The sequence below is a fragment of the Panthera tigris genome, chromosome B3 (genome assembly GCF_018350195.1).
Source record: "Panthera tigris isolate Pti1 chromosome B3, P.tigris_Pti1_mat1.1, whole genome shotgun sequence".
In the NCBI taxonomy this organism is placed as follows: domain Eukaryota; kingdom Metazoa; phylum Chordata; class Mammalia; order Carnivora; family Felidae; genus Panthera; species Panthera tigris.
In genome coordinates, this window is record NC_056665.1 from 107974366 (window position 1) to 108262723 (window position 288358).

Here is a 288358-nt window from a genome sequence, read left to right on the forward strand (position 1 = left end):
GGGGGACTCTTCATGCCATTTTCCATAGTGGTGATACCAAATTACATTTTCACCAGCAGGACACAAGGGTTCCCTTTCTCCACATCCTCACCAACATTCTTATTTCTTGTCTTTTTGATGATAGCCATTCTTACAGGTGTGAGGTGATATCTCATTGTTGTTTTGATTTGCATTCCCCTAATGATTAGTAATGAGTATCTTTTTCATGTTCCTGTTGACCTTCTGTTTGTCTACTATGGAAAAGAAGATTCTCTACCAATTTTTGAAATAGAATTTTTTGTTTTTTTGCTATTGAGTTGTAGAAGGTCTTTATATATTTTAGATATTAACCCCTTATTGTATATGATTTCAAATATTTTCCCATTCAGTAGGTTGCCTTATTATCTTGCTGATGGTTTCCTTTGCTGTGCAGAAGCTTTTTAGTTTGACATAGATTCTACTTGTTGATTTTTTCTTTTGGTGTCCGATTTAAAAATATTATCACCAAGATCAGTATCAAGGATCTTAGGCCATGTTTTCTTCTGGGAATTTTGTGGTTTCAGCTTTTACAGTCAAGTTTTTCATCCATTTTGAGTTAGTTTTTGTGTATGGTATAAGATAGTAGTTGAGTTTCATTTTTTGCATGTGGCTGTCAAGTTTTCTTAACACCACTGTTTTTTCTCCATTGTATATCCATGGCTTCTTTGTCATAAATTGACTATATATGTGTGGGTTTATTTCTGGGCTATTTTGTTTCATTCATCTATGTATCATTTTAACAGCAATATCATACTGTTTTCCTTAGGGTAGCCTTGTAATATAGTTTATTTTTATTTGTTATTATTATTTTTATAATGTAGTTTAAAATTAAGGATTATGATGAGAAGCCAGTGTTTTTAAAAAAGCACTTCAGGGGGCACCTGGGTGGCTCAGTTGGTTAAGCATTGGACTTTGGCTCAGGTCATGGTCTAATGGTTCTAATGGTGAGTTCAACCTGCATGGGGCTCTCTGGGGTCAGCCCTGAGCCTGTTTCAGATCTTCTGTCTCCCTCTTTCTCTGCCTCCCCCTGGATTGCACATGTGCTCTCTCTCAAAAATATATAAACATTAAAAAAAATTTTAGATAATTTTTATCTCCCAAAGGTTAAAAAACACTGAGATAGATCACAATGGGGACAGTCAAGTGGGCATTTAACTTGGGTTTCAAATAGAAGTGTTTGGGAAATTTGAAATAAAATAGAGAAAGAGAACAATTTAATAAACAGGCAATTTAGCTTCCTTATTTCTCTTGATGAGGATTTGCTCCAGTGTGAGAGCAGGGAGGGGTATGTGTCTGGTATTTTCACTTAAGCTTCTTTCCTGCAAGCCTTTTTACTTCAAACATTTTTGCCATATAACTAATTGGCTGTAACTTTACTGTAAAAGATAAAATCATGAAATATAAAACAGGGATATTCATAAAAAGGACACAGTGAACATGAAAAATGAATAGCAAAATTAAAAAGACTTCATTGCAAAATATAAAATATTTGAATACATTAAAAATGTATAGTGTAGATTCATGGCAATACTGTATAAGTAAGTGATTTTATTTTGGGGATTATACCTAAGCATTTGTTTTCAAAGTCCTTTGTTCATAGTAGTATACATTTTTTGTGTGTGTGCTTCATTTGTTCCTATTGGCCTTACACTTTTTTTTTTTAATTTCTTCCTTCATGAAGAGAAGTTACCAGTTTGCAAATACTAGGATGCATATATATTTTTTTAATGTTTATTTATTTTTGAGACAGAGAGAGACAGAGCATGAATGGGGGAGGGTCAGAGAGAGAGGGAGACACAGAATCTGAAGCAGGCTCCAGGCTCTGAACTGTCAGCACAGAGCCCGATGCGGGGCTCGAACTCACGGACCGTGAGATCATGACCTGAGCCGAAGTCGGACGCTTAACTGACTGAGCCGCCCAGGTGCCCCAAGGTTGCGTATTTTTTTTTTAATTTTTTTTTCAACGTTTATTTGTTTTTGAGCCAGAGAGAGACAGAGCATGAACAGGGGAGGGGCAGAGAGAGAGGGAGACACAGAATCTGAAACAGGCTGCAGGCTCTGAGCAGTCAGCACAGAGCCCGACTCGGGGCTCGAACTCACAGGCCGTGAGATCACGACCTGAGCCGAAGTCGGACGCTTAACCGACCGAGCCACCCAGACGCCCCAAGGTTGCATATTTTTAAAGGTGCTTTGTATTGTGTTGAAAAAGCCTTCTACACTGTTTTTTGCAAATTGTCACGTGTCCATTGATAGTTGTTCCAAAGTTCTGTGGGAAAATGTGGAAGAAACGCTAACACTGTAATGCATTTATAGCTGAGTTTTGTTATCATCGTAACTGATGTGTTATCATTTTCTACTTTAGTATAATATAGTATGAAATCTAACTTTACACTCTTATTTCACACTTTCAGTGAGGTTTATCACTGTATTTTGTATAAAGTCAACATATGTCATTATTATCATCTACTATTTAATTTTGTTTTTTATTTATTTTTTAAATTTACATCCAAGTTAGCATACGGTGCAACAATGATTTTAGGAGTAGATTCCTTAATTCCCCTTACCCATTTAGCCCATTCCCACTTCCACAACCCCTCCAGTAACCCTCTGTTTGTTCTCCATATTTAAGAGTCTCTTATGTTTTGTCCCCCTCCCTGTTTTTATATTATTTTTGCTTCCCTTCCTTTATGTTAATCTTTTTTGTATCTTAAAGTCGTCATATGAGTGAAGTCATATATTTGTCTTTCTCTGACTGGCTAATTTCACTTACCATAATACCTTCTAGCTCTATCCACGTAGTTGCAAATGGCAAGATGTCATTCTTTTTGATTGCTGAGTAATACTCCATTGTGTGTGTGTGTGTGTGTGTGTGTGTGTGTGTGTGTGTGTGTGTGTGTATACACCACATCTTCTTTATCCATTCATCCATTGATGGGCATTTGGGCTCTTTCCATACTTTGGCTATTGTTGATAGTGCTGCTATAAACATGGGGTGCATGTGCCCCTTAGAAACAGCATACCTATATCCCTTGTATCATCCACTATTTTAAGACCACTATGTTTACTTGTCACCATGTGGACTATTATGAGGGCTAGCTTAGATGTATATAGACAGTTATGAGGGCTAAGATTCATCTGATATAAAAATGAGAACTTTATCAATGGAGAGATGAAACCAAACTGACAAGTAGCTTCGATTCATGAACTCTGCTGAAGATGGTTGATTAATCAATGGAGAAATGAAACCAAACTATCAACCAGTTATTTTAACTCTTATGGCCGATTAGTTATGTGGCAAAGTGTTTGCAGTAAAGATGTCTATGGCAAAGAAGTTTATGGCAAAACTACTTAGAACTGGTTGGGTGATGCTGTCTTGGTAGTCTGGGCTCTGTAGTGCCTTCTGGCTGTGAGCATCTCTCCCTGATTGAAAATATAGGAAAATATAGTGCTTAGAGATATAGAATTTTTAATATATATATATTTCTTTTATACTGATGGACAATATATATATATATATCTGAAACTCAAGCCAGCTTCTGCATCTGGTGCTAGACCAAGAGGCAGCAATCCATTTCAAACACTGAAATCAAAATGAGCTATATTGGGTACTTACGAGCATACTTTCAGAGTAATACAAAGAATTTTCTTTTTTTTTTTTTTTTAATTTTTTTTTTTTGACGTTTATTTATTTTTGAGACAGAGAGAGACAGAGCATGAAGGGGGGAGGGGCAGAGAGAGAAGGAGACACAGAATCGGAAGCAGGCTCCAGGCTCTGAGCCATCAGCCCAGAGCCTGACGCGGGGCTCGAACTCACGGACCACGAGATCGTGACCTGAGCTGAATCGGACACTTAACCGACTGCGCCACCCAGGCGCCCCAAGAATTTTCAAGATAATTTAGACAATGCAATTTTTGCTTGGTATGATAACTTTAAAACCCCATGAGAGATTACTGCATTGTATACATGGTATATACCATGTATATCTTGTTTAGTTTCCTGTAGCCACCATAATATCACCTTAGAACAACAGAAATTTATTCTCTTATGTTATGGGGGCCAGAAGTCCAAAATCAAGGTGTTGACAAGGCTGTGCTCCCACTGAAGGCTCTACAGGAAAATTTTTCCTTGCTTCTTCCAGCTTTGGATGGGTCTAGATGTTTCCTAGCTTATGACTACATAACTCCAATTTCTGTCTTTATGTGCCTTCCCTTCTTCTTGTGTGTCCCTCCTCTGTGTCTCTTAGAAGGACACTTGTCATTAGATTTAGGGCTCACCTGGAGAATCAGAATGATTTTATTTTGAGATCCTTAATTATATCTGCAAAGACTTTTTTTTTTAAATAAGTAAGATCATATTCACAGATTCTGGGGGTTAAGATATGGACATATCTTTTTGGGAGCCACCGTTCAACCTACTGTACTTCTTTACTGTAGAACTGAGAGTAAACTATATATAATATAACTTATACTATCTGGAGTTAACTATCAATTTTTCTTTATCAGAATATCTGTGCAGGCTTTAAACATGAATGGCTAAGGTAGCATTTAGCCATGTCCTTTGTCTTGTCCATAGCTATGTTCTTTTTTCTTCTAAGATGCCTCTGCATAACTCTCTGGTGTGCCTTGTCCATTTCTACACTCCATGCTGAACTATGTATCACACTGGCTTTGTTGCTTTTTGACACTGACTAACATACAATTAAGTCTTCAGTTTCTGTTTGCTTTCACTTAAAGTTCAGCCTTAAAGAATAGGAAATTTATGCCTGAAACTTGACAACTGTTTTCGCATTACCATAGCTATTTCTGTTCTACTTGCTATCGAATCTGCATTAAATATAGGCATTCCAGTTCTATACTATTTTTTCAAATATGGCATATTTTCTTAATAATTTCTGTGAAATGTCCACTGTTATTACATGTGTTCTAGAACTTGAAACTTGCTTTGGTGAGATGAGGTTAACAAACCTCCATGTAGACTACTGAATGGCTTTCTACTATTTTTCAAGAAGCTGCTTTCCTGTGTTTGTTTTCTGTATGTCATTTTCATATGTTACCCTGAGCTGCTGCTTATCTTTTGGCAACAGCATACTGTTTCACTGGGATTTTCCTACGGAATGGTTTATTGTCTATTTACTAACTATGTAGGAAGTGCCTTGAATTTACCCACCTGAACTTTTTTTGGGTAAAATTTGTACAGTATTCCCTCATACAGATTTCTTTTATCCTGATGGACAAATATTTCATAGGCATTCCAACTGGGTAACTGGATATCCTTGAAATCGTTGTGGAGGTTGAATTTTGAAGGTCTGGACATAGACTAGAACCTAATTAGGTTTGAAGATCTGTTTGACATTTGTCAGAATGGTTCAAGGGTGTTAGTTCAAACAGAAAATCAACCATATGGGTACCTGTAAGTATTTTAGGTGTAGAAGTCCAAGTTTGGCCAATTTAGAAGGGCATTCACTTTGTTAGGGTTCTGGATTGTATCACATCCGAGTTGGAAAAGCAGGTGCTCTCCCAAGCCCATCCTCGTTCAGTCAAATGATTGTTGTTTTCAGTTGAAAAATCTACAAAAGAAGATGCCAGCTGATTTGCATCATTGAAATGAAAGAGCCAGGGCAGATGAATAAGAGGCTTGGAGGAGCTGTGTCCTACGTGTTTAAGAAAAAGCTGAAAGCAGAGCAGCTTAAAAAATTGAAAGCATTAAAATCAATATTTAAGAGGTTCATTTAACCATAACAAAAACACCTTAGCAACAGACTTTGTTATAGTGCTTTGCAAAGGAAGTGGGGCTCTCTGAGCTAGGATTGGCTGCTCAGTGCAGTGAACCCATGAAAAAGAACTTGATGTTCCATTGAACTGGAAGCAAATTATGTTGCCAGGGAAACCAGCCCCTCTGTGCTTCTCAGGTGAAAGGATTTTTGATCTTTAAAACAACAGAAACAGGGGTTTACATGACAAATATTATCTGCATTGCCCAAAAAGTGCAGTTATGGGGAAACAAATGTGTTATTGCTGCAATTTACCAAATAATTATAGAGGCAGCAAATTGTTGCATAGTCGTTTGGTATGTACCTTACAAGGGATGCTGGCAAAAATTCAACTGCAGATTCACTAATGTCATGAATATTTTCAGTATGATGATGGGGGTAGTGTGTCTTCAGGCTTCATGCTATTTTATAACTAATCCTGCTTAACTAGATGATATTTGGTGTCATTTTTCTGGGTACATGATCCATCCTGGGAGACTGACTGATCAAACCTTGCCTCCAATTTGAAAAGGTTTCTCTAAGCACTAAGAAACAGAGAGTTACATATGAAAAGAAGGGAATATGTGGATTCTTTTAAAATTGGGGGCTTGGATAGGATTACTAAACACATTTTTCATTTTGCTTTTGACATCTTACTACTTTTGTTGCACTGACAGCTTCACACAAGTGTGACATTGAGTATACTTATGACCAGTGAGTGAGTCACTTGTTGGGTTCAATTTCAAGAGTCAGTTTGCGTTACCCTGTGCTTGGGGAGCTGTTTGAATTATTGAGTTAAGATAAGGTTTATGGCCTTTATATTTGCTGTCTAGCAAAGAGTGTTGAATAATGAACTACATTTTTAATCAAAGATTTCCTTTTACTCGAATCCCTTATTTCCCCGCAGGCCTAACCTGATTTATTATGCTGAGTTCTCTAGGAGGAGTGTGTGTAATTTTGACTTTCTTCTGAGGGAAGATGAGCATTGACTGAGGAAACAACAAGGGAAATAACAGTTTTGACTCTTGGAAGTGCTTGAGTTTTGGGCTAGTCATTCATTTATCCATCTAGAAGCTTTATACTCCAAAATACAAAGCACTCAAGGAGCTACAAAGACCTAGTTCTCATCATTGTAATGTCTTGGTAGGTACAGATAGAAACAGGATCAACTAAAGCTGCAATAGAGCTCCAGGAGTAGTACCTGGGATGTGGCAGGCACTCAAGAAATAGTTATCAGATGAGTGGAGATACAAAGTGCAATAGAAACAAGAAATAGGAAGTGATGAATTCTACTGGGGAATCTGGAGTGTTGGTGCTTCCTCATTTCATCCAGGTCTTGCTCAAATGGGATACCTTTTTAATATCCTCTTGCTGTCCCCATCCCTACCCTGCAGATAGCTCAAATCTGTCTCTTCTTATCTCATTATACTTTTCTTCTTAGTACTTGACACTACTTGATGATATGACATACACCAATTGGATTCTTTGTCTATTACTATCCCTAGGCTGTGAGCTGTTGAGTAAAGGGATGTTGTCTGGCTTGCTGCTGTATCTCCAGAGCCTTAGTGCCCAGCACATAGTATATGTTCACCATGTATTTGTTGAAAGGGTTTAGTGAATGACTGAGTGACAGATTCTGGGAATACAATTTGCCACTATGGAAAGGACTTACTTCAATATTTTATACTTTAGTCCAAAGACGTAGTCAGTGGCCTTGAGGAGATTGATGGGCTGGCAAAAATCTTCTTATTACACTTTATAAGATTGTCATTAAGAAAAAAAGTAATGTCATATAGTTAAGAGTAGAGGGGAATGGCATGCTGATATATACTATTAGGTGCTTTGCAACTACTGCCATTTTCATGTCTTGAAATCAAATAGTTTCCTGGTGTTGCAAGTTAAAGAAAATATACATTCCTGTTATGATTATGGACACTGGACTTGATTTACACTTGGTTTAGCCTCAACTGAAGATGACAAAGAGAAAAAAATCAGATTATCCTTTTTGGGTGGCACATTTTTTGGGGGGTGAAGAAATCTTGCAGACAATAGAGCTGAAGGGATGATCTTATATCTGCACATGTCGAAAATATACAGGGAGAAACCCCAGAAACAAATCTATAAATACAGAGAACAAACTGATGGTTGACACAGGGGAGGGGAGTAGAAGGATAGGCAAAATGGGTGAATGATAGTGAGAGATTCAGACTTCCAATTATGGAATGAATAAGTCACAAGGATAAAAGGCACAGCATAGTGGTATTGTAATAGCGTTGTATGGTGACAGATGGTAGCTGCACTTGTAGTGAGCATAGCACAACATATAGAGTTGTTGATTCACTAAGTTGTACACCTGAAACTGATGTAACATCATCAACTATACTTCAATTAACAGAAAGCATACAAAGGCAAAATGGATCTTCTTCATGAAAAGAGGGTAAAACTTGAATTTGTCTAACATAATAGCTTTGTTTACAAACTTGCCTATTGCAAGAAAACAAAAAGAAGGAAGGCAAGGAAAGGAAGCTACACACAATTGAAGAAGTTCCAGATTTACTGGCAAGTCTAATATTTTGAAGCAGCCCTTGGAAAAATCAGTTAGGTCACCTCTCTTTAGCATGCAAATGGATGAAATTACTCAGATCTCTTGGGATAACCTCTCCTGTTTTTCCTATTTTGGGCATCTTTTTTGGAAAATTTAAAAGCTATTCCTATCTGAGATGGTAAAGGAAGTTTGGTTCAGTTTGAGAGAGCATTAAGCTTAGGGCCAAGCAAAGTTCCTTTGCCAGGCAAAACTCCAACTATAAGGAAAAGCTTGGCCTCTGAACCCAGATGAAGACAGATGAAACATACCTGTTTTTTGTTTTGGTGAAAGAAAAACTCTACGTGTTGTATTGTTGCTGAATCACCCTGTCTTTATGAAGACATCTCATTCAGTTCCATACATACTATTTTAGTACTCTCTTAAGACTCCCCATTTTTATCTCTAGTCTTGCCTTGACATCCAGACTCATTTATCCAAGTGACATCCCACTTGGGTGTCTAGTAAGCATCTCTGAACATGTCTGAGACAGACTCTTGATTCCTTCTCACCACTTGTTCCTCTGAAAGCTTTCCCAGGTTGTATAGATGACACCGTCTGGTTGCTGAGGCCAAGAACTTGGAGACATATTTGACTCTTCCATTTTCTTCACATCCTGTATCCAACCTATCAGCCATATATTTTTGCTTTGGTCTGTTTTTAAAAATATATCTATCTCCACTGTTGTCACCCAGGTACAAGTCACCATTATTCCTCTGTTGAACTACTGAGAGAGCCTCCTAACTAATCTCCCTTCATCTACCTTTGCCCCTTCTAGCCTGTTCTCCATGCAGCAGTAAAATAAACCTGTTAAACTGTAAATCTGGCTTTGTTTACACTCTGGCTCAAACCCTCTGATGGCTTTCATCATATCTAGAAATCAGATCCAAATTCTTACCATTGCATAGAGGGTCATACATGATCTGACCTAACCTCATTTCTTCCTTCTGTTCTTACTGTGTTCCTGATCACTTAGTCAGGAAGTGATGAGGAAGAAAACCTCATCATTCTCTGTGCCTAAACCTTATTTTTTCTTCATAGATTTATGGTTTGTGGGACATATTAAATAACACCCCTTCTTGTCATGTTCTGAATTTTATAAATAGGGCACAACAGACAGTAAAATGGCTGGACAAAATATCAGCCCTCTTCATGAGAAAACTGATGTCGGAACATGGCTTTAGATATTTGGCTAAGAGGTATGTAGCAGTAAAGAAAACAGACTCTGTTTTCATGGAACTTATATTCTAAGATGATAGTTTTTTAAGTTTACAAGCATTATCTAACATATATAATATATATGTTTACATGTGTATATGTGTTTTATATATATCTATGTTTTATATATGTATGAAATAGGACCACAGTATGAAATTCCTTACTGCCAGAAATTCTTTGAATTTCTTAACATCAAATTTCTGAAGCACCTGACTGAATTATAGGTACAGATTTAAACTAATGTATTTTAAGAGAAATAAAAAAAGCCCACTTGTAACCATTTATCAAGGAGGAGTTAAGTCTTTATTGGCTTCTTTTGTCAATGTGTGTGTGTGTGTGTGTGTGTGTGTGTGTGTGTGTGTACGTACACACAAACATACATATAATGATTAGATTTATATTTTTATTTCCCAGCTCACCATGATGGATGTTTGTTTTTGATCCAATTGCCACTGTAAAGGAAGTAGATACCTATATGAATTCCATTGCTGGAAGTCCCGTGTGATGAAGTCCAGTGTGACTATGCCCTGTCAGTTGATCTTCCTATGAGCAGAAATGTACAGACCTCTGGGAATACTGCAGAATTAGCTTAAAGGTTGCTTCTACTTGGAAGACCTTTATATTGAAGCATGGATTATTAATCCTTTCCATGCTGACATCAGTGCATCAATGATACAGTCTTTGCCAAAGATGATCTCATGGATTTGAGGACAAAGGAAATGGCACAACATGAATTCATCCAAATCTTGAAGCATTCTTCCTTGATACAAGCCTGTCTGTCTGTTAAGGTGAAAGATTGGTGCTTTGATTCTTGGCTGCTTTGTGTCATTATTTTTTTAGGACTAGTTGCTATCAAAATGAAAAGTTGCTTAAGTAAAGATGGCTCAAATTCTATTTCAAAACCATTTCATAATTTCACCTTCTTATTTAAGTCAATTTCCATCTTCATGTTTAAATTTACCTTTGAACAGATCTTTAAAAAGTTTATTTATTTATTTTTGAGAGAGAGAGAAAGAGAGAGAGAGGGAGGGAGGGAGGAAGGGACAGAGAGAGAGGGAGAGAGAGGATCCCAAGCAGGCTCTGCGCTCTCAGTGCAGAGCCCCACATGGAGCTCTGTCTATGAACCATGAGATCATGACCTGAGCCCAAATCAAGAGTTGGCCACTTAACTGAGCCACTCAGGTGCCCCTTTAAGCAGATTTTTTTTTGGGGGGGGGACAAATTTGGATTTATTTCAATATTTCTCAGAAAATACCCATTAATTTTTGCATGGAAATGAGAAACATAACTCTTTGTAAGCCTGCTTGTATATTCTAACCTAAGTGAAGGAAATAAATATCCAGTCCACAAGTGCATCATATGCCAACGTGTGTTTGTGTGTGCTTTTGTTCATTTTCTACCACAGAGAGCTTAGGTTCTCAGAGGGGTTTGTGACCCCCAAAAGTTATGGTCACTGTTCTAGAGAGTTTCATTCTTGCATGAAAGTCTATGGTATTGCTCACACAGCATCCATTTTTCTCCTTCTGGTAACTGTACCTGATGTCTTTGACCATATGGGAGGCCTATGACCCAACTCTAATTAAGTCAATGAACCTAACCATCCTCTGGGCCACAGGGATAAGTAAATAACCCTAGTGGTCCAGTGGCTGAATCAGAGCCAGTTCCAAGATTTATATGGAGATATTGAGGAAGGAGCAATCTTCTACTGGACTTGGAGCTATAATGATCGGAACCCAGAAGTACTGCTGTCATTATAGGGGGAAACCCTCTCAACCTGAAAGTAAGGCCAGCACAATTGAAAATAGAGACAGGAGGTCAAGAGGGACCTTGGTACTTTCTGAGCATCGAGATCTGATCTTATCTAATGTTAAGTTATTAAACAACTTGTTTTTTTGCCTAAAGTTACTTGAGATACCTTTGCCACTTGAAAAAAAGAGTCAGGACCACTATGTGGTAATGCTTTCCTAATTATAAACAAACATGGAACTATAAACTATAAGCAGTAGCAAAGTAGGGAAGTTTTTAGTCTTAGTAACCAAAACTTTGGCACTGAAGAGTTTTCAGACTAATATATATCATTGGTCATTATTAGCATTGTTGACAAAGGTTGAGTTTGTTGTTCTGCTTTAAATACACTTTTGCCTCCATATTACTCAGGGCCATCATGCTAAGATAGGTCCAGGAGATCTGAATAGTCAGATGGGGAAGATATGGCAGCTACCTAGAGCAGTTGTTGGAGTAGGAGCCCTATACAGCAAGACTAACCTAAGGCAACCAATGGTGATGTCTGAGAACACCTGGATGAAAAAAAGGGGGAGGGGTACACAAGAAGATGGGGTATAAAGGAAAAAACAAAACCAAATGTCCAGTGATAAAGGGACTGAGAAAATAATGGCATATTCTTATGTTGAACTACCTAGTATCCTTTAACAATTATATTTCAAATATTTATTTATATTTGTTGAAAGATTCATGATATATTGCAAGAAATTTTATTTTTTTAATTTATTAAACATTTTTAGTTCTAATATAGTTAACATACAGTGTTATATTAATTTCAGGTGTACAATATAGTGATTCAACAATTCTATACATTACTCAGTGCTCATCATGATAAGTGTACTCTTAATTCTCTTCACCTATTCCACCCATCCCTCCCATCCACCCCTCTGCTGGTAACCATCAGTTTGTTCTCTATAGTTAAGAGTCTGTTTTTTGGTTTGTCTCCTTTTTCTTTGTTTGTTTCTTAAATTTTGCCTAAGATGACACACCATATGGTATTTGTCATGCTCTAATTTTTTCACTTAGCATTATACCATCTATAATTATAGCTCTATCCATGTTGTTGCAAATGGCAAAATTTCTTTCTTTTTTTATGGCTGAGTAATATTTCTCTCTCTCTCTCTCTCTCTCTACATATATGTATATATATGTATACATACATATATATGTATATATATATACATATACATACATATACATATGTATACACACATACATGTGTATGTATATATACATATATATATACACATACACACACACCACATCTTCTTTGTCCATAATCTATCAGTGGACAATTGGGCTGCTTCCATAATTTGGCTGTGGTAAAAAAAAAATGCTGCAGTAAACATAGGGATGCATATATCTTTTTGAATTACTGTTTTTGCATTCTTTGGGTAAATACTCAGCAGTAGAATTATTGGATAATATGGTAATTAATTTTTAATTTTTTGAGAAATCTCCATACTGTTTTCCACAATGGCTGCACCAGTTTGCATTCCCACTAACAGTGCTTGAAGTTTTCTTTTTCTCCACATCCATGCCAACACATGTACCTTGTATTTTTATTTTAACCATTCTGAGATATGTGAGGTGATATCTCATTTTGGTTTTGATTTGTATTTTCCTGATGATGAGTGATGTTGAGCATCTCTTTATGTATTTGTTGGCTATCTGTATGTTTTGTGTTTTTTTTGGAGAAATGTTTTTCCTTCTGCCCACTTATTAATTCAATTATTTGGGGTTTTTTGGTTTTGAGTTGTATAAGATCTTTATGTGTTTTGGATACTAATCCTTTATACATATCATTTGCAAATACCTTCTTCCGTTTATTAGGTTGTCTTTTAGTTTTGTTGATTGTTTCTTTTGCTCTGCAGAGGCTTTTTATTTTGATGTAGTCCCAATAGTTTATTTTTGCTTTTGTTTCCCTTGCCTCAGAAGATATATCTAGAAAAATGTTGCTACAACTGATGTCAGAAGTTATTGTCTGTGTTCTCTTCAAGGATTTTATGGTTTCAGGTCTCAAATTTAGGTCTTTAATCCTTTTGAGTTTATTTTTGTGTATGGTGTAAGAAAGTGGTTCAGCTTCATTCTTTTGCATGTAGCTGACTAGTTTTCCCAGCACCATTTGGTGAAGAGACTGTCTTTTTCCTATTGCATATTCTTGTCTCCTTTGTTGAAGATTAATTGACCATACAATTGTGGAACTGTGACATTTTAAAAGAGTACTTTTTCTTTAAAAAAGATTCTTTTACAAAATACACAAATATGTACAAATACTAAAACATTCTCAAAGATACCTCTGGAAATGCAAAAAAAAAAATGGTTATCTCAAGGGGGTGGGATTAGAATGATTTACCTTTTTTCTTTTGCTTGTGTTCTAATTTTTCTAAAATGAATATGAATTACTTGCATAAAAAAGAGAAGCAGAAGGTAGCTCCTGGGAGAGAAAATTACTAGTATTGCAAGCATGTAGGCAAGGAATTTTTAAGTGTCAGAGGAATGTAAAGGAGAGAATAAAAAGTTATAAAAAACATTTTTCTAACTTTTGGAAGTGTTATAAAACCACAACATATGGGAGGATTCATAGAAGAAAAGACAGATCCTGGAGTGTGGTCTTAAAGGTTCAGCATGACTATGGGTGATCCCTATTTTAAACTTCCTTTGTTTCCAATTCAGTTTGTTAGGTAAGTTTTTCTTCAGTAGGGATATATCTTAATTTTAACGTGGTACACATGTTCCATGAAGAGACCTACCTATTCATCTGACAGAGATGTGTTGATAATCACAAGAGGTAAACAATAGATGTTCAGAGAAGCACCATTCTCTTTCCTACCCTGTTCCCTTTTTCCTAAGACAGACTTTCATCTTCTCTCCTCAGCACATATGCAACAGCCTCCCAGTTGGTTTTTCAGATTTCAGTGTTTTTACCTCTTAAGGACATTTGCATTAATTTCTTATTGCTGTTTTAACAAATTACCATAAACTTAGTGGCTTAAAAGTACACAAATTTGTCATTCAGTTCCATGGTTTAGAAGTCTGAAATGCATGTCACTGGGATAAAATCAAGGTTTCAGTAGGACTAAGTTTTTTTTTCTGGGGGCCTAGAGGGAGATTTGTGTGTGTGTGTGTGTGTGTGTGTGTGTGTGTGTGTGTGTGTGCCTTTTCCAGGTTCCAGAGGCTGCCCACATTCCATAGTTTGTGGCTCCTTTCCTCATCTTCAAAGCTAACAACAGTGGATTGAGTTTTTCTCATGCTACCATTTATATGTTTTTCTCATCTGATTCTCTCTTTCACTTTTAAGGACCCTTGTGATTATATTGGACTCATCTGCAAATGGGGGGTAATTTCCCTATTTTAAGGTCATCTGATTAGCAACCTTAATTCCACCTGCAACCTTGATGCCCCTTTGCCATGTAAACAAACATTCACAGATTTTAGGGATTAGGACAGACATCTTTGGGGGGGGGGTCTATTATTCTGCCTCCCATAGATGTTATCCACACAGCTACCAGAATAAGCCATCTAGTATGCACACCTGGCCAGACATCTCTCCTGGCTAAAACCTTTTGAAGTCTCTTAATCATCCAAAGTCCTTGACTTCACATACAAGGTTTGTCACCTTCTGGCTTTACTTTTATCTCAATCTTCCATCTTCCGATTGTCTCTTGGTTTATGCTTAGGTAATACTGAACTCATAGTAATCTGCATCCCTCTCCCAACCTTGCATATACACACATTGCCATTTCACGTTCCTGTGCCTTAGCTGATGCTGGTCCCTTTGCCTTTCATTCATCTGGTTACCACACACATACTTTTCCTTTTCCCTATTTCCCTTTGCTGGCTCCTCTTCCTTTACTGATTTCTAAATGTTTGATCTATTCAGAGCTTGGTTATAATCTTCCTCTTGGTCCTCTCTCTCTTCTTAAATGATCTCATCCTTTCTCATTACTTCAAACACCTGATGATTCTCAAATTTTTATCTCCAGCACCAGACCTATCTCTAGACTTGCATATACTACTAGAAATCTTTACTTGTGTGTCCCATAGGCATTGTAGACATTTGACATTCAGGAAAGGCTTCCTCTTGATTCCCTTCACCCCTGAATAGTTGAATCCATTCATTTATTTGTTAAATGAATGTTCATTATTTTATTCAGCAATTCAGCTAGGTAACTTTTGTTGTTTACTGCATGTGCCAGACTCTTTTCTAAATTTTGATCTTTAGGACATCCTCATGAAGTAGATACTATTCTTATTTCCATTTTACAAATGAAGAAATTGAGGCCCAGAAGGGTTAAGTAATCTGCTTTATTTACAGAACAGTGAGTGGTAGAACCTTTACTACCATTACCTGCTGTCAATTACCTGGTTAAACATCTAAACAGCCTTGTTTCCAAAAACTCTCCTCAAAGCTCCATTCTGACTTAGGAGCATCTCCTCTGTGTCCCCTCAGCCCTTTGTACTCACGTCCAGCTTCGTAATTAACATGTGTTGGTTAAATCTGTGTTTGCTCTTACCTCTCTCTGGAGAATGTACACTGACTAATTCGTCTTTGTTCCCTCAGAGCCTGGCACAGTAAGCACTGATAAAACTTTTTTGTTTGTTGAAGAAAATAAGTGCTTCTGTATTGCTTCATCATTACCACACATCTCATGTTCCTGTAGCAATGGGTTGCCTTAGAACCCTCTCCTTTTGCTGATTTTGTCCTTTGACTCAGGTCCAGCATCATCGCCCTTTATTGCAAAGGTCACAAGCCACTTCCTTATTCTGACTGCACCTGAAATTCTCCTCTGAGAGGCTATGTGTAATCACAAGTGAGGGGGCAGTTTTCCTAGTCCCATTCTTTGTAACAGGAAACTTCTATGTTCTTATCAAGTATTCATAACCTTTGCTCTGTAGGCAGTGTCAATATTTGCTTTTGTGTCAGCCCTGTTTATATATTCATTCGTGATTCCTCCCTTGGCTGTCTGCATTCCATATTGAGTACTGTCACCTGAGGTTGTCAGCTGTTTCCCTGAGCCCTGGTAGTTTTGTTGATTAGAGTTAGGGGCTTGGGCCATAGAAGAACCATTGTGTTTGGCCTCTTCCTGTTTCAACATTGTCTAACCCCAACTAGCTACTCTGCAGGTTGTTATTAGTCACATGGGGGACCCAGCAAGAGAGATTCCAGTCTGTCACCTGTGGGGCAACAGCCTCAAAGCACATGTCCCATTGGAAGTGAGATGAAACAGTCAGTACAGTGGTTAAGAGAAAAGACTTCAGAGCAGACAGACCTGGTTTCAATGAACCAGGTTTCAATGAACGTCTTAGCTTCAATGAAACACTATTTTACCCAAAGCAAGTACTTCTTTGAGGTTTTTTCCTTGGTTTAAAGTGGGCCCAGGGTTCTTATGCCTAAAATAAGATGATCTGGCATGTACTTAACAGTTTATGTTCTCAAAAGAAAAGAGCACACTTAGGGCTCAACCTAGTGCTGGGGAAAGAAGTAAAGAAATGCTTCATAAATTCTTCTTGGTGGTGATGAAACTAATGTTGGAAAGAGGTGAGTGATTATTTGTTTACCATTCTTTCTGCTATTCTGGCATGCTGGGAGAAAATGACTCCTGCAAATTTTTAATTATATAGAAAATTATTAGGGTAACAAAAAATATTCTGAGTTGGGCCAGAAATTATGGGAACTATGGTAACAAACTCATTCATAGGAAGTATATCAATAAAATCAACTGGCTCTTTCATCTTTTTCTTTTTAAAAAATGCCATGTGGTTGGAACTGCATTGATCTTGGTGATAAATTATATTGATTTCTACTGCTCTGCTTTATTGCACCAAGTCAAACAATCATTCCAGAGACCCCCAAACCTCTCTTCTCCAAATTTCTTACTTTCTGACCTTGCCACTAGATGACAATCCATTCCTGCGTTTTAGCCAACGAGTGAGGGCAAACACTTTGACTTAATTGTTGTGCAATTGTTTACTACTAGGTGTCCAAGTAAGATCTGAAGGAAAACTTCATTTACATCCTCTGAACATCCTAATGCAATTATTGGAATGCAGTACAGTTAAACAGCTATGCCAGACAAATGGAAATGAATTCTCAGCTTAAGTGTTTGACTGTCACAACTTAATTATCTAGATCTAGTATTTGGTACATTTTCTGAAGTTCTTGAAAATCATGCTGTCACTTCTTCATATAGATTCAAAATCAACACATTATTAATAGGAATTTGACCTTACTTCAAAACCATGTTGACAAAAGTGATTATAAGACTACATTCTTTTAAAAAATTTTTAATGTTTATTTATTTTTGAGAGAGAGAGAGAATGCATGCACACAAGCTGGGGAGGGGAGGGAGGGAGAGAGAGAGAGAGAGAGAGAGAATGAATGAATGAATATGAATGAATCCGAAGCAGGCTCCATGCTGACAGCAGAGAGCCTGATGCGGGGCTTGAACCCACAAACTGCAAAATTATGACCTGACCTGAAGTCGGCTGCTCAACTGCCTGAGTCACCCAGGTGCCCCAGACCACATTCCTCATTAAGACCATAATTAATATATTTTGGTTTGGAGAAATGAACGTTTCTCTCAAAAGTTAAATTTCAGTCAAGCAAAGCTAATACCTCTATAATGTTGTGTATGAAAGACCACTGTCCATACTGAATCAGGATGGAAGGAAAGGGGTATAAAGACATTGAAAGTGTTTTGAAATAAAATTTGAGGTGGTGGTTTTTGCATATTATACAGTTCCTTCACATGGCTTTTTTTTTTTTTTTTTTTTTGATGCCTTTGGTTATACCTACTACTGTGCTAAGGGTCCTGGGGAGATAAAAAAGAATATAGTGAATAAAGAAGACAGAGGGTGGTATCATTTGGGTGAAGGTTATTTATTGAGATGATTAAACCAAAACACTAAGGACCCCTAATAATTTGTAGGTCTTTGAAAGTATTTGAGGGTATTTGAGACTTTTAGGCCAAGGTAATATTTGGATGCCATCATATATATTTTATGTAAAAAAACTTCTTTGACAATCTAGTTAGTGCTGTTATCTATCTTTTGCACCAAGATGTGCTGCTTGCTTCTTATGCTACTATGTTTTCTTTTCATCTATGGGATTCTTTTGTTTATGAGGGACCTAGCAAAAATATTGTTTTTTATTGTGCAAAATGGTAATGATAATATCTACCTAATAGAAATATTACATGTATTAAATAAGTTTGCTATATCCTAAATTCAGCTACAAGTGACAGAAAACCCCAAATTACAGTGCCTTAAGTAGGTTAGAAGTTTATTTCTATCTCACCTAAACAAGGTCCACAGGTAGTTTAGTTTGGGGCCATTTTGTTGGCTTCTTGTTCATCAGGGACCCATGCTCCTTCTGTCTTCTTGTTTCACGATTCTCAGCACACCTCAAAGTTGATCTTAAGACTGATGTTAGTATCTCCTTGGCCAACCGTTAGTCATATGGCCTCATCTGCCCTTTGCGAGTGCTGAGAAATACCATCTTTATTCTGGGACTGCCATTCACCCAGTTGCTAATTGGTGGTTCTATTCCTAAGGAGGAAGGAGGAAATAGGTATTAGGAAAAAGTAGTGGTCTCTGGCATGACAGCCTAGGATAGTGTCTGATGTAAGATGTTCTTCAATTGTCCCCTTTTCTTCCTTCCTCCTTTTCTCTTCCCTCAGCTTTTTATACCTGGGATGAGTCCTCCTGTGTAGGTTGGAAAGTGTTAAGCCTGAAAAGAGCTTTTTGGCAGTAAAGAGGGAATTCCTGTGGCCATTTTCAGTTAATTTGTGATTGTGGAAGAAAATCTTGGCATAGATTAGTATCAAATCATGTGTTGTGCAAAGAGTGTTCACTGTGGACACAAACTGATGTATTAGCATTTGCATTTAAGTAGCTAATTATATTCTCAGCATTTAAAATTGTGGAAAACAAACACTTTCCAGAATTACTTCAGAAACTATTTAGCACTACATAGACCCATTGTCATTAATAGATGAAAAATAAAGGATTCTTCTCCAGGATTTTTGGGAGAATATAATTATAGTTTTCCTATGCACAGTTTTCCTATGTGTTCTCTTCTCAGGAAAATTTCAAGGTTAGGCTTTATTATGGCTGTCTTTCATATTTTTGCTTTATTTTCCTCTAATGGTCTATGATGCAATGATTATATTCCTCTCACTTTTCACTTGAAGTGAATGAGTCAGAATTTCTCACTTTGAAGGTGAAGTCCTGAAAGAGTTATCTGAAAGCTCTGTGAGGGCTTGTGTATGATTAGTGTTTTATCTTCAAGGAAAGGAGTTGTTTTTTCTTCATCATTGTGGATATTTCACAAGAGTGGAAAACTTGAAAATTCAAAGACTAGAGTCATGGTTCAAATTGTGTAACACCATTGTGTATACTTTATGAGGGCAGAGACTTTCTCTCCCTCAATACTGGCTAGACTATCAATAAAAGAATATTGCCTAAATGAGCAAATTGAATAAATGAATTGTCAACAATGGTGGGTGATGTGACTTAACAGCACATGTGTAGAAGATATAGGGGTTTTAGTTAACTTAGGACTCAGTAGGAGTTTAAGTTGTGTCTTCCAAAAAATTGAGATAACAGATGCTAGAAAGTAAAATAAGGTTGATCCTGCCCGAATTAATGTGCACAATGATAGTAGAATACATGCTTTTCCTGGTTGAACTTCATGGGAAACATAGTATTTAGTCTTTAGTGCCACCCAGTGAAAGACATAGAAGGCATCAAAGTATGAATTAATCATGAAATCTCAGATTGGAGTGAACTTCAGAGGATATGTATTCCAATTCCCCTTCTGATTCTTGGATACCCTCTACCATACCCCTAACAAGTGAGAATCCAGTCTCTGTACCTTCCCAGTGATGGGAAACTTAATTCAGTTTGAGGCATACCATTTCATTTTTCAGAACATTCTTTGTCTATGCTTTGGGAAAAGATGAGTGTGACCAGGAAAATAAGAGTGTAAAAATAATGTCTGATGAAGGCCACTTGCAAGGAGAGCACCTACCACTTTTTAGAAGAGCTGTAATTGTGAAGGAGGAATTGTTTTTGTGTTTGCTTAATAGAAGAAGTGGACCTAAGCATGGGCCAGATATTACCTCTGAAGCAGAGGACCTCAGAAGGTTTTATGGGGATGGATTTTAGGGGAATGCCAATACATTCTATGAATGGATTTACAAAATTTTGTTTGTGTATTTTTCTCTTCTGGGAGAGAATTGAAAGCCTTTATCAGTTTTGAAGGGGATTCTTAGTTCCAGAGATTGGAACCACTGTGGTGAGGCTTATAACTCTGAGTTTGTACGCTTTTTTCAAAAGTATGTATGAAAATAAAATGCCAGTTCTTTCATACATAGGGAAAATAGACTAACTAGACATCCTATAACAATTTCTCAGCTGTACTTAAATGACTTCTCTTGTATGAAGTGGGAGTATTTAAAATCTATTACAACTCAACAATAATGGCCCTTCATGCCACATAATTTCACCTGATTTGTTTCACAGAGTAACAGCTCAGTTACTTTTCCTGGATTCAGTTTTACTTATGACCTGTTATCCTCCAGGACTTAAATTCCTGGAAGTGTGGCTTTATCTCAGCCTGAAGCTCTCTAGAGCTATTCAGTGAAGAAATGAGTGATTAATATTTGGGAAATAATGTATTTTGCTTCCATGTTATGATATTCATGGGAGACTAGGTATTTTGTCTCCATCAAAATCCTGGCTGTGATCTTGAACTTGTGTTTCGTTGTAGGGGCTGTAGGCACCAATGAGAGAAACAAAGCACTCTTATGATTAGCAAAATATTTATGGACAGAGTCTGAGTTTAGCCAGGACAGCAAATTACATCTGTTCCCTAAAGGGAATAGTTACTTACGGTTCAATAGGAAATGAATAAAAATTTGGAGCAAATTTATCAGGAAGATAATTTTGCTTGTAAAGAGAGAACTAATAATGCCACTGAACAGGTGGTTATGAAGTTGAGAAAGAATTATTAAATGAGTCAGGCAGAAGGTTGCAGTAGCAATCATGGTGAGTCAGACCAGTTTCTCTACCTCCTCTTTAGCAAACATTCCTTTGGTGATTCTCACACTCAAATAAGCATCTAAATTTCCTTCACCCCTTTTAGACGGGAGATGTTTTGTGCAGTTGGAGTGTGCATTATTCACTCCAATGAGGGTAAAAAGATATTAGGACCTAGAATTAGGAAAAAATTAATAACCTTGAGTTAGAAGAAGGGGAAGTATGGGTGCATTCTCACGGAATATTTAGGTAGCCTTGAAGCAATTACTGAATCAACTCTTTCTCAAGGAAATACCATACCTGGTTTAACCTACTTTGTGGTTGTGAATGTTCCACAGAACCAGGTGAGTTGTCAACAGCTCTTGGGCTAACATTGGTGTCCTAAGGGAAAGGGGACGGTTTTCTTTGAAAGTAGTATATGAACCATAGTAGGTGTAAAATTGGTATTTAATCTATTAAAATTATGTTTTATTCTGAATTAATTTGGGAATTTTTGATGGCTGAGGGTTTAACCCCTGGTGGATCTGTGTCATGTTAATTCATCTGACTGTGATGGGAAACAGAGGGAGGTTAGGAGTTGGAGCTAGATGGAGGCTGGAGGTGGAGGGATGCCAGAAAGGAGAGAGGAAGTTGACCAGAGCTGTAATAGGACTGCATTGCTTTGCCCTCTTGTCACTGGAGATAGGAATGGACATTCAGGGACCCTAAGGGAAGTAGGTGTTAGAAAACTGTTCACTATGCAGCAATTTGCAGGAAGATAGTATATAACCAAAGTTTCACTTCTCTGCTTGTGTCAAGTTTTAAACTTGCCCTTCAAACTTTGCCCTTGGTACAGCCTCTGTTTAGCCTACTTTCTATGTGTCTGATTACCCAGCCAGGTGTATGCAAGGATTAGTGATCTATAGTCCCCAGAAATCCGACGACAACATGGTTTGGCATTTGAGGACACCTGAATCTTTTACTTCTAGGTGAGAAGGCCACTCTTCCCGGGATTGGCAGGAGAAGGTGGTGGCAATTACATTTTGTTCTAGTTTGCAAAGCTGGTTTTTTTTTCTGTAAGATTGGCTCATGTTTGTAGATATTGGCCATTCCTCCATTCAAAGGTACACTGGAGGGGTCTGTTTATTTTTTTTTTAATAACCTGGGTTAAGAACTGAGCATTGCTAAGAGGTTAGAGTGGGAGAGAGCCAAAGCATAAAAGACTGTTAAAAACTGAGAACAAACTGAGGGTTGATGGGGGGTGGGAGGGAGGGCAGGGTGGGTGATGGGTATTGAGGAGGGCACCTTTTGGGATGAGCACTGGGTGTTGTATGGAAACCAATTTGACAGTAAATTTCATATATTAAAAAATAAAAAAAAAAAAATTAAAAAAAAAAAAAAGAACTGAGCATTGCTTTCTTTGGAGGCTAGTGTATAGAAAGAATACAGCTTGTTATCAGGAACATGATAATGAGGATAAGTACATAAATAAGGATAAAAGCACATGTCAAAGCACTCTCCTGCAGGAAGAATGGCAATTTAATAGACAGAAGCCTGACACTTCCTGTGTGCATAGTCATTACTGACAACCTGTGAGTGTGGGGAAGTACTTTGTACCATGGAGGAAGAACATCGCTAAAAGTCTATGAAAAATCCTCATGCTAATCAAATTTTTGCTGCTTTGCCTGCTCAACAGTGGCTTAGTTTTGTTTTTCTATCCATTCTGAGGCCCAACAGAATAGTGGTTCAGAGACTACTAGTGAAGAAACTTCTGATTATTAGTTATGTAGCCATCTCTCCTAGCTGTGCTCAGTATCTCTCTGTAAGAACTGTTGGAGCAGGGGCACCTGGGTGGCTCTGACTGACTCTTGATCTGGGCTTAGGTCATGATCTCACAGTTCATGGGATTGAGCCCCTTATAGGGCTCTTCACTGACAGCATGGAGCCTGCTTGGGATTCTCTCTCTCCCTCTCCCTCTGCCCCTCCCCTGCTTGCTCTCTCTCTCTCTCTCTCTCTCTCAAAATAAATAAATAAACATAAAAAAAAAAACTGGCCGAGCAGATTCTGTGACTAGTTTTCTAGTCAAGCCTGCTCACTAACCTCTCAGGTTTGGCAGACCAGACAAACATTGTTGGAGTCACTGGAGGTTTGAGTGGTGGATATGAAATGAGGAAAGAAAATTCTAGGTATCTATGATTTCATACAGTGAGATGGACAGGAATAGATGAAATATGTGTGTTGTATGAAGAAGAGAATGTGTACTGGGCAGGTGAAAAAGATTCAGAGGCCATGTGAGGAAGACTAGCCTGGGAGTTGGGCCATTGGTAAAGTGGTAAAGTGGCCTTGGGCAAGTCATTAATTCTTTTCCTCAGTGGCCTCATATTTAAGAGGCTGTTGAATTCACTCTTAGGACCCCTCTGGATCTAAATATTACCCACATCCCTCCTTCTGGGCTCTAAATGTTTCAGGGGAGAATATTTGCTTCAGTAGTAGTTAGACAAAACCAAAACTGATACAACCAATACTTTTTTATTTTTAAACACTTTTTTTTTCTTTTTTCTGTGCTCCCTGATTTAGAGCGAAGGCACGTCTGAAATATATTAGATTTATGTTACCACTGCACTGATAGAGCATTTGTGTACCAGGTCAATATGTGTTATGAGAAGCCTGAAATGTGGCTTTGGGTGATCAAATGGGTTTTCTTAGTTTTCTCCATGAGTACTTCTAAAAAGCATTCCCCAAATTAGCTGTAAGAGTGATTTAAAACTTCTGGTATCTTAAATGTTTTCAAATGTTGTTTAATTGCCTTTTTTCCCGTTTCTTTTTTTTTTCTGAAAAAAATAGTTAAGACTTCTGAAAATATACCACAGTCTTTGTAGAACTCAGTTCACCAGATTGAATTATATATAAAGCAGTTATGTGGTGCCATTAACTTAGAGGAGTACTTTAGAATTTCTGGAAACATAAGGCAGTTTTTCCTATGGATTTACTTGAGTGAGAAGGGGGCCAGCTTGGTTAATCCACCTTGGGAATAATCCTTCTTGCCCTGTGTAGTGTTCACATCTCACATTCTTTACCTGTGGACGCTGGGTACAAAGTGAAGATATCCCTAAAGAAAGACTTCTTTCCATGTGATTCATGCTAGAGCAGACAGTTTGCCCAGCTTATCTCTTTTGCTTCATCCAGGAGCTTTCTGTGCTGCTGTATCTCACTTCTTTTTATCCAGTCCAGACCTCCTTCCAGACCATCTGCTCACAGAGCCAAATGCTACTGGGAATGTCTACTCACGTCTCATGAGTCCCTCAAGTACCACATGCATCCACATTGCTATCTTTCTCTGTCAGCTGGTCCCTTGCATGTGTTTCCTGTCTTTGCGAGTGGTAACAGCTTCCATCTGCCACTTAGGCTCCAACTCACTCCCCGTTTCTGATTGGCTACCAAACCTTGGAGGTTTCAACCTCCTATCTGATGGAACTGCCTTTTCCACCCTATTTGAATTGCTATTGCCATCCTTCAGGCTCTCCTTTGGATCAATGTAATGATTTTTAAATTGGCTGTATAGGCAGAATAATGCTCGCCCCTCCCCAAGAGGTTCATATCCTAATCCGCAGAAACTGTGAATGTGTTAGGTTCCATGACAAAGGGTAATTAAGGTTGCTAATCAACTGACCTTATAAAATACGGAGAGTAGCCTGGGTAATGCAGGTGGGACCAATATAATCACAAAAGTCCACACAAATAGAAGAGGGAAGCAGAAGTGGAGCTCAGAGTGGTGTGCCTGGAGGTCTTGATCTGCCTTTGCTGGCTCTGATGGGGAAAGAAAGGGCCATCCACGAAGGAATCCAAGCTGCTTCTAGAAGCAGAAGAAGACAAGGTAGCGAATTCTCCCCTAGAGCCTCCAGAAAGGAAGGCAGCTCTGTTGACACCTTGATCTTGACCCAGAGAGACCCTTTTTGGACTTTTGACCTACAGAACTGGAAGATAACAAATCTGTGTTTTAAGTCACTAAGTTTGCAATAACTTGTTAAAGCAGCAATAGGAAGGAAACTAATACCCTGACCTTCCCACTTCTCTTTTGCCCCCATTCTCAGTCTACTTGCAGAGCTGATGTTACTCCCTGGTCTTTAGAACTGTTTGATGGTCCCGCCACCTCTGCATTGTCTTTGTTTACTCAGTGTCTCAACACTTGGTACATAGGAGGCAATGAGTCAGTGTTTAATGAATAAATGCAAACAGCCCATTTTCAGCATTGTGGTACAATTCATGATTTTCAATTTGAGGAGATAAAACTAAGGTAATCAACTGATTTTTGGTTTTATACATCCCTTTCTGGGAACAGGATGAAGCAAACATATATGCTGTCTTTTCTTTTTTAAGCTTCTATTGGTTTTAAGTTACATTATAGCATTTTGTTATGACCAATTTGATGAATTAAAAAGATATATCCCGCGAGGACCACTGTTATTATTTTGATGTGTGACTGACTAGTTATTTCTACATCTGCATCTATATTTTTTAAAAAGGATATTTCACATATTTTGAAACTTTTGACTTAGTGTAGTCTGAACATTTTTCTTGCAGACCTTTTAATGGATGCACAGAATTCCTTTGTGTGGCTGCTTTAAACTTCATTTAACACCTTTCACATGTTATTAAACTTTTGTTTCCAATTCTTCTCTATTATGAACAGCACTGCAACTAATATTTTTTCAGTATCATCATGCATACCAATGATTATTTCCTTGGTAAATTCTTAGAATGTAATACCTGGGTCAGAGACACTGCAATTTTTATGGTGTTTGATACGTATCACAAAACTGCCCTCCAGGAAAATCACACCAGTTTGCGCTGCCACCAGCGGTGTTCTTTCATCCAGTTGACCTTCATGCTCTTGACATCTTCTGGATATATGGCAGGGCTAGAGAGCATGACATCAAAGGTGACAAGAGGATCGTTTTACAGTGAAGGTGGGCACTGCTTTAACCAGTTGAACACAGACTGGGTGCTGTGGTCACTAGCCAGCACACCCAGCTCCTTTGTAACTGAGACATCCTCCTGTCCTCTCTCCAGAGGATTGGTACCATTGCTACTCAGAAAAGTGTGTGGGTTGGCCTCCCCTTTCCCAGCACCTCAGCTGCCAGAAACCAAGGATGGAATCATGGCCCCCACCTGTTTTTATAGACTTCTGGTCTCTGGCAGGAGTCTGTAAAGGAAACTTGGTATGGAGGAAACACAGACCCTCTTATCTCCCTGAGCTCCCCTGTCTCATTTTTACTCCAGACCTTATTTACTCATGAACTTGAGCTACTGTGACTCATGTACACAGTTGCCGCATGTTATGCAGTATGGAAGTCTCCTTATGTGGTGAAGTGTGAGTCCCATAAATGTCTGCTGAGTGGACCAGCGTGACATCTCTGCTCACTCAATATGAACGACCAGGCCTACCAAGCCCAGACTTCCAAGCCCAGGCAGTTTCGACATGGTTGGTAGTTGGCATTGGCTGTGGTTGTCTCTGGAAACACTGACCTGGCATGTACAGAAGCATTAATAAAATATCAAGTTTATTAGTTGCATTCTCTTTTTTGGTGGAATAGTTTTTACCCTGTGAGTGTAGGGAAGCAAGTCTAGTTGCTATGGTAACACAAAGCTTTCAGCCACTTGTTTGTTATATTCCTTTTTTGGTTTATGGAGTGGTCTGTGGAGCCTCTTGAAAGATGTGCTGCTTAGTGTTTGACAGTTAAATCAACATGCTGCCTGACAGAGATGAGAGCTGGGTGAAGGCAAAGGGACAGGCCACAAAGCTCCTTTCTCATTGTTTGCTTTCACAAAGATTCTGGCTTTGGAAAGAGGGCACCTGGATCTGGAGCAAGGACTATCACTCTGTGTCTCTAAAATTACAAAGGAAAATCATTGACAGTTGGAACCACCAAACTTGTCTTTTTCATCCTGTTTTCCCACCTTTCCACCCCCGTCCCTAGATGTGGGAACATATAATGAAGTTATTTTCTCTTGAAAATCTAAGGTGTAAAAACTACTCTAACCAGCCCGTGGACCCTGAAACAAAGGAGGTGTTGGGAAAAACAAAACAAAGTTGGCCTTTTCAAGGTAGGAAGTCCCACCGTTGCCTTCTTGCCTGTGCTCTGAGGAAAGTGTGTGCTTACTGTGTGGTCCTTTCCCAGCAAAAACTCTGGTTGTGTGTGGGAATCTGCAGTTCCTTAGACTCTAGGGACCTGGACCTGTTTTTTGTGGGTTGGTTCAGTGTGGACAGTGAGATTTAGGTTATCAGACATTTCTAGGATTGCCTACATGGCCAATCATTTGAACATTAGAAAAAACTATTTTCTTTCTTTTTTTTTCAATATATGAAGTTTATTGTCAAATTGGTTTCCATATGACACCCAGTGCTCATCCCAAAAGGTGCCCTCCTCAGTACCCATCACCCACCCTCCCCTCCCTCCCACCCCCCCCATCAACCCTCAGTTTGTTCTCAGTTTTTAAGAGTCTCTTATGATTTGGCTCTCATTTTCAATTTGAGGTAAAAGTAAAATTCTATAGCAGAAAAATTATAAAGATACAAAATAAGGAGAAAATTTTAGAAATCACCTGTATTTCATTCTCACAACCCTCAAATTAACATTTTGGTGCACATTTTATATGTGTGTATGTATGTGTGCGAGTGCATATATATGTACATGTGTGTCCATATATGTGCATGCATTCATATATGTGCATCGCTGTTATTTTTTGTAGAAACATGGTATTTTGCTGCATATACTTTGCCTGTATAAACTTTTCATTCAACTACATATCATGAGGTATTTCCATGCCTATAATAACTCTAATGATTGCATAATCTTTTAAAAAATTCACATAGATATATTTTGGTCTGATTCAACCCTTCTTTCAATGTTTGATATTTAGGTAGTTTCTGATTTTCTATTTCTTCAAACAATTCTGAGCTTCCCTTCTCTATGTCTATATTTACCTCTATGTAAATATCTTTAAAAAGTACCCAAAAAATCAGCAAGTGCTCATTAAATATTAGTTATCTAAAATCTTTTTTCAAACTGGAGAATCAGTGTGAGAAAAACCCTCTAATGACTGAAAACATGGAACACTTTATGAACATTTCAATCCTAAAGCTGCCATGTTGCTACAGAATTGAGGCATGGTTATGCAAAGGAAACTACAGGAAGAGGTCTGGTTTGGGACTACACTGGTGGGTAAAATGTACTGTAGAATGCATCAAGCTGCATTGCACCAGGTACCAAGGAGATGACCCTGCAGCAGGGGATGCAGCATAGTGTACAGAGATTGGCTTGGGACTGAGGCAAGCTCAGTGTTCCTGATTCTCCCACTAATTTGCTTGAACAACCTTGCACAAGTTCTGTTTCCTCATCTGTAAAGTGATAGAATTGTTCTGATTGACCTCTGAGGTTTCTTTCCGATCTAAAACTCAGTGGCTTGAAGCCAACTCTGCTCTGTTTAATTCATCTGTGATAAGCAGAATGGACCTTTAATATACCTACTAGAGTTTAAAACTGTGTAGCCTAGGCAAATTACAACAGTTTACCTGTAGTGAACCCTAACACTGTTTAGTGAAAGAAGACTTTCGCTTGCCCACCGTCCATTCCTTCTTTCCTCTTAATTTTGCCTGAGGGAGTCACCACTACCCATTGCAGATAGTTTGGGTGGTACTTTGTATTAAGTAGCTCCCCCAGCTAAGAGGTCTGTGTGTCCCACCAGCAGATACTCAGAGCCCCACAATAATCAAAGCTTATTTGCATTGATAGCAGTTCCCTATCCTGTCCTGTCCACATGCCCAAACTGCTCTCACTGTTTTTCCATGTTATTGTTCCCTTTTCTTTCTAATCTGTGGACTTTGGATATCTTTTCATCAAAGTCTGGTTTACTTTTTAGCCACAATAGGATTCTGTTGTTGATAGGGAAAACCCTACCCCTTCATTGCTGGTGCTGGCCTTGTCCTAGTTCTCCAGTTGACCAGGGCTTTGTGACCAGCAGGCAGATCACTCCCATCTCACTAAGCTTGTGTGTCATGATCTGTGTCATTGATGATAATGAAACCAATCTAGTGAGGTTGTTGGTGGAGGTGGGGGGGTCAAGGTGGACCTGACCACGTGATACTGTAAGGGTAGGGTTGGCACACATTAGAAGCGTGATGAATGTTAGTTTCCCTTCAACAAGGAGTTTCATTAGGAAGGTTCTTGGACTGTGAATTTGAAACCTTCACTCGAATATGTCACATATGGGGTGCCTGGGTGGCTCAGTCGGTTGAGCGTCCGACTTCGGCTCAGGTCATGATCTCACTGTCCGTGAGTTCGAGCCCCGCGTCGGGCTCTGTGCTGACAGCTTGGAGCCTGGAGCCCGTTTCGGATTCCGTGTCTCCCTCTCTCTCTGCCCCTCCCCTGTTCATGCTCTGTCTCTCTGTCTCAAAAATAAATAAACGTTAAAAAATAATTTGAATATGTCACATATGGACCCTAAATCAATAGACTTAGAAAGATGTTTCTGATAATAATTGTGCTTAGTTTGTTCTTAATCTTTCTTCATATCATGGTGAGCACATAGTAGGTGCTTTCTAAATACAAAATCTTTTGAATGGCTTTTAAAAACCCTCAACAATGACGTAGGAGAACATTTGTTATACACGTTCTTAGTATTACACTTTTCATAATTGCTACTGTTTTAATAAATTGAGCAAAGGGCACAAATATTCTGGCCCTTTGACCAGAGCTTAGAAATATTGTCACTGGAAGAGCCTTTATTTAACTATATTGCTTTAATGGAATTTGAGATGTGCAGGAACGTTTTAATTATCAGAATCTTCTTTAGAGAAAGCCTCCGAGATTTGAGACAAGTTTACATATTATTATATGAATCACAGTTTGCTTTAAGAGCTTATCTAAATCCCATGTGTTTGAGGGGAAAAGGGAACTCGGAATGAATCCATCTAATTTTCAGCTTTTTTCCTAGGAGAGATTCGTGATTGAAAGTCAGAATGGGGTTATGTGCTGCCTTTTTTCATGGTTTCTTGTGGAAGTTATAGGGTTTCCATAGTAATGCGCAAGGACTCCTCATTTCCTGCCATGATTTCCTAGCAAACAGAAGAGCACTGGTAACTATGGTTTAGTGTAAGTGACAAAGTTGACAGCAGATCATGCTAAATTTGTTCTGGCTGTTCAGGGATGGGTAGGGTAGAGCACCGTACTGTTAACCAAAGGTGACGACTCCCAGCTTCACAAGGCAAATAACATGTTTCCTGATCGTCCAGTGGCAATGGCAGAGAACACTTGGCGTTTTGACTAGGGGTGAGGCAGGTGCGGTCCTGCCATATTGCCCCTGAGATCCACTAAAGAGTTTGCATTTGAAGAAATACTGATGTTGCTACAGCTCTATCTTCTCCTCCTCACCTCCCTCCCTCCCTCTCACTTGTTTTCTCCCCCTACCCCACTTGTCCTGTGGCCATCCCCTCTGCTCCCTGCTCCATCTCTTCCCTTTCTGTACTCTTACAGCCACAGTTTCAGCTGTTCAGAAGGCAGAGGATAGTGGCACAGGATGGTGGCTCAGTATCCTGGGGAGTGGGGTCATACGTCTGGCCACCGTCCCTGGCATCTTTCTGTTACCCTCAGGCTGCTGGGCCTGGCATGTTCCCTTCCTGTGACAATTCAGCCTGTTTTCAGGTTTCCTAAAAATAGCAGCATTCTACCTCATGTCACAAGGTGTACCTGCACATCCTTGTTTTGTTAAATCTGAACAAAGTGTTCCCATTGGTGAATTTAGAGGCACTAAAAAAGCCTCCTCAGCAGCTGTCCGGCCGAAGTATGCATTTGTCTTATAGACAACAAAGCCAGCAGAAACAACAGAAAGAAACAGACAAGAAAGCCAACAGAGTGAGCTAGGAACAATGCTATCACCCACCTTGCTGCTGATTTGGTGGGACTTCCCAGTGGGCCATGATGTCTCTGTGATTCCATTTGCAAGAGCTTCAAAGTTTGCATTTGCTTTAGACTCATGTTGTTTTGAAATAGTATTCCATCATGATTTTCAAAGTTGGTTATCATTCAAAATCACCGGAGCAAGCACAGTGTTAATGACAACCATATCTGGCAGTTTGTAGCTTTTTTCTCTGCTTACTTAACAGAGTGAAGTGATTTAATAAGTTCTAGAAAAGTCAACGTGATCCTTTGTCTCAGAAGACTAATTTCCTTACCTTGCCATTCATGAAGGGAAGTCCCCTGAAAGTAAGAGACTTGAGAGCTGTAAGACTTACTTAGCTTTTAGATTTTATTTAAATGTTGTCAACTCCTACCTGTGTTCTACCTCTCTTGCTCTTTTGGTTAAAATCACTGAAGCATATTCTGAGAAAGCTGTTGATGACCTCAGGGCCAGTCAAGGTAATTATCTTGGCACACACCTACTTTAGATGGTCAGGAAGCCCTCTTCTGCCTTTCCACGCAGACCTGGTGAATATTAGGAGTTCCCAGTAGGAGTATGGTTTCAAAGGCATAAGTGGAAATTCATATTTGGTACCAGACTCCCCAGATGTGAGGTGGCTTTTGGCTTTTTAGTCCAAAGAACTGGAGGAAAAAAGGGAGAATGGAAACTCCTCCTTGCTGCAACAGTGGGAAACTCCAGAGTCATGTTTATGGGCAAGCTTAGAATCCATTCACTCACATAACTCCATCCATCACCTGCTTGCACAGGTGGTGGGGGGGGGGGGTGGAGGTTAAGCCTGACATATGAGTGTCCTGCCTTGGAGGATGTTGTGCTGCAGTGAGGAACACCCACTCATATTTTCATCTGATGCCTCTTTGGAGCTGCTTCCTCTCTTCTCTCTCTCTCACTCTCTCTCTTTCTCTGTCTCTCTCCCTTCCTCATCCCTCCCTCCCTCCCTCTCTGTCTCTTACACACACACACACACACACACACACACACACACACACACACACACGGTATTACAGGGAGGAAACTTGAAGGGTGGAGATCACACACATTTAGCCTGTAAGCTTAGTATCCAAAGTTAAAGAAACTTTTAAGAAGTAAGATACTTAAACAGGGTAGAACTGCTACAGACTCTCTCTTCACACATTTTCCTCTCACCCCCTTCCCTGGTGTTTAGTGAATGGTACTCTACCCAAGCACCATGACAGATGCTTTATGAGACTGGGGATGAGGCAGGGTAGAGAGTGCAGGTCTTACTTTCAAGTTCTTTACGATGTGGAAATGCTTTAGCTATAAAAGGCTGCTTAGCTTGCCCGGTATTAAATGGTCATCACGTAGGTGGTGTGGAAATGCTATACAGTTCATCTTCATAGTTGGTTGGAAGGAGACATGTAAGAGGGGACTTGGAGTAGGAAGGCATTCTTAGGAAGAAGTTGGGTTATAGGGTCAGAGGCCTGGTAGTGGACAAGACCATTCTGCCCAGAGGAAGTGAGTTAAGGATGCTAATTTTGTTGAACTATGAGTTTCCCTTGGGGATACAGTGGGATAAACTTGGGAAGTTTGCTTGCAGTTGGACCACATATAGTTTAAAGAGGAATTTAGGCTTTATCTTGTAGCACAGGAGCTACCGTTAACACAAGTTGAGTGAGAGCAACATGGTACAAATAGTCCTTGGTGAGGATGAATCTGGTATAGTGTTAAGGATGAATTAGGGGACCGTGAGAGCATGGAAACAGAATCTAAAGACACTTTGTAGTAGTTCGTAAGAGATACATAAAATACACAAACTGAGGGGCCTTGGTGCTTCGCAACTTGGCTGCAGAAGCCTGCAAGGACTTCAGTCATTTTCTCCTCTGATTGTCAGTCTGTTTTAGGGTCGGGAACAGATGCATGTTTATTCAGTAAGACAGCTAATAATTCTCTCATGTACATGTGTGGTTCAAGGGAAGACACCTGTACTAGTCCCTTAGGGCTGCCATAACAAGTACCACACCTGAGGTGGCTTCAACAATGGAAATGTATTTTTATAGAGTTCTGGAGAATAGAAGTCCCTGAGCAAGATGTCCACAGGGTTGTTTTCATTCTGAAGCTTCTGTCCTTGGCTTTTAGATGACCATCTTCTCCCCTTGTCTTCACATGGTCTTTTCTTTGTGCACACACATGCCTGTGTTTGGATCTCCTCCTCTCACAAAGACATTGACTAGGTGGTTAGGGCCCAGCCACAAGACATCATTTGAACTTAATTACCTCTTTAAAGACCTTATCTCCAAACATGGTCACAGTCTGAGGTACTGGGGGTTAGGAATTCAACATGAATTTTGGGGGAAAACAATTCAATCTATAATAGCACCTATGGACGAAAAAGATGAGGAGCAGCAGGAAGACCAAGGCCAAGCATCTTCCCTGACCCCTTATCCAGGCTCTTGCTCTCTGTTCCTTGTGCTAAAATGGACATCTCCAAACAGAAGTTTCCCGAGCCAGCTTTCTGTCATCCTTTTCTAGGACAATGTAGGCTGATGTCATCTGGGGGATTTTCAACTCCCAATTTTAGGATTAGCAGCCTTTCTCCTTTTTTTGTTTTCATTTTAACTTCTCTGGCAGTGCTAGTTTCTTACCACATTTATTCCAGTCGTCTGTTTATGTGCATGATAATTTTTTATAACGATGGGAGGGAATCTCTGAAGAGAATTGGAATATATAAAATAAACAGATGCATTAAGTTACAGCTACAGAGTTTTCATAAATGTCCGCCTTTCAGGACTAATACTTGTTTCTGACTTCTCTCACCTCTATCTCTGAGATGACCTTCTCTTTATTTCTAGTGTTCTCTGTTCCCATCAGCTGGCTGAGGCTGAGGCCTCAGGTCCCTATGTCCTCGCTTCTAAATTCTCATTCTACTTGGGACCTTGGGCCCAAACTGCTTTTTTTCATAGTCACCTGAGCCCCTGCTGACAGTGTTTATTTCATTCTAGCCTGAAAAAACCCATAATGAGTGGAATGATTAGAACTGGGGGCTCCAGACAGACTACCAGGGTCAAATCCTGGCTCTGACACTTTGTCCTCTGCAACTTTGGATACATTACTCTCCAAACCTCAGTTTTTTTCTCATGTGTTAAGTGAGGATAATAATAGTTCCAACCTCAGAGGACTGTGAGATTTAAATGAGTGTAAAGTGCCTGGCACATAGTAAATGCCATGTGAGTGTAAACTGTAATAATTATTATTTTGCTTGCCTTTGTTCTGAGTAGCTTCCTTGGAGATTCAGATCTTGTTTGGCTCTTTCTACATTTCCCCCCTACCAGGCTTCCCTTTTGTAACCCAGGCAGGGGTGGGCAGGCTTCCCTGGAATCCTCCTCAGACCAGCTGTCCGTTTATTAGAATGATAAGCAGAAGTAGTTGACAAGGTCTATAAATTGTGCTTGTCTTGGGGGCAGTTCTGCTGGCACAGTCCCAAACAGGCTCTGCTTGAGCCTTTGCCTTCTGCTCAGGCCAGGAGAGCAGTTCCCTATGTAGCCAATCATGAGCCCTTGGAGTTTCCACAAAAAGGTGGTGCTGCTCAGGCCATAGCAGAGACATTTGCCCTTTTCCTTTGCAGTAGTATCACCTTTTTAAACCCAGCAGACTTTTATGATCGAAGGAAAAGTTTGGAATGGTCTGTCACAATGGGGAGGGGTAGCTCTTCTTCTCATCTTAGTTGGCGTCTGCAGGACACACATCTCTGTTGGTGTTGAAGGTAAGGTTCAATGCCTTTTTCAGTTTGAACAGGCTTCTGCATGATCACAGTCCTGGTATGCAAACACCAGCTCCTCTTCTTCTTGGGCAGGCTTCTGCTGGGGACCTTGTAAGTCAGTAAGTGGCCCCTAGTGGACCCCTAGTGAGACACTCCATAATCACAGGGTCCTTAAGAGCTCCGAGATTCATAGCTTTACCATCAAGGCACAAACTCATGTACAAATGAGTACTAATTCAGGTATACACCAGTGTCTTCACTCTTGAGATTACTCTTTGCCTTGGGCAAAGGGTGACCGTTTTAATCTTTGAATTCTGCATTCTTAACCTTGTTCTTCCCTGAAATCCGAGATTGACTTTGTAATCCCTAGTGACTTTGTGACAAGTTCTTTATCTTTCTTCCTTCCGCCAACATGCTCCTGCTTCCACAGGGTAGAGCCTCCTGCTCGGCACCTCTTGCTGTATCCTCTCTTGCTCAGCCTGTGGCTTCCATCTTAACTAGTTAAACAGAATCTCCCTTTATTTCTTCTTAGCTCTGTGGCTCATTTAGTGCCTCCTTCCCAGTCTCCAGCTCTCCCCCAAGAGGAGGGCCCCATTACCAAGGCTACAAATGTGCCCCTTTCCCCACAGCAAGTGCTAATGCATCTATCTCAGTGAGGTGTAGGGCAGGCCCTTAATTTCTAGTCAGGACAACTGAAATGATTTATCTTAAAGATGATATCTAAATACAAGTCAACAAGCCTTTCAGAAAATATCTGGAGCCAAATGAAATTCATCCAAGGGCAGAAGAGTTTCCTTGCCTTTGCCAAGCAAGGTTTCTTTGGCCATATGTACAAAAATATTACTCATCAATCAAACTAATTTATTTACCAATGTTAAAGATGTTCAAAAAATTGGCCGGAGCACACTACCTTCCTGTAGTTTGACAAGGCATATTATATAAATTACACATTTCAGATATTGGTCTTATTTTTATTTTAGAACTGTTAATAAGATAAAGTATTGCTTATGGAAAATGGGCTGTTTTAAAAGCAAGTTATTGGAATGTTTCTTGCTAAGTCACTCAACCTCCTTTAAAATTTTTTCTCATTTTACAACAATTGATCTTTATATCCCCTTCTTCAAGTCTCATTTTGTGTAAAATACATTTTCCATGAGTGAAGCCTTCCTTGAAAATCTTTATTAAACTTCCTGGGGTTCAGAATCCAATGCAGTCATGAGTGGGTGCTCAGTAAACAGGTTGGTTTTACGTGTGGGAGAACAGGCTGTATTCAATCTTTACTCTCTTCAGTGGTGATCTCAGTGGTGTTATCAAAATGGGACTCCACTAGGTTTAAATAATGAAAGTTCAGCTGGGAGAGATGTTAGATAAGCTGAGAGATAAATTTCCTCTTCTGTTTTTGTACTCACAGCAGGATTCTGAAACAGAATCTCTGTGGGAGTTTAGGTAGTTGCAATCTTATCAAAGATATGTACAGAATATTTTTTTTGGTTTTGAATTGATATTTCAGTGAATGCTTTCTTAAACCTGGGATGGGAGTTGAAAGGAGAAAAATAGGAGAGAATGTCTTGAGATGTTTTAATGCATTCTGAGAAGTTTTGGTTTGATTTGCTTATATTCCAGGATATTGTGGGACTAAAGTTTTTTTCTATATATTTGCATAATGCTTATAGTTTATCCTCCTTACAAGTCTACCAAATATAAATTGGTTCAAAATCAGAACATTCTCAGGTAATGTTTTCTGTTGATGGGTCCTGCATATTACTGTTCAGACATTGTGTAGAGCTGAAGGAAATGACAATTTGTATTGAAAAATAAATCAGAGGCATCAAAGGACAATTTTTTAAAAGCTTCATTTCTGTTGTTTTTCAAAACCAAAAGTTGTATAGGGCCATGTCACATTCTGTGGGGAGGAGGGCAACAAGTAAAATTGCAGGGTTACAATTATATGTTTTGAGGAATGGTTGGAGAAACTTAGAATTCATTAGGTTAGAGTAAAAGTTTGGGAGGCCTAAGTGCTGTCTTCAGCATTGGCAGGGTTGATACTGGCTTTCTCTGTGAAGAAGAATGTCTACCTAGAAGATATGAACAAAGAAGGAATGGGTTTCTTGGCCAAGTAGTGAGCTTCCTGGCCATCAGCAGTGTTCAAGCAGATGCTGATGGCTGTCAATCAGAGTTGGTATATACTGGATTCCTTCCCTGAGTGAGATGTAGGAGGTTCTTGGTGGGAAGAAGGGCACTACTGCAAAGATGCTGTGATTCTGTAAGAGGATTTCAAGGAGAAGCATCAGAGAGAGGTGAAATCAGAACTGTCAGAACGCACAGGAAATCCCGAGCTCTGGTCTCAGCTCTGCCACCATATTGTGGGTGTTTGGAGTGGATCTCTTGGCCTGTTTGGAATTTAGCCTTTATTTTTGTAACATGAAGGGTTGAATCAGTGCCCTCCAGGGTTATTTCTAAATCAACAGTTTTAAGATAATAATTTTTGCAGCCTGCACATTTGCTAGGATTCTGCAGGCCCTGAAACACTGATGGGCCTAAAGCATAAAACGAGAGCAGCTTGTTGGAGCTAATAGGATATACCATGCACAGGATTCGTTTTTGTAAGCAGTCTTCCAGAGACTAACCTCATTCCATACTCTAATTCAGTTATCGTTTATATGCAATGAACCCACCAGTAATTTAAGATAAAACATAATCTTGGAGGTTACACTTTTTAATTTAATTAAGTTAGCATGCATTATGGATCTATTATGAGTAGGCATCAGGAATATAAAGATGAATAAGCAGACACCATCTCTAGTTTCAGTAAATTTACAGTCTAGGGGGAAATCACAGCTAGACTAAACAAATAATGATGTTAGACATGAGTTAGATATCAAGATCAAGCACTGCGCCAAGTGCACAGTTATATAGCCTGCCTGGTGAGAAAGGGATAGGCTTTGCAGAAGAGTTGTCTTTCCAGTGGGTCCTTAAGACGAGCAGGACTTTGCCCTTTGGAAAAGGTCATTCCAGGGAGAGGGATTACCTGGAGGAAACATGCAGAGGTTTGAAAATACATGCAAGTTTAGAGAATAGTGAATATCTATCTGGTAAAGCCAAGCATGGTGTATCTGGGAGGTGTGCTTGATAAGCCAGACTAAAATGGTGGTTTGGGGCTGAGTTGGAAAGGGTCTCAAATGTTATGGTAATAGTTTGAACTTTAATCCTGAGGTGGTAGAGAGTCCTAGAATCTTTTATGCATGACTGTAGGTCTGTGGTTTATATGGCTAACCCTGTTATGGGGTAGTAGAATGGGTTGGTGTTGGCGGGGAGGAGGGATCTGGCAGTGTCCAGCCTAGGTGTGTGCGTGTGTGTGTAATAATCAGTGTTCAGCTATGTTCATCAAATGACCTCAGTCTGAACCACACTATCCTGTAAGTTTATTAAAGTAACTTAGTCCAGCTAAGTCCTCTTCACCAGAGACCCAAATTATATTTTTAAGAAATTAAACAGTTGAAATTTTGAACTAGGCTTAAAAAAAAAACAAGGAAGGAAGGAGGGAGGGAAGGAGAAGGAAAATAGATTCAATTTGGAATCTTTGTAGAGGTTCTGCCTAGTAAGAGTCTGACTCAAGCACTACATTAAGAATAGAATGGTGAGGACTTTAGAGGTTTCAGAAGACTTTTGAAAAGGATACTGAGTTAAATACTAGGCTTGATAATTTTGGGAATTCCTACAGGACATCCTGGAAGAGAGATATGTGTCAGATTAGAGTTTCAGCTTATAGGCACATACTTGGTAACCCTCAGTGACGGCTGCAGCCATGAGAATACACAAGATATCTGAAGGAATGCTTTTAAAGTAGGAATGGGACCCAAACACAGAATCTTAAAGAATAAAAGACTCTGAGAGGTGAGCAGAGAAGTGGAACTCCGAGAGAGTAGGTAAAGTGATAAGAAGAGAATCCTAAATCAAAATTCTAGTGATGATTTAGGCATGTAGAAAGAAAAGTTGAAGAATAAAGATGTGTGATGTGGGTTCTAACTCTGCCCAGAGGTCTGGGTATTCTGATTTTTAATGACCATTCTGAGATCTGAGCAAGAGTGTCCTTGGGAGAAGGTACTTAAGTAATTTACCTCATGGTGGGGGTGGAAATAGACTTCAGGAAAACCCCATTTTGCATGTTCTTTTTTCATTGCTCAGCAGGCAACCCTTTGACCTATAATTTCATTTTAAGTGGAGCCACACCAAATAGAAGATTGACTATATTCCTTTTTTTATAGTTTATTTCACTTGAGGTGGGGGGAGGGGCAGAGAGAGAAGGAGAGAGAATCCCAAGCAGGCTCTGTGCTGTTAACACAGAGCCCAACGTGGGGTTCGATCTCACAAACTGTGAGATCACGACCGGAGCTGAAATCAAGAGTCGGTCGCTCCACCAACTGAGCTACCCAAGATTGATAGTAGTTCTATAGATACAAAGTTGGTTCTAGTTCCTGGGCTGGGAATAACCATTATAATAAAAAAAAATTGGTGTCCTGATATATCACATATCTTATTGACAGAAAATCACATAGATGTCACACAGTCCTGCCCTCAGGACCTCACATCATCCTGGGTTATAGAGTTAGGTAGTATAGCGCTGGATCTGAACCTCCTAACTCAGGGCCAAAAGTTTTTTTTGTTTTTGCTTCTACTCTGCCTTCCTGCATTTTGCCTCTGGCTGATTTAATTACAGTGAACTGGTCTTCAAGATTCTGAGCATCTTGTGGTAAATGCGAAATATCATATTCTTAAACCCTGGAGTAGCATTTGGACTGTGGTGGTCTCACTTGGATGTACCAATAATTGAAGCTCAGCTTGAACCCATCACCTTACCTCTTTTCATGTTTCACAGCATCAGATGATCGTCAGTAATGCATGAAAGAAATTTTATCTCCCTGCGACTCCGATCTGGTTAGGGTAGCTCTTACGGTGAGCAAGTGACTGGTAGAGAGACCGGTATCTCAAGAGGCACAATTTTCTGATAATAGTGATCAGCACATAGCATGCTATGAAATCAGAGCTTTGTTCCCCAAGACTTTGCAACATGGTGCCTGCAAAGCAGTGGAATAAAAGCACTATCTTCTGTGCCTCAAAGCCCCACTTTTACAGTCCTTGTTTGCTTTGCTAATTAAGAGACTTTCACAAATCCCTCTTGACCCAAATGTGTAAAATGTTGCATGTTGTTTTGACTCTCCTAATAGCTTTTGTTTGGCACATTCTGAATTTATAAGGTCAAGTGTAATTAGCTCCAGATATCCAAGCCTCCATTGGGAATAATGTCAAGGAGCAGCGCGTCTCAAAACCTACTTAAAAATCTCTGACATTTTTGCATCTTTCAAAAAATGTTTAAACCTCTAAATTGGCCTTGATTTTGAAAGGGTAAATAGGGAGAGGTTTGAGGGAGTAATTGGGATGAGTCAGATACTTAGACTCAAGGTTGGGAGTAAAGGAACCCTTTTAGAGGAACCTGACATAGTTGTGTTTTAAGATCAATATACATGCCTACCACGTGGAGCCAGACCTCTGGCTTTCATGCCTACCACAGTTTGACCCCATGTAATCTTCCCTTGATGTGCCATAATTACCAAGTGGAATGCCTAGTGCAGATGGCCTCCCATGCTTCAATGCACAGCCCTTCTGGGTAGGGACGCTATGCAGTGGAGTGATGTGGGCACGTAAGTGGGTGGAAACTTTCTAATGTGTCACAATAATAACGATGCAGAATCCTTTTGCTGTTCAACTTCCCCTGGAACTTCAGCCCACGCAGCAGCCTACTTGGTTCACAGTCCTATGTGAATGCTAGACAATTAGCAGCTGATAATGAAGAATGCCATGGGAACCAGTGGGAAAATAATAGCTTACTCCAAGGATATAATGAAATGAAATTAGCACAGACAGTAAAACAGACAATTTATGCTGGTGCTTTTTTTTTCTTTTTTCCTTTTTTTTTTTTTTTTGTAATTAAAAAGAACCAGTAAATGCTTCTAGTAGAGAAATATGAGAATCGATTAGAATCCCATCTGTTTTGGAAAGGGGTTCTATTCAGAAATTAATTCCAGAGAAACTTCTATTTTTCTACTGAGGAACTAGAATAGGTAAAAGGCACCTATTTTATTTGAATACAATGATAATTTTGTTCAGTGTTGTTACCTAAGTGGTTGCATGTGGTCTGAACTTTAGACAGGGATACTAATGCCAGATAATTGATTTTACTGTTATATTATCTGAAATGTCAGTAGATTTTCAGTGTCTCAGCTAATTTTTAGTAACAGAGTGAACTTGTATCTCTGTGGATGGATAACTTTCTGAATAGACAAAAATACATTGTTTGAGAAATTGGGCATTTAAAGGACCCTTAAATCTTCTTCCTATTTCTGGATTTCTCATATGCTGCTTAGTCCTTGAGCATAAAGCTCTGCCTACTACTTTTTGGGGTCAAAAGCTATACTCAGTTTACCTCTGACCTTGTTTGCTGTCTTTCCTGGGAGGCTTTCAAGTCCTCAGGTGGCTGGATGCCTGGAGAAGGATGTAGACATGCTCAGGCAATCCTGAATTCTTTTTTAAATTTACTTTTATAGAGATATTATGAAGTTTAATGAAGTCTTTACAATAATCTTTAAAAATATTTAACTGTACTAGACTTCAGGGAAAAATTTTTTTGAGGGTATTGGATTGGTAAAAAACAATTTTGTTAAAATTCCAGTCTCACTGTGTGGGCAGTCTTCTGTGAGTTGAAAATAAAGAAGTTATAAACAAATCAAAATTATATTTCACTCCAAATGCTTTCCAAATGCATTTGTTTTGGAGATTTGAAGAAAGTTGGCTATCTTTCTTCTGATATTTTGTCTGCCTGAAGTAGACTTGTCTCTCAATTTCTCTCATTTATAGAAATATTCTCTTTTTACTTGGATGCTAAATTGCCTCACTGATTCAACAACTATTCCACCAAAATGATATACATGTATTTTCTCTGATGTTTCAACATGACATGCTTTTATTGGACATATGTTCCTAATTTTATCATATAATTATATTAAATTCCATTGTGTTAAAGTTATAATGAACGATATCCGTGCTGATTGATTTTATTTGGCGAATGACATATAAATTGTACAATGCCCATATATTGCTCAGTTAAGTTCAGCAATATGAGCATGCCATTAAAAACCCAACAATCCAAAATGTTGGCTGTAACCTTCTAAACCATCAACATTATCTAATTCCCTTTGCTTCTTTTTCAGTCCTCTTCCTCATCTGGGAGGATGTGGGAAAATGGAGAGGTTGGAGACAGTGGAGAATAGTTGAAGTGTTTAGGGAAAATCAGACAAGTGGAAAGAATCTCAAAGGTTCCCTTCATGGACTGATTGGTGCACTTCATCTACTTTCTTCATTAAATGCTGCTTCTGAGCTAACCATCTGAGCATTAAGGGAAAGGAAAGCAAGCTTGCTGATAATTCTTGGCTTCTAGAAGTGTGTGTGCGTGCGTGCGTGCGTGCGTGTGTGTGTGTGTGTGTGTTAATGCTATGGGAGAATTAACATTTTAAGCACGTAAAGCAGACAGGTTAGGTTACGTAATTCTCAGAAGGAGATGGACACATTTCAACACACATTTATTATTATATTAAAGATAGCACCCCATGTATACCCCAAATGCTGTGTTCTCGACTGTTTTGAAAAATGATTGGTTGCTAGTGACTCCATATGTTGCTATGTTTTATTTTGGAACATGTTAAAATCTCACTTAGGTTTCATTAAACCATTTTTTGAAAGGTCTATTTTTTTCCTTCCAAAGAATTTGTTTGAGTATGTAGTTAACATATCCTTGTTAGCTATTACCAGGAAGAAAATTTAAGTGGAACTACCTATTTTTCTTTAAATATATATATTTTAAATATTTTTATAAATATTTTATATTTAATAGTCCTAGAAATTTTTAGAAAAATGATTGACTATCCATTAAGGTTGTTGAGGTTATAATAACTAGACCTAAATTTAGACACTGGAAAAATAATATGCTAAGCATCAAAGACTTCGTTCTGTTGTTGTTGTTAGTAGTGGAAGCATTACCAAAGGAAAAAAAGAAAATTAAAGGCCCCAGTTTAAGTTGTTCTATGCTAATTTTTAAAAGCAATTTATTTAATTTTGTAGTTGGTTGTAAAAACGCAGGTAATGATACAAATGAGTCTAATTGTACAGATATTTTAAATTTGTGCACTGAGGGGCACCTGGATGGCTCAATCAGTTGAGCGTCTGACTTCAGCTCAGGTCATGATCTCATGGTCTGTGGGTTCAAGCCCTATGTAGGGCTGTGTGCTGACAGCTTAGAGCCTGGAGCCTGCTTCGGATTCTGTGTCTCCCTCTCTCTGCACATGCCCCGCTCACGCTTTGTGTGTGTGTGTGTCTCTCTCTCTCTCAAAAATAAATAAACCTTAAAAAATTTTAAAAAATAAATAAATTTTTGCACTGAAGTAGCTGTATATGGAGTTGGCACACTGGTGTCCAACTCTTAAAAGTTTTTCATTTCTTACCTTCTTTGTGGTAGTTGCAAGGAAAGTCTGAGCATAAACTATAGGTCAAAGCCCTCAACTCTTATTGTGCCAAAATTGCCTTTGAAAACATCTCCTTGTTTTGCAAAGCTGCTGATATCTAACACAATAGCTCTTATTGTCACCTCCTTGCCCTAGAATCCTGGCTTGGGTCAATGTTACTGGTACACACCTGTGCTGTACTCAGTTTACCTCTACTCTGACCTTGTTCTCTGTCTTTCCTGGGAGGCTTCTCAAGTCTTCAGGTGGATGGATGCCTGGAGAAGGATGTAGATATGCTCAGGCATCCTGAATTCTCTTTTGAATTTACTTTTATAGAGATATAATTGACATATACTAATGTGTAAGTTTAAGGTATACAACATGTTGATTTGATACATTTATGTGTTGCGATATGATTACCACTGTGCTGTTGGCTGACCCACCTATTATGTCACATAGTTATCATTTTTTTTGTGATAGGAACAATTAATATCTAGACTCTTAGCAGCTTTGAAGTTTATTAATAGTACTGATTGTCTATAATCACTATGCTGTACGTTAGGTTAATCCCAGAATTCTAAGATGAACAAGCTTAGGCTCAAGCCAGGAATGATGACCATGCTTGAGAACATCATAAAAACAATTTCAGAGTCATGCTGCCTTTTACAGGGATGAATGAAATTGAAATTATATATCTGAAAAGAGTATTTTTAGGTTGATAGATACTCAAAGATGGTCGGGTTGTATAAGTGAGTAGAGTTTAAGATTTACCTCAGTCTTTCCTCATGTTTTTAATGAGATTCCTCATGTTTCTCAGACTGATGCCAAGGGAGTTTATTCCTGAGAAATTATAACTTTATTTTTAAATGATTTCTATTGTCATTGCTCAGTTAACTCTGAACCCCTCCTTACCATTTTGTTAAATAAGCTTTCAGCTTCCTCTCATGTTATTTCTAGCTCTTGTGAGTCAAATGGCTGCAACTGGTTAGCCTTTTTTTAACCTCTTCAACAACCATGGAATGAAATTTAAAAACATCTAGTGACTGTGTGACATGCAGAGACTTCCCTATTTATGTCACTGTATGATCTATCTTCTTCTTGAACCATTGCTTGAAAATCAGCAGATGGGGCTATCCAGTGGGATGTGAGAGATATGTCTAACTTTAAGGAAGTTTTCAATATAAACTCTGTGACCGAACTTCATAGCCATCTGATTTCCAATTTAGTAATTACTGGAATAATTAGATGAGTTACTTTGCAGATGGCACTTAAGTTTCCTGACATATGTGCCCTTGTCATCTATAGCAGATGATACATGTAATGCTTGTTCTTCACTATAGCATTTGTATATATGGGATGCAAAATGACTTCAAGCTTCCCTGCCAAAGTCTCTAATTTTGTTTAGATCCAAATGTAGCATCAAGCCCTCCTTGGCTTATATTGATATAGCTGTTGGCTTGCTGTGTTCAGTGTTACACATTGAGGGTAGAACTGTGCTGACTCCAGTTCTCATAACCTATAATATTGAAACTTTATTTTTAATTCTACATATCGAAGAATAAAATTACAGAATGTTTAAACATGAAGAAAGTCACTTTCAAACCAAATCAAATAAAATTATTATAATTTTTTTCATATTTCCTTCCAGTCTTTATTAAAATGATATATTTGCAATTTAAACTTTTTGAGATAAAATCCATATTCCATAAAATTCACACCCTTTTAAGGTGGAGGATTCAGTAGTTTTTAGTATATTCACAAAGTTGCACAATCATTATCACCATCCAATTACAGAATAATTTCATTACCTCAAAAAGAAAACCCCTACCCATTTGTAGTCACCCCTCAATTCTCCCTCACCTCACCTCCTGGTCACAACTAATATACTTCCTTCTGTCTCTGTGGATTTACCTATTCTGGACATTTCATTTAATGGACTCATGCAATATGTGGCCTTTTGTATCTGACTTCTTTCAATTAGCATAATGTTTTCAGTGTTCATCTATGTTGCAGCATGTATCAATAGTTCATTTTTTATTGTAGAATATTTAATTGTATGGCTCTATCACATTTTGTGTATTTATCAGTTGATGGACATTTGGGCCATTTCTACTTTTTGGCTATTATGAATAATGTTATGAACATTCATGAATGTGTTTTTGTGTGAGCATATATTTTCAATTCTCTTGGTTATATACCTAGAAGTGGAATTGCTAGATTATGATTAGAATTTTAAACCACTTTTTAAAAGGACAGTTTGTGTGCAACTCTGGTGAAACAACTCTTACAAGACTGGGGTCGCTGCCAACTTCTGAGCTATTGCTATGATTCCCTACTTATGTAGAAAGCACATAAGCTAACCTACAGTTTAACATAGCATTTGGCTAGCAGCCCCTCATGCACCTGTTCAGCCTTCCCACTGATCACCCATAAACACACAGAAAAAGTGAAATTAGAATTGCTAGATTCTTGGAGGAGCATGAACTCTGTTGAAATAACCAAATTTGCCAAACTAAGCTTTCTCTCTGCTTTAGCTACATTTGTGCTTATTCCTAGTGTTCTCCACCATTCAACTTGAAAGGAGGGAAAAAGACAGTTTCTTCCCCTCATCTGCCACTGACTCAAATATTCAGAGTTTAGAGTAGTGAGTATAGTATAGTGGTTAAGAGCAAACTTTCACCTATTTACTTGAGTAAAAATGTGTAGCCTATATTTAGGAAGATCTATCAGAATGCAGGAGAAAAAAAACAAAGAGGAAGAAAACATTAAAGTTGGTAGCCAAAGAAATACCCAGTTTAATATAGAAACAAGAACAGTTGGAACAGAAGAAATTACCAAAGACATAATTGAAGAAAACTCTCCTAAGCTTTACAAAAGCCATAGATATTTTGGTGGAAAAGCTGGTTCCAGGAAAAAAAAATCAACAAAAGATATACACAAAAAAGCATATTCTGGTAAAAATTTTTGCGTTAAAAGTTTCTAGAAACTTTTCGACCAAAACATTCTGTTGCTCATACGAAAAGTAACAAAAAGTAAGCTGCAGCATCATACTTATTTGTAAACATTAAAGATTAAAAGGTAATGGAGCAGGGGCACCTGGGTGCCTCAGTTGGTTAAGTGTCTGACTTCGGCTCAGGTCATGATCTCACAGTCTGCAAGTTTGAGCCCCACGTCGGGCTCTGTGCTGACAGCTCAGAGCCTGGAGCCTGCTTCAGATTCTGTCTCCCTCTCTCTCTGCCCCTCCCCTGCTCACGCTCTGTCTCTCTCTCTCTCTCTGTCTCTCTCTCAAAAATAAATAAACATTAAAAAAATTTAAAAAGATAATGGAGCAATGTCTAAACAGTTTTTAGGAAAAAAAATACTGACACCTACCTTAGAATTTTCATAGTTAGCTCATTGTCACAAGTATTATTACTAACAAAAATATTTTCATCTCCAAAAAACCATTATTTTGAAGAACACAAGAGTGTTATTCCCCCTTCTTTTGCATCTTTGGAGATTATATTGAATAATCTCTTCATGTTTTTTCCGTTTTGGAATATGTGAGTGTTTTTATATTAAATGCATTAATATCAGCATGTGAAATAGTATTTCAGTGGTGGTAAAAATAGTTAAGAAAAAATTTGTAAGAAAAATCCAAAATGCTGGCAGTGATGAGCGGTAAGATTCAAAATGACCATTTTTTACATCTCCCATTATTATCAACATTTTCTACTACATGAATGAATTGTTTTTTCTTTAACATCTCTAAAAATAATAGAAATTTTATCCAATAAAAATATTTTATGAACCAAGAAGGTAAAATCAATACAGACAATTTAGTATTTTCCCAGTAGTCAAAATGACTGGAAGGAAGTACAGAAAATCTTAATAATGGTTTTCTTAATTTTTTCTGTATTTTTCAGATTTTATGTAACAAACCTCATGTTGCTTTCTAATGGAAAAATATACCTTTTTCAAAAATAAAGATTTAGTTTTATTAATGAATGACTTTGGGTACAAATGTTTCTGCTTATGAATGATAGATGAACTCTCTTTTTTCCTAAGGCTGAACGTTATGTAAATCATGTTCTGTGTTTAGTGGTACTGACCCACTTGAGGTATATCTTTACTTTCCAGAAGTTTTTATTGATAGGCATATTCATCAATGTACTGAACACAGATGAGTTCAACATTTATTCATGTATTAAATATTTATTGAGTACCTAACCTATGTTAGCTGCTGAGAGTGCAATGAGTAATTAAAGCATAGCCCTTATTCTTATGAAGTTATGTCTTACTTGAAAACTGTTGAAAAGCTTTTAGGGGTGCAGTGGGTGGGAACACACAGTAGAAGCATCTAGCCTGGTTAAGAGGAACAAGAAAGGATTTAAGAAGAAGTGCAGTATCAGAATTAGCCAGAAGAGAGGTAAGCATTTGTCCCACACAGTTGAAATAGCCTATCCAAAGGTCTGAAGGTGAGCTAGGTTTGGGAGACCAGATATAGATGAATACACTGGCAATAAAAAGTTTGATGTTGGGGAGTGATGAGTGATAAAGGCTGAAATCAGTAGCTATGTCATAAATGGACTCATAAACAAAGGCAATAAATTCAAATTTTGTGCTTTGGGTAATGGGAAGCCATTGGAGGGTATATTAGTTTCCTGGCAGTCCCATGACAGATTACTAGAAAATTTATGGCTTAAAACAACAGCAATTTATGATCTCTAAGTTTTTGATGCCAGAAGTCCAAAATCAAGATGTCAGCAGGGTTGGTTTCTCTGGAATCTCAGGGGAAGAATCTGTTCCCTGACTCTTCCCTAGCCTTTGATGGCTGCTGGAAACCTTGGTATTGCTAATCTAGAGGTTTCATGACTCCAGTCTCTGCCCCTGTGTTCACATGGCTTTCTTCCCTTTGTCTTTTCCTAGTCAGTCTTTTGTAGGGACACTTACATTGAATTTACAGCCTACCCTTATCCAGCATGATCTCATCTCAAGATCCTATCCTAATTACATCTGCAAAGACCTTTATTTCAAATTAGGTCACCTTCTGAAATTTGGGGTGGATGTATCTTTGGGGGGCCACAATTTAACCAACTATAGAAGGTTTTAGGAGGGCAGGTGAAGAAATTAGACTTACATTTCAGGAGGATTTCCCTGGCTACTGTGTGAAGGGATTTGAGAGGGTAATTCTTGGTCCATGGAGATCACTGGGGGACTGTGTAAAGGATGCAAGTGGTTTCAGAGGTAAGAAAGTGGAGAATAGTACAAGAAATACTCAGAAGATGGTTGTAGAGGGGAAAAGCGAGAGGGCTGTGGTTGAGGAGCACATGGTGAAGAGAGGTTTTTAAAGGTTGGGAGATACTTGATGCACTAAAAAAATGTTTATCTTATTTTTGAAAGAGAGAAAGCATAGGTGCATGTGAGCAGGGGAGGGGCAGAGACCTAGAATCCCAAGCAGGCTCCACACTCTCAGCACAGAGCCTGATGTAGGGCTCAAACTCACAAACAGTGAGATCATGACCTGAGCCGAAATCAAGAATAGGATGCTTAACTGACTAAGCCACTCAGGCGCATTGATGCATTTTTAATGCAGGTGAGAAAGATGTTGTATATACAAGGGGAAGTAGCTGAAAATACAGAAGCAAGGGGCAAAAATATAGGGATAATTGTTTTGACGAAAGGGAGAGAGATGGGGTCCAGAGAACAGACTGCACACAAAGCAATACATGCATTCCATATTTGACTGCTCCTAGATATATTTTTTAAATTAAAGTTTAGTTAATGCAAATGTTACATTAGTTTCAGGTGTACAGCATAGAGATTCGACAAGTTTATACATTATGTCATACTCACCACAAGTGTAGCTACCATCTGTCACCATACAATGCTATTATAATACCACTGAATATATTACTTAGCCTGTACCTTTCATCCCCATGATTTATGCACTCCATAGCTGGAAACCTGTATCCCTCTCTGCCTTTCACCCATTTTGCCCAGCCCCTCCCATCTGGTACCCATCAATCCTTTGTATTTATGAGTTTGTTTCTGCTTTTTTTTTTTTTTTTTTTTGTAGATTCCATACCTAAGTGAAATCATATGGTATTTGTCTTTCTCAGTCTGACTTACTTTACTTAGCATACTACCCTCTAGGTCCATCCATGTTGTTCTAAATGACAGGGCCTCATTCTTTTTTATGGCTGAGTAATGTTCCATTGTGTCTGTACACCATATTCTCTTTATCCATTTATGTATTGATGGACAGTTAGGTTGCTTCCATATCTTGGCTATTGTAAATAATGCTGCAATAAGCATAGAGGTGCATATCTCTTTTCAAATCACTGCTCCTAGATATATTAACAGCTCTGTAAAGATGAAGGTGATGATGTTGGGGAAGATGGTTGCTCCTGTTTGAGAACTCACTACATGTCGGGTGCCACGCTGATTATTTTCCATGGGTTACCACATTTAATTCTTGATATAGCTGTCTTTATTATCTCCTTTTATTGCTTAGGAAACTGAAGCACAGAGAGGTTAAATAATTTGCCCAAGGCCACTTGTGGTAGAGTGTGATTTCCTCACAGGCAGCATAACTACAGAACCCACACCACTAAGCACTACTACCTATGCTGCCTCTGAAGAGAGGGGAGACAATGAATATGTGCATACGTTCCTCATGTTATGTGCTGGCTTTGATTGCAGACACTATCATTTTGCAGACTACCAAGCTATTATCTTGCCTGCCGTTTTTTTGTTTTGTTCTTTCATCGGCTTGCCACTAGGTCAGTTCAGTGAGGCAGTACCACTTATTTTCTTGATCTTTTCATGGTATCGGACCTAGTTTGAATCATCCTTTCTCTGTTTTTCTGGATGGTAGGGTGAGGTAAATATTATCCCTTCATATTATTAGTCTACAGATTAAACCTGCCCAGGGATTAAAGCTGCTTTTAGGAGACTCATTTTCATAAGCTTTCACAGATACCCAACTCCCTTGAATAACTCTTATTGACACCTGCTCTGTAATTAATTCCTTAATACCAGTTGCTTTCTGGATTTCTTTACCAAGAGAAGTCTTGTCTCAAATGTCATTTCTTTAGAGGAGTCTTTCCTCAATCCTGGATTAGTTCTGGTCTCCCTGCTATATGCACCTCAGAGCTGAACTCAAAGGTTGGGATTCTTTAAGGTATACTGGGTAGCACTTAACCAAAGTTAAGTAACACTCAGGATATTTTGATGAGGAGGAGGAGAAGGCAGAAGATGGAATTTAAGTTTTTAGAATTCCAAAATATTAGCAGTCAAAATATACTTCTAATTTCTTACATGGATGGCATGGATGAGGAATTTTCTTGTCACCATTGATGATGATAATCATCATATTACATAGTTGGATTTGTAAAAATATATCCAGGAAATGACTTTTTCTCCAGTTGCGAATATTGATAAATGCAGATGTCTGAAAGTTTGTCTCAAGTGATTATTTTTTAAGCTTTAGGCAGCTGTGTTTTTAAGGGACTTGCTTTTCTAACACTGATCAACCATTTCCAACTCAACCCATTTGACAGATGTCTCTCTTACAGTTTGTGTGTTTGAAACTGAATATTAGTCTGAGGATAGGAACAAGAGGAGTTCTATTCCAGATGGAAGAGAGCACATGTGCAAAAGTATACAGGTCTGGCATCTGAAGAGCCAGCCTAGCAGGATGTACCAGACAACAGTCTTTTCCCTTTCTCTGTACACAGTCCTGGGGATGCCAGCAAGTGTGAAGACTTGTACAGTATTTGCCACTCTAATTAATAAACATAAACCTTAATCAGTTGATAGAACTAAAAGTTAGTTTACTTTAATAGTGATGATCTTTTTTCTTTTGTGTTCTTTTGCCAGTTCCTCCTGAAGCCATTGGCTTCTTATCTGCAGTTGGTGTCTTTATTGTTCTTCTGGTTGTCCTCTTCCTCTTCATCAATAAGAAGATATATTTAGAAAAAATAGGACTTCCATGCCTGGAACAACGAGGGAAAAGGAAGCACTCTAAAGACAAGATTGGGATCCGTGAGGGGCTGGGTAAGGATGATGTTTCACATTCTCTCGAGCTTGACGACTTGCTGTGGTTTGGGTTGGTGGGGGGAATGTCACTGTTTCCAGGATAGGCCCCATTAAGAAATCACATGTGAGCTGTTTGACCACTGCTGTGGTAGACATGATGAATGGATATTACTAAAAAAATACATTAGTCTTATGAAAGTAATGCCCTCCTTCGTGTTTGAAGAGTAGATGGGAAAAGGCTGACCACCACTTCCTGTCATCTTAGCTTTTTAGATGTTTGTGTTGAGTTTCCCTCTGACTAATGCTTGACCAAAAAATAGTTTTTCACTGACAAGAGCCTTGATATGTTTTAGTCTCATTATATTGGAACAGTGTTGACCTTTCAGTTCAGTTGGATGTTTTTGACTTTTGTTGCTCAGTACCATTTCCCACCCCATATGGCAACACTTTTCCAAAGGTGGTTTTTACTCCTTAAGCTCACCAAATCTAGTACATCATTTACTAACAGCCTTCAATTTGTTGGAGGAAAATAACATACTTAAAGAAATAATTGGCTTCCTGTTCTTAAAGGACATATTTTATTTTCAATTGCTGAAGTGTAGAACTTTGTGGTACAGGAGGTTACCACAGAGTGACGGTTATCATCACACAGAAGCCAGACATTTAAAGATAATGCTCTTATCTTACAGGTAACAACTTTGCTCTCTCTCTCCCTCTTTCTTTTTTTTCTTTTTTCTTTTTTTGTAAATCAGTCTACTTTTCACTTCCTCCCATGACCCATATGGGGCATGATGTCACTGAGGGAGGAACAATCTTATTTTTTTGAGCAGGGACAAGGCCTTGAGAAACACACACTCCTACCTCCTGGGCATGTGTGAAGGGAGCGTGGACCAAGGAATATACTCAACTTATTGATATGGCAGCTTTTGCAGCCGTGGTTCAGCCTTATTTGTCTAAGAAAAGGCATATTCAGAGATAAATGTGTATTAACTATCTACTGCTTCATAATAAATATCCCAAAGTATGAGCACCTAAAACAATAAATATTTATTATTATGCAGTTTCTGAAGTTCACAAATTTGAGATTGGTTTAGTGGATAGTTATAGATCAGGGTCTCTCATGAGGCTGCTGTTAGAATGTCAGCTGCGGTCATGTAAAGGTGTGACTAAGGCTGATGGACTCGCTTCCAGGATGGCAGGAGGGCTCAGTTTCTATCCACATGAAACCCTCCACAGGGCAATTGGACTATATTTATGACATGGCAGCTGGCTTCCCTGAGTAGGAGATCCAAGAGAAGGGAGCAAGAAAGAAGCACAGTTCCTTTTAGGACTGAGTCTGGGAAGTCCTACATTGTCACTTCCACCATATGCTAGTGATTTACTACTTTGTGCTTAGAGTCTGCACTCAAGAGAAGGGAAATTATGCTCCACTTTTGAAGGGAAGAGTATCAAAGAGTGTGTGCACGTATTTTTATAATCATAGGAGATAACGTCGGGGGTGTAAATTGCAGATCTGGAAATCTGTTTGGCATTGCTGCTGTTGTAGCCTTATTTTTTGAATACCACTTGGGACATCTGACTCATCTTCTGAAAATAGAATGAAATATTTTAAATAGAGTTTGTCAGGTGAAATATGGGACTTACAAATGGTTTAACCACTACTATCCCAGCTAGGGCATAGATGTATAAGATAAATAGACTTCTACTTGGTCATGGGGTGGTATGGAGGTAAGATTCATAGTGATTCCACCTTTCCCCTTGAACAGCTGGTGGCCACTAGTTGTGTGACCTGGCAAATTATGGAGCCATTCTTTTTTTTTTCTTTTCAAATTTATTTTATTTTTAAATACTTATTTACTTTGAGAGAGAAAGAGAGAGAAAAAAAGAATGAGCTGGGGAGGGGTGGGGGGGGGTAGAGGGTCTGAAGCAGGCTCTATGCTGACAGCAGAGAGCCCAATGTGGGGCTCGAATTCACAAACCATGAGATCATGACCTGAGCCAATGTCGGAAGTTCAACTGATTCACCCACCCAGGTGCCCCAAATTTATTTCTTTTGAGAGAAAGAGAGAAAGCGTGCATGCAAGCAGGGGAGGGGAAGAAAGAAAGAGAGAGAGAGAATCCAAGAAATCTCCCGTCAGTGCAGATCCCGATAGGGGGCTCAGTCCCACCAACCAAGAGATCATGACCTGAGCTGAAATCCAGAGTTGGACACTTAACCAACTGAGCCACCCGCGTCACCCCTGGAACCATCCTAAACTTCAATTTCCTCATACAGTGTGGAGGTTCCTCAAAAAATTAAAAATAGACCTACCCTATGACCCAGCAATAGCACTGCTAGGAATTTACCCAAGGGATACAGGAGTACTGATGCATAGGGGCACTTGTACCCCAATGTTTATAGCAGCACTCTCAACAATAGCCAAATTATGGAAAGAGCCTAAATGTTCATCAACTGATGAATGGATAAAAAATTGTGGTTTATATACACAATGGAGTACTACGTGGCAATGAGAAAGAATGAAATATGGCCCTTTGTAGCAACATGGATGGAACTGGAGAGTGTGATGCTAAGTGAAATAAGCCATACAGAGAAAGACAGATACCATACGGTTTCACTCTTATGTGGATCCTGAGAAACTTAACAGAAACCCATGGAAGAGGGGAAGGAAAAAAAAAAAAGAGGTTAGAGTGGAAGAGAGCCAAGGCATAAGAGACTCTTAAAAACTGAGAACAAACTGAGGGTTGATGGGGGGTGGGAGGGAGGGGAGGGTGTGTGATGGGTATTGAGGAGGGCACCTTTTGGGATGCGCACTGGGTGTTGTATGGAAACCAATTTGACAATAAACTTCATATATTGAAAAAAAAATTAAAAAAAATTGTTAGAGATTAGCACAATGTGAAAGCAAAAAAAAAAATAAACTTCAATTTCCTCATCTCTATATTGGCATAATCAATAAATGTTTTATAGGGTTGATCCAGATAAATGAATTACTTTTGTAAAGGTACCAGCATGGTGCCTATGGTGAAAGTCCTAGTAGAACCATAGCTGTGCAGTGTTAGCAAAATATGAATCACAGTAATGGCATCTAGGAATGACATCACCCACAAACACATCACATTCATCGCTTAAACTGGGAGATTAAAATTGGTGAGGTTTTCTCCTTTGCAAACTATAATGGGTACAAAGAACTAAGGTTAGAGCTATTTAAGATTTTTGTCCTGTTTGACATGTTATCTGAGTATTTTAGAGACAATTATGAATTATACTTGCAAATAAGTTGAAGTTTGAAGATAATGTTGAAACAATAACAATAAAGCATGAACTAGGAGCTGTCAGCTGAAGAAACGCTGAGAAATCCATGTCTCAAACTCAGAGTGGGTTCATAAAAAGGGAGCTTTAAAAATAGTTTAATTAGGAGACTCTCCAAATTATGTCTAAGAACCATACACCTTCATTATGACATTTCTCCCTTTAAAAGTTTAATTATCAATAAAAAGTCTAATTATCACTGATCAAAAGTCTTTTTGAAAAATGTAGTTCTAGCCCAGATTTTATTTAGCATTGATATTTGCCTTAATTATCATCCTCAGAGCACTGCTTTCTCAGTGAAATTGGGATATTCTTAACATAATTTGACAAATGTAAAGAAGTAAGGAAGGCAGCCTGATGTGGTAGAAAGATGCACAGTAAAGGCAGCCAGAGCTTAGTTTCATCCTAATTAGCTGTGATATTTTGGGAATCTCGCTTCACCTCTCTGGGCCTTAAATCTTCATTTTCAAATTGATGAGTCTGGACTAGGTTTCTCGCAATTTCTATTGTGCATCCTGACAGATTCTTAGGGTTACTATAGCAATTTCTTCTCTTGGTCTCAGTCTATGAATGGATGAGACCTAATAAAAATGATTAAAAATCAACTAGAGCATCCCACTCTTAGATTGAACCATATGAAATTGCCATTTTTATGGATCAAAAAATGGCTGAATATCTGCAACCTACTCATTGTATTCTAATATACATAAAGTTCTGAAAAATAAAATAATTATTTTCATTTGTGTGGTAATATCATGGAGGCAGGACTGACAATCTATTTTCTGAAACCATCATGCACAATAACTTACCTGACAAAAATGCTTTCTTTTAGGCTATAAAGTTTTCAAAATTCAAATAAATTTATACCTATGGTTCTATTGGTTCTATCTGGATTTAGGTATCAGGAGAAAGAAACTGTTAACTGTTTCTTCCTAATAACACAGATAGTAGTAATAATTAGACAATGATAATTAATAGCTATCATTTACTTAGCATTAATATTGCCATGCACCTGCTAAGTATGTTACATGCATTACTTTTCTGTATACAAAGAATGTGTGTTGTTTGGGGAAAGGGTGGATGCTAGTTGGAACAAAAGAGGCATTGTCCAGCTTTGAGATAAAAACTTGATTAAAAATAAAATTCCCATACTAAGATAATAGTTTTTAAAGAAGCCTGGCCTTGCAAGAGAGAAAGGGAGAGAGGAATTTTGTTTTTTTGTTTCTTTATAGATCAAAGGCACCATTTAGAAGTTGGAGCAAAGAACAAACAGAGGGTTACTGGAGGGGTTTTGGGAGGGGGAATGGGCTAAATGGGTAAGGGGCATTAAGGAATCTACTCCTGAAATCATTGTTGCACTATATGCTAACTAACTTGGATGTAAATTTAAAAAATAAAATAAAAAATAAACAAACATTTAAACAAAGAAAGTTGGAGCAAAGAGCTTTAGTTTAAGAGGCACAATGTAAGAAGGGTTAGAGGATATGCTATGTGGAGAGTTAATCCCAGCTCATGGCTTGGAAAGATGGCAGGGAAAGAGAGACAGAGGGCTTGAGACATTGTATGGACTCTGAGAAGGGTGGTGGATGTGGGTGTTGGAGTACTTGAGGTGAGATTAGAATCCAACATGGCCTGAGGAGGAGGCAGAAAGCAGCGTGCCTTGTGTTTCCCATTTAGAACTGTGGTAGGAGACTGCCTCACATGTGTCCCATGTGGGCCAAGGGCGGCTGCAACAGGTAAAGCATAGTGGTGGGACTGGAAGGAGAAAGAACTTAAGAAGACTCCCAGGTAGTTCCTCAAGTGAGCATTTCACAGCATGGGATTTAGAAATTTGTGCATGGCCCTCTGGGTAGGACAAGATAGCAGAGGGATGAGAATCCATTAGCCTAGCAGGGAACTGTTGCAACTTGGGGTGAGGCAGGACTGTATTAGAGGCTGGGGGTGAGCTACCTGGAGCCTCCTGCAGTCAGGGCCTGCTTCATGGGCATGCACCCATGCCTAGAAGGAATTCTGTGCTTGGTTTAATGCTCTGATATTGCCATTTAAAAATTCTTAATGATTTGTAAGCCAAGGTTTTTGTGTTCTCACTTTGCATTGGGTCTTACAAATTTTTTAGTTCATGTTGCCTGAAATTATCACCAGGAAGTACTGCAGATATGAAAACGTCACAGGGAAAGCTATAGGGATAGAAGCCAATTTCTCTGGAAGTCAGGTGAGCCAGGGCGGGGAATGGCACATCATGGTAAATAAGTTTACACCTATGCTCCCTGATATTTTGGAAAAAGAAGGTAGGAGTGGAAATCCCAAACACTGGGTACTTATCCAAAATGAAGTTGACTGAATTACTTTCAGTGGCCAACCTGAAGTTTTGTTTCTTGACACTGAATATGGGGTGGGGGGGAGGTGCACAGAGAAAGACAGGAGTGCCGTGAGACAACATGAAGACAAGCTTCTGTACATTTAGGCAAAGCTGGTGCTCACCTAGTGCTCAGCAGTAAAGCTGAGTATCAGCGGGAGCTCAGAAACAAGGTGGTTCAAATGTGGCAATTTCTCCCTGCCAGCTGAGAAGAAGGCCCAGTTGACTGGTCCCTCCCCAAGACCACCCTCACCTCTTTATCTGAAGCTAAATGGTTAGCTTCTGGCCGGCAGGGGCCTCCCAGCTATGCCATTTCCTTCTGCTTGAGATGTGATGGCTGCTGTTGTCAAATATTTCTTATTTCATTTCTGCATTTAGGTTATTTAGGTCAGAATATGTTCAAGTACAACTTTCTCAGTCTACAATTCAATAAACAGATCCTATTATCTCTATTTTGTTGATGAAGAAACTGAAGTTCAGAGAGACATTTTTCCTCCCCAAGCTCTTAAGTGGCAGAGCTGGGACGCTTGTTCAAGAGCACCTTATGCTGGAGGCCCAGACCTTACTTTTTTCCACCCACCTAATCTTCCCAATTCAGTCCACTAGTTCATGCTTTTGAACTTCTGGGATGTGAAAAAAATAAGGGAAAGGAGGTTTTGGTTTCTTGTGGCTGCCATACAAAATGTCACAAACTTGGTGTCTTATAACAACATGAATTTATTTTTGGTACCATTCTGGAGACCAAAATTTTAAAATCAGGGTGTCAGCAGGTCCACACTCTCCTAGCTCCAACCTCCTTCTCCATCTTCACATTGCCTTCTCCTGTTTGTGTCTCTGCTGTTTCATTTGTCATTGGATTTAGGTTTTATCCTGATAATATAGGAATATCTCATCTAAAGATCATTAACTACATCTGCAAAGACCCTGCCAACATTTGTGGGTTCCAAGGATTAGGACATGGGCATATCTTTTTTGTGGGGGACACCGTTCAGCTGCTACAAGGGGGGAAGATGTGGAAGCATCACCTGGAAACGGTTTTTAACCATTCCAGATTATGAGAGTTGATGAAGAATTGAATGCAGGATTCTCTTTTCTCCATTTTCCTCAGTGATATTCCACATGTCCCATCTGGGGTTAGAATGATTCTTACAAAGAGATACGACAAAAGCTTATCAAGTGTTTATGATATGGATTGTGATATCCATCAGGGTGCTTTCCAACTGAAAGCCCATTTGAACTACACTGGGTCTCAATCCTGGAAAACTTAAAAAAACAAAACAAATCAAAACCCAAATCCTACTGCAAACTAATTAAATCATAATAGAGAGCAACAGTGGCAGTGGCAGAACAAACTATATAGCTTTAAAAAGAATACTAGGTGACCTAAAAGTGCAGGCAGGGTGGAGTACCATTGATGGATGCAGGGTAGGCTTATGGCTAACTTCCTCTTTCAGGTCAGGAAGGATAGTATGTGAGCAGAGTGGTCTTTTATATTAATATAATTTATTGTCAAATTGGCTTACATACAACACCCAGTGCTCATCCAACAAGTGCCCTCCTCATCCCCATCACCCGTTTCCCCCTCTCCCCTACTCCTATCCTCCCTCATTTTGTTCTCTGTATTTACTTATTTATTTATTTATTTATTTATTTATTTATTTATTTATTTATATTTATTTTAATTATGAAATTTATTGTCAAATTGGTTTCCATACAACACCCAGTGCTCATCCCAACAGGTGCCCTCAATACTCATGTTCTCTGTATTTAACAGTCTTTATGGTTTGCCTCCCTCCCTCTCTGTTTGTTCGCTATTTTTTTTCCCTTCCCTTCTCAAGTTAAGTTTCTCAAGATCCACATATGAGTGAAAATATATGATATCTGTCATTCTCTGACTTATTTCACTCAGCATAATACCTTCCATTTCCATCCACATTGCTGCAAATGGCATGATTTCATTCTTTCTCATTGCCAAGTAGTATTCCATTGTATATATAAACTACATCTTCTTTATCCATTCATCAGTTGATAGACATTTAGGCTCTTTCCATACTTTGGCTATTGTTGAAAGTGCTGCTGTAAACATTGGGGTACATGTGCCCTTATAAATCAGCACTCCTGTATCCCTAGCAGTGCTATTGCTGGGTCATAAGGTAGTTCTATTTTTAATTTTTTGAGGAACCTCCACACTGTTTTCCAGAGCGGCTGCACCAGTTTGCATTCCCACCAGCAGTGCAAGAGGGTTCTCATTTCTCCACATCCTCGCTAGCATCTGTAGTTTCCTGATTTGTTCATTTTAGTCCCTCTGACAGGTGTGAGGTGGTATCTCAGTGTAGCTTTGATTTGTATTTCCCTGATGATGAGTGATGTTAAACATCTTTTCATGTGGCAGTTGGCCATCTGGATGTCTTCTTTGGAAAAGTGGCTATTCATATCTTCTGCCCGTTTCTTCACTGGATTATTTGTTTTTTTGGGTGTTGAGTTTGGTAAGTTCTTTATAGATTTTTGGATACTAGCCCTTTATCCGATATATCATTTGCAAATATCTTTTCCCATTCCATCGGTTGCCTTTTAGTTTTGTTGATTGTTTCCTTTGCAGTGCAGAAGCTTTTTATTTGATGAGGTCCCAATAGTTCATTTTGCTTTTAATTCCCTTGCCTTTGGAGATGTGTCGAGTAAGAAATTGCTGCAGCTGAGGTCACCCACAAATGCATGGCCAACTAATCTTTGACAAAGCAGGAAAGAGCATCCAATGGAAAAAAGACAATTTCTTTAGCAAATGGTGCTGGGAGAACTGGACAGCAACATGCAGAAGAATGAAACTAGACCACTGTCTTACACCATACACAAAAATAAACCCAAAATGGATGAAAGAGCTAAATGTGAGACAGGAAACCATCAACACCCTGGAGGAGAAAGCAGGCAACAATCTCTTCAACCTGAGCAGAGTATTAACACTGGTCAAATACACCCGTCCTTCTGCCCCCAAGGTATCGAAACAGTTCTAACTTGGTCATTAAGAAATCTTTTTCCTTTATGATAGCTTCCCTTTCCAAAGCTCCATGAATACCATGACACAACCAGCAGTTTACTTCTGTATGTAGATTAAAAAAATAAGACAGATGCCTGGGTAGCTCGGTTGTTTAAGTGTCCAACTTTGGCTCAGGTCATGATCTTGTGGTTTGTGAGTTCAGGCCCTGCCTCAGGGGCTCTGTGCTGACAGCTCAGAACCTGGAGCCTGTTTCAGATTCTGTTTCTCCTTCTCTCTCTGCCCCTCCCCCCCCTTTGGCTGTTTCTCTCTCTCTCTCTCTCTTTATCCATTCTTCAGTTGATAGACATTTAGGCTCTTTCCATACTTTGGCTAAAATGAATAAACATTAAAAAAATAAGATATTTAGAAGAAGTACCTACTTTATAAGATTATTCAGAGTTTCCAAATTATAATCAATTTCAATTCATATTCAAGATTCTGAAAGTTTTATAATTTTTTAGTGAATTTGACCCAAACAGAAGAGTTTGGCTGTTTCGTTGATAAAACTTCCAGCATTTTCTGAATGATTTTGATAATATTTCATTTTCCTTTTATGCCCAAATAAGAAAGAGAAATGACAAATAGATAAAAAGAAATAAAAATATAAAGAGTACTCACCAGCAGATATGAATGGTTTCACTTTTTATTTTTGACTCCTTGAGGTGAGAGAGACATTTAGCCATGTGCACATCTTACAGTTGTAAGTAACTAGCATCAACTTCTTTGTACATTATGTTTAGTATGATTGATAAATTAATTATAGGCAGAAAGGGGTGGGGTTTTTTAAAGGATACTGTAAACACAGCCTGGTCCATACTCTACTGAAAGGTTTTAGATGCCGTCTTTAGCACTGTGCATTATTTTACCTGTACCCAGAATTTAGGTTTCTTCATCTATAGGTCTGTGCATTGGTTTTAGGCTCAGACTACTTAGATGAATTGTAAATGGATCAAATAGTTTGGAATTTTAAAGAAGTTCAATATTTTCTTTTTCATTTCTTTCTAATAGGATAATTGAAAACTATAAATGCCATTGAAATGCTTTTTATACAATTTACCAACTTTGGGATTACACAATAATATGTTTTAGAATTATGGATTAAATAATATGTAGAGCTACCCTCCATCTCTCCCCATTTTTGCTCTCAAATGTGGGATTTCAGAGTGGAATAAATGGAATAGCCCCTCTATACTTCTGATGTCACTCTTCCCCAGTGAAGAATATGCAAAACGAGACCCAGCTTGAAGTGTAGCACCTAGAGTAAAAGATTCATATCTTTTACTATATCTAAATTGAATAGTAATCTCTCTTCTGATTTTAAGGCCTTAATTTGTGTAGAATATGCATTTCTCTAACTATGTGTTATATTAGGTTGAACTCTATGAAATTACTATTTTTGTAGGTTGGCAGTTTCATATCACTCAACATAATACGTGAGATGAAAAATTGAGAATTAAGGCACTGTAAAGGTTTCAACACTAAGACAAGTCATGGCATGTGTCATTGTGTTGTCTAGGTACTTGTTTTATTGACTTATTTTAATTGAGAATATTTCTTCATGGACCTATCAAAGTATGACTAATTGCACCTTGTTTGGTGGATGCAAATTCCAAGGAATTCAGTTGAGAATTTACTGGTTTGAGAATTTCATTCATCCATTCAGTACTATTTGTAAGGAATCTGTGTTATGCTACAGTGTGCTAAGTGCTAGAAATTAAATGGTGAAAGAGAAAGATATAGTCCCTACTTTCTTGGAAATTAATTAATTAAATTTTTGTATGAAGAAGGACAAAAAACTGAAAGTAAAGAGACAAAATGTAGATTGTTACAAATACTATTGGGGACTAAAATAATAATTGTTAAGGTGGGGAGATTTACTCTAGATGGGGTTGAACACATCTTGCCCGTTGCTGGGTAGAGAGAAACACACACCATACCACACCACACCACATTATTATTGAGTCTGTTTCTCTGGAGAACCCTTATTAATACAGCTCCTATAGCTGCTACAGACTTTTTAGTTATCATGCCCTTTATCTAAATTTATCTCTATATCTATCTTCACCTATAACTATGCCTATATCTAAATTGTTAATATAAATATAAATAAATATTTATATAATGGAGAGAAATGTAGATCTCCATCTGTATGTCTGTGGAGGTGGAGAGATGGAGAGAGGGAGAGAGACTGAGAAAGAGAGAGAGAGAGAGAGAGAGAGAGAGAGAGATTATTTTAAGGAATTAGTTTATGCAATTATAGAGGCTGGCAAGTCCAAAATCTACAGGGTGGGCTGATAGGCTAGAAACCCAAGGAGGAGCTGATGTTGTAGTTGAAGTCCAAAGGTTGTCTGCTGTCCGAATTCCTTCTTGCTCTTGGGAGGTGAATCTTTGTTCTGTTAAGGTCCTCAATTGATTGGATGAGGCTCACCCACATTATAGAGGGCATTCTGCTTTACACAAAGCCTACCAATTTAAACGTTAATCTCATCCACAGAAAACACCCTCACAGAAATACCCAGAGTAATGTTTGATCAAATACCTAGGCACCATGGCTCAGTCAAGTTGACACATAATATTAACCATCATAGGCACTTACTTAACATCTGCGTGTTCTTGTTTCCTTCAATGTATTATGGTAAAGAGGTTGAGAAGAGAGCTTCACTTTTTAAAAACTTTTTATTATTGAAATACTTACAAGAAAGTAGAGAGAGAATTGTATAATGAACCCCCATATACCAATCATTCAGCTTCAACAATTATTAACACAGACCACTCATTTCTAAATTATACACTATTGTCTCCATTTCCTTATTTTCCTTGGGAAATAGTGGGAATAAATTTATTCCTTTAAAATCTCTCAGCCTTTACTATTTGTTTTCTTGCAAGTTAGATTGTGGGTTATTATCCTCTGCTCAAGAATCTGACCCAGCAAATGAACATGTTACATGCTAGCTGATTGCTGGAGATGGGAGATATTAGATTAAAGGTTCAGAAGACCTTTGACAAATCTGGGTACATTTACAGTTGGAATATGAGGAGCTCTGCTTTTTGAGCTATTTATATAAGGGTGTATAATGAGTTACCTTAGAAACAGATTCTTGTGGCATTTGAGCTTCCTCTGTGATGCTAGGATATTAATAAAAACAAAGCTGAAGCTCTCTGTAAGTGTGCTGTGAAAATGTTTAACACCTAAGTTTGAGAGCTCCCTAAACACACATCACTATCTCAGAAGCTGTAGAAAATTTCTTTCATGATTTTTCACTTTACCAATGACTCTGTAACATATGGAGGTGTGTGTGAGTGTGTGTGTGTGTGTGTGTACGCTTAGGAACAATTAATGTCAGTGATATAACATATGGGCAGAAACTTTGGGGCCTTTTTGCATGTGAAATAGTCATAGAATGGAATTTTATGACAGAGTTCTAGGTAGACCTCTGTAAACCTTGACAATCTACACAGTATACCATTTATACAGAAGTAAGTGTTTATTGCTTGGTGGACTGAAGGTCTTCCTCCTCTCCTTCAGCACAGACCCTCAAGATTATATGAGGAAGCCTTAAACACACATCCTTTAATGGAGATACTGAAACCAATTCACCAACTTTATGGATAGCTTTGAGAGACTTTGATGCGGTGGAAATGAACCTGTTAGTTTCACTTATAGATCAGGAGATTGCTTGCAAGTTTGAAGCTTGTGCATTTACACATGCTAGCAAATGGCATAATTAACAACAGTTCTCTTTGTGGTATCTTCCAGGTCTACAGAGTGTCTGGAGGATACCAAAGGTGGTAAAAGTGACATTTACCAGATTTTTGTAGGTTTTTGTGCTTTTCTTGTCAGCAAGACAGCCATGCTCATTATACTTTAAGAAGATATATGCCTTAGTTAAAAGAAAAATTTAGTTGATGGGTGGGTGGCAAGAAGAAAGGATTGTTTGCATAGAATAGTTAGTAGTATAGATCATTTTCTGCAGTAAAGTGGGTGTCTATCCTTTTTTATGCTTAACTAGCTATTTGAGTAATCAGTTTTAAACTAGTTATTGGAGTAACAGCTTTAAAATATCACCGTTTGTCTTAGCCTGACAGATTAAAGTAAAAGAAAGGGCATGTCTGTACTTACACGTTTCCGTAAAAATATCTGCATTCCTCTAAAACCTCTTAAATGGAGCAAACGCTTTATTCATAAAAGCTCTCATAATAATTGCAAGTCTATGTTATTCTGGGCTGGCTGAATGAGGTTTAACAACAAGGTGACAGCTATTATTTGAAGTGTGTGAAATTAGCAATTCCAGAAATGTTTTGAATCGTATTTTCTTAGTTTCTATACTCCAGGTCTTCAAAACAGTTCTCAATACTTAGGAACAATTAATGCCAGTGATATAGAATGAAATTACTATCTGCTTGAAAACTTTTATTTTTTGTTTTTCCCCGGTGAGCAATGGCTATAGAATGGTAATTTACAGTTGTCATTCCACAAAAGTGTGAGCCACTTATTGCAAGACAGGGTGTTGGAGAAAACCTTACCTTTAAGGCATCTGAATGTGTATTATTTTAAAATTATTTTTAAACAAAAAACAAATCATGGCATTATAAGGCACATTACAGAAAGTATAGTGAAATTCTCAATGTCTTACCTGGACTCCTTGGCAGAAAGCTCTTTTAAAAAATAAAGCTTTTTTTTTTTTTTAATCTTCCCAATTCCTTCCATCACTTTTCTGCCCCTAAAGAAGTAATGCTTACAAAGCTGTACTCAGTAGCTCATCATTCTATGTTGGAAAGATGTCAGACCTTTAAAAATTTTTTATTTTTCTTATGGGTTGGCTTTGTGTCAAAGACCTAAGTTGGTATTAGTTTGAAGAACATCTTAGGGCAAGAATTCCATTTAGAATTTCCTCCAAAGAACCTAAAACTAACCAAAATGTGTATTTTGTGTGGCACTGTGTTTAGAAATGGGATCCCAATGTGAAATGTCATTTTCCATATCAGTTGGAGTTTTTGTTTTTTTTTTCATTAGCTGCTCTATTGTAGGACTCATATTTATACTAGTATGTTTTTTGGAATGAAACGTTAGTATTTCATTACTAGAAAGTAGACTCTCATTCATAATGGGTGATGGTAGTAAATCCTCATTGGACTAAACTGTGCTAACAGAAGACTGCGGGAGTATTTGCTAATCCTCAGCAAGCAAGCTTTCATATCTTTTAGTGAGAAATTGGAAGGATTGAAAGAGAAAGAGAAGAAAAAAGTAAAAGGCATTGTTGGTGTAAAATAGAAATATAACTAGCATTTTGGTTTAACTGAAGAAATACAATCTGTGCAACTATATATAATGCTATAAAATAGATCACACGTGTATGTAGAACTAGTTAAGAACATTTGGATCCACTATTATGCTGGGAAAACAGTGCTTCCCACTTCTTATGTGAAATTCCCTGCCAGTGGGAAGGGAAATGTGAAAGGAATGTTTTCAAATGTTCTTTGATTGGGGCCACTTTGGCCAGGCAGACCTGAGAGACATTGTGTACCACCCCCCTAACCTACTTGTGTTTGCAACCACAAACATCCCATTAAATGTGCTGCTTTTGATGGGCTCCCAGGGGGAACTGATTATTAATGTTTGTCAGACACAGAAGTATTGACATTGTTGTGTTATTAGCATTACTATTCTAACAGCCCAGTCATCAAGGACCCCAGGAGACCTTATTTTGATAACCACTAATGAAGGAGATACAATGTGTGGCAGTAGTCATTTTTGTAATGAACAATTTTACTACCTACTTAGTTTGAAGGTTATGTAAACAAATGAAAAGGGAAAACATAAGGAAAAGTACTGAACACTTGTTAGCATTGATTTAGGTTATGAATTACAACTCAAGACTATTGATATGTTCATTCATAGACAGAAGGGGGCCAACATAAATAATAATATGAGGCCATGTCCTAAGACCTAGCAGAAACATGTATAATATAATCGATTAATAATTTGTTCTGGAGTGGTTTTCTGGCTATATATGAAAGTTTTCTTAGATATGATTCATCTTTCCTTCATCACAAATATAGTGGGATCAAAATTAAAAGGTATAATTGTTGGTTTCAGGGTGTCTTTCAGAGATGGAATAACATCACCAATCTGTGCTGTTCATAGCAGTGACAGTTGGGAGTTGTGGTTAGGGACCCTTCTGAGACTCTGCAAAAAGCGTATTCGGATATTTACATCTATTGATTGCCCGTTATATGGTAGTCACTCAACTAGATGCTGAAAACAGGCAAAGGCAAAACTTAACCTGCTACCTGATCTCATGGAGCTTCTAATTTCATGGGGAAGACAGATGTTAAAAGAAATAATTACATAAGTTACCAATAAGCTACAATTATAAACCTTCAAGTCTCCACCAAAAGACTGGAACTGAAAAATGAATTTAGTAAAGTTGCAGGATACAAAATCATTGTACAGAAATCGGTTGCATTCATATACACTAATAATGAAGCAGCAGAAAGTGAAATGAAGAAAACAATCCCATTTACAATAACACCAAAACAATAAAATATCTATGAATGAACTTAACCAAAGAGATGAAAGACCTGTACCCTGAAAACTATAAAATATGGATGAAAGAAATTCAAGATGATGCAAAAAAAAAAAAAATGGAAAGACATTCTGTACTCATGGGTTGGAAGAAGAAATATTGCTAAAATATATATACTACTCAAAGCAATATATGGATTTAATGTAATCCCTATCAAAATACTAACAGCATCTTTTTCATGGAACTAGAAGAAACAATCCTAAAATTTGTATGGAACTACAAAAGAATAGCCAAAGCAATCTTGAAAAAGAAAAACAAAACTGGAGTATCACAATTCCAGATTTCAAGTTCTATTACAAAATGGTAGTAATTAATACAGTATGGTACTGGCATAAAAATAGACACATCGATCAAGAGAATAGAACAGAAAACCCAGAAATAAACCATCGATCATATGGTCAATTAATCTTCAACAAAGGAGGAATGGATCTACAATAGGAAAAAGACAGTCTTTTTAGCAAATGGTGTGGGGAAACTGGACAGCTACATGCAAAAGAATGAAACTGGACCACATTCTTTCACCATACACAAAAATAAACTCAAAACAGATTAATGACCTTAATGTGAGACCTGAAACCATAAAAATCCTTGAAGAGAACACAGGCAGTAATCTCTCTGACGTTGGCCATAGCAACATTTTCCTAGGTATGTCTCCTGCAGCAAGGGAAATAAAAGTAAAAATAAACTGTTGGGACCACATTAAAATAAAAAGCTTCTGCACAGCAAAGGAACCAGCCAATAAAACTAAAAGGCAACCTATAGAATGTGAGTAGTTATTTGCAAATTCTATATCTAGGAGAGGGTTAGTATCCGAAATATATAAAGACTTGATACAACTCCGTACCCAATAAACAAATAATCCAATCAAGAAATGGGTAGAATGGGGTACCTGGGTGGCTCAGTCAGTTAAACGTCTGGCTCTTGATTTAGGCTCAGGTCATGATCTCACAGTTTGTGAGATCAAGCCATGTGTCAGCCTCTATGTGCTGACAGTGTGGAGACTGTTTGGGATTCTTTTTCTCCCTCTCTTTCTTGCTTCTCCCCTGCTCATGCATGCATGTGTGCACTTTCTCTCTCTCAAATATAAATAAACATTAAACAAAAAGGGCAGAAGATATGCACAGACATTTCTCTAAAGATATGCAGACAGCCAATAGACACATGGAAAGATGATCAACATCACTCATCATCAGGGAAATGCAAATCAAAACTACAATAAGATGTCAATGGGGCGCCTGGGTGGCTCAGTCGGTTGAGCGGCCGACCTCGGCTCAGGTCATGATCTCGCGGTCCGTGAGTTCGAGCCCCGCGTCGGGCTCTGGTCTGACAGCTCGGAGCCTGGAGCCTGTTTCGGATTCTGTGTCTCCCTCTCTCTCTCTGACCCTCCCCCATTCATGCTCTGTCTCTCTCTGTCTCAAAAATAAATAAACGTTAAAAAAAAAAAAAAAGATGTCACTTCATACCTGCCAGAATGGCTAAAATAAAAAAACACAAGAAACAATAAGTGTTGGTGAGAATGTGGAGAAAAAGGAACCCTTTTGCACCATCGTGGGAATGCAAATTCTGTAGCCACTGCAGAAAACAGTATGGAGGTTCCTCAAAAAGTTAAAAATAGAACTATCCTATAATCCAAGAATTGCATTACTGAGTATTTACTCTGCTAATTCGAGGGGATACATGACCCCTATGTTTATTGCACCATTATTTACAATAGCCAAACTGGAAGCAGCCCAAGTGTTCATCGACGGATGAATAAAGAAGATGTGGCATATATATAATATATAATATATAACATATAACATATAATATGTAATACATATAAATGAATGAATGAAAGGAAGATTATTCAGCCATAAAAAGGAATGAAATCTTGCAACAGTATGGTAGAGGTAGAGAGTAAGAGAAGTAAGTTATTCAAAGAAAGACAAATACCATATGATCTAATTTGTATGTGGAATTTAAGAAACAAAACAAGCAAAAGGGGAAAAAAGGAGAGAGAGAGGGACAAACCAAGCAACAGACTTTTAACTATAGAGAACAAACTGATGGTCACCAGAGGCGAGGTGGGTGGGGGAATTAAAAAAATAAGTTATAATTTTAATACAACAAGTGTTAATAAGAAGGAATCAGAGGTGTTAAGAGAGACTATTTTAGGGGTGCCTGGGTAGCTCAGTTGGTTGAATGTCTGACTCATGATTTCAGCTCAGGTCATGATCCAAGGTTATGGGATCCAGCCTTGTGTCAGGCTCTGTGATGAGCATGGAACCTGCTTAAGATTTTCTCTCTCTCTCCTGCTGCACCTCTCCCCTGCACAATCAATCAATCAATGAATAAAACAGACTGTTTCAGGGGGACATAACTGAGGCTGGATTATGGGATGCTGGTTACCAGGCTGAGCCCTGAAAGTGGATGGATGGACTTTGAGGGACAAGGGAAGGAAGCCTGGAGGGAGGAACACAGTCTTAGCTAGTGGGAGGAGCCTGTTGAAGTAAGATGGTGAAGGGAGGAGGTTAGATACTGAAGAACAGAGAGCAAAAAGAGAGTGGTTAAAGACAAGAAGAGATCAAATCATGTATGGCCTTCTAAGTCTTGTGGAAAATTTTGGACTTTGAAGCAATAAGAAGTAATTGTAAGTCATTTCAAATGTGGAATGACATAATCAGATATGTTTCTTAAAAAATCATGGAGGCCATTTCATGGATATAATAGATGGTCCAAAATATTCAATGGGCTTATGAAATTTAGAGAATATCTTAAAGGTGCTATTTGTTACAATAGCAAAAACATTGAGCAATTTAAAACTCTTGTTGAGCCAAGATCATCTTTTTAAGATCTTTTTGATATCATTATTTATGCTCAAACACAAAGCTGTCTGTTGGATAGTTTGAAAAATATATTTAAAAATAAGTTTTCCTCAGGGGTGCCTGGGTTGCTCAGTCGTTTAGGTGTCCAACGTCTGCTCAGGTCACGATCTCGTGGTTCATGAATTCAAGCCCCGCGTCAGACTCTGTGCTAACAGCTCAGAGGCTGGAGCCTGCTTCAGATTCTGTGTCTCCCTCTGTCTCTATCCCTCCCATGCCATATTCTCTCTCTCTCTCTCTCTCTCTCTCTCTCTCTCTCTCTCTCTCTCAAAAATAAATAAAAACATTTAAAAAATAAAAAAATAAGTTTTCCTCAACTTAAGCAGTAGTTTAGAAATTTTTAAAACCTTTATTATACTTACTTTGGAAAAGTAATCCCAATAATTTTAATTTTTAAAGGTTTCATTAGTGAAATAGGTAGGAAAGGTGGAGTGGAAACAAAATGAGAATAGACTTTGGAGTCAAACAAACCTGAATTTGAACTCACATTGGCCACTTATGAGGAAAGTACCTTTACATGTTTTATTTCGAAGGTTTCTTATTGACATTTTATGAAGATTTGGAGTAGTGGTTAAAGCAAGAATTTGGAATTCAAAGGAGAATTGGAATGCTAATTCCATTCTTTATTATAAGCATGAACCTTGAGGCAAATCACTTGCCCTTTCTAAGCCTCAGTTTTTTCAACTATAAAATGGGAAAGCTAGTATCTTTCACAAAAAGTTTTTATTCATAGAAGTTGTCAGAAAACATTGCATGTTGTAAGGTTCTTGGCAAATATTAGCTATAATGATAGTATTGTGTTTCTGGGGTCTTGGCGTATTAGGGAAAGGATTACAAGAGTTTAACATGTTTTTACCTTTTAAAATATAATAGATTTAGTGCTCGCTTCAGCAGCACATATACTAAAATGTCACAGATTTGGGTTTAGTCATGTATAACTGATATGAAGTGCCTGTTGTGTACTAGACTCTGTTCTAGGTGCTTTAGAACTGTTGTGTAATTTCATTTCCACAGTGAATTTCAAAACAGGGGGTTGTGCTCCCCATAGTGCAGATGAGGACACAGGTGCACCCCGTTAACATGTTTTGCCCCATGCCATGGTGTAACTGAGAGATTATCCAACACTGAGCCTTGTTTTGTGTGATTTCAAAGCCATTACTATTGCTTTTATTCATGCAGTCTCATTTTTCTCAATATCTACTGATGAAAGTATATTTTGATTATAGGGCAATTTCACATTTAGCTTTAAGCTAATTGTCCCCTACCAAAGCCCAATGGCAAAGGGTCTGTTGTATTGCACATGCCCCAGTAATAAAAATATGGCTGTATTATATCCATATTGTTTACATAAATAATCCTCAGTAGTCCATTTTTATATTTAAGATTCCAGCATTTAGAAAACATTTTGGACAAATGCTGTAAAAGTTATTTCATCTCTACCCACATAACAAATTTTCTCTTAACAGAAAACATATTCCTACCCACATAACAAATTTTCTCTTAACAGAAAACACCTGTAGTCTCTTTTGAATCATTTAAAGATGGATTACAGCCCATTTTATAGTTCTTATTTTGACTCCATATATTATTCATGTTTATAAGTTTTCTTGCTCATATTGTCATAAAAATTATAGACTTAATTAGCCTCATGACCAGTCTAAGAAGTCAATAATAAATAACCCACATTTAATAGATGACACAAGGAAGTTAACTGACGGCTGTGAGGAACCACTTTGAATAAACCCAGTATTTTTTAAAAATGTTTTTTTATTATTGAAGTATATTTGGCATACAGTGTTATATTAATTTCAGTGTATCTTAATACAACATAGTGATTTGACAATTCTTACATTATCTAGTGCTTACCTTGGTAGGTGTAGATGCCATCTGTCACCATACAGCATTATCACAGTATTATTGATTTATTATTGATTATATTCCCTAACTTGTACTTTTCATCCTTGTGACTTACTCATTTTATAGTTCGAAGTTTGTACCTCTTAATCCCCTTCATCTATTTCACCATTCCAGTACTCTTGACTTTTATTTATGACTGCCCTACTGATCTTGGTAGAAAATAAGAAGAGTAGACTTTCCAAGGTGATTTCTCCATTAAAAATGGCTAAACATTAACACACTTCAGTAGATGAACTTGTATAAGATTTTGATTTGGGGCTAGGTTACCTGGAGACCATATTATTGGAAACATTTTCTTTTCTCCCAGAACGTGTTTGACTCTCTCCAGGAGCTCATAATCCTTTAAAAATCACACACGCATACAGACTTCCACTTTATCTTTCACCAAAATAACATCCATTTTTAAGGCATATCTCCCAGAAACCAGTATTTCTTCTTAGGTGATAGCTTTCCTCCCTCCCTCCAAACATCTGTCATTAGATAGAAAATCGGGTCAGAAAGATTTAACTAACAGCCTTTAAAGGACCGTGAGCATTATTATTCTGGGTATGGAGCCACTCCTTTTCTGCTCACAATTACCCTTGGTGAGGATGGTCAAAATACATGACAAAGCATATGACTCAGGAATTTGATAGTTTTCCCCACTACAGAAACAACTCTTTAATGTTTACTGTTTAGTTACTTCCTATGTTTAAAATGACCTTAATTAAACACTTTTATAATTAAAATTAATAGAGAAAAATTCTAATTAAAATGCTATTTAAAGAAATGTAATGTAGCCCCTGGAATATATCAATGGTTTTCCTTTCACTTTTATTTATTGGTTGTTACCAATTCTATAAAAAATTTTTTTTGAGTAGAGTTGACACATAATGTTACATTAGTTTCAGGTGTATAACATAATGATTCAATTTCTCTATACATTATGCTATGCTCACGACAAGTGTAGCTACCATCTGTCACCATAAAATGCTATTGCAATATCATTGACTATATTCCCTATGCTGGACCTTCTATTCCTGTGAGTTGGTTGTTAACTAATTCTTTATTAGATTGCCAGTTTATTCTGAGTATTTTGAGAAGCTGTAAACTTTCCTTACCATAAACTTATGTTTATGGTAGGAGCTTTTATGTTACACACACACACACACACACACACACACACCTTTTTTTTTTTAATACTTGGAATAATGAAGTATCATGAACTGTAAATTTGAATGGTGAGCCTTCTCAGATACCACAGACTTTATCTGTATTTTTCCTTCTAATCCAAGGACCTGGACTGTCTTTTCTTTACTACTTGTCTTTTCCTATGTGTTTAAAAATAATTATTGTGACACCACACGCCAGTTTGTCTTTTCAGCTGTAAGAAAGTTCCTGAAGAACTAGGATACAAGGTATACATCTGCTATTACCTTTGGTGTGCTCTACCAAGCTAGTTGAGATTTACTCAAGAAACAAAGATATTTCCCTGGTTACTCTGCTAGCACTTAGTTCTTTTGGCTTTATATTGCTTTAGTATAAAATGAAATGTCTCCAGTGTTGCTAAGTAGGTAATTTTTCATGTTCCAGCTTTAGGTGCCCTTTCTTTTTTAGTATTGTAGAATATAACAATTGGACACTGTTTAATATATAGATGGATATTGGATATTTGGCCCCTTTCTAATTGCTCCAAAATCATCTGACAGTGGTTATTGACAAAGGTACAGAACCAATCTTTGAAAAGGCAACTTAATGCTGAATATATCCAGGCTCAATATTATAATGCTTTTTGGCCCACACTGGTAAATTCTTGGGTTTCAAAGCAGAAAGGAACTATTAAGGGTTATCTAGTGAGTTAACTCCACTTTATAGATGAAGAAAATGTTCATTAATAACATTCATTCATTCATTCATTCATTCACATAGCAAACATTAGATAAAGAGCCCTTACCCTGTGTGGGTCCTAGAATTATTAATTCTAAATAGTGTCCATTGGAAGAGGAAGATTGACAAATAATTACCATATCCAGTGAAAACTTACATCATAAAGACACATTTAAAGTACTCTGAGGCCACACCTTTGACTGTAGAAGTGTTGACATATGCAATAGGAGTTTCATTGTAAAAAATGAGTAAGTATCTACCAGGCAGGCCAGGGAGAGAAGGCATCTGGGCAGAGCAAACAGAAGTCAGGGAAGAGCACAGTTACTATGACAAATGCTTAGTGTGTTAGTGTGACTGGAACATAGGACTTTACAATGAGGGGTGGTGAAGAATAGCCAAGTTATCACTGTGGGGCAGTGTTATTGGGAACAGCTCATACAGAGCTAGACATTCTGTCAGGACAAGAGGGATGGCTTTGTGAGTTGTGAAGCAATTGAAATACTTCCAAACTGGTTGATAAATAGCCACTGATCTGAGACTCCACATCCCAGAAGTCCTCACATCCAGTGATTCATCAGTTAAAGAGTTGGCAACTTACAGGAGGTCTCTAGGACCCCTCCAGTACTAAGGTTAGTTAGGTAGTGCTGATTGTTCTTTTTTTTTTTTTTTTTTTAAATTTTGGATAAGAGAGAGCATGCATGTGAGCCAGGAAGAGAGAGAGGGAGAGAGAGAAAGAGAAAGGGAGGGAGGGAGGATCTTAAGCAGGCTTACACCCAGCTCGGAGCCCTACCCAGTGCTCCAACTCACGAACCCATGAGATCATGACCTGAACTGAAATCAAGAGTCAGATGCTTAACTGACTGAGTCTTCCAGGCACCCCTGATTGTTCATTTTTTGAGCATCTCTTCTCTTGTATGCCATCGTAAAGAATGTGAACTTTATCCTATAGGGTAGGACTTAAAAATTCAGGTGCTTCCAGGGGGTCAGGCAGGCTACATAAAAATGAATAAAGCAAGTAGGTACATATAACAGGGAGAGATGAGGACTGTAGTGAATTGGAGGCATCAAAATTAATTTTTAAAGAACTCTGCATCAATAAACACAGAGTTTTGTGATTTTGACAGATGGGCTGCCAATGCTCAAATTCTGCACTATAAGTAATAGGAAAACCTCAGTAGGGTTTCTTTTTGATTTTCCTTTTAAACTAGGGGAGTGATATAAGCTTTATTTTTTTTTAGAAAAATTGCCTAGAGGCTTTGATAGACAGAGATTACAAAAGAAAGAGATATGAGACCCAGAACATGGGCTGTTACTTTTGCAACAACGTGGATGGTTCTCACTCATGTGGAATTTGAGAAACTTAACAGAAGATCATGGGGGAAGGGAAGGAAAAAAGTAGTTAGAAATTGAGAGGGAGCCAAACCATAAGAGACTCTTAAATACAAAGAAAAAACTGAGGGTTGATGGGGAGGCAGGGGTGAGGGGAGAATGGGTGATGGGCATTGAGGGGGGCACTTGTTTTGATGAGCACTGGGTGTTGTATGTAAGTAATGAATCATGGGAGTCTATGCTGAAATTAAGAGCACATTGTATACTCTGTATATAAGCTAACTTGACAATGAATTATATGTATAAAAAATTATCCTATGGACATAGAATAAAAGGCTGGTTATCTTTGGGTAATGGAGACTATGCCTTATTACCTCTTTTATTTTTGCTTATCTTTTTTCCCTAAAATTTCTAAAATAAACCTATTTTGTGGGGAAAAAAAAGAACAGAGGCTGTTACTAGTTCAAAGATTGGATGAGAAAACCCTGACTTAAATTAAAATATTTTGGATTGAATATTAAAATAAAGTTTTCTCTGTGTAATAAAACAATAGAAAGGATTATTAAGGAAGATATGCAATCTCCATCTTAAAATGTTTCAAGTACTGAAAGACAGTGTTAGAAGCTAAACCCAGTGATTTCTCAGGGAACTTTCTAGGTCTGTGATCATCTGAAGCACAACTGAGGCACAATATTTGTGGAGGAAAAACAAACAAAAACTGTGTGGGTGGTGAAATGGAGTGGAAGAAATGCTGAAAGAACCCTTTTATAATACCCTGCAGGGGATTTGTCTGGTGATGTTAAGATGTTTTCAACAATTCTGAGGTCTATTCATGAATTTAGTGAATTTGAGTACACACTTTATGCTACACACTATTCTAGGCACAATATTAAATAGCACTCATTAGTTCATTTCTTGAGAATTGACTACATACTTAGCACACTTCTAGACATTGTGGATAAGCTAGGGAATAAAACCTACAGTCCCTGCCCTCTAGGAATATCTATTCTAGGGGAGGAGACAGACAATAGACCTGATTGAAGGTCAGGTTATGGTGAGCAAACCTCAAGGGATGGATTGAGGCTGGAGAAGATTTGAGATGGAAACCAACTAGGTATGTAATATCTGGGAAGATTAGAGTGTAGGAAAAGTGATCACTCTACAAACATAATGGAAGGGTCTTCATAGACCTAAAGCTAGCAGAACTTGGAATGTAAGGAATGTAAGGGAGCAGAGGTGAAAAGAGAAAGTCACAGATGTGAGTCTAGGGTGTTGAACCCTTATAGTAGCAAAAGTTATGTGCTAGTTTTGATGGCTGAATTTGAGATTTTGGTGAGACCCCCAAGTGTAGCTCTTTCCTCAGATCAGCATCTCTCAAACTTTGGTGTGTGTCAGAGTCACCTGAGAAACTTGACAAAAATAAAAAGATCCAGGGTGTATTCCTTCAACCAGTCTGAGACTCTTTTCTTTTTTAAATTAGATTACCAGGTTATTCTCCCACAAAGTTTGTGAACCACTAGCTTAGGTAACCAGGGATACAAACCTATATAGAGGGATTGAGCTAAGGGCTGGAGATGTATATTTTGTATACAAAAATGTTGAGCCTTATTGGATGGATCAGCTCTCCCAGGTGATGAGTATTGTTTATTGATGAATCAATGCATGTATGAATGGCTATTACAAAAACTAAAAAAAAAAAAAAAAGCTAGAAGGAAAATTTTAGGAGAAGGTAGGCAATCCTATCAATTGCAGTAGCCTGAGGTCAAGAAGCCTGAAATATACAGGAGTGCTGGTAGACTGAGTCAGAAGGAAGCTATTGCTATAGAAGAGATGGGGTAGTTAAGCACAATCAGTGAATTTAGGCTCTGCCATCATTTATAGCATTCATCCTGAGTTGTTGATGAGCATTGTTAGGGCAATAAGATATATATAAATATTCACACACATACACACACACACACACACACACACACACACACATATATATATATATATATACACACACACACATATGTATACATATATTGTACATATATATGTATATATATGTGTGTGTGTATATATATACACACAATACACATACATATGTATATGAATTTATGTATATGTTTGTATGCATGCATGTGTATAAAAGTATAGATGTTTAGCTCTAGAATCTTCGTTGTGCCCTGTTGCTATGTTGATGTCCTTATAGCCCCCTCCTTCAGGTTGTGAATCTTGTGGGAAGGAAGGTCTCTCAGGAATCTTGCAGGCTGTAGAGGAAGGTCTTGGGGAGGCTGGAACACAGACAAAGGCAACCAGATGCGAGGATCCTGTCTCCAGTAAGCTGCATACTCCACTTGCCACTCTGTTTTGCAGTGGTTCTTTGCTCCCCACGAATATAAATGATTTCTAGAAATTGCACAAAAATATAAAATCTTACTTTAAGATCTGTTAAAAGCTTTTTAATTCCAGGCACACATCTCCTTTGAATGGATAAATCTTTGTGTCATGAAGCAGAGATGCTTATTAGCCTGCTCACTGGGATCTGCAGGTTCGTAGATGAAGCATCCAACCTTTCTTGTATTTTGAAATGTCATGTCCAACTGCCTCTTAATGAAGATTCATTTATCCTTTTCACATTGTTAAGTATGGTCTATGGGGATAGACTTCTCTCAGTCCACATGAATAGAGCCCATTACTGCTGATGGAAGTTTTGCACATGCCTGAGTAGGTGAATAGGCATTGAAATAATCTACATTTAGATTTCCACAGTCATTTTTATCTAGCTACTTTCAGACTTCAATGATGATCTCTTTTTGTCTCCAAATGTTGTTTGACATTGATTATAGGTTATCTGGTAATGGGTCTGAGTTTGTTACTTTAATAGGTGTAAGTATTTCTTTCCTCTGTTTCAGCTGAGAAGTTTTGAGAGTGAACTATTCACAGCCATTAAGAGATCTCCAATTTAATTTGTCATCATGCTTATTCTGTAGTTCACATTAAGTCCAGAGTACTGAAGGAACTGAACAAGTGGACTTGTAGACATCAGATAGCTGGCCATGGTGTTGGCCATGGCGTCCCAGGATGGTCAGAACTTCTTCCAGCCTCTCTCTTCCTGGATATCTCGGGTTTATGAAGCTCTCCAGCAAGCAGGAGATATGTTATCTGCTTCGCTGGTTAACTTAAACAAGCAAGACTCTAAATTAAGTGAAAAGCTAGACCAGGACTTAGATGATATTCAGATTCAGGAAGCTTACTTTGAAGATGAAGAACAAGGCAATGATTGGCGTCAAGAGGATGAAAATCCCTTGTTTCTTGAAGTGGATCATTTCTCCTGTTGTAATAGTGATTTGCAGGACTCTGCTCAAAGTTCAAGCCCCAGACTTAGCCAACCTGAAAAGGACTCCTGTTCCATAATGTCCCAGTGGCCCAGTCAGACCCTTGATGACCAAAAGCCACCACATATGCTCTCTTCTATTGCTGAGGAACAACGTCACCTTGAAAAGCAAAGAAGTGGTCTTCAGCACAGCTTTGACAGCCAGCTCTCTGGTATTTTAGAAAATGTTAATGGAAAAATGCAAGGTAAGGTAGCCAGTGATTAATTTCTCTGGGTTCTGCCAAAGGACATTTCTACTAATTTTATTTTGACTTGTTTTAGTTATCATATGAATTTTATTTTTCTCTCTCTTTAAACGTTTCCACACACTGGCTTCTTATTGAGAGATATACTCCTTAGGAATATTTTCAATATATAAAACGTTGGGAGATCTGTATTTGTGGGCTCCATACTCCAGAACAATAGTTCAGAGCAAGCAAAATGGTGAAAACAAGTTTGTGGGCTCTGTTTGAGAAGCCCTTGTGCATATGTCATGCTTTTTAAACGATCATTTAAAATGTTCTCTTTTTTTCACTTGGTTAGGAATCTCTAGATGTTACTATATTATTCGGTGTGAAATCCTGTGCAAAAAGCCATACTTGTTGCAAAATTTTTAGTTGATAACACTCCAAGAACACTTTTCACAGCGTTTCACTGAGACGTGATGTGAGATGACAGTAGATAGGAAACCTCTGAAATAAGAATAGCTTGATTTTCTTTAAGCCCTGAGTGGAAAGGACACATTTACAACAAACTGTCTTTAGAGCTTTATCCTGTCAGATATGTTGAATATAGTGAAAATGTAATTAACTCTGTAAAAGTAGCTATAGTATGTCCTGGCATGAATTTCTCATGTTTCTAATGCTCTAAGCCTGAAGTAAGAACATTCGACTTGGTTGAGGGACAGAGGTACATGACAGGCCAAGAAAGGTGTTGGGTGTGTATATGTGATGTGTGCTTGTAATGCATACATATATCACCAAGATTCTTGGATCTTTTATGTGACTTAAAGGTGATGTCACTAATTCCTTTCTTTTTGGGGGAAGCAGACTTTTCTGGAATACCACAGCCTCTTCATCCATTTTCAGTGATTCCTCTTAGTTTTATCTTTTTAAGGAAACATTTTATCCAGATACATGAAATCTTAGAAAATGAGGAAACATAATTTCATATTCTTTTTATAGTACTTTCTTGATACTCTTACTTAAATTAATGTTGAAATGCTAGAATAAATTGGAAAAACAAGGGAGGCTGATATTCTTTCTGAATATGACAAACTTATAAATAAATTCAATTTCCAGCTTTTAAAAATTATCTGTAGAGATAATTTTAGAAACATCTGGGCAACCAATAGGATTTCTTAGATTTGACTTGAAATTTCTATTCCTAATTTAGAAAATTCTTGCTAAAGTTGAACTGTATTTAAAATGATTAACATGAATTTGGCTTAATAGTTGCTTGAAATTGGATTTTTAAAATTTGTGTAATTGTTGTAATAATCTAATGGCAGTAAAACAATGTGTTTATTGGTTTATTCAGGGGATGTTTATTCTGTGGATCATAGCCTCCCAGAAGGCAGGAGCCACATCATAGATTAATTTTTGTATCCCTAACATCAAGCATAATGCTAGGTATATAATAGGACACCAAATAATAATTAATGATGGAACATCATTACAACAAGGTAAGCTAACAACTCTAAGACATAGATACTATTATTTTTCTCACATCACAGTTGAGAAGATTATGCTTAGAGAACTTGTGAATATACCCAAGATCCGTATTTAGAAAGAGGCACAGCTCAGGAAGTCCAATTCTAGAGTTTATACATATTATTTCTCTTTTTTTCCTCTCCCTTTTCCAAGTTATAATTTGCATATAGTAAAATTCATCCCTGTTAGTATATGGCTCTGTTTTAATACACAGTCTTGTAACCACTGCCACAACTGAGGTATAAACCATTCCATCACCTCAAAAAAAATTCCCCCAAGTCCCTTTGTACTCATTTCTCTACCACCAGCTCCGGGAAATTGCTGGTACATTTTCTTTCTATCATTTTGTCTTCTCCAGAATGCTATATAAATGGAAATATGCAGATGGTAGCCTTTTGAATCTGGCTTCTTTTATTGTGTGCTTACAGTAATGCATTTGAGATTCATCCATGTTGCTGTGTGTTTCAGTAGTTTGCTGCTTCTTTTTTTTTTTTTAATTGCTGAGTAGTATTCCACTGCATAAATGCACCACAGTTTGTTGATCCATTCATCAGTTGAGGGATATTTGGGTTGTTTCCAGTTTTTAGCAATGTAAATAAAGCTGCTATAAACATTTGCGAAACAGGTTTGGGTGCAAATGTAAGTTTTCATTTCAACTAGGTAAATACCTAGGAGTAGGTCATATGGGAAGTATATGTTTAACTTTAAGAAATTCTGCTGTTATCTGAATACCACTTCACATTCCCAAAATTAATGTAGTCACTCATTTTCACTTTACCATGGTGTTATCATAAAATGTTTTTCAGCCATTCTCACAGGTGTGTACTGATAGCTCTTATTGGGAGATCACTCTCCTCTGGTCTCCAGTCTGTCCTATGAGCAAAGTCACAAACAGCCTCTTATTTTAGACTATCTTTTCAAGGATGTTTGTATGACAAAGAGCCTTGGAAGATAGAGATAGCATCTCTCTTCAGAGCAGAGAGAAGATTTGTTTGCCTTTCAGTCTAATAAAGATAATGTCTCACTTCAGGGCAAAGCTTAGGCAGATTTGCTTGCAAATGGTAGAGATTTCACAAGCTGGGTCTTCCTTGGCTGTGACATCGCTTCCATGCTGGGCATCTATCTGAGCCTGCCTCTGCATCGCCCCCGTAGTACTTGGAGAGTGGGGGACTGACGTGAATGTGATGTTCATGTAGTATGTGGTACTGTAATAAAACATCCTTTGTCTCTGACTCAAGTCTTATGTCTTCTGCCAACATCCATAAAAATTGTAGCAGGCAAAGTTGTTAGTGTGCAAGTAGGATAAAATCTCAAGGCCTTTCATAGGTTTTAACTCTTGTTTTGATTTTAATTTGCATTTCCCCAATAACTAATGACTTCGAGCATCTTTTCATGCAGTTATTTATCATCTGTGTGGCTTCTTTAGTAAAGTCTTCAAATCTTTTGCCCACTGTTATTGAACTGCTTTTTAATCTTCAAGACTTGAGTGTTATGTTTATATTCTGAGTATGAGATACATTTCTGGATCTTTTCTATTGGTCTACAATTTACAAATATTCTCTCCCAGTTTTGTGCCTTGTCTTTTCCTTCTCTTAATGGTGTCCCTTGAAGAGCAGAGATTCTTAATTACATGAAATCCATCTCATCAAGTTTTTTATTTTTATGAATTGTGCTTTTGTTATCATATCTAAGAAATCTTTGTATAGCCTAAGGTCACAAAGACATTTTTTCTGTGTTTTATTCTGGAAATTTTAGAGATATGGGTTTTACATTTAGGGATATACATTTTGAGGTAATTTTTAAATATTATGTGAAGTATGGATGAAAGTGTTTCCCTCCCACCCTCAATATAGATGTCCATTATTCCTATCTCATTTGTTGAAATGATTATCCTTTTTCCATTATGTGCTTTGGGATCTTTGTCAGAAATATATTATCTATACATGAGTGGGTCTATTGCTGGACTCTATATTTTCCCAATAATCTATATTTGTATTCTTTCTCTAATATCACACTGTCCTGATTCCTATAACTTTTTTTTTTAATTTTAGAGAAAGCGTGTGAGCAGGGTGGAGCGGCAGAGAGGAGGAGGAGGAGGAGGGGAGAGAGAGAGAGAGAGAGAGAGAGAGAGAGAGAGAGAGAGGGAGAGAGAAAGAGAGAGAGAGAGAATGAATCTTAAGCAGGCTCCATGCCCAGTGTGGAGCCCCATGTGGGGCTCAATCCCATGACCCTTGGATCATGATCTGAGCTGAAATCAAGAGTCAGATGCTTAACTGACTGAACCACTCAGGCACCCTTGATTCCTATAGCTTTATAATAGGTCTGGAAATCAGGTAGTGTGGGCCCTCCAACTTTATTATTTTAAAACATTGTTTTGATTATATTTGCTTCTCCATTTAATTTTTATTTTTTTATCATTTTAATTTAAATTTTAGTTAGTTAACATATAGTGTAATATTGGTTTCAGGAGTAGATTTTAGTGATTCATCACTTATATATAACTTCCAGTGCTCATCCTAACAATTGCCCTCCTTAATACCCATAACTTATTTAGCTCATCCCCTTACCCACCTCCCCTTTGAGCAACCCTCAGTTTGTTCTCTATCATTAAGAGTCTCTTGTGGTTTGATTCCTATATACATTTTAGAATAAACTTTTGATTAAAAAATTATGCTGGGAATTTGATTGGAATTGTGTTGAATCCACAGATCAGTTTGGAGGGAATGATATGTTGATAATATTTGTTTTTCAATTCATGAACATGGTATATTGCTTTATTTAGTGCTTGGATTTTTTTCCATCTGTTTTGTAGTTTCCAGCATAAAGGATCTCATAGATATTTTGTTAGATTTATACCTAAGTATTTCCTCTTTGGGGATGCTTTTGTAAAGAATACTTTTATAACTTTAAATTTAAAACTGCTGCTTGCTAGTATGTAAAAATGCCATTGACTTTTGTATAATGACCTTATATTTTGCAATCTCTCTAAACCCACTGTTAGTTCTAATAGTTTTTTGCAGGTATTTTGGGATTTTCTACATAGAAAATAATACAATTAGTGGGGAAAAGGACAGTTTTATTTCTTCCTTCCCAATATCCCTTTCTGTTATTGATTTATCTTAACTGATTATGCTCTATTGAGCACTCTATTGAATAAGAGTGATGAAAATAGATATCTTTGCCTTGATCTTGAGCTTACTAGAAAAACTTTGTCTTTCACTATTAGTATTTAGGTGTAGGTATTTGTAGATGCTCTTTATTTTATTGAAGAAGTTCCCTTCCATAGGTTTGCTATGAGTTTTTATCAAAAAGGAATTCTGTAAAATGCTGTTTTGAAATATTGAGATTATTATGTGATCTTTCTTGGTTAGTCTGTTGAAATGAATTACACTGATTAATTTTTGAGTGTTGAAGTTGTCTTGCATACCCAGGATAAAATCCACTTGATCATGGTACTGTTCTTTTCATGTATTGCTGGATTTGTTTTGCCAGTGTTTTGTTGAGGATTTTGTTTTCCTTCTGTTTTCATTAGGGATAGTAGGCTGTAGTTTTCTTTTCTTGTACTCTTTGTGTAGTCTTGGTATCTGGATAATGTTGGCCTCACAATGAATTCACAATGAATTCTGAAACATTTTTCCTTTCCTGTAGTCTAGAAAAATTTGAATTAAACAAGCTTTATTTGTTTCTCAGAAGTTTTCTATAGTTTTCCAGCAAACCCATCTGAACCAGGAATTTTGTGTTGAGAAGTAGGGATGGGGAGGGGGAATATTTTCAAGTACAAATTCAGTTTCTTTAGTATGTATAGGATTATTCAAGTTATATGTCTTTTTCTTGAGTGATTTTATGCAGTTTGTGTTTTTTCAAGAATTTTTAAAATGTCATCTATGTTGTTAAATTTATAGACATAGTATTTCCATGCTATCTTTTAAATGTTTTAAATTTCCTGGTATTGATGATTTTTGTCTTCATATTTTGCAGAGGGTGTGGTCTGTCTGAGTAAATTATTATCTAATTTATATATCTTTTTTCCAAAGAACTAGTTTTTGGTTTTATTAATTTTTCTTGATTGTTTCTCTGTTCCTGATTTTATTGCTTTCTACTATTATCTTTATTATTTTCTTCTGCTTGCTTTGGTTATAATTTGTTCTTACTTTTTTCTAATATAATTATTAAATGTATAAATTTCCCTATAAGAACTGCTTTATGTGCATCCAATAATTATTAATAAGTTGTCATTAGAAAATATTTTCTAGTTTCCCTTTGACTTTTTTTGATACGTGGTTTACTTAAAAGTATGTTGGTTATGTTCTAAATATTGGAAATATTTTAGATAACTTTCTGTTACTAATTTCTAGTTTAATTCAGTATGGTCTAAGTACGTATTTTATGTAATTTTGTGGGTTTTTTTAATTAGTTAAAGTTTGTTTTATCATTCTGAATATGTTCTGACTTGTTGAATGTTTCCTATGTACTTGAAAAAGACTATGTATTTTGCTGTTGTTGGGCACAGTGTTCTATAAATTACTTCACGTTTTTTGAGGATGTTTTTCTCAGAATTTTTTATATACTTATTTTATCCACTGATTTTGCCAACTGATTTTGTTTTGTTGATTACTGAGAGAAAAGTATTGCAGTTTCTAACTCTTCTTGTGGATTTGGCTATTTTTCTTTCCAGTTCTAGCAGTTTTTGCTTCATGTAGTTTGAAGCCCTGTTATTAATTCCATATACATTGTAGAAATATGTGCTTCCTTGATGAATTGACTTTTTGCTCATTATGTAATATACCTTTTTTATCCCTGAAGTCTATTTTGATATTAATATGACTATTCCAGCTCTTTCTTTTTTTAAATGTTTATTTATTTATTTGTTTGTTTTGAGAGAGAGAGAGAGAGAGAAGCATAGAGAGGAAGAGGAAGCAGGCTTGGTGCTGTCAGCAGGGAGCCTGATGTGAGGCTTGATCTTACCAACCGTGAGATCATGACCTGAGCCAGAATCAAGAGTACAATGCTTGGGGCGCCTGGGTGGCTCCATCTATTAAGCCTCCGACTTTAGCTCAGGTCGTGATCTCTTGGTTCATGGGTTCAAGCAAACATTAAAAAAAAAAAAAGAATATGATACTTAACCAACTGAGCCACCCAGGTGCCCCTCCAGTGTTCTTTTTTTGTTTTAATTTTTTTAAAATGTTTGTTAATATTTGAGAGAGAGAGACAGAGTATGAGCAGGGGAGGGGCAGAGAGAGAGACAGAATCTGAAGCAGGCTCCGGGCTCTGAGCTGTCAGCACGGGGCCTGATGTAGGGCCCAAATTCAGGAGCTGTGAGATCATGACCTGAGCTCAACCAGCTGGGCCACCCAGGAGCCTCCCAATATTTTTTTGATTAGTGTTGACATGGTATATTCATTAACTTTAAATTTATTTTTATATTTATAGTGGTATTCTTGTGCATGGCATAAAATTGGGTCTTTTTTTTTTCATCCAACCTAACAAATTTTCAGTTAATTGGTCTTTTTTTTCCACTGTTTAGTTGGTCTTAATTGTTTATATTTAATGTAATTTTTGATATTGTTGAAATAAAATCTGTCATTAGATTATTCCTATTTGTTTCACCTATTCTTCGTTTCTTTTATCCTATTTTTTTTCTGCCTTCTTTTGAATTGACTATTTTTAAGATTCCATTTCCTCTCCACTCTGGGCTCATTATTCATATCTCTTTTTTTTAATTAAAAAATTACATATCTTTTTAAAAAATGCTTAATGGTCATGCTAGGATTTACAACATATATCTTTAATTAATTGCAGTCTACCTTGAAAAAATATTTTACTGCTTTAGGTATAGTTTAGTAATACTACAACAGTATATTCCCAATTTTTCCTTCAAGTCCTTTGTTTTATTGTGATACATTTTGCTTTTATACATGAAAGAAATACTCAATACATTGATGCTGTTTTGCTTTAGATGGTTGTCTCTAGATTGGTTGTCTCTCTGATTAAAATAAGAATGTTTGCCTCATTTATGCTATTTGAAGTCTTTAGCTTAGGCGCATATGCTGCTAATGAATTATCTTAGTTGTTTGTCTGAAAAATATTTATTTTTGAAATAGATTTCAGCTAAGTATGGAATTCTGAGTTGACAGTTATTTTTTTCCCCAGCATTTTAAGGTTGTCATTTCACTGTCTCATGGCTTGCATAGTTTTCATATGAGAAGTATGCTGTAATTCTTACTTTTGTTCTTCTGCATGTAAAATGTCTTTTTTTTCTATTGGATACCTTCAAGATATTGTGTTTATCTGTGGTTTTCAGCAGCTATATCTACGGGTGTGTGTGCATGTGTCCGTATGTGTGTGTGTTCTGGTGTTTATTTGTCTTGGTGTTCTCTGATCTTTCTGTGTCTGTAGTTTAGTGAGTTTCATTAGTTCTGGAAAATTCTTGGCCACCATCTCTACAAATACTGCTTCTAATACATTCTCTTTTGCTCCTCTCTCTAGTATTCCAATTGCACAAATATTAGACCTTTTGATACCGTCTCACAGCTCTTGAATGTTCTTTTTCCTTCACTCTTTTTTCCCTTTTTGTACTCCAGTTTAGGTGGTACAATCTAATGACATCTATTCTTCAAGTTTACTTTCTTTGTGTCAAGTCTGATGACGAGTCCACTGAAAGTCTGACTATGAGTTCATCTCTGTTACCATATATTTTTATTTCTAGCATTCTGATTTGATTTTAAAAAATAATTTCAGGGGTGCCTGGTGGCTCAGTCAGTTGAGCATCCGACTTCAGCTCAGATCATGATCTCAGGGTCAGTGGGTTCGAGCCCCGTGTCAGGCTCTGTGCTGACAGCTCAGAGCCTGGAGCCTGCTTCAGATTCTGTGTCTCCTTCTCTCTCTGCCCCTACCCCGCTCACACTTTGTCTCACTCTGTTTCTCAAAACATAAATAAATGTAAAAAAAATTTTTTTAAATAATAATTTCAGTCTTCTTTGCTGAAATTTCATATGAGTTTATGCATGTTCCCCCTTTTCCCACTGTGACTTTTAACATGTTAATTATAGTTACTTTAAGTTTCCTGTCTGGTAGTTCCAACATCTGAGTCATCTCTGAGTTTGGCTTTTTTGATTGCTTTGTCTCTCGATAGTGTATTTTTCCTTTCTTTTTATTTTGCTTGTCTTGTAATTTTTGATTCAAATCAAACATCATAGGTAGGGAAAGGAAATAGTATTTCTGTCTGGAAATAAGATTAGCCTTTTCTTAAGCCATACAGAGAAAGACAGATACCATACGGTTTCACTCTTATGTGGATCCTGAGAAACTTAACAGAAACCCATGGGGGAGGGGAAGGAAAAAACAAGAGGTTAGAGTGGGAGAGAGCCAAAGCATAAGAGACTCTTAAAAACTGAGAACAAACTGAGGGTTGATGGGGGTGGGAGGGAGGGAAGGGTGGGTGATGGGTATTGAGGAGGGCACCTTTTGGGATGAGCACTGGGTGTTGTATGGAAACCAATTTGACAATAAATTTCATATATTGAAAAAAAATATTAGCCTTTTCTAATGCTGGGAGAAGGTTGGGTCAATTTAGTCAGAATTTGATCTGGGTATGGGTTTTGCTGTTATTGTTAACCTCAGTGTTACATAGGCTTCAAAATTCTCTATTATTACATTGTGTCTAGGGTAGGGGCTTGTCTTCTACAGATTTTTGTGAAAATCTGCTCTATCTTCAGCCTTGAGTCTCCTTTTTTTGCCTGTGCCTCAGAAAGTGTCTCTCTCTTTAGGCTTTTGTCCCTCTCCTGGAAGGAGCCTTCTTTCTTCTATATTACTTGGTATTTGCTAATGTGGTGTGGTTGTGTTGGAAATTTCTGTTTTCTGCTGTTTTGGAGCAGCCTATTTTAGGCAGTTCCTATGTCCCTGTGTCACAGAGTTAGGGCCTTCTCAATAATTTTGCCCCTCCCCTGATGGTCTGACCCTAAGAATTCTTTCTGCCCTTTTCCTAAGGTGGAATTTTTAATTTTGTTTTATTCACTCATGTTAATGTGTTTTTATCTGTGGTTTAGGGGTGACAAAATTTGCTTCCCTTCCCCAAGTAGCTTAAAGCCTTTGTTCCATAATGTAAATATCATAGAAGAATTTTGGCAAGACTTCTTACCTCTCCTATAGTAGCCACTCTTCCCCTCTTCCAGGACTGCACTATGAGAGAAACTTTCTTTACTCCTGTTGTGCCCTGCCTCCAGTCTTTCTTATGAATTTTGTGGAGAAGAGCTTCTAAATGGGTTTCGATTTTCCTTGGATTTGTGACTCCTATGAGTTCTGTACACTCGTGCTTGTCCATAGTTGGCCTTTAGAAATTCCTTAAAAATATTAGCTTCTTCTTACCATCTTGCATAAATCCAGCATCTGCCCCTAGCAAGGCAATGCTTGAGTCCTTTATTCCTTTGAAATAAGTTTTCTTTTTTTTGCTTTTGGACTGGTTGTTTATATTATGACTAGAGCTCTCTGATGAGTTTAAGAAATGTGTCATTTTACAAATACCTATATTTTATTGTTTTTGTTGTGAAAGAGTGGGAGCATTATTTCCAATGTTCTACATCCTAAGTAGAAACTGAGACTTAGAAAATACACACTTAAAACTATATTCTAAAATTGAATTGGACATTCTTATTAATAGAGTAGCATGTTTGGGCTGGGAGATAAATGTACAACTAAGATATTGGTTTTCCTATAATGAGTTGTGTAATGCCTAAGAGTTAGTCATATGTAATGAGTCCTATAAAAAAAAGTTTGTGTAAAGCTACAACAACTAGGTACATGGTAACTCTTGAGATAATTTTATCAGAGATGGTCAGAAAAGGTTTCACAAAGCAGGTGATATAGGACTACAAACTGTAAGCATGAGTCAGAATTTAACAGGTGGATGGAGGGAGAAAAGCATTCCTTTTAGAGGAATGGCATGAACACAGATATGTGGACAAGCCTGACATTTTCAGGGATGGAAAATGAGGCTAGAGCTTAGGTTGCAACTGAGAAGGTCTTTGTTTTTTCTGTGTTAGGGATTTAGCTTTTATTTTGTAAGCAGTTGGGAATCTCAAGAAGATCATAATCATAAGTGACACCAACAGAGCCTTGTTTTAGAAGGATAACTCTAGCATCAGTTTGGAGGCTAAATTGAAGGGAAGAATGTATGTTGTCTCTCTAGGGAGCTATTGTAAGAAGAAATGGTATCTAAAACAATATGAATACATATAGAGAAATAGTTTTCATTATTTTCATGACACAATGAAGTCATCAAAAAGGCATCTCAGGAAGAGAGTCTTTGACAGGGCTCTGACAGAGCAATGGGGGCATTGGCTTATTAGTGGAGGCAGAAGTCCAGGTTTCCCTCTTGGCCTCCTTAACTCTTGAAGGGATGGTCCTCATTATTGTTGGGTGAGGATGGGAGTTCTATCTTCCCATGTGAGTTCCACTAACACTGAGTTGAGGGTAGCCTTAATACTGTTGGGTGATGGTGAAAATCTTGTCTCCACTAGAGCTCCTCTGATACCCCCCAAGTTGGGAGGGGCAGGAATGCCTCAATTCAAGTCTGGGTCCAAGTTCCTCATGTGGCGTATTCTGATAGAGATAGAGGATGCTTATTATTGGCTATCAAAAATGAAAGTCCTGGATCCCTACTTTGCCTTCTTTGGCACCCTCTGGTGGGGATATTGATCAGGGTGCCTCATTATAGCCTGGTGAGGATGGGAATGTAGGCTCCCCATTTGGACTTTGCTGACATGGATGAGGGTAGGGAATAGTTTTTTTCTTTTTCTTTTCTTTTTTTATTTTTTTACTGTGCTGTTTAGCTAGAGTAGAACATTGATTATCTGAGTTTTCTTTTTTTTCTAGGCTGCCCCTTCCCTGGTCCTTTGCATAGAAAGAGTGGGCTTTTCTTGGGAACTTTTTTGTCTGTGCCCATTGGCATTTATGGGTTTCCAGCTTCTTTGGCTTCATGTCTGGGCTATGTGTGGCAAAACAACCCAAGAAAGTCACCACCATGATGTTCCTTGAATTCTGGTCCCTGGCCATTCTACCATCTTCTCTGTACCTTTTAGTCTTCCTATCTTTGTTTTATATACAGTGTCTAGGGTTTTTGATTGTACTTAGGGGGAAGAATAGGGAAAAGTACATCTATTCTATCTTCCTGGAAGTGAAAGTCTTCCATTTAGTCCATAACAGTATTATAACTAAATCTCACTCGCTTTTTTTGATTTCACAGTGAAACTAAGAGCAATAGAATATGACAAAGGGAGGTGTGAATGTATAGGTCAATATGGGGAGAAAAATTTCTCTAAAAAGAGAGGTTTTGTATGACGGCTTTTCTCACTTAATCAAATGCTTATTGAATGTCTACCATGTATACAAAGCACTATGGGGAGTGGACAAGTGTACACACGTAGAGATCAGCCACTCCTTCAGATTATTGCAAAGCTTATGCCATTTGTTTAATATGTTCCAGAAGATGCACAAATGCTTTCAATGTCCTGGCTGTTGGTGGTGGTGGGAGTTGGGAATGCAGTAGAGACCTAAAATGAGACAGTCTCATTGGCCCAACTCACTCATGACTTTATAGGTGGGGGAACTTTACTAAGTTGCCTTTAGGGAGTTTTCATCTTTGTCTCTCTTCCTGATGTGATATAGCCCACTAATTTACTTCAAATGCCTCTTAACCAGTGAACAAAGACTCTTGTTCCTCTTTCCTCAAAATATGTACATACCCTGAGCCCTCTACAAAACCAGGATAAGGGACTGGACTCTCAGCTGTATGACTATTAAACATTTGGTTTTTTTGGGTCTACCTGCTGGCTAGCAGTCTTAAATTATCATCAGTGCTCAGTTTTTCTTTTATTCCAACGGATCACGGCAGCTGCAGTACATGGCTGCTTTGCAGTCTATTAAAGAGATGTATTTGGAGATACACTAGGAAAAGGCGGCATTTTAATCAGTGATTTATATGCACTTTTTAAAAAGCCTTGTCAAGTCTGCTTTTCCCATTTAACCTTGAATTCTTTTCATAACATTGTATCTTGATTTTATGTTCCTTAATGTGCCATATTTTTTCTCTACAATAGATTTTAAGCTAAATTGGCCCAAAACAAGAGGGATGCTGAATGCTTTTTGTAACCATGGAAACATTTCTGGGCACTTACTGAGGATCTGGTTGCCAATAGTAATGTAACAGAGAAAAGAGATACACTTCATTTAGCAGTTGCCTATGATTAAGAGGCAGATAGACTCCTTATAGTGATATCTCAAGATAGGTTTTTTTGGTTTAAAGACCCAAATCCAAAACACCAACTTCTCAGTCAAGAAGCAGTTATGACACTTTGATATGTGATGGGAAAGAGTTCTAATTGCATTTGAAAATCATCTTTGTTTTCAGTTTTTCACCTCATACTTTTTTTTTTTGAGACTGTTTTTTAACCACATGTATTTGTTTCCAAGAAATATGCTCACTATTTCCTGAAATAGCCTGCTAATGGAATTAATGTGTTCCAAGTACACTGGCATATAGAACTTTAGATACACTCTTTGGCTAGATGGAATGAATTAAAAAAAAAATAGAACAGCAGGCTTTGAAATCATGGTGACATAATTTGACTTTTCGGTCAGATTATGAGGCTAATATAACATGAAAGGGAAAATCCTACAGTCTTAGTTACTGGTGGGTCTCAAGATTTTATGGATTCGGGGTATTTTGTTCTGTCAATGTTGTTAGGATTGCTTGTGGCAATTGAGACTAAAAGGCATCAGGTAATATAGTGCAATTGATTTATAAATCATATGAGCTTTATTTCTTTTCTGTAGGACATGTTATGGCATATGAAATGTTGCATCCTGCCTTTCCTTTGTTTGCAATACTTGAACTTTGCTTTTGCATTGACAAAGTGCTTTCTTGAAAGTAAACTTATCTCTAGTTAAATTTGTCTTCATTCATTAGTCCTTCATTTGATAGCATATGCCATCACGTTCCTTGGTTATTGAGAATTGGTCATAAAAAAGTTTAGTATTCTGCAAAATCTTCAGAACTTGTTTTCTAAAAACCTTTTGAGGTTAATTTTCTTGATATGTTGACTTGCATGTTTTAGAAAAAGTAGGTATTAATGAACATGCTAGGAGCTGATGTACAGTATTCAGAGTCTTGACTTGAAGGCAAGGAGACTTATTGCTACTGCTATGTATTTTGCAATTTTGTGTCATTTTTAAGGGAAATTTTAGGCATGTAACAAATTCCTGCATGGACAGAAGTTGGAACATATGACTTATTCAAATGGTCAGAATGTGGATTAAATTTTTACCTTGATTTCTGGGTATTATTATAATAGAATGCTTGAACATTTTTAAAGGCAGCTTTAAAATGAGGAAATAAAGTCCTTTTTTCTTTTCCTACTCTTACCATCATTAGGAATGGATTAGAGAGATAGGAGGTAAATTATACTACAAATGAGCTTAAGTTCCATTTTTCCAATTCCCAAGGAACAAGGAATTTTTCTTTAATAATGGAATTACTTGATAATGAAAAAGCTCAGGGGTCTTCTCTGCCCCGAGACTCACACAGTAATAGAGCCAGGTGATTCTTTTTTGCAATTATCTATCCTATTAGGGAAGAAGCTGGAGCCAGGTAGGAAGTACAAACTTAATAAGACCTTTTCTTCATTTACTATCTGGTTTTCTCTTGCTGAGCAAGATTTTTACCTGTGTGTTTGTGTGTTGTTTATTCATCTTTTAAAATGCCATAGAGATACTATCTTTTTTTCCCTCTTGTATTCTCCTTCCTTTGGGAAATCCCCCTTCTCCCTCCCCTGGTATTCTTGTTAGATATCCACCTCTGAGGAGAAATGGTCTTGTTTCTGAAAAGGAGCCTTATAAATAATGGAGTTTCTGATTTGTGATGATGAGTTCCTTTTCCCTTTGAGCTCTTGTTAAGTATGCTCAAGGGTGGTCTAGGCCACTGCTAATGGAGTTTTTAGTGCCCTTTACATTTCCTAGTTTTTAAATTTATGAAACATTTCAAAACACAGAAAAATATAGCATGATATAACAAACATCCACAAATCCACCACTTAACTCTGCCACATCTTAAAGTTTTGCCACATTGAACTCCAATTTATTTTAAAGACGCCATCCAGGACCAATATGATTGGAACCCTCTGTGAACTCCTCCTTGTTTTCTTTCTCTTCTCTCCTCTAGGAGTAAAACAAGTCTAAATTTGGGGGCGTGATTCCCAGTGTGTTTTTATTCTTTTGCTGCGAGTATTTGTATCTGTAAATTTCACACAACATAATTTTGCATGTTGGAAAGCTATCCAAATGATATGATATTAACCATGTTATTCTGCAACCTGTTTCTGTTTACCTCTCAATGCTATGCTTTTGAATGATTCAGACCCATGTAGATTTAGTTTATTTTAACTGATATATAATAGTCCACTGTATTAAATAACATGCCATTTATCCATTTACATGTTGATCCAATTTATCCATTCTTATTAACACCTAATTTATTTCCAGTTTTTCACGATAATGAATAATTCTGCCATGTAAACTTATCTATGAGCACATATACCAGAGTTTCTTTAGATGTCATATATGAAGGAGACAGTGCTATTTTGAGCCCCTTGCTTTAACTAGGTAATTTCTTCCTGGGTTGAGGCACCTTGAATAGATTCCTTTGTCCTCCCCCAGTTTTTCTTGAGGTGGTTCCAACTGGTTCTGTAACCAAGAGAGTTATAACCAATGGTGTGCTGAAGGCATTAAAAGAATCTAAGAGTTGTCTGTGCTTTCCATAGCAAGTTTAAATAATGAATGAAAACATGGGCAGTGACACCAAATTTTAGGGGACTAACAGGCTCCTTTGAAACTTTAACAAAAGTTATGAACCTACTTTTTCAGAAAACACATGCAGGATATACCAAAACATTTTTATAATGAAATTTCATGGGTTCATGGACCACCCAAAGTATATCTATGATATTCTAGATTAAAGTCTACAAGGTGTACAAAAAAAGCTAGTGATAATACAGTCAGGAGTCAACCACTGTACCATTTCATTTTAAATTTGACTTTTTTCCTAAGAAAATAAAATTGGAGAAATACATTAGGATCTCCATTGGTCTTCAGGTATTCTCTCTCTGCTCACGTCTATTCTGCTTTGTCCTGCTTTGTATGTTGAGGCTGGTATTCTGCAAACTACAGTTTTCTTTTGCCAGGGGTATTCTCCTATGTTGTGCCAAAAGGAGCAGTGGAGGGATACTGGAAGATGGAAGGAAGAAAGAAAGGAATTCCTTTTTCCTGCTTTTCCTTACTGTTCTGTTATAGGCACCACAGTAGAGCCTTCCTTATTGCTACCAACAGTTTGGGTTCCAGTATCCACTTTCTTTCAGCATTCTAAAACCAACCTCATGGCCTCCCACTTAGAGGTGACTACCCTGTCTAGGCAATTTTCCCTCCCCAGAGTCTAGACTCTGTAGAGCTCCTCTTCTGACACCCTGAACTACCACCAGCAGACTGACCCACTGTCTGAGCCTCATATCCTTGAAGCCTTGTTTCTGAGCTTCTGGTTTCGATAATCTTGATTGCTTCCCCTTGCTTCTCCAGCTTGAGGGGTGGTAGCTGCTTCCTGCAGTTACAGTCTCTGAGTTACTTCCTGTTCCTCTTTCTATTCATTCAGTACCCAATAGCTGTAGAACCAATTTTCTATATTAAATTCCCTCTATTGAAATACCTATTGTGGTTTTTGTTCTTCTGATTGGATCTTGACGAATATAGTAATTAAAGTGTTGTCCAAGCAGTTGTATAGATTTTCAAGCGGTCCAGACTAATTGTGGAAGAGCTAGAACGTCCATGTGAACTGAGGCTTTCTGGAGGAGATAGGTAACTGGTAAAATGGGCATCTAATTCTTACCCATATTTGATATTCACCAGGCAAACAAATGTGATATGATAGGTAATAAGTGCCATGAGGAAAATTAAGCAGGTTAAGGGGGTAAAAATTAATCAGGTGAGTAGAATTTTATATAGGATGGTCTTATATCTTATATAGAATGACCTGTATTTTACATAGGTGGTTTTATACTTTGTATATGTGGTGCTATATTTTATATACTATGACCTCTCCAAGAAGGCAGCAGTTAAGCAGAGCTGTGAAGGAAGTGAGGGAGTGGGCTATGCAAATAAATGAGGGAAGAGCATTGCCAACAGAGGGAAAAGTAATTGGGCAAGCCATGGTATGGGGTGAGAAGTGTGTTTGGCCGATTGATTTTAATCTTTGTTTATTTTGAAGGGAGAGAGATTCACAGAGTGTGAGCACAGAAAGAGCAGAGAGAGAGGGAGACAAGAGAATCTGAAGCAGGCTCCAGGCTCTGAGCTGTCAGCACAGGACTTGATGTGGGGCTTGAACCATGAGATCATGACCTGAGCTGAAGTCAGGCACTTAACCTACTGAGCCACCCAGGCACCACTGGCAGATTGATTTTAAAATGTGGCTTTGCCCAAGCTTATCAGCATCTGGCCATTGGTAATACTGTCCATTTGTTACTCCAGAATTTTTGCTGTTTGTGAAATTTTCTGATGTTTCATAAATCTTTTGCTTAAAGAGGTCAAGTGTGAGATTTTCTTAGGACACATTCTTGTTCACGGAAAGACTTCAAAAACTTTTATATCATCTCAAAAATCAGTTTATTTTCAGGGAGAAGGTGGGAAGAAACATGAAGTTGAAATTTTAAGCATTATCTTCTTAAGCTGTAATGTAAGAGCATATTTCAAAACCAAATTCAAACTTCAGGTTTTCCTGTTTTTTATTGTTTTGATCTTGCAATAAAGTAGTCACTGCTAAAGTTATGTGTGGATAGTTGGAAAATTGTTCTCTTGGTTTTAGACCCATAATGACACACAGTTATTTTTTTTAAGTATGTTTATTTATTTTGAGAGAGAGAGAGAGACAGACAGACAGACAGACAATGAGCAGGAAAGGGGCAGCCAGAGAGGGAGAGAGAATCCCAAGGAAGCTCTGCAGTGTCAATGCAGAGCCCAATGTGGAGCTCCTTCTCACAAACTGTGAAATCATGAACTGAGCCACAATCAAGAGTCTGACACTTAACTTACTGAGCTGCCCAGGCACCCCCACACAGTCATTTTTATGTGATCACTTTGCATATAAACTATTTCTGACCCTTGATACTTCCCTTTGCAAGGCTGGACTTCCTCTTAACCATAAAATGGCATTGAGGCAATATTGCTTGTGTCCCAGAAACCATGCTATTTACATAATTGAACCAAATTAAAGTTATACTGGGAATTTCTCAATTTCTTACAAGCAAAGAAAAAGAGGGAGTGAACTCAAGTAACTGATAAATTTGGGAGTAAATCTGGCTTTCTGAGTTCTATCCAGGAGTTCAGATGTTATCTTTGGGACCTGATTTTTCTTCCTCTACCTCTGGTCTTGTGTCTCTGTCTCCATCTGGGCTCCATCTTTGACTCCATGTGTAGTGATATGGTTGTCAGAAGCTCCAGGTTTGTATCTTCGTAGGTTGTAATCTAGTGGAAAAATAAATTCCGCTTTCTGGCAACTTGAAAAAGAGTTTTGGGGTTAGCACTAATTGGTTTGATTTGCTTGTCTTGTCTTGGCTGGGCTGGAATTATGTGGCAAATCTTGGCAATCACTTAGAAATCAGGGAAGTGTGATGCTCTGATTGGACAGACCTATGTCACATGTCACTCCTGAAGTTGGTAGAGAGAGACCTTTACCAGAAAAATGGTCTGAGCATGGAGGAAAGTGGTTTACCAGAAGAAAAATCAGAATTCCAGAAGTTGGAAGAATAGATGATGGATGGCCAAACAAAAACCCAAGAGCTTTATTACAGGAGTCAGTGTCTCATGGATCTTTCCACTGTCTGTATATTGTACATTGATGATAAGTCTGTTCCAAGGATGAACCTAGATTCCTTTCATCACCACATATGCCTTATGTCACCACAGGTGCTGTGGATACCTGCTTCTCAGTGCTTAGGGATGCATGTCTGCTTCAAGTCAGAAAAAAAAAAAAAACAATTTTTCATTTGATACTTCTTTTTTTAATTTAATACTTTATTTTTATGTTTATTTATTTTTTAGAGAGAGCGAGAGAGCACATAAGCAGGTGATGAGCATAGAGAGAGGGGACACAGAATCTGAAAAAGACTCCAGACTCTGAGCTGTCAGTGCAGAGTCCAACACTGGGCTTGAACCCATGAACCATGAGATCATGACCTGAACTGAAGTCGGATGCTTAACCGATTAAGCCACCCAGGCGCCCCTTTCATTTGATACTTCTGAACTAGATCATGGCTCCTCTCCTGGATGTTAGCAGATCTTCCTAACTCACACTTTTAGATTGGCTTAGCTACACAATTAACTGTATGGGATCTGTATTCGTTATCCATTGCTACATAATAAATTATCACAGACTTAGTGTCTTAAAATGACATGCATTTATTATTTCAGGTTCTATGGTTTAGGGATCCAGATATAGGTTAGATGTGTCCTCTGCTCAGGGTCTCACAGGCTCAAAATGTCAGATGGGCTACATTCTCATTTGGAGGTTGGACCTGGGAAAAATCCACTTCCTAGCTTTCTCAGGTCATTGGCAAAATTGGTTTCCTTGCAGATGTAAAACTGAGGGCCCCAGCTTTATGCTTGCTGTTGGTTGAAGGCTGCTTTAGTTCCTAGAGGCCATTCCTGGTTCTTTGCTACATGGGCTTCCCCGTTGTGGTTGCTTACTACATCAAGCTAGCAAGGAAAGCCTCATGGCAAAGGAATCTTATATTATGCAGTGTCATTATGAGTGTGACATTCCATCACGTTTGTCATACTCTACTGGTTAGAGGCACATCATAAGTTGCAGCCATACTGAAGGGGAGGGGATCATACAAAGGTATGAACACTAGGAGGCAGGGATGGGGGTATAGATGACCACCATTTGGGTCTGATCCACCACAGGATCCTAGGTTGGCTATTTAAATAAAGTAGAGAAATTACACAAAAGGTGGGAAATACTTACATGCCTTCTTTTGAGTTATTTGAACTTACAGATTTTTTTCAAATGGGGAAATTGTATTTTTATCTTAAAAGGCAACTGTTCCTTTCTCTTGGCTGCTCTGCAAATGGTTCATCCAGGAATTGTTCATAAAAAGATTTTGGTTAGAAGCTAAATCTGTAGACCTGAATTGATTTTGAAATGGTAAAGAGTGTAAAGGGGATGCAGACTTTGCAGGAAAACTCTCCACTGGCACATATTCTCTCATGGGAAGTGCCCAAGATACTTTGCCAAGAGTCTTTATTGATTTTGTAGATCACCCCAGGTGAAGAGTTTCTTGGTTGCTAATATCAATAATAATAAATGTAACAGTTATAGGTATTCAGTAAAGTATAATCTTGACTATGGGTTAGATATTTTATAAACATTGTATCTCATAATCATCATTTTGTGAAATATGTCTGTGGGTGGGTGGGTGGATGGATTATTATTATTTTTAAAGAAAAGACAAGACTTCAAGGGATGCTCAGTTACTTCTTAAATGTCCCTAGCCTGTAAAGAAGCTCAGATTCCAAACTGCACATGTTAACTGAAAACATCAAGTTTCTTTCCTCATGTAGCCACTGTCCCAAAGTAGGTCGAAGTGCTCTTACTTCCATCTCACACCTCCAGCCCCACATCAGTGACTGGCAGCAAATTCCTGGGCATTACATTTTCTGACAGTGGACTCCTAAGTTGAGCTGAAGGAATTAATGGAAGAACAGGCTATACTTGAGTCCCCATTTCCCTAGCTTCTGTTTTCTTTTTTACTCACTGCAGTTTGGCTTCCACTCTACCACTGCAACGAACATGCCCTTAGTTATATAAGCAGCACCTCCCCTCCCCATTCATAAGTCAAAATAATAATTTGACTTATTTTGGCTGTGAACATTGCTAGATATTCCTCCCTTGAAACTCATTCTTCACCTAGGTTCTGGATTCCATGTGTTCCTTTTCTTCTTACTACATCTAGTCACTCCTTTTCTTTTACCTTCCTCTGCCTGTCCCTAGAGTATTGGTTTCCCTCCTAACACAGTCCTCCACGACTTCCACTTCAGATCTGTGTCTCTAGTCTGGACCTTTCTCTTTTGAGCTCTGGGCTCATATATCTAACTGCCTTCACCTGAATGGTATCAAACATCCCAAATTCAACATGTTGAGAAACATGACCAATCATCTTCCTTTGTTATCTAATTTATGGAAAGCTAATCATAAAAGTAAGATAGAAGTTTCTCTCAGTTCCTTATCCCTCTCAGCTCCCCTACCCGACTTGTATTTTTTTCAGTATGTACTAAATCCTATTGATTCTATTTCCAGCTTCTCTTGTGTCTGTCCAGCTCTTCTCTATCCATCTACCTTAATTCAGATATATAGCCTCTTCTGCTTGGTTTATTTATTTTATTTTATTTTTTTACATTTATATGTTATTTCTTCTCTGTGAACCTGTCTTCATTGATAATTTTTAGGCACATGATACATAATCACAGACTGCAGAACTAAATGAAAAATTAGGCAACAGTGAGAGCCAAGTTCATGAGTAAATATTTGCACACTGACCCTACTCTATCTTCCTCTTCTTGATCAGTTATTCATTTTCAGGTGTATGAAGTTTTGCAATAAGAATTGGAATTTTTTGTCAGTCATTCATAAATTTTAATATTTTGCCCATGTGGAATACTGGAGTTGTTGTTAATAATGGCAGGGACTTGGGGCGCCTGGGTGGCTCAGTCGGTTAAGCATCCGACTTCAGCTCAGGTCATGATCTCGCGGTCTGTGAGTTCAAGCCCCGCGTCGGGCTTTGTGCTGACAGCTCAGAGCCTGGAGCCTGTTTCAGATTCTGTGTCTCCCTCTCTCTGACCCTCCCCTGTTCATGCTCTGTCTCTCCCTGTCTCAAAAATAAATAAAACGTTAAAAAAAATTTTTTTTTAAATAATAGCAGGGACTAAACACTGGAATTTGAACTAATGTGATATAGTAATGCTTTTATTTCTAGTCAATTTACGCAAACTCTGCTGAAGACTGTGTAATGTTTGTGGGTTGTTCACTCTTGAGCAATGAATAGATCACTGGTTAGGTAAAAAGAATTGACCTCTTACCGCCAGTCATTCCTGGATTCCGTTACCTAAGAACAATCTTTCCATTCTAGAGAAGGAGACTTTTGCTTTCAGTTACCAGATCCGGAACTAGATGCCTTTTTAACAAAAATCTGTTAATAAAGATAGCCAAATATCTGTTATTATTGTACTTAATCTTCATTAGAAACTTTCATCTAATTTTATTTTATTTTTTTATTTTTATTTTTTCTAAACCAGACCATTTGAATATATTGCTAAAATGCAGATTTGTGATTTGAGAACACATTTTGTCATGTTGAATAACAATGATGAAGCATTGTAACTTATCATGCTTGGTCTATTTCAATAATGTGGTAACTGACCTTTCTGTTTCTGTGTTCTTTCCATCTCTCTCTATTCTCAGGGTTCCCCTCTGGATGTTCATTCTGGACTCTGCATCAGATTTTACACCTTCTTATACAAAAAGCCTTCCAGGACAATTTCTTTCCTTTGAAAGATGCTTAGTTTTCAGGGATTTGGGCCCACTGTCTTCCAGCTTCTGGAAACACTAAGTCCATTTCACACCTAAACATTTGGTTTCTTTCTCCCTACTCTTATGCCTGCTTAGTGAACATTTCTTGTCTTTCAAGAGCTATCTCAAGTATCATTTTCTCTAGGCAGCTCTCTTAGTCCATTCAGGCTGCTATACACAAAATACTATAGACTGAGTGGCTTAAACAATATTTACTTCTCACAGTTTCAGATGCTGGGGAGTCCAAGTTTAAGGCACCAGCAGATTCTGTCTGACAGGGAACTTTCTGGTTTATAGATAGCCATCTCCTTGCTGTGTCCTCACATTACAGGCTCTCTGGGGTCTCTTTGCTAAGGGCACAAATACCATTCTGAGGGCTCTACTCTCATGAGCTTATCACCTCCCAGTGGCCCCACCTCCTAATACTATCACATTGAGGGGTTAGGATTTCAATAGAAGGATTGAGGTGAGTGGCACGAACCTTTAGTTCAGAAATGAATCCTTCCATTCTAAATTCTGTTCTATATTCCCCACACTACCTCCCCCCGTGCCCCTGCTCCCTACCTTTTTTCTGGCAGTTAGCTGCTTCCTCATCTGTGTTCCAATAGCTTATTGCACTTGTCATTAATATAGGCTTTATATATATGTAACTTTAAAACAAATAACTGTACTCATCAGAGTCTATAGGCTCTTTGATGGCAAAGCTTTTTAAAATCTTTACATTTGTAGCAGTTAGCACACATCAGTTTCATCAAATGAAAAAAAATGACCTAATTATTGAACATAAGCCTAATCGTAGCTGTCACTACACATCTCTTTACCTTCAGGAAAATGATCAGCCTGTAACTATCCTACCATTAACTATTGATGACATATTTTTGGAAGACTATAGTCACTGACACCCTCTAGGTTTCTTAACATTTTTGACACTGTATTGAGAGATACAGGCAAAAACACAGTATCTCAAGATTTGCCTTGACTTTCTCTATCCAGCATTAATGCAAGTGAATGCCTTTCACAAAGCAAGTGAAAATGAATTCCAAATGTTATTGTGTTAGCCTTCACTTGTAGTTGTTCGTTGTTTCTCTGAGATATAAGGCAGGACCCATGAGCCGTGCCTCTGCAATCGAAGTAGGGAGCTCTAGGGAGGCTACTATGGCATCATCATGCAAAGCAGCTGTGAATGGACTGGCTCAGACAACTTGGCAGTAGTAAAGCCATTACAATGGAGAGCCAACTGATATGTCCTGGCAGCATCTTCTGAGCACGCACCAGGGACAGAAGATCAAAGAAGCACCAGCTCTTCTCTGGCACTCTAGCTGTGGAAATGAAGTCATGCCATTTCAGTTCTCACTGGCATGGGCCCAAGTCACTTTCATAAGAGGTGTCTTCTTGTCAAAAGATTTTTAGCTAAGATGAGAGAGATGTTATATACATGTATATATATATATATATCATACATATGTACATATAACATATATATAACATACATATGTATATATATGTTATATGTATGTGTATATATGTTATATATGTATATATGTTATATATATATATATATATAGTTCATTCAGTATTAGTAAAGAAGAATATTTATTTTGCTGGTTATGAGCTGAGTCTTTGAAATATTTCAATTATATTTTTGGTTTATCGTTGTGGCATTGATGACAATGGAATTCTTGTTGAACTGTAAGAATTTGACCCGCAAATGTTTTTTCTGAAACTGCTGTGATTTTGTCCACGTTAACATTCTATCATTATTCTGATATCATGCTTGGGACCTTCCACTAGACTGTAAATTCTTTAGAACTTGGACCATGTATTAATCATTCCTGTATCCCATCAGGACTATATTCAGTGCTGTGACTTGCATATTCTAAAGTCCCAATAAATGTTTCACAATTAAGTTAGTGGAGATGTTAAACTTTGCCACGGTTCTGGCATAGCTTTGCAGGCAAAATAAAAGACTCTGGGGGACACGTTGAAAGAATTCTTAGTGACTTTATCTTTTGGTTTGTTCCATGTTCAGAAATTTTTTAAATGTTGGGATTTTAAAAAAGAAAATTGTAGAAAACTGATATTCATCAAACACCTGTCTTATTAATGATTCTTTAAAGATCCAAAAATTACATTGTTGGTGTAGGAATGTAAGTGCTTCCTTCTACTTGACTGGCGGGTTTCTCTTCATCTCCTTGATCTTCAAAATCTCCCTGACATCTAAATGTCATGATCCAGGGCTGAGTCTTTGGACTTCTCTCTCTTCCTAATCTCATCATATCTCAAGGTTTTAAATAACATTCATATGCTAATCAGCCTACACTCTAGTCTTGAACTATCTAAGTGCTTGCTTGCAACTCTACTTTGAGTCTAATGGACATCTCAAATCTAATACATCCAAACCTGAATTTCTGGTCTCCTCTCAAAATCTGGTACTTCCCACAACATTGCCTGTCTCTAAATAGCAGCTTCATCATTCCAGTTTCTCAGGCCAGAAATCTTGTAGTCCTCATTCACACCTTTCTCTCCTTTCCTACATATCATCCATCAGCAAATCCTATTGGCTCTACAATAAAAATATATCTAGAATCAGGCTGTTTCTTCCTACCATCATTGCTACCATGGTGATTTAAGCAGCCATTATCTGTGTTACTGAGTTTATATCCTGATTTCTCTGTATCCAGCTTTCCTCTCCCATGGCCTGTTTTCAACACAGTACTCAGTGTTCCTTTTAAAACTTAAGTTTCCATCTGATTTAGAGTGAAAGCCAGAGCCTTTTCAGTGGCTACATTGTCCTTAGGAATCTAGACCCATGCTATCTCTCTGACTTACATTCCACTATTTCCCCCCGCCCCCCCTTGTTTACTCTGTCCCAGCAACTCTGGACCCTCAGATCTTCTTCTAAGACACGAAGTGTGCTGCTACTTCAGGGCTTTTTCATGAGCTGTTTCCTCTGCTTGGAAGGCCTATCCTCCAGGCCCATCCTCCATCATGTTTGGTCCCTCATTTCACCCAGGTCTTTACTCACACGGCCCCTCTCAGAAGCCTCTCTGACCACGTGAATGTAGTCTGTACCCATCCTCTTTTCTATGCTATTTTTTTCTTCACAGCATTCTTCACTCTTTGACCTGCTTTGCTTATTTGTCTCCATGAGGACAAGCATTTTTATCCATTTCATTCACTGATGTATCCCCTGTATCTAGAAGTGCTTGTCTTATGGTGGTAAGAGATTGATACTTGTCAAATAAATGGATGAATACTTTTTGTGTGTGTTTGGCATACCCTGTTTTCAAATAGTTTGTTCTGACAGCATTCACAAATTGAGTGGTAGAATTTGGCGTGAGATGCTTTTAGATTTGTAACAGGGGGAACAATAAGCTATTGAAATGTAAGGATTGTAGTTTTTCTTCAGTTTTTATAAGTATTAGAAAGAAGTAAGCTAAAACTTTAACAACAGAAATAACACTGTAATATAAAGACTTTATTCTGAGGCTTACATTTTTAACAGACCATCAAGAAGAATTAGAATGTGCTTATTTCTTTTTTTTTAAATGTTTTATTTTATTTTTGAGACAGAGAGACAGAGCATGAGTGGAGGAGGGGCAGAGAGAGAGAGACACACACATACAGAATCCAAAGCAGGCTACAGGCTCTGAACTGTCAGTACAGAGCCTGACACAAGGTTTGAACTCGTCAACTGCGAGATCATGACCTGAGCCGAAGTCAGACGCTCAACCGACTGAGCCACCAAGTGCCCCTGAATATGCTTAATTCTTAAAAGAATCTAGGAACATGGAAAAAACACAGAAACGAAGATATTTTATACCTTTATCCTCACGAAAAAAATCAGTTCCATTTTCTGAATTATCACATTGAGCTGTATCTGAAGACTTTGGTCTTTGGAACCATTTGGGTTCAAATGTCAAACTGCTACTTCCCTGTGTAAGAAGGAAAGATTACTTAACCTAAGGAGGACCTTTTTTTTCATCTGTAACAGGGGAATGCAGTATCTAGTTAAATGTGAGAACTCACACAAGACCAGGCATAGAGTTGGCCATGTAACAATTTTCTTTTTCTCAAATATTCTTCTCTTCTCTTCTCTTCTCTTCTCTTCTCTTCTCTTCTCTTCTCTTCTCTCTCTCTCTCTTTTGGTCTCTTTATGATCTTTTTCAAATAGAATCTTGGAGGAGATACTCCATTCTTCCACGTGTTCATTTCATGTGATGCATTTGCAAACACAGTGAGTCCTCTTTTGCTAGCTGGCAATGTAATCAGGCAGTATAAGGAATAGAATCTAAGTCATGGGAAACACCCTTGTTTGGTCTTCAGGAGGAGCATGCCAAGAAGAGGGGACATTAGCCTTTTGTCCTGGGGCCTCTGTTGAAGATGAGCTGCCAATTGCATCATTTCAAAGTGCTGGTCCAACACTGTATTCTAAATGGTAGTCAGATCATAATCCCATCAAAGACTGTTACTGCAGTGTTTGAAACCTTGGAAATAGGATGCGGTGAAAATTAGTAAAGGGAATTCTTTTTTTTTTTTTTTTTTTTTAATAAAGAAAACCTTTTACTTTTTCACCCCTAACTTATTAGTTAGAGATACACTTGGATTAGCAAAGGCAGTTGGTTTTATCTGGGTCATTTCATAAATCAAACTTAATGGTTCCTAAGGAAATTGGCCTGACAATCATGGCATTCTTGTGTTGAATTCTGAAGATTTCTTTACTTTGCAATTCTTTACTTTAACAGGATGGAAAGAGCTTAGAGATTCTAAAACCTTTAAAACCCTCACTGCTGTCATTTTCTTAAAGAGTTTTTCCTTCTACCTAGTAGATAGGTAAAAGTAAATTAACATAAGACCTTACTCAAGTTTACATATTTTTTTTCTCTATTCCTATTACCTTATTTCTTTTTTAGGAGGGTAGCTATAATTAAAAAAAAAAAAAAAGACTGGCTACAACCCTAGCACCTCTCTCTAAAATGAAAATGAAAACAAAAACACTTCATTCTGGGGAGCCTGGGTGGCTCAGTTGGTTAAGTGTCTGACTTCAGCTCAGGTCATGATCTTGTGGTCCAGAAGTCAAGCCCCACTTTATGCTGACAGCCTAGAGCCTGGAACCTGCTTCAGATTCTGTGTCTCCCTCTCTCTCTGACTCTCCCCTGTTCGTTCTCTGTCTCTCTTTCTCTCAAAAATAAATAAACATTAAAAATAATTTTAAAATTAAATTAAAAAATTTAAAACAAAAAAATAAGAAGAATTTAAAAAACCCACTTCATTCTATTCTTCTTTGGAGAGTTCTGAAATATACCTATAAATCTGCCAAGGAAATGTTGAATTGAATTTAGAGAGCTCACTTTCAAAGCTGTCCACATTTTATAAGGGATAAGGCAGGCAGGAAGTAATTGAGATTCCATGTCATCTCCCAAAAGTTTCCATGTTTTTTTTCCCCTCTACAATTCATTTTCACCAACCAGCATCCCTGGCTCTCAGCAGGAACCTCAGACCCCAGCCTCCCTGGAGGTGGGTTCATCCACCCTGAACGATTTTTTGTTCAAGCACACAGAGTCTCTGCAAAACTTAGCTGAAATTCCCAGTGAGCACCAGGAACCTCCCAGGATTATCCTGGACATCACTAAATGAGCTGGGAATTTGGTTCTCATAGGTTCAGCAGCTAAGAGGGCCATCATGCTGATTAGGGAAACCCATATCCCCAGAGCCTGTGTGTGTAGCTTGCATCTTTTGGCGGTGACCCCAGGTGCAGAAATTCATGTGGACATGGCCAAGGAGGGTTTTTGCTGGAAACTCTAGTCCAGAGTTCTAAGGCTACAGGTGGTAAGAGAAAAAAAGAAAAGTTGTGAAGGCTCACACTCATGGGAAGTGGCATTTTGTTCTTTCTTGGAGTGTGAACTGTTTGATTTTTATTTTTTATTTATTTTTAATTTTTTTAAACATTTATTTTTGAGAGAGGGAGACAGAGAGAGGGAGAGAGAGAGAGAGGGAGAGAGAGAGAGAGAATGAGAATGGGAGAGGGCCAGAAAGAGGGAGACACAGGTTCCCAAGCAGGCTCTGCACAGTGAGCATGGAGTCCCATGGGGGCGTGGGGTCTCCAACTCAGGAACAGTGAGATAATGACCTGAGCCAAAATCAAGAGTCGGCGGCTTAACTGACTAAGTCACCCAGGAATCCCTGATTTCTAAAAACTTGTCTACTGACAGTCCACATAGATGCCCTTCTGGTGGTTTTATTCTTTGTTGGGGTTTTCTTCTTAAATCATCCCCTCCTAAGAACTCATCCTGTCATAACTGTTACGCTTTTGTCATATTTTGCAAATGCTTTTCCAATATCCTTTTATACAATGTCAGTTGGCCATTTTGGGGGAAGTGACTGTTAATTGTTTTTGTGTTCAGTATCATCAAGAAGGAAGAATAAAATCCCAAATCAGTTTTATGTAAAGTCCTGTTTTTTAAGGTGTCATTCTGAGGCAGGAAGTTGCCATGGCATTTCACCGTCTGAATTTGAATTCTGGTCCAATCATTTATTTCTTGTGTGATGCTGGGTCTGTGTTACCTCCTAGTTGTATTTTGTGGGGGCTGTGTGCAAAGCATTTACAGTGGTTCTGACCTGCAGTAAGTTCTTAATAAACATTAACCATTTGAAGTTCTGTCAGCTGAATATTTACCTACATTTTCTTTCAGCCTCTTTGTCCATGGTTGATGGGAAGGGGGTTGTTTTACATTTAACTTTGTGATCCCTTAGGAGTTCGTTTTGGTATATAATATAAGGTGAAGTTCTAATTTGAGGCTTTTCTGATGGGCTATATATATATCAAATATATATTTATATTTTCTGATGGGCTGTATAATTCGTTGAGCAATTTCTTACTTCCCTGTTGATTTTTGTTTTTGTTTTTTTCTTCAAGCTTATTTATTTTGAGAGAGAGAGAGAGAGGGAGAGAGAGCATGTGTTCACAAACAGGGTAGGGGCAGAGAGAGAGTGGGGAGAGAGAGAATCCCAAGCAGGCTCGGAACTGTCAGCGCAGAGCCCAATGTGGGGCTCATGACCTGAGCTGAAATCAAGAGTCAAATGCTTAACCAGCTGAGCCTCCCAGGCACCCTTATTGATATTTGTAAAGTTAACTCCCTTTATCATTTATCACATTCTTCTGTCTGTTAATTTGTTTTAGGGATGCCTTATCTAGTCCATAAGCTGTTTGTCAACTCTTGTTCTAGTATTGAGGGTTTCAATTTTTTAAAAAGTTTCTGTCTTTTTATTTACTCTTTTATTGAGGTATAACTTATATCCAATGAAGTGCATGTGTCTTGAAGGAGGTTTATTTATGTTTCCACTCTTGTAATTGCCATACACATCAAATTAGAGACCCCAGACGGCTCCCTCATGCCTGTCTCTAAGGCAACCACCGTTGTGATATCTATCACCATAGATTAAGGAAATATCTGTCTATTCCTACTTTGTTTAGGGATAGGACAGGAGATAAATTTTATTACATGCTTATTCTGCATCTATTGAAATAACTACATGATTTTCTTTCCTCCTTTATTCATTATTGGGTAGATTATGTTGGTTGATTTTCAAATGTTAAACTAACTTTGCATGTTTTGAATAAATCCTACCTGGTTATGATATATATAAATTTTAAATATCAAGGGATTTGAATTTCAAATATTTTGGCTATGGTTTTACGTCTTTGTTCATGAAAAATATAGACCTAACATTTTCCTTTCTTGTAATGTTCTTTTCAGGTTTTAGTTTCAGGGTTATACCTATCTCATCACATCATTTGGGCAATGTTTACCTCTTTTTCTTTTCTCTTATTGTGCAAGTTTGGTATTATTTCTTCTTTAAAGTTAATCAGATTTCACCAGTGAAGCCATCTGGGACTGCAGTTTCTTTATAAAAAGAAATCAAATAATTGATTAAGTTTCTTTAATAGATAATGAACCTTAAAAATATTCATCTTCTGTGACGTCTTTTCTAACATATAACTTTTTTTTTCTTAGTTTAAATTTTAGTTAGTTAATATACAGTGTAATATTGGTTTCAGGAGTAGAATTTAGTGATTCATTATTTACATACAACATCCAGTGCTCATCACAATAAATGCCCTCCTTAATACCCATCACCCATCTATCCCATCCCCCCACCCACTTCCCCTCCATCAACCATCAGTTTGTTCCCTTTCATTAAGAGTCTCTTATGGTTTATTTCCCTCTCCCCACCACCACTATATGTTCATTTGTTTTGCTTCTTAAATTACACATATGAGTAAAATCATATGGTATTTGTCTTTCTTGATTAACTTATTTCACTTAGCATAATACATTCTAACTCCATCCACATCATTGCAAATGACAAGATTTCATTCTTTTTGATGGCTAAGTAATATTCCATTGTATAGATATACCACTTCTTCTTGATCCATTCATCAGTTGATGGATATTTGGGCCATTGGCCATGGTTTGACTATTGTTGATAATGCTGCTATAAAAATTGGTGTTAATGTACCCTGTTGAATCTATATTTTTGTATCCTTTGGGTAAATACATAGTAGTGCAATTGCTGAGTCATAGGGTAGTTCTATTTTTAAATTTTTGAGGAAACTCCATACTGTTTTTGAGAGTGGCTGCACCAGTTTGCATTCCCAATAGTGCAAGAGGGTTCCCCTTTCTCTGCATCCTTGCCAATACCTGTTGTTTCTTGTGTTGTTAATTTTAGCCATTCTGACAGATGTGAGGCAGTATCTCATCATGGTTTTGATTTGTACATCCCTGATAAAGGGTGATTATATAACTTTCTTATAATATATGCGTATAAAGTTATGCTTCCTTAAAACACTATGTTAGCTACCTCTCACAAGTTTAGTATGTTGTATTTTGCTTCTAATTAAGCTCACTATATTTTCTAATTTGACCTAAAATGTCTTCCTGGTTATCTTTCTTTTGTTGATTTTTAGTTTAATTGCCCTGTGGTTAGAGAATATACCCTTGTGATTTCAATCCTTTGAAATTAGAAAATTTGTGATGCTTTCTTTATGGCACAGCATATAGTCTATTTTTTTGGATATGGTCCATTTTTGGTAAATATCCCATGTAAATGTGAAAAGAATATATATCATGAAAGTGTGTGTGTGTGTGTGTGTGTTACATATATACGTGTGTGTGTGTGTGTGTGTGTGTGTGTGTGTGTATATATATATATCATATATTAGGGTGATTTATTTAATCATGTTCTATTTTTATATACTTTTATTTATTTTCAGTTCTATCAGTTTTAGAAGAATGTTAAAATCATGAAATAAAATTACAGATCTTTTTTCTTTATATAATTTAAAATTATTTAGGGTTGTTATGTCTTCCTATTAAATTGACCATTTTATTATGAAATATTGTTTCTTATTTTGAATACTTCTTGCTCAAAGTGTTTACTCTGTTTGATATTAGTACAACTGCACCATATTCTTTTTGGTTATTATATACCTGCTACATCTTTTTCCCCCCACTTTTATCAGATTTAAAGTGGGCCTCTTATAAATAGATACAGTTGGGTTTCCTTTATGTTTATCTAGTATGATGATATTTATATTTTAAGTGGAGTATTCAGCCTATTTACATTTCATGTAGTTATTGATACAGTTGGATATAAGGCCTCCTCCTCTTTGTTTTCTGTCCTTTTCCTATCTGTTCTTTGTTTCGTTATTTTTTTCCTTGCCTTTGGATTAATCAAACACTTGCATTAGTCTAGTTTTCTTTAGCTTTTTTAGTTATATATTGTTTTATTCTTTAGGTGGTTACTCTAGAGATTATAATATTCATCATTGACTGTATAAAATCTACTCTAAATGAGTACTTTTATCACTTCCTGAAAAATGCAAAAACTTTATAACATTTTAATTTCACATATACCCACCTTTGTACTTTTGTGTTTCTGTTGTTGTATCTTTTACTTCTACACATATTTTAAATTCCCAAGGGATTTTAATTAATTTTGTTTTTTAAAGTGTAATTTAAATGTCTTTCTCAGACTGACTGACTTTGCTTAGCATAATACACTCTAGCTCCATCCATGTTGTTGCATGTGGTTGTGTTTTAAACTAAGTGAAATAAGTCAGTCAGAGAAAGATAAATACCATATGTGGAATTTAAGAAACAAAACAGATGAACATAGGGGATGGAAAAAAAAAAGAGAAGGAGGCAAACCATAAGAGGCTCTTAGTTATAGAGAACAAACTAAAGGTTGATGGAGGGAGGTGGGTGGGGAATGGGCTAGAGGGGTGATGGGCATTAAGGAGGGCACTTGTGATAGGCACTGTGTGTTATGTGTAAGTGATGAATCATTATATTCTACTCCTCAAACTAATGTTGTACTGTATGTTACTAATATATGTTAGTTGAATATGAACATAACTTGAATATGTATGTTCCTATTTACTTCCTCTTACCATTCATCATCATTTTGCTTTAACGTGTATTCAGAATACCCAAGATATTGTTACTATTTTTGCTTTAGACCTCTATATTTTAAAAAATTAGAAATAAGGAAATGAATTTTTAAATATCCCTTCATTGATGTCACTTCCAGTACTCTTCATTTCTTTATATAAGTTCAAGTTTCTATCTGTATTTACAGTTCTTTACTCTGAAGAACTCAGTCTTTAGTACAGGTATGCAGCAAATGATTTCTCTCTGTTTGACAATGTCTGTATTTCTATTTCATTTTTGGTAGCTATTTTCATTGTTTGGTAGTTTTGTTTTGTTTTGTTTTTTCTCTCCACACTTAGATGCCATTCCCATTGTCTACAGCTACATAGTTTTTAACAAAGAATCTGTCAAAATTTTTATCCCTGTTCCCCCGTATGTAATGTGTCCCTTTCTCTCTAAGCATTGGCAAGAAATTTGTTTAACCTTGTTCTTCAGCAATTTGAATATGAGATGTGTGTGTGCGTGTGTGTATGTGTGTGTGTGCGTGCATATATTTCATTTATGTGGATTCGTGTTTTTTAGGCTTCTTGGATCAGTGTGTGGCTGTCTCTTGTGCCCTAGGGGAGATAGAAAGGAAGAATCTGCATGGACTTTTCCACAGTGGCTGCTCTTTGCTTCCAACAAGATTGCACCAAGAAAGAGGCTTTCTCTAGTTTCTCCCTCTGCCTCCAGTCTTTCTTATAGGACTTGATAACCATAGTTAAGAAGGGCCTCTGAGTGGGTGTAAATACCTTTTGTGTCTGCAGCTCCTAGAGGTTGTAGGCTCCCATGCTAGCTCATACTTGGTTTTTAGCAATTTGTTAAAAGTTTTAGCTGAATTATTCATAATGGTTTGATTGGGATTCAATGTCTATCTCAGGTAAGCAAGTTTTGGTCTCTTGAATCTTTTTGGAGGTTCCTGTCTTTCCTTAGTCAGTTGGATTAGTTGGTTGTCCTGAAAGATAAGCTCTCTCTAATGGATTCAAGAAAAGTTGTAATTTTGCATTGTCTTTTTTTTTTTTGCAGGAGTAGGGAAGAATCTATTCTAGTGGAAAGAATATTGTAGTATTATAGTTATTGTCAAAGAGGCAAAATTTATTCATCCATTCCTTTGTTTTTAATTCCTCTCCATCTCTGTAATTCCATATAAGATCATTTGCCTTTAGCTTTAAGAATTTCATTTAGTATTTATTACAGTGCCAGTTCACTGGTCATGAATTTTTCAGAATTTATGTATTTGAAATGTATTTTCCTTTCTTTTTGACGTTTATTTTCATTGGAGATAAAACTCTAAATTGGTGTTTCTTTTTTTTTTTTTTTTAATTTTTTTTTCAACATTTTTTATTTATTTTTTTGGGGACAGAGAGAGACAGAGCATGAACGGGGGAGGGCAGAGAGAGAGGGAGACACAGAATCGGAAACAGGCTCCAGGCTCCGAGCCATCAGCCCAGAGCCTGATGCGGGGCTCGAACTCACAGACCGCGAGATCGTGACCTGGCTGAAGTCGGACGCTTAGCTGACTGCGCCACCCAGGCGCCCCTGGTGTTTCTTTTAATTTTAATACTTTAAATATGTCATTCTGTTGTCAGCTTTCAATTTTATTTTTTAATGTTTAGACTTTAGGGGTGCCTGGCTGGCTCATTTGGTATAGCATGTGACTCTTGATCTCAGGGTTTTAAGTTTGAGCACCCAACCTTAGTCTTAATGTTTCTCCTTTGAAGCTAATATGTTTTTCTCTGACTGCTTTTATGAGTTTATTTTCAATTTTACTACGATATGTTTAGTTGTGGTTTGCTTTTTCTTTATTCTGCTTAGTGTATAGAAGCCTTCTTGAATATGCGGTTTGATGTCTTTCATCCATTTTGGAGGAGTTTGAGCATTATTTCTTCATATATTGTTTCTGCAATATTCTTCTAGGATTTCAGTTACATATATATACATACATACATGGTATGCATTATATATATAAATAAACAAATAGCATATATATATATATATATATATATATATATATATATATATAGTACTTTGACTTTTATTTTGTATTTCCAGTCTATTTCTCTATGTGTTTCAATATAGGTATTTTCAATTCACCTCTGTTTTGCTTTGTCCAGTCTGCTATTGAGCTCATCAATTGAATTCTTAATTTTAGTTCAAATTCAAGTTCTAGATTTCCATTTCATTCGCTTTTTTTTTTCAAGATTTTTCTTAAGTTTATTTATTTTGTGAGAGAGAAAGAGAGAGGGAGAGAGAGAGCAGGCAGGGAGGCAGGGAGAGAGGGAGAGACAGAATCCCAAGCAGGCTCTGCACAGTGCAGAGCCCAACATGGGGCTTGAACTCATGAACAGTGAGATCATCACCTGAGCCGAAATCAAGAGTTGGACGCTTAACTAATTGAGCTACCCAGACACCCCCTATTTGACTCACTTTTTAAAGAAACAGATTTCAGGTCTCTGTCTAAATATTTAACCTTCATATTCTCAGGCATATAACCTTAAATATTTTAAATTTCTTGTTTGATAATTCCATGATCAGAATCACTTGTGGTTCTGTATCTATGAACTGATTTTCTCTTTGTTTTGGTGTCATTTGGTTTTGTATGTTGTATTTTAGTAAACCAGATAGGAACTGAATACCAAAATTATGGATCCAAAATTGTAGAGGCTCTGGATAATTTTGTTTTCTTCCAAAAAAGGCAAATTTTTCTGCTGTCAGGCAGCTAGAGTACTGGTGGATCATCTTGATATTTGTAAGAATTTATTTTTAGGCATTGGGAGACAGGTTTTTCAGTCTTAACTTTACTTCTTGGAATGTTTCTTATTCCTAATCTGTACTGCCTCTAAGGTCTCACTAAAAAGAGTGTTTATCAAGTTTACTCTGCCTTCATGGAGCTTGATCTCCAACCTCTGTCTCTCCTAAAACATGAAGCTGATAAAAATCTATGTCTAGCTTTTTAGCCTGCCAGCTATAAGCTGTCTTAAGTGCATGTACAGCTTAGAAATTGGCCAACAACTTGAGGAGAATTTTTTACACAGATTCTTCTGAGACTAGTTTCTCCCTAGGATTTTGCCCCAGAGCCTCAGCTGCTTTTGGCTGCTCTAAATCCTGACTTTTTTTCTCTCCCTCTAGTTCCCAATCCTGGGATTTTGAAAAGTACTCTCAAGGAGGTAGTAGAGGTGAATGTGTAGTTCACCTTCAATGCGTCCTTACTTTCGAGAATCATAGACCCTAATCCTACCTATGTTGGTTGTTCTTGAAGAACTTCAAACATTTGTTCAAACAGTTGTTTTATGTGCATATTTGTTCAACTTTTGTAGATGGTTTTTGATTAGCAAACTATTCCTTTCCCTTAAGTCTCACATAGTGTGTAGGGGGCAGACACTCCACTGACTCATGTTTTTCTTATAAGGAGGTATATTTCAAACTGTATTATAATTACTCATTATTTTCTCTTCCTTTCACAAGCTCTGTGAGAACTCTGTGGAGGCAGGCATCCTATTTGCCTTGTTTACTTCCGTAACACCAGAACTAGCACACAGCCTGGCATGTCGTAGGTGCCAGATAAAACTTGATGAACAAATAATCTTTATTTCCTTCTAAGAATGTGTTAGGGTTTTCCTTCAGGACCAATTATATGATCTGTTGTAAGTTCTTTATTGACATTCGAAAATAAGGTGTCTGTTCTGCTTTTAAGGCATGGTGTTTGATGTATGTGGAGTTACATTCATAGTTTTGACTGCTTTTTGCTTGCTTGATCTGTTAAAGACTGGGAAGTGTTTTTCATCTGTATATTAAAATATTTTTTACTTAAATGCTGTGTGTTCTCTACAGCATTGTTCATAATGGTGATGTCTTCATTGTAGATTTCCTCTTTTATCATTTGTAAAACTAACTTCTCTATCCATTTAATGCTCTTTGCGTGAAACTCATCTTTTCCTGAAATTAACCTGTAACTTATTTCATTAAAAAATCTGTGGGAAAAATGGGGAAAGTTCCCTGAGAGTGTGTTGAGCACTTTACTTTTCCTGTTTTCTCTTCTAGTGTCTGAGACTATCCATAAGATGCAGTACACGGCTTCATATCCCAACTCAGCCTTGACCATGTTGCATTCTTTCTGGAATGAATATAGACCTAATGGTATCAATGTGGGTCCAGGAAAGAGAAATGATTTTAGTCACCTCAAAAGTACAGCCCAGGTTGTCCAGTTTGTTGGCATCTAATTTTTCATAGTATTCTCTAATAACAGAAGACCATGGGGGAAGGAAAAGGGAAAAAATAGTTTCAAACAGAGAGGGAGGCAAATCATAAAAGACTCAGATATAGAGAACAAACTGAGGGTTGTGGGGGGTGAGGGAGAGGGGAAAATAGGTGATGGGCATTGAGGAGGGCACTTGTTGGGGTGAGCACTGAATGTTGTATGTAAGTAGTGAATCATAGGAATCTACCCCCAAAACCAACAGCACACTGTGTATACTGTATGTTAACCAACTTGACAATAAATAATATTTAATAAACTAAACTAAACTAAACTAAACTAAAATAAAATATATTTGAATAATAAAATATGTAGAGCCCAAGAATGGGGGACTGTGGTCTGAACTGGAGAGAGAACTTCTTTTCTGGTTGTTGGTTCTAGACCTGTGTTTCCTAAGAGTACATGGCAGGGATGGGTAGAAGAGCTTTACAGCCAGAGATCCCTCTCATTGGTTGGTGCCAATGTCTTATTGTCTGTTAAAAATGTTCAAAATCCTTCTTTCACTGTAATATTCTGCTTTTTTTTAGTTTGAAGCATGAGTTTGCCATCCATTGTATTTCAATCCAGCCTTACATGTACTGAATTAATACTCTCAGAGGTAACATTTCACTGATCACTTCTTTGATTCCTGCAGTGTCATGACCTTGCATGTTTGATGTTATGTTGGGAGTTGATTTCTCCATGACCTTCCCATTGAGTCAGGCTTGGGTACCTGATTGGAAACACAATTCGGAAGTCTCAAGACAGCCATGTTAGAGTCTTCTGTTTCTTCTGTTACCTCCCCCAAACTGCAGAAAAGGAGCCTTTGTATTTCAGAGGGAATCTTATACTTTATGCAGTCAGTGCATCCCTGAAAAGTTGCTCATCTTTATTGCAGACTTCTTCACTGTTGGGGTTATAAAATGTGCAATATTACTCCTTAGGTAGGAGAAATCTCCGGGTTTTGTGATTGTTTTTTTTTTTTTTACACCAAAAAATGTTGCTGTATCCTCCTTGTCACTGGAAGCTTTGATGTTCCACCTGAACGTCTTTTTGTTTAGGGACCATGCCTGTGCTGTTTGTCTCCTGGTGGGGCTTTGGAAGGTAGAATTTGCTCAATCAGGGAGCATCTTGGTGGCTCATTTGATTAAGTGTCAAACTCTTGGTTTCAGCTCAGGTCATGATCTCATGGTTTGTGAGATTGAGCCCCATGTGGGCTCCATGCTGACAGCACAGAGCCTGATTGGGATTCTTTCCTTCCTCTTTCTCTACTCTCTCTCTCTACCCACCCCCCAAAATAAATACATAAAATTAAAAAAAAAAAGAATTTGCTCAATCGGCTTGTGCCACCATGCCATGCCCTGAATAGTCATTTATGTTTTGCCTCTGCCTTCAACTGGTTGTCTTGAAACTGTTTGATCAGAGCCTCAGATAAATGGATGACACACTTATTAGACAGGTGATGATGGTGATTAAATAGATATCATTTCCCGAAAGCTCACTCTGTGCCAAGCAGTTCTAAGTGCTTTAAACATATAATTCTATACGTACTATTATTGACTCTACTTGACAAAAGAGAAAACTGAGGCACAGAGGATTTTAAACCCAGAGTCATATAGCTAGTATGTGGCAGAGGAGAATTTGAACACAGGCATTCTGACTCTTAACCACGATGTTATGCTACCTCTATAAATAGTTAACCCATAGCATCTCTCTGTTTAAACTTTTAGGTAAGTTGGGGGATATGTTATAGGAATGCTCATATTAATTATTGTCAAAATAGAATTAAGAATTACTTGAAAGGACTGATTAAGGGTAGATTTTATTATTGAAAAGTCACCAAAGCATAAACGTTTGAATGGCTGAAGTCTTATGTTATAATTACAACCAGTGTTGAAATATGTGTGTATGTGTATTGCAGTGAATTACACTAATATTTTCAATTGAGCTTAAAAGGCAATTTTAAAAGGGAACTTGAAAATTAATTTATAAATGCAAATTTGAAAGTACTAAGTATATAGACAATACCTTGAAGTATAATCAAGGAAAAGAAGCAGGTGAAACTTAGTGGAATTTACTAGTATAATAAAAAAAACCATAAAACCTTTCAATATCAAACTCTGGGAGTTATTTCTTTAAAGCAAAAGTAGCTATGTCTGTTCCTCAGTGAAAAATTCAGGGGCCAGAGTTTCAAGCAGCATGTGATGCTTTGCACAATTACCTTTCATCTGAGTGGCTCCCATAGGGACAGTCTGAATATCACAATTAGGAATGAAGTGGCCCTTTTAGAGCAAAGTCTTGGTTGAATGTGAGGTGAAAAGGAGATACAAAGAGCATCTATCACAGTCTTCCAGTACTTGTGGCAGCCATAGTTCACACGAGGAACAGACGTCAGACTTCTCTGCTGCACCTGTGAGAACAAATAGTGATGCCCACCAGTGGTTTTACCATGATTGTGAAGATTCTTGATGAGTGTATGGAGATCATGTGGAACTCTAAAAATGATATGTTACACTCCCTTTCGGGAATGCTATTCCCAGAATAGCACAGTTCTTTGAAATCCTCATTTGAATAAGCTTCATGATTTGTGGAAGGTGAGAATGCTCACACCTGCTTTGCAAATTGATAAGCTATGCATGAGTTTGTAACAGGTGGTTTGCTTGAAGTCTGTGATGAGTCATCAGTGGGACTACCAACAGAATCCAATTATTCTGTTACCCGATGACTCTCTGATCTCCCTTTTAATTACTGTTAGGGTAATTAGGGGGAAAAAAGCTTAGTAATAGGGTTGTTGGTTTATCAACTTGAGGGCATTGCATTTCTGTGTGTGTACACACTGGTGTGTTTGTGTGTGTTTCTGTGTTTGCCTGTGTTTTCTGAAACATTTTTGCCAAGTGGTATCTTCTTCCCACTTCCCAGATGGTAGTTGTGATTTTTTTTTCTTTTGGACATTGCTCACAAATCAGGAGGCTTCATTTGCCAGTTGACAGATTTTAACAGCAGCTGGTAGGTGACCACCCTCCACCACCACTTCCTACCCTCCTCCATGGCTAGGCATCAGCAGTTAGCACAGAAAAGCTAGGGATGTTTAGCTCCTTTAGGGAGGTTTGGACAGTGGGAAAGTTTGACCATTATTGAAAAGACTTAATACAGAGTCAAACTGAAGTGTATCTTTCTGCTCAGATTAAGACCATTTTTGCCAATCTCTCTTTCTTTTTAAATCTATTTTCTTAACAATAGAATGGTAGCTTTGTCCACTTTATATTGTGCTGCTCAGGGGAAAAGGAATTTCGAAAGTGTTATAAACACTTTTGTGTTAAGTGTTATAAACAGAATCTTCTCATATAATATTGAAGATTCACCCATGGCATAAAGTGATGAATACCTTGCATAGAAATAATTTTGAAATGCTTCTGATTGATGAGTTGTACGAGACCAGTGTGACTCTGATTTACCTTAATTTGTTGGAAAATAAAAGATCCACAGAGGCCATCTCCATACTAGTTCAAGTGCTGTCTTGTTTGGTAGACAAGTGCTGTAAATTCTTTTTTTTTTTCTCTCTCACTTTCTCTTTCACAGTTACAGTTGAACTACCTGTTCCACTTCCTTTCCAGGAACAAAATATAGCTTTGATCAGTCTGCAACAAGGTTACAGAGATTTTAATTTTGCTATTTGTTAGTCAGATTCAAAGGTGGCTTGAACCTTTCTCTCAGTTAGTGAATAGAGTGTTTTATCATTGATTGAAGCCAAACATAGATGAAAGAACATGGATTTTTAGACAGTGGCCTTTTGTATTAAAAAAAATGAAAAGCTGCAAAAAAAAAAAGAGAATTAAGGCCATGATTTATCTATTGCATTTGGTTATTAATAACCATCAGAGATGCCGTATCACTTGATTTCAAGTTGAACTTGTGATGTGGAATCAAGCCTAGGTGATTTTAGGCATGCTAACCTATCACCTCTGTGCCTGGTTTTCTTATCTATAAAATGGGGGAAATAGTGGTACCTGCCTCATAACCTTGTTGTGAGAATATCATGAAATACTGAAAAGCATTCAAGCTACATAGAACAGATTTTCTTGAACTATTAACACCTACTTAGTTTAATATTTTAAAAGTTTGCTTTAAAGCCCCTTTGAAAATATATGCCATGTGTTAAAAGATAGAAGGTTTGCACAATGTGCAAATAAATACATGCCTTCCTGTATTAAACACAACTGTGTCCTCAAAACTGACTCCTGTTCAGTTGAGTTCAGAGAAAGAGACGTGCCGATTTGGGTTTCGAGTGAGCTACACTGCATTAATTTGCAGGTCTATTCACATTTAGCACAAACACTATAGTTAGAAAAACACTGTGGAGCTGTTCAGAAATGGAGATGATGTTCACAGTATATTTTGAAGGTGGGAAAAAATAGTTCAACCTCATTTGAAAGGCAAATGGCTACTAATCTACATGAACAGGTAGTTGAACTTTTGGGCATCTTTTCTACTAATCATGAAACCAGGAAAGGCAAATGTGAGCTTGCAAGTGAGAAGAATGGTAGTGAAATAAGGCTAAAAGTTACTTAGAAACCAGAAGAGTCCCCTTATGTCACAGTCCAGGAAACAGACCTGGAGGATATAGTGGACTTGCTCTAAATCACATGAAGAGGTGGTGACAGGGGACACATATCATGACCCATGCAATGATTCAGTATCAAAATTGCCTCCCTGGGTAAATTGGAAAATCTTGATAAAGTGGTAACTTCTAATTCAGTGATCCTTGACATCAGGAAGCTAGCCCCCATACTGAAGATATGAGTATGTGAGATACTTCTGTGTAGCCTGAAGAGGAAGGCTTTGGATTTATCTGGCACTAAAAGACTGTTAGGACATGAGGAAAGACCTATATAGGAAAGATGGACCTCATCTGAACCCTAAAAGCAAGAGACTGCAGACAATAAAATCTGAAAAAGGCAGCAGCATGATTTTCAAATGATAAAAATGGAAGGGAATTTAATGTAGTGTAGAATAGCAGGTGAATTACCTTGGTAATGGCTGAAGAAGTTAGAAGGGAATTTGGTGGTTTGGATGAATAAAGCAGGAGTGACAAGATAGTTGATCCAGTAAGCTGAAAGAAAGGTAAGCATGAGAAGTAGAAGAAAGTCAACGTACAAAAGAAACATGGTAGAAGCCTAAAAATAAAGAGGGTGCATGTTGACATTATTGCTAGCAACTGAACATCTTAATAAAACTGAAAATTTCATAGAAATATAGGATGCTATTAAGATGACTTGTCATTTTCTCTATTATGTAAAAACAATTTAATCTTTCTGGGTTTTAATTACTTTTTCTGTAAGATAAGAATTAAAATAACATGCCATCCTAAAGTTCTGTTTTTCTAGGACATTTAGAAGAACCAAGGATCGTTTATTTAAAAATTCCTTCAAATAGCGATAATTTCAATTCTTTTGTAATACCTATTGGCTTGAGATGCTTTTGTTTATCCAATATATAGCAAATTCTAATGAATTCATAAATATTTATGTATTTGAGTTTATAAAAATGAATCTGCATAGGATAATGATATTGAATCTACATAGGATAATGATCTTTTGGCTCTAAATTCCTGTTTAGTTTGCAAGCAATGCTCTTATTCTTATCCAGAAGTTTTGAAAATCTGATTAAACATAACACTGATGGATTCAGAAGCTTCTAAACTTAGTAAAAAAAAATTAAGATACATGTATCTTAATGATATATGATATATGCATCAAAAAATTTAAAAACATTTCATTGAGGGGGCGCCTGGGTGGCTCAGTCAGTTAAGTGTCCAACTTCAGCTCAGGTCATGATCTCACAGTTTGTGAGTTCAAGCCTCATGTCCAGCTCTGTGCTGACAGCTCAGAGCCTAGAGCCTGTTTCAGATTCTCTGTCTCCCTCTTTTTCTGCCCCTCCACTTCTCACGTTCTCTCTCTCTCTCTCTCTCTCTCTCTCACTCACTCTCTCTCTCTCAAAAATAAATAAACATTAAAAAATTTAAAAAAGCATTGAAGTGAGGAATGTTGCAAGTAGGGGTGGTTGATGGTTTTCTCAGGAAAAGAATATTTTGGTAAACAGAACATTTTAAGCCCAATTACCTAATGAAAGTGTCATTGCAATGGATGAAATATTTGTCCCTAATTATTTCAGGTGTACTCATATAAGTTGGTTCATTTTGAATTCTGTAGTTTTAGAAATGCACCAATTAAATATGAATCTAATTCTAGATCACAAATTAAACACAACCCTTGACAGATATTACATTTCATGAAATAAAAGTGTGTATGATGTAAAATTAGCATCATGAACTTAAGAAAAATACTTTTCTGTAAATATTTTATTTGAAAATATCGAGGCAAAAGTACATCTCAAAAACCATGGGGCAATTGAAAAGTAGGTGCCGTGAGACATTTTATGAAATCAGAGATAAAAATACATCTTCAGATTCTGTTACTATTGAAATAAGTTGAACTTTCTCCTTGTGCACATCAAAAATAGAAGTAAAATGTTTGACAATATGAAGAATATACTAAGTATAAGTTTTGGTTATCAAAATTTGTGCCCCAATGCACAAAGCATATAAACTAGCATAGCGTACCTCACTTTTTAATTTTCAAAGTAAAGACACACATTCTGGAAGAAATTTAACAATCCTGTGTCAACTGAATTGTTTAACAAGAACAAGTTCATTAGCCATTCTACAAAAAGAGTGTATTACAGCATAAGCAAAGTGGAAAATAAAAGATGTAGAGACACACTGTAAGTTGTAAATATACAACTAACATCCAATTAAAAAACAAAACTAACTTATAGCACAAGCAAGAATTAACTCTAAATGGGTCATAGACATAACTGTAAAGCCCAAACTATAAAACTCTTGGAAAAAAACCTGGGAATAAATCTTAGGATGTTGGTTTAGCCAAAGTCCTATTAGATATGATACTAATATCTAATTAGATTAGAAGTGACACACGCATAAACTAAATGCATTAGATTTCATAAAATGAAAAACTTCTGTGCTTCAAGTGATATCATCAACAAAATGAAAAGACATCCTAAAGGATGAGAGAAAGTACTTGCAAATCGTATATTTGGTAAGGGACTTATATCTAGAATATATGAAGAACTCTTACAACTCTTACAATTCAATAAAATGAAAATATCCCACTTAAAAATGGGTAGGGACCTAAATAAGCATTTCTTCAGAGGGGGTGTATAAATCGCCATCAGCACATGAAAGGATGCTCAACATCATTAGCCATCAGGGAAATGCAAATTAAAATCACAATAAGACACCACCTCACACCCACCAGAATTGGCTATAATAAAAAAGATGGGTAATAACAAGTGTTGGTGAGGACATGAAGAAATTGGGACCCTCATACACTGCTGGCGGGAACGCAGAATGGTGCAGCCTCTTTGGTAACGTGGAGTTGTTAGCCTATGACCCAGCAATCCCACTCCTAGGCATGTATCCAGTGGAAGTGAAAACATATCTCCACACAAAATCTGACCCTTGAATGTTCATAACAGCATTATTTGTAACAGCTAAAAAGTGAAAACAACCTAAATGTCCATCAACTGAATAGATAAACAAATGTGGTATAGTCATACAGTGGAATATATTTGGGCATAATGAAGTACTAATTCATGCTACAACAGAGTTAAACCTTGAAAACATTATGCTGATGGAAAGAAAGCAGTCACAAAAAACACATATTATATGGCTCCCTTTATATGAAATGTCTGGAACAGGCCAATCCATAGAGACAGAAAGTAGATAAATGGCTGGCTAGGGTTGGGGAGAATAAGGTGATTGGTGGTGGAAGGGTGATGGGAAAGAGAGTGAAGGTTTTCTCTTGGGATGTTGAAAATGATCTAAAATTGTGATGGTTGCACAGCTCTGTGAACCCCTGAACTGCACACTTAAAGTTGGTGGATTATGTGTTATGTGAATTATATCTTTGTAAAGTTGTGTAAAAAATAACCCTCCTCACAAACAAAATAAAATGAAAACTACTCCACATAGACATCTTCTGGCAAATGACAAAAGTTTTACTGTCAATGGTGGGATTGACTGAACGTCATACCTGCAGATCACAGGTTTTTTCAGTTTGCCTTGAGGCAATTCCTTTTTCAGCAATGACAGATGCAATGTTTTTTGAAGTGTCCTGTGTGTGTATGTGTGTGTGCATGTGTGTGCACACACATGCATGCACATGTGCTTTTCTCGTGTAGACAGTGGGTAATTTTTGATTTGAGGATCAAATCTTCAAGGGCACTTTTGGCATCTGGTTCCCCATGCAGGTTATTCTGCATATTGCTAGACGTGGTAGTCTCCTTAAATCCAGTTTGCATCATGATCAGTTTTAGCATATGTTCTAGAACTCAGCATTAAGTAGTTCCAAGGGCCCATAACCCAAATTCTTCAGTATCTTATTTTTGAAAATATGAATTCTTTCCATTTGTGCTGTACATAGCCTTGATTTTTACCTTGTCGTAATTATTTGGTCCGATGATTCTGTTCATTTTTTAAATCACATAATAGATCCTAACAAGGTTGAATCCATTTAATTAAGAAAACACCCATGAAGATAAAGAAAGGAAGGACAGAATACAGGGAAGAAATAATGAGAGAAAATATTTGCAATTCTATTAAAGATACAAGTAGCTGTCCATTGACAGGTTTAGTGAAAAATTATTTTTTTAATGTTTATTTATTTTTGAGACAGAGAGAGACAGGGCATGAACAGGGGAGGTGCAGAGGGAGACACAGAATCTGAAGCAGGCTCCAGGCCCTGAGCTGTCAACACAGAGCGCAACGTGGGGCTCGAACTCAGGAACTGTGACATCATGACCTGAGCTGAAGTCGGACGTTTAACCAACTGAGCCACTCAGGCGCCCTGGTTTAGTGAAAAATTAAAATAGATTAATAGAAGCTAACTTTTATAAACAGTGTGTCCCTATTGTACATACAGCTCCCACTTCCCAAGGAGGTGTGTTCCAAGGGGGCCTTTGCAAGCTGTTTGGAACCTGAGAGACATTTTCCTTTAAAAGTTGGGGTTCAAGTCCAGATCACAAAAGCTCATTTAATCAATACAAGACAGAGTCCTATAAATGCTAATAAAATATACAACTGATTCATTCAGCACATCTGTGTTGAGCACCCACTCTGTGCCTGATTATGGTGATAGGTGCTTTTGGGGTTCCAACTCCCCCCCACACACAGCAGTGGGATGGGGCTGATTAATTACTGCTCTCAATCAGTAAATAGTTATTGAGCAGTTGTTTTGGGCCTAACCCTACACTGTCATGGTTCTGAGGATGCAGACATAGGGACTCTGCTCCCACTTTTAAGGAGGCATCAGGCTGGACGGAGCACATACAGGTAAATGGAGAGTTTGAAATGATTTTAAGAAGTGCTTCCATAGGGGTACGCATGGAGGGCAAGGAGAGCAAGAATAAGAGAAAGGTTCAGGTTTGTCTTTTGGGGGGTGGGAAATAGATCCTGCAGGATATGAAGCCGGAAGCACTTTGAGGAATGAGGTTGAACTGGGCATCAAAGTTGGGGGCAGGCAGAGGTCATTGTGGGCACAGAGGCAGAAGGTTGAGAATAAAGGAAAAAGATAACAGATTGGGGAAGCCGCGAGCAGGATGGGCAGGGCAGGGGTTGTGCGGAAAGCCGGCCTAGAGGCGGATGTTGAGTACGTTAATGTGGAGCTAGTAAAGAGGGCTGATGGAGATGTTTTACTGGTCATCATTGTGGATGTGGTAGCTGCAGCTATGGGGGGTTTGCAGGGAGAGCATGTGTACTGAGCAAAGTGCTCAGGTGGAACCCTAAATACTGGTGCCCAGAGATGAGCAGGAAGGACTGGGGTGGAGAGTGGGGGTCTTGGGGCTGCTTTGCTGTGGAAGACTAGGGAAGGAATGTCCTCAGTGGTGTTACCTTCTGTGGGGGAGTAGTCAAGTAGGACTAAATAACATCTGTGTGTGCAGCAACAGGGATAAGTCAGTGCCCTTCTTAGACACCTTTGCCTCTGAGCTACAAAGGCAAGTGTGAGATGCTTTGAGAACACTAGTCCCTACATTAAGTGATTTTTCAGGAGCATAAACTTTTTGCTACTCCAGCCTAGTTATGGCAGGAGCCCTGTCCACAAAGTCCTTTCAATTTTCTAGGATTTCCTTTGTGTTTGTGAAATTTCCTTACCTCCTCTGTGCTATCTCCAGACCTAGAACTGGATATTATCCTACAAATGGGCTTCTTTAATATTTTAAAATAAGAATTTTAGAATTTCTGAGGTTCTGCATCTTAAAAAAATACTAATTTATCAATAAATCTTGTGGGAGAAAAGATTTCCATAGCTTTATTAAATACCAGCATATGTCTTGTGATGTCTCTTCTAGAAATTAGATACGTAAAATTAGCTTTTGTCTTCAACTGATATTTTCAACATTAGCCTTCATACAAGTGTCCAAGCCCTTGTCCTAAATTCTAAAATCAAAAACATCAGAAACTGGGGTTGTTTCATAAGGCTGAGGATGAACTGAGGTGATTTAGAGCCTTGACTCATCTCTCAGAGTCAATATTCACGTTTTAATTATTAATGCATTTTATTATAAGGTGTTGCTCCAGACTCCACTGCATTGTTAAAAGGTATAGTGTATGTGCGCCATACCGGCTTTTTAAAATCCAAGCAAACCCCAATTCTGAAATATACCTAGCCCCAAGTGTTCCAGCAATGGACCTGGCAGTATCAATACTGACCCATCGAGGCCGTTTCTGCTTGCTTGATTGAGCCTACGTTTTCTGCCTGCCAGGTGAGGGCCAGCATCTGGGTTTTTTTGTGTGTGTGTGTATGGCTTTTTATTTTAATTTCAGTTGATTAACATACAGTGTCATATTAGTTTCAGCTGTAGAACATAGTGTTTCCACAATTCCATACATCACCCGCTCATCATGACAAGTGCTGCCATTACCGTAATCCCCATCCCCTACTTAACCCACTCCCCTCCCCCTCCCCTCTGATAACCATCAGTTCTCTATAATTGTCTGTTTTTTGATTTCCCTGTGTCTCATTTTCCCCTTCACTCACTTGTTTTGTTTCTTGAATTCCGCATATGAGTGAAATCATATGGTGTTTGTCTTCCTCGGACTGACTTATTTCATTTAGCATTATACTCTCTAGATCCATCCATGTGCAAATGGCAATATTTCATTCTTCTTTTTGGATAAGTAATATTCCATTGTATATATAGCATATCTTCTTTATCCATTTGCTGATTGGTGGACAGTTTGTTCACCATTATATGCTGACATCAGCCCCAGGGCCTGGCATGTCATAGAGTCCATACTGTTTATTAAGCAGATGGACTTTTAAATGAGTGAATTTTCTTCCATACTCTTCTTTTTTCTATCGTGCTTCCAGGCTTGGCTATAACTCTGCTCTGCAGTCTCTGAACATGATAGAGGCAGGGTCTTTACAGGGCCCAAGTATGGCCAGTAGCATCCTCTTGCAGGTAGCTGTGATGGGTGGATTTTGCTGTTTGGAATGATGTTTGCAGATTCTGAAACCACACACAAGCTTATCAGGCAAGAGTGTCACATCCAGTGACTATCCTCTGCTCTGGGGAAGAAGGAAAAAATTGTAATGGCACATGCTCCATGATTTTGCCAATCCTACCTACTATGCATAAGCAGGGACTCTGGGTCCCACTTTGATTTTCTTTTGTTCTTTGTCATTTTGGTTTTGAGGCACAGACTATTGTATTTCATAGTTTTCTGACACCTGGGGAATGGAACACCTGTTATTTGCATATAACTTTTGGATTTACCAAGTAAAATAATGTGATGGAGGGAATATGGACTTGGGAGTCAGAGTCTATACATTACTTAACAGTTGGGGACATTAATAATTTTATCTGTCCAGTGACGATACCATAGCTACCTATTATGTTATGGTATTATGTTTTCAGTGGGGTATTATACGTAATGTAATGAGTGCATTATAATGTTTAATAAGTGTTGTTTGGAGTCCTTATTTGCCTATAAATTATTGCTTTTGCTGCTCACAGTAACCTTAAAAAGTAAAGAATCATTGTTTCCATTTGTATGGAAAAAACAGAAGCTCAGAGAAGTTGAGTAACAAGTGGTAAATCACAGCTAACAAGTGGCAGAACCTAAAACTTGGGTCTTTCGTTTCTAATTCTCTGCTCTTCACTTCTTTTCTTCTTCGGTGAAAGAGAATACATCTGGATGTAAAGGGAAATTTGAATAGATTTCAGTTCAATTCAAACAATTCTTTCATTATGTGGATGGTGTCAAGGCCCCTATGCTCCATTTTGGGGGCTATAAAGTCCTAGAGTGGACTCTGCTTCCAGTAACTCATGGTTTTTCGGGGATAAGCCATGAGACAGCTTTGTCAATGTGAGTAAAATGCTGTAGAATCAGAGAACAGTCACGATATTCGGGGCCACGGGATTCTTATAGAATCAAAAGTTTGTTTTAAACTGAGAAAGCCCTAAAAGATCAGCTGACTCATCTTAGGTGTGCTCTGTGTGTATTTGGGTTCAGGGGAGCAGCATCAGCTATGTGTGAGGAGTCAAGGACATATAATCTGGTTGGGGAAGCAAGACTAAATAAATAAAATATTAATAAGGACTTAAATAGCTAGCCAAGAGAGAAAACCTGTCATGAAGCAGTACATACTTATTTGCTTAATGAATTATGCAGATAGCATTTATTGTAGGAATTCAGAGAAGAGAGAGATAAAGTTCCTTGGCCAAGATTTTATAATTTTGCGTTGAAAGAGGCAGATCCAAAATGGAGATCTCTTCACTGTCACCTATAATAGTCTTTACACTTTACTAATGTATTAGGCACAATCCTTCTGAGTGCAAGTAACAGAAAATTCAAAAGGGGCTTAAACACACACATGCATGTGCACACAATAGTTTATTGGCTCATATGAAAAGGCTAGTGAATTATTCTGTATACAGGAATGATTGGCTCCTGTTGACAATGGGTATTAGGAATGTACAACTTTTGGTTCTGCTTTTTTCTGCATTAGCTTCTTTCTGAGGTGGATACAGGCTTACATCCTATTAGATTATCAACCCCAGCTGGAGGAGTAGGAGTGCTCCTTTTCAATATTTCCAGCAAAGTCCCGGGGCCAGCTGCCATTGACCAAATTCAAGTTGTTTGCCTATGCTAAAATGAAGGAATATGGGGTCATCCTCACTCCAACCTCGTGGATTGAAATTTGGAGAGGAGTGGTTTTCCTCAAAAGAAAATCTTTGGTAAAGATGTCATTACCAAAACAGAGGGGAAATATTCTAGAAGGTCAAAACACCTGTATAGTATAACACATATAAAAGTGTGTTACTTCTTTTTAAAAGAAATTTTAATACTAAGAACCCAAGTTTTTATGTATTTCCCCACATAGCGGGTGCTCGGCTTTTCATTTTGTTGTATAGATGCACATTTATATCCCTTTTCTGTTTGAAGGACTTCTTTTAACATTCTTGTTTTGTTGTGATGAATTCTTTCTGAAAAGTCTTTATTTTCCCTTTGTTCTTGAAAGATATCTTCTCTGGGTATAGAATTCTGTCAGTGTTTTTCTTTCAACCCTTTAAAACTATTTCTTCACTGTGAGATTTCACAGTGAGAACCCTACTGTCCTTATCTATACTCCTCTGTTCAAGTGTCTTTTTTTCCCCCTTTGACTACTTAAAATTAATAGACTATTTTTAGAACGGTTTTAGGTTGATAGAAAAATTGGGCAGAAAATAGGGAGAGTTTCCATGTACTCTCTGTCCTCCTGCCCTGCTTTTCCTATTATTAACATCTTGGATTGAGTTGGTGTGGTACATTTGTTACAACTGACAAAGCAATATTGATACATTGCTAGTAACTATAGTCCATAGTTTACATTAGGGTTCCCTCTGTTGTTTTGTTCCTGATGATCTGTCACTGGTTTTCAGCTATTTGATTATGATGGTGTACCTTGATGTGGTTTTCACCATACTTCTCGGTCTTAGGATGTGTTGACCTTCTTGAATTGGTGGGTTTATCTTTTTCATCAGATAGGGAAAACGTTGTTCATGCTTCTTTCAGATTTTTTTTCTGCTCCTCTCCTTCCTTCACAGTCTCCAATAACATGTATTTTATACTGCCTGAAGGTGTCCCACTGCTCTCTGATCCTCTGTTCATGTTTTTGCAGTGATTATATTTCTCTGTTTCATTTTGGATAGGTTTCTATTGCTGTTTTGAAGCCACTAGTCTTTTTTTTTTTTCTGTAGTGCACAATCTGCCATTAATTCCAATCAGTGTATGTTTTCATCTTAGTGTAGTTTTCTTCTCTAAGTTTTGTTTGAATATTTCATATTTCTATTATGTTCAATCTTTCTTGTAGTTTCTTGAATGTATGCAATACAGTGATATTTACCGTTTTAGCGTCCTTGCCTACAAATTCTGTTGTCTGTACGATTTCTTACACCATTTCAATTGATTGAAATTTCCCCTCATCATTCATGATATTTTTCTGCTTCTCTGCATGCGTAGACATTTTTGATTGGATAGCATACATTGTAAATTTTACCATGCTGCATGCTGGATGTATAACTGTTCCTTGAGCTTGGTTCTGGGATGTGGATAGGTTACTTGGAAACTGTTTGATCCTTTCAGGTCTTGGTTTTAAACTTTGTTAGGTAGGGCTGAAGTAATGTTTTATCTAGGGCTAATTGCTCTTTCCTATGAGGCAAAACCCTTCTGAGTAGTTTACCAAATGCTCCACTAATGAGGATTTCTATGCTTGCTAGTTGAACCAGGCACTCACTGTTCTTGGTTCTGTGTGAGCTCTGGGTACTGTTACCTCCAATCATTTCCATTAGCTTTTTCCATGGCTACAGTATTTTTCCTCACATGCCCTTATCAGCATTCATCTGAAGACTTCAAATACAGCAGGTCTGTGAGTTCTTTTTGTGGCTCTGTTCTTCCAGACTGTTTGGGCGAGCCCTGACAGCCTTGGCCCCTAGATCCATCTCCTCAAATCAGGGAGACCATTAGCTTTGCCTCAAAACTTTCTCCAGGCAGTCAGTTTGGGTAAGCATAGAACTCACTTGCTTATTTCCCATCTCTCAGGAATCCCTGTTTGGGGTTGCATAATGTTCAATATTTTCAGAAACATTGTCTATGTCCAGGTTTTTAATTGCTTCACAAGTGAGGCTAAATTTGGTACCTGTTATTTCATCTTGATTGGAGGCAGACGTCCCCTTGATGAACCCTTAACAATTTAAAGGTTGACCTGGGCTTCTCATGGATTTTTTTTTAACCTGGAAATTTCAATCTCTTGGCATTTCATTTCTTGCATTACAATATACCCCCTTCATTTATTTTTTGTATTATGGTGCTTTTGAGATCTCCAATACAGAATTGCAAGGAAGTGGTAACAGCAAGTGTTCTTGTCTTTTATTGTCTCTAAGGAACGTTAAAATTTACTTTTGAGTGTGATGCATGGTATATTTTCTTTTTCAAGTGGAGAAAATTTTCTTCTATTCCTAGTTACTGAGAATCATTGTCATGAATGATGTTGAAACCTCTTTAATAATTTTCCACATCTGGTGAGATGATTATGTTTTTCATCTTTAATCTATTAATGTGGTTAATTACATTTAAGAGATTTTCCTGATACTTAAACTTCATTGCATGTCTGTTATAAATTCTTATTCTCAATGTGTTTGTTTTTGATATATCACAAATTTTATTTGCTGCTTAGTTTACAATATTTGCAAGTAGCATCATAAGAGATTGATCTACTATGTAAATTACCTTACTTGAGTTTATGCTATCCTTAAAAAATGATACAAGAAGTTTTTCCTTCTAGAATGGCTTATATAAAAGAACAATTACCTGGTCACTGAAAGTTGGAAAAAGTCATATAAAGCTGTCTGGATAGATGTGTCACTTTTTGAATTTTTTCTATTATTTCTTTAGTAGTTACTGGTCTATGTTTTATCTATTTGTTCTTTTTTAAATTGTTTAGACTGGTTTTTGTTCTTTTCAGATTTTTAAGTGTCCATTATATATGTAAATGTATTATTTGTCTCTGTCTTGCCATGGCTTATCTTTAAGAGACCATTTTCATCTTGTCTAGTTTTAAGTGTTTTCTTTATATTAACATTTATATTAATATCTGCTTTTTATCTTCTCTATTTCTTCCATGCATTTTGGTTTGGTTTAAACTGTTGATCAATAACATCTTAAATTGACCATTTATCATATTAATTTTTCAGTCTTTTTCTTGATTTCTAATATATACCTTAAATGAATCCATAAATTTCTTTCAAGTACCACTTTAAATATATCCCACAAGTATATGATATATGATGTGTTCATTATTTTTCAGCTATAAATATTTTATTATTCCAATTAGGTTTCTTCTTTGACCCATCAATTATTTAAAAATGTGGATTCTGGTTTCCAAAAGCATTTTTATAATTTTTAAAAAGTATTTTATATCTAACCATATTGAAATTAGAATGTGATATAATGTTTTTGAACCTTCTTCTGTGGCCTAATACATGGCTAATTTTTGTCAATCTTCCACATAGGATTTAAATTACTGTGTGTTCTTAGATTGTTTTCCATTTCACCTCAAGCTAGTTTAATTCCTCTTGTGTATTATATTCTGTGTGTTTGTGGTGTTAACTCATCTTTAGAAGGGGTGTGTTTTTGCTTGGTGAGGGGTGTAATCCTGTGTATGTTGGGTTATGGAAATATTCCTATAGAGCAATTTTGCATTTGCTTCTACTGGGTCTCCTGGATTTCGTAGATGCTTACCCATTTCCCTTATTAATTTCTTACCTTCAGATATCTGTGCTTCACTGATACTATATCTCTGAGAGAGGTAAAGACTTGATGTTTTTATTTGTCATAGGGTAATTTTTTTCTCATTCACAGCCCCAATAGATAGTAAGCTTCCTTGCTACTTCTCTAAGTCCAAACTGTTAGATGAAATTTACTAGTCCCCTTTTCATAGAAAGGGCAGCCTTTATTAAAGAGTAGTAGTTTTATGCTAGCGTCCTTATTCTACCCTTGCATGAACCCAAAGCTGTTGATATCCTAGATATCAGCCAAACAAGTTGGTTACTCCTCTGGGTTAATACCAGGTGTCTTTCTAATTTTATCAGTGCTTCTATGAGTTTGTGGCAGAAAGGGGTTCTATATGTCCTCAGGCTTCCATATAGCCAGAACAGAAAGTTGGTCTGATTTTTAAAGGTGAATAAACTAAGGTTCATGCAAGATCACCCAACTGGGAAGTGTCAGTGCTGGGATAAAAACCTGTACATGACCTGCTTCTTTTTGGCATTCTTCCTGCTTTGCATTTGGCTTTTATCTGATATTTGTGATGGTTAATTTTGTGTGTCATATGATTGTGCCATGAGGTGCCAAAATAGTTGATCAAATATTATTCTGGGTGTATCTGGGAGGATGTTTATGAATGAGATTAACATTTGAAATGGTAGACTGAGTAAAGCAAATTGCCCTCTCTAATGTGGGTGGGCCTCATCCAATCAATTGAAGACCTCAATAGAAGAGAAAAGCTGAGTAAGAGAGAACTTTGTCTGCCTGTCTGCTTGAACAAAAACATTGGTCTTCTTCTGGTCTTGGACTAGAATGTACACCATTGGCTTTCCTTATTCTTAGGCCTTCAGTCAGCCTGGAACTAGACCCCTGGTTCTCCTGGGTCTCCAGCTTGCCACTTGTAGATCTTGGAAATTGTCAGCCCCATAATTATATGAGCCAATTCCTTATAATAAAAATACAAATAAATATAAATACATACATAAATAAATATAAGTATAAATACACATATCTCCCCTATTGGCTGTGCTTCTCTAGATAACCTGCCCAATACACTATTGTATTAATTTAAAATTCATTTGTTTATTCATTTTTGAAGGACCTTTTATTCCTAGCAGTATGTTAGACACTAAGGGGATACAGTAGAGAACAATGAATTAAGACCCCAAATTCCTTGAAACATGTTAGAGGAACTACAGCTACATAAACCCACTTAGAAAATGTAAGATAAATATCAGAAGGTAAGCTCTACATGACAGTTCAGAATATGGATGGAACAAGGGACATTATTATACCCAGGGCAACATTTCTAATTCAGTGGTGCCAGCTTTGTTCAGGTGGTTCAATGCCAAAGATGGATGTGATTTTTGTGGCACCCCATGAAATTTCAATGTATTTATTTTCATCACAAAGCAGGAATTATTTTGCCAATGGAACTATGACTAGATGATATAAGCCATGTAACAATCACAGGCAGGAGCATGCACATCCATGACAAAACAAGCTGAGGAAAGAAGCATGATTAACTATTTCCACATTTTTTTTTTTTTTTTTTTACTTGCTTGTGCTTGTCAGCCTATGTGTGATAACAGGAACCCAAGGGACAGAACCTTTATGGGAAAAGTCAAACATTTAGAAAATTTTCCATCAACTGTTCTGCAAATGGAGAAAAGTTATTCATTATCTGATTTTATCAGTGGCATCATTGAGGGCTGCTATTCCAATATATGCATACCACCACTGAATATATGAGGTATGAATTATGTGACTTTTCTTGGAATATGGCTTTTAGTTTTCTTCTAAAAAAGCTCTTAGCCAAGTGAGCATTTTCAGTCCATGCCTTTTCAGTTATCATGATATATTTGGATATATTTACCGTAGATTCAGTGCTGGGGAGAGTTTGAAACTGCCTTATAGATATTATCCCAGTAGCCTGACTGGGCTCTGTTGCAAGATAAAACAATAACTTTGGAAACTGCCTTGAGAATGATTTGCAGCATGGGATAAGAAGAAGAGTGAGTGGAATGAATGGCTAGAATTTCAAAAACTCACAACACCTGCACATCTCAAGATCTGTCCATTATCTCTCTCAGCCTTGGTTATCCATCCCAGGCCCTTAGTATCCATGGCAATGGAATTTTTTTTTTGTCTTCCTAATCAGAACATTTGTAAATTGTAATGTAGGTTCACATTTGCATGTAAGGATTCATTGGAGTGATAGAGAGCTCTTGGGGGTTGGAGAAAAGAAAGCAAGAGCAGCCATTCTGGTTTTATGTTTTCTCTGCATGTGCAGAAATTTAATTACCAGGTCACCGCAGTTCTCAGCAGAGTAAATTATAGTCCTGACCATTAATTTGTATGTAAATGCCACTGTAGCAAGAAAACAACACAACACTTGGGTCCTATCAAGAAATTCCCTTGTTGGAAGCATACAGATTAGAGAGCAGAGCTAAAGAGTCAGGGAGATTAACAGTTTAGCACTTGCTCTTGTCCGGATGAGCCCTGTTGTAGTCATGAACTTCAAAGTGATTGTCAAAGTCAAGTGTTCAGGAAACACTTGCAGTTGAGAGAGTCAGATAATGAGAAATCAGGGTCCAATGAGTACGGACACAGGTCTGTTTAGAATACTATCTATTATAGTGCAGCCTTTGTGTAATCCCCATAGTCTGAGCTAATCACCCCACCCATGATGCTTTCATAGTGCCTCCTCTCTATCTTGGATGAGAACAGCCTGGTGGGGAAGAGAAATAAGTTCCTTTTTGTTTCAGCCCACAATTAATTGTTGATTCCTTTGATCTGATGGAGTATTGGCTTCATACTTTGTTCTGCTAAGTTTGTTTCAGTTTTACATTTAGTCTTAGCTCAAAGGTTGCTCCTTCTAGAGTTTTAATGGAATACCTAAGGTGTGTACTAAGCCTCTCTAACTTGGCCAGATTCAAACTCCTAATTCAGTCTCCTCTGAAATAGTCTGCAGCCAAAATGTCTGTGTAGATTTTTAGCCCTCTAGCTGTGACTTTTAGGGGGTTCCTTGGATTCTTCCCTATGCAATCATATTTCAGGTTTCAGTCAATTGTTTGAGCTAAGTTCACATGCAGATTTTGGAGTTCTCTCTCTGTGGTTCCTTCCTTTCTGGAGTTTTCCCCTATATTTCTTTGAATTCTGTCCTCCAACGTTTTAAGTCAATAAGGCTTCTGATTTCTTCTGAGTCCTAGATGCCCTGTGCTTCATGGACTTGGTGGTACTTTTAACAGAAAAGCAATGTAACCATGTATCTCATCCAGTAAAATTTCCTTCTTTCAAAGATTGGATCCTCTCCAGATCGTCCCTGCTCTTGCTCACTCTCTATGTCTTCAAATAGTTTGTTTAAATTTTTTTTTCATGAATTTATAACTGTTATTTGTAGGTGAGTTCAAATCACTTATTCTGCTGTTATCAGAACTGGAATCTTTGAGGGGTGCCTGGGTGGCTCAGTTGGTTAAGCCTCTGACTTTGGCCTAGGTCATGATCTCGCCGCTCATGAGTTCGAGCTCCACGTCAGGCTCTGTGCTGACAGCTCAGAGCCTGGAGCCTGCTTTGGATTCTGTGTCTCTCTCTCTCTGCCACTCCCCCACTCGTATTCTGTCTCTCTCTCTCAAAAATAAATAAACATTAAAAAAAATTTTTTTAACGAACTGGAATCTTTGATATTGTAACTTTTCCCTAGTATAGTGATCTGTATGTTACTAACTTTAATCTTTTATTTTTGACTCACTCATATCTGTTACAAGCGGCATCTCTTTGTAGGAAATAGAGTTGTCAAAATATCTCGCAAAGGTACAGGATAACAAAACAAGTGTGCACAGGAGAACCCAATGCTAATTCTTCCTCTGCCACTAACCAGCTATTTGACTTTGATGAGTCCCTTAAGTAATCCCAGACTCAGTTTCTGTTCTGTAGAATGAGGGAGTTGGGTTATATCAATGTTTTTCAAACTTTAAAAAGTGTTGGGACTTCTATTTTTTTTTCTCAACAAAATCTCACAAAAATGTAAACCATATTAGGGCAAAATATCCTTGACTGTAGAGGGTGCATAGTTCAACCTGCTCAGTGCAACCACCCATATCTCCACGTTGATAGTGGCATTGAAGCTCCTTTGTGGAACCCTAGACTTCCACAGAACATAGTCTGATAATAGTTAAGGCTGGATGATTTATAAAAAATCTTTTTCTCTCCTGCCTGAATCCAATAATGGCTGGATTGTGCTTCCAGAAATGTGGCCCCTTTCTTAGGATCTGAAATGGGCAGTTGTCTCATTTAACCTCCTTTCTGCTTTTTCACTTTAACCAACTTCTTATTCTTACTTCCAATCTTATCCAGCCACCACAGGCAGGCATTCATTGTGGGTATTTGAGAAATCTAGTATGTAAGGGATTTCCTGCAATTGTAGCTAAAAGTAACACCCAGGTACTGCACTACTGAGTGCAACCCACCCCCACCTGTCTCCACTTCCCATCTAGAAGATGTGAGCTGTACTTCCCTCCACCTAATTGCTCTTGTGTGGGTGGGAAGGAATTAATAAGCTTGGAGCTACACTGATCATTTATAAATTCTAACTCCATCTGTAAAATAGCAGCAGACAGGCTTAAGAAATCCTCCCTTTGTATCACCAGTTGGTAGTTTTGTTGCCTTAAAAGAAACAAGAAAATGAGCAGGTGTTGAGCACTGCCCACATCCAGACAGCATTGCCAACTCATAGAGTGCTCCACCTCCAAACTTGGGGAAAAGGATAGTGAGGAAGGAAAGTGACACAACTCCTATTATCAGCTTAATCTTTTCCTCCCCTAGCCCTTGTTTCTTCCACCTTTCCCTTACAAAACCCTGATGATGAGTTTCCAAGTTAGACCCTGCAAGAACAGGCACATTCTTTCCTTTGTATGTAAATGTAAGGCTTCCTGAAAGGGTTTCCACCTAGGGTACTGCCATGATGGGGGATAATAATAATAATAATAATAATAATAATAATGAACCAGTTTGAGCATATCAAATACCAGGCATATGCTAAGTGTCTTTACACGGCTAATCTCATTTAGTTCTCTCAACAATTGTAAGAAGTGAGGAATCTCAATAAGGACACTGAAGTTCAAAAAGAATAAGAATTTGCTTCAGTCTCAAACTAGTGAGTGGAAGATCCCAAATTCAAACTCAGGCAGCTTGACTCCAGACTTACACTCTTAACCAGTCTAGCCTTGACTAATGTTATACCTGACAGCAGTTTCTGTGGCCCTGCCCCAGCCCCCCTTCTTTACTCTAATGTGGAAGATACAGATGGCATTGGCTCTGCCCCTTCTTACTTAAACAAGAAAAAAATCATTACGAATTAGAGTGAGGGACATTCTGACTCCATTGTGGTAGGGATTCAATATTGATGGGTCATCAGCTAGCTCTCTGTACCTGTCCAAGTCATGAACTTGCTGTCAGTGCAAGAAGCCTACAGTAGCACCTTGATAATGTATGAACAAAGGGGTGAAGCCAGGTGGCCATGCATCAGCAAGGTTGCAGAAGAGTCTAACTTCTCTTTGGTGGTGGATATTTGGGTGCTATCTATGGTCTGTCTGAATTCTGTGATTGAGTAAAATGAACAATCTCAACTTCAAGATGTATCCACATCCATGGTATTTGTGCAATGTTTTCCTATTATTTTAGCAAGCTAGTTGGATGAAGAGGTGAAGATTTTAATACAAATGCCCATTGTGCTGTTTCACAGGTACTTAGCTTGAAAGGGGTTTAAAGTTTATGTTTATACAGTGTTTCAGAGAGTACTATATTATCTCTAAAATAAGCAACACAACTTAGATGAGACTTTGCAATTTTAAAAATTTAAGTTGAATGAAATCCAGATCAGCTATTTAGTTGTTGACATAGAATCATTACAAGGCGAGTAGCAGGGATCTTTAAAAACGATGTTCGTGAAAATTCTTTCTAACTCAGCCTGTGTAATTTTGTGTTCTTAGTGATAAAATACAGTTGTATCAATTTTGACCAGGAATTTAAAAAGTTTTTTTTTTTCCTTGAGGCAGCTGATGGTAGAGGGAGCATTATGTCCATTAACATTGACTTTGGAGCATACAGCCTGGGTTTCGATCTTGGTTCCACTATTTACTAACTGTTATGACTATGGCAAATTACTAACCTCACTTTGCCTCAGTTTTCCCATCCAGAGAATGGGAATAATAAAGTACTTATTCTTTGGGTTATTGTAAGGAGTAAATAAATGAAAATATGTAAAGTTCTAGAACAGTGCCTGCACATGATACATGCTCTATATGGGATTGCTTTTATTATTGTTGTAGCACCACAAGGGACTTCTGTTGCTACTCAGTGGTTTTTAGGATGGATGGCAGGTTTTGTTATTAGGTGGAGAATTCCCTGAGATCCTTGGGGTGTAAGACTTAGAATAGTATGTGCAGTTTTATTTATAATCCCCCAAGCATCCATAGGCCACTTATACTGCAGCCTTCCTGTATGTATTCACTCCCATGTGGACTCACTGCTCTTCTCTCCTTTCAAAGGAAGCAACTTCCCGGGCGGAGGCAGCCGGGCACCCTGGCCCAACTCTGACAACTAGATAGGGCGCAAGTATTCTCACACAATAACATCTGCTGATATCCGCATTGGCTAAAAACATAAGTTCTATGTTCAAGTCCCACTGTGTTATTTTGCTTACTTTGTTGCCCAGGGCAAGTTACTTAACTGCTTTGTGCCTCTGTTTTCCATCTCTATGATGGGAATAAGAATCATCCCTACTTCCTGGTGTTGCTATGGTGGTTAAGTGGGATAATATACGCAAAGTCAAGAAGATGCCTGGTATATACTGTAAGTTGAATGAATTGGAAATCTTTTCTCTGTGGATGATTGATGAATCACTGGAGAAAAAAAATCAAGGATGAATTATGGTTAATAATGGTAAATTAATGAAGTCCAAAAAATATTAATAATTCTAATTATTGATTTTATAGATGAAGAAATATCCATGGACTAACTCAATTTGAAATTGATGACTATGATTATTTACATTTTATTTATTTTTATTTTATTTTAAATTTAAAAATTTTTCTTTAAATGTGAAGAATTTAGTGATTTATTACTTATATATAACACCCAGTGCTCATCCCAACAAGTGCCCTCCTTAGTGCCCATTACCCTCCCCTACAGCAACCCTCAGTTTGTTCTCTGTATTTGAGTCTCTTATAGTTTGCCTCCCTCTCTCTTTTTATCTTAAAAAATGATGTAGTGATACAGATGGAATGGAATCTCACACTTGGAAAGAGCTCCCATGTACACTTATTCCAACCACCCCTCCCATGCACATATCCTCCTAACTTTTTCTCAGATGCTTAGATGGTCCTATGTTCTAAAGGTGAAGGGAATTCAATTTTGCTCCACTGGTCTCTGGGTCTCTCCCATATGTGATGGTCTATCCCACAACAGGTGCTTTTCCCAGCATTTGAGACATGGGAGGACTGCCCCTTATGATCATTTTCTGTTGAGATGTTTTTTTAGTATTGGCATATTCAGTATGTTTTGATACTTAGCTTTTCAGGTCTTACCATGTGCTGGTCACGGCCAACAAAATTGAGTGAACTGACAGCGATGTGCTCTTGTATTCTTGGGCCAGCTGCTCCATAAAAAGCAAAACAGATCCAGTATACATGTTTGTTGGGTAGGAAGTTTGGAGGCAGAAAACATAGATCTAGAGAAGATCTGGGAAATGACCCAGACATCAGAAATGATCCAGAGTGTTTAAAGGATTTGACCACAGGGATTGAGCTAGTTGATGTGAGCATAGAGAGTTCTTTCCACTCTCTCTCTCTCTGGTTCTTCAGCATAATGATTAGAAATGTAGCCTTTAGAGACAGGCTACCTTGATTCAAATCTCCATTCTACCCCTTATTGGAAGTATTATTGTCAGCCGTTGTAGACATCTCTATCTCAGTTTTCTCACTTGGAAAAAGAGAACAATAATGGTGTTTCATGTATATTCTGTGAGCTAATATGTGTAAGCACTTAGGACAGTTCCTGGCACATAAAAAACAAACAAATAAGTGTTTGTTATTACTACATATCTTCTTAACAAACTCAGAAATATCAATTCTTAAATAAGAGAATAAATGTTTTGATCAGGCTGGTACTTAAAGTATTTTCTCTCACTTACAAAATGGCTTTATAATTTCTTCTTAGCTTCTGAATCAGATGGAATATTCAGGACCCATCTGTGAATTAACAACCATACCCTTCCCCAGAATTACTATATGACTTTTGGATTGGAGGAGCAAATCTCTAAGAAATAATTCCTGTTATTTATTGTTTCCAATTTACTTTCAGCAAATATTTACAGAGTAGCCTCCCATGTGCCTGGCATAGAGATAGGGTCTTGAGGGATACATAGGTGGGTGGTCTGCTGTGCCCCTTACTCTCCTGATGTGTGCGGGCTAGGTGGAATGGTTGGAAATTAAATAGGTAAATCTGTCACAAAGCCGGAGGGAGCACTGATAGGGCAGGACTGAGCTCATGGAAGAAGCCGTGAACCTTATAAGGGATCAGTGAAGGGCTTTCTGGAAGAAGTGATGTCTATGGCAAGTCCTGATGATGAGCTAGATTCTTGACTAGTCTAGAGGGCTAGAGGAAACTAGTCCAGGCACAGGGAACCCTGGGTGAGTGTGGGCGGGGGGAGGGGGAGAGGTGCTCAGGCTTGGAGAAAGCATTACATCTTCATCAGTTTATTCAATATTTAACAAGTGTTTGTTAAGTACTTACTATGCAACAGACATTGTTTTACATAATGAAGAGACATCAGGTAACAAAACAGGTGATGTCTTTATTTTCATGAAAGTCATGGGGGAGAAGAGAGAAATAAAGAGAATTGCTTAAGGTGGGGCAATGGGGAAGGGTTTAGTGGAGCTGACACCTCAGTGGTGAGAGGAGAGGAACCAGCCAGGTAAATACCAGGGCAGGAGAGTTCCAGGTAGAAGGAACATCAAAGGCAAAGAACTCAAAGGGAAGAACTATCTTCGCTTATTGTAGAAGCTGAAAGGACCAGTGGGCCGATATGGACAAAGTGGTATAAATAATTCAAAGGGTATTTGAGTTGGGTTGTTGGTGCTGAGAAAGGCATTGGAACACAATAATATAAGCTAGTTTTGTTTTGTTTCATTTAAATTACATATACTACTATGGGTGTCTCTTCAAAACTAGGATACTTTTGGAAGATCTCAGTTGCAAGTAGGTCTGTTCTGGAGTGGGGCTTGGCTCTTTGTGTTTTAATAATAGAAATGAGGCTAAGAGCATATTTTCTGTCATCATTGACTAGAATGAATGTAAGTCAAATGTCCTGTTCCCAGTTATAAGCACGTCAGCAACACAAGAAATCAGCAGGGCCTCCCTGCTCAACAAGAGGTCTTATTATGTCAATTAGGGGCGTCCCAATGTTTCCTCCCAGGTTCTAGTCATATATTTCTACTTGCCCTCGTAGGCTTTCTTTTCCTGTTTTATTCCTTTGGGCTCAAATTTGTGTTTCAATAAATGCTCTAAAATCTTTCTGCCTGGTTTGGGCTTGCTTTATCCAGAGTCCTCATCCATGTTCTTCTGTTTCTCCAAATTATGTATCTCTGCATTATTGTGGGCCCCCCATGAAACTCATGGCTCTTGTTTGCTCCCAGTTAACAGCTTTGGAGATGATGAAGAGCCATGCACATCTTCTGACAGTGACGGGGAGGTGATCAAACAATTTGAGATTTCCATGTCCCGGTCCCAGAGTTTTCGTTCAGAAGCATCTAAGAAAGGCACACAGGTGGGATTGGAGCAGAAATCAAAATTCAGCCACCTGCTCTCTACCCATGAAGAGGATAACACAGAAGTGTCTGCCTGTGAAGGTATTTGCATGAAACCCTCCCTTTATCTAGAGCAGGGATGGACAATCGTAAGAACAGCTTTGAGTCACTTGATTACTACACTTGTATCTGAGTCTCCAGAGAGGAAAAGAAAAGGGGGCGAGACCCAGAGGCTGAAACAGAGTAGAGGGGGTCTTACCAACCTCACAGAGGGGCTGTCATGCAGGGAACTGGGAGGAATGAATAAGAAGTGCCAAAATCCTTACCCCTGATTTGTGGGACCCCTTCCTTCCTTTTAGGTTATCATTTTGTATATTTTGAACACTGATGGCTAGAATTAGAATGGTATTTATGAAGCTTTATAAAATCTTGTTCTCTTCTGATAAATACAAATATTTCACATACCTGTTTGCTGACATTGAGATTCTGTCATTTTTCTCTCATTTGGAATCCTAGAGTCTATTTTCCATATATGTATATGACCTCAGAAAAATTTTTGGAAACTTTCTTTTAATAGTTGATGTTCTTAAAACAATATGTGTGTTTTATCATTCAAATAAATATATGTTTTACAATAATATCAAATAGCCTTTTTCAGATAACACATACCTTGTACATTTGTCCTCATTTTCTGTAGTTTCTACCCTCCCCCCCACCCCCCATCCTACCCCTCTGTTTCCATCCTCTGCCACATGAGAATTGCTTGCTGGGCAAGAGCAAAGTGTTCTGCCATTCTCTGATGTCTTCAGACTAAGTACCTTCCACAAAGGGGAGGCAATAATACTCTGAAGTAGATCAGCACAGCCTGTGAATTGTTATAGTAGGTAGACCTTGTTAAGAGTCCTCCTCCTATCCCCCCACGTACACAAAATAACCTGGAGAAAGAACGGTGCATTATTTCTTAGTGCTTTTCTAGTGAAGGTCAGGGATCTCTCTGAGTCCTTTATGCCTGGAACCCTGAATAGGCATAGGCTATTGAAACAGGGAAAGGTCTATGAATTGTAGTTGGTAAAAAGCTAGAGAAAAAGAACATTGTCCACTTTAGTGACCCAGTCTAAATGACCTGAGTTCTCTAATCTTTTCCTTCTTTCCTTTGGACATGTGATTAGTCAAACCAATGGAGGCATAGTTGCAGGTCTTCCATATTTTTCCACACTTAGCAATAGAAAGAGAAAAACGAGAGCCTGGGATTGAGAGAAGGTAACAGAGAAGAAATTTCTGACTTGACAAGGTGGATAAGGCTGGCCAAAAAAAGAACAGCAACAAAGAATATACAGAACAGACCTTATTCTTCAGCAGAAATATAACAATGTGCTATCCACCATGTAATTTTACTTACTGATATGAGCCACATAACATATTTTATTGCTATTCCTTTTAGCCCAAGGTAAGAGAAAAAATAAATGCATGATGTAACCAAAGCATGGCAGCGGTAGCTACTGCCCTCCGTCATTTCGTTACTCCCCCTCTTGTTTTCTCTTTTGCTGGTGTTACATCACAGCCTTCCCCTCTTCCACCAGGAGGGCAAATGTTAGCTAATGAAAGTTAATAGCAGTTGATTCCCTGGGAGCAGCGTGTTGCATTCAAAAGCTAATGGCCCCATTTCCCAGAAGCCCAAATGTCTAGTTTCTGATTTATACAAATGGCTCCTTTTCTGAGAGTTCTGACAACCATTCCAAACTTACCCTTTCTGGAATTAGCAATAACCTCAATTATAACTGGGGATTCTGAAATTTTTGACAGATAGTGACAGAAAAGATAAAATTACTTTCGCTATTGGAGGGAGGGAAAAGCACACCGCATTGGATAATGCAGTAAATTATTTGTAGATTTTGAAGAAAGTCAGGATTTTCATAGGAAGGGATAACTGCATGCTAAATTTTAGGTTATCAAATGCCATGGAAATGTTAATGTAATTTTTATTGCATGATGTTTTTTTCTGTGTCACTTCTTTTTGTTCATCTTTAGATCAGTGAATTATTTTCCAGCAAGAAAGAATAAGGAAGAGATTAAGCATTCATCCCAGAGAAGATTTGTGGGTTTCTTGTCTGTTCTGCATCTACTTAGCTTTTTTTCACTCTACCTTTTTTATTTAAAAAATTTTTTTTAATGTTCATTTATTTTTGAGAGAGAGAGAGAGTGAGCAGAGGAGGGGCAGAGAGAGAAGGAGACACAGAATCCAAAGCACACTCCAGGCTCTGAGCTGTCAGCACAGAGCCCAGTGCGGGGCTCGCGGGGCTTGAACCCACAAACCGTGAGAACATGACCTGAGCTGAAGTTGGAGGCTTAACAGACTGAGCCACCCAGATGTCCCTTTCACTCTACCTTAAACATGATTTTCTAAGATAAAATTTAATTGTAGACAACTCTTACACTTTAAAAATAGGTTCAAAATGTTCAACCAGTGAAAGTAAAGGTTTCATGTTTCAAGTGAGGTTCTTTATTCTAGATGGAATAGTGAGGTTATTAGAACCAAGAAAATGCTATCTTCATGTTCCTGGCAGGTTCTCTCTTGTCTCACTTATCTGACTTAGTGTGGTACATTGATTGACACTGTCTCCCCAGTAATGTCAAAGAGGGTTTACGTGAAGTGATCCACCTCGGATCTGAGATATACATATATATCTGAGATATATATATATATCTGAGATATATATATATATATCTGAGATATATATATCTCAAGGTGATATTGGGGTGCCTGGCTGGTTTAATCAGAGCATGCAGCTCTTGATCTCGGTGTCATGAGTTCAAGCCCCACATGGGGGTTAGAGTTTATATAAGAATAATTTTTTGAAGGTGATATCAGGGTGATATATGTATCAAGAGATTTATTGCAAAGAATTGGCCTATGCTATTACTGAAGCTGGCTAGAGAAATATAGAGCTCTGAAATCCACAGGTAAAATTTCTCTGTGTCCAGAGAGGCCTCAGTTCTCCTCTTAAGGCTTATGTAGGATAATCTCCATTACTTAAAGTCAACTGCCTAAGGGCTTTACTCACATCTATAAAATACTTCCATAGTATCACCTCAATTAATGTTTGATTAATTAATTGAAGCCTAGAGCTTGGCCAAGTTGACACATAAAACTGACCATCATCGTAGATGGTGAGAAAAAGTATTTGTATGTGTGTGGGTGGTGGTGGGAGGGAAGGGTTTGGGAGTATAAAATAAAGTAACTGGATAATAGGGTTATGCCATGGCAAGGTGGGATATGGATTAAAAAGTGCAAAAAAGTTTTCTGCTAAAATAAATATGGTTTATGTGACATAATTATGGCCTATAATTTCTAGGAAGCTAGGACACATTTCTCTGACAACAGGCAATTACTTTCCTGTATGTGTTTAAGGTGACATGATCTTCCTTAACTTACAGGATGGGAAGATGGCTTTATGTGATGGTGAATCCTCTTTCTTTCTCCTTCTCCTTGTGACTTGTACCCTAGCTTTGCTTTTCTAATTCAGTCCTTGCTTGTCTGTCAAAGAAAATGGTTTGTTACATTAATATGGTTCTTATGTTTTTCGGTTATGAATAGCTTTTCAAGGTTTAATGTAGCTTTTGAAAATTCCCTTATTACTGATCTAGGTATTATCACTGTAGGAGTTAAAGTCATGAGACAGTTTTATAGGGGTAATTTCTTGGCAAAGTTAGACTTTGTGCTGAAATCCTGCTGGGTGCTACACACGTTGATGGATGACCCACTGTTTAATAGGACATTTTAGTGTTCATGTATATGAGGAATGGATGTGCTAATTAGAGCCTTAGAAGAAAATTCTGCTTTATGTTGTAGGGTTTTGCATATGGAGTATCTCTCGTTCTATCATTTTCTGTGGCCTTTTTAAAGTGTGTTTGCCAAATAACTGAGTGTGTGAATGTAAAAATGTTATGGTGTCCTATGAAAGTGTTTCCAAGGGGACTGCACTGAATTATTAAGAATAACAAGGCAGATAGGGGAACTTCTCAGTGGATTGCCATGGTGTTGCAAAATCCCAAATCAGGAGTCTGAAGTTGGGTTCTGAGTACCAAGACCACCTAAAGATGTTTTTGTATAGTCTGCATAGGGTGATAATATAATTTTAAGTTTGCATGTTTACTGCAGGTGAGTCATAAACTGTCTGGTAAACTACTGTCACCACTATTCCATATTGCTGCACACCTGGATGCTTCAATTATTTGTTACCTGCCTAGCCTGGAAAGTTGTTTGAGGGTTTAGTGAAACCCACTGGTGGATAAAGACTAGAAGGTATTTGTATGTGGCTTAGTACCTTCAAGGAGCTTATATTCTCACTGAGGCTTTAAGACCAACAGCAGAAACGATTGCTACCACACAACGTGTAAATGAGAGCTGAATTTATCATCTCTACTTTGTCATCCCACTCACTCATCCCATCTCTATCTCTAATTTTCTCTTATCCTGGGATTGTGGCTTCTGGAGGAGATTGGAGACCAAAGAGAGAATACGTCATTGAGAGGAAAGTCAGGGTGAAAACTATTGCTTTGGAAGACTCTGCCAGTTTTTCCTTACTGTCTGAGGGTAACCTAGACTTTAAAGAAGAGGAAGGGGATGCACAGATGATGCAGGGCTGAAAGAGAAAACAGAATAACACCAAGGTCAGGGGAAAACACTGAGTCCAAGGAGTCAGGGAAGATTCAGGAGTTATTGGACTTTGGATGGAAAGGAAAGATGAGAGGAGAGGGGGTTTGGGGACCATCATGAAAAGAAATACACAACTTGTGTTTTCATGAGCCCATGAGGCCACAGGTGACAGCAAGGTGGGAGGCAATAGAAAATTGGGGTTTATAGGGTTGGAAGAGGCTAGTTTGGGTCAGACAAACAAGCAAGGCTAATATTTATCGAAAACCTAGTGGCTGCCAGGTGGATATTATTTCATGTGTCCACATGACTCTGTGACGGCTCTTATCATCATTTTATGGATAAGAAAACAAAAGTTCGGACAGTCCAAATATTGTGTAAATTCTTAACACAGAGCTAGGTTTTAAACACAGATCATCTGAATCCAAGTCCAGTGTTCCATGGATCAAGTAAAGAATTTTTTACTTGAGAGAACCACTGAAGCCTTTCAAGGAGAGGGTAAGATGGTGAATGTGGAAGAGAGAAAGAAGGATCCTAGAGTCAGGAGACAGTATGATCTCCATAGTAGATTGTTGTTCTCGCTTTCTAGATCCATCCCCAAAGTCTTGTGTTCGTTAGTTCCGACAAAATGCTAATGTGTTTTTTTTTATATAAGCACACATCCTTTATATTCATATTGTTAGAAAGTATTAAACCTTTGTATATTCCATGTAATGAACTAATGGTCTTTTTGGTTATCTAGACCAAGTTTATCCACTCTGTGGATAGAATTATATTTCTGTAGGTGTTATTTGATGGGTTTTGTTTTTGAGATTTTTTTTTTTACTTAGAGAGAGAAAGAGAGAGAATCTTAAGCAGGCTCCACACCCAGCATTGAGCCTGACACGGGGCTTGATCGCACGACCTTGAAATCATGAACTGAGCCTGGTGACTGAGCCACCCAGTGCCTCTGTTTTTTAGATCTTGATTTGTGTTGTTGCTACTGCTCAATTTCTCTAGGTAAAAAGGTGTAAAATAATAATACATTTGAAATAGTCTCCTTATTGCACATTTAGGTTTGGATGGAGCCAGCCAACCAAACTATTCTGAGACTCTGTCTTATGGTGAAGATGATCCCATCTCTGCCCACTCACAGTCCCCATGTGAGGTGGGAAACACCAGGCACCAGGGTGCATCTCCCCAAGAGACCAGTGTGCCTCGCAGCCTTAGTCGCCAGTCCACAGAAGGCAGCTTGGAACTGGAGACAGCTTTTAATAACCGGGGATTTGAAGACTCCTATGCTACTGACAGCAGCTCCATGTGGAGTCCAGAGGCAAGTTATTTGTTTTCCATTCTTTCTTTGCTTGAGTATTGGGTGCTCTCTAGTGAGTTCTTGCTTTCCTCTTCCTGCTCATGTCTTAAGAAAAAAATTTCTCCAGAAAGGAAGCAATGCCTTGAAAAACAAAGACCTAAAGAGCCTTTATTTATAAGAAATAAAAATTTTTCAGGTGACTAAGTCACAGCTCCTATGTATGCCAATAAAAGAATCGTAAATAAATTTCTATCAAAGTGGGGGAAAAAAAGAAGAGTGGCAGAATGGACCCAGCAGCAATCAGGCTTCTTGTTTATATAAAAGATTTTTTAGTTCTTTAGAGAAGACTGGTTTATTTCCTTCATGGTTTCAATTAAGTGGAGTCGATTTTTATTTACCCCAATCTTGAGTTATAATTATTTGAATATGAGAATTACTTGAAAATTAAACTAAAATACAGTGGCCCTCCAAATGAAATGATGCAAAATATGATGACTATCTTGCAGTATAAGTATGTTTGTTAGATTTGCATTGAATTCAAGATCTAGGAGATAGCATTAGTTTGTGATGACCCTCTGGCCATTGACTTTGCTTTTTGGAATAAACCTCTGATAAAAGATGCCCCTTCTAAATTTATTTTTAATTAAAACTTACTCCAGAATATTCCTAACCACCCAGATGTATGATTGGAGGTGATTATTACAGACACTACCATTTATTGAGCAATTACTATGTGCCAGGCACTGTGATAAAGATTTTACAAACATTGTTGTATAGGCATTTATAGTTATTCTTTATTAGCTAGATGTCTTTTATTATGATTCTATAACATTAGGAGATATTAAATAATAATGTCTACTGCCTACTTTGAAATTAATTTTGATGAAATATGTAATATATGTATATAAAATATTCATATAATTTGTGGGGCAAGAGGAAGGAGAAAAGTGAATGGATTTTGTTAACATCGGTCTGCTTGAGAAAATAACCAGGTGGAAGCTCTTAGAAGGACCTGGACTGTCATACACACCAGATGCTCATCAAGGAGAAGGAAAAAAAATCACAGAAAATAATGTTCCAAAGTCTTATAGTTGATGCACTGGGGTGTATAGAGAGAGCATAAGGAGGTGTGTGTGTGTGTGTGTGTGTGTGTATGTGTGCGCCCACATGTTGGTGTCATGGCTGAGGATGAGAAACAGTAACGCAGATACTTGGTTTGTGGCTTGTCAAGGGCAGTCCTACATATAGAGACACCCAAAGCTATTAACCTTATAAGTTTTGGGAAAAAATTTATGCTTCCCAGTTGATTTGCTGCTGACAAGTCCTATCAAATCCCACACAATAACACTGAATGTTTAAAAATATTCTTTTTGTATTCTCACACAAAAACAAAACAGAAACCGTTTACCTGCCTATTGATACTCTGTCCTCTTGATAATTGCTCCCTCAGGCTTGGAATTGCCAGGTAACCTCCCATCTGCCTGACTCACAGAGCTGTAATAGAAGACTTGGTGTTGAGAGCACTAAATGTTCTCAGACTCCAAAAATACCCAGACATCTCTGTGTGCTCCATTCAACCTCCTATCTATTTTGAGACAAAAACTGTAATTTGGTGCTCCTACAGTAGAACCTCAGATGCGGCTCGGAGGCAGTTCCTGTAACTGCCTGCTTTGCAGGCTTAGCTTGCCTTTTAAGAATTGATTTATTTGCCTCTTAACTGTATTAAGAACCCAGTCTTCCCCTGTGTATCTGGCATCGGGAACATATTGCAGGTCTGTTTACTTTGGGCCACACAGATGACATCAACACTATCTTACTAAAACACAAACGCTTTCAATTTGATAGAAAATCTTTAAACCTACGAGGGTTTTGACAACGTGGCACAAGTATTCCCATCTTAGAGAAAAATCAGGATCTTAGAGCTAAAGGAATCATTTCTTTTGCCTTAGAAGGAAACCAGTCATACAGTGTGACTACCCTTTAGGCTGATGGATTTTTGAGCACCGCTCTTCTCTGCTGGAAAAGGCTGTCAACTTTTTCCTGCAGACCCAAGGCTTGGCAGGGAAGACAATGGACGGGTGGCTGGGTGATTTTGAGCACACAGGGAGGCAGGTGTCCCACTTTTCATCTCTGCTTTCTACTGATTAACTGGTTGGCCTTGAGAAGTTAATTAAAATCTGCCAAATGGGGATAAAAATGAAGAGATTTTTACCTTGCAGGAAGGTCAGATGGATTAGTGGTATTAACAGTACCCGCATGAGGAGAGCCTTTAGTTGCCTGGTGATAGGTAAAGTGTGTTGAAATAATTAATTGCTATAAAAATACCAGCCTTCACAAATCTTTGTTTCAGATCAACCCAGGAAGGGGCCACAGAGCCCAGTTTCCCTGTGCCACAGCTCGGATCGTCCCCGTCCAGAGCCTGGCTAGGGCCTACAGCTCTGTTTTATGCAGGGTTCTTAGGAGAGTTGTTTCAGAGACCTTCAAAGGGCTTAGCACAGACCTGCAGGTGGAGTGAGCATTTGTCTGAATAGATAGCCCGATGGATAAGTGGAGAGATAAGTCACTGACTAGAATATTTTTACCTTGGCATTGAAGTTGCTGACAACTTCTGCTAACTATTATGAAGAGCAGGGACCTAAAAGGATGTGAAATTCAAAGTAGTATGTGTTTCCATCTCTCCTTTTACTCCCGCCTCACCCCACACACTTACTACAAATATAAATAGCTGTGGTGAGAGGCTTGGGGGGGGGTGGGTAGAAGGGAGTCATCATGGTTCAGTCTAAGGTTTGGGATTTTGAGCATTAATACTGGTAAATCCTGCATAGCCTTGGTAGGGCATATGATGTTGGGAGCAGTGAGTGAGTTATTTAGTCTTTCTAAGCCTTAAGTTTCCTCCCCCCACAAAATGAAGATATTAAAATTCCTACCTTGTTAGGTTAATGTGAACATTTTAAAAGATAACATTTCTTAGGTAGATTCCCAAAAAGCAGAGCCTGTTTTGTCAGGATGTACAATCCCTGAGAACAAGAGTGAGGGACAAGGGGGGAATGAAGCAGGGTAGAAGGGAGAGCCTGTAATCAAGTTGGCCACCACTAAGTGTGGCTCATGGCTTGATCTTGTGGGACTGCAAGAAGCTGTGCTAACTCATCTCAGGACATCTGTCCAAGGGGACACAAGTTTATTGCATGGGGCATTAACCTCCACGACACTCTGGACTTTATATACATGAATGCCATGCAGCATTCTATAACATTCCAATCCTTGACATCAATAGAGGCCTGTGATGGGAGTTGAGAGTTGCATTGCCTGGACAAGTGGTAAGACTTTGTTGGGCTGTGCCAGGCTGAAGCTACTTAGAGCCCAACAGTCTGTGCCTGCTGGAAAGCTGCAACAAAAGGTGAGGCCGAGAAGGTCTGAAGTGCCTGAAAGTGGGCTTTTGCAGACCATAAAGTGTTTAGTATGGTACCTGGCACAAGACACAGCTTAGTAGATGTTAGCCCTGATTACTTCTGATCCAGCAAGCAATATAGAGATGATCAAGAGGAGGCTAAAATAGATGGGAGTTTTAACAGAAGACTGTGACTTGATTTCTGAGTTAGCCTAACTCCTTGGAGACTTGCTTCTAATATTAAATCTACACTAGTCAGTTGTATTCAGAAGTCTCTATAGCAACCACTTTTATCACTTGAAACTAAGTACCTCTGAATAGAAGCACTCTCACATGAATGCATGCTGAGGAAAGAATATAAGGAGCTTCCCTTATTTTGCAAAAGCCTAAATTTTCTTGGTAGACGAATGTGCATTTTAAAAGAGGAGACATTTATTCCATGTCTCCTGTTTCTCAAGTCCTTTAATTTTCGCAACAATCCTGTAATTGGTTTCATCCCCCATTTTACTGTTGAAGAAAGCCACAAGTGGAAAGATTAAATACCTTGTCCAATGTCATAGAGGGAGTAAGTGGTAGACCTGGGTCTCCTAAAGATGTCTCATTCCAGTGAACTGTGCACTTTCACCTCGACTCTGTGGGGAAGTTTTGATGATGAATGCACGTTTTTGAGGTGCTTTATCATATATTTTAAAGTAGTCTTTGGATTATCGAAGTCTGGTGTTCAGTCACATAAATAAGAATGGGTTCTGATTTATAATAAGAATCAGGCCAAAGTTTAGTTATGAGTAAGTATCATGCCTTCATAGAAAAAAATCAAATTATGTTGACATTCTTTATAGTTTGTTGGAGACTACTTCATTATAATCAGCTCAGTTCAGTGTTCTCAGTGAGGTCATCAGATCTGACTGGCTATGGGTGAATTGTTGTCGAAGGGTGATATTGTATAATGAGGGGGGCCATGTTTGAAAATAGGTATCATCAGTCCATTGATGGGAATAGGTATTTACGGAGTCTGGTCTGAGCCAGGTGTTTTTCCATATCTCTTAAAACCTCGCTGTAACACTCCATCAAATAGGCATCTTAATGCTCATTTTTCAGCTAGAGCACAGAGAGGGTGGCCTATTTGGCCAAGGTCAAAAAGCCAGTCCATGGTAGAGTTATGATTTCAACCCGAGTTCTGTCTCCACATCTGGTATTGCTGTTTGCTAAGTGGCTGCTGAGGGTGCCCTCCTAAACCCTCAGTACTCAGAGTGTGGTTTGAGGCCAATGGTGACATCCTTGTGACCTGAGAAATGCAGAGCCTCAGGCCCCACCCCAGTCCTACAGCATCAGAAACTCTGAGTGACTCAAGTCCACACAAACGTTTGAGAAGCTCTACCCTAGACATTTTCTCCCATGTAGCTGGAAAATCTACTGAAGAATCACCTGTCTGTGACCCGCATTAGGATTCTCATCTGCAGGAAGTCCTGGCTCTTGGAGCACAGGCCCAGGCTCAACCATTTTTCCTGGGAACTCCAGAAAAAGTTCTCTCTTGGAAGCTGTATAGGTGACTAATTTTAGACTTTAGATCTCGGTTTCAATGATAGTGGTCAGGTGTGCTTTTAGAGAGTGTATATGACAACACTTTGTAAAATATAAAAGCTTTGTTCATTCATTCCAAAAGCATTCGTGAAGATTCACCTTATGCCAGGCGCTGTACCCCCAAAGAATTTACAATCTAAGGGAGACATACACCAGTAAACAGACCCTTCTAGTGAACAGGGATATGTGCTAGCAGTCAAAAAGTACAGTGTTCTGATGGAGCACAGAGGGGCTCTATCTCACCAAAATGTATTTGGGCATTATCATTTCCATTCCTAATCTCTTCCTCTATCTGCAACAGGAACAGGATGGGGCCAATTTTCAGGTGCCGACTGGGGTCCTGGAGCCCATCTCAAAATGTGGTGACTTGGATGTCATCTTTGAATATAAAGGTTCCAGCCAGAAGCTCACAGTGACCATTGTGAGAGCGCAGGGCCTCCCAGATAAGGACCGAAGTGGTGTCAACTCCTGGCAAGTTCACGTAGTTCTGCTGCCCAGTAAGAAACAGAGGGGAAGGACAAGCATACAGAGAGGCCCCAACCCTGTTTTTAAGGAGAAGGTCACCTTCACCAAGCTGGAGCCCAGAGATGTGGCTGCCTGTGCTATCCGCTTCCGCCTGTATGCTGCCCGCAAGATGACCCGTGAGAGAATGATGGGAGAGAAGCTGTTCCATCTCAGCCACCTGAACCCAGAAGGGGAAATGAAAGTGACTCTGGTTCTGGAGCCAAGAAGCAATATCAGTGTGAGTATGTTAAATGGTGCTGCTAATGATGCGGTATGTTCAAGGATCTGGAATTGTCAGCTCTTGATTTAGTACATTCAGCCTGTGAATTCAAACACCTTAATTTAATTTTCCATTTGGCTCTCCTCATCCTTGTAACCCATGATTTGCACTTCATGGTACAATGGGTTTTTTGTGCCCATCTTCCCTATAAGCTGATGGATGTATTCCCTGTCCATTTCTGGAAATGACAGCAACAGTGTGGGGGAAGGGCTTAACCTGTGAATAACTGACCTATAGTCTGACGATGCTCCTCCTTTCCCACCCTTAATGTGCATTGTGATGAATCTCAGAGATGGGACTTTCAAGGGGAGCTCCTTAACGTGTGTTTGAGTAGGCTACAACAGTAGCCCTGATCTCCAGCCACTTCTAAGACCTGCCATTCATATGACTGGCCTCCTCCCACGTATCTTATCCTCTGCATCCCTGCTGGGGTCTTGAGGAAGGACAGTGTGGTGTGTATGTCTACAAGATGGAAAACCCACTATTGATGGGGGTTAAGTGTTATCTGGTATGTGGGCCTTTGAAAAACCATGTAAAAAGATCACATAGCAATCTTGGGCTCTTGGGCCAATCCGTCATCCATTCAAAAATGTTTACTGAGTGCTTACTATGTCCAGTACTGTATAGGCAGAAGGGATGTAGGAAAGAACAAAACGGGTGATGCCTCTGCCCTCAAGAGCTTCCTGACTGGTAGAGGAGGGGAAACAATAGCAGACTAGGTACGCAAGGGGAGAGAGAGAGTGATAGAGTTTGCTGTTGGTTTAGAAGGGTCACAGAATGTGTCTTTGAAGTGGTGATCAAACACAGAACAAGACTGGTGACATGTGGATAAGCAAGGGTTCCAGACAGAGGGAATGGCACATGCAGGCATCAAGAAGCGGGAAGGAGCTTGTTCTCAGGATGAGGAAAGGAGCCAGAAAGTCTGGAGTGTAGTGATGGGAGACCCAGCCACTTAAATTTTTAATAGATGTCTCAAAATTAATATCCCCAGACTTGTCTCCCTAAATCTATTCTACCTGAAGCCTTCCCATCTTGGCTAAAGGAAATTTCATTCTTTTAGTTGTGAAAAACCTTTGAAGTCATTTGTGACTTCTCTCCTTTCCACCTGAAATCCCATTGACTCTATCTTCAAACTATAACCAGAACCTAACTCTGCTGGATTACTGAAATGACCTCCTAGTGACCTTCCTGCTTTGCCCCTTACAGACTATTCCCAAAACAGGGGCCAAATGAGCCTTTTAAAACATAAGCCAGATCATGTCTCATTTCTGCTTAAATCCCTCTTTTTTCGTAAACTCTGAGCAAAGTATGTCTGAAACCATGGAAAACAGAAGCGAGAGGAGGTCAGAAGGAACATGCACTAGAAGGCATGAGAATAGGTATGATCACACCCCTACTTCTCTGTGCCAGGCCCTGTGCTGGGGCCACAGAGTTGAGTGGGGAAGATGTGCCCGTGTGAAAGAACTTTAAGGTAAAAATTCTTCCATTCATCAGTTACTTCTTGAGCATGTTTACATGTCAGACATTGGTCTGTGCACCAGACTGAGTGATTTGTAAGGATTCAAAATGTGATGGGAGAGGCAAGCTCTGTAGTGATAGGTGCCTTGGTGGATGCTTCTGTAGAGACACAGAGGAGGGGCGATCCTTACCCCAGACTAAGCAAATATGTTGCTGTTGGATTATCATAAACCTGACAGCTGGGGCTATATGGTACCTATCAAAACCAGCTAGCCCTATAGTTTACAAATTGTGTTTCTTGAAAGCCCAGGGCTCTACCATGGCCTGGCAAATAGGATATTTTCCTACAGATGAAGAATACTTAATTCCTTTTAATGTGTGTATTTTGTTGGGGTTTTGCTAAGAAGTTTTAGGAAATGATTTAAGATGTTGAGAAGAAATCGTGAGCTAAGTCTGATGCACTGGTTTCTGGTGGAGGTGTTGGTGGTTCTGGGAGGCTGGCTCTCTTGCCCTCACAGTGCCATTGCCCACTGCATGCTTCCTGAGGGAGAGTCAACATCCTGGCCTACTTTGCTCTTCTCCTCCCTATATGTCTGGTGTATAAATGTTGGTACTTTGGAAAAGCGTGCGTGTGAATAAACAGGACCAAAAGCATGGTCTCTCCCCTAGGCTCACCTTGTGCGTGCAATGTCTCTGAGATCCACAGTCCATGCATTGGCTTTTTTTACGAAGCAGTCATAAAAGTGCTCATTTTCAATGTAATTCATTTCCTCAGGGGGAAAAAATGTAGCATCTGGCATATTGCTGACAACCCTAGGAAGCAGAACTAGGGGCCAAATATTCTATGTGGTAGTAGACAGTAGTGGTCATTTCTTTTTCTGGTGAAGACAAAGTGCCTCCTGTATTGCTACATTCATCAGGAAGCTGCAGAGAACAGAAACAAAACTCATGCCTAGAGTGGACGGGTTCCATAGAAACATTCAAGCACAAATTACACAGGAGGGAATTTTGGTCTATATTAAATGTATTATTAGCTCTTCACATATCTTAGAGGGTTTGATTTACACTGGTAATAACATCTTTGTCCGTTTTGTCTTTAGAGAGGAAATATTGAATGGAGACGGCTCTTGAAGCAACTATGTCAGCTAATAATGCAGGGAATCTCATCCATGACTGCGCTCCCCAGGCCCATTATCATTCACACCAAGTGCGCCGTTAGTAATCTTTGGCAGCAGTCGAGATTGGGCCGCCATTTCACCAAACATAATAGCGGCTTTCTGTACGAGAGTAGCACAGCGTGGGCCAATGGACTCTTTGTTGTTCTTCCCCTCCAGAGTGGAGAGTCTCCGCTCAGCCCATCTGCAGTTTCTCACAGTGATAGTGCTTCATCCACGCAGTCGCTGTCTCATGGAGGGGCGCCAGAGCTGTTGGTGGGGCTGTCCTACAATGCCACAACGGGGCGATTATCTGTGCAAATGATCAAAGGCAGCCATTTCCGAAACCTCGCTGTTAATAGAGCGCCTGGTAAGTGCATGTCTGTACCCCCAGCTCTGGGCCTTCGAGAGGCAAGTAGAAGGCTGTGTTTGCTTTGGTGTTAATTCTTCAACTTTTACAGAGAAATTATCCTGGTATGACTTAGACATTTTTTTACAAAGTGATACCTCTGGATATTGAAAATGCATTTCTATCTCATTAAATCGAAGGCTTCTTTGATATCTGGATATATCTTGATGCAAAATAGGCTGGCCTCTACATGTATATTGTCAAAGGGAAAAAAGTGGTATGTTTTCAGCAACGTAATGTGTAGGGGCAATTAAAATCTGCTAATAGGCTCTAGGCCTGCAAATACCTTAAAGAGGCAGAACATAGGCTTTGGAGTGAGGCAGATCTGGGGTCAAATTCCAGCTCTATCCACTTACCCATTGGCTTTGCTATGATGCAGTACAATTTAATTCTTTTTTCTGAATCTCAGTAGACTCATCTGGAACAAAGGGATATTAATAGTACCTTCCTCGTGGGTTGTTTTGGGGTTTAAATAAAATGATCTCTACGAAGCAGTTAGCAAAGTGCCTGACACAGTGAGCATACAAGAAATGTTAGTGGTTATGATGTTGACAGAGGAGGAGGTGGACGAGAAGGATTTTGGGCAATACAAGTCTGACTTACCAGGAGAACTACCATTTTGGAGATTACCACTAGAAAGAGGGGCTCAAGACACTCCCATAGCTGAAGTCCTGGGTTTAGAAAGCCAGAATAAAAATACTCCTGGAAACAGCCACAACTGCCTATCAGTACCCAAGAAGTTGGAGATTGAGCATTGGAATAATGCTGCTAAAAATTAGCTCTCCTTTCATGATTGTCAGCAAAAATAGCTTAAAAGAGGGAAGGAAGATGGTTTCTGCCTCACTTCTGCCCTCTAGATCTCATGCAAATACATATAACCAGAGGAACCTAATTTGTGTCTAGAATTCCAAGCCACTAGAGAGTCTGAAAAATGTTGTTGAATTTCCAGCCTTTCAAGTTCAGAGGGTAAACTAGAAGGAGTAGAGTGGAGGGCTAGTGAGCCTGTCTGCCCCAGGGACTGGTGTCTTACTGAAATAAGGATGAAGTGGATAACAGCGTGGTAGACTGCAGGAGTCAGTTGATGGACTCTAGCCTCACATGTGAGCATTAGGTGAGGAGCCAGCCAAGCTGGTGGAAAAGGGTCAGCTTCTGTAGCCAAATCTAGGCTCCTATTCTTCTTAGTCTTTACCTGTGCTGCAGCTTTTAGTCAGTCTGTATTAAACACCATTAGAACAAGCTACTAAGGAAAATCCAGTCCTCTGGACCACAAGACAACAGGTCCTTAGGCCATATTTTGTGATGATGCTCCTAGCCACGTGAAAGTCATTTAAAACCCATCATAGGTGCTGATTATTAGTTGCACAGCTAGTCTCTTTGTTAGACACAACTTTTTTTTTTTAATAGTTCTATCTGGGTTTACTGCTTTTCCTTTAGAACTTCTGCCGGTTTCTTTCCCTATCCTCCTGAAATTTGGTGAGATCTGGACAATTACTTGGGAAGAACATGGTGGAGCTGCAGAGAATGATGGGGAAGTGAATCACGCAGTTATGACCTATTCCAGTCCATGCTGGGAAGCTTTCAGCTGTGCAGAGGGTAGCAGTATGGTGGCAGAGAAAGCATCAGCTGGAGGCTAACAAACCAAGGAGTGAATTCAGGCTCAGCCACTTACTAGCTGGGAGTTATTAAACTATCCTGAATCTCAGTTTCCTCATCTGTAAAATGGGATTGTAATCATATACACTTTCTAGGTAGAAATACTACATAGAAAGCTGTGATGTTGAGGATGGTACTATGTATCATTATACATTTCTCTATAAAAGAAAACATGCCAGAGAGGAAATTCTTATAACAAATATTTAAAACTGAATCGGGAAAAAAAAAGGCAAGTCCTAATTTAGAAACTGATCTTATTCCAGGAGTTTAAGTCAGTTTGGCATTTCCTACATGATTTTTCATAGACATGGTGTCACAATTTAATTTAAACCCTAACTAACATGCAGCATCTTTTTTTTTTAATTTTTAACGTTTATTTATTTTTGAGACAGAGAGAGACAGAGCATGAACGGGGGAGGGTCAGAGAGAGGGAGACACAGAATCTGAAACAGGCTCCAGGCTCTGAGATGTCAGCACAGAGCCCGACGCGGGGCTCGAACTCACGGACCGCGAGATCATGACCTGAGCTGAAGTCGGCCGCTTAACCGACTGAGCCACCCAGGCGCCCCTTCATGCAGCATCTTTTTAACCAAAGTAATAGGAGACAATGTTGCTGTGACACTATTCATTAAACCAGAAACCCAGTAGTGAAGACAAAAGGTTTTTTATGTAGAATGCTGGTACTTGAGGAAAAGCCTGTTTCATTAGGAGGGGTTGAGAAAGTAGAAGGTTCCTTTGTGGAGATTGTAAAAGGGATCTCTTGGTACTTTCAAGGGCTTCAGATGTTGATGGCACTGGTTCTTCATGATGTCTCACTTTATTATGCCACACACTACTTTGGCAGTCATCAGGCAAGCTTAGGCTACATTTTTAGTTCCCATATGGAAGAAAATAAGAGAGAGAACAGGAGTTTTATGAGATAACTGAGCAAAGTTGGAACAAAGGGAGAGAAAAGAGGATGCAAGCTGGGGGTGGAGGGTGGCTGAGGGAGACTGCCAAGTGCGCTGTCCCCACTAGGCAGAGGGAGGGCGGGAGGTGCCACCAGAGCCCTCCATCAGAGGTCAGAGTCTGCCAGGAGGTGCTGCCTGCCAGGGCAGAGGCATGTGTGGGAATACTTGTGTGAGGGTCCTAAAACCCTGTACATGAGACTTTGGACTCAGGGACAGTTCCCTCTTCCAAAAAGAGGGAGCATCAACCCTGCTTTACAGACTAGCTGTGATAATCGAAGAATGGTCCTCCAGGAAGCCTGAAAGAGAAGAGGTTGAGCCTGAATATTGGGAGCTTTTCTTCTCTGAATACTGAAGTTTCTAAATATTGCTGGAAGCTGGGAGAAAGACTTGGATTTAAAAGTGAGAATCTTTTGCCTCAAAATATATCATGAAACAAAAGATAACTTTGAACTTGCCAACTTGATCCAGTTGATGACTGTTAAGATATTTTAAACTTTCTTCCTAAGCAACATAGAGGAAAGATGGGCAAATAGTAGATGAATGTCCTCTTCTCTATTGGGGCCTTAAAAGAAATAAACCACTGAAACGTAAGGCTCCCTTCTCAACTGCTGAGGTAAATCCTTGAGGGAGAGAAGTCAGAGAGGCAGGTTTTGCTTTCATGGGCAGGAGCTAGTGAGAGTATTCTTAGGTGTGAGTCTCCATGACACCTGCTAGAATGGCTGAAAGTAGTGTGGATTCCACTAAGTGTTGCTGAGGATGTGGAGAATACTTTCTTCGTGGGAATGGAGCAACCACTTTGGGAAAAGTCCTGGAAGTTTCTTACACAACTAAATTTGCACTGAAAATCCAACAGTTCTATGTTTGGACATTTACCGATACATTAAAAAAGAAGGAGAAGGAAGAGGAGGAGGAGGAGGAGGAGAGGAGAAGGAGGAGGAAGAGGAGGAGGAGGAGGAGGAGGAGGAGGAGGAGGAGGAGGAGGAGAAGGAGAAGGAGAAGAGAAGAGAAGGAGAAGAGAAGAGAAGGAGAAGGAGGAGGAGGAGGAGGAGGAGGAGGAGGAGGAGGAGGAGAGGGAGAAGAAGAAGAAAAGACCTGGACAAGAATGTTTAGAGCAGATTCATTCATAATGATGAAAACTGCAAAGAGCCCTCATGTCCACATGAATGAATAAACAAGTTAAGATATATTTATATAGTGGAATACTATTCAACAACTAAAGAAGAATGAAATTAACATGGGATCTCCAAAACATACTGGATACCTACTACATGACTCCATTTATGGGGAGTTCTAAAGTAGGCAAAACTAGGGGCACCTGGGTGGCTCAGTCGGTTAAGTGTCTGACTTCAGCTCAAGTCATGATCTCACGGTTCATGGGTTCGAGCCCCACACTGGGCTCTGTGCTGACAGCTCAGAGCCTGGAGCCTGCTTCAGATTCTGTGTCTCCCTCTCTCTCTGCCCCTCCCCAGCTCAAAATAAACATTAAAAGATTTTTAAAAAATTAAATAGGCAAAACTCATCTATAGTGAAAACAAAAAGCAAAAGAGTGGTTGCCTGTCAAGATGAACCGGGCAAGGACGTGAAAGAATATTCCATGGTGATGGACATAATCTATATTTTGATGGGAGTATGGGTTAAATGGGTGTTTGCATTGGTCCGAATTTACTGGACGGTACTAAGCTTTGTTCATTTTACCGTGTGTAAATTGTACCTTAAAATAGAAAAAACAAAGTATTGAACTCTGGTTAGTTAAATGCATGCTGAAATGTTTAGGTACGGGTGAAGAGCAAGGATGAACATGGCTAAGATGGATTGATGGGTAGATAAATGCAGATATGTGAGAAAGAAAGTTGTCTGAGTTTGGGCTACTACAACAAAAATACCGTAGACCAAGTGACTTCACAGAAATGTATTTTTCACAGTTCTGGAGGCTGAAAAGTTCAAGATCAAAGTCCATCTGGTTCGGTTCCTGGTGAGAACCCCTCTGCCTACTTTGCAGACAGACACCTTCTTGCTGTATCCTCACATGGCAGAGAAAGAAATCATCTCTCTCATGTCTTTTCTTATAAGGGTATTATTCTCATTCATGAGGGTCCACCTTCATGACCTAATTACCTCCAAAGGTCACGCATCCAAATACCATCACATTGGGGATTAAGGCTTCAGCATATGAATTTTGAGAGAATACACACATTCAGTCCATAACACAAATAAAGCAAAATATAACAAATGAAGATCCTGGGCATAATGTGTAGGGGTGTCCACTGTACAAATATTTCAAATTTTCAGTGTATTTGAATATTCTACAATATTGGGCAGAAAGCCTAGTCTGGTCTGTAATAGTTCAGCTGGGTCAGGTGGGTAAAAATAAAATGTGAGCCTCAGCTTCTGTGTTTGGAATTACATTGTTTTTGGTTATGTTGATATCTCAAGGTCCAACCTTGTTCCCCTGACTCAACCTTGGACAGGATAGAGTACCAAGCACCTACACCTGAGGGCATCTTCTGTGACACCCTCCATAAACCACATCCATCCCAAGAGAAAGTATGTGGCTAAGGCACTGCTTGATTTCCAATGTTAACCTTTTCTCTGTTCATCCAATGGGTAGATGGATGGGTGGACAGGTAGAGCTAACTAGCTAGCTAGCTAGGTTTGTATATCTATATTTACATCTATCTATGTATCTTTTTCTATCTTTCTGGAAAGTGCCCATGTTATAAACTGCTGTGTTTTTTTCCAAATAATAGGTGGTCTAGGGATGATAAAATGGGCTATTTGAAAATCACTGAAACTATCCCATAGACCTCTTCAGAAACAACATATTAATGAAGAACATGAACTAATCTTAACAGTGTGACAAGAATCATGCCAGGCATTTTCAAGGCAATACTTCATTTAGGATGTGTGGCCAGTGTTCAAAAATATTGTCATTATTGCTGTTAAGGTAGTATAGGTTAGTCTGCAAACTGATGGCAAGGAATAGTCTCTACATCTGTGCATGGAGGATGGTCCAGGTGAAAAAAAGCAGTTTATAGCATCTGGTGGACATAAGAAATCCTAATATGCATTTACAAATGATTTTGAAAAAGTTCCCATGGAGAATTAGAAACATTTGATTATCCTTCAAATTTGGCTTCATGGGAAAGCAATTCACTAACAATTTAGCAGCTCTGTTCTGCCTGCCACCTAATTACTGCATGGCCTCAACATTTGACTTAACCTCTCTGAATTTCATTTCCTTCCCTATTAAATGAGGTTAACAAGCTCATGTTACTCATACAAGTGCTATGTTAAAAAATATATTAGCTATATTCTGTTGTCAGGTTCTCTTTCTCCATCTTTATTTTCACTTTGTCTCCTTCTACAGTGCATTACTGCATTGTGTATATGTGTGTATATAGACACACATATAATGGTTCTTGTCAAAAACTATCATTAAGATGTCCCCTCCAGTTAAAAACAACAAGTTCCCAGCCTCTCAGCATGTGCATGATTAGCCACATGTGATAATTACATCCCAAATGATAATACTTACAGCAGCAGCATATTAACCTTGTTAGGCACTCACAATAGCAGAGACTAGAGCAAAGAAAAACAAAAAAGCATAGCAAGCCGCCTCATGTCGAGTGTGAAGAACACGTGGGATACAGGGGTGGGAGGAGGTAAGCTATACAAACGGAGTACAAGGGAAAAAGGACTAAATGAAAATAAACAGATATGGAGCATACCACCTTCTTTTAAAGTTCTGGTGCCAGTTTCAGCTAAATATAGTGTTTATTAGCAACCACTATATGCTCAGAATTATGGCCAATTCAAATGAAGATTTATATGTGGCACTAACTTAGTGCATAGGTGATATTCCTTTACTTAATTCCCACGATAATATTTTTAAATTTTTAATGTTTCTTTTTGAGAGAGAGAGAGCGAGAAAGAGCGAGCAAGCAGGAGTGGAGGAGGGGCAGAGAGCGAGGGAGACACATAATGTGGAGCAGCCTCCAGGCTCTGAGCTCTCAGTAAAGAGCCAGCTGAGAGGCTGGAACTCATGAACTGCGAGATCATGACCTGAGCTGAAGTTGGGTATTTAACCGACTGAGCCACCCAGGCGCCCCTTTTTAAAAAAAAAAATTTTAATGTTTATTTATTTTTGAGAGAGAGTTTTTACATTTTTTAAAATGTTTGTTTATTTTTGAGAGAGAGAATTCCCACAATAATATTAAAGTTAGTCAGAAAATCTAGACAGAAAAGCAACAAGGGGGAAATACGGTTACCATGGTATATGAATTATATCTCAATCAAACTGGGGTTTTTTGTTTATTTGTTTGTTTTTCATTGTTTTGTTTTTTTTAACCAAGTTACCTGCAGAAGAATGGCAGTAAGACCGAGGAAAGACTTCTCAACAGCAATGACAGAAGCCAGAGGACAAGGGGACATTATTACCAAAGTCTCAAGAGGAAAACATTCTCAACTTAGTGTTCTGTTTGAGTGAAGGAAAAATAAAGATATTTTCCACAAAGTTTGAAAGAGTTTGTCACTGAAATAACCACTGACTGATATATTTCAGGAAGAAAGAATTGAACTTAGAAGGAAATAGTGAACTTTAGGAAAGAATAATGAACAAAAATTGGTGAACATATAGGTAAATATCAGCATGTATAAACTGCAAAAAATAAAACAACAGGAAAATTACTAATATATTTGGAGTATAACAGCAAATGGAAATAAAAATCTAGGTAGAAATAACGTGAAGGTTGAGAAGGGGAAGTAAAAATCAAAGAATTCTAAGATCCTTATATTGCTGAGAGGAGGGTAAAAATATTGATTAATTTTAGATATTAAATCAAGGTACATGTTGAAATTTTAATCTAACTTTCAAATCAATAGAGGGAGTAAATTAGAATAAAGATAATTCAGTGGTTCCAATAGAAACCAGAAAAGGATATTTAAAGGCATAGAAAGTGTAGAATAAAAAGCACAAACCAAAACTATAAAAATAAATCAAAAGATATGTGATATAATAAATGTAAAAGGACTACAATTGCTGTGTAAAAGATAGATATAACACTGGATTGTTTCTCTTGCTCCCAATCTCTCCCTGTTTCCCCTCTGCACATCTTGCCACTCACACTGTAGTTTATGTTGGGCCCACCTAGCCTCATAATGTATAAGGAAAAAAAATACTAATTACTAACACACTGAACTTGGCTCAAGAATACAAGAAGGATTTAACATTACGAAAATATGCTTGTGTAGTTCACCATATTAACTGATTTATGAAAAACCATTAGGATTATCTCAAGAGGTACAAAAGAAGCTTTTGATAAAATGCACTATCTATTATTGATAAAATTTCCTGAGGGGGCTCCCTTCAGGAAACCTAGAAGTATAGACATCACAGGAAAAATGCTGAAATGGTCTGAGCTGTGTGTGCAAGAAAGGAGTGATTCTCATAAGGACGGTTGAACACATGCGCAAAACCCCTACTTTGCCATCTGCTAATGCCTAGACACATGCCTCTGGAGAGATGTGGCTCCCTTTTTCTTCTACCTTCCAGTCTCAGACAAGTAGCTTTCATTTGTGGGATCTTACTGGCAAAAGATTTAGGGAAGTGCAGTTTTAAGTTTTATGCCCCTTTGGTACAGGAAAGTGCTTAGAATGGTGGAAACAGTGTTAAATATCAACAACTAATATGCAATACGGAAGAGAACTTGCTAAACCTTGATAGTGGGCATTTAAAGAAAATCTGCACTAACTGTCATTCTTAATCCTGAAATCCTTTATTAAAGTCAGGAACAAAATAAGGATTCCCACTGGCATCACTCTTACTTGATATTAGACTGGAGGCTCAAGGCAATTCAGTAGAATAAGAAAAAGAAATATAAATTTAAAACATGAGAGGAAGAAACAAAGCTGCCATTATTTGTAAAAGTATGATTGTCTACATTAGGAAAATCTACAAACTTAAACTAATAAGTTTTTCATACAAAACCAATTATTTTCTAATACATCAAGAGCAGTTAGAAAGTAGAGTTTTAAAACACTACTACCTATGACAGTAAGAAAATATCTAAGGTACCAAAGGATAACATTAACAAAAGACAAGTAAGAAAATTATGGGAAAAAAATACAAAACTTTTTGAAAGACACAAGAGAACACTAAATCCATAGGTAAACTATGTTCATTGGTAAGAATGTTCTATACTGTGAAGACAACTTTTCCCAAGTTTCTATCCAGTACAATCTCGATCAAAATCCCCGGGGGGTGGGTGGTTTTTGTTTGTTTGTTTGTTTGTTTGTTTTTGGTATATTTTGCTTTATGTCTTTTAATAGAACTTTACAAGCCGATTATATGTTCATATGCATAAGTCAGCTAAACCAAGCAAGAGCTTAAAATAATGAAAAATGTAAAAAAGACAATAGAAGGATTCTCCCTAGCAGACAGCTAGGCATATTATAAAATGATGATAATAACTATTATCAGGTGAGCCACTCAGGCTTGGAAATTTGGTATCTGACATTGTATTACAAATCAGTTGGGAGATGATGGGCTATTTAATGAATAATGCTTCCAGTATGGAAAAAAAAAAAAAAAAAAGATCCCTACCTCACACCACACGCAAAGATCAATTTCTGGTAGATTAAAGATTAAATATGAAAAATAAATTCTTATGACTCATAGAAGAAAATATATGAGACTATTGAGTTTGGGTAGGATTTCTTAAATAATTCTGTTAGTGCATAAACTAAAAAGGAAAACATTTATAAACATGACTCCACAGAAATTTAAAGCAGTTACTCTACAAAAGTCACTATAAAATAAAAAGGTAAGCTACATGCAGAGAAAAGATACTAGCAATAAATATAAAAAAGATATTTATCTAGAATTTATAAAGAACCAGCAATCCACTCCTACATATATACTGGAAAAATTCTCAAATTTTGGTAGTGTAAAATATAGAAAAATATTCACTGAAATCTTTTCAATTCTTGGTTATTACACACAAATATCCATTAATTAGGAGAATGGACAAGTGAGTTGTAGTTTAAACATTATATATCTGTTAAAATAAATGAGTCACAAGTATATATATCAATACAGATAATATAAAAAACTTAATGCTGAATGAAAAAAGGCATGTTTTCAGGAATAAATACAGTAAAATGCTAAGTACTTTAAATGTGCAAAATACTATTAAGTATATTTTGTGTATATTTATGTCTATTATATGGTGAAAGTCTAAAAATATACATGAAAACGATGAACTCCAAATACAGACTAGTAATTACTATTAGTGAGAGAAGCAATCAAATAGGATCAAGGAGGAATACTCAAGGATCTTCAATTATAATATTTTATTTCCTAAAAATCCAACAAAAAGCAAAAGGTCAGTGGTAACTATAACAAATGCTAAATACCACACATCTGTGTGATGGGTATTTGGGTATATGTAATATTGTTCTCTATTCTTTTCTGTATGTTTAAAATATCTTGTAACTATGATAAATTAAAAGAGAAGGGGAGGTTAAATGACTGAATTCCTTTCCCTTGCCTGGTCAATCACGGTGCCCCACCCCTGCCCCAAGGCAGAGTCTATGGTACTGCAAATAGGCAGTGTTTCATATGAGCTCTATAAGTAACCAGTAGGGTATTGTGCTGTTTCTTTGGAAAAATGACTTCTGAGTTTAAAATGACATAGTTTTGTGCCATGATAAGTTGAGGATTATGTACTATTATAATTTTTTTGGTATGCATGGCATCTTCCTGTATGGAGAAGGAAAACAACTGGTAAAAGAGACAATGACTGGTAAAGCAGTTGACACAGCTGAGTCAGAAGAGCAGCATCCAGTTCTATCAAGGAATCATGACCCATTGAAACTTTAAAAACAATTTCTTTTTAATGTTTATTTATTTTTGACAGAGAGAGAGAGAGAGAGAGAGAGCGCGAGCGTGCGCGCGAGCACCAGTGGGGGAGGGGCAGAGACAGAGGGAGACACAGAATCTGAAACAGGCTCCAGGCTCTGAGCTGTCAGCACAGAGCCCAACGTGGGGCTCGAAGTCACAGACAGCGAGATCATGACCTGAGTTGAAGTCGGGGGCTCAACCGACTGAGCTACCCAGGTGCCCCAACCCATTCAAACTTTTGATGATGTTTTTGAGTTATTTATTAGTGCCACTGTGGGGCATTCTGAATACTCATCCATAAGAAGATAAAATATTGCTTGGTGGTGTTTTGTAGCAAGTATTATCAATTCCAAAGAATTAAAACAGAATTCAGTTAAGTTGTATATTTACTTGACCCTTTCTTTGTCAATTCTGACTGGTGCTCATTGGAATAAGTCATCGAACCCCAAAAACCCCAGCACTGTTTCTCACAGGTAGAATTTCCTGGGCACAGCCTTTGCTCTGGACAATTAAAAATAAACACATCGTTAATGCTGAGGAGAGGTTCCCTGGAGCTGGAATAATCAGCAATGTTTCTCTTCTTTTGGTTAGGTGTCCTCAGACTGGATTGTTCATAAAATAATTATTGCCCTTTTTTGTCATACACATTCAATTCAGCTTCGGTGATGGTGGTTTAGGAGTAAATGGCCTTTCTTATAATTAGAAAGGGATCTTGTGACGGGATAAAGATTGAAATTGCACTTTGTGAAATGAGCAAGTCTTTGTTTGCAAGATGATCTCAATTCCCACTGCCATAACTGACAGCAGAATTGCCAGAGCAGTTCGGTGACTGGGTTGAACTTTTCCTGTAGGAATCATGTAGCTGTACAGCTGCAGAAACACAAATTCACTCCTCCATTGTTGGTTTTCTGACAGCTTTCTCTGTAGAGCAGTTTGAAGAGTGGAAAGCCCTGTTTCTGAGACAGAGAAGTGTTTTCACACCTGAAGTGTAATTTCACACCTTGTGTTTCTCAGCAGATAAGTGAATAAAATAACACATCAAACCGGAATAGAAAAAGATCAACATAGAAAGAAAACTGCAGGTTGTAATTTGTTTCCGATCTTACAATGCTCTTGTAAGGAACTGTAAATTACAGAGATCTGGATTTACACTTTTAAAAGTTTGACTGGTTGGTAGGTGGGAAAGTGAGCAGTAAACACTAACCAGCTTTCAGCCTGCATTGAACAGAATGTACAGAATGATAGAATTGGGGAAACGCCCTAACGTTTTGTTTTGTTTTGTTTTGTTTTCTAAAGAATAGGACACACAGAAGTTAGTGGTAAAAATCGTAGTTAAGGGGTGCCTGGGTGGCTCAGTTGGTTGGACCTCTGACTTCCGTTTGGGTCATGATCTCGTGGTTTACAGGTTCAAGTCCAGCATCGGGCTCTGTGCTGACAGCTCATAGCCTAGAGCTTGCTTTGTATTCTGTGTCTCCCTCTCTCTCTGCACCTCCCCCCTCACGCTCTGTCTCTCTCTCCTTCAATAATAAATAAAACATAAAAAAAATTTTAAAAAATCATAGTTAAGAGAGGGTCAATAAATTGATAAATCAAGTGATTTTAATAAAATATAATTGTAGGGATAATCTTCTTTGTAATTATTCAGGAATTTTAGCAGAAGGAGAGACTATGTTAGTAAAATTTGGCTATTTTCTTTCCTTTCTATAAGTTACTAAACATATGAGGCTAGTCACCATTTTATAGCATTCTAGTACAAGGGGGTATAAAACAAGGGGTTTATCTTCATTTTTCAAGTTTGAAAACCCAAGACCAAAAGAAAAAAGAAAGTCAAGCCTCCTGGATAGTCATGTACATTCATTTCAAAATATTTAATATTTATTGAATGTCTACCATGTGTTAGACTCCAGGCCAGGAACCAGGGGTACAGTCATAAACAAGGCAATTCCTCTCTCACACTGATAGCCTTGCAGATGAGTAAGCAAGCAATGACAATGCTGGGTGCTAAGTCATGAGATAACCTGAAGCTAGATTTTGATGGACCACACAGAAGGGTTATCCCGGTCAGGGCAGGGGTTTGTGGTCAGCAAAAATTCCTGGAGACAGCCACGTCCAAACAAAACTAATGAATAGAAATCGTGGGAAGATAAATATCACATGTGGTATCAGAGCATGTAGAGTTTGTGCAGAAGTTGAAAGGGAGAGAGCAGGGTGGGTTGGAGGGGTGAAGGTACTTCAGTGTAGTGGGAATGCAGCATATAAAGGCAACAGTGGTGCATAGTAAAACTGGAAGGTAAGAGGGTCAGAGTGTGTGATTTATACCAAGACATTTAGTTTTGATCCTGTGACTAGTGGGAAGTATTGAAGCCTTAGTCTTTGTCTATTAGTGAGTGACATGAACAGATTTGCATTTTACAGAGCTCCTTCTGGCTGTGGGATTGGGCAGCCCAGGGATGGGAGATGAATGAAGAGACCTGCTGTATTGCAGGTTCTGATAGAGGCTGGTGACCCAAGCTTGCAGTGCATGCAGAGTTCAGTGGCTTCGGGAATGGAAAGCAGTGGGCAGAGTTGGGAGCTATTTAGGACATAGAATCAACAGAACTTGGTGATTGCTTGGCTAGACTAGGGGCGAGGAGCCAGTCTTGCCAAAAATGTAGTCCAGTAGTATTCCATTGTGTTTATAAACCATATGTGGTTTATATGAGAAAGAATGAGATCCTGCCGTTTGAAGCAATATGGATAGAACTGGAGGGTATTATGCTAAGTGAAATAAGTCAGTCAGAGAAAGACAGATACTATATGTTTTCACTCATATGTGGATCTTGAGAAACTTAACAGAAGACCATAGGGGAGGGGAAGGGGAAAAAATTTACAGACAGGGAGGGAGGCAAACCGCAAGAGACTCTTAAATACAGACAAGAAACTGAGGGTTGATGGGGGTGGGAGAGAGGGGAAAATGGGTGATGGGCATTCAGGAGGGCACTTGTTGGGATGAGCACTAGGTGTTGTATGGAAAGCCAGTTTCACAATAAATAAACAAACAAACAAACAAATAAATAAAAATGTAGTCCTGACTCCTGGTTTGGGTAATTTAGTGGATGATGCTACTGTTCACAGAGATGGGGAATCCTGGAGCAGCAAGTTTTTAAAAGCTGGGGACACGATGAGTGAGAGGTGTGTGGAATGTGCTTAATGTGGTATTGAGCTTGGGATCTTGCTCTTGGGATCTTGAGCTTGGGAGAGAAGTCTAGGCTAGAGATACAGATTTGGTACTTGTCACTGAGTGGATAAGATGGTCCAAAGAATATAGAGAGAGTGAGAAGAGAAGGCAGTCTGTGATCTTGGCATAAAACAGTATTTTGACTATTAAAAGAAAACACTCCTGGAACAAAATGTATATATTTATCTTGTTACATAAACAAAATGTGGATGAAGAACCATGCATGTCCACAGACACCATTGCACATATACTTAGGCATGTATACACCTCTGTAAATGTAGAGCTTCTGATGAACATCAGCAAGGTGCCTGTTGTGGGCTGCATGAAACATTCAACGTTAAAGCTAATAATCCCTTTCCTTAATAATTCATGGAAAATATGTTAGCCCTGCAGCAAACACCAGGCCCAAGGATGCTGATCAATGTGTTAAAAAGGAAAAACTTGGAGCCCATGTAAATATTACAACACAACTAGCAGAACAGAAAGCCCTGATGTTTTCTTATTTGTTTTTTTTTTTTCTTAGATACATACGGGAAGCTCTTTCTTCTCAATTCTGTGGGTCAAGAGATGTCCCGCTGTAAGACATCCATTCGACGTGGTCAGCCCAATCCTGTCTATAAGGAGACCTTTGTTTTCCAGGTGGCCCTCTTTCAGCTCTCTGATGTCACGTTGATGATTTCCATTTATAACAGGCGCACTATGAAGCGTAAAGAGATGGTCGGTTGGATTGCTCTGGGCCAAAATAGTAGTGGAGAAGAGGAACAAGACCATTGGGAGGAAATGAAGGAAACAAAAGGTCAGCAGATCTGCAGATGGCACACCTTGCTCGAATCCTAGTTCTGCCAACAGGCATTTGTGTGCTACGTATGGCCCGGTGACCCGCCTTTTAGCCACTCATACCAACTCCTCATATGCTGGTGGGCTTTTTAAAGACAGGCTTACAAATAGGGATTAGGGTCTTCTAACCTCTGGGACATTCTGGGCAGGGTCTTTGGGTCTCTCGAAGGTTTGATTTGAATTTAAATATTGTAATTTAAAAAAAAACCCACATACACATGGTCAAGTGTACTTGATGGAAAATTAACCATAGTTGAGAACAGTGATGAGTCAATTTGTGTTCATACGTTAGTGTATCTGGGTTCAGCCTATGGAATAAAGCTTTTCTTGCTGTCTCTGTTTGCTTGAAGAATAACCTGAGATTTCAGGGGAGCTGTTAAATCTTACTATTTGTACCCAGGTATGTGTATGAACCAGAATTTTGTTAATATGGTGCCAAAACCCCCCAAATACAGAAACGAATCAGATGCTGAGGCTCATAAAAGAATGTAACTGTCATCTATCATTCCCTATTTCACATTTTTGTCTTTATGAAAACACACCTCATTTATTTACCTAATAAATGTTATAAACGTGTACTTATACAACACATTTCTATTCATTATATATATACCTTTCTTTATCTCACTTATACATTGTGGTTTCCTGTGAGATTTTGTTAAATGAATCATTTTGAAGGTTAAAAAAAGAGTTTAAAAACACTGTTGAAAGACAACTTGTCTCCTTTTCATTTGTAAGATTTCCAACTTGTAATTTTCAAGGTTTTTCTGCCATTTTTCTTACCTAATATATTCTTACAGAATGAGAAGAAAACCAAAAGTACCTATTGAAGTCATGGATTTTCTGATTTTCTGAATCGGGCGTTTTCCTTTAGATTACACTTTTTCTATATTCAGTGGTATATACCCATACATATATTTTGAACATACACCTGCATGTAAACCATATTCTTTTTCATGCACTATTTTCCATGATTAGAGCATAGTAAATGGTACACAGTGGGTCTTTAATAAATGTTGATTTGATTGACTCTTAGATGTGAACATGTTATGACACCTGTGAATGAAGAAATATTTGCAGCTTGTATGAAATGACACTGAGTTCTTTTTCTGAGCATTTGAAGTGCCTATAATTGTCATTTCTCACGGCATTTGCGGTAGCATATATTAGTCACTCCTTGCATTCCGGGCATGTGCCATTCGGAACGCTGATCTTGTGTGGTTATGAGCATGAAATTTTATTTCCCACTTTGACATATTTGTGCAGTGCATGTTTCTTTTTCTTTTGCTTATGTCTGCATCCTTAACTTCAGTTACCTTAAATTGCCAGTAATAAAGAAAGGGAAGGAATGTGTGTCCGCGTAGAGCCGGTGCCTGTCGCACGGCTCTTCTGAGCAATTGCTCAGTTGCTTATTTTTAGCTTTTATGTTTCATTGTTGACTTTTTGCTGTCTGTGGGGAGAGTGATAGCTAGTGATGGATGTATACAGTGAAAAACACAGAACTCCTCCTCAGCTCCACATTTTGACAGATTGTAAACGTAGGCTGTAACACTTGAAGAACATATTTATCCCTTGCAGTGCAGTGTGGAATGGTTATCCTGACAAGAACAGACTAGGGCACTGGCTAATTCTACTGTGATTTCACATACCAACTTGCGAAAGAAGTGATTTCCTATGGAAGAATAAGAATTAGCAAAATAAATTAATACCTTAATTTCTTTTTAGGTCACGGGAGTTCCACCCACAATACTGCTTCGTTATTGGGAATAAGTAATAAAACCATGCTCCTTTGGGTTTTTACCCTACCTTTCTTTGGAAGACCTCAAAGTGCTTTTCCAACATTATATCCATTAACTGCTGAGTGGTCTTTGCAGTGTGGCTGTGTCATCGAGTAGAACTGAGTGCAATTGATTAAGTAGCGGCACAAAGAATTGGCTTTTCACAACCCTTACTCTCTTCATGAGCTTGTGTTTAAAAGGGAAGTAAAGCAGCCTTGTTATGCTTTCCTTTATGCAGAAACATAAAAGCAGCATTCACTTTAAAATTTACATTTGAAAAAAACCTGCATATATTGTACTGACAGTCCTGGATCCCCCCCACCCACCCCACCCGCGCCTCATATTTTCCTGTTCTGTGTTTTGCTGCATCCCTTGTTTTATGGTGCCCAATAATCACCTAGACTTCATTTTCTGCCTTGACCCACCCACTTTTAGGGCTTTCTGCTGGTGTAGTGAAGATATCCTTGTGTGTTTGATCTTTTTTCCAATAGTCTGTTTATGAGACAGTTACAGGAATGTGCAGCATTTTAAGGGATGAGATGCCTGAAAAGCATTTTTAATTTTTTGTAATTTTACTATGTGGGTGCTATTCACCATGTAGGATGCGTGTACATCTTGAATATACAGCAATCTGAGGCTGATTGTGTAAATATGAAATGCTAATGACAAGATACATTAAAATATGAGGCTGAAATTTTTTTTACATTGATTCGAAATTCTGGTGTAGCAAGATCTTTTGATTTTGTACGTTTTCTCTCCCTTATTTGCTTGGCAAAGTCTAGACACAATGCACTTAACATGTTTTTCTTTTCACTAGAGCTCTTACATCTACCTTCGCTTTTTAAGAGTTATAAAAGGTAATTAGTTGGTTCAGCAGTGAAAAGGCTGCTTTTGCCTGTTTTATCTAGCTAACAGTTAATATCCCATAGAGACATTTGAGAGTGAGGAAGCACCAGCATTTGTTGCGTGAGTAGTTCCTTCCATGATTTTTCCTAAAGACAGTGCTTTTTAAATAACAGGGTAGAGGGTAAATGATGCTCTAGGTTTATGGTAATCTGCTTTCTAGCCTGTCTTCTTTCAGGGCATTGACTTACACTGGATCCAGAAGTGCTGGTGTCACCAATCATGGTGGTAACTCTTGTGCCCCCTGCTCCCCTCTGACTATTGTTGAGTTTGTAAATGGGCCATTCACCAGGCAGGGAGGCATCTGCTCTGGCTTCCCTCTCCTTCACTGGCTCCCAGTGTGATGCAAGTTGTTTGGGACCGTTTTGACTGATGTAGTGTAGCTGTGGAGGGAGGTCTTGCCTTCCTTAATGGAAGAACTTGTACCGCCATTGGATGTATTCTGCTTGGCATCTGCCTGCACAAAGTTGGAGAGAGAGTCCACGCCATGATGGCAAGGGGGAGAAGAGAGCAAGCTCCCGCGTCTTTGTTCACGTTAGGCACCGTGTCCTCTGCTCCTTCTTCAATGACAGTAACTGATTGACTTCAGCACTGATGCTCTCCATAGTGTGAGGTGCCTCAGCGAGCCTGAAATGGCCTCTGCCTTTGCAGAGGATTGCAGGTGGGGGATTGCGCTGTATTGTGCAAACTGTTGGCACCTCTCAGGCAGTCACTGTACTTTACATCCTGCTTGTCCTAGATGGTCTTATCTGAGAACCAAAGTTCTTTTCTTTACAAGTAAAGCATCATTTAAGTTGCAGCCACCATCAAGTTAAGAGAGAGTGCTTCTCTAATGGCCACAAATTTTATGAAACTGATGGTTCAGTGTGGACATTGAACTGTGAGTTGCCCCAAGGCCTGGCTCTCCTCTTGCAGCAGAGAACTTAGTACAGTAAGATCAGAAAAGTGATAGAAAAGAATTATTTGTAGATGACATAAAACCACATGGAGGGTGGGGCGCCTGGGTGGCTCAGTCGGTTAAGCGTCCGACTTCGGCTCAGGTCGTGATCTCGCGGTCCGTGAGTTCAAGCCCCGCGTCAGGCTCTGTGCTGACTGCTCGGATTCTGTGTCTCCCTCTCTCTCTGACCCTCCCCCATTCATGCTCTGTCTCTCTCTGTCTCAAAAATAAATAAACGTTAAAAAAAATTAAAAAAAAAACCACATGGAGGAATAAGCTTTAACAATAAACAGGAGTAGAAAACACATGCGGTATCTCCTCCCACTTTAAGGGAACTGTGGCCAAAGCACATTCTGTTCCATTTGATCCACAACAAAAACATGACAGATAATCCGGATATGGCAAAAGCATTTTGTCTTGAAAAAATCATGCATTTGTTCAAAAGAAAAGCTAGGCAAAACTGTAGAAAGCAAAGAAATCATATAGTTTGCGTAGGGAAGAATTAAAGAATAAATACATATGCTGGATACCTTTAGCCTCCACTGGCATATTTTCAAGAAGAGTAAAACCAACAAACCAAAAGACATTTCAGATTAACTAGCTATCATTTTTTCACAAGTTGTGGGATTCTCAAAAACACTTAAAGATGAGGGAAATGAGACTGGTCTAACGTAGCTCGAGGAAGTTGGCATGGGCTGCGGTCTCAGCCTGGGTTTGAATGGAACTCCACTAGCTATGTGGCCTTTTGAAAATTAGTCAATCTGTGTCCCTGATTCTTCAACTGGAAAATGGAAAAGGTATCTACCTCATGAGGTTTTTGAAAATATGGTAATGAAATAACAGCATCGAGCCTGACATATAGTAATTATTCAATATCTACCCCACCCCAAGCCATACTTAAAAAAGAATAAAGCATTTAAGATTTGTTTCTCTGTCTAGTGAAAGTAAGAGTAACTGTAGAAAAAGGCTAAAAACAATTTTCAGATACTTTAAAAAGGATAGACTCATAAAGCTGGTCTGAATTTACAAAGGAAAGTAGTCTTAGCGGGCAACCTAAAAAGAGATAAGCCTGGTATATTGAGTCTTAATAAATCCCAAATGAGATTTAATAACCAAATCTTTTTGTCTTTCACCCCCTTAGTCTGGAGGGGATGCAAAACCTTGGTGCTTGTGTGCACATCTTGCTAAATTAGACACCAGGCCTCTCTTATGCCCATTTCTTTTCTACAAGACGTACATCGACCATATACCCATGAAAAGAGTGACAACTTGAGTATACATTTCAACTTTGGTATGAAAAAGAAAATAAAAGAAAAAAAATAGTGTGGCAATTTACTGACACGCATTTAAAAACAATGTTTTAGCCCATGTTATACACCCTTATAATATCTTCATAGGCAAATTTTTAAAACTGATCCAATAGGGGCGGCTGTGGGGCTCAGTCAGTTAAACGTCTGACTTCTGCTCAGGTCATGACCTCACAGTTTGTGAGTTCGAGCCCCACAACAGGCTCTGTGCTGACAGCTCAGAGCCTGCAGCCTGCTTCAGATTCTGTGTCTCCCTCTCTCTCTGCCCCTCCCCAACTATTACTCTGTTTCTCTCTCTCTCAAAAATAAATAAAAACATTAAAAAAATTTTTTTAATAAAACTGATCTAATAATGCAGCTGTCAAGTCATCTAACTGTTTGGAAAGTTCTTTCCAGGACCGATTATTTGTCCCTTGGGAGATCACAATGAAAGGAATTCTATCAGAGTTCATACTGACTCCTTTTTGAGAAGGGCTCTAAAGAGTGACTTGTTGATGTCATAGAAAGCATGTTGCGTCGCTCTCAAGTGTTCAAACCACGAGTAAGAAGGAGAGTTCCCGGAGAATTTAGAAGAAGGTTTGTGAACATTTGGTCAGCAGAAGCGGTCAGGAACGCACCGTCTCAAGTTTAAGGTAACCAAGTGCCAAGAGCCAGTCATGTGCTACTTGCTGTTTTAAACCGAGTGTGATTCTGGGATGGGCAAGAATGAGCCTGCATTCCCAATACTGCCAGATCGCCAAAGTGCTGACTCGGGTTCTAGGATTCCCAATTAAGGAGAAATGGGGAGACTGGAGAAGAATCACTTAGCTTAGGGGTTTTTGTTAGGAATAATTCAGCAGGTAGGGAAGTTATGGGGGACGGATATCTTTGGTCATGTGGGCACTAGTCAGAGTCACCATCTAAATCAGGTAACAAGAGTTTAACTTGGATATAAGGAGAAGGATATGAAGATGGTTTTGCATTCATTCAAAAATGTGTTCCTTGGATTTCCTTGTGTCTAGCACCTGGTGATTTGGGCTAGTGCAGGACCTAAAATCTTTTTTGGAGTAGTGTGATTATATACTGAAGCAATTAGTCACCATGATAAAAACAATGTTTATCAACAGCTACTCAATTGGTCCGATCATATGACACAAAAAGCAGAGCTTCTTGTTATGGGTTATCGTTGGAAGGAGGTGAAACGTATTGACAGAATGTAACAGAGGCCGTGTCTAAGAAGCCAGGACCTGAGGTAGGTCTCAGTCACATTGGAGGGGTAATTTTCCAGGGAGAGCACAGAATCAGCTTTGGAAGGCTTTTAAATAGAAACCTCTGGGTGGGGTGTGGGTTCTGTCTGAAGGAGAACAGAAGGGCACCTGGGAAGACAGTCTTTTTAAAGTTCCTTCTAATTGTAATATTTTGTGTATAACCTCCAAACAGAATCAACAAAAACAACACTCTAGGCCTCTCCTCTCCCCCTTTGGACATTGTTTCCACATTGATTTTTCTGTGCATAAGAGGAGGTTTTCTGTGGGGAGTTCCTGTTTGGGCCTTGTTTAGGTGACTCTGGGGATGCCTGTAGGCTCTGGGTGAGTTTCCTCTCCTACGGTGTTTTTGTTTCCCTTGGGTCACAAAGCAGTATCCTGAGCTGTATTTATAGCCACTGTGGAACCCGTAAAACAGCTTGCGGCTTTACAAAATGAACTCAGAGACAGTCATTGAGGCCCGTGGACATTCTTAGAATAAACCACCCCCGGATGTTGCTACCTGCTCACCCTTGCTCACTAATGCTGCCTCAAACTATCTTCATAGGAGTTTTTACTTCATGCCTTTGAGTAACAATGCTACCTACCAACTCTACTTTGAGGACTGTGAGAAGGCTGCCTTCTCATTGAGACCGCCATATTTGTACATTCTTTTTGTCTACTTCATTTTCCCCTTAAAGTATCTACTTCCTGTTTTTTTTTTTAATTTCTATACAAAATGTATTCATTCAAAAGATAGTTATCCCAGACTCTTGACTAGGGGCTGCAGAGTAGTAGATGAGTGAAATACTTTGAGTTCAACAATTACTTTTGTTTCTAAATATTCCATTTTTTTAAACTGGGTAAACAATAAGATCTTTTATTAGTCTTAATTTTTGTCTAATGTATTTCTGTAACGATTTCTTTCCTCCCTGTGGAAAGGGAGAAGATTTACGGAAAGTGGGAGTTATTACCCTGCCTCTAGTTAAGAAATAAATGTACTGTTTGTCAGTCTATACTTCCCTTCAAAATAGACAGATGCGTTTTACAACTGAGGGAAGAAATGCACTATTCCATTCTAGTAATGAAATAAGTTCTAGCTTGAAGTAGAAGTTGGATATTTCCTATTTTTCACTTTTATAATTGAATATTGAATACCTTTTGTAAAGCAGTAAGCGGGTCAGACCCTGGAATGCTAGGTCTGTACAAACAAATGTGACACAGTTCTTATAAGCTCCATGTTTTAATAGCTGAAAGGCATTGCTACCTTTTACTTTTTTGAAAGAGTGAACTGGAAACAGTAGCTGCCAGAAAAAGGGAGGATAAAGGCATGAAACAGAGATCCCTGCTTACCTCTCTGTTTCTTTGGATTAAAACTTGTCTTAGATATCGTACACTAAACACATTTGGGACATCCCTGTCAAATGGGTAGAGACCAACATTGGGAGTGTCCCTTCCTTGGCAGATGAACCAATAATTGTTTTCTAGTCTTAAATAAGTTTAAATTGGTCTGAATGTAACTCTTAATTTCAATTGTATAATAGGAGACAAATGTGGTTTATCCAATGGATTTTTTGCTTAGTTACAAGATCATAGAAACTGATCTCACATATCTACTAAATATGTCTCAATCCATGATTCCAGGTCAGAATCTTTGATGGCCTAAAAATTCTTACTGAAGATGTCTTTTAGTGTTGCCCAGTTGATGGTCCATTATAAAAAAAAAAAAAAAAGTTTAATCTTATTTGATGAAGACCTTGATTTGGGGGGAAAGATATTAAAAGGTTGCCATGAAGAACTCTGATTGGTGAGATTGGTACACTAACAGAAGGATATTTCCATGTAAGCTATTCTGTGTACTGTGTTCACATTCTACGGCCACACGTCTCTCTTAAGAGTTTGTCAAGTTCCTTATAGGTGGCACTTGAGCAGTTTACTAATGTTGCCATTTTCCTGTGGGCCATGCTAATATTTATTAATTCACAACTACACCAAGTTATATTACAGTGTTTTATTATGCCACCATACTAACGCAGCTATGAATTTTGTTATTGTGAAATATAAAATGTTTCCCAGAATTTAAAATTTTAATTTTATTGCAGTCTTTATTATTTTAAGTTTGTAAATAAGAAGTTAGTATTTGCATACTTTAGTGTGACCCAGACATTTCTGTAATAATGTTTTGAATTAAGGTTTGACCTCTATTTTCAGAAAAAGGCATAATGGCGTTTGTGATCTAATTGCTTTTTAAAAAAATTAATAAACGTTTTTTTGAGAAAGTTTTAGGTTCATAGCAAGTTTGAGTGGACTGTAGGGTTCCTATCTACTCCCTGCCCCCATACTTGCACAACCTCACCCACTATCAGCATACCCCACCAGGGTGGCTCTGTTTGTTACTCTGATGAGCTTACACTGGCACATCATTGCCACCAAAATTCCATATTTTACATTAGAGTTCAGTCTTGGTGTTTCACTACCCTAAGAATTTTCTGTGCCCTGCCTATTTATCCCTCCTCCCTAACCCTTGGCAACCAGTGATCTTTTTATTCTCTCCATAGCTTTGCCTTTTCCAGAATGTCATATGGTTGGAATCAGACAGTATGTAGTCTTTTCAGATTGGCTGCTTTCACTTAGTAATATGCATTTACGTTTCCTCCCTGTGTTTTCATGGCTTCGTAGTTCATTTCTTTTTAGTGCCGCATAATAATATCCCATTGTCTGGATGTACTGGTCTGTTAATTATCTGTTTATTTTTATTTTTAGTTCTAATTGCTATTGTACATTTTGTTGATGTGCATATTCTCAAGAAAAATAGGTGGATCGATCCATGTGATGCAATAACTAAAATGTAGCAACTTCCAACCCAGCATGAATTTCACCTATGTGATATTGGGCTTGTTTCACCTTTGAGGAGAAGATTCCTGGAAAATATTACATGATTTCACAATTGGAATCTAAGCACAGAAAGTTCTGAAGGCAGAGAGGATATGATCCCCAAATTTAGTGATTCTGTAGTATTTTTTCTTGCTGAGCACTGATTTAAATACACATTGATAAAAAGTGCTAATTACATTATTACTGATTCAGGATAGAAAACCACCTTCTGTTACTGGTTTATATGACTTTACATTTACCACTGCTGCCAAGAGAAAGGAAGTTTCGGGATTGCACCCTGTCATAGTCAATGGTGCAAATGAGCTAAAAGTGAATATAAGATCTGGATCATACAGGAACTCTGAATTTTGAATACAAGGATGACCCATGGTAATGCATAGGCTGAATGAGCACGTAGTAGATATTGGAGTAGTAACACTGATAATGACGCTGGGTGAATGGGGAGATCTGACTGATGATCAATATCTGGGAAACATTTTGACATATTCACGTGCACTGACTGCCCTTTGCTTTGTAGCTGCAGCAACCTGCGGAACCGGGGCATTGTTGCGGAGCTGAAGGTGTGGTTGCGGAAAGAATATTGGGTTAGATTAAAATTAATGAGGACTGTGTTCTATACCAAATCTTCCCCTAATGAGCTCTCAGATCAATGTCAAGTCACAAGTTCTCTCAGCCTTCAATGTTGCGTCTGGCAGATGGTAATAGTAATACTCATTTTACTTATTTTCACCAGGTTATTATAAGATTCATTCATTCCTTCATTAAAACCACAAACACTATGTACCAGGGCCATAGGCATGACAAGGTAATAGATGGAAATCCACTCTGCAGAACTGAAGAGTTTTTGAAGGCTGTGAGATATTTTATTATTTTTAAGGCCAAATCAGTTCTTTGTGTCAGTATATCAAAGTAATTGACACTTCTAGATCTCTGCCAATCATTGAACTATATTCATAGACAGTTGTTTGACTAAAACTTACAGTTGGGATGGTCTTTAGCCCTTCTGCCTCTGAGAAGATAGAAATGAAGTATTAGGCTCTAATTCTTTTGTTTAGACACCCTGACCACAGAACAAATTGCGAATCCATCTTTTCAGCAGGCTTGCCAATCTGAGTTGAACGCAGACCATTCTCCTTCAGAACAATTTAACTTTGAGTACCGAGAAAGTATTAAGTTATGCATTTTTTTCACAAAAATGGAATCTGAATATAGCATTTGGAAAGATGTTTCCCCCAGCAGAAAAGGTCCTGCCATCTACATTATTATATTTCTCTTGGAGAATCACACTTCTCCAGCTTTCCCCTCCCAAGTGACTTTCCTCACCCACATAACCATTCTTTTCCTAAATACCACTTATCATCTCCCAGAAAAAAGTAAAGATTAAAAAAAAAAACATGTTCAAGGTACATCCAAGATTTCATAGCAATATTTGGTGTTCACAGTGCAAGATAAATCTGACTCTCAAGTTTTTTGGTCTTCATATGGCATCTGAAACAGTTGTTCATATTCACACATTTATGTTTTACCATATGCATACTGTGTGCAACTCTGTTGTTTTAAAATATTTTATTGGTTTTCCTTTATATCTTAAGTTTTGATGGGTGTCCTTGAAGAACTTGCATGCCAAAAAAAGTAAATGTGAATGATTCATTCATTTTGAATATATGAAACTATTTTGGGGAGTTTTTACCCTTACATGGAGCACACTGTTCTCAGCAGAGAATGTACTTTGTATTTCTGTTCAGCTCACAGCTGGATGCTAGAGTTGTATTAATATTGTTAGCCTGTACCTTCTACATCCCATGTTTACTTTCGTGAGTTATTTATATGTACTAGACTGTCCTGAGTTTTTGGTGCTTGTGAATGGTGGTCAACAGTTTTACAGATTTCACTTATGGGGACAATTTAATGTAACATGGCTTACAATCTGGTCTTCCTTTAGAAGACCTTTAGTCACAATAAGGCTTTCATGGGCAAATTCATTGTTTCAGGCCAGACTTGTTAGTTGTAAGGTAGGAGCTGCCCCAAACCTGTCCCATCACTTCATGGGCATTTCTAGATCTGGCTGCTATTATATTTCTTCCTCCAAAGTTTTCCAGCAGACAATCAATCCCTGGGTGGTCCAGAATTTCAAGAGAGAAGAAACAAAAAGTATTTTCTCCTACAAAAGGTTGAACTCTCATTTTAGAAACTTTGGAAATCTTCAGAACATTCCATGTAGGTGTCCCTGTGTTCCTCACAGTATGACTTATTGACTTATGGTGTCTTCTATTTAAGAAGCATGAATGTATCTCCAGCTGTTACCAAAACAAACAGCTATAGAATGTAATGACCCACCCCATTTCTAAAATTCTGTTGGTGGATAGTGTATAGGAAGACATTTGGAAATTTTTTTAATTGTTAAACTTAAAAACTAGAATACCTTTCTACTTTTTGTAATGTCCCAGATTTCATAACACTGGTTTTAATGTATTATTGCTGCACTGTTACGTCTGTGTTTTACCTGGGCAAACTAGTGAAATATTTAATGTCTATACTCTTGTGATACAAGCACCCTTGAAAATACATTAGAAAATATGAAATTGTTTACCTGTGATAGAGAATAGGTTTGTGATTAGAAGAATTATACTGTTTTTCTTGTACAAAGAATGCTTAAAGTGGAATTTCTGTCTCACAGTGATGTTGGAAGCATATTTTATGCAGCCTAAAAACTCTTTCTGTATTAAATATTTAAATGCATGAGGATAAATTCGAATTGCTTTTTGTTTAAACCAGAAACATAGAAGAAGTATTAGCCCCAGTTTGTACAAAATGTCTGCTGCAACTGAACTCATGATAGTTCAAAACTGAAAATCATTCTAATTTTGTAAAACTGGTTTTATCAATAAAGTTTAAGCAGATGGCTTATATGTATATGTGTGAAATTTTTTTATGCTAAAAAAAATACAGTTTTGCAGCATCAACATGCAAATTTTATGGGCCTGAATGATATTGCTTAATTTAGTATATACAGAAACCATTAACTCCAAAACCACACCAACTGCAATATATATATATATATATATATATATATATATATATATATATATAATGATAAATGTTATATTTATGACCCCTATAATTTATTTTGGTTTTAGGATGCTGTAGACTTTTATGTTAAACACATATATGAATCAACGTATTTCAATTCAAATGATAAAGTGTTGAATATTGGGTAACTAAGGAGCTATATATACGTAAAGATCACCTGAAATAATTAAATTGCATCTGAAGAGGATTCTGAGAAGGAAAAATGTAAGTATTGCTATACAAAAGGGTAAGTAATTGTTTATCAGAGAGGCTTTTGTTTGGAGTTCTGGCTTCTCTGTGTATAACCAGTTTGAATAGGTTTGTAAGAATCCAGTGCAGGAAGCTAGAAATACCAGGGCAGGGCTATTATGGTCAGACCTCCATAGCTATAAAAACATTGTTGATGTCCCCTAAACAAACAAACAAACAAACAAAGAAACATTCTCTAAATGTTACAGGGAAAATCTATTTTTACCATTTTTGGATATTGTATTAGTTGAAGTAATTAATGCTACTTGTTATAATAAACAACCCTAAATGTCAGTGAGTCAGCATAAGATAAGTTTATTTCTGACTAACATGCTTTTGCCCATGCAGCTTTCTTTATTAGCAGCATTTCGGGGACTGAGAGCCATCCCAGAGTTCTTAGGGCCTCTGAAGGACTATATGGCCAATCAAATGAAGGAGGAAGAAAAAGCACGAGAATCAAATGTACATTCAAGGAACCAGGCTTAGAGGGTGCTCACCACCTCTGTGTAAACTCCTTTGGTCAGAACGAGTCACATGGCTCCACCTATATTTAAGAAGGCTAGGAATTGTTCATTTGCATGTACAGGAAATTGAATCCATTAGGATTCTTCTACACAGTATCTAGCACACACAGTTTTCCTTTTTAAAAAACAATTTTATTTCAAATGTTGTAGCAGTGGTGATTATTTAAGGAAAACCTGCTAACTGTAAGCTTATCTGTTACTTCCTAACCCACGGTGGCACTAGAACATTATGGGCTGATTAAGGATTTTAGTTGCTCACATTAGCCATTGTAGAGCATTTCTACACTGTTTGGGGGTGCTTCTGCAAATAAAGATCACTTGAGTTCACATTTCCAGAGCCACAGGGCAGAGTTTGAGCTGACAGCCTGAGTATGGCGGAGCATTTCTACGTGTGTATGTGCACCACATACATATGTAACCTGTTAAAAACACCAAAGCAAAGCATATAAAACTGTGAGCAAAAACAGAGTATTGCAGAGGGAATAGAGTTTTAAAGTAAATCATCTGCAGAACCAAAAACTTGACAAAGGATTCCTATTTCTAACATTCCGTCAATAGAGATGTACCCATCTTTAAATGTTAAAATAATTGAGACAGTTATCTAGGACTATGGTTCTTAAAGTCTTTTGTAGTAATTTAAAAAAATCTTGAGTAACATTTTATTGATGAATCAAATCACATTATCTGTCTTATAAACTACATAGTGTCTTGACAGTTTCCCTAGGGTTTCTCTAGGGAGATTCAGAGACATGGCTCAAGAAGAAACTTGGGTGACAGTTCGGAGCACTGATGAATTTTAATGTGCATTCTACTACATAATAAAACATCTCATTCTTTTTAGCAAATAGATAAGGAGTAGGAGACAGGATTAGCATTACATCTGTGGTCGTCTCAAGGAGGGACAAGATTCAAGGGTTGTCTTGAGGTGAGAAGATTACAATTTAGATTAATTCTAAGGTGGACTGTATGGTATTTAAGTATTTAATTTTAAAATCCAGAATGTTTAGTGAAAGATGTGCTCTGATCTCCTGCCAGGAGGATTGAAGAATTTGTAAACTTCTATGTGCAGACATAAGTAGTCCAGTAAAGATTAAACTCATACCTGTGCTCTATTTCTGGCTTTGCCACCAAGCAATTCCGTGATCTTGAGATTTCCCTGACCTTTCCATCATGTTTCCAACATCTATTATTTTTCTTGAGGTGGTCCCAGATGAGGAGGGGATTTGGCAATTATTTGGAGAGTTCTATTGACAAGAGAAGAAGGTTTCCTGGTCTCTTCTGATCAACTAGACTAGAAGTACTGTCCATATTGGTCAAGTTAGCTAGCTGCTCCCCAATGAGGTTTTTTTTTTAACTTTTAATTTTTCGCTCCATAGAGATACAGCCTGTGATGATGAAGGCTCCTTTTTACCTGAGGTAGAGGAGCATTTTAAGGAAAGATGAAACACATCAGAGGATCCTGCTTACTTTGGAGGACACAGAGAGAACAGAATTAGGAAAATATATAAAGAACTTTAAGGTTATTTCCCAATGCCAGTAAAATCCAGGTTGAGAAATTTATAAGATGCCGTAAGAAGAAAAAGAAGTTGCTGTAATCGACATAATATCTCATTAAGGGGAGAAAACAATGTTCTATGTAACAGGCTTTCCCCTCTCCTTTACAGGACAGCAACTAGCTGCTACCCTCAGGCTTTGTAAGTTCACCAGCTGATAGCTACATAGCTAAGGAAAAACCAGGCACCTTGAGCCAGACAGGGTGGCTCCATCCATTCACATGTGCCTATGCTTACCTCTGATGGACGAGGCCCTGGGTGCTCAGCACTGGAAACACAGTGTTAACAAGGCGGCACTAGCCGGAAACCTGGTGTGGTGATTCTGGTGAAATGGGGCCAGTAAGGTGATTTGGGAATGTAATTACGAGGCTAACCTAGCCAGTGGGAAGCTGTGAAGGAAAGCCACTGACGAGGAAATGGTGTTTTAAGCTGTGACTTGAAAGCTGAGTAGCAGTAAGCCAGGTAAGAGGGAGGCACGTGAAGGAAGCAGAAACAGCATGTACAAAATACCTGAGACAAGTGAGAGCCTTCCCTATTCAAGGAAACAAAACTAGTGTGACTGGACCTTGAGGTGTAACTGGCAAATAGAATTGTAAGATATTTAAAGGGCACCTGTGATGATTTGATCCACATTGCTGTGGGATTCCTATAGTCAGGTTCATCATTAGCGCAAGGTGATTGGCTTTTCAAATCTTCGGGCTAACAGATTGTTAACTCTAAGTTTGGTCATAGGTGTTCAGTTGGTAATGGGTGCCTGAGGAAGCAGGGCCAATGAGATTTGTAGGGCCACTTTGTGTAGCCCCTTCAGCCTTGCAAAATATTTGCCATTGCAGAAGTCAACATGACACTGCACAGCAGCCCTGTCCTGGCTCTGAATACAGCAACTTTTCTTTTTAATTGATTCCCAAGTGGTACTCTCTTCCTTCCAGGCCCTGGCCTGACCCTATAGGGAGTCAGGGAAGTGGTATATATCCTTCTTCAATGAGATTCCCTCTCTGAGGGATTGCCTCTCTGCTTTGGGAAAACTTTTTCTACTGCATTTGTCATTTTCCCTTCTTTAATTTGGCTCACTGGCAACCTGAATTTGTCCACTTTGACCTCATCATCCCTCCCTGACCAAAGAATAACAACTCCATTGAAAAACAGCAACAACAACAAAAAGCCATGATTAAAAAGAAAAGAAAAGAAAAGAAAAAGCATACCTTGAGTGCACTATCAGAGATGATACAATCAATCCTTTGGGTGAACTTATACTAAAGTGTAAATGACTGAAACATGAATACCTTCTCCAGTCTCCTTTGTGAAAGGTATCTTCTCTTTTGTATATTTTTTAAGAAGCTTACAAATTAGCCTGAGGTTTTAATTAGCCATTGGATCAAAATGAAGACTTTCTAAGTCATAAAGGGAATATCTGAGACCACAGGGTCATTTTTTCTGAAATCCTTGGCACAGTACCAGTAGGCAGTCATAGCCAGTGCTATAAGGAATGAGACTCTGGTCTGATTTTCATGGATTAGATTCAAAATCTATCAACTGTTCAAACCTGAAGACACAAACTGGAACACGCTGGGTAGGAGAGCCCCAGAAGGCATAAATTCCTATTATAGTCCCCATCCCACACCCCTCACCCCAGGCCATACACACACTCCTCCATCTCTCCCATTGCCAGGGTCCTGCCCTAGGGTGCAGAGCATGCCGGTGGGCCGCCTCGGTGTTTTAAAGGCACCAACTTATGCTGCTTCCTCAGCCACTGAAAGCACCGCCCACTCCCATTCCCAAACCTGATCACCTCGGGCGACACCCAGCTGTGGCCTGCACCGAGTGACCTGCCTGGGGAAGAGCGGCCCCCATCACCTGCCCAGGCCCTCGGAAGCAGGGCCCCAAGGCCCAAGCGCAGAGCTGCTGCTCTCACCGACCCGCAGCTCCCCAGCCTTTCAGGACCCAACGTCTGCAAGGAAAGGACCCCCCCCCCCCCCCGTTTGGGACTCTTTGTTCGCTGCGCTTCCTCGTTCCTGTTCTCAAATCTAGCTCCCAGCAGCCCCCGCCAGCGCATCCGACCTACAGGAAAGTTGCTCCTGAGCTGTAGAGGGGCGTCATCGCCTCCTAGCAACGCTCCTAGCAACCGGGTAACATCTGCTCCCTCTGGTCCAATGCGAGCGGAGAACAGCTGCGCGCCCGCCTCGCGTTCCGAACCCGGAGCCGGAGGCGAGAGGCGCTTCAGAGACTGGAGGGACGGACCTGCAGGAGCCAGGGCTGCCCGCCGAGCTGCAGTTGCCGCTGCTGCCGCTGTCGCTGTCGCGCTGCCGCCGCCGCCGTTGCTGTCAGCGCTCGAGTGAAGAGTGACAGCGCCGCAAAAGCGGGAGGGAGCGCCGAACCCCGCGAACCTACGAAACAGGTGCATGCGCCGATCTCCTGGCCAGTGGACCCAGCTCGCAAGGTACGTCTGGACTCATCCAGCCATGTGCCTTTCTCTGAGGCTCAGAAAAGACCCGTTTCCTTGAGGGTAAGGATAGGGACTGTTCTGGGATCCTACTCCGCTCCCGGTCATTGAAAAGCGGCCAGGTGGTGGTCCCGAATTACCTGGCTTCATATTTTAAAAATCATGGAATTGGTTCTTGAGGATTCCCCTGCCCATCGATACTAGGTTTGTGTTCGGAAGTTTTCAGCCCTCCGTGTTTTTCCTTTGACTTCGCTGCCCCTGTGTGTGGCGAGGAGAACGGGGAGCAGTAAGCCTGCGGTTAAGGCTAAAATGCCATCGTGCAGCATGGACTAATTGAATCAACACGTATGGAGAGCAACAATCTTTTTAGGTCCTGCTCTGGAAAGGGTCCATTTGGCCGGGAGCAGCCGTTCACTGTTACTCAATCTCCTGAAAAGTAACCATAGTAACTCACCTCTCTTTTGATGGGATCCTCCTCATTGGCTGCCTATCTTCCTTTGGAAAGCTCATCTCTCTAAATATAGAAGATGATGAGATCTGTAAGCATACATCCATGTAGAAAAGGTGCAGTTAAACATGGCCCTTTAAAGAAAAACTATCTTCAAAGAAGAAGTACCATTTGGCTATTTCAAATCTTGCGAGAAATCGTGTGTAGTACAGAGAATGATTGAGTTGCTGTTTTGAGTTAACTGATGGATTGTAACTTTAGAGAGAATGTATCTTGAAATTATACAACATCTGGCATTTAAAAACAAATTAAGTACATCTGACCCCGATTTCAAAAGAAAATCAACCTACCGATAACATCCCCCAAATAATCTGCCAGTAAATAATTGGAGAAATTGGTTATTCACTTTTTTCCAAATTTCTTAGGATAGCTAAGACTCCTTCTGTTTAAAATTAAATCTGGAGAACACGAAAGTAATGGTATGTGCTTGAAGGTTAATCTAGTTAATCCATCTGGTCCAGAACAGCTCCACCTTGAACATCTTTCATAGTGTCCCCCTGCTGCATGCGTTCTCCTGACTTGATAACCAGTTCAAATCATCACAGTCCTGGCTCTCCCCATGTTATTTTGCATCTGTCTCCGTTGTTTCACAATCTCAGGTTGCCATTCATGAGCCCGAGGCTGTGAGAAATGCTCGCTGTGCAAAGGGGAGCTCTCACCAGATTTTCTGAAGCTGTCCTAGAAATACACTTTTCAGATTGATTCAGCTTTACCAGGTAATCACTAGCTTAAAAGAAATTACTGTTTAAATATGTATCCAAAGAAATAAATGCTAATGTAGCATTACCATAACTCACAAGATCAATATAAGGGGTTGTTTATATAGATGGTTGCTGGGTAAACGTCAATAGAGGTTTTCCGTAGAGAGGACATTTGTGGGCTGGCAGATTTTCCTAAGACCCAAGTGAATAGGGTGGGCCAAATTAGGTAGCCTGCCTTGGGGAGCATGTCAAGCGGAAGCCCTATGAGCAAACTGGTGCATGTCTGAATGAAGGAAATCAAAAGGAGTCTCCAAGTCGCAAAAGGAGATCCTGGTGATTTTTTAAAATTTAATTTGCACTAAGGTCATGAGGATAGAAACTTAGGAGTATTAAGCATCTGAAACCAAATTTTCAAGTCAGAATACATTTAATGAGTGCTAAGCTCTCCAGTGCTGTGTTTAACTTTTTCACATGTACAGTTCCTGTAGGTAACCGGCCTAGCAAATTGCAATCAAATTCATGAAAATACAGCAGGCTGCATTTCTTCCCTCATTTTACGTCTCTTTGTAAAAGTAAATAACTGAGCGGTTTTATTTAGAAACCTGTTTGAAAATTTATTGTGGTCTAATTGTAGGTTTTTTATGATTATCATGAGACTTTAAAAGTACTGGTGTCCATAGTCACTTATTGAAATACCTTTGATAATTTTAAACATTAAAGATGACCACTAACACTATCATTTGCCTTTAGTACCACGACACCTTTTTCCTTTCTCCATTATAATTACTATATTTTATGGTAAGCAGCAAATCCAAGGAGACCAATAAGATTTACTGTCATCTGCGATGAGATGTATGTAGAATTCTAGCCATGCTATCAATCTGAGGAAAGTTTGAATAAGCCACAAGTATTGGTTCATGCATATGCATTAGTCTTGTGCATTCGTAATTTATACACATCCTATCTCTTATGTAATATGCATAGGAGTTTAAAATCATTCAGTGCCCTTTAATTTACATGAAAAGGCCTGCCCTTTCATTGAGACCACTATTGCAATCAAGAAGGTCAAGTGAAAAGGGTTCTTAAATTTTAATTTTGATTCTATCCTGAATATATAATGTGCAGAATATATCCTGTACACTTTTGATGAACATATCTGTTTGAAGTCATTCATCAGAAAATTTTATCATGGTAATTAGCTTTAAATAAATGAAACTAAATCAAATGGTATCATTATAATATAAACGCTTAATTCTAGAGCTATTGGTAGATCCTAAGGAATAGTGTAAAAAAAAATTCCACAGCTTTGTAGTTCAGGATATAGTCACTCTTGTCGATGGGAATGCCAGCTGTACTTGTACGTACAGTGAGTTCTAAAAGGGGGATGTCATTCGGGCTATAAGGCTTAGATCAAGCTGAGATCAAGTAGGTTAAAACTGAAACCATGTTCCAATTTCAGTTTTTCCTCATATATTCTATTTGGAAGTGTTTATGTGTCTACGAACATTCCATGTTTAATTTTATGCCATGTTGCTTTCCTGGGATTTAGAAGATGCTTTGAAACATGGAGAAATGTTGAAAGGTTTGATCAAGATGCCAAAGCCCTGGGCTCTGCACTGAGGACTCATGCCAGCTGGCTTTAGCTGTCAAAACACCGACACCCTTACAATAGCTCTAAAGCTGAGGCATAACCAGTTTGGATTGCTCTATTTGTCAAAGCAATATGCTTCAGAAACCTAGAGAAAGGTGAAATAAAATAATATTTCAGAAGCAGAGGGGTAAACTGACCATAGACATTCACAACTAAAACTGAGGAAGAAGTGACCTTCCATTCTGGGGGGAGCAGCTCCGTGTCAGTCCCCCCCCCCACCCCCAATCTTTCTAAGAAGTCGTCTGTTTAGCTAGTGTCAATACATTACTTTAACATTTCCCCTTTTTGGGCTAACACAAGTATTTCTAAAATTTTTCCTGATTACATTTATGTTAACAGACTAATAACAGAGCCATCTAGTTTGTTGCAATATTTCTCACTGGGGGTCATAAGGGGATATTAATAAAAAGGACTAAAGGCTTGCTAGTATTATGTTCAGCATTATGATATAGGTTTATCACTAGAATTTTTTTAAAAAAGTTTTTTTTTTCATCTTATACTGTGCAGCAAAAAGTCTTCTTGGCAGGTAGATACAAGAGTCTTCTAAATATCAGTGATGCTTAGAAGGGGAGGAGGGGCAGGTTTGAAGCTGGGAAATCCCCCCTGTGGTGATGTATCAGAGTATGTATTCTTTTAAAAATCATTATTAAAAGGGAGCATGGGCTACAAACATCAAGAAAAGTTGGGGATGTTGCAAAGAGAATCACAGCTCAAGAGCCTTAAGTGTCTATTCTGTCTGCATGGGCTGCTTGCTTTACTGCTCTGTGGCTCGTCTCCCCATATCTGATGTGGGGCATAAATCTAGCTATTAACTTAAGCAGAGTGCTGGGGTTGAACACAATTCAATTTAATGAAGCACCAAAGTTTTAGAGGAAAATGAGGGACATTTCACCACCACAGTAACTCTGGGTGGTGACACAAATTAGGCAATACAAGCGAAGGCAGAGAATCACCCCACTCTGGGACAAATTGTCCTATATTCTTGGTAAAGTTAATGATTAGTCTATCTTATGTTTTTCTACAACCCTTCTGGGGTACCTGGCTAAATGTTGTTGGTGATATACTCAAACCTGGTGGTGGCATCGAAGTGGAAGACAATGAGGGTGATATGGATTAAGTATTTCTTCATAAGATCTCTGAAGTCTACATATGGGGGATTGAAAAGCCCTCCTCTCTGAGCAATAGACCTGGGTATCTAAGGAAGTTATAACATCTCCCGAGACATCTCATCAGTAAGATATTTCTTGGAACCTATATCTAGCAATGTGAGTGCTTTGCCAATTTTCTTTCTGATTCATTCCCACTTTCCAAGGTGTAGTAAAAGGGAGCATCATCCTTTAAAACAAGGAATGGGGGTGCGTGGGTGACTCAGTCAGTTAAGTATCCAACTTTAGCTCAGGTCATGATCTCGCGGTTTGTGGGTTTGAGCCCCATTGTCGGGCTGTGTTGACAGCTCAAGCCTGGAGCCTGCTTCAGATTCTGTGTCTCCCTCTCTCTCTCTCTGCTCCTCCCCTGCTTGCTCTCTGTCTTTTTCTCTCAAAAATAAATAAACATTAAAAAAATTAAAACAAGGAATGCACTTCTGAGGGGTGGTAAATCACTAAATTTACCCATGGAACTCTTGCACTTGGTGTCTATCAGTAGGGCCAGATCATGGCAAAAATTAGGCTTTGGTGCAGCAACTAAGGTAACTTCATGAAGGTAACTTATGAAATGGGATATGACCAGCCATGTAATAATGCTCTCTTTGGTTCAGAGGTCATCAGCAGCGGAACAAGATAGGCTGTGGAAGGGTGGTGTTTTATTTATTATTCCATGTGTACACTTGGGGCTATCCTGAGGGACGTGGAATCCAGTCCCAGACACTGCTTCTGGTCTTGGGAAACTTCTCTTTCTTGTTAGTATCCCTGGAAGTTCCTAAGAAACTTTGCCAGGAGCTACAACTTGTTGGTAATTCTAAACTGCCAGCAAAGTCAATCTTGTGCTTGGAGTGGGTGATAAATCTGTAGAAACAGATTGTTCCATTGATTGATTTGGAGCTAAAAACTGCCACTGAGTTCTGCTCCATAGAATATATTATCTAGAAGTGTGCCAGGCAAGGGGTTATAAGGGACAAAACTGATGGAAAATTGCTATCACAAAACTCAAGGTCTACAAAAGGAGCAGTATTGCAGCCTTGAATGTTGCTTCCATCTACCTCCTTGAGCGCACTTGTGAATGTTTCATGCTACTGTGCTCAACACAAAAGAGAGGACAAATGTCCTGCTTTAACACGGTACTGCTTAATAGGACACATATTTATGATTTCAAAAATGAGATCACTACACTCACAACACCTAAAATTTATTGAGTAGAAAATGTGTGGAAATGTGACAAGCCCTGGCTGAGTAAGTGCTTTTAAAATATCATCCCCCTTAATTCACATACAACTCAGTGAGTTTGATATTGTTCCTCCATTTAATTGATGAGGAAACTCAGGCTCTGTGAGGTTAAAGTCACTAAGCAAATAAATTGTAGAGTTGGGATTTGAACTAGTGCTGTTTCACAGCACTAGAAAATCCTGTCGAAATATTTTAAGCCATGTAGCAAGACTGAAGAATGCAGCTAACAGGGACAGATGATACAGCTCTTTCTAAACAAAAATGGTTGTTGCCTTTAAAGAAGGATGTGTTCTAGCTCTGCGACTAGCAAAGCATTAGGTAGTTAGGTAGGGACATGTACTTTCTAAGGCTCACACCAGGCTAATGCCACGCAAAGGGAAATCAATGAGGGACCAGAAGTCGGGGCCCCGTGATTTGTACACAAGTCAGCCGTTGATCAGAGGCTAGACCCCACCTTAGTCTCCCCATTGATCAGACTGTTCTTTTGTCTGTGGCTACAGAGGCACATCTACTAGGAGGATCTCAGCTCAGGTTCTGCAGTCTATTGATCAAGGTGTTGTGGGGAAGAGAATGGAAACGTGGTTAAAATGAAGATATGTGAAAGCCATCACTTCTTCACCATCTCTCAGGCTTTGCAGGCTCAGACAAAGAATGGATCTCCATGACGGCCTTGTTCTTTTATTATTGTCTGTTCTCTCAAAGTGTTTGTAAATTAATTTGCTGATGATCTTTCCTTAATGTACTGCCCCTGGGCCGTGTACCTAATGAAATCACTTGTGCAGTAATAGGATTCCAGATGTCTGGAGGCAGGGGCAGAACAATAGGAGGAGCACTTGAGCAATCGTTTGTAATTACATTTGAAACATTTATTTTAAAAATGTGTATAAATTGTGCTGCTGGAACCCTAATGACGGGGGCGGTCATTCTGTTGCCTGACTTCTCATGTGTTGCTTCTTGAAGTTTTACACTGTGAAATGCGTTGGGCTGGACACAGGTATTTTATGTGTGAATATCCAAGCCAGAGTTAACTGTTTTACCTTTGGAGATAAATTTAGGCGCAGCCTAATTCTATTTTGTAATTCATATGCTGTTCTCAGACCTCAAAACAGTGAAAATGAACATATAAAATCATTTTGATTTTTTCCTGCGTATCTCAACTCTCTGGATTGAGTTTGGCTTTTTAGTTACGGGAGAATGATATAAACAGATCTACACGTGCTTGCTGGATCATAACAGGCAAATTTCTTTGGATATCTGGAGTAACTTTAATTCTTCAAATGGCTATCTGGATGTTTCAAAAACAATTGACATTTGTTTCACCCCAAATGTATGACCAGTGGCAGTAAATTCAGAAACATTTTCTTGGAGTCGTCATAGCACCTGTACCGTATTTTTTTTTTTTCTCACTTGATCATTTGAAATATTCTTTTGTAGTCCTTTAACTCCCAAATTACCATCTAGTATCTCTGGGAGGAAGGGTGGTAGAAAGAGTCTTAGGGTCTGAGCTAGGAGGCCAGGCTGGGATTTGTGTTTGTAGGATAGGTCTGTGCCTGTTGGCACTAATAAGAGTTCAGATTTGATTGAGTGCTTACTATATGCTTGGCACAGTGCCAGTCCCTTTCCATGAATTATTTCAACAGTCCTATGAGCCAGTGATACTTCTGTCCCCACTTTACAAATGAGACTTGTAACATGTTTATATGATTTTCTCAAGGCCACACAACTAAGAAAAAGCAGACCTGGAATTCAAACCCACTTCAACCTGACTTCAAAACCCAAACTCATAGCTACATAACTGATTGTAAATCACAGAACCCTTCTGAGCTACAGTTTCTTCATCTGTAAACTTTGGAGGCCAAATCAGGTAGTCAATAAATAAATTTCCAGCTCTGAATTTTTTGAGTTTCAATCCAGCCAAGAAAACAGATGTAGGAACTTATGTTTGCTATATATTTTAGCCTCAAAGTGGCTAAAAGCATCCTCCAAAAACATTTATGCCAAAAACATTGCAAATAGCTAAACAGCCTGCAAGGAGGTAATTGTCAAACCAATACCAGCTGTGAAAGCTTTTCAGCATTTCAACAACCCTTGGGGGTGTTTTTTAAGAGCAATAAACTAAGTGGCTAAGTGTGTTGCCCATGGAGCTGAGACACAAGTCTGGACCCCTGAGAATTTACTATGTTTTCAGGGTGTAATACATTCTGTATCTGAGGCTCACTTCTCCAACACAGCCAAACTAGATCTTAATGAACCTTGGAGACATTTAGTATAATTTTCTGGTCTTGATCTATTAATTAAAAGTACCTTCCCCAGAGCATCACTTGGTTTAGTTGATGGTTGGTTTTCCAAAGCTGCCACCGGCCTTGCCTTGTGTCATTCATTCAAAAGTTTTCATTTGGTCTTAAATGCTACAGGTATTGCATTCCTTTGGAAAATAAAATGAGCAGATGTTAAAAAGCAAAATATACATAGACAAAAATGTTTGCTATGGTAAAGTTGTTCTTCTTTCCAAGTCTTTCATCTATCCTTTCCTACTGTAATAATCCTTCGGGCCTTATTTATTTATTTATTTATTTTAAGTGACCTGTCCAGCTTTAATGCTAATAACAGTCATTGATACTTCTTAATGTGAACCCAGAATTTATGTTGAACAGTGACCTCATTCTTCCTTGACTATTTAGTTAAAAGGCACTCTGGCTTTGTTCATGATGCTACAGCATCGAAGACAATGTAGCCAATGTTGCGATAGCAACACCACCAACAACAAAAATCAATCAAGCTGATTGCTTGGCATTCAGATGATAAGGCAATCAGTTGATGGGCCGAATGTTCTGCCTTTCTACTTGCTGTTGTAGTGCAACTGCCATGCCTGTCCAGTGCTCTCAAAATGTGGTCCCCACACCTGCAGGCTCAGGGTCACCTGGAAATTTGTTAGAAATGTAAATTTTCTGCTCCTGGTCCAGAGCTCCTGAATTAGACATTGTGGGGGTGGGACCCAGCAATCTGTGATTTGAAGAGCCCTTCAAATGATTCTGATGCTCTCCAACACTTGAGATCCATTGTAGCGTCAACTAGTTAAACAGTTAAAAAAGAATTCAGTCACAATAGCTAATTGTCATCACAGAATATCCCAAAGCTTCACGTAATTCTTTGGTTAAATGCTTTCAAAATACATGAAAGAAAACGCAGTCTACTAAAAAGAAACAAAAACCCCCAAACCAAAAAACAGCCCCTGAGAAAACTGGATTCCTTAATGCTTTCTTTGTTTTCAATACAATCCATTTTGTTCTTTTTTTGCCCCAACCTTTTGAAATCTGTGAATACTCCATATAAATTGAGTTCTGCTTATTGAATTCAGAGACCACGTACATACAGTGGCAACTGTTGTTTTTGCTTCAGTTGTGAAAGATCATTGCACATTTGTCTCCTTTTAGGTCAGACACACCAGTGTTTAAAATTCTTACTGCCCTTACAGATCATGCCCATTCTAATTGAAGACTCTTGGGTTTACAATTCACACTGGTATCAATGAACATTTGGAATGCTTTAGGTGTGATTTTTGTAGCTTTACCTACTGGTTTAGGAAAACCATCCAGCAGCTACCAAAGTTGCAGGAAGTGTTAAATAGATGCCGCTAAATTGGAAGAAAAGTTAGAAGCAGCAGGTTCTTGAAGAACACATTTTTAATATATAAGATTTTTTTAAATTTAAAATGTCAGAGGTAAAACATCAAAAGTCTTAATCGTAAATTTATTTAACCAACGCATTAATAAATTACTCATTTTGTGAGTCAAATGGTTTCAATACCTAGCAGTATTTGAAGGTATGGATTAAAAGTAAAATAGATGATGTATAAATATGAGCATTTATTTTGGTTCTGCCCCCTGAGGTTGAATGAGCATGTACTCACCAGGACTCAATTTGTATTCTAAATTCATTCAGTGTTTTCACTAGGAAGCTACTTGTCCTTTGCTTTTAAGGTTGAACTTGCCTCTTTTGTGTGATATGAGCACCACCTACAGTACATAGTAGGAACTCCCTTCAAACCAAATGCTTTCTGAAAATCCACTTCCAGAACACTACTGTCCTTCCTTAAACAAGGCAGAATCCTCAATTTTTTTAATGTTTATTTATTTTTTATTATTTTTGAGAGAGAGAGACAGTGAGAGAGCTAGAGAAGGGGAGGGGCAGAGACAGGGGAGACACAGAATCTGAAGCAGGCTCCAGGCTCTGAGCTGTCAGCATAGGGCCTGACATGGGGCTCAAACCCACCAACCATGAATAGTATTTTAAAGAAGAGAACAAAGTTTTCACGTTCAGATATTATACCAAGCTCAAGTTTGCTAGTCAAGATGCTATTTAAACCTCTCGTTTCCATATGATTAACCTCTGTGTTATGAGGATGGTCATACCATGACCATATCATAGGGTTTGTCTATAGACACACATGATTGCTTCTTTAAGGCGTAATTGGGTTACCAACAATTTTACACCAATTGGATTAACCTACATTAACCTAGCAACATTAAATTCCCTTTGTAAACTAGGGAGTTTAACTAAAAGAATGATGAAAAATGATTTCCGTTGATTTTGTGAATCAACTTCAAATTAGGGAATATTTTGACATTAAATGGCATGAAATTAAATAGAGTATTGGTAAGTATTCATTTTTGAGGACCAGCATAAGGAAATACATATAATTCATCAACGCGGAACATCTATTTTGGGTCTGAGTAGTGGCTATTACCTACAAACAGGCTTTTTGGTCACAAGAGAATTGCTACGGATGACTTTAGCACATTGCTTAGTAAATTCTTCATTTACTAAGAATTTTCTTTTCCAAGGTCAACCAACAGTTTCTTCTTATAAGTAGAATGTATAAAATGCTGTTTTCCACAATAAAATCTGACTTTTCTCTCATTGTCTTATTTTGTTTAGCTTATCCAACAAAAGTATTAACATATACATTAACAACGTCGAAAGTAGCCTACTTTAAGAGAAAATATGCAGAAGAAGAAGATTTACATCAAGATTACCATGGGTATTTTCCAAAAGTAAGGGTTTGCTTATCATTATTTGTTCCTTTTTATGAGTCTTGTCAACAGCAAACAGCTCTAGTTTTCTTTTTTCTAAAAATAGATAATGATGTATTTGCTTTCCAGCACCTGATATTGCCTGAGGACAGGACTTGCATTCTCAAACTTTCTCTGGAGAAGCTCAGGTTTCTTGAAGACCCAGAAACCTACTTAAGAAGGTCTGTGTTAATTAACAATTTGCTGAGGAAGATACATCTAGAGACGGAGAAAGAGAGCTATGAATACTTTAAAGAAGCTCCCTGTTATAAGACTGCTTATTCTGATACAAGAAAACGGCTGAAGTTCATGGTACAGGAATGCTGTTCTCAGTCTCTTTATTATGAAGAGCTGCATTCATATCATATTGTGCCTTATGCTTCGGAGAATGCCATTTATGGGATGGGCTACACTAGCAGCCACTTGGAGCAAAATTCTCAGTTGCTTATTTATAAAATGAATTAAAGTAACTGTTAAGTTCATTGATACTTTGTTTCTAAATGCCTGACCTGTTTTAGTGAAGATATTGAAACAAGGCACTAATTACCAGTGCACTTGAGATCAAAGATGGCATGCACGCTGAACTGAGTGGAAAGAACCCTGGTTATTACTCGGCAGTCCTTAGTATCGTCCAAATTGAAGCTATGTCCACATATTATAAAGCAGCAAATAAGTGCTGTAAAGGCAAAGATTTTTATGTTTTTTTTTTCTTAAAGATAAGATGATGTGTACAAAGGGACCTATGTCAAGGTCTCATGTGAATTTAAACTTTTAAGCCCCCGTTTCCAAATTCTGCCATTCCTAGTGGAAAGTGACAAAATGTGACCCTGAACTGACAATGCAGGATCCCTGAATATTAAGGGTGGAATGAATTTACTTTTTCGTAAATGATGAGGGGAAGATAGGCTCTTTCTGAAAAGTTTTGGCTTGTCAAGCATTGTGCCAAATAATTGTTTGACACCATTCTCCTATGGTTCGTGGCAATTTAAGATGGGGCAAACATATTGCAACTTAACTGCTGAATGTAACAACCAGATTACTCCAAACTGATCCATTTTTTTTTTGTTTTGTTTTATATTTTTGGCTTGATAGACATCTATCTTTTAAAGTAAAATTTATTAAAATGAGCCTCAGATGGGCTTATCTCTGAGTTCTAGAGGTCATTTAAAATTTGTGGCTGGTCTTAAGGGTTTAAATTTTATTTATGATGTCATTTTTATAGGCTGTGAAGCTCAGGAAAAGGGTAGGCAGGTCAATTTGTTTTAATAGCTTGACAATTAAAAAAAATCTGATCTGCAAAAATTAGAGAAAACCACAGAAATTCTACATGATGTTATTTCTTCATCGAAGAGTACTTTTAAGGCTGCCTGAACGAAACTTGCACTGATTTTTGTATAATAGTTGACCATTCACTATTTGACAAAATGTATCAGAATGCTTTTGGCGGTGAAGTTTAGATAAGTCCCTATATTTTGCAATTTGAAAGATAATTATTTAACAAGTTGGATAGTTTCCTGAAATTATTTGAAGTGGTTCATAATGTTCTTTGAGGTTTGAGTGAGATGTCTGATTTCAGTGTCCAGAGTCATGTCCTATGGAGCATATCATTCAAAGAACTGTCATTAACTGATAAAACAGATTGGAAAAACTAGGTGCCAAAGGTATATTCAAGAAAATACCAAAGACCCAAAGATGAGTGTTAGACAGACTATGATAATGAAGGTAAGAGTCTAAAATAAGGATTCCACGGGACACAGAAGAACATTGTTAAAGGGTTTTGGAACGATGTGCTTACTAATGTGCTTTCACAGCACTTTATACATAATAGTGATAATCAAGGACACTGCTTTAAACAAAGATACTACAGGCCTTTGGTGATCGTATGTTTTCACAAATCTAACTATGGTGACTTGTCAACATTGTACCTTCCCTAGTTGAACGCCGTCTTGTAACCAGGAAGTCCTTTTTTTATTCAGGACAATTTTGTTCTTAGTTTTGATTTACTATTTGTTCCTTCTAATGAATCATCAGGTGAGTCACATGGATGTGTTTGGTATAAAGATTATTGGCACCCTAATTAGCATGTGTTGTTGAAGATTATATAGATCTATAACTGATAAAAGTATCAGGTTTGTTTTTAATTGCTCAATTAGAATTTGTAGAAAATACTTTAGAAAAAACTGAAAAATTATAATTGAGGCTAATTTTTAAAGGCAATTTTGTATGACTGGTAGGATAGCTTTGAAACAAAAATAAATATTTAAAAATTAATTTAAGGATAAAATTTGGCACCAAAGTTCAAAAACTTTATTTCACTGCTTATAAAATATCTTATTTCTACCAACACTTCTTTTAAAATGTAGGTTTCTTAAACAATGAGGATATTAATTGAATAGGCTCCAAATTAGATGGGATGATTATACCACATATAATTTAAAAATAGAATTAGCTCTCTAACAGTTTTAATTTTTTTTACTGAAAGAAACATTTGGTTTAGGACAGTGTCTATAAGAAAAATACACCAGTGTGAATAGATGTGACTTATAAAGCTGGCACATACTGAAATTGAGGATAGAAATGCAACTTTGGAATAGAAAAGAGAAGGATGGAAAAATTACCAAGAAAGTGTGAAATTATAATAGTTAGGGTATGTCACAAAACTTAAACAAAGTAACAGCTCTTGGGCAATGAACCAGTAACAGATGTAAAGTCTGTTTTATTTGGTGACATCATTAACTGAGCTCTCTGATCTATACACTCACATGTAGACAAGGAAATGTCTTAGAAGCCAGTGGTATTTGTGAATATGGTTTTTTTTTTTTTAAAGTTGATTTAAAAACAAGTTATTTAAAACTATCTTTAAGAGTATTTAATCTCTTGTCCAATAAACAATTCATAGATAATGAGTGGACTAATGTTATCTTGACTTTTTAAAAAATAACAATTTGTATTTAAATGATGTAAACTTGCCTGAGTCGACCAATAGATTGCTGTCATTTTACCATGGCAAACTGATATAGAGAGAGACTCTATATAGACCTGCTTTGTTGACCCCATCCCACATGCTGTATTATGGGAGAAGCAAAAGGTGAGAGACCAGTTTCAACTTTTTTGAACCTGGACATCCTTTCTCTGGTAACAAAAGCCATCCTTAGATAAGAAAGACAGGATGAGAAATCTGAATGCCTTTGGTAATATTGATCATTCTTGTAGGTGCTCAAATGGCCTGAAGGCCTAGTAAAGAAGAAGACAATTTAAAAAAAAAATGAGAAGGGGAAAATGAAGAGATGAGGAAGGAAAAAGGGGGGGGGGCATAAAAATTAAAAAACATTATTAGTAAGTTAAAGGGAAAGTTGTTTCATTGTGAGGGTGGGTTGCTTACTTGCTATACTTATTTTTGCTTCCCTGTGTCTCTGTACACTTCCAAAAGTGGTAGCCATAATATATTGATATTTTCTTTCATTCATCAATGATGTGTAAGACTAGATTTTATTCAGCATATATTATTTGAAATGTGATGTGACTGTGAAATAACTCTTAAACTGAGTTCCCTGGGTAGATGAATAAAGGAAAAAAACAGAAAGTAAGTTAGGGGAAAGACTGATGGTGAGCCTGTATATACATGGATAAGCTCATACGTATGATCAGCTTTTAAAATGTGCAACCCAAGGTTTAACAAATTAAGTGCTAGAGGACTTGGGAAAAAACTCTACATCCCCACCATTTATTAAGCAACTACTATGAGCCAGACACTGTGCCAGGGTTGGATATGCAGAGGTGAAGAACACACAGTCCCTTTGCTCAAGCAGTTCACTGATGAAGGAGAAACTTGGAGATGTTTGGTTTTGTTTTAGAAGTAGTGAGAGGAACACCTACATTTCTCCTTTCTGGACTATAGGATGATTATCAAATGTGTGTCTCCAAAGGGGTTTATAGTTAAGAAGATGCACAGGGAGAAGGGAAGGTCTACTCATTTAGATCTTAGAGTGGAAGCAATGTACATTCTACTTTGTAACATATTTTATGCTTGGAAGCATAATACAAAGCCACTATTGTGAGAGGAAGTGAGGCTGGCCTTGGCTTATTCCTGGAGCACAGGGATTGTAGGAGAGGTGGGGAGACAGGTGCAAGTACAGAAGAATTCCTTCTCTCCTGCTTCTCTAGCTTTCCTGTTCTTTTACAGGGGAAATCAGGCTATTAAAGTAAAGGACAGACTTGAAGGAGAAGCAGAATTGTGAAATCATAGCCTAAGAGTTGTGTATAATGTGGTCAAAGTTAGAGTTGTGTATAACTCTAGAGTTGTGTATAGAGTTGTGTATAACGTGGGCAGCTTTCTTCGATTTGCCTTGTGCTGGTGAACTGCTTGAATGCACCTCTGGATTTCTTAACACCAGCTATGGAGCCATCTTCTTTCCCTCCACCCTGAATCACTCCAGATTTTACAGTTGGCTGTAAGCAGTGGTTATGGTTCTAATTCTGCACCCTCCCATTCCCCACCCTCCCAGCATTGATAATGTGTTTGCTCAAAGATCCTTGGAAGAAGACAACAATTTTCAGTACTGGTTGAACTCTTTTGAGAAAGGGTTTCCAAAGTATATCAACCTAGAATTCATCAGTTTCTTGATACAATTCTTTATAAAACTATTGTACTTAGTCATTAAATAATTGACTACTAAGGTATTCTTCATGTTTCTAGGGTTCAATGTAATAGTTATCACTTGTGTATGTTTTGCTAAAGAAAATACCTGGAGTTGGAAACAATGAAAGATTGTGTGTGATTAATTCAAGCAGTTCATGATCATTTATGTAATTTTGGAATTTTAAGCATCTTCCCATTCACAAACTTCATTCTGCACATCAGCAATGTGACATGTTTCAGGTGTTTTTGTCTTTTTTTTTTTTTTTTTATTAAGTGGATCATGTCTCAAAGTTATTACATTCGTAGTTGAACATTTTGAACAAAATTTTCCTTAGAGTAATTCTGTCTTTTCCCAGGGATTATTCTATAGTTGGGTAGATAAAGTCCATTCTTCTACACTAGCACTTCCCAAATCCTCTTGTGCATGTAAGTCCTGGGAGATCTTGTTAAAATACAAATTCCTTTTAGTAGGTCTGGGACAGGGCCTGAGATTCTGTATTTCTCAAGTCTCCTAGATGATGTGGGTGCTGCCTTGTCTGCCAACTACTCTTTGAATAATGAGGCCATACATCACTTTGAGAAGCAAGCCTGTATTCTGGTTACTTTCAAAGAATACGTGTTCTTGTCTGTTTTCTATAGAAGTTGTTAATCCAAAGAAATGAAAGATAAAAAGTAAATGCCATAAACTGGTTCCCAAATTGGCCACAAATGTAATATTTTATACAGCAAAATACATACAAAATGATTTCTCATATAGATTTTACCTGCATCAAGTGCAAAAAAGGGACACGGACATAGCCATGTACCACTCTTATCAGCCAAGAAATGACATATGGTAAATTTCTCTTCTTGATTCCCGCCCCCTTGATTATACCCAGATAAGTGAGCTGTATTTGGTAACACTAGAACAAAGATGGAATGTTGTTGACAGTTAAGAAGAATTTGGCAATTTCTTGTCTGGCCGAATGTGAGAAAACCTTATAAAAACATTCTATATTAAATTCAAACTTGTAGGTGAATGCATGGCCTGAAGAATTTGAGAAACATAAGCTGGAAAATGGCACCTGGATCTTCAGCTTCTTGTTTTGAACTCTTTATTGAGCTTTATTCCATGAGAGGTCCTCCCCTTGTTACGGACTCATTGTTCCTCTTCAGTTGTCGGTGGAGGGTTGGTGTCGATGAGAGAGTCGCATAAATTGTCTAATTTGAGCATGCCAAGTGATTTTGTCAGGCTCTCCTTTGGTCATAAATTGTGGATATAGCTATTGTGAAATAATGCTGTCATAAATTTGTTATACACCATTAATGAAGGGTAAAGAAGCAGAAATTTAGTTCTGTGGGAATGCACCCAAATATCAAGCAGATGGTGTTCTACAACATTTATTTGGGAAACTGTGCGTCTGTTACATAATCTAAACTATGTCATTTTCACATTTAAAAATATCTGGGTCATGATTTAGAGTTTTTATTGGATTGTTTTTTAAACTGAGAGGAAGAAGAAAGGTAGCTGTATTTTAAATCATATTTGACACGTTACTAATAAAATTTTATTTCTGGTGAAATAAAGGTGCCTTATTAAGTGGGGGGAGGGGGAGGTCATGAACATGTGGCAGTTGCTTTATGTCCCTCGATTGTAGAGGCCTCATTTTAAAAGCATATGGTTATATTTCTTCAGCAGTTTGCTTTCAACACAAAATTTGCTTATTTGGAAGACAGTCCTAATCTTCTGGCAAGTTCCCTTCACTAAATTTGGCCTCAAAATGGTTTTTAGGTAGCATGAGTCAGAAGAACATGTGACAGAACTCACTCTAGTTTAGGCCTTATTCAAACAATGTAAGTATCAATCTCAGAGTCAAAGATAATTTCCCATTAGACTAGAATGGCAACAGATGTCCCCATCAGTTCTCCAGAGATTTGTTAGGGGAAGGAGAGGTGGAACACACAAGGAAGGTAGACTTCTTCTCTTTCTCTTGGGAGCTGGTATTTATTAATCAATTTTGTGAACCAGTGATTGTGAAGTTCCCTATAACCCATTGACTTAGGTGGGACATCAAAGCCCAAGTGTAAGGTATTTCCAAGAACACATTTTTCGTGTATATCCAGCAAGATGATGGATTGATGAAATGTATAGTTATTTGAGCAACCCAGGAACAACCAACCCATATAAATAAAAGAGACTTATGTGTGTGTTAGAAACTTAAGCACATACAGATGGACACATCTAAGATGGTAACATAAAGATCCAGTTGATCTCTTCCAGGAGTCAAAAAACAACCTTATATAGTATATAAGGGCATCAGACAGTTTCCAGTATATATTTGGTGGTAATGAATCATGTTGTCCAAGTGACTCTTAGCTTTTCTTTCATAAATAAATGCATTTTTCCACTTGTGCTCTATTTGTGAATCCAAAAGTAGATGGTTATGTTTTTCTTTCCTATTTGAAAGTTTATGGAACACATACACACACACACACACACACACAAATATATACATGCAAACCACAGATTGCAGGTAGATGGGGTTTTTAAAAACCTATTAAGAAGTGAAAGAAATGAAAGAAAGGGTGGCATCGGGCTCTTTGCTGACAGTTCAGAGCCTGGAGCCTGCTTCAGATTCTGTCTCCCTCTGTCTGCCTCTCTCCCACTCCCACTCTGTCTTTCTCTCTCTCAAAAATGAATAAACATTAAAAATTTTTAAATAAAAAAAGTAAAAGAAAGGGTAACTCAGAATGCTTCTCTCAGGAAGCTTGGAATCTACATGAGAATTTCAAGCCATATTGAGAAGCATGAATATAGTGGAGTTGTTGAGTAAGGACAACTTTAACCTCAAAACAAAGACCCACCACAAAACAGGTTTTTTTCATCTTTTTTTCCTGTTCCCTGTTCCTGACATTATATCTCCCCATCATTCTACCCTACCTCCAGCCCAAGTCCTCTATTTGTGACCTGATTGCTATTCCCAAAATTAATACACATGGTGGCAAGCTCTACCAGGACAAATATTTATAAAGCCTTAGTTAAATCATCCCAGCCCCATGTCTTCATATTGTGACTATTTTCATAAAATTCTTTGATATGAGTCTTCTGAGTTAAATATATATTCCATAATGTGAGACCCACTCCCAAACTTTCACTTATCTGGAAGATACTTTTGCTATGGCCCCATGAGTTTTATAAGTAGAAATATTTGTAAACAGTGCTGTATAAACACAAATTATATTGAATTACCATGACTCCTCTCAAGGGAAAAGAAGTCCTATCAATCTATTTCCTATGTTCATATGGACAAGTAGAATATAGCACCACTTTGACCAACTGTAGTTGTAGTTATTTCTATAGTTTATGAGGAAGCCAAATATGGAAGTTTTATATACACACATATATGTATTATACTTCCTTCTCATCAATTTGTGATACAAAATAGTTGACAATTTTTTATTTATCAGATTAAGACCACCTCACCCTCACCTGACCTCATTGGTAGGTCTTTCTGGTCTTTCTCCTAGGAAAATCCTTCCCAAGGTGCTCCAGGCCATTTCCACTGGTCACTAGCCAGCTGTGGCCTGTCAGAAGAGAGGGGGACCTCATAGAGTGGCTCATTTTGCCATCAAAGTATGTAGTGACTCAAGTGTCAACATGGTGTCCTTGTGGAAACGAGGAACGTCTGGGCTTGTAGTTACTGTGAAAAGGGAAACTGTCTCCTTACAATGGAACCTTATCCTGACTGCCCTATTTTTATAAAAGACACATAGGCTAGGGGCCCCTGGGTGGCTCAGCTGGTGAAGTGTCCAACTTTTGATTTTGGCTTAGGTTGTGATCCCAGGGTTGTGGGACGAAGCCCTGCATCAGGCTGTGCATTGAGTGTGGAGTTTGTTTGGGATTCTTTCTCTCTTCCTCTGCCCTTCTTCCCTGCTTGTGCTCACTCGCTCTCTCTCTTTCTCTCTCTCTCAAAAAAAAAAAAAAACCACATAAGCTAAACTCCTCATGTGGAACTCTCCAAGGAAATGCTCACCACTGACATTAAATAATTGAGAGACTAAATACACCAGCAATGGTTGTCTCTGTTTAGCTTTCAAAATAAGCCAACTCTAAAAACTCTTCTTTCTGCTGTAGTTGATAGGCTATTAGGAACTAGAAAAAATATATAAAACACTAAATAGTTCACTGTCTCTGATTTGAATTATGTCCACTTTCCTGGATCCCTGCATAATTACATGGAATTGAATTGATGTAGTTCGCACAGATGGAGAGAGCTTTCTGCTTGGGGGTAAGAAACAGTCATGTTGTGGGGAGGCAGAATCACAGAAGCAACCTGGAAAGTGGGTATGAATGCACCAGGGACTTAAATATCTATTTCCATATTTAGAAGAAAAGGATCCTGGGCATGGGTCCAAAAACTTAGACAGTGTTGTTTTTCCTTCTTTGAATTTGCTCTAAGAGTGTGAGTCCCTTTCAGACAAATGGGCTGGAATGATTGCTTCTCTCGCTTGTGTACTTCACAATTTATTTTCATTGGCTTGATTTCTTTTGAAGAAACTTGTATGTTTCTTTATGTACTGCTGGCCTGCTGCTTTATAAACTTGTGTCTTATAAAAAGAACGAAACCCTAGGCTTAATGGTTCTGAATATATAGTTTGATGTTACCTGGGGGAAGCCCAAATGAAGATTACAGTATTGGAAGAATGCTCCCAGGCAAGGTGAGAAAATGTACATTTTATATATAAATTATGACATCAGTTCATTAATGGGTCTAGCCTTTTCTCTCATATCCAGTACCTTCCACAACAACTCAGCTTACAGGGCAGATATTGACTTTTAATCTTAGAGTCCCAGTCCAACTCTATAGGAAACACTTATCACATTAAATATTTTGCTTTTGTGGGTATCTTTCGTTGCTTGGATAATGAGAAGCTATTTCAAAAATTTGGGTTCCCGCATTTTTGCTTACTGCCACCAATGGATCTCAGAGATTTGCTTCTCTTAGCTAGCTATTGAGTAAATGAAACCAGTTGAGAGCTGCCTGGGATACTGAGGTTTTAAAGATACTATCCTGCCCTGAAGGCAAAAATATAGAAGGGATAATAAAAATATATCCCAGATTCTAAGTCAAAATAGGTTTACCTAAATTGCATGGAAAATACAGGATTGTTTGTGAGAGAATGAGGAGATCCCATCTAGTTGGGAAGAACAGGCAGGTATTAATGAAAAAGTAGAGCTCAACAACAACTCTGAAGAAAAGGTAAACTTTTAATACGCAGAAGAAGGGGGTCAATGACCAAAGGGACAGAACTAGGAATTTGGGGGTAGGATTGGGGGACAATCTGTAGACTAGATTAGCTGAAACAAGGGAAGCAATGAAACATGAGATTATAAAATGATTAGGGGGCATTTTGTGGAGGGTTTTGAGCATCAGGCTTAGGCATTTGAATACTCTTTGGTGTAATGGGGAATGATTGATGGTTTTTTGGTGGCACTTTGGGACAGTTAGTCTTGTAGTAGTTTATTTGACGGATTGGAACAAGGAAACAGAATAGATGGGGGATACGTGAAGTAAGGCGCTTGGTAGATAAAGAAATAATGTGGTAAGTGGAAGTGGCAAGATAGTTATGACAGACATTGCAGAGACGTGGTAAATGTTTGGATATGGAGGGTGAGGGATAATGAATGAAAGGTAACTATAAGGTCTAGCCTTGCATTGTCCAATATGGTAGCCACATCCACATGTAGCTAGTAATCACTTCAACTATAGCTAGTCTAAATCGACATGTAAGTGTAAAATATACTCTGGACTTCTAATAATTTTTCACCAAAGAATGTACATATCTCGTTAATTTTTATATTGATTACATGTTAAAATGCTGATATTTTATATATTTTGGGTTAAATACACCGTTTAAAGATTAACCTGTTTCTTTAAAAACTTTTAATGTGACTAGTAGAAAATGTAAAATTACATGTGTGGCTCACATATTTCTCTTGGGCAGTACTTGTTTAGACTCTAAAGAACTAGGAAAATGGTGGACTATCTATGGACATAGAGGAAAGAGGAGCAGGAGCTAGTTGAGAGGGAGAAATCACCAACTCGGATTTTAACATTTTAGCTTGGAGTGAATCATTGAAGTGTTAAGCCGTTGAAAATACAAATGTGGCATTAAGAGAGGGTTGAGTGGTCAATTGCTAAATCTTCCAGAACTACTAAGAATGACTCAAAAGAACGATTATTGTTTTGAGTATATAACAAATAATTTATCCATCCTGGCATACCTCTTAAGATTCAATATGGCATATATGGACCTCTTTGACCTTCCATATGGGCCTTTATCCTTACAAAATTCTCTTTAGTTTCAAATTCTTACAGAAAGAAATGATGTACAAAGTACTGGGGACTTAGGACGGTGTGAGAGGGGAGTGTGCAGTGCGGTGTGCTTACACAGCTATATCCAAACTGATCGCTTGGGTGTGGCAATGTGAGCACTGACACTAAGAAAAAAACAACACATATGCTTTGGAGCATTAGGGAGGAAGCAAAGATGTTCTTTATGATATTATAATCTGATTTGTGGCCATAAAACACCACCAGACAGTGAGATTCTTCTTCCGTCCCAGTATATCTAGAGCATACCCAGGAGATGCTCCATATACTTTGATTCAACATTGTTTCATTAAGGTGTCTCAGAATCCTCCACTGGATAGACTGTCTTTTTCACTTGAGCCTCTTTCTATTTGTCCTCATTGTCTGCCTTTTCTTAAACTGCTTAATTACATGTCTCTTTTCTCCCCTAGACATACAGAAACCACATATTTATCTTTATCTCCCCCAAAGTGCTCAATTTTCCTTCATTCAGCCAGTGCTATGGTGAATGAATAAACATTTAAATAGTTACCATTTGTTGAGTGTTTACTATATTCTGGGCACTGAACTAAATGCTTTGTAAGTACTTAATTTCCTTCTCACCCACCCTATGGGTTACATTTTATTATCTCTCAATTTACATACAAGGGAACTGAGGCACAGAGAATTTAAGAAACCTCTCTAATGCCATCCACGTGGTACATTGTAGAGCCAAAATTGGAACTCCTGTGGTCTGACTCCAAAGACTCCAACATGAGTGAAGATGTAGTTAGTTCTTAGGAAAATATTTTTCAGAGTCAGACAGACACAATACCAAGTCTTAGTTCCACTACTTACACCTGCAGAGACTTGAGGAAGTTCCTCTCCAAGCTTTCTTTCCACTTGATTTTCTTCTATCTAGAGTAGGAGAACTGATTTCCCATAACTCTAAGGTTTATTATGTGAGTCACATGAATTAATGCATGCACAACATTTATTACCATGCCTGACTTAAGGTCTATGCTCAAGAAATTTTAGCGATGTAAAATAAATAATCATGTAAGATAAAAACGCCAATGCATTAACACAATTAAGTAAATTTGATACTAATTCAGAAACCATGAGAAATCTTTAGTGTTCCATTTATCCTGGGTTCCCCACTTCTTCCAAAATGGCTTCATATAAAATGGTTACAAATAAATAATTCTGATGCTTCTAATGACAGTTCTCAAAGTATGAACTAGTTCTTCTCCACGAATGGTGCTTTGTTCCACGCCAATGTGTATAAATTAATCATCTGTGGGGAAGGGGGTGTTCACAGACCAGGCCTTCCTTCCTTCCAAGGACAGGCTAAAGAAACCTAAGACACGTACACACACGCATCACAAATGAATTGAGCGCAACTGGTGCTGGGGTAAAAAAAGCAAAGCATGGCTACAATATTGGCATTGTATATTTCACAGGCCATGTTCCTAGGAGCTAAGTGATACCCACACCACACAGCCACAACTACAGGCTTTCCAAGCACAAAGCCTCCTCCCCACAAAGGATTCCAGTCAGAAAGAGAATCTGCTTCCATACTGGTAGCCAGAAGCCTGAGTAAGGGCCCTTCCCCAAGCTTAGCAGTGTTTTCAAACACACTCAACCGCCAGATGGCTATTGGTCTGATTCACAGGAATTTGGTATGATCACCAAGGTAATGTGTCCAATTTTTAATTCCCACTCTGATAGTTCAACTTGAGAGGAAATAAATACAGCTAGGCAAGTTGGCAGCAAATCAGAACTTCAAAGCCATGTGTTCAAGAGTACATTATTGACAGGTCGCAGTTTAAACTAGGAGGAGAGTTTTTTCTACAGCTTTGAGAATTGTGGATTTGTCGCATGTGGTGGCCAGATAGACAGTTGGAAGGCATCTTGCTTAGTTTTCTCATTTTATAGAGAGAACAGAACCCAAGAAGGTAAGTGATTCAGGATTGAAATGGCATTCGAAACCAGAAATTTCAACACCTTACCAGATCTGAACATGTTTAAAAATTATAATCATCTATTTTGCTGATAACATTATCATGAATGAATGCCAAAGAATTTAAGGATTAAGCTTCAATATTAAATCTATTTTATAGCCATGTAACTCCTTGTAATCAATGATTTTTATGTTTCCTTCTCTAGACTGTGAAGTACCCAAGAGAAAGACTGTCCTTTGTTCGTCTGTTTGTTTTCTTTATCCTCAGGAACTAAATAAATGTTTCTTGAATGAATAAATGAGTAGACCTGAATCCATCTGTAACATTTCCTTTGCAGAGCACTTCACACAAAGTGAAACTCAGGTAGGCCTCTACTTAATTAGGAGGGTGACAGGGAAGGTAGGCCCTTGGAACAAAAGGCACAATACCTGTTCAGTAAATTTGAGTCAAAAGAATCAATGTTGCAAATGAAAAGCTAACATGCAAGTGAAACTTGCCTACTTCTAGCTTCTACCAAGTTAGAAGTCCTGCTAAACGGATGTGGATGCTAAAATGGAGCACAATGACAAATGCATGCTCTGCTAGAAGAGGGGCTTTCAGGGCAAGGTAAACAGATCTAATTCCCAGTCTCTTTGGGCATCATCATGTAGAACAGCTGGTGCCAATGTGGCCAGAAACAGCAAATCTTCAAGCAGGAAAATAGACGTATTATGCCAAAATTAAATGAGTAAAGGAGGTGAGAGTATTATACTCTAATTTTTGAGTACGTTGCAAAAAAAAATCATATTAATAGATGGAAGGGATTAAGCTTAAGACTGTGCTTTCATCCAGAGCTAGGAAAGACTTCAAAGAAAGGGTTTTAGGTAAAATCCATTAAAATAGAAGTAGCCAAATGATGGATTGCTCAGTCGGAACACTGAAAGTCGGTTGGAAGGAAATATACAATTTGGCGTTCTTAATTTCAAATCCAGGACTCAGTTCATTGCCCTTACAATTAGACTCTGGTATTATATACTTGACTTTTGAGGTTAGCATTTAACACATTAAAAAAAGCAATACATGGGTAAGGATTCTTTTTCTGTCATATGACAGAAACCCAACTGGTTTAGGCCACAGGTCTAATTCTGCATACATAAAGGGACACTGCTGGATTCAGGGAGCTTCTCTCCCTCCAGTGCCTGATTCTGGCAAATGAAAGGAACTGTTTCTACATGTGCTTTTTTATAAAGTTTGCTTTGAAAGTCAATGTTGGACAATTCGTTCATTGTTCTTGGCCATGTCTATCCTTCTTCTGAAGCACTGAATGCCTCAGCTTCAGTGTTTGGAACAAGAATTTCTGCAAATAAAAAAGACATCTGGTAATATTTCAGAAACATTATGTTATTACACTAATTTTTAACAGACTCTCTGCTGATTTGCAAGCCCAAATGGAACAAAAATGTTTTGCCAGCAGCAATTAGTATTATTCATAACATATGTGTAATTTCAGTGACTTCAATATATATTCATAGTATTTATGTGTATTTGAAATACTAACTCCTGGGGCACCTAGCTGGCCCGATTGGTGGAGCATGCAACTCTTGATCTTAGGAGATGTGAGTTCGAGCCCCATGCTGGGCATAGAGATTACTTAAAAAATAAAGTATTAACAAAAATACTAAATATCTCTTATTTAAGGTTGAATTTATCTTAATTTTTCTTTGGAGCATATCAAGTAACTGTCAACTTCAAGAGTTTTTAATCTCAATAGATTCTTGACAGATCTATATAAGCCTATATGAATAATAAAACTGAATTTTGAGGAGACATGGTAAGGTAGAAACTTCTGAGTTGAAATGTACATATCAAGGATTCTTTGACTTAGTTCCTACTTTTCTTTGCAGTGTCTGTTCCAAAGGCACAGTCAGCCCCCATCTTCCTACAATACCGTCCTCTGCCCCACCCCACCACGACACACAGAAAGACCAAGAACTGAAAATACCCTTAAAAGTAAGCTATAGCATATCTGGTTCCAGCTTCTGGGAATATTTTCTATTATTCAAGAAAAATGGGGCTGAAGTGACTATCGACACTATCTATTTTGCCATCTGGAACTTAAACCCATCATCAGCCCTTTCTCACTGTCTACCTTTTCTGATTAGGGTCGTTATGCCCCTACATAAGCATGTTGCTCTCCCCTCCTATGTCCACCTGTGTCATTAATCCTTGTTTTTATGCATTGATTTAGATACTGAAACTTTTAGAGAACAGGACAAGAAATGAGCATTTGGGTATAGGGAGGTGACATAGAGTTTTGCTTTGTATTATTGGAGATATAGTCTCAATATGTACAAAGGCTTTATTGGAGGGGAGGCCAAAACAAAAGTAATTCCAATACTTTGATGGTCCACAATATCAAAGAATCAAATAGCAGAAATAGGAAGTGATTAATGATTTCACTAAAATCCAGAAGAGACATAATAGAGGAATATCTCTAAGCCCTGGAAATTGAGTTAAATGCTGTGTACATCAATATGCCTTCTAACTATAATAAGCTGTACTAAAGCTAAACCACAATCCTAGTGTATTGGCAAACATAGATGTATCTTTCTTCATTCCATGAGGAGTAAAATGAAAAACAAGAACAGACCTCAATGATAGCTGGGGTATTGCTCAACATGCAAAACTATTTCAGAATAAAAGTAATGTTATGTGACCATTATAACTCAGAGGAACAGAAATATCATTAAATGATTAACCCTTAAGCTAGAAAAAGATTTAGAAAAAAAAAAGAGTCTACAATAACATTTATAAAGCTGTGACATCTATAAAACAGGAACAGAAAGCTATAAAAAGAGAACAAGTTGTACAGAAAAGATCAGATGAACTTAAAAGTCAACAGTTCGAGATGAAGATGAAGCTGGATGGGAAGAGAAAAGATTACATAGCAATTAAAAATACAGAGCAGACTAAAATCTATATTGGAAAAAGAGCAGAATGTCGATTTAAAATCAATAATGGGGGGCACCTGGGTAGCTCAATAGGTTAAGGTCTGACTTCAGTTCAGGTCATGACCTCATGGTCCATGAGTTTGAGTCCCTCATCAGGCTCTGTACTGACGGCTCAGAGCCTGGATCGTGCTTTGGATTCTGTGTTTCCCTCTCTCTCTGCCCCTCCCCTGCTCATGCTCTGTTTCTCCCTCTCTCTCTCAAAAGTGAATTAAAACAGTAAAAAAATGTTTAAAATCAATAATGGGAATGGTAATATGAAGGCAAATTTAATACATTTTTTCCCATAATGCAGAGGCAAAAATTAAAGAGTTTTAAATATTGTGAAAAGAGTGTTGATAGAGGACATACAGTGAAGAGAAAGGCTTTAAAATGTAGATATTTAAGTGAGGAATAAATAGTTGAATAGAAGTGATAGTAAAAGATATCACTGAAAAAATACTTCTCAGCATACAGATTAAAAGGGCTCATTATGTTTGAGGAAAAGTTGACAAAATTCCAAATCATGGAAAGATGTTTCATTATATAGATAAATAAAATTATCATAAGCATTCAGACATGAAATATAAAGGCATATAAAAGACTACAAATCAGCAAAGTATAATGCCAGAAGGTAGTAAAGCATTGTATACAGAGTATTGAGACAAGAACTTCATAAGTCACAAATTCTTTTTAAATGTTTATTTATTTATTTATTTTGATGGGGGGCAGAGAAAGAGGGAGAGAGAATCCCAAGTAGGTTCCACACTCAGCATAGACCCTGATGTGGCGCTCAGTCCTACGACTGCAAGATCATGACCTGAGACAATTATCAAGAGCTGGACGCTTAACTGATTGAGCCACTCAGGCACTCCTCATAAGTCAAGAATTTTAAATGTGAATTAGGTTGGTGGTCAAGTAAAAGAGATATAAACATATTCCAAGGTACGCAAAGTCTCAGAAAATGTCACCCTATTATCTTTTGTATCAGTTACTGATTGATGCTTAATAAATCACCCTAAAACTTAGAGCTTTAAAGCCTCAAACATTTATTATTTCTTATAAGTTTACAGCTCAGGTGGGTAGTTTGGTAAAGCTGGACTTATCTCTGTTGGTTTTGGTTAGCCTTGCTAGTGCATCTGCAGTCAGTTGATGAGTTGGTAGAGGGTTAGGATAGCCTCACACACAGGTCTGATTATTGGCTGGCCATCAGGTGAGACAACTGTGGTGAAGGAACCACATACATTTCATCATTTAGCAGGCTACTCCTGGCTTATTCAGCTGGTGGTTTCAGAGTTCCAAGAGTGGAAGAACACAAGACTTTCTGAGGAGGCCTCAGCTCAGATTGATTCAACATTACTTTCACCATATTGATTTAGTCAGAGTAAGTCATACGGCCACAAGAATTGGGAAATAGACCACCTCTTTAAAAAAATTTTTTTTTAATGTTTATTTTTGAGAGAGAAAGACAGAGCATGAGCAGGGAAGGGGCAGAGAGAACGGTAGACAGAGAATCTGAAGCAGGCTGCAGGCTCTGAGCTGTCAGCAACAGAGCCTGATATGGGGCTTGAACTCACAAGCCATGAAATCATGACCTGAGCCGAAGTCAGGTTCTCAACCAACTGAGCCACCCAGGCACCCCAGGAAATAGACCACTTCTTAATGGGAGAACCTGCAAAAGCATATTACAGAAGACATGGATACAGGGAGGGAGGGGGTGGAAAATTAAGGGTGTATTTGCAATCAATCCAACATATCTTAAAAGAGTTGAAGAAGTGCTGACTCACTCTAAGAAATTAAGAATGGGGAAACTGATATAAAAAACTGTCAGTGAGCATTGAAATCAGTTAAAACAACATTAAGCATAAATGAATACTAGAAGTATGTTTACAAAACTGGGTAAAATATAAAAATCATTCTTAGAAAGTTTATAGGGGTGCCTGGGCGGCTCCGTCAGTTAGCGTCTGACTTCCACTCAGGTCATGATCTTGGGGTTCGTGGGTTCGAGCCCCACATCTGGCTTTGTGCTAACAGCTCAGAGCCTGGAGCCTGCTTCGAATCTGTGTCTCCCTCTCTTTCTCTGCCACTTCCCTGCTCACTCTCTCTCTTTCTCTCTTAAAAATAAATAAACATTAAAAGAGAGAGTGAGAATATATACTGTTAAAGATTTAAGTTCTGTACTACCCTTTAAAAATTGCTTTTAGAAACATAACTTTCATGGATTACTGTGGACAGTAAAGAGAAGAGAACTAAAACTCAAGACAAAGGAGTATAAAAGCTAGCAGGAGACAAGTTAATATGATAGACAATCATCTTATTCCTTAGTCCTATGGACTTCAACCATCTCAGAAACAATTCTAGAACATTTATGTCTTTATGTACCTGAGAACCCCTTTCTCTAACCTTTCACCTTTGTACCAGTGAAAAATGGCATGGTTGATATACATCAGGTCTAGTTTGGTCCAGGCAAGTCCTCAATCACAGATGTGGCATTGCTCAGTATGCAGGTAGCTCTCAGTGGTTTTGACTGGCTCTCCATAGGGAACAATAATGGCAGGCTGGTAATTGAGGATGACTTTAAAGTTAGTGGGGCACCAACCTATATTGATGCATGCTTCAGTTGGTCTTGATGTGACAAAGGCAGCAGAGACATTATTGAGATTTAGATAACCCAGCACAAAAGATAGCAGAAAGAATGTTTACATTTAACCAACAGAATGAATATCTTATCTGTACTCTGCTATAGTCAATCATTTATGATATAATTGGCCCATGATTGTGACTGTGGCATATATGGCCAGAGGGAAGTAGGCAAGGGGATTGATTTGGAATTCTGTCAGTCCAATATTCAGGGTATTATCAAATTTGAGGAAATAAGTGAAAGAATAAAAAAATCTTGCTACCTTGTTTGGGCCTTCTAAAAAAGCAGAGGCAGAGTTAGGATTGAAAATACTAACTATTTGGGAAACACAAGCCATGGGTAGTGAGATTGAGAAAAAGTGAAATGAGGCAAGTAAAAAAAGCAAAGCAAAGCAGTGGTTATAGCTTCACAAAGAGTAAGAGGAGACTTGGCAGGTCATGGAGCATGAGTGTTTACTTGGCACATAGGTATTATCTGAAAGGCAAGAAAAGACAAGCTGAATCTTGGATAGTCCTTGGAGGGGAGAAAGGAGGGGGAATTTATCTGCCCAGCATCCTCTCATTCCCTGTTTCCCATTGGTCAAGATTCATCATGCTCTACGTAAACATTCAGAAAAGTTAGATACCATACCTATGGCATGTCATTTCATCTGAGTCCAGAAATAGATCACATGACATGAATAAGCTAAAGGAGGCAGGCAGCACCTTTGCAAGAAGGGAAACAGAGGAGTCAGGAGTGCTTACAAGGTTTTATCCATTCATGTGGTAGGATTAATGTCATGTGGGCATTCAGTACTGAGGTTTCAGTTATTCTTGTAGATAACCTTCTGATCTACTGTGGCAGCACTAACAGTGTATTCTAGGGTGGTGATGATGATGAAGAGATAGGGCTTGACTACATCTTTGGGAACCCGAGGGACTAAAAAATAGAAAATTCCTGGTTTGACTTTTCATTATCAATATGATTATTAGAACTAGACCTATCATTCAAACTGGAAAACCAATAAGCTTTGTAGACCTGTACCCTGGCTGAGAGGTTTTGAGCCCAGTCACGAATAGTATCAATCATTTTGTCACCAGTAGTGCAGTGTCCACAGGTCTGCTTTCTGCCCCATCTTCCTTGCCGGTGGTCAGATGTTATAGATGGAAAGGCTTCTAGGTCTACTATGTTTTCACTGATAACCATGAGGCTTTTGAGTTACAATCTTGCACTGGCAGGCAGTATTTTCCTGATAGGGCCACCCTTTCCTGGTTCTTCATAAAGCAGGTATAGATATTAAAACATAAATCCCTAAGTATATACCAAATCCATTTGTTTATCTGAGTCACTAGCTTCAACTCCTATTCAATAAAGTAGGTTCTTTATTTCTGGCCACAGACAATTTTCTTTTTCTGCTTTTAAGTTGAGCTATGTAGAATAAACTTAAAAAAAAATCTGGCTATTGTAATTATTGAGAGTAAGGTGTGTAGTCGTGGTGAGTTTTCTTTCATTTGCTTAGTCTGCATCTTCACCTGAAGTCTCCCGATGCATTCTAAATTCTATCCTTTGAAATACAACCTTTACCTTCAATTGAATTCTCATGTATACAGGGTGTGTTCCTGAAATCTCTCTTTTCTCTTACCAGTGGGCTTCCCTATTCTCTTTTTTTTTTAATTTTTTTTGTGTTTATTTATTTTTGAGAGAGAGAGAGACAGAGTGCAAGCAGGGTAGGGGCAGAGAGAGAGGGAGACACAGAATCTGAAGCAGCTCCAGGCTCTGAGCTGTCAGCACAGAGCCTGACGTGGGGCTCGAACTCTCGAACTGTGAGATCATGACCTGAGCTAAAGTCAAAAGCTTAACCCACTGAGTCACCCTGGTGCCCCAGGGCTTCCCTATTCTTATGCCATTGCTCTACCATTTTACCATAGCTTTAAAGGAAATTTTGATGTTCTGTAGGGTAATTCACCACTTGTTGTTTTTCACATTTTAAAAAACGTTCTATATGTTCTTGCTCATATTCTTAGGAGTCAGCTGTTGAGTTCAATGATCAGTGTCAACTAATTAGGGAGAAGTTAAGGGATGCTCTTGGAGGAGTTCATTGAGAGGATGTGACCACCAGTTGACCCTCAATCAGGACCTGGGCAATTGGACACTCCTTACTCCCTCCCCTGCTCTTGGAATGTGTGTTCTACCCACCCTTCCCAATGCTAGGAGCTGTTTCAAGAACATAACCTTGAGAGAGCGAGGTGTTATTGAGACCATCTGGGCTGAATACATGGTTGAACCCATGTATTTAAGGCCTTTATATAAACTTTTAAGTCTGGTGGGTAGATGTGGAGATTTACTGATCTTGTGGCTACTCAAGACAAGCTTTATATGTAAGTTCCCTTACTTTTTAAATCTGCCGCCTACTAATGTGGAGTGGTCTGCCTCTTAGTCTTCCCTTGCCCTCTGTGTATAGGGGACAATTTGTGACTCAAAAAACACTCTGTGTCTTTCTGTTTATTCAAATTTTCTTCTATATTCTCCAGTGGGGTTTTATAGTTTATTTCTCTAAGGTTTTGCACATTTGTGTTAGCATTATTCCTAATTAGTTTATGGCCTTTGTTGATACAGTAAATTGAATCTTTTTAAAAAAATTATATTTGTGATCTATATGTGTATATATATTATATGTATATGGGTTATAGGAAATCTGTTGATTTTTTTTTTTAATTTTTTTTTAACATTTATTTATTTTTGAGACAGAGAGAGACAGAGCATGAACGGGGGAGGGTCAGAGAGAGAGGGAGACACAGAATCTGAAACAGGCTCCAGGTTCTGAGCTGTCAGCACAGAGCCCGACGCGGGGCTTGAACTCACAAACCACGAGATCATGACCTAAGCAGAAGTCGGACGCTTAACCAACTGAGCCACCCAGGCGCCCCAAAATCTGTTGATTTTTATTGTTGATTTTATCTGGCTACTGTACTGACTTTAAAAGTTTTCCATTTGATTTACCTGGTTTCCTCAGGTATAAGATTATCTTCAAAGATTGCAGTTTCATTGTTTTTTTACCTGATTAATTTAACTTTTATTTATTGATTCTTCCTTGGACCTGCATTGTAATGCTAATAATAGTACTAATGGGTCTTCTTATCTCGTTCCTGACTTAGTGGAGATAGTTTTAGTATTCTACAACTAAGTATAAGGTTTATGTAAGTTTCTTGTTAATGGCCTTTATTAAATTTAGTTTCTTCAATTGCTAGCTTATTGTTAGATTATCCTTATCATTAGGAAGTGTGTGGAATTTTATTAAATTCTTTTTTATTTTTGGCATTTGTTGTCAAGATGTTTTGATTGTTTACAATTTTTTATTTAATAGATTTCCTAATGATAAACAATTCTTAACATTCTTAAGATAAATGCTATTTGGTTGTAATATAGTACTATTCTTTTAATTCTCTTTAGAATTTGATTTGTTAAAGTCTTCTCTAGAAATTTTGTTTCTCTATTTATAATGAAATATTTTTCTTCTGTTTTGATATCAGGATTATGGTGGCATGGAATCTTACACTGAAGAAGATAAAGCAAAGGAAATGCACTCCATTTAGACAATACATATTATAAAATAAGAAAACAAAATCTGAAGGCATAATACTGATTATCTGAATATAAAGAACACACACTATATATGTGTATATATGTATATGTATTTATTTTTATATGTATATGTAGCTAAGTATATGTATACATATATTTATTAATATAAAATATACATAATATATAATATATATTTCATTATATATAAAGTTATGTGTTATGATGGAGCATGTGCTCAGAAAAAATATATAGTCATATTTGTTCCTTTAGCAAAACAAACACAAAAGAAACAGAATGATAATAAATATGAATTCAGAAGTTAAGAAATTATAAAACAAAAATTTGCAGCATTGGTAAGTAAACTAGAGTTAGTTCTCAGAAGAAGAAAATCATAAAATAGAAACATCAATGCCTAGTTGAATTAAGAAAGACACACAAAAAGAATTTAAGAGTGCTGTGACACCATAAATGGGTGATTTTTAAAATGATAAAAAAGAGCCATGTATGGCCATAAATATGAAAATTGGATTAAAATGCATAATTTTCTGACAAATTGTAAATAATCAAAATCAAGGTGAAATTGATAAGCAAAAGAAATATTTTTACGAAAAACCTTTAAAGATTACCAAATAATTGATAACCAAAAAAACTGTGGGTCTAGATGTTCTTACCACTTGAATTATTTCAAGCTTTGAAGACATTATATCAACTGTCATACAATGTAGAAAAAAATGAAAAACTCTCCAGTTCACTTTTAAATCTAGGAAAAAACCCTGGTAACAAATCCAGTCAAATGTAACAGAAAGGAACAACAGAATAACTTATACACGTATGTGCCACAAAACTAAATTCAGAAGTAAATTAAGAGTATAATGTACCAGGAACAAATAAGTTTTGGTTTGGAGATATAAGAATGTTTTGATTAAAAAATTAGAAATAAAGCATACTATGTTAATAAATCAAAGGAAGAAAATGGAATATTTCAAATTTCTGGTAGAAGAATTTTTAAATTATATTTTAAGCTTATTTATTTTGAGAGAGAGAGAAAGAGTGAGAGCATGAGCTGGGAGAGGCAGAGAGAGAGGGAGAGAGAATCTCAGGCAGGTACCACGCTATCAGTGAAGAGCCTGAAGTGGGGCTCGAATCTGCGGGGCTTGAACATATGGAAGTTTCACTGACTGAGCCACCCAGATGCCCCAGAAGAATTTTTTAAAAGATGATGATGAGTATCATTTTATCAAAAGGCTATGTTATACACTTAATGACAGACCAAAAGCATTTTCACTATAATCAGGAGTGAGCTAAGAATGTCTACTACTGATCACTTTTATTTAATGTTGCCCTAAAATTTCTAGGTATAGTTACAGGAAAAAATAGACTATTATTTTCAGGTGGTATTTTTTCTTAGACACAATACAAGATAACCTATTAAAAATCATTAGTAATAATAAAAAAATTAAGTGACTTAAAGAGAAGAAAATAGCTTTCATAAACAATTATCTACTAGAAAAAAATCAACCACAATGGAATAAAGATACCATTCAGAATAGCAATAAAAGCACAAATATATAAGATAATGAGTTATTGAGTGCATCTTATATAATGGAGTTATCATAATATAAACAGGATGTGTGAGGGAGCTGAGCCATATTTTTGAATGGGGCTCATTAATACTATCAATATCAGTTTTGCCCCAATTAATGTTTATGTTTAATACAATTTTAATAGAAACCTACGTTTTTTTCTTTTTGTTTTATATTTTTACAAACTTTTATTCAGACTCATTGGAAAGAAATAATTTTCATTCACGTTTGCAAGATTATTGGAGATTGTAAGTTCATTGAACTTAGTAACAATTACTAATAGGTATTCTGTAAACTTTATACCTGCTAGTGACACAGCAGCATGTCTTCTTTCTGCTCTTTACTTCCATAGAGATTATCTTATAGTCTTAAGAGCTAAGCATTTTAAGCACAAGTAGAGACAAAATATTCCCCATATCCAATTTGTAGCCTGAACTTCAGAAAACCAATTTAATTTAATTGTAGTTAATTTAAAAAAAAATTGAGGCATAAGTGACATATAGCATTGTTAGTTTCAGTTATACAACATAATGATTTAATATTTGCATAATGCAAATTATGCCTATATACTGCAAAATGCTCACTACAATAACACCTGATCACAGTTAACATCTGTCACCATACGTATTTACAAAATGTTTTTCTTATGTTGAGGACTTCTAAGATCTACTCTCGTAGCAATCTTCAAATATACAATACAGTATTATTAAATATAGTCACCATGTGTACATCACGTCCCCGTGACTTACTTATTTTATAACTGGAAGTTTGTACCTTTTGACGCTGTTCACCCGTTCCTCCCATCTCTGGCAACCACCAATCTGTTTTCTGGTATCTATGAGTTCATTTTTTTTTTTTTTTTTCTTTTTTAGATTCCACAATGTAAGTGAGATCATACAGTACCTGTCTTTCTCTGTCTGACTTTCTTTAGTTAGCATAATGCCCTCACGGTCCAATGTTGTGGCAAATGGCAAAATTCCATTCTTTTCTTGGCTGAATAATAATCCATTGTGAATATATACCACGTTTTCTTTATATGTATAATTCATCGATCAATAGTTAGGTTTCTTCCATTTCTTGCCTGTGGGAGATAATGCCACAATGATCATGAGGGTACATACATGTTTTCAAATTAGTGTTTTTGTTTTCTTCTGTGACCTCTATTTGATTCTCTTATATTTTCTATCTCTTAATTGAAGTTCTCACATGCTCATACATTCTTCCAAGCTTGATGAACATATTTATGACCATTACTTTGCACTCTTTTTCGGGTAAATTACTTATCTCTGTTTTATGAAGGTTTTTCTCTGAAGTTTTATCTTGTGTTTTTCATTTAGAATATATTCCTCTACTTCTTTACTTTGCTTCATTCTCTGTGTTGGTTTCTATGCATTAGATAAAGCATTCACCTCTCTCAGTCTTGAAGGAATGGCCTCGTGTAAAAGAGGAAAGTTATTGTTCCACCCCGCCCTTGCTTTTGGTTGTCTCTCAAACTTCTGTGATTGTCCAAGCAGTCTATTTTATTTTTCACGGCTTCCACTAGTTGGGGGTGTGCCAAGACCTCTCAGTGTCCCAAAGAGGTCAATCTCAGTACCTAGATTCAGGCTGATTGGAATCTAGACTCTAAAGAAGCAGCTTTTAAAATATGCAAATATATGCAGTGAAATGTATGCAGCCCTGTTGGTTGGCAAGCTAAGCCCCTCTAGCCACTAGTTCTAGGTGACCTAGAGGTGTTCCCTGGGTGCCAGTTGGAAAACCAGGGCTCCAGATGAGCGTGTGAGTTTCCTCTGGGAGCCACCGGCACTCTGGAGTGCGGTAGAGGGAGAGGGTGAAGATAGCACCTACCCACTGAGGTTCTGGAAAGTATGACAGTCAGCCTTTAGACGTATGTTTAGTTAGGAGGCTGGCTCTCAGGCTGCAGCTATGTTGATAAGCAGATAGGCCTCTGGCACAGAATGAGCTCCTGGCTCTGTTGCCTCTGGCTGTGCCCTGGAGGCGGTGGCCGTTTAAGGATTCTTTCTCCGTTGGTTACAGTCCTGTGGGACCCGCCAGCGTAAGCCCCACCCTGGCCACCACAGCCAGGTTCTGTAGAGGTGTCCTCTGGTGGCAGCCACAAAAGCTGGACGCCAGACACGAAGCCCGGGCACCACACATGCGCACAAGTTCCCCCTCAAGGTGCGCCTGGTGCTGCGTCTCTGCGGCGGGAGTGCGCCAAGATGGCGCCCGCCGGCGGGAGTCCTGCGCAGGGTGAGTGTGGAGATGGTGCCTACCAGCAACGTGGCGGGGGGGAAGCCCACGGTTAAAAATAAAAAATAAAATAAATAAAAAAGATGGTGACCACCAGCTGAAGAAAGGCAGAGGGACAGCGAAGGAGGGCGCCTGCCAGTCTCGGTCCTCGTAGAGCCCCACCGTGGCCCCGGATGTGCGTCAGCCCCGTGGGCCGCCTCTCAGGCTGAGGCTCCAAGATGAACGAAGGAGCCTGGCCCCCACAAAGTCACGCCTCCGTGGGCTGCTGCCTGGGCCCTGGGGCAGGTGAGTCCCAGCGAGCCCCGTAAGAGCCCTTTCTCAGATCCTTACATCCTGTGGGCTTGTGGCGGAGCCCGCTCGTTTTCAAAAAGAGATATTGTGGGGTCATCTCTCAGGTGCAGGTCTTAAAAGTTGGGGGGTGCCCTATGTGGGGTTCAAACCCTTAGTTCCTCAGGGAGAGGCCCTGGGTTTTGAGTTTCTTCCTGTGAAGTCACTGCACTGGGCATGGGATTTATGGCGAGATCGTGTCCCAGCTGCTCCTGCCTGCTAACAAGCGGACGGTCTTGTCTTTTGTTTGATGTGATACATGGAGTCACTCAGCCAGTGTCCAGGGTTTATTTTTTTCAGGGGAAGATACTCCACATGTAGCTGCTGATTTCGTGTGTTTATGGGAGGAGGTGAGTTTAGGATGCTCTTAAGGCGCCACCTTGAACCACAATCCAAAACCTACTTTTAAAAAACTTTCACCGGGGCACCTGCGTGGCTCAGTCGGTTAAGCATCTGACTTCAGCTCAGGTCACGATCTCACAGTTTGCCAGCTCGAGCCCCGCGTCTGGCTCTGTGCTGACGGCTCAGAGCCTGGAGCCTGCTTCTGATTCTGTGTCTCCCTCTCTCTCTGCCCCTACCCTGCTCATGCTCTCGCTCTCTCTCTCTCTCTCTCTCTCTCTCTCAAAACTAAATAAATATTAAAATAAAAAAAAAACTTGCAGCAATATGATTCTAACATCCTTCTGAATGAATAAAAACGTGGGAATGGATAATAAAATTTCGAAAAGAGGGAGCATGGAGAAAATGCTGAACTGGACATTGAATATTATTATAAAGCCATAATAATTAAAAATAGGCTGCTACAGGTGCTGAGAGTTATGGCATCTAATATATAACTGTAAATAAGCAAATATATATTTGTTTATGTATTATTTATATACAACAAGTATTTGTGTGTAAATATATAAAAGGTGCTTTACAAAGGAAGGGGCACTCAGATCATATTAAGGGCCTAGCACAATGTACAATAAATGGGAACTGAGGATAAAATGAAGCAAAACAGGGGTAGAGGCAATGACCAATATGTCACCACAGAGAAGGGCATGCGGTTTCAGGAAGCCCACCCTGGAAAGGTGAGTATAGAACCTGTATGTAATATTAGCACAGAGTTGACAGGTCCACGGTTCTAAGTAGAACAGTTGGTCCACACTCAGGAGAGGAGGTGTCAGAATTCAGGACTCTAGACCAGGGCTTGGGAATAGTAAGTGAACAGTCAGAGCAGAAACTGAGCCATGGAAGGATTGGTATTAGGGACTAGACCTTGTTTCTCATTGCTCTTTGACAAATTCATCAGTATAGTTTCAAGAATCCCTAGTTTAAATCTCTGTTCTGCTATTTACTAGTGATAAAATGGGTTAAGTTACTCAACCACTCTGAACTTTGATTTTCTTATGCATAAGGTGAAAATAATACTTGCTCCACAGAACTGTGAGGATTAAAAATTTTTTTATAAAGTAAATAATGTATTTTATTATATATGTGTGTGTGTGTGTGTGTGTGTGTGTGTGTGTGTATAGTTCTTAGAAAATTCCTGGCAAATAGTTCTATATAAATATTAGTTAATAATATTCATTATCATCATCATCATCATCATCATCATCATCATTATTAAGCTCCTTCTATGGGGCAGGTATGGAAACAATGGAGATGTAGTCCTGAGGTTCTCGCAATCCAGTGTGGGAAGATGGAAAGATGGATACTTTCAATTCATGTAAAAATACTGTAAAGTTAGCAGTTTGTGTAAGCCCCAATGCCTGCCTGTTTTGGAGGTGACTTTTTATTTAAATTACACTTAATCAATTTCTCATTTATTCCTACAAAGTAAAAGATAAATCAACAAAGAGATTGACATGAACATAGTTTGTTTTCCAGGGTCAAGATTATGGTATACCAGTTGTTTCCCATTCTTTTCACTTGTCATTGCAGCAAAATGTGTTCTCCTGTTATTAGTCACTTTTGGTAAGCATCCTTTCATATAAAATATTTATTGAGTTAGAAATACAACAATTATACCTTTATTTTGTAAAATTTAAATTATTTTCACTTTTTGACTTTACAAACGGTGATGTCATCAATATGACACATAAAGCCATTTTCAATTTTCTTATAATAGATTTCCAGGGGTGGAATTACCACACCTAATTACATTAATATTTCTAAGACTCTTGATATGTATTCTCAAATTATTTTTCAGAATGATTATATTGTAGCATCTGAAAGTGCTTATATCACCTCAACATGGTTTCTAGATCTTTCTATGAAAGATGGCATAAAAAATTACCATTATTAAAAGCATCATTGGAATATGTACATATGTGCATAAGTGTTCATAAGTGTCTGTTTGTTACTGATTATGTAAAAGGAGCTTGGCAGAGGGAGTCTGGTAGATGCAAGCTTTCTGTGTGACTTGATTTTGATTTCTTTTGTATCTTTTTTTTGTTTTCCTTCTTTACCATATAGACTTCTGATACTTTCTTTCTGTTAAGATGGGTTGTTCAGGGACTTTGAAACATTTTTTTTTTTTTCATCTGAAAGTGACCTATATACAAGGATCACTTCCTAAGAAACATATGAATGAAACAGCTGTAGGCAGTGTGTAACATGTGAGAAATGATAGGCTGGGTTCTCTGCTCTGTTGGCCTTTAGGCCTATGTATGCTGTTCCCTCTTCTGGGATTATTCTCCCCTCCCCCACTTAGTCTGGTGAACTAGAAACTTCAGGGAAACCTTTTATGCTGACTGTCTCTATGGTGCGCTGAACTTCACCTCCCCATTTGGACATTTTCACACAATCCAAATGGAAAATATTGGCACAAATTGTGTGGCACAAATGCTAAAATTGTAGCTGGTTTCCGGAGAAACCAATGAGGACTCAGACAACCTCTCAGGAGCCCGTTTTTCTGTGTGTATCCATGCCAGGCTTCCACTGTGCTGTCCATGCTCTCCAGTATTTTCCTTTTGTGGAGATAAGCTGGGCCACATTCCACCTTATATTCTCTCTCACTTGGTCAGGAAGAGAGAGCTTCCTCCTCTCTGACAGCTCAAACCAACGTTTGGGAACTATATCATATTAGTTTTGATTTGTTTTCCTTTTTGATCATGATCCCAGTCTAGAACTTACCCCTAAATAGAGAGGAGCAAAGTGAGCTGATTGGCTTGGCATTAGGAATAGATGCCAGACAAAAATCAAGGGCTGTTCCAAAAGTAGTGTGCCTGGCAACCACGTATGATAACTCATATAGCTCTGCATTCTAAACATCAGTCTTCCCAGTAAACTATAAGCACTGGTAGAGAGTATGACATTTTCAAATAAATTGTAAAAATTTATAAAGATCTTACAAAAGGCTTTTTTCCCCCCCAACAAAAACTGGTAACTCAGCTGGTAACTTGATCTATATTGTAGACTGTAAATGCAGGCTTCCCTTCCTTGGCAATGTTTGTATTCAGGAAGGCCATCTCCCTCCCCAGTGACTTTTATTTTCTTCTGGGCTCTGGGCATGAAAGTATTGAATCACCATCAGTCAGCATTTGACAGCCTCCTTCAACATTCTAGATACTGAAGATACTGCTCAGAGCTGTGAGTGAGCCTCCCAACATGCAACATCCATGTATCAAGCAAATGTTAGGATTCTGTAGAGCCTATATTGCGAGTATGAGAGGTTAAATAATTCCACAGCCAATAAAAAGATTAGTCATTTTTCTGATATAAAAGGGAATATACAATATCATTGAATATGATATTAAAAATTATAATTTTTAATTATAATTAAATTATATAATTTTATAATTATTATAATTCTATAAATATATAAATATATATAATTATATAAAATTATATAATTTTAATTATAATTAAATGCCCCCTCTTTGCATTGAGGGGGCAAAGAAGCACCGATGATAGGAACGAAGAGAGACCAGAGTTTAGGCAAAATTTGTATATTTCCCCCCCAGAATTTGGAGCCTGGTATGATTCAACCAATTCCTTTAGCTTTGTAGGCCATGTTATTGACCTCTTTGATGTTTTCCCTGCTGGCACGTAGGATGTTACCATAGTGTTGGGAGGGACCTGTGCTCCTTTTCCTGAGCCGGTTCCTTCCCAGTTAGAATGGCTGTCCCTGCTACATGGAAGGATCATGTAGGAGTTGCTAAGCACTAAAAGTCATATCTGCACACTTACTGGCCAGTATGTCTGGCATAGAAGTATAGGGGAGAATAAAAATCTCCATTCCAGATACTCAGGATAAAATGGTGTACACATTTTCAGAAAGCTGTGGGGAGAAGATATTTCCCTTGGACTTGGAAGGAGAATAGAGATCTTTGAAACTCAGAAAAGAGTAGGCAGGTGTGCCCTGCTTGTGTGTAGTTTGTGGGAGTCAGGACTGCAGTCATGGGGAGCCTCCTTATTGCCACACCCTGAAACAGCTGGATCTGAAGGGGTCACCCTGGCTGGGACCGTACTCAAATCTTCTGTAACCAGAGTGGGTCTCCCTGCATCTTGTTACTACCTGGACCCAGAACTACTCTGGCAACTGTGTGTATGTGTCTGTGTTTCCCCTGATGACAGAGATTGAATTCTTTTTCCTATAGTGTCATTTTGGGTATAGATGAGAGCTCAGAGTTGCAGTGAACTTGTGTTCATAAACTCTTTGTCAGACCAGCACTTTTGTTTTTGTTAGAAAACAACAAAAACACCCCAGTGGTAACATTGATGTTTATTATAGAAAATTATAGGTAAAGACAAAAAGCTAAAAAATAAAAATGACTTTGAATCCACCAGTCAGAGGTAATCATTCTCTGTAGATTGATAGAGATTCATTCTCTCTCCATCCTCCTTCTCTGTCTCTGCCTTTCCTTCTCTCTTTCCCTCAATCCCAAGAGTAGGATGATTACAGACGTACAAATTTTTTTAACCTGAGTTTTACACATGCACATACACTTGAATATACACACACTATATTTTATGAAAGTGTTTTTAAGTCATTAAATATGTTTTCATAATATTTTTAGTGAATGAAATATATTCTACAACTTAACAACACCCCTGTTGCTGGACATTGTTATTATTTCCATTGTTTTGTTGTTACAAACAACACTCTGATAAGAAATGTATGAATCTTTGTGGACATTTATTACTTAATATTTAAGATTATTTCACAAACTTTAGAATTTATAGGCCAGTAATGTTCCTCATGATTTCTGGAAGTTTGTCGACCTCAGCTTCAGAATAAATTCCTTTGAGTAAATTACTAAAAGTGGGAATTGTCACTTCAGAGGGGATCCAAATGATAAGGCTTTTCATGTTACTCCACAGGACCCCTGCCACTTTTCTCCTTGCAGGATTGTGAATGGTAATTCTAGGATTCAGCGGTCAGGTTCTCTTGTGGGTAACAAACTGTAGCAATGCTCTTCAACTCTAGATGGTGATGTTGCATTATGTTAAAAAAAAAAGCCCGCTCTGCACATGCAAGGAATGGATAAAGACGGTTTTCACAATTGCATATGGATCTACTAAGACAAGAGAGATAACAGTGGGGAAGTGGCTATATAACTTTTGTCTGTAACACATTATCTGGATTATTTATCCAAAGCCAAGATGCCACACGTTCTTTCTTGGCATTAGCTCTTTGTGACATGTCTCTGAGGAAAGGGGTAAATAATTTACAAGGATGAGGTTGCACACCATGCAGCTCAAAAAAATGAAAATATAGGGGCGCCTGGGTGGCTCAGTCGGTTGAGCGTCCAACTTCGGCTCAGGTCATGATCTCGCGGTCCGTGGGTTCACGCCCCGCGTCGGGCTCTGTGCTGACAGCTCAGAGCCTGGAGCCTGTTTCGGATTCTGTGTCCCCCTCTCTCTCTGACCCTCCCCCATTCATGCTCTGTCTCTCTCTGTCTCAAAAATAAATAAATGTTAAAAAATTAAAAAAAAGAAAAATGAAAATATACTCCCGTCCACTAAGTTGTTGTTTTAATGCTCACTCCAGCACACTTTCTCTCTATTTCTCAGGGCATCTTGGCTGTGGACCACCTCACTTCTCCTCCTTATGCCCAACTGTGACTCTCCAGTAGATTATCTGTCTTTGGCTTCTTCTTCATTTGCAGGCATAAAAATGCTCCTTTTTCTGAGGAAAGGAATGGTGGTGTGCCCTGTGAGTCACTCACTCACTTCCCTCTCTCTCTCTCTGTCCTGCAGAAACAGAACTTGAATTTTAATACAAGAGTTTCTGGATGGTTGACCATCCATCTTCCAGGACAGCCTGAGGCCTCTTTACAGTCATTGAAGAAAATGCTTTGGATGGGAGAGATATGTAGGAACCTCGTTGCTCTTTGGGATGACATGCTGTCCTTGGTCTAGTACTTGTTCTTATGCTAGTCCTTTTCACTTAGTAAACTCCTCTGCATCTTCCAAGAAATGACTCTACTCAAATATCTCATCCTCTGTACAGCTTCTCTTGGTCCCTCTAGTAGCTACCCTTCTCTTGGTCCCAGAGATAGCTACCTCCTTTGTGCAGCCAAACACACACAGTCATTTTTCTTTCAGAAGTGTTTATTGACTGCTAACTACATTTGAGGTTCATAACAAACAAGACACACATGGTTTGTTTTTCAGAGCTCAGTAGTAAATGAAATATCACTTAATTATTAATAATACTTTGAAAAGTATCATAAAGGACAAGTACATTTCTCATAAAAATTATAAGTAAATTGGGGTACCTGGGTTGCTCAGTCAGTTAAGCATCTGACTCTTGATATCAGTTTCATGAGTTCAAGCCCCGCATTGGGCTCTGAGCTGATGGCATGGAGCCTACTTGGGATTTTCTCTCTCTCCCTCTCTCTCTCTCTCTCCCTCTCCCTCTCCCTCTCCCTCTCCCTCTCCCTCTCCCTCTCCCTCTCCCTCTCCCCCTCCCCTATTGTGCTCGCTCTCTCTCTCTCTCTCTCTCTCTCAAAATAAATAAGTAAATAAATTACAAGTAAATTCTTACAGAATTTAAAACAATCTACTTTGGGAAGCCGAGGAAGACTAGGAGTTAGTTTGGTGAAGGGAGAAGGCTGAGGGAGCCAGGCAGGGAGGAAGCAGTGCACAGGTCCCTGGAGGGAGGGATATAATACACACAAGGAGCTGAGAGTGGGTCCAGGATGGCTTGTGCCCTGTGGAGAATGGCATGAGATCAGGCTGAAGAGGCTCTTCAGTGTCCTGTAGTCCATGTTATGTACTTTGACTGCATCTAAGAACGTTTGGAAATCTATATGAAAGATTCAGAAAATAATAATTGAGTCAAACTTGATTTAGAGAAGATCACTGGCAGATATTTGGAGAATGGTTCAGTGTATGACTGCTGGGAGACTAGTTGGGAAGCTATACAGTCTTCCAGGTGAAAGGTTTTGGTGATGGTGGAGATGAAGGGGATGGCTTTGAGAGAGATGTAGGGGTAGAAGAGCTAGGAGTTAGTAGCTAATTATATGGGAAATGAGGGAGAGAAAGTATCAAGGATGGTGTCCCAGTGTCTGGTTTCAACAAGTAGGTGAGTTTATGAAAACGTGGATAACTGAAAGACAAATGGATGTGGTTACAAGGTTATGAGGTCAGCTTTGAACAAGTGATATCTCTAATGTCTGGAAAATATCCAAGTAGTATTATCACATATATAGTTCTGGGATCCAGAAGAGAGTCAGGTAGTTCAGTGATCTTCAAAGTATGATCCCTAGACAGCAACATCACCTGGGACCTTATTAGAAAGTCTCCATTCTGGACCTATTGAATCAGAAACTCTGGGAGCGGGACACAGAAATTTGTTTTAGCAAGCTCCCCAGGTGATTCTGATTCATGCTGAAGTTTGAGAACTACTAGGGTATATCTCCAACATTTAGAAGTTTTGTAGAGGAGAATGAGTAAGCAAAGGATTCCCAAGGAATGATAAGAGTTGTAGCAAGAAAACTGAGGAAGTATGGAGTCACAGTAGCAAAATGAAGGAGAGGTCGGCTGTGTTGAATGTTCTCAGAAGCCAAAGTGAAGACTGAAATGAGTCCATTGGTTTAACAACATGAATCTTACTGATGATTGTAACTAGAATAATTATGAGGGAGTTGTAGGGCAAATAACCTGATGTATATGTGGGCTAAGGAACAAGTGGAAGATAACAAAAGTGGAGGTGGCACATTCCTCTTTGATAAACTTACCTTAGAACAGGATATGAAAGATGGGTGATAGTTGATGGGGAATGTGAGGTTGAGGTTTTTTTTTAAATTGTATTTTTAGCACATGTATGGAAAAGTGCATAAATCATAAGTATATGGCTCAGCTCTGACAAGTTGGTGACCAAACTCCATTGTTTTCAATCATTTCAATTTTTGAATTGAGATATAATTGACATGTAGCATTACATTTGTTTCAGGTGTACAACATAGATTCAATATTTGTATATATTGCAAAATGGCCAACACAGTAAGTGTAGATAACATTTATCATCATACCAAACTCAGTTTTGTTTTTTTTTTTTTATCATAAAAATGGAGAACAATGGGGAAATGAGAGCCTTTCCCTGGAGCACAGCTGAACTGTGTATACAACCACAGCAGCCCAAGCCTGCTCTCCACAGGAGGGTGTTCACCTGAGCCCTTTGCTGAGTGCTCTCTGTCCTTCCTCTTGGGCATCCTGTAAAACTCAGGCAGCTTTGCGAGTTCAGCTCCAGGGATGGAGCTTAATTGGTTTAAATTTATCACAGTGATACCATCCCTCTTGACAATGATTGGTTCAGTACCGAGGCCTTGGCCAATCAGAGCAACTTTTACTGGTCAAGGGTTGGACAAGCAAACTAAGTTGATCCAATCAGATGGAAGGAAAGGCTTTAACTCACGGTTCAGGCGCTTGTGCCTCACTCCCTTTCACTGGATGGAGCAGGAAGTGTGTTGCTATTGTAGCTGCTTGTGGTCTTCTTTCAACTGTGGAGTAAACCAGCCTGAAGGCAAAGGAGGGCAGAGAAAGAGAACTGTAGAGAAATGGTGCTGAGCCCTGACTGTACTTTGCTCTCAGTCCTCCAAACCTGTGAATTTTCTGCTCTAGGAGGTAAGTGTGATTATAATTTTGGCCTGTTTGCTTCAGGTTTTCTGTTGTTTAGTGGTGAAGGTATCCAGAAACAGGTAGGTATCATTGCGCTCTTGAATACTGGATAAACTAAGACTCATAGAGGTGGAGTCGTTTGCTTTGGTCATACAGCTAGATATCTGAATCCAGATATGCTAGATATAGAAGCTCCTGTGCAGTAGATTCTAGCTGGTCTGTATTTACCAGGGGCACAGCAGAAAACAGATTGCATCATCGAGTAATTAAGCAGAGTTTAATAGGGAGGCCCTTTACAATGGTAAGAGAAGAATTAAATGAAACTAAAAAAAGGTTAAATGAAGCTCTCCAAGCCTCGCAGTAAACAAGAGTCATTTATATCCCTAGATTTAAAGGGGCAAGGACAGAGTGAGGAGATGGGAGACAATTTGGGGAAACTGGGCAGAGCTGTAGCTCTGGACACAGGAGAGGAGTCACTCTCTGGAGTGAAGGACTTCAGTAGAGGATTGCAGCCATGACCCAGACTTGGCAAGACAGTGAGGGAGCCTGGGTGATAAATACTCTGATTGCTTTCTTTTTCCACTCTTCAGTCTCCTGTTGGCTCCCTTGAGAAATCACTGGGCAAAGGCCTCGGGTGACACAGTCCATAGAGCAAGGAATAGAGCAGTAAACGAGAGGAGAACAGACTTGGATGAACAAATGGGAAGTATTCCACACAAGGCACCTCTTACTCTTCCCCTCTCCCCAGTTTCTCAGATTCACCCAGTGTTGCAGATGGGTTAACCTGAGAGTGAACTCAAGATAGGCTTGCAGGATATTCAGTATAAAGTGTTTTTGGTTTTGTAATCAACACCCATGGAGGAAGGTCAGGGAGTAGAATTGGGTAGAGAGGAGACGAAATACAGCACAGTTCTGAAGAAGGCCTCAGCTAAACATGGGGTCCGGGTGGCCCTTCAGAATTCTCCCAGGTTTGGGGTAAGGGACCTGGGGCTTCAGTAGCCCTGTGATGATCAGTCATTGGATGCATACTCTGAGTATCCAAAAGTCACTGTCAACTTAGACCCTTTGTCAACAACCCTAACGGTGTTTGGATCTCTCTCAAGTATACAGTTTCTTGAATCAAGAGCCTGTGTCTCTTTGGGGAAGGATTGAGGGACTCATCATATACTTGCCATGGTATTGCTGGGTTCTGAGTCTGAAACGTAGCTCAGGTATAGAGACTGATAAAAGAATCATGACTTTTTGTTAGGGTGCCTGCTTTCAGACTTCTGACTAACCACCTTGGAGTTCTTTTGGATTTTATGTAGATTGAAAAGCATCCTTATTGACTGCCCATCTAGTTCAGCCCTGTGGAAGCTCTTATCTCTTAAGCAGACTATAACCCACACCTGGTCAGGCCTCCTTTTACTGACAGTGTGTCCTTGCCACTCTACAGTATTTTCATCCACCTGGCTTCTGGTTAAGTACTAATATATGGCCTTGATTGTTTTTGGAGATTTACCATGCCGGTTGTTATCAGGTGTGAACCCACTTCTGCATCTCTTATGTGCACTGACTTACATAGGAGAGCCAACAACCAAACTTCTTAGTGTTGTTTTTTCCCCTCTCACCAGACATTCCTCATTGCTTTGGTAAATGTTAAATCCTCTCACTCTCCTGTGAAGCAAAGTGATCTGTTGGATTTTCTGGCTTTACATAGTGTATCCCTGTGGATATCACTTCTCTACATCTTTTAACCCCTTTTTCCATTGTCTGGCACAGTAATTCTGCTATTTCTGTTTCATTTAGTATGGGCCATCTTTTTCAGGCTTCTAGAGGCCTTCTTAGCTGTGTGTTTGTGCCACTTTCAAAGGTCTTTGTTAGAGCATTAATGCTGTATCATGAGAGAATAAACTTTTATTCGGATTAGTGTCTTATTGCTTGGGTCCAGCACACTCAGAATCTATTTTGTCTTTTCTGGGTGAACCATGCAGTTACTTTGAGGGTATTGTTTCTCCTAGCATGTCTCCAACTGAGTTGTGCTGTGATTTAACCATAGTTACTAGTCAAGTGTCCATATGGGAGAGTGGCCACTGAATGGGCACATATTCCTTTGTTAGCAAAATCTTTGCATGATTTTCAAACAAAAGAGGGTTAGCCCTTCCCTTGGAGAATTAGGCCACTTCCTCAGGCTTAGAGAGTTGAGGCAGTCTGGTGATTCAAGTGCTTTGAGTCCGTCAACCTAGATGCCTGCACCCCATGTGTCAGAATCCTATTCTTTTCAAATCAGGACCCTAATTATGGCACAGCTGATCTTCCTTGGTTGGGAGTGTAATCTATGAAACTTTGTTCCTGGGTGGTGTCCACAGCTTTCTCTTCCTTCCTGCTGAGGAGATAAGAACCACTTTATTCACCACCAAGGAAATACTCCACTTTTAGTTGACTATTTATTTTGTCTTTATCCAGAGCATCCACAGTTAATTAATAGCATTCTGGTTCCACTGTCCTAACAATTACTGCTTCCTCCATTTTCCCTCCAAATTGAGCTAATGCATTCCCTTCTACCCGTTTTTGTTTACCACCTGTAAACGTTTCAACAGTTGCCCTGTTGCCCTGTGCCAGCGGCTATTTGTGCTGTTTCTGTCATCAGAGGTGGGTCCTCATTGCCAGCAGGTGGATAGATGATCCAATTTGAAATTCTCTTCTTGGCATTTGTTTTCTCTTGATACAAAATTTTGCCAGGTGGATTCCTGGGAAGCCAACTGTAAAATACAGAAGAGCATACAGGAGGCTTCATAAGGAATGTTCTTGATAATGCTCTTACGATCAGTTCTTAAGCAGAAAGGGAAGTCTCAATATGGAACGAATAAAGGCCTCTGCTGACCCCACAGGAACCTCTAAGGCTGACATGCCCCTTGTCCTAAGTTGTAATGTTAATCAGTCTTTGGCTTTGGGCTGCCCCAGAAGGTGGTTTGATTTTAGGTGAAGCGGTTTTATTTAGCCCATTAAAATCTCCAAAGAGTGTTGACTACTGCACTCACAGCAGCTGAGGAAGGAAATAAGTTCGTTATTTGTATTCAGCTTTCAGGTATAATCAGAATAGAACATTGTGGAAGTTTAAAGTGTGTGGTGTATTGATTTATATATTAAGTAGAAGTTTATACCCTTTGATCACCCCTTCATTCTTTTTTTAAATTGATGTATAGTTGACACAAAATATCCTATTTCAGGTATACATCATAGTTATTTGATGTTTTTATACACTATGGAATGATCACCATGATGTCTAGTTATCATATGTCACCATACAAAGTTGTCACAATATTGACTCTATTCCCTATGCTATGCATTACATTCCCATGACTGACTGACTTTACAACTGGAAGTTTGTACCTTTTAAATATCCACCTATTTTACCCCCACATCCCTCTGGTAAATGAGTTTGTTACCTATATCTGTGTCTGTTTCTGTTTTGTTAGTTTTGTACTTAGATTCCACATGTAAGTGAAATCTTATTTCACTTAGCATAATACCCTCTAGGTCATTTTTGTTTTGTCACAAATGGCGACATGTCATTCTTTATGACTGAATGATATTGCATTGTATATACCACATCTTTATTCATCTGTTGGACGTAGGTTGCTTCCATATCTTGGCTCTGTAAATAATGCTTCCACAAACATAGGGGTGCATATGTCTGTTCACCTTGGTGTTTTCGTTTTCTTTAATCACCCCAAAGTGAATTGATTGTATGGTAGTTCTGTTTTTAATTTTTTGAGGAACTTCCCTACTATTTTCCATAGTGGTTGCACCAATTTACATTCCCACCAACAGTGAGGGTTCTCAGCATTTCATTCTTTTTTTTTTTTAAGTTTATTTATTTTGAGTGAGAGAGTGCAGGCATACATGCACGCATGGGGGGTGAGGTGGGCACAGAGAGGGGCAGAGGGAATCCCCAGCAGGCTCCACACTGTCATCCCAGAGCCTAATGACACAGAATTCAATCTCATGAACCATGAGATCATGATCTGAGCTGAAACCAAGAGTCAGACACAACCAACTGAGCCACCCAGGTGCCCCCTCAGTGTTTCATTCTTGAAGGAGGATGTAGGTGGCCTGTCAGAGCATGCTTCACATTCAAATATGTTTAACTTTCAAGGGAAACAAACTTAAGCTGGAATGAAAAAGACCTTGGAATATGAACAACATGAGGATAGTAATTTTTGTCCATTTTGTGTGTTGCTTTCTTCCTAGCACCTAGAACACTGCCTGACCTATAGTGTCAGCTCCAGAAGTAATTGTTGAACAAGTGCTTGTCACTCTTAGATTCCAAAAGAGCGTATGCAGTGTGCCTTCCCACCCCTTTAGTCACAACTGTTACTTCTAAATAAGATACTATGCTTTCGTTGCCATAGGCTGGTCATCAGTTTCAATCCATTGTTTATGGATGTTATTAGTCTTTATCGACTGATGTTAAAATGGAAAAATCTGAGATTTTTCCCATTTTCTGAGAATTAGTTGATGGAGTCACAGTGTTATTCTTGACTCTCATATGTTTTTTTAGAAAGTTTATTTTGAGAGAGCTTGCAAGCAGAGGGAGGGACAAAGAGAGAGAAGGAATCCCAAGCAGGCTCTGTGCTGTTAGCATGGAGCCTGATGCGGGGCTCAATCCCACGAACCATGAGATCATGACTTGAGCTGAAATCAGGAGTTGGACACTCAACACTTCTGAGCCACACCGATGCCTCAGCTGTCACATTTTTCTGTTACTGGGCAACTTAAAATTCATTTGTATTTGTGTGGTTAAGTTTTCTTTTGTTTCTTAGAGCTAACAATGCACCCATAATGGAAAATCTAACATTTGTTTTGGCTTTAAGTATCTGACTTATTCATATATATATATGTATACATGTACATGTGTATATGTATGTATATATATACATGTGTATATACGTGTGTATATATGCATATATATGCATATATACACATACACACGCATATATATACATATATATATATTTTTTGTGAGATAGCCAAAAAGTATCACTGATTTACCATAAAGAGAGGACAAATACACAAACTGATATAGAATGCAGAAATCTCTTAAAATGTGAAAATCCCTTGGGAAGCAACATTTAAAAAGAGATCTGTTCACAAATATCTGTTATTTAACAAAATCACACCTACTTATCCATTTTTCTTTATATAAAGAATTGTTGCAGATCAAAGTATCTAACTTATATAAATATATAATTTATAGTCTGAGTTTACTGTTAGGACACTTTGCAGAGATTTGTACATTTAAGTTCTTTTGAAATCCCATCAGATCACTTCCTGTTACTCATCTTTTTAACTTGCACTTGTGACCTGTAGATTTAACTGTCTTGATACCAGAATTCATAACTGTAACAGTGTAACTCTAGAGCAAACTTCCAAATGCTAATTTTAATAATACAGTCATAGCATCTGATAATAGATTCTTTTGTGCCACACATGATGCTAAATACCTAACAGTGCCATCATCTTACCTCGTGCTCACAAGCATCCTGACTCTAGAACCTTCATTCCTAACTTCTGCCCCATGTTCCCTTCCAGGGGCACAGGGTTGCTGTTCTTCACTGCATCGCCTGGCTGAATTCACTGACAGTCACCACCAATAATGGTCATGGAAAGTGCCTTCTAAGTCCAAAGATTTTAGTTTTGACATCAAGTGAATTCACTTGGGTAATTTTATGAAACTGATTGTTGTCCATCAAGATTCAGCCAAAAAAGAAATAGGAAAACATTGAAAGTGGTCACAGAATTTGTAGTTGCCTGAAGAGCTCTATTCTGCTTTTGGATTGCTGAATGTGGCTTGTTTTACCTGTTCTGTTATTGAAGGTGAGAAGATTTTGGCAGGTAGTGTTAGTCCAGACATTCCTTCCTCTTTGTGTGACAGCCTGATAGAGACACTTGCCTGTGCTCTTAGTAATACTCCCCTCCCCCACCCCTCTCTCCCTCCCCCTCTCTCTCTCTCTCTCTCTCTCTCTCTCTCTCTCTCTCTCTCTCTCTCTCTGTCACACACACACACGAGTGTGCACACACAGGATCTCCATGACAGGAATGATTTTCTTTCTAAAATGGAATTATCTGTAGAGTGTCTGTTAGATTGTGAGCTACTTATGAGTATGTTCTGGATCTTTTAACCCTTCCCAGAACTTTTCCCAGTATCTTGCACAGTCATTGGTTGAATGAATAAATGCAAGAACAGATAACAGTTCAGAATACTAGGACATTTAGACAAAAATAGCCATCTGAGGATAAAAATGTAGGGCATGTGGCTTATCAGTTATGAGTGGACACAAACAGATTGTACCCACAGTAGACTTCCTATCCCAGGAAGGACTTCTTGCAGCCTCTCGATGCTTGCTTCTCTGCATTGGGACAGGAATCTTTTTTCTGGTAGTTCACAAAAACAAGATACCAAACAGCTAGTTTGCCCCTCTGTAATCAATGATCTCCCCAGCTGGTTGCCTGATCAATGTCACTGTGAACTTTGAAATGTCATCTCATTGTATAATTCATTTACCATAACCAACTCTTAAACATAGCAGAAAAGTTCTTGCTTGCTTTCTAATGCCCCTTTAAATATCTTGAGTATATTCCACTTTTAGGTTCCTGTAATAGACATATGCATATTCTTTTCCTTCTATTAAACATGTGCTCACTAGGAGAAGGATCAACTCATGCTGACCTTTCAGGCCTTTGAATTGTATGGCTCTCAAAGGAAATCAGTACAGGTCCTTTCTCTAATCCCTCATGTGATCAGATTACCCCATTCTATAAATTTTTCTATAAATAAGATGCAATAAGTGGAAGATGAGAAAGAACAGGACATTGGAAAGAACTTTTTAAAAAAATGGATTCAAGTAGAAGAAACCTCAGGGGACCTAACAGGGTCACATCCTCCTTACAGTCAATATGGTGTCACAGTAGGAAGCCTGTCAGGAGAGGATGATTTAGTGGCTGTGCTAATTAATAAGATGGAAAGAAAAGTTAATAAAGCTTTTCTTCCATTGATATAGTGTATGCTCCCATCTTTCCTCTGTGTTCTCTGAAAGAAATAATTTTGGATCTGAGATTGAGTCTCCCTTTGTCTTCACCTCTAACAACCACATTGTGACATGTGGCAACTCAGCTCTGGTGTGTAGGTGCTAAAGGGAAGTTTTTGAGCGGTTCATCTGTGATGTGCAGGACAGTTATTCAGGTGATTAGCTAGATTCTATTCAGGTCCAATAAGAAATGCTACCCTGAGATTTCCTTGGTCCTGTCACAGGTCAAGAGTAGTCAACCAAGTTTGATTGAGCAGTTCATTAGTGGACGCTGTCGAGCTTATATTATCAAATTGGAAGTTCTTGCTCAGTCAAAATCGGTAAGTGGGTTTTTCCTTTTTCCGCATTATTTTAAATGAACATGAAGTAGGATGGCCTGTTCTCACAATGCCACATCAGCTCCACTGTACCATGATGGAGTCTGGCATTTCCCCTCCACCCTGGTTTCTAGTGACTGCCTTCACTGGACACATTGCTAGGGCCATGAAGAATATATTCTAATATGACATTTAATAAAAGTAAATCAGAATTGCGGATGAAGGTAATAAAATGGTAGGTGACTCTTTGACAACTATTATGTGGGTACATCAATAGAATTGGGAATGAAAAATTTGTCATCCTATTTCCTGAGAGCTGAGAAGGGGTTCATTCCTTTATTTTGCATAAAAAGCAGTGTCTGCACAAATTGTCCAGCCAGTAATGTTGAGTCTGGAACTATGTTTTTTAGTTGATGTTTTTTAGGCACCACGTCTAATCTTTACGTGTTATTCTGATGACCAGTTACTATCATGCTCACTCGTCAGAATTCCCCGGTTTCTTACTGGGTCATCAAGGTTTGTTTATCAGACTCATGGCCTAAAAATTGGATTTGGGGCAAAGAAATAGCCAACAAAAGGCAAGTGTAAGAAACCACATACCCAAACAGGAATGGGCTTGTTTGAGGGATCTTTTTAAATTTAAAATAATTATTTTAAACTTGGGGTTTTATGAAGACCAAGTAGGTGATGGATTGAGATTGAAGGAGACCTTGGAAGGATTAGTGCTCATTTTGCTTAACAGGTTTACATATATCCAGAGGAGACCTTAAAAATAACACAGCTACAACTGCAATATGATCCTTCCTCATTAAGCTCTGGGAAAACCCTTGCCCAGAGGAAATGTCTCCTTCCTAGTTCTCTGTGCCTTTCCTTCCTTTCATGTCATGGCCATTCTGTTCCTGCCCTGATTCTCTCCTGCTTTGCCTCTGGTCTGAGACTGTTCACATTCAGCAGGTCACCTGCTGGGATCAATGCAACTTACCAGTTCCAGAATTTCTTAGTTTCTCCATTTGCAAATGTTCAAGGCTTCAACTTTAAATTCAGTTTTTACTGATTGCGTTTCTGCCTGTATTGGGACATAATGCTGGGGATTTCAAGGTACCTCCTTTCTGATAATATAAAATGCTTATTATAGCTGCTACTGCTTATAAAATATATATGCTGTGGAAGTGGAAGAGGCCTTTGTTTTTTTTGAAAAAGGAGGAAATGTCCTTTCAGCCAGAGTCCATCTGAAATGATCTTTCCCACTGCTGTGAAAGCCTGACACTGGAGTTTGTTTCACTCTATCAGTTTCCCCAGCTGACATCAGTAGTTAAAGTGAATCATTTGCTACTTCCTGGGGTTTTGCCTTTTAACCAGTTTATGTATCCTATTTGATAGAAATAGTATAAAAGGTAGAGGTCATAAGGAAAGTAAAAGCAAGAGGTAGGAATAATGATAAGCCATACTTTCTACATTTTTCTAGGATTATTTCCTGTGTGCCACATTCATTGTTTTGTAACCAAAATTGGCAGAGAAATTACTAGAATATGCATTGTCCTTGGGAAATACCTAATAATTTCAACGTCTCAAAAAAAAATCTTTTTGAAGATACAAAGATGTTTTAGATAATCTTTGCCTTCTTTCTTTTAGTGAAATAGATGTAAACTCATCGAGGTCAGGAGTCTCCATCATCTTGCTGTCTCCCCTCTGGCTTAGGGTGCATCATGTTCACAGTAAATCGTTGTTGAATAAGTGCTTGAGATGATAGCCCTGTGGGTCACCGCTGCTCTGAGTAAGTTGACTCTGGGTTCCTGTAGACATCCTGAAGCAATCAAATGTCAAGCCCTGCTGCTGTCCTCTTGTTAGCAGGGACTCATATTCACCAGCAGGTGGCAGCAAACCTTTGCTTTTGCTCCTCTCCTGAGTAGGATGAAAGTATCTCAGTCAAATTCTATGGCTTGCAGGTGTCCTGCAAAAGATGCCTTTTGGATCGAGTTTACTAAGAAATTCACCCCCATCAAATTTATCCTCAGCTAGTACTCCTTTATTCTTAGAAATTAGATTTTTGGTAAAAGGAATCAAATCTTCAATCAAATCTTTGGTAGAAAATGAGCCAACCTGCCTTGCCAAATGTCCTTGTAAGTTCTGTGTGCTGGTGGTAGCAGACACCTAGGAAGATGCCACAGGGGAGGAAACTGGACAGAATCCTCAGTGGGAAAGCACTGCTTCTGCAGATGGGCCACTTTCTTCCACTTCCCATTAAAAATGTATCTTGCAGGGAAGGCAACTGGGTGCTAGGATAGTATGACCATTCATTGAGGTGACCTAGGACAGTTTTATATCTGATGTTCCAACATATTTATGCCCCTCTAAGTGTCATAATGTGAATTAAAAATTTTATAGTCACAAGTGGCCTAATGTCTCCAGCCAGGTGATCAGCTAAGGGTAAATAGGAGTCAGACCCCAGGACTTGAGAGGCAGGTAGCAAAGCTGAGAGTCCTGAATAGAGGAGAGCTTTGAGGCTTGGGGGAAACTGTGTTTCTTTCCTTGCCTTCTAAAGTTGGACTGGTTTGTAGCAAAATTGTGAGGGAAGTGGTATTTTTGCCCTATCCTCCAGTGTGCTCCACAGCTCCTGTTTCTCCTCCTGAAGACATCCTAGGTAGCTACATTTCAGGTTTAAGGAATGCGCTTTCTAATGGGAGAGATCCAGCCATCAAGTGCCTTTAAGGCAAGGACTGTGCTGACACTGATTTGACCATGCACACTGTTTTCCCATGGTAAACTGACTATGCATCCTGCAGATGGCGTGTGTGTGTGTGTGTGTGTGTGTGTATGTGTGTGAGAGAGAGAGAGAGAGGCAGGCAGGCAGGGAGGGAGGGAAGGAGAGATGGGTCACATGGATAGGGATCTATTTTTGGCAGGACCCTGAGCTAGCTTTAACACTCCAGTCATCCATGGAGGGTGATGTGGTTCTAAGAGGTGCTGTAGCATTGTGGTTAAGAGAGTCTACTTTGCATATGGAGAAAAGTGACCTGAATTTAGACCCTCCCACTTGTTTGTTAGTTGTGTGAATATGGATAAGTAACCCCTTAGTGCCTTAATTTCTAGAATGGGGTTAGTAATGTTCATGTTCTTAGCACAGTGCTTTATACTTGATAAATATTGGGTAAATTAGTTGTTAAAGCTGATTGCATAGGAAAACTAAAATGATGTGATTATTTTTGTGGTCTCAAGGATTTTTATACATATTTATAACTTTAATTTTTAAAGGCATATAGTCTTTAATTCCATAATTAAAGAGTCTTTTTCCAGTTTTGAGATATATTTGACATATAGCAAATATAAGTTTAAGGAGTATAGCATAATGATGTGACTTAAATTTTAAAATGATTATCACAATAAATTTAGTTAATATCTGTAACCTTATATAGATATAAAAAAAACTATTTTTCCTTGTGATCAGCACTTTAGGATTTACTGTTAACACTGTTATTAGGTATATATTAAAGTTAACTGTAGTCATCATGTAGTATATCACATCCCCAGTACTTAATTATTATACATTTGGAAGTTTGTACTTCTTGTCTACCTTCATCCACCTCCCCCATCCTCTGCCTCTGTTAATCATAAATCTGATCTCTTTTTTTATGCATTTTTTCTTTTTACTTGTATTTTTTTAAAGATTCAACTTATCAATGAGATCATACAGTATTTGTCTTTCTGACTTATTTCAATTAGTATCATGTTCTCAATGTCCACCCATGGTGTTATAATGATAGGGTTTCCCTTTTTCATGGCTCAGTAGTACTCCGTGTGTCTGTGTGTGTACCACAATTTATTTGTCCATTCATCTGTTGTTGAACACTTAGTTGTTTTCATGTCTTGGCTGTTGTAAATAGTGCTGTGAACTTGGGGGTGCAGATAGCTCCTTGACATAGTGATTTTGTTTCCTTTGGATATATACCCAAAAGTAGAATTGCTGGATTATATGGTAGTTCTATTTTTAATTATTTGGGGAATCTCCATACTGTTTTCCATAGTCGCTACACCAATGCATAATCCCACCAATAGTGCACTGTGTTCTTTTCCCTTAACATTCACAACAGGATTTACTATCTTTTGTCTTTTTGATGACATCTATTTTACAGGTTTGAGGTGATCTCATTGTAGTTTTGATTTGCATTTCCCTGATAATTAGTGATGCTGAGCACCTTTTCATGTATCTGTTGGCTATCTGCTTTTTTTTTGAAAAATGTCTATTCAGGTCCTTTGCCCATTTTTAAATTAGATTTTTGGTTTTTGGCTATTGTAGGAGGTTTTGCTTTCTTTTAGAAAGTGTATCTTGGATATTAACCCCTTATCAGACAGATGGTTTGCAAATATTTTTTCCTATTCTGAAAATATTTGCAAATATTTTAAGTTTGTTGATATTTTCTGTGCAGAAGTTTTTTAGTTTGTAGTCCCACTTGTGGGCTTTTCTTTTTTTTTTTTTTTTTTTATTCTGTTCCTTGTGCTTTTGCTGTCATGGCCAAAAAATCAATGCCACAACTCATGTCATGGAGCTTCAGTCACATGTTTTCTTAGAGTTTTATGGTTTCTGGTCTTACATTTTAGCCTTTAATCCATTTTGAGTTCATTTTTGGTAAGTGGTAAAAGATAAGTGTGTAGTTTTGTTCTTTTTACATGTCAATATCCAATGATCCCAGCACCATTTATTGAAGTGACTATCTTTTCTTCATTGAATATTCTTGGTTCCTTTGTCAAGTAATAGTTGACTATGTATGCATTGGTTTATATCTGGGCTTCTGATTGTTTCATTGGTCTATGTGTCTGTTTTTATGCCAGTACCATACTGTTTTGATTACTACACTTTATAATATAGCTTGAAATCAGGAAATATGATTCCCTCTGTTTTGTTCCTCTGAGATGGAGATAGTTTAAAGCTAGGAACTGGAACTTGGACATTGGTCTTGGCTCTGCTGTTAACTAGATATATTCTCTTTTACAAGTGCCTGAACCTGAGACTTCAGTCATTTACTTGCAGAGGAAAAGTGTAGGGTCTGATGGTTGCTTCTGTACCTTTGGTGTTGATGGTGGATGTTTCCCATGAGATGCCTCACACAGTGCAGTGTGGTGCTCTGTGCTCTGTATCTGCTGGCTGGTTGAGTCTGTTAGAGGCTGGGATCATTGACTTGATTTCTCTGGGGCCCAGTTAGTTTTCTTGCATTTCAAGATTGTTTTCCTGGCCTCAGCTCATATGTTCTATGAACAAGAAGAAGGGCACTTCCCCAGTATGGTGTATGGAGCCATGCCATCATGACGATTAGGGAGGGAAACAGAAAGATGAAAAAAGGGGGTCACCTGATGCTAAGGAGTTAGACTGTGTTAATTGTCCAGGAGTCAAAAGGAGCGTGCTCTTAGGGACACTTCTCATAGTGGTCAACTCCTGCTAATCGTTGTCTGATTCTTAGTAATTTGCTCAACTAACTAATGGGGGAATTTGAATAAATCTTGGGATTCTGAATTGGCTCAAATGATTCCTTAATGGTTAGGCATGAAGAAACAAAACACGTTGTATAAGATTTGTGACCATTTAGGAATTCTTTTTCTTTTGTTTGTTTTTACTTAAATTCCAGTCACCATACAGCGTAATATTAGTTTCAGGTGTACAGTTTAGTGATTCAACACTTCCATACAACACCCTGGGGTCATCACAACAAGTGCTCTCCTTAATCCCCATTTTAAAATTAAAATAAAAAGAATTAAAATAAAATTAAAATTAAAAAAATCACTGCTGTTAGTGTGATTTGCATATTACTGAGGTGCAGAGATGGTGAATTAGGGCTTAGACCTGGGCTCCCAGAAGTTCAAGGTGGGCAGGCTTTTAACTACTACTAGAATCTCGTCCTTGAATAGCTGTTTGCCCAAGGTGTTGATTCTTATGTTGTGATGTTGACCAGCCAATCCTCTAAAGACACTGAAAGAAAGATTTAAACTTGGGTGTTTAATGAGCTGAAGAACTTCTCCCAGACATGCTTTTCTACTAGAAGATCCATCTTCCTCTGAAGACAGTAGTTATTTTCCCCTTTTACAAGAAAGATCTGATTTGCAAAAACCCAGTAAATTGAGGCAAAACGGTGAGACTTTCTGCCTTCAAGATTAATGAACCCCAAGTTTGGTATGTGTGCATATCCTGTGATCCCCAAGGCCTACAGAATAAGATGGAACAAAAATTTGGGGCAATATTTTAATTCTCATCTAAGGCCAGAATGAGATCTTTAAAAACAGAAAGCTCTGAAAAGAATTATAGTACCCTCCTCTGTCATGTAATTCAATGACAATAGAAAAATAAAATTCTAAGTCAAAATGTAAAGGAAGAAAGTTAAGATAAACATTTATAATTTGTTTTTTTTTTTTTAATTTTTTTAATGTTAATTTAGTTTTGAGACAGAGAGTGCGAGTGAGGGAGGGCAGGGGAGAGAGAGAGGGAGACAGAATCCGAAATAGGCTCCAGGCTCTGAGCTGTCAGCACGGAGCCCAATGCGGGGCTAGAACCCATGAACAGTGAGATCATGACCTGAGCTGAAGTCAGATGCTCAACAGACTGAGCCACCCAGGTGCCCGACAGTTATAATTTTCTATAAGACTTTTTGATAATTTTTTTGAAATGTCAAATCAAATTCTTTAATTATTCATCTTCCCCTCCCCTCTTTGCTCCTGCTTTGCTGTTGCACTGCCAGTGGGTGTTCCTAGCCTGCCTATTTGGTTAACACTGTACTTCCTGCCCAGAAAGTAGCATTTCCTCAAATATGACACTTGGATCACCTGCATCACATCACATGGGGAACTCAGTAACTAAAGATTCCAGGGGACCTCATGCTTCTCCCAGACATAACTCATCAAAGTATCTGGGGCTGGAATCTGTTTCTTAATGAGGTCTTCAGGTGATGATTGTACAAACAAAGCTTAAAAAGTGTGCTTAGGGGTGCCTGGATGGCTCAGTCGGTTAAGTGTCCAACTTCAGCTCAGGTCATGATCTCCGGTCCGTGAGTTCAAGCCCCACGTCGGGCTCTGTGCTGACCGCTCAGAGCCTGGAGCCTGCTTCTGATTAGGTGTCTCCCTCTCTCTCCCTGCTCATGCTCTGTATCTCAAAAATAAAGGAAAAAAAAAAAAACGTGTTTAGAGTGTTCTAACGCAAAACCCTATGGCTTATGATTATTGGGAGAACTTATTAAAAAACAAAACAGATGAGTGGTTACCCAGGGGAAAGGTCATGATTGGGAAAGACATGAGAAAGGGGATTTTGTGATGCTGCTAATGTTTTGTCCATCTGGCTACTGATTTTAGGACTAATTACAGGTGAAAATTCATCCACCTGTAATACTTATGATGTATGCACCTTTCTGTGTGTGTGTGAAACTTCAGTAAAAAGCAACACGAAACAAAAATACAGATGGTCCCTCATAGCTTCTGCTTATTTAAGTAGCCTGGGAGAGACCTCTGGAATGTGTTGATGAAAAGCTCCATTATGATTCTGTTGAGAATTTTATGCTAGAATTATATGCTGTTGAGAATTATGTGCACTGCCAGTGCAGTTCAATAGAATATAATACAAGTCACATCTATATTTTAATTTTTTCTAGTAGCCACGTTAAAAAAAGTACAGCGAAACAGGTGAAATTAATTAAAATTTTTTTAGCTCATTGTCATTTAAACATGTAAGCACTATAAAAATTGAGATACTTTGGGGTGCCTAGTGGCTCAGTTGGGTAAGCATCCCACTCTTGATTTTGGCTCAGGTCATGATCTCACAACTGATCTCACAGTTGTGGCATTAAAGCCCCACATCAGACTCAGTGCTGACAGCGTGGAGCCTGCTTAGGATTCTCTGTCTGCCTTTTCCCCACTTGCTCTTCCATGCTTGCTCTCTTGCTCTGTCTCTCAAAAAAAAAAAAATTAAAAAAAAATTAAAATTGAGATATTTTGTATTTTTTTCCACATTAGATCTTTGACATTTAGTGTATGATTTACACTTTCAGCACATCTGAGTTTGGACTAGCTGCTTTTCAAGTGCTCAAGAGCCACATGGGGCCAGTGATTGCTGTATTGCATAACAAAGTTTTAGACAGTCCCTTAATCTGAAAATGCTGGAACTAAGATGTTTCAAGCAAGCTATTTTGCTTGTAATCTGAGTCACCCTTTGATTCGTAAATCTTTCTCTCAAAACTCTTCCTTCATGAATTCTTGTCACTCCCTTACTCCCTTCCTTCCCTGTTACTCCCACTAATTAAGGCTTTCCTGACCCCGTGACTCCTTCCTAGGCTATTAAGAAATTCTTCCTACCTTTTCTCTTTTCCAAACCAATTTGCTATATGTGTTCCATTGTTGTTACAATATAATTTTCACCATGACCCTCCTCTGGACCATAATACCTCCAGGATATAACCAAGAATTTGCAAATTGGAAGGGAGTTTAACATTCATAAATATCAACTATAACACGTATTATACTTTTTACAAAGTATATTCCCACATTGCATGCACTTTGAACTTGTACTCACCCTGTGACGTAGGCACTTTTATGCTCATTTTGCAGATGATAAAATGAAGCCCATCATAACCACAAGAAAATAAAAGTAGTAAGAGGCAGAGCTAGGCTCCCATCCAGGTCTTTGACTCTACATTCCATGCTCCTCTGCATCATACTCTCTTGGATAATCTGATCCTGTATCCCATAACACAGAACAGAAAAATTCTGATTGCTCACCACTAACAGGGCTAGTGTTAGCTGATACACCACTAATGATGGAAGGACACTGCATTAGGAGCAGTTCATTTTAGTGTTGATAGCTGATTTTTAGAGAGCTGTGTCATTAATGTTCAAATCCTGCAGCCTAATTCTCAAGGTTCTCCATAATCTGGCACTAAGCTGCATTTTCAGTCATATTTCCCACTTCTGTAGCCACATGACATATTTTATACTCTCATCCACATTCTGTCAGTCTCTGGCCATACCATTCACTTTGAGTGATGGCTTCTTCTCTTTAGCACAGAATTCTATCTATTCTCCAGAGACTAGCTGTGAGCCCCATCTGTCTACAGATGGGCACTTTTTCCTCTGAATCTGGTACCATGTTGGCTCTTTGCTATTACTGGTTACATGATTTGCTCTTGGATTTAATTATCACATGCTCATAGTAGAAGATAGTAGAGAATCTAAATCTTCGAAGTTTTAATGATCCCTTTCATGTCCACCTACAGAGACCTTAGATAAAATCTTGAAAAGCTAGCAATATTTCTTTACCATTAAGTATTCTCATTAATGTGTCTGCATTTCTTCCATAATGGAGGCTGCTCAAAACTATGCTTGAATCATTGCTCCTCAGGTAAGCAATGGAGTTACAGTTGAAAGTGTCTGAGGAAATTGGGATCTGACACAGATTTTGGTGTTGGATACCTGCACAGATCACTGACAACTCATTGTACACAAGGGCGCTTCCTGAATGGTTGTCATGGGTGACCAAACCAGGTTTGGTGAGATCAATAAGTAATAAGTGTGCTCCAGGAATAGCTCCTCTGTCTGAGGGAATCTTCATCACAGCAGTTAGAAACAGGGTTTGCCCTAGCTCTTCAGGGAAAGTACAGCAACCATGAGGTTTGTTACACCTGAGCAGACAACTAGTTCACTCAACACAGAGTGCCTCTGGAAACAGTGCTTTTTCTTTAGAGGGAAGTGAGAATCACTCAGCCAGCAGTTTCAAAGAAAAAAAAATTTAGAACCTTCTTTTATTAGTCCTCTACTCTCTTTCCTTCAATGTAATTAAACCATATTAAATTAAACCTTTACTCTGCACTGGCTATGAGCCACCATCATGGGCTATACTGAAAATATATGTAGATCTGGAAACTGAATCTTAGAAGGATTCATGGAGGACTCATTTGCCTTCCAGGTAATTCATTTGAATTTCAGAGGAGGACATTGAGGTAGGGAGAGAAGGTGGCAGGAGTGGTGAGTGTGCTTACCTCGTCTGGAGACAATATAAGAAAAAATAGGAATACTTAGAGTTTGAACACCCTTTACCTGACTTCCTTGCCTAATAGAGCAAGAACAAAGGGGGACTGCCACTCCTCTTAGGGCCTTTGTGTCAATCACAAAGGCTAGAGCACATTCTTCTAGGTGAAAAAGCTACCTCTGCTCTTTCTGAAAGTTTGGTTTAATCTGGAAAGTTATTACATTTTCTTAGTTTCTTGGGCACAAAAACTGCAATTTGAGTCCAGCAGTGAAAACAGTACTCTTAGCATTCTGCGATTACTCTTCCCATTGATGCCCCTAAGCCTTCCCATTATTTCAAACCCTGATTTCTACCACTACTCAAGTCCAGAATGATGGCATCCACATGGGTGATGATGGTAAAGAATCTTGAATGGTAAAGAATTCTTGAAGAATCTTGAATCTCTTAGTGCGTTAGCATCTACAGATTCCATGCCTCACAAAACTGCAAACATCAAAGTTTCTCAGGTTTCTAGAGTGGCAGTTTTGCTTCTGAATTGGATCCTTGGCAATCCTGGATAAATTCCATGGGCTAGAAATTAATCTTCTGATACTGCTTTTTCTGAAAAACCTAACCCAGAAGTCATCTCTTTTACCAAACCCTACCAGACAGTCCTCTGAAAGAAAACCATTTCTTCTCTAAACTCCATAACATTTTATGGACAATCACAGTTTTGAGCAAGAGCATTTAGATTATAATGGCAACACCTATCTTCTCTCCCTTCAGTCACTCCTAAGATGGTAGGTTCTTGCCTGATTTCTTCTTTGATCCCTCATAGTGCTTGATACAACTCCTTTGCATATCAGAGTAGCTATAATGAAATTGAAAGAGTTGTGGACAAGCCATTAGGATATGAGTTCTTCTCCTGACATTGACACCACAAAGCATTCTTGCCTCAGGTGAGTTATACCATATATCCATCTGTGCGTATTTCCCTAATAAGGGTGAGTTGCTACTGACCATTTCTGCTGTGAAATTCTGTAATGTTGTGTAAGTACTTTGACCCTTGTTCAGATAGGATTTTAGATGCCAGTAACATGGAAATAATAAGTAGCAAAACTGTATTAAAAACAGGGTCATGAGAGACCATTAAGTGTAGGGTTTAAGAGTGCAGGCTCAGGGCACTTGGGTGGTTCAGTCAGCTAAGTGTCTGGGTCATGAGATTGAGCCCTGTGTCAGGCTCTGTGCTGGGCATCGAGCCTGCTTGAGATTCTCTCCCTCTCTCTCCCTTTGTCTCCCTCCTCCCCCCCCCCCCCCAAAAAAAAAAGTGCATGCTCTGCGGTTACACATTTTGGGTTCAGATCCTGGTATCACCACTGACTTGGTGTGTAACTTCTCTATTTGTTAGTCATTCAATTTTCACTATCTAGAAAATGGGGACAATACTACCTGTCTTGCAAAGTTGTTGCAAGATTTAAGCAAGTTAATTTGGGTAGTGTTTCGAATGGTGTTTGGCACATGGTGTGTCCAATGAATGTTGGCTATTAAAGTTATGGTGATGATGATTTCTGAGAGTCTGAGTTCTTAGTCTATGCAAATCAAAATTTGGGAGAAGTCACACTTTCAAGATGTATTGTGACTTTTATTTTCCCAGGACCTGTCTTGGTGGTAAGTACATTGTATGCCTATTAGTGTTTTCCAGTTTGTGTGTCATTCCTCTTTCAATAGCAAGGTAGATGCTGCAAACTCCTGAGATTTGTATTAGCACATGTGAGGCTCCTATCTCTTGGTAGGCCCTGACTCCTTTACAAGTCTATAAACAAGAAGCCTATTGGCTGCATATTCTGTTTGCCCATATAGACTTTGCTTCACCCTTCATCATGCTGATTTTTGTTTGAGAAGGCTGATCTCCATGGATCCCTGGGCTCCCATGTCTTTTCTGGTTAGATTCAGCCAGAGGGAGGTACAGAGAGGCAATCAGAAGGCAGAGGGTGAGGGAGAAGTTACAGTGTTTATTCTCTGCTCCCGTTTTGGCTGGACTGCAGTCTGTGAAATGCCATACCTTCTCTCAAGCGGCTTTTCTACAACTTCTTGCTATAGTCCAATGGCACCTTCAGATCTGAAGGACTCCTCAGTGTTGCTTGTTTTATGTACTACCCCTTCTTGTTAAATCTTATCACATCTTGGTGTAGTCCCCTTATTGAATGAGCTTTAACTGCTATTGAGTATACTTTTTTCTAGTGGGTACACATAAATAGGGTTGATGCCTCCCAACCAACTTATGGATGAGAAGTCTCTGGAACATTTTAACCTGATCCTACAACTCTGAGGTTCATATTTAGCCCCTTCCAAGTCTAAATCCATGGGATATGGAGAGCACTGCTTAAGGAGCAGGACAGACATTTCCTAGATAGTTAAACACTATTATCTTCAGTGTAAACCTCAACAGAGAAAAGAACTGAATGGATTTGACCACGAGTTTTATGACTTTTGGAATACTTTGGGTTATAAAGGAACTTCTCAACATGAATTCTGTTTTTATGTTGTATTGAGGAAATATTTAGTGATCTTGGATGAGAGAGCCAGGAATGAAATGTCTGGGTGGGCTAGTGGTGGTGTGCTGGTGCTCATGGTGAAGTCATTGAGCTCATGGCCAAGGGAAAGGTTGGAGGGAGAGGCATGGCAATGGTCTACCACTGGAGGGACTGGGCCTTAGGTGTGCTAGACTTCTCTGCTTTTGATAGGTTCATTGTAGAAACTTCCTCTTGTTGAGAAAGTTTGAAAGGCTTAAGGGCTTTAATTAGATAACATTTAGCAGAAGGCAAAGTATAACATTGGTACCCATACAAAAGAGGGCTGTGGTTTGTAAGAACTTGACTTTGGCTGGCACTTGAGAGATAAGGAAACATAAATCCTTCAGTCAGATGCTTTTATGGGAACCACTTTCCTTGATGGATTAGTTTATGTAAAAAGCTCCAGTGAAGAATAGCATTAGAAATCTCTGCCTGTTTGATTTTACTGTTAGAATTTTATTAACTTGGTTCAGTGGTGAACTGGTCCAAGCAGGATGTAGTTGTGAGGTTGAAGTTACATGTGGTTTATTCAGTTTCTGCAGTTTTCCAGCTTGGGGTCTGTATTTCAAACCGTGGGAATAAATCTCTCTTCCTCTGTTTATAGATGTCTCTGGACTCCACCACTAGAATTAGCATCATAGTTCCCATGGCAACTAATGTACTTGTAAGAAGGGAAGAAAGGAAAGGGACTAAATAAAATGACACAACTACACCTGAAAAACAAATTATTTATGAACTTGAACATAGAGTCATAAAATGAGGGCTTAGGGAGAAGGGTATTACACATATAAGGTCTTTGGTGTAAGACATTTGTGATTCATCCACTATTGTATTACTTTTGGTTGATTCGGCTTCCTCAAACTCACTGCTGGTCTTCTCTTTCCTCCATTACCCCTCTCTTCTCAGATTCAGTGGAGAACATTATCAGGGCTAAGACTACTCATAGTCCAAAGTGCTTACCTCTGCAGGGCACCTTGGATGAGATCACCCCAAAGTCATATGGACCCTCTGTTACCTTCAAAACAGGAGTTCTAGACTTAGGCTGTTCACAGTCTGTGTCTCGTTTCCTGTAACTTTATTTTGTCTCATTCAGGAGTTGAAAAAAGGAGGGTTTATTCTGTTCAGAGCAAGGTTTTTGTATTTCTTACTAAATTTTGCCAGCTTCTTTCTTCCTTACTCATATCCCAAACGTATGTGAAGACCAGATAGTAAGAGCTGACTGCTATTGATCAGTGCATTCTGGAAAAAAAAAAAAAGGAAAACAACCCTACATTCCAAAGATCCTGTGACATAATTAGGTCTTAACCCAGGCTTGAGAATCAACCAACAAAGTAGGGAAGGCTGACTCAATGATATTGCACTTACTTTGTGTCAACCTGTTTTTCCTATTATGTCAACATCTATTAATCTGTGCTTTAACAGCTCCCCTTTTCTTCCAAGGTGTATTACATCTGCTGACTCAGCCTGTACATTTTCCTCGGTCCTTCTAGCATAACCCAAACCTTTGGTAATCAAGAATAAGTAAAATTTCCAAAATAATTTGGGGACTCACATAAGGTTGCTAGCTTTTTAGTTGGCAAAATAAGGATATCAAAAGAAAATCAACCATTTACTAATACCACACATTATAAAAACTTTTTTCATACTAAAGAAGTTGGAAGTACTAAGCTTAGAATCAAGAATAATTCTTAAAGGCCATCTTACCCAGCACATGCACATGTATAAATTTGCACATACACTTTGATCATTATTATTATTATTTTTATTGTGGACCTGGGAAACCTTGTCATGAATCATCAGTAGACCAGATTATTATGTTTAGAATACTTCATCATGCCTTATTAACCATGGTCCTGCTTAAAATAGTTCATTTTGTTTCAGTTTTGAAAGGGCCTAATTTGGGAGAAAATCCAGAATAAAATCCAAAATAACTCAGTCTTAGTTATTACCATAACCCCTAATTCTTTTTTTTTTTTAACTTTGTTTATTGAGACAGAAACAGCATGAGTAGGGGAGGACATGGAGAGAGGGAGAGAATCCCAAGCAGGCTCTGTGTTGCCAGTGCAGAACCCAGTGTGGGGCTCCATCTCACGAAACCATGAGATTATCACCTGAGCCAAAACCAAGATTCAGACGCTTAACTGAGCCACCCAGGTACCTAATCATAAACCCTAATTCTTTTTAAAAATTTATTTAATTCCAGTGTAATGAACATACAGTGTTAATATTAGTTTCAGGTGTACAGTATTATTCAACAATTCTGTATATTACTTGGTGCTCCTCAGAATAAGTGCACTCTTAATCCTCATCACCTATTTCATCCATTCCCCCACCCATCTTTCTGATAACCATCAGTTTGTTCTTTATAGTTAAGAGTTTGATTTTTGTTTGTTTCTTTGATCATTTGTTGTGTTTCTTAAATTCCATACAGATATTATATGGTATGTCTTTTGCTGACTTATTTCACTTAGCATTATGCCCGGGAGATCCATCCATATTGTTGCAATTGGCAAGATTTCATTATTTGTTATGGTTGAATAGTATTTCAGTGTGTGTGTGTGTGTGTGTGTGTGTGTGTGTGTGTGTATCTCAAATATTCTTTATCCATTCATCTATCAATGGACATTGGGTTGCTTTCATTTTTTGGCTATTGTATTTAATGCTGCAATAAACATAGTGGTGCATGTATCTTTTTTTTTTTTTAATGGATGCATGTATCATTCTGAATTAGTGTTTTCGTTTTCTTTGGGTAAATACTCAGTAGTGGAATTACTGCATCATCTGGTAATTTTATTTTTAATTTTTTGAGGAACCTCCATACTGTTTTCCACAGTGGCTTTAACAGTTTGCATTCCTACCAGCAGTGCCAGAGGGTTCCTTTTTCTCCATATCCTCGCCAGCACTTGTTTCTTGTGTTTTTGCTTTATCATTTTGACAGGTGTGAGGTGATACATGATTGTGGTTTTGATTTTCATTTCCCTGATGGTGAGTGATGTTGAGCATCTTTTCATGTGTCTGTTGGCAATCTGTATGTTTTCTTTGGAGAAATGTCTATTCATGACTGCTGCCCCTTTGTTCATTGGATTATTTGGGGTTTTTTGGTATTGTGTAAGTTCTTTATATATTTTGGATATTAACCCTTTATCAGGTATGTCATTTGCAAATATCTTCTCCCATTTAGTAGATTGTCTTTTAGTTTTGTTGATTGTTTGCTTTGACGTGCAGAAGGTTTTTATCTTGATGAAGTCCCAATAGTTCATTTTTGCTCTTATTTCCCTTACCTCAGGAGACATAACTAGAAAAATGTTGTTATAGCTGAGGTCAAATAAATCACTGCCTATGCTCTCTTCTGAGATGTTTGCGGTTTCAGGTTTCAGATCCTGAACCCATTTTGAGTTCATTTTTGTGTATGCTATAAGAAAGTAGTCCAGTTTTATTGTTTTGCATGTAGCTGTCCAGTTTTCCCAGCACTGTTTGTTGAAGAGACTGTTCTTTGCCCATTGAGTATTTTATCTTTTTTTGTTCTAAATTAACTGACTAAATAATCATGGGTTTATTTATGGGCTCTCTGTTTTGTTCTATTGATATGCATGTCTATTTTTTTGTGTCATTACCATACTGTTTTGATTATTATAGCTTTGTAGAATATCTCGATATCTGGGATTGTGATAACTGCAGTTTTGTTCTTTTCCCAGATTACTTTGGCTATTTGGGGTCTTTTTTGGTTCTATACAAATTCTAGGTTGATCTAGTTCTGTGAAAAATGCTGTTGGTATATTGATAGGGATTGCATTAAATCTGTAGATTTAATATTTAAATTTTATTTAGATTTAAAAATTTGTTAATATTTAACAATATTGTTCTTCCAATCCATGAGCATGGAATATCTTTCCATTTGTTTGTGTCATCTTCAGTTTCTTTCATCACTGTTTAATAGTTTTCAGAGTGCAGGTCTTTCAGCTCCTTGGTTAAGTCTATTCCTAGCTATTTTATTATTGGTGCAATTGTAGATGGGATTGTTTTCGTAATTTCTCCTTCTACTTCATTATTAGTATATAGAAATGCAACAGATTTCTACACATTTACTTTGTTTCCTGTGACTTTATGGAATTTATCAGTTCTAGTAGTTTTTTTGGTAGAGTCTTTAGGGTTTTTTTATATAAAGTATCATGTCACCTGAAAATTGTGAAAGTTTTACTTATTACTGATTTGGATGTCTTTTATTTCTTATCTGATTGTTGTGGCTAGGAATTTCAGTACTATGTTGCACAAGAGTGGTGATATTGGATATCCTTGTCTTTTCCTAATCTTAGGGGAAAAACTGTAAGTTTTTCATCACTGAGTATGTTGTTCACATATGGCCTTTATTATGTGGAGGCATGTTCCCTCTAAACCTATTTGTTGAGAGTTTTTGTCATGAATGGGTGTTGTGCTTTGTCAAATGCTTTTTCTGCATCTATTGAAATAATCATATGTAACTTCTAATTCTTTTTTTTTATTTTAAATTTTTTTGAAAGCAAGAGCATGTGCATGGCGCTTGTGTGAGTGGGGGAAGGGCAGAGGGAGAGGGAGAGAGAATCTTAAGCAGGCTCCGTGCCCAGTGTGGAGCCTGATATGGAGCTTGATCTAATGACTGTGAGATCATTACCTGAGCTGAAATGGAGTTGGACACTTAAATGACTGAACCACCCAGGCACCCCTGTAACTTCTAATTCTTAACACAATAAGTACCTGATATACACAGCGGACTCAAAAAATTCTTGTTGAATATGTGAATGATTGAAGGCTAAACCTTGTCCATTTTCTTCTCCCTAAGTTTGGCCAGTTTGTGATTTAGTGCTTCAGTTTATCTGTCGTTTCCTCTGTGACATATTGGTATGGGCAAACAAAGCAGATTAAGAAGAAATGAATTTCTTCTTCAATTGAGGATTGTGGTGTATCTTGTATTAATGGGTATCTTAGTCTGTTTGGGCTGCTACAACAATGTACCACTTATAAACAACCTAATTTTATTTCTCACAGTTCTGGAGGCTTGGAAGTCTGAGATCAGGTGCCAGCATGGTTGGCTGAGGGCCCTCTTGTGGATCACAAACATCTTGTTGTATCCTTACATGGTAAAAGGGTAGGGACCTATGTGTAGCGTTTATAAGGTACTAGTACCACATATGGGGGCTCCACTCTCATGACCTAATCACTTCCCAATGGCCCCATCTACTAACACCATTACATTGGGTGTTAAGATTCCAGCATGTGTTTTGGGGGCTGGTGTGGGGAGTGGGGGGACACATGCATCCAGGCCATAATAGTTAAATACATTCATTTGGCAGATTCCAGCTTTGCTGTAGGTAATATCCACACTTCAGTACCACCTCTACTTGGTACATATCCAGACTTGGGCTCCAAATTTGGCAGCTAATTTGTGTTTTGTTTGTATTCTGTCCCAGATGACTCAAGTTGCAAAGTGAATAAATGACTAGAGTAATAGATATGAGTGAATTGCATGATATGGTTAAAATTACTGAGCCATCTTCTGGTCCATTGTGTTTTCAGAGAAGAAAATTATAAATCATGGCTTAATGTTGCTCTTATTTGAATGTTTAATTCTTCAGCTTTTACAAATGATTCAGCATTTGGCTTTTCAGAGTTTTTTTTTCCTCATGGGTTAATGATTCTCAATTTCTCTAAAATGTTTTAGCCCATTTTTAATCCTGTCAACATATTTGTTTTAACTGCAAGATAGCTTAGGATATGTAGTGGGTTGTTATACCTTAGAAAGAAATGAGAAACTTTCAGACTTGGAAGAAACCAGAGGTTCATTGAGTTGACTGTTTCCCAAGCCATCTGAATGTGTGGGCAAAACTTCCCTAATGATTACAAGAGGATGAACCTTACTAGGTTATAACTAATTTGACCAGGATGCCATTGTTAAGGATAAGAACATGGAGGTCCAATTTCTTCACTAGATAGCCCTTCTCTTTGTCAGTGTTAGAGGTAGTTATGTTACTGAGGAGTAGTGTGTAGGTAAGGTGAGCAGTGTATTCCCCTATGCTCTGGCTTCTATCAAGAGGGATTTATTTTCTTTCCACACTTGGCCACTCTCCCAACCCTCCTCACATATTACTTCGATTAGCAGTTTGGCAACTTTAGAAAATGAGCTAGGTATGTTCAAGTGGCCATTCTTCCCTCTCTTGTTCCATACCAGGGATCAGTCTACCCATAGGGGCAAACAGTCTGATGTGCTCCTCCATGCTATAGATTTATTGTGGTGCCTCCAACACAGGCTTCCATTTCCAGTACTTCCCATGTCTGCATGGGCAGAGCTGTCGAATCTGGGGATTCATTGTCATGAAACTCAGTATTGCCATACATACGCCATGTTCTCTAATAATTCTATCGAAAACAAAGCTGACATTTTGATTCTCATCTTTTTAGCTCCTCAGTCACTCTAGATTTTAAAACTTGGGCAAGGAAACACGATATAATTGCTTGGATCTCTACAAACTCTAACTTAAACTGTCTTACAGAGGTGCAGTAATCTTCAGTATATTGGCTGTAGAAGGATCCCAGACTTCCCCAAATGTCAGCATCTGAGGATTGAATAGAGACCTCTGTGATCATTTTTCTCATTCCTCTGCTTCTGGGCAGCTTCACGGCCGGCAGCGTGCTGAGAAGAGATGCCTGCTTTGAAAGCTCTGGGTTCATCTAATGCTCTACTACCAGGGAATGCCTGTAGCGTGTAGTCAAATAGGCAATTTGGAGTGGGTACTAGAGAAAACACTCCTTTCTGTCCTGGGTTTGTTGCTGTCTCCAGCTGAGGGCTCCTGGGAAACTTGGTTTGCTTTGATTATAACCCTTACCTACTGGCCCTTTTAAAGGTTTTATGCACTGTTTTATACTCAGTTTGTGTATAGTGATAATGAACTCTGGCCTAGTTGGCATGCTATTCAATTATTGACGCCACACAGTCTCCCATTCCTTTCTGACTAGAAATTCAGTCAGAAAACCAAAAGGTAGACTGATTTCAAATGAACAATTCCAGCAATCACATGAATCAGAATTAGAAAAAGGTAGAGTGTCATATCTGCCGATTCCAAAACATGGATGTTTTTAGAGTTATTTCTCAAGTTAGGAGGCACCCCCAATCATCTTTTAAATATTCCGTAACTCTGAAATAATATTGAAATATTTAAAATAGCTTTTTTATCTTGTGTGATTAAAGAAGAAATATATGTATACTGAAATCAGAAAATGTATTAGCATGAAGCAAATAGAGAATCAGCAATCATACCACACAGATAGTCACTGATAGTATTGATGCATTTTTCTGTACTTCTTTGCTATACACACACATGCTCACTTTGGAGGGCTTATTCCATACACACAGTTTTGTAACCTATTTTTTTCTGTGACCTAATTTTAATGTTTATCCTGATAGACAACCTCAAGCACATTTCTGTGTATCAAGATAAAGCTGGAAATAGGCAGCCACAGAATTAATGTTTCCTGAAAAGAGGCTCAGCCTCTGGTGTTTGATGAAGCTCACTCACAGTGTGTGGTGACAGGGGAGCTAAGTCTCAGGATGAGAATCACTGAAGCAAATACCAATTTGGACAAGATAGATAAAGGGATGTTGTCAGAGGGACTGCCCTCTCAAAGATAATTAAATCTTTCCAGAGGTTAATCTGGCCAACCAGCATAATACCTAGAGATGAAAAACCTTTCTTTCGTTGTCACCGAACAGCTGTCAAACACAAGTGATAAGAAGGTGGAGAAAATGAGTGATAATTGGAGCTTGAGGATCTGTGTTATAAGTTTCAGTGACAGTGCTGGCATTACCCTAGAACTCTCTTGTCAGCAAATGAGATCTTCCTGTGCACACACCAATCAATTTACTTCCTGCAGCCCTTGTCCCAGTCAGGGCTGTAGCACAAGGCTGAGAGCACACAGTTTTGGCTGCTTCAGAACCCTGCCTAAATTGTAGTAGTGTTAGCAGTACCAGTTAGAAACCGTCCAAGGCAGAGGGGGATTTTCATGAATAGACCATGATTCCTTTTTCCCTTAACGACTAAGTGATATAATAAAAGGAATATAGTAAAATACACACAATTGTTTTGTGCAAGCAGTATCAGTTATGTTTGTTCTGACTCTTCAGAAGTACCTAAAATAACTGGAGGCTTGGCTGAAATTCATTTTTTACTTTTTAAATGCTGCCTTATATCTAGAAATAAATGAGATAATTTAAGTGATATTTTAACTATAAATATAACATATAGTAAATAGACACATATTTAAAAATTCAAACAGTGTGGGAGGATATAAAATGAAAAGTAATTCTCCTTTACCTTCCTCAGAGATTACAAGGCACTGTCCATAGGTAAGCACTATTTTTCGCATGTATCTTTTTTCCCCCCAAGATTGTATTTAAATACAAGTTAGTTAAAATACAGTCTAGTATTGGTTTCAGGAGTAGAATTTAATGATTCATCACTTACGTGTAACACCCAGTGCTCATCCCAACAAGTGCCCTCCTTAATGCCCATCACCCATTTAGCTCATCTCCCCCTCCCCCCACCACCCTCCAGCAACCCTCAGTTTTCTTTCTTTTTTTTTTTTTTTTAACATTTATTTATTTTTGAGACAGAGAGACAGAGCATGAATGGGGAGGGTCAGAGAGAGGGAGACACAGAATCTGAAGCAGGCTCCAGGCCCTGAGCTGTCAGCACAGAGCCCGACACGGGGCTTGAACTCACGGACCGCAAGATCATGACCTGAGCCAAAGTTGGACGCCCAAGCGAATGAGCCACCCAGGCGCCCTGCAACCCTCAGTTTTCTGTATATAAGATTCTCTTATGGTTTGCCTCTTTCTCTGTTCTTATTTTTTCCTTCTCTTCTCCTATGTTCATCTGGTTTGTTTCTTAAACTCCACATATGAGTGATATCATATGGTATTTTTCTTTCTCTGTTTTATTTCACTTAGCATAATACACTGAGGTTTCATCTATGTCATTGCAAATGGCAAGATTTCATTCTTTTTGATGGGTGAGTAATATTCCATTTGTGTGTGTGTGTGTGTGTGTGTGTGTGTGTGTGTGTGTGTGTACACACACCACTTTTTCTTTATCCATTTATCAGTCAATGGATATAGGGACATTTGGGCTTTTTCCATAATTTGGCTTTTGTTGATAGTGCTGCTGTAAACATTGGGATGCATGTGCCCCTTCAAATCAGTATGTTTATATCCATTGGATAAATGTCTAACACTATAACTGCTGGGTCATAGGATAGTTTTATCTTTAACTTTCTGAGGAACCTCTATATTGTTTTCCAGAGTGGCTACACCAGTTTGCAGTCCCACCAACAGTGCAAGAGGGTTACACTTTCTCCATATCCTCGCCAACATCTGTTGTTTTCTGAGTTGTTAATTTTAGTCATTCTGACAGGTGTGAGGTGGTATCTCATTGTGGTTTTGATTGTATTTCCCTGATAAGTGATGTTGAGCATTTTTTCATGTGTCTGTCAGACATTTGTATGTCGTCTTTGAAGAAGTATCCCTTCATGTGTTTGGCCCATTTCTTAACTGGGATATTTGTTTTTTGGGTGTTGAGTTTGATAGGTTCTTTATAGATCTTGGATGTTAGCCCTTTATCTGATATGTCATTTGCAAACATATTCTCCCATTCCATTGGTTTCTTTTTAGTTTTGTTGATTGTTTACCTTGCAGAAGCTTCGTATCTTGATGAGGTCTCAATAGTTCATTTTTGCTTTTGTTTCCCTTGCCTCCAGAGACATGTCTAGTAAGAAGTTGCTGTGGCCAACATCAAAGAGGTTGCCGCCTGTGTTTGCCTCTAGGATTTTGATGGTTTCCTGTCTCACATATAAGTCTTTCATCCATTTTGAATTAATTTTTGTGTATAGTGTAAGAAAGCGGTCCAGTTTCCTTCTCTATGTTGCTGTCCAGTTTTCCTAGCACTATGTGTTGAAGGGGCTTTTTCCCCCCCATTGGACATTCTTTCCTGCTTTGTTGAAGATTAGTTGACCATATAGTTGTGGGTCCATTTCTGGGTCTTCTCCTCTGTTCCATTGATCTATGTGTCTGCTTTTGTGCCAGTACCATACTCTCTTGGTGATTACAGCTTTGTAATACAGCTTGAAGTCTGGAATTGTGATTCCTCCCACTTTGTTTTTCTTTCTCAAAATTACTTTAGCTATTTGGTATCTTTTTTAGTTCCATACAAATTTTAGGATTGTTTGTTCTAGCTCTGTGAAAAATGCTCGTGTTGTTTTGATAGAGATTGCATTGAATGTAGATTGCTTTGGCTAGTATTAACATTGTTAACAAAATTTGTTTTTTCCAATTCATGAGCATGGGATGTTTTTCCATTTCTTTGTGTCGTCTTCATTTTCTTTCATAAGCTTTCTATAGTTGTCAGCATACAGATCTTTCATCTCTTTGGTTAGGTTTATTCCTAGGTATCTTATGGTTTTTGGTGCAATCATAAATGGGATTGATTCCTTGATTTCTCTTTGTGCTGCTTCATTATTGGTGTACAGAAATGCCCTCAATATCTGTACATTGATTCTGTATCCTGTGACTTTGCTGAATTGCTGTCAGTTCTAGAAGTTTTTTGGTGGAGTCTTTTTGGGTTTTCCACATAGAGTATCATGTTGTCTGTAAATAGTGAAAGTTTGACTTCTTCCTTATCAATTTGGATGCCTTTTTTTTTTTTTTTTTTTTTTTTTTTTTTTTTTTTTTTTTTTTTTGTTATGTGGTTCCTGAGGCTAGGACTTACAGTACTGTGTTGAACAGCAGTGGTAAGAGTGGACATCCCTGTTGTGTTCCTGACCTTAGGGGAAAAGTTCTCAGTTTCTCCCCATTGAAGATGATATTAGCTGTAGGTGGGGCTTTTTTTTTTTTAATCCACATTTTTTTTTGAGAGACAGAGTGAGACAGAGCACAAGTGGGGGAGGGGCAGAGAGAAGGAGACACAGATTCTGAAGCAGGCTCCAGGCTCTGAGCAAGTGTTCAGCACAGAGCCTTATGTGGGGCTCGAACCCATGAACTGTGAGATCATGACCTGAGCCGAAGTTGGTCGCTTAACCAGTGGCCACCCAGGCACCCCTAGCTGTGGGTCTTTTGTATATGGCCTTTATGATGTTGAGGTATATTCCTTCGGTCCCTACTTTCTTGAGGGTTCTTATCAAGAAAGGATGCTTTATTTTGTCAAATGCCTTTTCTGTATCTATTGAGATAATCATATGGTTCTTATTCTTTCTTTTATTAATGGAGTGTATCACATTGATTGACTAATACTGAACCACGACTTGATTGTGGTAAGTGATTCTTTTAATGTACTGTTGGATGGTATTTTTGCTAGTATTTTGTTGAGAAACTTTGTGTCCATGTTCATCAGGAATATTGGCTTGTAGTTTTCTTTTTTAGTGGAGTCTTTGGTTTTGGAATCAGGGTAATGGTGGCTTCATATAATGAGTTTAGGTGTTTTCCTTCCATTTTTATTTTTTGTAGTAGTTTGAGAAGAATACGTATTAGTATTAACTCTTCTTTAAATGTTTGGTAGAATTCCCCTGGAAAGCCATCTGGCCCTAGGTACTTGTTTGTTAGGAGATTTTTGATTACTGATTCAATTTCTTCATTGGTTATAGGTCTGTTCAAATTTTCTATTTCTTCCTATTTCTGTTTTGGTAGTTTATATGTTTCTAGGAATTTATCCATTTCTCCCAGATTGTCCAATTTGTTGGCATATGATTGCTCCTAATATGCTTTGTAATTGTATTTCTGCAGTGTTGGTTGTGATCCCTCTTCTTTCATTTGTGATTTTATTTATTTGGATCCTTTCTCTTTTTGTAAGTCTGGCTAGGGGGTTATTAATTTTGTTAATTCTTTCAAAGAACCAGCTTTTAGTTTCATTGATCTGTTCTTTTTTTATTTCTATATGCTTGATTTCTGCTTTAATCTTTATTATTTTCCTCTTATGCTAGTTTTGGGCTTTATTTCCTGTTCTTTTTCCAGCTGCTTTAGGTGTAAGGTTAGGTTGTGTACTTGAGACTTTTCATCCTTCTTGAGTAAGGCCTGAATTGCCATATACTTCCCTATAATGACAACTTTTGCTGCGTTGCAAAGTTATTTTCCATAATTTTATCTTTCTGTCACCTATCTGATTGTTGTGCTTTCATTTTCATTTGCTTCCATGTGTTTTTTAAAATTTATTCTTTAATTTCATGGTTAACCCATTCATTCTTTAATAGGATGTTCTTTAACCTCCATATATTGGTGGTCTTTCCAAATTTTTTCTGTGGTTGACTTCAAGTTTCATAGTGGTCTGAAAATATGCATGGTATGATCTCACCTTTTTGTATTGGTTGAGGCCTGATTTTTGGCTCAGTATGTGATGTGTTCTGGAGAATGTTCCATGTGCACTCAAAGAATGTATATTCTGCTTTCGGATAAATTTTCTGAATATATTGTTAAGTCCGTCTGGTCCAGTGTGTCCTTCAAAGCCACTGTTTCCTTGTTGATCTTCTGCTCAGATGAGCTATTGTTGTAAATGGGGTGTTGTAGTCCCCCACTGTTACTGTATTATCATCAATGTGTTTGTTAATAATTGATTTATATATTTGGCTGCTTCAAGTTGGGGGCATAAATATTTACAATTGTTAGATCTTCTTGTTGGGTAGACCTCTTTCTTATGATATATTGCCCTTCATCTCTTATTACAGTCTTTATTTAAAATCCAGTTTGATATAAGTATGGCTACTCCAGCTTTCTTTTGATGTCAGCATGATAAATGGTTCTCTACTCACTCACTTTCCATCTGGAGATGTTTCTGGGTCTAAATGAGTCTTTTGTAAGCACTGTATCGATGGGTCTTGTTTTTTTTTTTCTTTTTTTATTCATATACCCTATGTCTTTTGATTAGAGCATTTAGTTCATTTAAATTCAGAGTAATTATTAATAGATATGAATTTGGTGCCATTGTATTACCTGTAAAGTTGCTCTTGCTGTAGATTGTCTCTGTTCTTTTCTAGTCTTTGTTGCTGTTCTCTTTCCTGCACAGAGGGTCCCCTTTACTAATTTTTGCAGAGCTGGGTTAGTATTCACCAACTCCTTTCATTTTTGCTTGTTTTAGAAACTCTTTATCTCTCCTTCTATTCTAAATGACAGCCTTGCTGGATAAAGTAGTCTTGGCTGCATATATTTTTTTTCCTATTTAGCATGTTGAATATATCATGCCACTCCCTTCTGGCCTGCCATGTTTCTGTGGACAGGTCTGCTCCAACTCTGTGTCTACCCTTGTAGATTTAGGACCTTTGTCCCTATCTGCTTTCAGAATTCTCCTTATCTTTGTATTTTGCAAGTTTCACTATGCTATGTCTTGATGTTGACCTGTTTTTATTGATTTTTGGGGGTGTTCTGTGTGTCTCATGGACTTGAATGTTTGTTTCCTTCTCCAGATTAGGAAAGTTCTCAGCTATAATTTGTTCAAATAAACCTTCTGTCCCTTTTCCCCTTCTCTTCTTGGACTCCTATGATATGTGTATTATTGCACTTTATAGAATTGCTTATTTCCCCTCAGTCTGTAGTTGTGATCTGTCAGTTTTCTTTCCCGATATTTTTCAGCTTCATTATTTTCCATAATTTTATCTTTCTGTCACCTATTTGATCCTTTGATTTCTTCCATCCTCATTGTAATTACATCCAGTCAATTTTGCATTTTAGTTATAGCATTTTTAATTTTAGCCTGACTAGGTTTTAGGTCTTTGATCTCTGAAGCAAGGCTTTCTCTGGTATCTTCTATGCTTTTTTCAAGCCCAGCTAGTATTCTTATGACTGTTGTTATAAATTATTGTTCAGATATATTAATATCTGTTTTGAGCAAATCCATGGCTCTGGTTTCTTCTTGATCTTTCTTTGAGGGGGATGGGGGAGAATTCCTCGGTCTTGTCATTTTGTCTCGGTTTCTGTCTTTTACATGTTAAGAAAACTTTTTGTGTTTCCTACTCCTGAGTATAATGGCATATTAAGAAGGGGCCCTGTCCAGGGCCTGGTGCTTCAGGAAGTGTTTCTGGTGTATGTGTATGTATGCTGCTATTGTGGTTTGGCTGCTCTTTCTCCCAAGTCAGTCCTCTGCAGAGTTTCTACTTGCTTGCAGTGGAGAATGTTTGGATCTTTAACTAGGTGTGCTTTGCTTTGTTTGTTAAAATATACCTGATTTAAAAAAAAAACAAAAAAACAAAAAAACCCAACAAAACCTTATCCAAAAAGAGAGAAAAAGAAAAGGAACAATGACGACAACAACAACAACAAAAACCCAGACAAGAAACTGTAAGTCTGATTCCAAAGAAAAAGCAAAAAGAAGACAAAAAAAAAAAAAAAAAAAAAAAAAAGGAAAGAAAAAGAAGCCTCATCCAAAACAAATGAGAAAAGTAAACAAGAAACCAAAAAACTGTAAGCCTGATACCAAAAAACTCCTAAAAAACAAAACAATCTGGTCCTATTTCTGCCAGAACTGAGGCTGATGCTTTGGAGCACTCTGTGATCAGTAGACTGGGTGCATGCCACTTTGAGGGGTGGGGGCAGCTCTGGCTGTCTTGGGGAGAGGTCTGCAGCACTGACTCATAACCAGACCTGCTCTAGTAAAGATGTCCCTGTAGGGTGCAGGGGGGCAGGGTTTGATGTAAGCGGCTCCAGCCTTCACTGAGGGTACTGTGTTGCTTGTTGAAGTCTGACTTGGTGGGAGGGGGGAAGATGGTGTTGGCCCACTCTCTAATGCCTGGGTAGGGAAGTTGGTGCCCGCCTCTGTTCAGGTAGCCCTCACAGACAAGTGAACAGTCTCCCCTCCTGTGTTCCAGGCTTCCTTGAGCTTTCTATGTCTGGGGCCAGTGACATGCCTGGTGCCAGAGCCCTCCTGTGTTTTATCCCTGGTGTATAACGGATTCAAAACTACAAATCATAAAGGACCCAGCAAAGCATGGACCCGCTCCCCCTTCCTGGAGGAGAGCCTTGCAGTGCTGTGCCTGGCACCGTGCTGTCCTAGAAAAGCCACTGCATAGCTGCACAGGTACCTGGAGTTTACAGGTGAAAAGCTGCGACCAGGTTATCTGCCCTTTGCTGGTGCCTCTGTACCCTGCTGTTGAATGGCCGCTCAAAGGCGCCAGCTGGGTCTTTTGTCCTTGGAGAGGCAATATACCCTCCTCCAAATCTACTCCAGGAAAAGGAATGTTATCTCCTAGAGCCACGCCAGGGATCCCCATACCACACTGTCTGCTCCCAGGCTTCCCTTCCTTCTCCCCAGAAGCACTGCTACCTTCCCAGGTCTAATACAGCATATGGCACTTCCAAAAACTCAGAATTTCAACTCCACTGTTTGCAGAAACTTGCCATATTCAGTTCATTATAATTACCCCGTCAGTGATTTTGGGGGGAGTACTTTTCTTACCGAACCCAGCTGCTCTCACCCCACCCCTCTCTCCTCTCTGTGAAAAGGGCTCCTACTCCTCTGTAGCACTGAGGCATTTCTCTCCCCCAGTTCCCCTCTCTGCACATGTACCTATCCTGTGTTTTCCCTCAAATTATGCAGGTTGTTCTCTTAATCCTCAGATTGATTTCCTAGGTGCTCAAAATAATTTGATATTGATCTAGCTTCAGGGATCGGGGGAGGAGACAAACCCAGGGGCCCCTTCTTACTATGAAATCTTAACTCCTCCCCTCATGTATCTTTAAAACAATAACTCTGTTACATTATTCTATTTCTTTAATACCTTAATACTACTTTAGATGGTTTCCTTTAGCTCTAATCAGTATCAGTTTGTCAAATATTGCTTCATATTTTAAAATGTGCTCATTGGGGGAATCAAATTGGACATATCCTATCCCCCTTCCACCATATTTTGCCTCTCTGAGGATACTTCAGACAAATGCTATAGTTTTGACTCTTTAATTGTAAGAATGGTCTCTTGGCAACTGTCACTTGGTTTGAAGCATTAAATTCTTCCCAAGTTTAAATACAAACTTGAGTCTCATATCTAATTTCTAGTTTATGTCCTCCCTACCAATCTTGGGCCATACTCATTCCTAGAAAGGAGTATGGAAGGGAGGAAAGATGGCATAGTCATGGTCTTCAATTTTCGTCTCTTTCTTCTACTTCCCATTCTAGTACTTGGAGAGGAGAGGAGATTTGATAAGCAGCAAAATCTTTTATTTTTTTCTCTAGTCCTTCCGTTAAGATTCTGTCTTGGCTGATACTGGCTGAACAAAGTCCTTTGTGGCTGGTTCTTTGTGAGATGAGTATTCCCTGACATGGGCAAAGCAAATTCTGGCAGAGATGACCTGTGTCCCTCTTCCTTGCTCTATATTTGTCTTGCCTCTGGTGGTACCCACATAGTAATTCTCTTTTCCAATTGGCCTTCTCTCTATCAGTTGTAGGTGGTTGATGAGGTGATGGTCTCTGCAGAATGTTATTAGTCCTATAGAAATGTGTTTATCAGTTCTTCCTTAAAATACACTTAATTGACCGTTACCTTCAATGTGGGATCTTTAGCAAAATTGTGAGACAGTAAGAAAAGTCCTATTCAAATATTAAGTTTAATAAGTGTCTTTGAGTCAGATAAAGCTGAGTTCTTATCAGATCTCTACTATATTACTAGTGTAAGTGACTTCATCTCTCTGAGTCTTTGTTTTCTATTGATAAAATGGATATGAGGAAATGCCTGACCTTAGTGGGAATGCAACAAAATGTGCTTGTGATCTTAAATATTATATAAAGATGCAAGTGATGAAGAAGAACATTTGAGTGATTAACTTTGAGATGGGAATAGTCATGAAAAAATGTTACCAAATTGATAAATACAAACATATATATTTGGAGAGAAACAGAAAAATCAATGGTTCACATCCCAAAATAACTCAGCTTTGGGAGATTCTCCAAAGTTTCTTTTCCAGCAGTTGATACTAAAATGAAATTACGGAATGCTTTTCCGTAGGATTAGAAGGTAGCATATAGCCTAGCATGCGGTTTTCTTATTCTATAATGAAAAATTTAATTATTTTTACATAATGAAAACTCAAAGTTAGAATGACCTTTCTGTCTTAGGCTTTGATATAAATAGCTTCTTGATACATTTGTAAGGGAAATAACGTGACTGAATGTGAGAAGAGAGAAGAAAATAGAGGTTAGCAATATAATTCAGATGGCGGGTGGTAGTTTTTTTGTGTTGTTTTTTATTTTTGTTTTTGGTTTTTTTTGATTCACACAGTGTCCTAGAACAGTATTGGAAGTACTTAGCCTGAGATCACTTAACCCTGATCTCAAACATCCATCTTTGTTCTAAGAGGTCTCACTGGAAAGGAAAGGAGTTGTGTACTTCCTCTGGAAAAAGTGATTGAAGAGCCATAGGCAGTATTATTTAACTGTCTTCTGAAAGACAAAAATATAGTTTGACTAGACACTAAAAGTCCTTATTTGTGCCTGAAGGATTTGAGAATACTCTGCAAGTGGCCATTGTTAGAACAAAAGAAAGGCCAGAAGAGATTATCTGCAATAAAGCTTTTTGTAATCCCACCTTAACTCACCCACCTCCTTCAGTTGTTACCTCCCCTGCAGTAATTCTCTCTCAAGGCACTTAAACACTCTAGACTGACCACAATTATTTTTCCTTTGCTAAGCCCTTGAAGGCAGGATGTTTCTTACTCATTTTCTTTTTTTATGAGCCAGGTCTCACCACACATGTTTACAAAATAAGGTCAAAGTTTTGTTTTCCCACAGTACAAAACTTGGTGTTTTTTGTTCCACTGTGTTTATGACCACAAAACTAAAGAACTCAGCAAGCTAAATTATTCTAGCAGATTCTTATTAGAAGGGAAAGGAGTGTCTTTAGTTATAAAATGAGAACATGATCGTTGAAGTATATTCTCGGACTTGGGAGACATTCTTGCTTTTGAAAGACTGGATTGTGCTCAGAGGTAGGATTATGCTACAAGGGCCAGTGGGCCACTTTTTTCCCCTCACTGGAATTTTTGGGAGATCCTGGCCAAGGTGTCCATAAAAGTGGACTCAGAGTCAGATGCCTCAACATCCCTATCTTCATTCCTCATTGATTTCATCCAGTATACAGTTTTTGTGGATTCACAGGTGCTATCTCTTAATCTACTCCTCTCTCATCCCTAAGTGAACATGGGATACTCTTGCTCACATTCACAGTGATCTTTGATTCCAAGAAGGGAGATACGGATCCTACTTTTCTTCCTCTTAACATTAAAACTCCACTAGTGATAAGACACCAGTGGGTTAAATGTGGTAGATTCTGTGCCAATGAGCCATTTGCCTGGCTGCGACGTGTGGCATTTGTCAGCTATTTAGTTCCATTAATATTTACTGAGAATAATGCCAGAGCCTGAGAAAATTCAAAGCTGAATGAGACCTGCTTCTAACCCAAAGGGTTGAGGAGTTGACATCAGACTGTGTCTGGAGGTGAAATCTGTTGTCTTCCTCACTCCATTAGGCTTTTAGCCCCTTGGAGACCTGTCTGAATATGTGTAAATTTTATTTTTTAAGTGAACATTCAGTGAAATTGACTTTTTTGGGTTCTGTATACAGTTCTAGTACATGTGTGGACGTATATAAATCTCACTGCATTCGTGGTACAGAAAACTTCTGTCGTCTCCAAGACACTCTCATGCTGTGCCATTGTAGTCAAACACACCTTTCACGCCTTGTCCCTGGCAACCACTGATCTGTTCTCTACATGAAATTCTTTTTCTAGAATGTTATATATACAGAATCCTATAATATGCAAATTTTGAAACTGGGTTCTTTCATTCGGCATAGTGCCTTTAGGGTTCATCCATACTGCTGTGTGTATCCATAGTTTATTCCTTTTCCTTGCTGAATAGTATGGCATTGTATGGGCTTGACACACTATATTTATCCACTTGACCATTGAAAATATGTGTTTATTTTAATTTTTTGGTGATCATGACCAAAGTTGTTATAAACATTCATGTGCAGCTTTTAGTGTGAACATAAGTTTTGATTTTTCTGTGGTAAATAAGTAGGAGTGAACTGCTGAGTCTTATGTAGATGTATATTTAACTTTGTAAGAAACTACTAAACTGTTTTCCAAAGCATCATTTTTAATTTCCTCAGGTAACAGACGGGGGTTCCAGCTGCTCTGTATTCTTGTCAGCAGCTGTTATAGTCAGTATTGTTTATTTAACCATTCTAATTAGTATATAGTGGTATTTTGTCATGCATCCTGGTTTTAATTTCATTTCCCAGAATGGTTAGTGATGTTTAGTATTTTTTCATGGGCTGCTGGCCTTCATATATTATCTTTCATGAAGTCTTTTGTCCATTTTTATTTACTTTTATTTTTTTAAACATTTTATTTTTAAATAATCTCTACTCCCAACATGGGGCTCAAACTCACAACCCCAAGATCAAGAGTCACATGCTCCACTGACTGAGCCAGCCAGTCACCCCTTTCCATTTTTAAATTATTATTTTTTATTTTTTTACTGTTGATCTGAGTTTTTTACGTGTCAAGGTACAGAGCTTTCATTGAATATGTAATTTACAGAAATTTTTCATTGGTGTGTATCTTTTATTTCCTTAATGGTCATTTTAATAGCAAGAGTTTTAAATTTTGAAGTGAAATTTGTTTCTTTTTTTGATTGTGCTTTTGGTGTCATGTCTATAATCTCTTTTCCTAACTCAGGTCAAGATTTTCCCCATATTTCCTAAAAGTTTTACAGTTGTGTGTTCTATACTTATATCTATGATCCATTTTGATTTTAATTTTTCTATAAGGGGTAATATTTAGTTCAAAGTTTGTTTTTTTGCATATGGATTATCAACCAGTCATGTTGGGGCAATTTGAGAAGACTATTCTTTCTTAATTGAATTTCCTTTGTAACTATTAAAAATCAATTAGCTTCTATTTCATTGAGCTATGTCTGTCCTTTTACCAGTATCAATCATACTGTCTTGATGAGTGTAGCTTTATTGAATAATCTTAATAGGTGGTATGCTATCAAAATATATATCAAAGATATCAAAATATTGGTTGGCAGTTATTTTTGTTAACTTTAATAATGTTCTACTTCTTTCTGGCCTCCATTATTTCTGCTGAGAAGTCTGTAGCCGTTCAATTTGTTGCTCCCCATAGATAATACATAATTTTTCTTGGCATTCACTGTTTTTTCTTTGTGTTTATTTTTTATCAGTTAATTTTGATTTTTCTGAGTGGAAATTTCTTTGGGTTTCTTTTTTGGGGGGTTGCTGGGTGTTAATCCTGTTGGTATTTTTTTTCAATCCCTGAAGCTGTGTTAATTTTCAATCTCCTGTCCACTATTCAGATTGGATAATTTCTGTTGTCCAGTCATCAAGCTCAACGATTCTTTACTTGGTTATCATTCTGCTATTAAACCCATGTAGTGACTTAAGAAAATTTACTCCTTTTTTTCAATTTTTCAGTTCCATTTTTGTGAAGGGTGTAAAATCTGTGCCTAGACTAATTTTTTTGCATGTGGATATCCAGTTGTTCCAGCACCATTTGTTGAAAAGACTATCTTAGAGCCACTGTATTGCCTTCGCTCCTTTGTCAAGTAGCTGTCGACTGTATTTATGGGGGCCTATTTCTGGGGTCTCTAGTCTGTTCCATCCATCCATTTGTTTATTCCTTTGCCAGTACCCCATTGTTTTGATTACTGTAGCTTTATTAAAACTTCTAAGACAGGTGGCATCGTCCTCCAATTTTGTTTTTCTTCAGTATTGTGTTGGCTATCTGGGTCTTTCACCTCTCCATATAAACTTTATTATCAAATTGTAGATACCCACAAAATAACTGGATAGGATTTTGATTGTTTTATTCACCTTTTAGAGTTCTCGAAAGCTGCCTTATACATTTTGTAGTGGTTTAAAGCATGATTCAGTGGAAAAGACAAAGTAAACATACTCTATTATACCCAGAATCATATATATTTCAGTCATACAAAAAAGGATGGGAAGAATAGAACAAAGGTGTGCCCACCTTCTATCTGAAAAAATAAAATATGAATATATTTTATTTAAAATTTTTTAACATTTTATTTTTTGAGAGACTGAGAGAGCCAGTGTGTGAGCAGGGGAGGGGCAGAGAGAGAGAGGAAGACACAGAATCTAAAGCAGGCTCCAGGCTCTGAGCTGTCAGCACAGAGCCTGACACAGGGCTCAAGCCTATGAACATGAGATCATGACTTGAGCTGAAGTTGGATGCTCAACTGACTAAGCCACCCAGGCACTCCTAAAATACGAATATTGATACCCACCAAACTTAATTGTTACACTTAAACATTTGTAATTCAAGTCTCTACTTTCAAAAGTTAGCCACCAAAGTATTGCCCTATCCTTTTTTTCTTTTAAAAACACTTTTATTGAGATATACCACATACCCTAAAATTCACCTAATTAAAAAAAATTTTTTAACATTTATTTTTGAGACAGAGAGCATGAATGGGGGAGGGGTCAGAGAGAGAGGGAGACACAGAATCTGAAACAGGCTCCAGGCTCTGAGCTGTCAGCACAGAGCCCGATGCGGGGCTTGAACTCACAGACTGTGAGATCATGACCTGAGCCGAAGTCAGATGCTTAACCGACTGAACCACCCAGGCGCCCCTAAAATTCACCTAATTAAAGTGTACAGTGGTTTTTAGTATATTCACAGATGGAAGTAACCATCACTACAGTCAATTTGAGAACATTTTTATCATCCCAAAAGAAACCCTGCGCTTCAGCTATCACTCCCTATCGCCATCTTCCTCACAGCCATAAAAAACCCACTAACATACTTTCTATCTCTATGAATTAGCCTAGTCTGGACTTTCATGTGAACCAACTCATATAATCGATGGTGTTTTGTGACTGACTTCTTTCACTTAGCATAATGCTTTCATGGTACATCTGAATTGTAGTATGTGTCTTTTCTTTTTATGACTGAATAATGTTACATTGTATGAATATACCACATTTGGTTTATCCATTCTTCAATTGATGGACATTTGGTTTGTTTCCACCTTTTGGTTATTTTCAAGAATAATGTTGCTGTACACATTTGTGTACAATACACAAATTTGTGTTTTTGTGAAGACAGATATTTTCATGTCTCTTTGGTATATGCCTAGAAGTGGAATTGCCAGATCATATGGTAACTAGCTGGCAATTGTTTCCTAAAGCAGCTAGACCATTTTACGTGGCCACAAGCTGTGTATGAAGGTTCCAGTTTCTCAACTTCCTCATTGATATTTGTTATCTGAAATTTTTTATGCTAGCCATTTTCATGGGTGTGAAGTGGTATCTCATTGTAGTTTTTATTTGCATTTTCTGATGACTAAATGATACCAAAAACCTTTTCTGTGCTTACTGGCCATTTGTATATATTCCTTGTAGAAATGTCTATTCATATTTTTTTATTTTTATTTATTTTTTTTATTTAGTTGTGGGATTTCTTTGTATATTCTAGATATAAGTCCCTTGTCAAATACGTGATTCACAAATATTTTCTCCCATTCTGTGGGTTGTCTTTTCACTCTTTTTGATGCTGTTCTTTGTAGTATGAACGTTTTAATTTTGGTCAAATCAAAGTTAAATCCAAGATTTACTTTCTTGTTTTCTTCTAAGAATTTTATAATTTTAGTTTTTTTTTTTTTAATTTTTTTTTAACGTTTATTTATTTTTGAGACAGAGAGAGACAGAGTATGAACGGGGGAGGGTCAGAGAGAGAGAGGGAGACACAGAATCTGAAACAGGCTCCAGGCTCTGAGCTGTGAGCCCAGAGCCCGACGCGGGGCTTGAACTCATGAACCGCGAGATCATGACCTGAGCCGAAGTCGGAGGCTTAACTGACTGAGCCACCCAGGCGCCCCTAATTTTAGTTTTAAAAATTAGGTTCTTGATTCATTTGGAGTTAGCTTTCATATATTGAGATAAAATCTAATTGCATCCTTTGGCATGTGAACATTTAGATATGCTAGCACCATTTGCTGAAGAGACTGTTCTCTATGGAGTGGCATTGTCAGCCCTGTCAAAAATTAGTTGATCATAAACGTGTGACTTTATTTTTGAAGTCTCATTTCTATTCCACTGATCTTATTTCTGAGAGTTTACTTAGGTATAGCCTCACATATACTTGCAAAAAAAAAAAAAGTTCCTTTAGCTAATCTGCTCTGGTCTTGTTTTGCTGCCCTACTATATCCTTGACTGTAGTATGTCCTACTGAGATGGCAGCTCCTTTGGCCATAGCTGTTATTCAGTGACTGACTGTCCATCCTAACCTATCACTCTGGCTTACACCTTAAAATTACTACCCTCTTCAGACCCAATCCAGTTTCTTACTGGAAGAAGAAAACCAGAAGAAACCCAGTTTCTTACTGGGCTGATCTCCTTTCGTCCTTCAAGATAATTTCCAGTGTGGATATCCATTTCCACTTCATGGAAAACATCCCATCTCCCCTCCTGATCCTGTAGTCCTGTTAAATCAGCCACTAAACAATCTGATATTGTTTCTTCCTGTGGCACATAATTCCTCAGAAGCACCTTTCTGGTCTTTGGTAAAAATCATCCTTTCATAAAAGGCATCCTGGAAAAGGAACTCAAAGGGATTTGGAGTAGTTATTTTCAAATCCAAGTTAACACCTGTCAAGTGGGCTGAGATGGAGAGCAAGCTTACCCTACAAGTTCTGTTATTGATATAGTATTTAGATGGGCTGTCTTAACTTTGTCCTGTACCATGTTGCTCTGTACTTTATACATGGGCATTATTGTTACTTGTTCCACCATTAGGGGACAGCTTTCCAGCACCGGGTGCTTAGCTTCAGAACCATGATATGCAATAGTGGTTAGCTACATATTTCAACTCCTAGCATTGCATTCAGGCATTATATTGGGACTTGGACATTTTATTACCATGATCTGGGCAGTGACTGTTAAGCTTCCTCTCTTGAGTCTCTTAGTTTGGCTGCACACTGAACAAATCATCGCTCTCTTCAGTTTTTTGGTTTGGAATTAATAGTTAGTACTCATAGCTACATACTTAAAAAAATGGTGGAGTAGTGTGTTGTATAGCTAATGGGTTAATTCCCAGTTGCATTTTAGGAGTGTGGCAAAAATGTGACATGCTGTTGATTAACTCTTGTTCACAATACCCTCTATATCACATTTAGTAATAATTGGTTGATTCAGAATTGGGCCTCCCTGGAAGTAAGCCTAGACTTTGGGTCCCAACTAATTGAACATCACAAGCAATTCTTCCTTTCTCTGAGAATATGTTACTGGGAAATCTGTATACTGAGCAGCATTTCTCCCATAACAGCTGGGTGATTTTAAATGACTGATCCTTGGTCGGGTGAGTTTGTGTACAGAGGATAAAGACATCTGTTACTATCAACATTTTTCCAGTTTTTGTTACCTAGTCCAGGGATCAGAGTTTTATAAACACTAATTTTGAAGGCTTCCCAGTTTAGTTTCCACATCAGTTGCCAGATTGACACATGCTTTTGTGGAAAAATATGCTCTTGTTCATGTTAGTATCTCTCCCAGAAAACACACACACACACACACACACACACACACACACACACACACACACACACACACACACACACACAAGAAGTTAGGCTGTCAGGAACAAACACGGGGTTTACACTGGGCTTTGCAGCCCCCGAAATGAGGTGATGTTTATAGTTCTGATTCATGTCGGTCTCCATTCTCGGAGACCTCACAGCCTCTAGGAAGCTCAGAGTCTTGCCAATGCCCTCCTTCCCATACTCAACTCCCAAGTTCAGTGTCCTGACATTGACAGACCACTCTCTGTTTCTTCCTCCATTTTTAAATCTCTAAATCCTGGATTTCCTCCAAATCTCAGTTCAGATCTCTAAAGCTCAGTTTTTCCATCAAAAATCCCCTGATCTGTCCTAGGGCACTGTGTGAATCTAAGCAAATGAGAATGCCCACTATCAGAACTGTTCTTAACCCTCTGCTTTGTTTGATCTGTACCTCAAATCCAGTTAGCATTATTTCCCTTAAACCCAAGGAGAGAGTGGAAGTAGTCTGAACTATAATGCCTCATCTGCATTTCTATTATAATTATTTCTTCTCCAGAAGACATAAATTCTTGAAAATTGTTCTTCAATTCCTTGAAACAACTTGTTCAAGCAGCTCCAGTGTCCAAATACTTAATGTTCATTTTCTTATGTGAATATCAGAGATAAAGATGGAGTTTTGGCAAAATATTCCAAATGGACTTAGAAGTCATTATTCTGGGTATTTTGTGAAGAATGAGACATGCTTAGTAAAGTAAGTTTAAACTCAGCATTTGTTGAATGAATGAAAACAATAAACAAATTATTATAGTTAACATGGATGAATACAGAACAAGTCATATTTTCACACTTATGTCTGATGGTGATGTTTTGTGGTCTTTCATCTTGAGATGACTCCTCATATTAGCTTTTGGAGTCATCTACAGTTAGATGAACCAGGAAGTGTTATACTGCCATTTTTTTTTATTTTATTAGAAGACTTTCCTTTTGTGAATTATTAAGAACTTTCTTGAGATGAGTCGGTTTCTTGATAAAATATTTTGTAGTTCTCTTTGGGGGATTTTCTGTATAGTGCATTTTCAATGAACAATTTATATTAATCAGTATTAGGTGAATAAAAATATTAATCTTTGCAGTGTGTTGACATAAGTGAACTGTGGTAAAATCTACAGGGATGAATGGAATAATTTATTCCTATATAATTAGTTTATTAAGAGGTTGCCATAGTGACTTCAAAGAATTCTCTTAAGAGAATAGTAAAATTTTGAAGTTTTGTACAACTAACTCTTTTGGACATCCTCTTTTTTTTTTTTAATTTTTTTGATGTTTACTTGTTTTTGAGAGAGACAGAGTGTGAACAGGGGATGGACAGAGAGAGAGGGAGACACAGAATCCAAAGCAAGCTCCAGGCTCAGAGCTGTCAGTACAGAGCCCAATGCAGGGCTTGAAGTCATGAACCATGAGATCATGACCTGAGCTGAAGTTGGACGTTCAACTGACTGAGCCACCCAGGCTCCCTGAGACATTCTCTAATTCAACAAAGGAGTTCAATGTATATAATTTACGCAAATAGATATTAGGTGAAGAAGGGAGATTTTATAATTCTGAGCAATTTTACCCTTAGTGTCATATTTAAATTTGAAATTCAATACAGAAATTGTAGCATGGTTCAAAATTTGTGCATTACCGTCTTCCAGCTAAGTACAAAGGGTTGTAACAATTTTTTTTTAAATGGGTGAAAAAAGGGATACCTCTTTTTTCATGCAGTCAACAATTCCAGCCTTCTGGAAAAGTCAATTGATTTAAAATCTAAATTTAGTTATCCATTAAGTATGTAAAATTCATAAGTGAGTTCTGTCAGCAAATGTGTGCTGTCTTTAGTGCTGAGTTTACAACCTGCATCTGCCTCTGGATGCCATGAAAGGAGCAGCATAAACCCCCAACTTTATCAAGCCTTTAAAATTGGGCAGTATACACAAGTGTATATATGTAGTTTGCAGATAATGGTGATCATCCTGAGCTCTGTGAGAGCCTTCTAATGCCTTTCCTTCTCAGGGCTCTGTGTTCTGTAGGGAATCTAATAGAAAAAGCAGCACAAAAGGGGTGAAGGAGTGGTGGGAGAAGAAAAATAGTTACGGGCTTGGTACCTTTTCTGGCAAGCACAGGGACAGAAAGGAAACTAAGTTTGCTTTTCATAAATATCCCTACTGTCTCTCCAACAAAATTAAACTGCTACCCATCGAGTTTTCCTACCAAAGAAGTAACAAAGCAGGTAGGTCAATGAAAAGAGCATAAATTTGGCAGCAGCCAAAAAATACTTGAACTCTGGCTTAGCCATTAACCACTAGTGTGATCTTTAATTCGATCTTTAGCCATTTGAGACTCAGTTTCCTTTTATGTAAGATGAGGATGGACTCATTTCTTCTACCCCCGAATTTGTTCGAATAGGCCCTATCTGGGACATTGGCATTGTCATTCATCTGGTAGGCCAAGAGTTTTCTACCCTTCTTCTTTACATCCAGTTGGCCACCATGAACTCTTGGTTCACACTGCTGATGGGACACCAAGCTTCATTCTGCTTCCAGTCACTCAGTGCTTGGACTCCTGCAGTAGTTTCCTCATCCTCATGCTGCCTCCTCAAGAAGCCCTCGATCTCCCCTGAAAGTTTTTCACTTTCTTCTGCAACTCACATGAACATCTTTTATGGTACAGTCTGTTCTCCTCATCAAGGTCTGTGTCACCTTTGCAACCTGGGTCTTAGCTGAGTGATTGGAACATAGGAGTCCAGACTCATTTTGCATGGTTCTTGTGAAAGTGATCTATGGGAAAAGAGAAATTAAGTGGTATTTATTAATATGATTACTATTTTATTCTCTGAAAAGATTTCTAAGTCTTCAGCATGTTTGCATGTTGGGTTCATGATAATTATTAAAGGTGGTCTACTAATCCAGATATCAATACCGCTGATTAGTAAATCAACCTTCTAAGCTGGGTTCCTCAAATTTGTTCATTGTTTTCTGCATCATATCAGAAACCAAATAATTTGCAAGCAGTCATCCATCCTTTGTGAGTAAACACAGGGTAAATTCTGTGCCAGATGTGTTCTAACTTTGGTTGGAGTTTTCCAGCTTTTCTATTTTTTCTTTATGCTTCCCATGACAGAGAAAATTCTTACTAGACACACTGTACATATGGGGCTGCTTTAGAAGTGGTCTTAGTTATGTTTTACATGGAGAATAAGGCTGACGAAATTTTATTCAGGAAACCCAACACGTCACTGAAACTAAGGACAATTCTAAGTCAAGGAAGAATGGGTTTGAAGTAGTTACATGGTAAACTCCTGACATCATGGTATAGTGGTGGTGATGAGAACAATCTTAGATAACAGGTGACAACAGGCCGTTTATGGAACATACACTGGGATAGAAGGAACCTTGAATTAGCAGTGACTAGAATAGCAGATGTGTGTCAGTGCAAGCTCTGAAATTACATTAAATCCTTTGAGTAACTGTAGACATGGGGAAGGGGAGTTGATTTAAATTTATGTAAAAATCTTCATGGAAGGAATAAGCCTTTCCAGTTCCGATCAGAATTGGGAGGCAGAAGTGAGAGGGAAGCAGAAAAGTAAAACTAAGATGAGAGGGGAAGAAAAGATTTGGATGGGGTCTGGGTGGAGACAATTTTGATTCATGGCTGATGAGGGGTTTTACCAGTTACTTGGTGAGAAGGACTCCAATTAAATTTCACAATGACCCACATAGTGTGTGTGTGTGTGTGTGTGTGTGTGTGTGTGTGTGTGTGTGTGTCAGAATAAACAAATTCATGGCTTAGAAAAGTGCATGTGGTACATTTTACAAGGTAGAATCCATAATTGGCAGGAATTTTTTTTTCTGTTACTAAGCTTAGAATATGAGTACTCATTCCAGGATCATTAACTTAAGTTTAATGGATCAAGTGATATGTGCAGCCAGTATTCAGATGCTCAGGGAAGGACTGAGAGAGCATAATCCCTTACAGTCTTCTTCTGCCTGCATAAGATCTAACCCTTTTTTGAAGGGCTAATCATATGATCATATGTCAGATGATTGGGATGTACATCTGTCAGGTGTAGGATGTTGGATACATCCTACCCCTTTGTTATGTACTTTGTACATGTAAAATGAGAAGGGTATGATGCAGATGTGAATTTACAGATTTAAATCTAAAATGTGGAATTCTAATTACAGCTCTTTCTCTTCTCTGAATATTATGAAGCATTTAGAAGAAATCTGAACAGTTCAGAAAGAGTGTCTCGGTACTCTGAACAGAAACACCTTTGAAAAAGTTGTTAGTGGATATTGGAAATGTTTGTAACACTGACTTGGTTTGCTACCTGGATGTAGAATGCCATGTTCCTTTGATGAGGGTGGATCTTGCAGACTTGCTCTCTGTTATCACTCTGACCCTAAAGGCTCTTGGATACCAAGACAAAGATGAAGGCAGAGTAGGAGATTGGGATGAAATAAGTGACTCCAGGATGCTCTCTGCAAGAGATTCCTTTGAAAACAGATTTCCTTGCTTGATCTTGTTTTCCTGTAATTTGTCTTTCTCATGAAAGAAGACAACAACAAAGTAATTTCTTCAACCTGAAGTCCTGGTTGCCAGTTCATCACTACCTTCCTGGAATGATCTCTGGCCTTCAGTGATATTGAGAATGACAAGGAATGATGTTAAGCAAAAGACCAGTTTTTAAAGTATTATTAGAACCCATAATTTTTAAATATACAGTATTATAATTATATACATAGTTTGTATATACAATGCACATAATAATGCTTTGATCAACATCTTTATCTATAAAGCTTATCCTTAAGATAGTTTTTTAGGACAGTCTGACAATTAGGATTATTGGATCAAAGGATATGAAAATGTTTTTGAATCATTCTAAGTGCTTTGCAAAAATAGAATCCATTTTGCCAGCATTTGGATCAGCAGTGGATAAGGTTGCCTAGTTAGCCATACTTTTTAAAATATTAGACATTATTAATTTTTAAGAAATTATTTGTATATTCATTGAAGAGTCAGAATGTATTAATTGTGATTATGGATGCTTCATTCCTTTTTTGACTTTGGTCTTTATTTTTAAAAGTGTTTACAGTGATGAACTGAGGAATTTTTCCATGGTATTAAGTCAGTGAGAGTTCTTGAACTGAGGTCCACCCATATAAATTAGAGTTCTTTCTATTTACCTATGCTGGATGAGTCTTGTCATTAGTGTTTGGTTATAGGTGTGCCTGGTATGTTAGGAATTCATTTGAAATAGTGGAAGAGGCAGGGTGCAGAGAGGTGGGGAGGAGCTTAGATTCTGCATCCAGATTGCCATTTATAACTGTGACTGTGGACATGTTAATCTCTGTGCCTCAGTAGTCTCATTAATAAACTAAGGATGATACTAGTATTTTCCTTACTGGGTTCTGTTGAGATCTAATATATGTAAAGTGCTAAGAAGTCCTCTTGACACACAAAAAAAACTAAAGAAGTGATGTTATTATTAAGAAAGATCTTCTCTGGAAAGCTGCATTCAGGAGAAATCAGAGGAAGCAACCATATTTTCCCATTCCAACTCATGTTCAATTTCTACCTTGAAGACCACTTGAGCAAAGGTGGTTCCTACCTGCAATAGCTATAAAGTTGCCCAAAGCTAAGTGATCTTCCTTCTGACTTCTTTTCCAGTGGTGGGGAAAGATTCTCCTGCTTAAAGTGGGGGGTTGGAAGGGCAGTGAAGCAAACAAGTGCAGGAGATACCATTGATATATTTTAAATTCCCTTTGCTTTGGAAGAGTCACCTGTAAATTGGGTGACGTGTGTGTGTAGTGTGTATGTATATGTATGTGTGTGTGTGTGTGTGTATATATATATATATATATATGTATATATACGTATATATATATATATATATATATATGTATATATATGTATATATATGGTGTGTGTGATAACCTGACCCATACTTACATTCCTGATAGCAAATTAATTGAGAATAAATTCTCTGTGGTCTATATATTTGGAGCATAAAAAGTGTTGGCTTCCCACTGAGGAAGAAGTTACTGTTAATAAGTGACCAAAATCATCATGGTGCTGCCATGCACCTAGATGTACTCCAGCTTGCACACATGCTGTGTGTGTGTGTGTGTGTGTGTGTGTGTGTGTGGCCATAGGAAGGATGAAGAGTACTTTTTTTCCTCTAGAGATAAGTGTTGCTAAAATGAGATTTTCTTGGCAGGCATGAGCCTTAGCTAAATAAAGAGGTGAGGTGTTCATTTTCAGTGCCTCTAGCTCTTTTAGGATGCATCCCCCTCCCCACCATACCTCACCATCTCTGAACCTTTGGAGTTGCCTCCTTGTCTGTTCAAGGCCTCCTACGTAGCTTCTTAATAAGGTCTGCCCTCCCAGACCTAGCCTTATGTTGTGCATTTCTTCTGTTTTCTTCATTTTTAGCATTTCCTCATTCTGTATCCTACTCTTTCATAACCCTCCATGACAACTATGAAATTTAGCAAATAAAAATTCAGGATGCCCAGTTAAACTTGAATTTCAGATCAACAAGAATATCTTTTTAGTTTAAGTGTGTCCCGTGTAATATTTGGGACATACTTATCACAGATGTTAAGTTTTTTTTAATGTTTATTTTTGAGATACAGAGTGAGCAGGGAGGGGCAGAGAGAAGGAGACACAGAATCCAAAACAAAGCGGGCTCCAGGCTCTGAACTGTCAGCACAGAGCCCAATATGGGGCTCAAATCCACAAACTATGAGATCCTGACCTGAGCCAAAGTCAGATGCTTAACTGACTGAGCCACCCAGGCACCCCAAATGTTAATAATTTTTTATGTGAAATTTGAATTTAGCTGGGTGTTATTGGAAACTAAAGTAAAAGGGATCCTTGTTACATAGTGAAAGACAGTTAGCTAAGCTGTGTCCCATTGTTATGGAAAGTGGAATTATAAGTGATGGTTATTTCACTGAGGAAATCTCTAAGTCTTGAACGTTTATCCAGGTTCTTCTTGCTGCTTATAGTAAAATGTAAGAGGAAAGAGATTAAGGGAAGAACTCTAAGCAAAATAGAACAATGACCTGATGATTTAGGAAATTCTTAGTCTATCCATATTGCAAAGATGTAGTTAGGGAAAAAAAAAAAGATGTAGTTAGGAGTTGACTGTCAGGAAAGCATCCTATTGAGAGAAAGCCAAGGGTGTGTCTCAGCAACCTTTCACTAATTCCTTGGAAGGATCAGAAGTTCCAAATATTCAACCTTGAAGAAGTCTCTTTGAAGAGATTATGCATTTGACTCATTTGATGGATCCTTGCAGTCATCTCTGGAGAAGTCAAAATAGAGATGAAGTGATCTGGGAGGATCTGTGGAGCAGCCTTTGGTTTAACAGAATGAATTCCTGATACATACATGGTATACTCACAGTGTTCTTGAGGATGTCATATCATCAGAAATACTGCCTGCTTGTCCAGAAGGGAGAGCCTCAAGTTCAGAGGCTGGAAGTGAAGGCCCAGAGGGTAAAGATGAGAACCACAGAGGATTATTCCCAACTCTTAAAACCTAATGATTTTTTCCCAGTTGGATCTCAGTATTGCTTAGAACCAATGATTCTTTTTTTCAATCCATCCCTCACTCTTGCTTTTGAAAGGGAATGACTATAACTGTTGTCTTACTCTGTCCTATGATTGTGTTTTAGAATCACATAACTTGTTTTTTATTTTCACAGGTCCACAGATAGATATTTTGCCTTAAATGGATCATACTGGGACTTATGACCCATACAAAATTTAAAGTGAGATTTAGGGCTTTTGGGTGGATGATAGACTTTGAAATTGCATTGGTGCTGTAATAACTTGAGACTTCTGGAGATACTGGGATGAGTGAATGTATTTTGCATAAGAGATGGATATAAACCTTTGGAGGCCAGAGGGTGAACTGTGGTAGGCTGAACAGTGGCCTCCATAGTTGTTCAAGCCTCATTCCCCAGAATAGGTCAGTATGTTACCTTATATGGCAGAAGGGACTTTGCAGATATGAATACATTAAGAATCTAGAAATGGAATTATCTTAAATTACCTTGGTTGATCAGATAATTACCAGGGTCCTTCTTAGGGAGAAGATAAAAGGATAGAAGCAGAGTTCAAAGAACAGAGAAGATGCTATGCTACTGGCTTTAAAGATAGGGGAAGAAGCCAAGAGCCAAGGAATGTAGGAGTCTTCTGGTAGCTAAAAACAAAACAGAACGTCAAGGAAACCGGTCCTTTCCTGGAGTTTCCAGAGTAAATACAGCCCTGAAGTTCCATTTTAGATTTCTAACCTCCAGAATTGTATGATACTGTTATTTATGTTGGTTTAAGTCACTAACTTTGTGTAAGTTTTTACAGCAGCAACAGGAAACTGATACACCTGGTGTCCTGTATCTTACCTGGCCACCCTAGTTCTGGCTTGCACTAATTTTATTGGAGCTCTGTGATAGGTTGGAAGCCTTATGTACAGGAGCACATTTAATTCTTTCAACAACCTTGGGAAATAGTATCCACTTTACAGATAAGGAAAATGAAGAGCTGGTAGTAGCAGCACTTAATTTCAACCCAGATCTGAGGAACTGGAAAGTCCAGTTCGTTCATTTCTTTCTGTTCTGTTTCTTCTTTCTTTTCCTTCTCCTCCTTGTTATTTTTTAAAATTTTTATTTATTTATTTTTTAGAGAGAAAGAGAGCGTGAGCGAGCAGGGGAGGGGCAGAGAGAGATGTCAGTGCAGAGCCCGATGTGGGGCTTGAACTCATGAACTGTGAGATCATGACCTGAGCTGAAATCAAGAGTTGGACACTTAACTGACTGAGCCACCTAGGTGCCCCTCCCTGTTATTTTTTTTTTTTAAATGTTAGAGAGACAGAGGATAAGTTGGGGAGGGTCAGAGAGAGAGAGAGAGAGAGAGTGCGCACGCGCGAGAGAGAGAGCGCGTGACAGACCCAAGCAGAGTCCATGCTCAGCATTGAGCTCCATGAGGAGCTTGATTGTGAGATCATGACCTGAGCCAAAATCAAGAGTCAAAGACTTAACCAACTGAGTCACCTAGGCTCCCCCTCTCTATTATTATTAGCACTGCCACAGTATTGTCTGCAAAGTATATATTTCTAGGGCAAAGTAGGTTCCTGATCCAATGAGTTGGGTATCTCCTCTCCATATATACAGGAACACTACTGCTTATAGAATACTGTATTGATTTCCATTTAAAGGACATTCCAGTGTAAACTAATGAGATTTTGAAAGAATAAATTTTCCACCATAGTCAAAATGCATATTCAAAAGACTATCCTTCATAGATGAACTACACATTATTCAATGCTGAAATGTTCTAGCCTGCTCTGTAAGCAAAGAAAATGATCCAAGTATTATAAACTTCAACAAATGAGCCAAAACACTTAGTTTCCTTAGACAATTAAATACGATAATAAGCCAAAAATGCTCCACCATCAGGCTGGTAAAGAAGCAAATTTACTATCTTTATTAGCAGCTTGCTTGCAGATTTTTATTTGAACTAATGAATATCATAATAGCTCAGGGGAAAAACAACCCAAATGCTGCAGGCTCAGACCGTTGCTAACCAAAGGAGCTGGTGGTTAATTGGAAATGGCCAGCTGCACATAATGCTTCTCTTCATTTTTAACCTGAAGTAATTCCACCATCCTCTCCCTGCTCCCCGCCCCCACCCAGTCCTCTATTAAAATCCCATAAGTGCTGTATTGGAAGAAAATACCACAGAACTTCCAGCAGACTGAAGGTATTATTTATGTATCTGCCAGTTTGCCGGCAAAGGGCAGGGCAGCTGGAGGGGTGTCACATGCAAGTTGGTTGGGGGCTAGGAACACCAAGGGGAAGGACCATGCACTGGCAAATTGCATACTATAGATTTCATCAGAGCAAACTTGCTGTGAACTCATAGTTATTTTTCAAAGGCGAATGGCTTTCTCCCTTCTTCCTGGTACTTTTCACTGTGTAAGTTAA

The 288358-nt window shown here is 38.3% G+C and overlaps 1 protein-coding gene and 4 long non-coding RNA genes across 8 annotated transcripts; 2 read left to right on the plus strand and 3 right to left on the minus strand.

Annotated features, from left to right (window-relative positions):
* Positions 1-51608: 51608 nt before the first annotated feature.
* Positions 51609-171829, plus strand: SYT16 (synaptotagmin 16). Its single transcript, XM_007095217.3, has 7 exons — positions 51609-51657; positions 77794-78460; positions 141909-142121; positions 147729-147985; positions 153235-153675; positions 156510-156699; positions 170982-171829. Exons 2-7 carry the CDS (start codon positions 77938-77940, stop codon positions 171293-171295), a joined length of 1938 nt encoding a protein of 645 aa, XP_007095279.2. The 5' UTR covers positions 51609-51657; positions 77794-77937; the 3' UTR covers positions 171296-171829.
* Positions 171830-184006: 12177 nt separating this feature from the next.
* Positions 184007-187943, minus strand: LOC122239623. The gene is made up of 3 exons (XR_006218890.1): positions 187796-187943; positions 185283-185424; positions 184007-184599 (listed from the first exon to the last, which is right to left on the minus strand). It is a non-coding gene; the product is annotated as an uncharacterized LOC122239623 (long non-coding RNA).
* A 1-nt stretch (position 187944) lies between these two features.
* On the plus strand, positions 187945-220655 carry LOC107180878. Of its 3 annotated transcripts, XR_006218889.1 has the most exons (6): positions 187945-188170; positions 189281-189397; positions 198353-198468; positions 198577-198668; positions 213305-213410; positions 220538-220655. It is a non-coding gene; the product is annotated as an uncharacterized LOC107180878 (long non-coding RNA). The 3 variants fall into 3 exon arrangements; XR_006218888.1 differs by lacking the exons at positions 213305-213410; positions 220538-220655 and adding an exon at positions 211627-211713 and having other exon boundaries at positions 187953-188170; XR_001511636.2 differs by lacking the exons at positions 213305-213410; positions 220538-220655 and having other exon boundaries at positions 187954-188170; positions 198577-198983.
* Positions 188031-195835, minus strand: LOC122239624. Of its 2 annotated transcripts, none has more exons than XR_006218891.1 (3): positions 195719-195835; positions 188628-188687; positions 188031-188117 (listed from the first exon to the last, which is right to left on the minus strand). It is a non-coding gene; the product is annotated as an uncharacterized LOC122239624 (long non-coding RNA). The 2 variants fall into 2 exon arrangements; XR_006218892.1 differs by lacking the exon at positions 188031-188117 and adding an exon at positions 188333-188431.
* Positions 220656-280659: 60004 nt separating the features above from the next.
* On the minus strand, positions 280660-286550 carry LOC122239626. The gene is made up of 3 exons (XR_006218895.1): positions 286429-286550; positions 285776-285848; positions 280660-281141 (listed from the first exon to the last, which is right to left on the minus strand). It is a non-coding gene; the product is annotated as an uncharacterized LOC122239626 (long non-coding RNA).
* Between the last annotated feature and the right edge of the window lie 1808 nt (positions 286551-288358).

Excerpts from the sequence above, each read along its gene's own strand:
- SYT16 (XM_007095217.3), top strand. The coding sequence starts at position 77,938 with ATGGTGTTGGCCATGGCGTCCCAGGATGGTCAGAACTTCTTCCAGCCT. Across the intron at positions 153,676-156,509 it reads AGCCAAGAAGCAATATCAGT|AGTGGAGAGTCTCCGCTCAG; the intron begins GTGAGTATGTTA and ends CTTCCCCTCCAG. Across the intron at positions 156,700-170,981 it reads CGCTGTTAATAGAGCGCCTG|ATACATACGGGAAGCTCTTT; the intron begins GTAAGTGCATGT and ends TTTTTTTCTTAG.